At 36.5% G+C, this 288,358-nt stretch overlaps 3 protein-coding genes and 2 long non-coding RNA genes across 11 annotated transcripts; 2 read left to right on the top strand and 3 right to left on the bottom strand.

Moving 5' to 3' along the window:
- Window positions 1-49,571: 49,571 nt before the first annotated feature.
- On the bottom strand, window positions 49,572-69,680 carry EXTL2 (exostosin like glycosyltransferase 2). 3 transcript variants are annotated; one of them, XM_087446597.1, is made up of 8 exons: window positions 69,572-69,680; window positions 69,194-69,347; window positions 66,677-66,755; window positions 65,116-65,204; window positions 64,536-64,619; window positions 54,929-55,356; window positions 54,227-54,297; window positions 49,572-51,637 (listed from the first exon to the last, which is right to left on the bottom strand). In XM_087446597.1, the coding sequence occupies exons 6-8, from the start codon at window positions 55,320-55,322 to the stop codon at window positions 51,149-51,151; spliced, it is 954 nt and encodes a 317-aa protein (XP_087302723.1). In that variant the 5' UTR covers window positions 55,323-55,356; window positions 64,536-64,619; window positions 65,116-65,204; window positions 66,677-66,755; window positions 69,194-69,347; window positions 69,572-69,680; the 3' UTR covers window positions 49,572-51,148. The 3 variants fall into 3 exon arrangements, with proteins under 3 accessions (XP_087302723.1, XP_087302717.1, XP_004420828.2); XM_087446591.1 differs by having other exon boundaries at window positions 64,536-65,204; XM_004420771.3 differs by lacking the exons at window positions 64,536-64,619; window positions 65,116-65,204 and having other exon boundaries at window positions 69,572-69,679.
- Window positions 69,681-70,432: 752 nt separating this feature from the next.
- Window positions 70,433-149,244, top strand: SLC30A7 (solute carrier family 30 member 7). 2 transcript variants are annotated; one of them, XM_004420770.3, is made up of 11 exons: window positions 70,435-70,682; window positions 70,901-71,002; window positions 84,709-84,822; window positions 88,966-89,053; window positions 90,036-90,162; window positions 97,971-98,114; window positions 101,712-101,762; window positions 105,313-105,448; window positions 130,682-130,772; window positions 131,988-132,137; window positions 142,529-149,244. In XM_004420770.3, exons 1-11 carry the CDS (start codon window positions 70,603-70,605, stop codon window positions 142,574-142,576), a joined length of 1,131 nt encoding a protein of 376 aa, XP_004420827.1. In that variant the 5' UTR covers window positions 70,435-70,602; the 3' UTR covers window positions 142,577-149,244. The 2 variants fall into 2 exon arrangements, with proteins under 2 accessions (XP_087302678.1, XP_004420827.1); XM_087446552.1 differs by lacking the exons at window positions 130,682-130,772; window positions 131,988-132,137; window positions 142,529-149,244 and adding an exon at window positions 122,743-122,857 and having other exon boundaries at window positions 70,433-70,682.
- LOC147918039 (uncharacterized) lies at window positions 107,736-150,194 on the bottom strand. The gene is made up of 3 exons (XR_015555829.1): window positions 149,528-150,194; window positions 111,708-111,751; window positions 107,736-107,949 (listed from the first exon to the last, which is right to left on the bottom strand). It is a non-coding gene; the product is annotated as an uncharacterized LOC147918039 (long non-coding RNA).
- A 10,049-nt stretch (window positions 150,195-160,243) lies between these two features.
- Window positions 160,244-194,168, bottom strand: DPH5 (diphthamide biosynthesis 5). Of its 2 annotated transcripts, none has more exons than XM_004420769.2 (8): window positions 194,059-194,168; window positions 193,682-193,839; window positions 187,324-187,448; window positions 180,310-180,418; window positions 169,701-169,821; window positions 164,523-164,562; window positions 162,671-162,774; window positions 160,244-161,141 (listed from the first exon to the last, which is right to left on the bottom strand). In XM_004420769.2, the coding sequence occupies exons 2-8, from the start codon at window positions 193,814-193,816 to the stop codon at window positions 160,918-160,920; spliced, it is 858 nt and encodes a 285-aa protein (XP_004420826.1). In that variant the 5' UTR covers window positions 193,817-193,839; window positions 194,059-194,168; the 3' UTR covers window positions 160,244-160,917. The 2 variants fall into 2 exon arrangements, with proteins under 2 accessions (XP_004420826.1, XP_087302690.1); XM_087446564.1 differs by having other exon boundaries at window positions 194,063-194,165.
- An 87-nt stretch (window positions 194,169-194,255) lies between these two features.
- Window positions 194,256-266,620, top strand: LOC106800354 (uncharacterized). 3 transcript variants are annotated; one of them, XR_015555826.1, is made up of 3 exons: window positions 194,256-194,435; window positions 209,185-209,227; window positions 266,152-266,620. It is a non-coding gene; the product is annotated as an uncharacterized LOC106800354 (long non-coding RNA). The 3 variants fall into 3 exon arrangements; XR_015555824.1 differs by lacking the exon at window positions 266,152-266,620 and adding an exon at window positions 225,065-226,254; XR_015555823.1 differs by lacking the exon at window positions 266,152-266,620 and adding an exon at window positions 210,241-210,389.
- Window positions 266,621-288,358: the final 21,738 nt, after the last annotated feature.

Here is a 288,358-nt window from a genome sequence, read left to right as displayed (position 1 = left end):
GTAATTATTCAGCCACACTCTCCCAATGCTCCATTAATGGTAACATATTGCAGAGAACGGACAATGTCTTCCTGAGGACCAATTCTGCAGGTAACAAGCCTGGAAATAAAATAGTCTCTTGTGCATTCACTGAATATGATACATAAAGAAAAATCTTTCTGATTACTCAACATTTCCATTATCACCAGCACCTACTTACCAATAATTTCCACAGCTTTTCATATTCCTAAATGTTAAACCTATGACTACTAAGTCTCTTCTAAGTAGATCCTCTTAGAGCTACCAAACAGCCATAGTAAAACAAACAGAGCATGTGCTCATACCAGAAATATGAGAGAATGAGCAGTACTGTAGAGGCAACCTAGTATTCATTAGGAAGAGGAAGCCTGTGTTTATAACAACTACTGGAAAATGAAGGAATGTTAAGTTGAGACTTTGATGTTTGCAGCTCAGTTACGTAAAGACAGCTAAGCTGGTTTATATTTCCCCATTCCTCTCTCATTTCCCGTTAGAAATGGAATATTTGCCATTGGAATGACTATTAGCTACAGTCACTTGAGAGTTTTGTCAAATTCTGCTGAAACAGCAATTTGTAAAGAGAATTGATGGCCCTAGAAGCATTCTCAACGTAGTACCAAGTTGGAGGATGGGCCCGCCTCAGCGGCCCAATATCTATGTTCTCTTCAGTAGTTCAGTCCAAATGGGAGTGTGTCCAGTGAAGACACATCTGATCAAAGTCATTGTCATTAGAGTGTACTTAATTACTGGGTATCTGGTAACTTTCTTGTAAGATAACTTGATAGCACTGACGTGTTATACTTGTACAAGAACATCTTTCCCAGAGTGCCTCAGACCTTTATTGCCTTAAAATAATTATGATAATTTGTTCATTGCTTTCATTATTTTAATGATTTAGTAAAGTGACTAAATTTGGTAGATACTTTTGGGGTTATGTGTGTAAAGTTTGTGTCAAACAGTAATATTTGTAAAGGGAATGCCTTGCAATTCCATTGTCCTTTGAGAAGAAATAAGTTCAGTGTTACCTTCATGGTGTCTGTGTTACTTAGACACTACTGTTTATTTTTTTATAAATAAAAAAGGTAAACCAGGTATAAGGGTAAAGCAAGTATAACACGCTATCACGTATACAGAGAGAGTAGATTAAAATGCTGAAATGAATTTGTTAAACTGATGCAAAATTGGTTAACAGCCAGAGGCAGTCATCAACAGACAATCATCCCATCAGAAAATCACATTCATTATCATGGTTTTTCTACAACCATGATAATGTTTTCTACAACAAAAAACAGAGTGTTTTTTTTTTGTAGTAAATATTTCCTTATTTTATTGAATAAGCAATTTAAAAATTCTGAATTAGTACACATCTTCAAATTTATAAATGGCAATTTCAATGGAAAACAAATTTTATAAATACAACAAACCAGGCAACGTAAACGTCCCTTTAAAGAATGAACAAGTTCAAATGCATAAGGAAATGCCAGTTCCTTTTCTCTTCATTTCCTAGGGGAATGTAGATGCTTTCATGAAAAGTTAGCACCTAGGGACACTTCAGGCACTAACTACCATGATAGTTAGTATAGTGGTCACTGTGTCGCTTCACTCAGATGCCCTCAGATCCCTTTTATGGATTCTGGGTATCCATCTCCCAGTTTCTGCATGCTTTACTCCTACAGGCTGGCTCATGCAACCTTCTTCAGTGAACTACCCTTGGGCTGCTGGAGTCCCTTGCCCAGCTTCCCTGAGAACAGAAAGTGCCTGGCAGCCTGTATCCAATGACTGCTTGGTGCAGGAATATGAAAACTCAGCTCTTTTGCCTCAAAGTGACCGATTAGCTCTGGCCACTGAAAGATGAAAGGAGTGACGAGACACAAAGCCAGTCATGGTAGGGCAGGTAGGGGTGGATATGGACAAGGACTGATTCATAAGGGAGGGAAATGTCTAGCAAAGTGCACAGTTTTACCATTTTACCTCCCCCTCCCTAATGACTTATACTATCTATATGATTCATAAAAAATAAAGTATCAAGCTGGAGCCAAGTTTTTTCAGATACAGGAGTTGGACATACTTTTAAGTTCCTGGAGAATCAGGCAAGTTGAGGATGTGCAGGTTTCAGAATATTCAGAAGATCAACCGCCCAAAGACAGGACTGAATAAAAGGATTGTTAAAAAGATCAGAATTAGCAGGATAATCCACATTAACACTTACATACACACACACACACACACACACACACACACTCACATTGAGAATGGTCAAGTATTTAGGGGTGAGGCGAGGCAAAACTTCTGAAATTTAGAAAGACGTGCTAGTCAAGTCAACAGCACTATGAAACGAACCTGACTTTGAAGCTAGGTCATTGTTATGTACTTGACTACCATAGCAGGACAGGTGAGCAGACCTCTCCCATCAATTTTGAGCTCAATTCCTGAGGTGATGCCTCAACAAGATGTGCACAATCTCTCACCTTTCAACAAACGAATATTTGAACGACAGCTGAGTTGCTGGAGATGAGAGGGAAGCTCTGCAGAGCCAGGACTGCTATGGAGTTTTAGTATTTGTTGAAACTTCAAACTACAACTGTGTGCCACAGAGCACCATGTAGGAACTGGTACAATATACTGCCTATGAATTGATTTGCATGACTATACTTTTATCTAAGTATATTATTTATATTTATGGATTTAATTTAATTTTTTTTCCCAAGCAAGCACTTTAGTCCCTGAGTCTCATAAAGACCAAATAGTTACTGGTGAGAATTATATTACCTGTGATAATCAACTAATTCTTGTTTAAAATAATCTCATGCTGGTAGTAGGTCCGAACACAAAGATACCAGCATATGCAGTCTTTGGAACTAGTATCCTTTTCTAGATTGAAAGTAGATGTATGAGGGGTAAATATAACCAGTTCAAGGTCTGTAAAGTTCTGATGAACAGGAGAAAACAAATAAAAATAGACCACACAGGAAGATAAAGTGAAAAAAAAAAGAACTAGATGGAAGGAAATATGCTCAAGAAAGTAATTACCATTGTTACAGTGATGGTAACTGAATAGAAAAATAAGACATTTTGACCCAATCTTATATGCAAGATTGAAGTCATATATAATTGTCATAAAGAAAACAAGTCCAAGGAGCTTACTAATAGGTATTAAAAATAGGAGCAGGCTATTTCTGCCCATATAAATAGGTTTAGAGTAAGTCAATAACTGGTATTTACTGAATCAATTTTTAAAATGAATGGATTGGAATAAATCTGGTAATAACCTAGCTTCTGTATAAAACAGAAGTAAAAACCATATTTGTAGAAGATTTGATTGGGGGATTTCTGCTTTGTATCATGTTGAAAACCAATTACATAAGCAAAAAATATTAATCTACTAACTAAATCAGGTCAATACAAAATAAACCGGCTAATAAAATGAACAAATTTCAAATATGAAGCCCATTATAAAAGAAATTTAGAATCCAAGGAGAAAGTATTAAGACAAATTTTGAAGCTGCCAGGTTGATTTCAAAGAAATGTAATGTCAGTTTATATCTCTTAGCCATTCCATTAAAAATGAACAGTATAATTTAAATGAAGAAATTAGTACTTTATGATCTGTGTTGTTTTATATTTTGATATTGCTTTCCTCTTATTTCATCTTATTAGTTCTTCATAACATACATTTCTATAGAAGAGATGCAAAAATTGTGCCTTCCTGGGTAGAATAAAAAAGATAATAATCCTTGAGAGTTTTATCATGACTCATATCCTTTAGTCTGAAAATGTTTTTATAGGATTATAATATTCACCTGTGAAGAACACCAACTGTATTGGACATGGCATCTATACTATCAGAGGAGATTTGGGACAAGCCACAACTCCCACTTTTTATAAGACACATGGACCAACTCTCCAGCTGTGAGTTTTGCTCTCTCCTCTCACTTCTGATTGGATGTTACAGTACATTCTCCCTCTTAGAATCAGAATCCCACCTCTCTCTGGTATTACTCTATTCAAATTGAGTTATCTAAAAGTCTAACCATTTCATAGTTTATGCTCAAAATTGTGAATAAGTGTTCATTTTTATAAGCCCATGCTGCCATAGTATGCAAAAATAGAGTCAATAGTGGGAAAAGTCTTGGTTTTTCTAGAAGTGGTGATGAGATCATCCTGATCCAGCCCTACCCCCTTACCCAATTCACAGAGTATCTAAGGCATAGATATTCAAGAGGCCTGAGGTCTGGAGTACAACATAAATATGGAGCAGAGAGAAGCTTGTGGGGGCTTTAACAGAAGTGAGGAGCTAATCCACAAGCACAACTTCATAAACATTGTACTTTAACCAATAGATTTAAAGGAGACAGACCGAGAGTGACAATGACGATCTTAAACACGCCATTACTATTTTTAGAAAGTGGTATGTTTTAGAAATAGCAGTACAAACAATAATAAAGACAAAACCCACTAATCCTATCACCCACACTCTAAATTGATGAAATGTATGAGAAAGTTCTTTTGAGCAATCGTTAAACCCTGTACCACAGATGCTGCCTCATCTCGTACTCTGTTCTTCATGCCTATGTCTTTCTTTATCTCTTCTCAGCGTTCGCTGTCTTTCCTCTGTCCTCTTTCATCCCTTGTCCTATTTTCCTCTCTCCGTCCTTCTTCCCTTTTACTGAAACACAAATGTTTTCCCCCATTTGGTTTTGAGAATCTTGCATAGTGTCTTTTTAAGAGGTGACGTGTAATGGGCTGTCTGTTAGCCCCCCTCATGTCACAGCCTCACACTCCACTCCTGGGCTCCTGGGGGTGAGGGACTTTTTCATAGAGAGTGTGGGCCCAGATGTCAGCAGCTCTCACAAAGCATGTCTTTGTCAAGTCTGAAGTGCTACCATTTCCCCAACTTTCTTAGCCATAGTATATGCCCCATCCTTACTTTTGGGGCACAGGAGGTACTTACCAAATGAACAGGACATAGGTGAAGACATGCAATTCCACAAGATACGCATTCAGCTTAAAAGAATATATCTGTTCAGCATTGCCTGCACCTGAATTCTTCCACTGTAGTTGCCTTTTCTTGTTTTACCTCCTTATTTTCTCTTTGCCTATGATGAGGCCATTTTCTGTCTCTTTTCTCAATTCTGCCATTGCACTTGGAATGGCCATTTCCATTAGAGACAGTATAGTGTAGTGGTTGAGAGAATGGACTCTGGAGTCAAAGCACCTGGGTTCAAGTCCCAGTTCCATCACTTATCACTGTGTGACCTCGGGCAAGTTACCTTAATGGTACCTATTTCATGTAGCTGTGGGGGGATTAAATAAGTTAATATATGTAAAGCTTTAAAACAATACTTGGCACATAGTAAGCAAGCCCTCTGTACATATTCATTATTACGTTGTAGAGGTAAAAACACTGAGTTGAGAGACATAAAGGACTTTAATACTGCAATAAGCAGTAGGAAAAGATTGTTCAAATGTAACCCCACGTAACAGGGATTCAACGAGCAAGACTAAGTCTTCAATACACAATTTAGAAAGAGCAGCAGAACCTGGGGTACTGTGCAAGGACCTGGTTCTGGTGTGAGGCATAAGGCAGACTATTTCAACAGTTACAGAATGTGTGACAAAAGACACTGAAAGGACACCTGTGGGGCATATCCAGATTCTGGAACTAAACAGAAAATCTAAGTGATGAGTCATTATGAAAAGGTCAGGTAGGCTTTCACTTCTGTCCCATTGTCCTGTGTGTCTGTTTTTCTGCCAATACCATGATGTTTTGATTATAATAGCTTTGTAGTAAATTTCAAAGTCAGGGAGTGTGATAACTCCAGTTTTTTTCTTTTGTTCCCAAGATTTCTTTGACTATTTCGGGTCTTTTGTTGTCCCATGTAACTTTTAGGATTCTTTGTTCTATTTGCATGAAGAATGTCATTGGGATTCTCATTGATATTGCATCGAATCTGCAGATTGCTTTAAGTGATATGGATCACACGTCTATGGACAGCTAATCTTCGACAAAGGAGCCAAGAGCATACAATGGAGAAAGAAAAATCTTCAATAAATGATGTTGGGAAAACTGGACAGCCATGTGCAAAAGAACAAAAGTAGACCATTATCTTATACCATACGCAAAAATTAACTCAAAATGGATTAAAGACTTGAACGTAAGACCTGAATCCATAAAATTCCTGGAAGAAAATATAGGCAGTACACTATTTGACATCGGTGTTAGCAGTATCTTTTTGAATACCATGTCTACTCAGGCAAGGGAAACAAAATAAAAAATAAACAAATGGGACTGCATCAGACTAAAAAGCTTATGCAAGGCAAAGGAAACCATGAACAAAATGAAAAGACAACCCATCAACTGGGAGAAAATATTTGCAAATCATATAACTCACAAGGGGTTAACTTCCAAAGTATATAAAGAACTCATACAACTCAACAACAAAAAAATGAACAACCCAATCAAAAAACAGGCAGAGGATATCAACTGACATTTTTCCAAAGAAGATATACAGATGGCCAACAGGCACATGAAAAGATATTCAACGTCACTAATTATCAGAGAAATACAAATTAAAACTATAATGCAAATCACCTCACACCCATCAGAATGGCTATATAATTAACAAGACAAGAAATAACAAGTGTTGGAGAGGATGTGGAGAAAAGGGAACCCTCATACACTGCTGGTGGGAATGCAAACTAGTGCAGCCACTATGGAAAACAGTATGTAGATTTCTCAAAAATTAAAAACAGAAATACCATATGATCCAGCTATCCCACTGCTGGGCATTTATCCAAAGGACATGAAATCAACAATATAAAAAGTTGTATGCACCCCTATGTTCATCGCAGCATTATTCACAGTAGCCAAGACATGGAAGCAACCCAATTGCCCATCAATGGATGAATGGATAAAGAAGATGTGGTACATATACAATGGAATACTACTCAGCCGTAAAAAAAGACAAATCTGTGCCATTTGCAACAAGAAGGATGGGCCTTGAGGGTATTATGCTGAATGAAATAAGTCAGACAGAGAAAGACAAATACCACGTGATTTCACTCATATGTGGAAGATAAATAAGCAAACACATAGATAAGGAGAATAGATTAGTGGTTACCAGAGAAGGGATTGGGGGAAGGGCAAAAGGAGTAAAGGACCATATATGTATGGTGATGGATAAAAACTGGACTTTGGTAGTGAACATGATGCAGTCTATACAGAAACTGAAATATAGTGATGTACACCTGAAATTTACACAATGTTGTAAGCCAATATGATCCCAATAAAATGAAAAAGAAAGGAAGAAAAGATTGGGAGACAGAATTAGCCTCAGATCAGTGCAAAACAATCAATAACATTAAGACCAGCAAGAAGCAAAAGCTAGGATGAAACTTAGAGGTATTACTTGAGACCCTGAAGGAATGACTTCAACCTCACCCATTGATGGGGAAGTAGCTGGAAAGGATCCTGGGTTTTTTCAGACAGAATCAGCCTTCTTTATAGCATTCCAGTTCTGATAATGCTGTTAATTATCTACAAGACCATGAGCAATACAATTTCATTACCATGACCCAACTTCCCACGAAATCAACAATTGATCCCATGACTCAATTTCATTATTGGTAAGGTCTCTTCCAATCGCAATGCAATTCATTCATTCAACAAGCATGGGTGTGATGAATCAGGCACTGAGCTACTGAGCTGGTAACTAGGAATACTGCAGTCAACAAGGCAAACATTGCCTGTGCCTCCCTAAAGCTTATGGTCTCCTGGGAGGGACCGGGCTCCATATTTGAAGAACAGAGCCTGTGACAGGGAACCGCCCTAGTCCAAGGACGTTTTCCCTGAGGAAAACTGAGAATTTAAGTTGAGTATTGGAGGATGAGTAGCATTTAGAAAAATAAAATGGCTCTAGGTAAAAAGAGCAACAAATAAACAGGCTCTGAGATGGAAGGAGCTTGGGACATTCTAAGAACTGAAAGAAAGCTGGCAAAGAGGGAGCACAGAGAGAACGAGGAGGAGTGGAAGGAAGTGAGGCTGGAAAGCAGTGGCATCCTAAGGGGTGCCATTAGCTCTCAAAGCTACCTCACATAAATAGGAAAAGCAGTGTTTGGGGTCTGGCCTGGTGGCATAGTGGTTAAGTTCATGTGCTCTGCTTCAGCAGCCTGGGGTTGGTGGGTTTGGATCCTGGGCGCAGACCGACACACCGCTCATCAAGCCATGCTGTGGTGGCATCCCGTACACAAAGTAGAGGAATATTGGCACAGATGTTAGCTCAGGGACCATCATCTCACCAAAAAAAAAAAAAAAAAAAAAAAAATTCAATGTTTGCTGCTTAATTGCAGCTTCTAGATAAGTCTCCTGGCCTCACTTTCCAGATTGCTGCCCCTAATAGAACTCTAGAAACACCACTGCCAGAGAAGCAGGCAGGGGACAGAGCTGGAGGATCCAAAGCCTCTGTAAGTATTTTGGTCTTTATCCTAAGAGAAATGAGCAGCCATTAAAGTGTTTTAAACAGGGGTATGAAGTGATTGTTTTCAGTTTAATATCACTTAAGTACCCTGTAGAGGATACATTGGAGGGGATATAAGACCAGTTAGCAGTACTGCAAGCAATAGGTGAGAGTGGTATGGACTAGTGTGGTGGCTATGAAACTAGAGAGAGGTAGACAGATTAAACATATTTAGGAGGTAAAAGAATAATTGATTGGTCATGGAAGATAGGGGATATAGATGATTTTTAAATATTTTCTAAAGCTTCTACAAAATAAATATTTATGTTTTATGTACTTATTCATTCATATTAATTCAGCCAACAAAACACCTTTTGAGTGCTTGATGTAGCTAAGGCATGGTTCTGTCATAGCATACGGGTATTACATTAGCTAAACTTAAGAGCAGTAGCCACTGGCCTAGTTTGAGTTCAACGTCAGAAATATGGATCACCAAGGAATAACTAAGGAGTTCCATACCCTAGGGCTAGAAGGAGGAGGAAATACAAAAGCAATTCCACCTACTGTACCAATTTGACTGACGAGTAGAGTGGGAAGCAGTAGATGGATGACCTGTACCAGGCAGCTTCTGCTACACAGATATTCTAAAAGTAAAATATGCCTTCTTAAAATAAAATTTTTAAAAAAGGTCAATGACTTCAACTGTGGCCTCATTAATACCCAGATCTAACCAAAATGAAATGGTCATGCTGAGGACTGATTGATGACTAATTTCAATTTGGGAAGTTTCCATTTTAGTGAACAAGACTCAGTAGCATTTTATTTGGTGAAGACTATCAGGCCAAAAATTAATTTTTAATAGGGAAGATTAAAATAAATATCTCTAATATCTGAATATCAAATGGAAAGCAAAACTTCCAAGTATAACCCCAGCATAATAGCTTGGTCTTGCGATGGGTTTCTAAAGGAGAATCTGCGATCTTCCAATTGATCCTGTTGCTTCCAAGTTGATTCCAAGTGGCTTATTGGTCTCTTCAAGGGATGAGGCTGTATATGGCACTCAGTTGTTGGCAGGTTGGACATTTGACAGCAGCAGTAGCTAGATCAGCTGTGGTGAATGGGAGCCACATAAGCCCCGAACGTAAGCCTTCATCACTCTCAACGTATCTACTCAATTTACGAGTCCATTGTGCTAACACGAGTGACTAAGGACAGGGGCTGGATGATGTCAACTGGGTGAGCCATTCTGTCTCCTTTAGTTGTTTAGTGTCGCTTCCATGATAGGTGATCTTTGTTGGGTGTTAATACAAAATCTTCACATTTCATGCCCACTCCCTTAGGTCATCCACATGCCTCTTCTTCAGACTTTCTTATTCCTGATCTTCAAGTATTTCTTTTTTCTAGCCCCTTAAATATGAGGCCATGAGTCTATGTATATTCTTATTTACCATTACCCATGAGTCTATGTATATTCTTATTTTGGGCCACTTCTAAGCAAAAAAAAAGTATGCATTCCATAAAGCTCTGCTTATTTTGAGGATTTCCCCTCACTGCTGAATTTTAGGGCCACCCCCCCAATAAGACTGTAGTGCTGCTGCAGCTCTTTTTTAGCTTGCATCCACACATTGAGCCAATCTATCCGTAGACGAAGCTTGGTCTTTTTTCTCCACTACCAGCTCGTCGTAAAGGGAACACCGTGCCCCCCTTAACCCGTAGCTATAGATGCAAGGTAAGGATGAGGGCTCATGCAGAAGTGTTTAGTGATATGTGGGTCTGGGACACTTACTCATGTAGCTTACTTTTGCCCCCTGGCGCGTGCTCATGCCTGCTTCTAGATATTCCATTTCCATCTTACAGTGAATTGTTGCTGGGCCCACTTGATCTTAGGACTTGGAGGGTCTGACAAAATTCAACTTATGATGAGCAGCTCTGGCCACATAGTTACTTGCTGCCTCATGGTTAGATCCTCTGTCTCTACCAATGTGCCTGGCAGCATGCCAGGAGCTGTTTTCTGAATGGTATGTAATTCTCCCCTCCCTGTTCATGGCATGATCTTGCTCTGGAACCCTAGGGCTCTACGTTAAGATTCTTTTAGCTTTAATGGAACAACCCATCAGAATAGCCGTAAGGGATATTTTGCAAACATCTCTTTCAAACCAAAAGATGCATGTTAAGTGATGAGATTTTATATTAGATGGGTAAAACAGAGGCCTCCTATTTTATACTCGCATAGGAGCTGGCCACTTTATAGTTAGTAGTATTTCAATGCCTGGATGTTCTCAGTTAACACTGAATTTTAACTTTTGCACAGGTAAACTCATTTTACACAGGTGTCTATTATTATGTTCTTCTCTTATCTTTTCCAATCTCCCCTTTCCAATCCCATCACCTACCATCCATACCACCACCATCACCATTATACATTTTTTTAAAAAGAGATCTGAAAGTATGTTTTTTTCTTGATTTTATGCTTCAGCAGTTTGAAATTGGTTTGTCATTTTGTATTTAACATGGCAATTGTCACGACAATTTGATGTTACCGGTTAGGTGGTGTTCTTTTCTTTGCATATGTCTATGGTATGATGGTTGCTATAACAACAGAATAAGGAGCAGAAACCATGGATTTTCAACAGATTGCTGATGCTTATGAAAAGGACTTATGGGGCAAACTTGCAGAAAAGAGCTCATAGGTTTAATTATTTAAATTGTTGGGTATTTGTAGGAATATAGGATGTGACTCTATTCCAGAAATGTGAAGGCAGTAATCAATCTGTCACTTAGGGTTGAGCACCCATAGCTCTATTCTAGGCTTATAATTTCAGAGTTATTTTGTACAATTTGATGGAATTCCAGTGATTCAGTACTGATTGATCCCTGTTTATGTGGGTTAGTCAGGATCTCCCTAACTGCTCTTGGGGTATTCTAACAGTTTGAAATGAGAGGTGGAATTTTGTTGAAAGTAGGCTTCAAAAAAATATGACTCTTCTAGTAAGGTAGGAAACACAGAAAAGTTTAAAAGTCACAGCATATAGAGGAATTTCTTGTTTTATGATGACTCTGAGATTCTATTCTGTGCCAAGTTCTCCATGCATAGGTTAGATCATGAAAAGATGCATAGAATTTGTATATTTGAAGAAAACATGATTTATTCAAGAAAATAGATGAGTGTTGGCCACTAATGCATCAGCAAATCGCTCATTTGTAAGGCAGGCTACTTGATTTCTCAAGAGACTGCTGTTATGTCCTTTTCATATCACTTAGACTTCATGGTCATTTCTCTTTTTTTTCATCAGTTACTGATAATAGAGGTATGGATTTACTAGATATTGTAAAGTGTGTTAGATAATTAGATGTCTTATTTTGGTCAGCAATATCGTGGTTCTCAAAATAAATTTTACCCTAGGTGATCAAATGTCTCTGGGAAATATTCCAAGAACATCAAAATTCTGTCATTGTCTTCTGGTAGAAAAACTGTGAAGTCTTTATCTTCTACCTTCTGTGGTGGCTGGCACAAGAAAAAAGGAAGCGGCAGCAAAATAAAGTTATTGAAAGTTAAAATTTGTGTGATTTATTACCACAATATTAAAATCACTGAAAAAGTTATTTTAGCTCCTAGTAGTGCCTTATTGTTGACTGCAGAAGATCAAGCTTGCAATCTGGTGGTAGATATGAGATATAGTTTATGGATAACAAAGTAAGGAAACATTCCTTAATTTTTATATCATATTCTAAGATAAAATGGACATAATGTTTAACATAGTTGGGCACATAGCTGGTACTCAAGAGCTACCCTTTAGTAATTGATTGATAAATAATTCATCAAATAATTAACAATGTTTCAAAATTTCTGAGTTCCAGTCTTTTTTCTTACAACTGTGATCATTGCAAAAGGCATCTTTAATTTCTTTAGAATCTCCAAAGACCTCTTTAGCAGGGGAATACTATACATTTAGAAAACACTAGAGTTTTAAGCAGGGGAATGGCATGATTAGATATATACATTTGTGAATGTAGAGAATGGATTGAAGAGGAGGCCAGAGGCAGAGCAACCAGATAAGAGCCTACTCAGGATGAAAGAAGACCCAAGCTAAAAGGTAGCAGTAATATTGCAGAGGAGCAAGTAGAGGTAGGGAAAATAAGAGGATAAAAAAAAATAAGGCAAGATGTCCATGGAAACTGCCAGAAATCAGCAACCAATGTGCAGAAGAGTACCATTGACCAAGGTGGAACAATAAAGGAAACAGGTGTTTCGGGGAATAGAAGTTTGAGGCATTTATGAGATATTAAAATAGAAATGCCAAAAAGGAACTGCAAAATGCAGGTCTAGAGCTCAGAAGGCATCATAATCAAAGATATGGAGGATGGAGGAGGAGTGGTAGATGAAATAAAACAATAGAAGTGTGTGGAGTAGCCAGAGATAAGACCCATGTATAAAGCACGGAGGGTATACTTTATACCTAAGTATAAAGCAACATTTTAGTGATGTTTAGATGAGGAGTCTATAAAAAAGCCTGAAAATGTGTAAACAGAGGCAAGAGGAGAATCAGAAGAGGATGGTGCCATGGAAGCTGAAGTTAAGAGAGAATATCAGGAGGACATGGCCCACGGTGTCAAGTCATGTGAATAACTTATATAAGAAAAAAAACTGACAAATCTTCTTTGGATTGGCAGCTAAGAGTTCAGCAGTGACTTTGACGGGAGCAGATTCAGTGGAGGGCTTAAGACAGAAGTCAAACTGCATTTGGTTTGAGGAATGAAAGAGAAGTGAGGAAAGTATGGGCTACTTTTAAAGAAGCCTTATGTGGAAATAAGGAAGATACAGAATAATGTCTAGAGCAGGGCTCAGCAAACATTTTTGTAAAAAGCAGGATAGTAATTTCCAACAGTTCATTGGTAGTATACAAATACAACTGATTTTTGTATATTGACCTCTTTTCTTGCAACTTTGCTAAACTCGTTTATTAATTCTAATAGCTTTTTTTTGTAGATGCCTTAATATTTTCTACATAAGTAATCATGTTATCCGAGAATAAAGAGTTTTACTTCTTTCTTACTAATCTACATGGCTTTTATTTCTCTTCTTGCCTTATTATATTGGCTAAGACCTGCAGTACAATGTTACATAAAAGTGATGAGGGCAAACATCTTTGCCTTGTCCCTGAACTTAGAGGATTCTACTTTCACCACTAAGTATCATGTTAGCTGCAGGTTTTTAGTAGACGATCTTTTTCAGGATAAGGAAGTTACCTTTGATTCCTAGTTTAATGCAAGGGTTTTTTCAATCATAGTGGACATTATATGCATTTTCTTCATCTATTGAGATGATTAGATCTCTTTTTTCTTGTATTAGTATGGTGAATTGAATTGATTTTTTTAATGTGAAAACAACTTTGCATTCCCAGGATGAATCCCACTCGGTCGTGGAATATTACCTTTAAATATATTGCTAGTTGTGACTTGCAAAAATATGGTTATGGATTTTTGTATCTATTTTCATAAGAATATTTTTCTATAGTTTTCTTTTCCTGTATTCTTTGTCTGGTTTTAGATTCAACACACTGCTAGCCTCATAAAATGAGTTGGGGAATGTTCTTCTTCTTCAGTTTTCTCAAAAAGTTTGTGTAGAGTTAGTATTATTTCTTCCTTAAAGGTTTGGTAGAATTCGCTTAGGATGCCAGTTAAGCCTGAAATTTCCTTTGTTGGGAGGTTTTTGACTACAAATTGAATTTCTTTAACAGAATATAAGTATGTCCAGGTTATTTATTCTTCTTGAAAGAGCTTTGGGAGTTTTGGCCATCTGTTTTATTTACATTTTGAATTTTACGGCATAAAGTTGTTCATAATATTCCCTTATGTCTTGTTAATGTCTGTAGGATCTGTTGTGCTGTCTTTGACAATTGATATATTGATAACTGTGTTGTGAGCAGTCTGGCTAGTGAAGAATTTCTCAACAGCAGTACTAGTGACATTTTGGGAGCACTAGTGACATTCTTGGTTGTGGAGGGCTGTCCTGAGCATTGTAGGTTGTTTAAAAGCATTTCTGGCCTCTACATGCCAGCAGCACCGCCCCAGTTTCAGCAACCAAAAATGTCTGCAGACATTGGTGAGTGTCCTCTGGGAAGCAAAATGGCCTCTAGTTGAAAGTCACTGATCCAGAGAATTATCTTTTATTGTTGTTTACAAAGATATAGCTTTGGGTTTTATTACTTTTTCTCTATTGTTACTCTGTCTTATATTTCAATGATTTCTGTTCTTATCTTTATGGTTTTTTTCTTTTTCTTCCTTTGGATTTCATGTATTCTTTTTTGTAAGAGTAAAAATGGTGGAAACTTTTATCATTGATTTTTAGATCTTTCTTCTTTTCTAATATAAGCATTTAATGATAAGTATTACACTAAGCACTGATTTAGCAGGATCCCATAGATTTTGTATTTTGGTCTTCATTCAGCCAAAAACATTTTCCAATTCCCCTTGTGACTTCTTCTTTGACCTGTGAGCTCTTTAAAGTACGTTGTTTAATTTCTAAATACTTGGGGGATTTTTCAGATATGTTATTAATTTCTAGCTTAAAATTATTGTGGTCAGAGTTTTGTGATTTCAGTCCTCTTGAACTTGAGACTTGTTTGATTGCCCTAAATATGGTCTATTTTATTAAATGTTCCCTGTAAACTTGAAAAAAATATATATTCTGCTGTTCTAAAAACACTGGAACAGCATTCTAAAAATGCAAATTAGGTTAAGTTGGTTGCCAGTTTTGTTCAAGCCTGTTACATCCTTATGGATTTTCTGTCTACTTATTTATCTACTATTAAGAGAGGAGTTTTGAAATATATAATGATAATTGTGGATTTATCTATTTCTTTCTTTAGCTCTAAAAACATGGTCTGTTTTTGGTGCATGCTATATAGAATCGTTATAGTTTCTTAAAGTTTTGACTCTATATCATTAGGAAATATTCCATCTTATCTTTGGTAATATTCCTTATCTTAAAGTATACTTTGATATTAATAAAGCCACTCTGGATTTCTTTTTATTAGTGTTTGCATGATATATGATTTTCCCATTATTTTAATTTTAACCTATGTATGGCTTTATATTTAAGCAGTTTCTTTTAGACAGCATATAGTTGGCTCTTGCTTTTTTTATCCAGTCCAATAATTTCTGCCTTTTAATATGCCTTTTATAAATATAAATTTATACATTTATATTTAATGTAATTATCTGTATGATTGACTTTAAATCTATCATCTTGATATTTGTTTTCTGTTAGTCCTTTCTATTAGTCCTGTCTATCATTGTCCTTTTTTTCCTCTTTTTCTGCCTTATTTTGGACTAGTGAATATCTTTATGATTTCATTTTATCTACTATTAGCATATTAGCTATACTCCCTCCTTTTCAGTGATTGCTCAGTGGTTTATAATATATTTTTTTAACTTATCACATTCTACCTAACAACGTATTTTTTTAACATCACATTCTACCTTCTTACACTACCTAAAGTGTAAGAATCTTAAAGCAGTATATGTCTATTCCCTTTCTTCCATATTTTTTGCTATGGTTATTATATATTTTACTTCTACACATACTGTAAGTCTCTCAAAAAGTTATTAGTGCTTTCTTTCTAAGCAGTTATTTTTCAAAGAGATTAAATATTAGAAAAATATGTTTATAATATTTTCCCAATATTTACCATTTCTGACACTCTTTATTCCTTTATGTAATTCAAATTTCCATCTGTTGTCATGTCCTTACTGCCTAATGAACTTCCTATAATATACATATGTCTTTATATTTAAAGTGAGTTCCTAATTATTCCCTTGCACTTACCCTAGAATGAGCCATACCATAACATGAAGCCACAAACATAAAGTCACACTTCATGTTTCTAAAATACACTATAAATGTTAATCATCAGTGTTAAAACAGAGTTATTTAAATTTAGACAAGTAATAGTTTCTTAACATTTTCTGTTATTAATAGTTAAACAGATGAAGAGTAATTAAATTTAATTCAAAAAAGCTGTTCCTTGAGGAAAAGTCACTGTAAGTTGCAATGAGCAGATAAAGAATTGTGAATATTCTGAGGGGAATATTTAGGTGTTTCCAAAGTCTATAGTGATTAAAGATATTGTTTGTTGTTGTTGCTTTTGATGATGTCTAACCTCACGTCAAAACTCAGTCCTTTTGATGTTGTTGATACAAGAAAGTACTTCTTAAATAGATGTGAGAAATATATAACTAATGCTATATTCCCAAGGCTTCAAGCTCACAAGGACTATCCTTTCTCTGATCATGATACTACCTACCTTGGAGACTCTGGATCCTTCCAGAAGACATGGAGTTAATATATTTAAGCATGGAGGCTGTGGAGTTAGACAGACCTCTGTTTAAATGCCAGCTCAACCAGTTACGAGCTATACGACCTTGTACAATTTACTCGGTTACACAAAATCTTTATTTCATTATCTGTAAATAGTAATCTTGGAATGATAATTGGAGCTAAGAGGATTATTGCAGACATTAAATGAAATAATACAAGTTACATGCCTGGTATGCAGTAAGTCTCAATAAATATAAGCAATTATTATTGACATGGCTGAGGGCATCAGGCTATGATGTGTGGAGCTGAAGGCTACAACCTGGTCCAGATGTCAGGGATGTCTGTGTAAGCAGCCTGGCCCTGAGCCTTGATTATCAGGAAAGACCATTACAGGCTCATTCCTACAGCCTGATTCCTCAGTACTCCACCCCCCTACCCCCTTACCCCATAAAATGCCTTCCAGTAGAACTGAAATAGGGAATAGAGAATTCTCTATTTGAGAGAATAGGGCTATGGATGAATAAATGGATAGACTCTGACCTAAAGTTAAGAAATAATGAGATGAGGATTCTGTCTTCTACCTTCCTACTCACTCAGGAGAGCTGAGGTCCTACCCTCTCGTAGAGGATGCTAACCTGCCCCTCCAAAGAGCAAGGGAGATGAGCACGGATCTGGTAGGTGCTAAACCTCAATGGTACCCAGCTAGCAACCAAGCAGACATGCAAAAGTCCAGAAAAAGAAGATGAAAACAGGATCACCAGAGTCAGTATTAGCAGAAAAGGAAGAGAAGTTGCAACAATTGTTGTTCAGGAAATTAAGATCCTGACCCTAGCGGCCTCTGTACACAAGAGAAAAGCCTTATTCCAATATATGTTAATTAGGAATTCTTGCTGGGACACACTGAAGAAATGCATCAAGTGCTTACGGCTTGTGCCAGTAAAGAAATCCTAAAAAAAGAATAGTCAAAAAAGAGTCAGTATTAGTTACTGCTAAGAAAGAGAAGATTTGAGGAGATAATGCTCCTCCAAGCCAATTTGTAGATGCTTCGCTCATAAGCCTTTGACAAAGGTCATGGGTATCAGTCTTCCGGAAATTGCACGTATCCGCACACATTATTTTGCTTGTCATTTGGAGGCTATATGGAATTCCAGAGACTCCCCTGCACCAGTGCATCTGGGTTTGGATGCTAAACCCCTGCTCTTCTGGGACACAAAATAATTTAGGCTTAGCGATTGCTCCCTGAAAATTCACTGTTTCTCATCTCAATATTCTTTGCTTTTTTCCATCTCTACTCTCATTTATGCTTGAGAGATAAATTTTGCACAATGTTTCCCTAATTGTAATAATAAACCAATGAGAGAACATAAGATAACCTTTTTTCTGTCTTACTGTGCCCGGTCTTTTAGCGGTACATTGGCTGGCAGTAATAACAGCTCAGTACTCTCACTGTTGGGATGGGATTACATCTTAAAACTAATTACCAACATTACAAAGGAACAGATGAATATAAGAACAAAGATAGTTGACATGCTGAGCACCATCGGACCACACACGAGGAAGGGCACAGAAGTGAACAGAGAGAATTATTAAAGATAAAGAGTTAACAATAAGATGTAGAAAGGCTTTTACCATGTTCATTAAGGTAAAAGGCTTAACACTAACTTGTTATGATTTCTCATATTAAAAATATGGTTCATTGCCACTCATGATATTCATTTGTTAAGAATACATTAATAACTAAACTAACTAAACTAAAAAATAATACTAATAACTAAAATTGGTCATAGCATGACACAGTGAATTTCCCAAGTGCTAGGGCTTTTGTTTTGTTGTGTTTGGGTGGGCTGGTTGATTATTCAAAGACATGCACACTCATACAGGACAGATTGTGGAAGGCTAGAAATCAGATGGCAGATACCTGGGAAGAATTTTTTAAATACTGTATGGTTGCTGGGGCACAACCCCCCCCCTCCCCCCCCAATTAAATCAGAATCACTATGGGTGGGGCCAATGCTGCAGTATTTATTGACAATTCTTCAGGTGATTCTAATGAGTAGCCAGAGTTGAGACCCTGCTAGACCCTCTGCATCAACTTTGGAATTAAACACAATCATTTTGATGCTCTCTCTGACTGGAAGCCAGTCGTTTGCCTTTTAGGGAAACCAGTGAAAGCTAAATCTAACATCCATTGTTTTCACAATTTGAAGACAGAGATGATTGTGGTCCATCTTACAAATACATCCTGTTATAAAGGCTATTTTTAACAAAGTATGTAGTTTAGAGCCCGTATGCAGAAATCAGTCTATTTGTAGATAAAGTTTAATCTACTTGAAACAGGTCTCAAATCCTATCTGCGAATAGGCCGGATTTTGCGTATGAGAAGTAACCTGTAAGTTAGTTGATGTTCGAACAACTCTGTTGGCTTTCTCTAGCTTTCGCTTCCCTGCTTCGATTCTATTTACACCCCAATAAACATTTCCCATAGGGTCTGTTTCCTACCATTTTTCATGACATAAATTTTCCCTTATATTTAGAAAAAATAATTGTCCTCCATCTCTATTCATTATTTAGTATCTATTTCCGTTGAACTCTTTTTTTCCTGATAGCCTTTCACCTGCCTTCCTTCTAAACTTATGTCAACTGACGTTGAGTTTTTTTATAGATTCTGCCTCAAAAACATCCTATGGGCTAGAGTTAAGCAACTGTCTTACATACTTGATGTCTAATATAATTAATGGAAAAGTTATTTTTGTTCAATTTATGAAGGCCAAAGGAGTCTATGCCTTAGAGATGTTCAATAACTTGTTCAAATGAAAAATAAAGTTTTAATTTAGAAAGAAGCTGTTATTCTCCAGAGTAGCAGTCGTTGAATGAACCAATAGTTTACAGCCTCTGATTTGATGACACTGACAACAGGTATAATTGAAGTGCCTCTGTTACTAATTAAGGAGAGGCATTGTGATGTGAAGAGATCAGACTGGGAGCTGTGTGATTTGCTTCAAACTCCAGTCTTCAGCTTGCTAGTTGTATGATGTTGGGCAAATGCTTAACCTCTCTGTGCAAATGCTAAACCTTTTCAATTGTTTGAAAGAATGAATGGAAATAACTCTAGAGTTGAAGACAGAAGATCTGGGCTCAAGCCATATCTCTTCTTGCAGGTTTTGTGACTTAGATGAAGTTACTTAACCTCTCTGAGCCTATTGAAAATAATACCAGTCTTACTTCAATGGGTTGTTGTGAAAAAACTAAACAAGATAATAAAGAATGAATTAGGAACTCTAAATGTTTGGGGTTATTTTAAGGTATATAACTTTGTGGTAAACATGGAATAATAAAAAGAGAACAGTTCTGGAGTCAAGGAGAACTGAACAGCTGTGTGACTTTTGGCAAATTACTTAGCTTCTCCAAATATATTTCCTCTGTCATCAGGATTAAATAAAAGTATTATGGATAAAGACCATTTTTCCTGGTTTCATTAATATACAGGAATGAACAAGGTCAAATGAAGAGTATATTTCACTAGCTTTTGCCTCTGCCTGCTTGCTCCTTATAGCGTCCACCCTTTATGGTAGCAGAGACACCATCTGCTCCGCCATATTCTGTAGCCCACTTGCAGTTAGGCAAGGCCATAGGACTTCTTCTGATCATTGAGTTGTAAGCAGAAGGGATGTTTGTTATGACGACTTAGCCTCTCCTCACTAATATACCCATCTTTTTGCCTACAAACTTTCTACAAGTAATAATGAATTTTTAGAAGTGCTAATGAATATATCCAGTCAGTTACCATGGGACATCCAGCAGATCCCAGTGCTACTTCTGAAGTATCTGCTACCTCCCACTAGGGGACTATGGTCATCTGCTGGGCACTTCTCCTTCAAGATGCTAAAACTATTCGTTGGATTGTGATAAATCGGGGACATGCCTCCCTCCCTCCTTTTGTGCTACACTGCAGTAGAGGACTACCAATATGTTACTGAGTTTTAGTGGAAATGCTCATTTAGCACATGCTTTCTCTCACTCTCACTTGGCTCTCTCGCCCTGACCCAGACAGGATCCATGGGCAAGGGATAAATCCAAGAGACACAGAAGTCACCTGAGGATTGAGTAAACTCAGAATCTCTCCTCTCTCTTCTTTTCTGATGACTATGGCTTTGATATTGGGTTAGGCACATGATAACTGGCTCTTTCTTCCCTTAGGATGAGTTGCTTTCCAGGAGGATCCTTAGCACTTGCATGAAAATAGATCTCCCTGAATCTATTCAGACACACCTGAACTGCTTAAGTGGATGCACTTAGCCTCAAGTTGCGCTATCCACTCATGCACGTAAAGTATCATGCATGTAAACCAACCATTGGAGCATTGGGAAACAGAAATTCAATAATTAGTGATGCTGTTGGTGGTGAAGGCAGCTGCAAGCAGCTTGCTTGGTGAATTCTTTTTCTTGTTTCTAAAAATTAGAAGTTTCTTTTCCTCTTCTTCACCTTCTCTGTTTTTCATTCCTTTGTTTCATTACTGTTAGAGAGTTTAATTAGCTTTCATTTTTTTGCAGAGAAGTGCAACCCTTCTGGCCACTGGGTTGGATTTATTTTTATATCTGATAGGAATCAGGTCCAAGAAGATGGTCTCTGAATGTCTCACATCCGGTCCATGTCACCTACTAAGATTTTAAGCTTTATTCTTTAAAAATATCCATAAACACAATTATTAAAGAATTTTCTTTCAGTTTTCATCAGATCTGAATCTTTCAACTTTCTGAATTTCATGAATCATGGGAAATTCCCAAGAAAAGTGGGAGCATGTGATTCCACAAAGATTTTAAAAGCATTTTGATCTTGTTTCAAGGTACTCTTCAAGAGGTGTGGGGTGTTGATTTATTGCTATGTTTCATTTCCTGTAGACAATGCAAGGGAATTTTTTCTGCTGCTTTTAAGTGATAAAAATCTAAAAACAATGTCTCCGTATAATAAGCATTTGAATGCTATATTTTTCCTCTGTTAAGAGAATAACCAACTCCATTCACAAACTGCCATTAAATTAATCTATTTAATACCAATGGAATTTGAAACTCAGTTACAATAATAATTGATATAATGTTATTTTCCTGATATTTTCTGGGCTTCTTTGCTGATTGGAAATTTTATTGCAAAACGAAAGCCTAAATAAATAATAAAATTTTGAACTAGAAGAAAATTTATTTAATCAAACACCTTATTATATATAAAAGAAGCTGAAGTCCAGAGGGTTTACATTATTTACCCAGAGACACAAAGCTAGTTAATGAAAGACTTGATTTTGGAGTTTCTATTTAATTATATAAAAATAGCTGTTTACAATAGGCATTGGTTTATGTTGTAAATATTTATATTCAGGCAAAACATAAGCAAGAATTTTGCAAACGTTGCACACATACTATGAATATGTACTAAGCTCAGTCTACTTTTGTGTCACCATTTTGGTACAGCTGCCAAAATCCCTCCTCTTGCTAAAGATAAGTTAAGAAAGGAAAAGAGAGGTGAGAGTTATAAAACAAATACAGTTTTAAAACCTGCATTTATGAGAGAAGTGCTAGGAACCTGTTCAAAAAACAAACAAAAAAAATCCTATGTTTAGAGACTCCGAAAGATTCCAAGCTGTTGATTTTATGGGCTTGGTGTTTCACACTACCAAACTAAGACTGTTTAAATTCATTCCAACTTCACATCAACAAGTTGCACTTTTTACACCACCAGAGCATCGGCCTCCTTACCAAATACGGATATTCAATTAAAATCTGAAATAATCCAAGACTAAGGTAAGGAACAAGGAACAAGCCTTAATGATCAAAAGAGAATGCTACAATTACTGTAACAAATATGATGACATTTATTTGAGGACACTGCTCTGCAAGGATAAAGAACTGTGAATCCTTCCCTTGATATCACCTCCCCCAATTGAACTGGGCATTTCCCTACTGTCCAATAAACATTTTTATTATAGGATGCTGTATCAGACACCGCTTGGGTACCACTTCAAATCCTTTCAGCCTCACTTCGTATTCCAGCCACTGCTGCAGCTATCTGTCCAGTATCTGCTCCAGCCAGTTACACACAGGAGCAAACTGACTGTTTCACCCTGTATGCCTCTCACTTCCTCCCTTGCCTGAGCTTCTCTGATGCCTTCAGGTATGGGACATCTAAGGAAACCTGTTCAATACTTGTATCAGTCAGGATTTCAATCAGAGAAGCAGAACCATTACGAGGTTTTATAGATATTTGTATTCGCTACAAAGATTTGACCTTACACAATCGTGGATGCTGGTTAGGCTGTCACTGTAAGGCTGCTGTCCTCATGTCAGTGGGAGTGTTTTACTGTCTTTCTTCCTCACTAGGCTGTAAGCTCAACAAAGGTAAGGTCTTCATCATGTTTTTGATGTATTCATTAATATATCTCCACAGCCAAGAAAGGTGTCTGGTAAATAAATATTGGTTAACTAAATACATTAAAATGTTTGAATTGATAAACTAGTCTAAAGATCACAACTTAAAGTAGAAATAAACACTAACTTAAAAAGGTTGTATACAGCGGTTCTCCAAGGACAAAAACTGAAACTGTTCTCCCTTAACATTTTAAGAAGTAATCTGAAAAAAAAAAAGAACATAGTGAAATTCTCTGGATTTTCAGAAGTCATTTAGCTCTTCCTAATAAAGAAATTTAAAACCAACAGAAATAAATGGTATGAAACTTTTAAGCCTGTGTATGAAGAAAATCAGCCCTATTTTTTCCATGTGGACAGATACCGGATAGTGCAATAGAGAAAAACAGTCCAAACATAAAGGATCACTGGCTTCAAAGAGGGACCCAGAGTTGGTGTAGACTGCCCAAACAAGATATCATCTAGTGTACTCTACGACAGAAAGAGAAACTGAATGCTGAACTTGGTTAGGAAGGAAGCTGGAAACCATAACATTGCTGATAGGCTACTTGAATTGTTCTACTTTCTCTCCAGAATTAAATCTTAGTCACAGAGTGGCAGACTGTGTGGCACCATTCTCCAGACCTTGTGATGCGTTCAGCAGAGAGATATGCTTGGCCAGAGGGTATATTCTCAGATATTGACAAATCTGATTATTCCAGTCTCTCCCATCTACATGTTGGCTCACCTTCTCTGGATGACAATACATGTATACGTCATTTACAATGTATTTGAAGCAACTTTTCCTTGAATTAGGGTGATCTGGAAGTAGCTCTACAGTTTTCTGTATCAGATACAAATTTGTTCTTTGGGCATGTGTGTGACCACTGGCTGAAAATTTCCTAGGTGTTGAAGGAGAAGGAAGAGAAGGAGGAAGAGAAGAAGAAGGAGAGAAAAAGAAGAAGCAGAAATTTTACACTTATTGAGTTCTTTCTAGGTGCCAGGAACCACACTAAAAATGTAACATTTACTATTTCATAATATACTCTGTGAGGGGGGTATACTATTATACCCAGTTTATAGATGAAGGAGGTGAAGCTTAGAGAGCTAAAGAAACTTGTCTAAGGTGACACACTAATAATTATGGAACAGAAATTCAAACACAAGCAGTCTGATTCTAAAACCTCTTCTCTTAAACATCAATCTTCTTTAATATTGAAAGTTTAAAAATTAAATAAAAATGTAGATTGATATAACACCTATATGCCAACCACCCATAATGAACAGGTATTAGTTCATCATTTTTGGAAAATTTTAGGCCACTCTTTCCTAAATATTTTTTGTGTCCTCTTATCTCTCTCCTCCCTTCCCAGGACTCCAATTACATGTATGTTAGACCATCTGATATTATCTCGCAATTCCTTATACTTTGTTCATTTTCTAAAATCATTTTTATCTTTCTTCCTCAGTTTATATAATTTCTATTAACTTGTTTTTTCACAGCCAGCTACCTCCTAACCTGAAGTGTCTCCTCAGAAAGTTTCCTAATACTGAACTCTGAGGAACTACTACAGATTTCTCTTAGTTGGAGTGTGAGATTAAATCCATTTGCCGTCTCAGACATCTGCCTGAGAACTGTGACTACAATTCAGAACGTTTCCAAAGCACTGACATTAATAGGTACTGAAAACTTCTCAAATAAATTTTTTATGATATCAACTAATTACATGATATTTGAGGTACCTGGTTGTTTATTTGTATATAGCCAATTTTGTTGTAGAAAGAATATAAGATATTAATATAGTAATAATAATAGCTACCATTTATTGAATTGATGAGTCAGGCACTACACAAGTTTCCTTATATATTTTAAGTTTATCTAATCTTTATAATAACCTTGTCTTAGTATTATTATGACCATTTTTTACAGATGAGAAATTTTTTAGTAGATTTCAACTTACTTCCTTAAGCCCACACAGAGCTCAGATTTTAACTTTAGTCTGTTTTAACCACCATGATATTCTAACTTTTAAAACTGTAGAGGATAAAGTGATGATTTTCCAGATCACTTCTTCAGGGCTTACATACCCATCCTCCAGCTGTTGGAAAAATCAGCTACTGAAGGCTTATGACTGTCTCTCTCTCTGGGTACTGTTTTGCCCAAGGCCATGTCCCTTAGGGAATGACCAACAGCCAATGACTACTCCCTTGTCTTAATTCACTACATTTCTGAAGGGCTATCCCAGCTCCTCAGCTCCTCATAAGTTTGGTTGAGGCCTCAGTTGCAACCGCATTCCTGGTCAGTTTCTCCTTCTGCTCAGTCTTGACTCAGTATATCTCCTGAGAACACTCCTCAATAAACCCTCCGCACAGCCTCAATTATGGACTGAACGTTTGTGTCCCCTCAAATTCTTATGTTGAAGCCCTAACCCCTAATGTGATGGTATTTGGCGATGGGGCCCTTGGGAGGTAGATAGATTTATATGAGGTCCTAAAGGGTAGGACTGTCATGATGGGATTAGTGCCCTTATAAGAAGAGATACCAGAAAGCTAGCTCACTGGCTTGGTTGCTCTTTCTCTCTCTCTCTCTGCCATGTGAGGACACAGTGAGAAGGTGGCCATCTGCAAGCCAGAAAGAGAGCTCTCACCAGAACCCAACCGTGCTGTCACTGTGATCTTGGACTTCCAACCTCCAGAACTGTGAGAAAATAAATTTCATACCCTGTCCTCTTGTTCTTTTTAAAAAATTGACCCTTCCATTAAAAAAACAAAAATTTTATGATGTAATATTTTACATGTACAAAAGAAATTATGTAACTTTTATTAGATTGTAAAGCAAAATAATAAAATAAGCTTATGTTAATCTATTACCCAACCTCAAAACTTTAATATCACCAACATCATTGAAGCTGTCCCCATTGTTCCTTCCTGATCATATTGGTTTGTCTCTTGTTATCTAGAGTTAACCACTATCTTGAGGCTTGTGTTTACTTATAGTCTTTCTATGGTTTCACCACAAAGTAAACAATATATTTTTGCTTTTGAAATTCATAGAAGTGACATATCATACTCTATTAACTGCTATCAGCATATCCTCACTAGAATGTAGGATCCATGAGAGCAAAGACTTTCGTCTGCTTTGTCCACTGATGTCCCAAGTGACTACACCAGGACCTGGCACGTAGTAGGAGCTCAGCAAATATTTTTTAACAGAATGAATCAAAACCTGAGTCTTCTAAATAGTTTTTGTCCTTCTCTTCATATCTGAGGTTTGACAGTGAAGTTTCGTTGTTTAACTGATTGAGTGCTGATTGTCAGGTGTGATTTTTTGCAGCTTACTATCCTGCCAAATACAGATACTTCACAGGCCTATGCATGAACTAAGCTCTGGTAAATAAACCCATTTCAGTAAGTGTGGATTTTCTTCCTGCTTATCTCCACTGTCTCATTGTAATTAGCCCAAGCCAGAAAAAATTCTTCAATATAATGAACTTTACCCCATCATAGAAGTTCTAGGATAGGACAAAAATGTGAATTTCCTTCCTTCTGCTGCTAAGAATACTTATTTAACTCAATAGCTCAGTGGTTCATAGGTCTGATTAGATATTGGAATTATTATGATCTTGTATGTATATGTTGTTTTTCTGTGTATCATCATTGGCATACTTTATACATCTTTTTTATGTAATTTATACTGCATCATATCCTTGAGTCAAATGTTTTACTTACACAGAGAGCTCCTTCAGAGATTAATTTTTTTGTTAATGTGCATTTCCTATGTTTATTATTTCCTTTTTTATTTATTATACATATATCTTTTCTTCTCTATTCCTGACATGGAATCTTTGCTGTAAGTCCTGTGTAATGAAACCTCCAGGATATGAAATATTACTAACATTTGCTGAGGGATTTATTTAATCCTAAAGACATTTGGATGCAATGCAAAGTTTTGTCACAGGGAATTGCGCCGTGGAGAAGAGGAGGCTGTTTTGTAATTACAGCAGTTCTTTGAAATAGGAGAGAGAATCACCGTGTTTCTGTTGTGTTGCCATGGACTTCTATTTGCAGACAAGGCGTTCCTCTACATTGCGCTTTGCAAAACTGGAAATTCCCTGAGAAATCTCCAAGGAAGTTGAATGCCATATGAAGGAAAAGAAAACTGAAACTACAGTATATAATATGTGGGAAAAGAACCTAACAAAGTGGAACTGTGCCATTTTCTAAAGGTTAACCTTTAGAAAGTTTGAAAGATATAACAATGTTAGCTCTTGGACATAAACATCCACGTTGTTTGTCCTCATTGTTGCTTTGTCTTGGTTTATAATCAATGACCAAGTACTGAATACCCATATTTGCTTAGCACTCCTTGAGAACTGTGGGTATTCTAAAGAATAACCTATATAGTCCCTGCCCTGCAAGAGCCTACAGTTAAGTAGGATGAATAAAATCAATACACTTAAGCCACAAGGCAAAGCAAGATGGTACTTAATTACTCTAAGTGTTAAATGACGAGCTACAGACTATTCATACTGTAAAATTGATTGGGAAGGGATACATGGGAGCAGCGGCAGGCTCCCAGGGTTCCAGTAATATTCTGTTTCCCATCTGAGTGGTAGTTACCTGGGTGTTCTCTTTACAACCATTTGTTAAGCTGTACATATAAGTTTTATTTGCTTTTGTTTATAATTCACAATAAAACAACAGAGGAGAGAAAGAGAAGGAAATGAATAAAGCCTGGAATAACTGGGACAAAAATTTGTGGTGGAAATAGGACTTAAGGTGGGCTTTAGAATTGGCCCAGAGGAGGGAGCGGATAAGACAACTGCAAATGTGGCATGGTCGTGGGTGGGTGGGGTATAGGAAGGTTGCAGTTAGGGAGGGTGGCGACTAGAGTGGACTTGGAGTTTGAGGGGATTATATGGGGCGTAGCTAAAATAAAGCTGAACAGCTTGAGAGTCAAGTGTTGGGGGGGTTGAAGGAGGACCTTGAGATGGAGGCAGAGGAGTTTACCCTCTGATGCAGTGGGACATCGATACATTGTGGGTTTTAAATTAGATGACAGACTGATGTCGGAGGAGTTTAAGGAAAATTAGTATGGCTATATTATGCCTTTTGGATTAAAATGGGATAGAAGCTGGGGTGAGGAAAGGAAGCACAAACTGAATCATGCTGGCAATGAGGGCCACCTGTCAGTATTACTGGAGAGGAAGAATTAGATGTGAGAAACACTACAGAGAAGTGTACATGACTGGGTAGCTGACAGGATGGGAGGATGAGCAGGATAAGTTAACCTCATATTTTACAAAGCCTGGGGGAATAATGGTGCCAATGACAGAGTAGTTGGTAGAAGTAGTTGGTTAAGAAGAAAAGGTAATTTTGGCCTTTCAAATGTAGAATTTGAGGTGACAATGACAACTAGGCAGTAGCAATATGGGGACAGATCAAAAACACATAAAGAAATTTTGATGAGCATTCTCTAGTATAAGATATCACAACCAGAAATGAATCCTGATCTCGTGTTATATGACATATCATAAAGCACATAAGCAATGCTTCTCTCATATCGCAGATAAGGCTAAAACTCAAGGCAGTTTCTGCTCCTTGAGTGAGTAGCCAAACCCACCAGTATTCCTGTCCTTTTCCGTTTCTGACATTTCTGTAAATACCCCAGTTCAAAAACAAGATCTGTATATTTTATTGGAGAAAAAAGCAGACATTCCAGCTGATGATGATTTCTATGCAAGATGAACCGTCCACTTTTTAAATCTTTATGACTTCATGTCTTTTGAACAAATTTGGAGATTTATACTATAGAAATGCAAATCTACACAACTCCAAAGGGCAGATAGAATTAAGGAGGCAGATTTTGATTCAGTAAAAAAAGCACTTTCTAAAAATGTGAAATACGCATAAATGGAAAAAGCTAATTATATTCCTTCTTCTGGACATATTCTAGCAAAAGTTTGACTCTCTGTAGAGATTCTGTATACAGGATTCTTACTTTGAGTCAGTGATGAGGCTAAAAGACCTCTATAATACTTTTTATACTTATTCTCTTCCTCTCATGTATCGAAGGTAGGTGAGGAAAGGTTTGAATAATACCAATGAGTTTGCTGATTTATTCATCCAAGTGGTTTTTCTTACTTTTCCTGTAAGCCAGGCATTCGACTAGGCACTGGGCATGCAGCAGTGAAACAGACGCTGACCCTGACCTCAGTGAGCTTGTAGTCTCATAAGGGATACAGTGAACAGAATGCTAAATGCTACCATAGAAATAAATACCTGGAACTCTGAGAGTGCAGAGATCACTCTTGAGGGGTCAAAGAAGACGTTTGGGAGTAAATAACACACAATCTGAAGCATCAAATATTATACCAAGCCAGATTGTTGAAGATGGAAGAGGCTTAAGTTACTTCCATGGGTTTACTTGCCCAGCATTCACTATCTGAACACAGTAATTCTAGAGTAAAGGCTATTGTCAGAGAATAAAGCCTAATAGGACTTTTAATAGGACAGTGTGAACTGCAGTCTCAGAAACGTGCTTTGGGTTTCCAGAAATCCTAAATCCAATTGAGACTGAAACATTTTAAAATCTAAATACAATCCCTACATCATGGAAGATATTATGAGGTATTAACTGTTTCCCCCCATATCTCTTTTGCCCTGAACCTCCCCTATCCAGGCAACTAGATGGATTGTTCCATTGACCCAAGAAGAGGGGTGAGGAAGAAGGGAAGGGAGTTGTAGCACAACCAGAAAATAAAGATATCAAATTCTCGGCTCTTCAATTAAAAATGCCCAGTTATATGATACAAGTGTTAAGTCGAGTATTTGCTGGGCATTTTCCCCTCCCGGTAGGAGAAAGTTTGAACTTTTTCTGGGCTAAGGAAAGAAAACAGTTGGAATGGGGGTGGGAAACAAGATTGTTAAGACATTGGTGAAGATCTCTTGGAAAGGTCCACAGATACTACTTCCCCTTACCTCCTCCACGTAATTAGCTCCTTAGAGAGAGGAGAGCAATAGAACTCTTGGATAGGGTCAGGGTTCTGAGGGTAAATTTTCCTGTATCTCATAGATGAGTGCTTCCCAAATTTTAATTTGTATGTGAATCACCTGGGGATTTTTGATTGAGTAGTTCAGGAATGGGGCCCAAGATTTTGCGTTTCTAACAAGCTCCCAGATGATCCCAAAGCTGCTGGTCTACAGTCCACACTTTGAACAGCAAGATCATAGAAGATTCTTGAAGGCAACAACGTCCCTAAGAATCCCCTCTACCACCATGGAGCAGGCTCACTAGCAGAGGTGGTTGTGTAAATGGATGAGGGCAGTTAGAGCTGAGATGGTCCCACTGAGTTTCCTAAAGCCCAACAGCAATGCATGAGAAGAGTTAATTTTCTTATGCCCTAGAAAAGAGTGCGAAACTAGCCAGGAAATTGGTGAGGAACTCACAGTCATAATGAGAGGACTCCATGATGAGAGGGAAGCAGCAGGGGCCACACCATTAAGTTGCAGGTGGGAACAGGGACACCTCTGTGGATGCCAGCATGGAGGTATGTGCATGATTCAATGGGCTGGTACATCTCCAAGGGAGCCAATCCAAAGGGCAACTGGCAATCACAGGCCAGATACCTTTCAACCATCCCCACCTGAAGCCCCAATACCACAAGCCACTGGAAATTAAATTCCACGTTAGAGAAAAGGAAAAGGAGAGAAGACCCTAACTTACTGAGTTTACCCAGAATTGACAAGATTATTTTACTGGCTACTGAGAAGGAAGGGGATTTTGGAGATAAAAACTGAGTTGTTACAGAAAAATAAAGTTATTTTCTTAAATTCTCAGATTGTGATCTGAGAACTTCATACTCAGTATTCAATATGTATAAGAAATTTGATTGTTAATGTTCCCAAATAATAATTTAAATTACAATTATGACTACCAGTAAATTTTAGGTTTAGGTTTATTTTGAGGGGAGAACTGATATTTTATAGAGTTTTGAATTCTATGTAGGCTCCAGCATAGTCCTTCAGAGAGGCTGGAGGATTCAAAACTACTCCAAGTTCTTTTGGAAAACGAAAATTTGAAATGCTGTGAAAAATGTGGGTCAAAGTCAATTACGAATTTTATCTTAATCCTTTAAAGAAATAAATTATGCAGAAAAATGTGAAATGGGGGAAATCAGTTCATGGAGAGAAGGAATTAATATATTTTGATCACCCACTATGTGCCAAGCATTATAATGGGTACACAACATACAATTGCCTTAAGCATCTCAACAAACCTGTAAAGTTATCCTCTTTTACCAGATGAGCCTAAAAAGACTGAGAAGATTAAGTGGCAGAGCCAAGGTTTGAATTCAGGTTTATCTGATTACAGAGCCAAGGTTTTCTTGTAAATGAAGATGAAAGATCCAAAGAATAATACATGTCTTGAGATCAAAGTTGTGGGATTAGCAATCCAAAAAGTTATTCATAATACAAATAATAAGAATGGCAGTTGTCGGAAAGAGACATGAGGCGAAGGACATGGTAGGTCAGGGGAGAAAAGGGAGAAGGAAGGTTAATATTTCTGGATGAGTACTATGTGTCAGGAACTGAACTAGAGCATTAACATTCATTTAACCCTCACAGCAGTACGAACTTCGCTGAGCAATCATTCTATGCAGATCACTTTGGAGTAATAGTTTTAGAAAATATGTATATACAAATAAAAGAAAAGTGCTCCATTTTGGCATATCTATTCCGTATGATAATAGCTAATACTGACTGAATGCTCGTTATGTGTTGGGTACTATTTTGAAGACTTATATGTATTAATTCATTTAATGCTCACAAAAATCCTATGAAGGGAATGAATCTTAATGGCTGAGAAACTGAGGCTCAGCGAGTTCATATCATTTGCTCAAAGTCACACAGCTAGGGAGTAATGGAGCCAGGTTGTGACCACAAGCAACTGGTTTCAGAATCTAGGTGCATTACTGATGTCCACAGCCCCTTTTACTCATTCATCCAACTATAGAATACCTACTATATTCATCGTTCTGCATTAGGCCCTCTGAGCATACAGAAAAGCGCAAGATATATTCTCTGCCCCAGCTTATAAATTAAACTATACTGGTTTAGTTTACCTCTAAATTATATGTGTGTGTATATGTATGTGTGTGTATGTGTGTGTGTGTGTAATCATTCTGATGTCTGAAAATTCCATTGCTGTGATTACCCAAGGCTATTTTAATGGCGTTCATGAGATAAGACCAGTGTAGGTCCCAACACAAGACTGAATAGATCCGTTATAGTAAATGAGATCCACTGACTTATTTATTTTGGACCTATTCAATATGATCTTATAAAAAGAATCATGTTAATAATAATAAATGGTTAAATTTATTTATCTACACTCACAAAATATAGTAGCAAAAAAATAGACACCTGAAAAATAATAAATATTTCCCAAATATTATAAAATAATAGTAAATAAAACAATTGGAATGTAGCCAGATTCACCAGTCTAGCTGCTCTTAATTATAATATATTAAGGGACTTTTGGTGCATATTTACTAACCCATTTGAACTGAGTTTTGAAGAATTCCAAGAACTGGGAGTAATCCAGATGACTAGAAACAACAGTGCGGTTTCCTGAAAAAGAAAGGTAACATCCTTTATAGTTATTATTCTTCTGGATGGATGATATTGTATTTACGATATGTCATTGAAAACAAAAACAAATATAAGCAGCTAACTAGGGGATGGAAACAAGAACAACATAAGCAAAGAAGATCCTTTAAAGCCCAGGTCTAATGATGATCTAATGGCCTCAATATTTTCCACAAAGGAGAAAGGGAAATTCTTTTCTGTTAGTGAGTGGAGAAGAAATAATCTGAAGGCTTGAGTAGAAAAATGAACAGTTTCTGAAGAAAAAAGAAAAAGATAGCTAACTCTAGCTCCAACAAGGAATAGTTTGGTCAGCAGTATTGAGTACCCAGCAAATTTAGAAAACATAAACTTACAGCAGGGAAAGTTGTATGATTGGGAAATGTTTCTCCTTTAGAATTTAGCTGCCTGAATAGACTGGCAGCAGAAGTATTTTTTACGGTTTCCAGGATTGGGGGGCTTTCTTAGGTAGGGTGGATCCATGGCAAAGAGGCAGAGGAGTTGCATAAGCTATAAAGATAATATTTTAAATAATTAATGATGAAATGCAGGCTGAATAGGAAAGGTCAAGAGGGAATGGATAGAATGGAATACAATGGGGGGAGCCTTAAAGATCTGGAATATTCTATGAAGTCAAACAAAAATTCTCTCACCTTTCATCCTTTTCACAGTTCCAACATATATGTCATATAAGTTCCTTCTTGTACAAAAATCCCACCAATGCCTTTTGATATCAAACCAAATTCCTACCACAAATTACCATCATTTGTAATGGATGCTAAATGAGCTTATCAAAATGAGAATTTATTTGTATAAAATTCAATGAAACATTTGCTACCTCAACAGAGTGCCCAGCAAAACTGAAGAAATCGTCTGGCTAAGGTCCGCATCTAAAATCACCAAAGTGAAAAAAGCAAAACTATGTGTAAGAAAGGAAGTAGAGAATTTCTCTGATTATCAAGAAAAGTGTCTCAGTGTGCCATTTCTTTTTTCCAAGTCTGGCAGAAGAAGGCTGATCTTTAAAGTCAGATATTTTGGAAATGGTGAGTATGGGACAGCTGCTTCACTTTTCTAAGCATAAGCAACCTTATAGGAGTATACAAGTCAATGTTTGTAGAGCACATTGCCTAGTGCCTGTTATATGTTAGGCTCAATAAATATTTTACTAAATTCTTACTTTAATCTGGCAAAGGAAACTTGGTCATAGACTATTCTAGTGATTAAAAAACAACAACAGGTCATGCAACACAGATAACAATTTCTTTTTTGATTTTAAAATTATAAATGACAAGGTAAAAGAATGGAGTAAATTGTTGATCATCAAACTCAGTAATAAAATAGTGCATCTCAAAAGTTTTCTTGCAAAGTTTGCATGAATTCAGATGGACAAACTCACAATAAAAGAAAATAAAGCTATATCCAGTGGCAGGCTTAGTAAATAGGCTATTTTAAGGAAAAAACTCAGATATGAAAGACTAATTTTCTTTCATTTTTAACTCCTTCATTCTGCCAGGTGATAAAAACGTTTTAGCCAGAGCCAGGCAAACTTAGGAACTTGGAGTTTAAATTCAAATAACTCATTGTTTTTTTGCCTTCCCAAATATTCCTTTGGATAATATCAAGTTTCCAAGGAAGAATTTATAGGATGTCTCCTTTAATCAATTCTTCTGATGAATGACATTCTAGAATTTTCTAAAGTTATACCAGCCCTGCATTCTTGAGATAATCTAACTTGATCATGATGTATCATGACTATTTTGTACATTGTACATTGCCAGTTTCAGTTTGCCAATATTTGTTTAAGATTCTTAAGTCTACATTCATAAGTAAAATTGGCCCATAATTTTCCTTTGTTATGCAATCCTTGTCTGGTTGTTATCAAGGTTATACTGGATTCACAGAATACAGTAGGGAATGTTCTTTCTTTTTCTATTTTCTGAAAGAGTTTGCAAAAGATTAGAATAATCTTTTCCTTGCAGATTTGCTAGGACATACCAATAGAACCCTCTGAGACTGATGTTTTCTTTATGGGAAGATGTTCGATTACTTTGTCTGTGTTTTTAATGGTTATTGAAGTATTTCTAAAGGTTTGTATATTTTTTCTAAATTTTTTAATTTATCGGCATAAAATTAACTAAAGTATTATTTTATCTTTTATAAATTTTGCTGGATATGAAGTTATTTTTCTTTTCCATTGCTAACATTATTTATTCGTGCCACCTCTAATTTTTTTATCAGTCTCACTAGAGATTTGTCTATTTTAACAGTCTTTTCAAAGAACTAATTTTTGACTTTATAGATCCTATTTATTATATTTTCTGTTTGCTAAACCATTAATTTTGCTCTTAACTTTATTATATTTTTTCTTAAAATGCTTGTTTTTCTTCTGTTCTTTTTCTAACTTTTTAGGTGGCATATACAACTCATTTAGTCTTTCCTAATACAAGCATTTAAGGCTAAATATTTTTCTCTAAAAACTACTTTTGCTGAGCCCCTTATGTTTTGATATGTCATATTTTTGTTATTTTTGGTTATGAATATTTGTAATATACATCTTAATTTCTCCTCTCCAAGTATATGAGAATTTTTTTCCTTGCCTTTTATTGTTGACTTTTCATTTAGTTAGTTTGTGTCCAGAGAACACAACAATTTCACACAATTTTGTGGGAAAACAACTTGAAATTTCTCAACATTTGCTTCAAGGCCCAGATTATAGCCATTTTTTGTAAATGATCACTGATAAGTATTTAAAGGGATATGCCTAGCAAATTAAAAGTTATAAAAGTTACCTTCTAGTGAAGGAACACAAAGCTAGATAGACAGGTAAAATACATGGTATATCAGATAACAATGTCCTAAGCAGAAATATAAAGCACAATAAGGGAACACAGGACTGGAGGTGGCCTCACTGGTAAGGTAACATGTGAGCAGAGACCTGAGCAACTGGAAGATGCCAGCTGTGCCAATATTTGAGGGAAGAAGAACTTTCCTTCTGGAAAGAGGGAAGAGCTGAGGTAGGAGACAGGAGTCTGTTTGATGTGTTCAAAGAACAACCCAGATCCCGTGTGGCTGAGGCAGGGTAAGTGAGGCATGGAGTGGTAGGCGTGGAGGTCAGGGAGGGAGGGCAGGACCAGGTCATTTGGGAACTTGTAGGTCACCCTAAGGACTTTGGCTTTTATTTTGAGGGAGCCAGAAAGCCTCTGGGGAGCTTTTAGAAGAACTGTGATATGTCTGATTTAATGTTTTAAAAGCTCCCCCTGTTGAGGTCATGGTCAGAGGTTTGATGCGAGAAAGGTGAGAGTGCAGCATTTACTTCATTGAGTTTCATTTGCTGCATTTAGTAAGTGATTACTACATGTTAGGAACTGTGCTAGGTACTTTGCATACATTATTTCATGTAATTTTCAATGCTCTCTGAGGGAGATATAGTAATAACAGTAATAAAGCAACCACCGTAATAGTAACAGCTAACATTGGTTGGCCAATTACAATGTGTTAGGCACTATTCTATGCACTTCAATCATTTAATCCACCTCCAAACAAATGAGATAAAATTTTTGTCCCGTTTTACAAACTTAGGAAATGAGGACTGGAGAGATTAAATAACCTGCCCAAAGTCACCTGGCTGAATCCAGGCAGCCTAGCTGGGGAGATTTACCTCTTTGCCACTACACAATATGGCCTCCCTTGCAGTAAGCTCTGTTTCAAAGATGAAGAAATTTGGGCTCAAGGAGGTTAACAGACTTGCCAAGTTCACATCCTATTGTGTGATGGATAATTTGAACCCAGGTCTGTCTGACTCCTGAGTCAGTCCTGATAGATGGTACCAGCCAATAGCCTCTGCAAAGCCCTGCTGGTCGTGAGAGGTCATCATGAGAGATGGTCAGGGGCATTGTGTTAGAATAGAAAGGCCAGAACATTTTGTAGGCTGTGTGTTTCTTCCTTTTTTTCCATTCTACCCTTCAGATAGAGCTATTTTACTCTCTATAACACTTGATATACTTGTCTCTTTCCGTTCCTTGAGAACCGTGACCATTCCTTATCCTTCTTTGTATCTTGAGCACCTAACACAGTGCTAGGCAGAAGGTGCTTAATAAATGTTTGTGGAAGGCTAAATGATTGCTTAAACTCTTTCCTAGAGAGGAAGAACCAAATACATGGGGCTTAACCTATTGCATGTAAAAGAGAGACGTTTACTGGCCTAGTGTCAGGTGGAGTGCCCCATCCTGGTCAACATATTTCATAATGACTAATAAGGTGAGAAAATATGTGGTCAAATACACAATTGCTCAGAACAAGGCTCAGAGAAAAAAATAAATGGAGCGAATGGCTCTAAAATGCTGAGCTTTAACTGATCTTTCACAAGTATTTAAACAAAGGTGTCAAGAAAATGAAAAGTTATTTTTTAAAAACAGCTTTTTAATAGTAGGGCTAATGGCAAGTGGTAGGTAAATATTACTGAAACAGAGAGATACAGAATAAACCCAACTTTCCATGTGATACGCAATTATGTCAATAATGCTATATGCAAATTCATGAGATCTAGCAGTTGTCCAGTTCTGTCCTCATCTCCCTCTCCACCCACTATCCCTGCAAAAAAAAAACAGGCCCTAAAATATTTTAATTGTTAGAGGGAGGGGAGTAAAAAGAATGGCTGACAGCTATTTAGAATGAGGGAAACTCAATGGGGCATTTTTGCTTAGGTGGTTCTGACTAAAATGACCTGTCATATTCTGCATTTAATCTGTAACTGCAGTCATGTCGCGAACGACATTGCTGCCAAGAATGTGTAGTGAGCTGAATGTGCAGTAGGAATCAAATTACAAAGGAAAATCTCCATTCTCTTCAGATAATCTCTTGAGGTCTTAGATAAACTCTTTCTCAACCCTCACGTCTCCATTTCAACCGAAGTTGGGGGGGCAGGGAGGAGTAGACTATTTCCTTGGTAGAAGTAATTTTAGTCCCTTTTCAGAACTCAAGACTGTCCCACTGGGGGTTGCAGGCTGAGGACAAATCACATCCTGTACCTGTTCCCTCTCCAGTATCTTGTTCCCTGTCCACATGCTAGGGGACCTAACCTATTTGGATAAACAGGTAGTGGATTTAAGTAAGTCTCAGGGAGAATCTCGAAATAGAAAAATCACAAATGAGTAAATTACAGCAATCGATCATGTGCATTTTTAATGACCCTCAGGTGATTTTTTTTTTCAGCATTAACTCCATTTACTTCCACCACTCCTCTTGGAGTTAGTAGCATCTTTGGTCTTCTGAAAAGAGTAGGGAAATTACAAAGCCCTGGTCAGGGCAGTGGTTTTCATTAGCCATATCCTGAGTAGGATATAAAATACTAGTGAAGAATATAAGCTTTGGAGTCAATTGAATCCTGTCCTTTTACTGTGTGGCCTTGAACAAATTACTTCATCTCTCAGAGCCCTAGTTTTTTATATCAGTTAATTAAGGATAATAAATGCCTAGCTCATAAGGTTGTTTGAGAGTATTAAATAAGAGTATTCTGTAAAGGTTAATGCATGCCACATTGTAAATGATCAAGAAATGGTAGATGTTAATATTATTGTTACTATGAAATTTTTTCATTCAATAAAAATTATTAATTAAATATTAATCCCGAAATTGTACTGACTAGACTCACTTTAAATTTGTGACTACAAATCTCAAATGGCTTAAAGCACTATCAGATAATTCTATCTCATTTCCATGGTAACTTTATTTTCCCTCTCCCCAAGTTAGCTAGTTAGTTAGTTTCATAGCATCCTCTCTTCTCAAATCTCCAATATCTGCCCGCCCCCCCGCCACACACACACACACACACACACACTCTTACACTCACATTCCACTGATGCTTGTACTCAGACCTTAGTCATAGAGACAGTAAAGGCAATCAGATGGGATCTGCCCTCCTTTCCGGTAGCAAAGCCACTCACCTGCCTACACTTCTGTTCATGAACTTTACCTTCCCTCTTTTTCCAGTGGAAGAAGTGTCCCTGCTCCTCAGGCCACCCAACCCTGAGCTTGAAGCACATCCTCTCTGGCTTTCCAAGGACCTCACTCTTCTTCCATGTGTTGGCTACTTTTCCTCTAACAAGACTTCCAACGCTAGCATGTCCCAGGGGTCTGCCAGAGCCTTTTTCCTTCTCTATTTACATTATCCCCCTGAATGATTTTACCCAGTTTCATGGCTTTAAATATTATCTGTGCTCTAATGACTAATATCCAATATTCCTCATCTCAGTAAATATTACCAACATCCACCTCCCACCTCATTGCTCAGGCCCCAAACCTAGCAGCTCACATCCAATCTGTCAAGTCCTGTACAGCTTACTGGAAGCCTCCAAAGATATCTTAAGTGTAATTTCTTCTCACATCCTCCATTACTACCACCCCGGTCAAACCACCATCATTTCTCTCTAGATCAGGGTTTCTCAACCTTGGCACTACCAACAATTTGGCCAAATAATTCTTGTGTCCCGAGGGGCTGTCCTGTGCATGTAGGCTGTTTAACAGCATGCCTGACCTCTACCCACTGCATGTCAGTAGCACTCCCACTCCACAGCTGTGAAAACCAAAAATCTCTCCAGACATTGCCAAATGTCCCTTTGGGGGTTGAGAGTGCAAAATCACCCCCTACTGAGAACCATTGGTCTAGATTTATCACCAGCAATCTCTTCACTAGTCTCCCAGCTCCACACTGCCCTTCTAAAATCTACACCCACACAGCGGCCAGAGTGATCTCGTTAAGGATATAAATCATACCATATCCAGCCCTGGCTTAAAACATTTCAGTGGCTTCCTTTGCACTTAGAATACAGTTCAAGCTTCTGACACTATTTCCTTCCACTCTCCCTGTCAGTCACTGCCCTACAGTCACTCTGGCATTCTTGCTGTCCCTCAGACTTGCCAAGTTCATTCCCATCTCAGGGCCTTTGCCTCTGATGTTCCCTCTGCTTGAAATTCTTGTCTTCCCACCAACCATACATGGTTACATCTCATCATTTAAGTCACATCTCAAATGTCTCCTCCAGCTTTCCCTGAACCCCCTAGCCAAAGAAGTCCCCAAAGCTGCTTTCCAATGCTCTATTTTACTCTCTTTATCAGTACCAAAATTATATTATTTTATTTACTTTCACCTATTTATTGTCTGCCTGCTAAAATGTCAACTCCATGAGAAGAGGGGCTTTATTTGGTCTTCTTCACCACTGTATCCATAAATTTCTTGAAAAACACCTGACCAAAATAAGCTTTCAGAAAATATTAACTAACAAATTGTTATCTGACTAATAGGCTGATTAAACATCTATGTGATCTAGGTACTGGGCTTTGGGCTGTGGCTAGAAAAATGAATAATGAGACATAGTTCCTGCCCTCAAGGAGTTTGGTCCAATGGAGATTTCAGAGAAGTAAAAAGTAATTACAATACAGAGTGGTAGGTGGCTGTAACAGGGGGAAGTCCAGGGGCTGTAACAGTATTAATGGCAGAGGCCCTTAACACAGACCTAGGGCAGCCAGAGAAGACTTCCCAGAGGGAGTGGCATGAACGAATGAGTCAAGAAGAGTGAATTGGAGTTAGCTAGGTGAGTGGGTGTTATAGACTGAATTGTTTCCTCTCCCAAATTCAAAGTCATATAACCCCCCAGTACCTCAGAAGGTGACTACATTTGGAGATAGGGCCTTTAAAGAGGTGATTAAGTTTAAATGAGGCTTTTAAGGTAGGCTCTAACCCAATCTAACTGTGTCTTTATAAGAAAGAAGAGGAAATCAGTACACACACAGACAGCAGGGATGCACACACACAGACAGAAGACCATGTGAGGACACTGTGAGAAGGTAGCCGTCTGCAAGCCAAGGAGAGAGGCTTCAGAAGAAACAACCCGCTGACACCTTGATCTCTAACTTCTAGCCTCTGAAACTGTGATAAAATAAATTTCTGTTGTTTAAGGCACCCAGTCTGTGTTACTTTGTTGTGGCAGCCTGAGAAAATTAATATGGTGGGATAGGAGAGTAAAGTGTGTTGATGGGATGAAAAGCACCTAGTGTGCAGTGCAAGCTGGGTGGCGGCAAGAGGCTAGAGAGATAAGCAGAGGTGAGCTCATGAAGCCCAGTTGAGTTTGAATACTATGGTGAAGGGTCTTGGGAACACTGAAAAATCACAGGCGGCAGAGTAAGGCAACCAGATTTGCCTCTGAGAGAAAGAATTTTAATGATAACATAGTGAATAGATTTTAGGAGGGCAATCTCAGAGACCCTGAGAGCAACAAGGAGGCATATGGCTTTGGAGTCCAACAGACCAACACTCTGATCCTAGCTCTGCCATTTAAAAGTTTTATGACCTTGGGCAAGTTCTTCCCCTCCCTTTGCTTCCATTTCCTCATTTGTAATTTTAGGCATAATAATTCTTATCCCATGGGTAATATAAGGATTAAATAAAAGAGCTTATGTAAAACACTTGGCATAGAACCTGACACGTCATAAGCAATGAATGACTGGTAGCTATTAAAATGTCTAAGGCAGTAATAGTAGACCTGGAAAAAAGGGACAAGCTTGAGAGATCTTAAAGATAGGTAATATGGAAATTTTGGTGGTTAATTTTATGTTTGAGAGTAAGGGAGAAGATGAAATCAAAAAGAGCTTCCAGACTTTTGATTTGGGAAGTTTTGGATTGCAGTGTCATTCACCCAAATAGGGAACACAGAGAAGAAGCAGATAGGGGAAGAGCATGAATTTAATTTTGGATATATTGAGTTTGAGGGATTCCTGGTACATTTAGAAAGAGTTGTGTCATAGTTGAATATAGGGACTTAGGTTCAGGAAAGAAGTTTGGGCTAGAGATGTAGACTACATTGATGAGACTATCTAGAGAAAAGCAGAAGGTAGGTAGAATTCCAGGAACACACCCACAGGCAGAAGGGGAGATAGATAGGATGTTGAAAAGGAAGCAAAGAGGTATGAGAAAAAGAGTTAAGCCAAAAGAGGAAATAGTTTTAAAAAGAGAATAGTCAACAGTGCAAAAGCGGAAGAGAAATCAAATAAGGTAAGGACCAAGACCTACTCATTGGATTATGTCGTGCCTAGACATAGATGTGACTTGGGAAAGGATGGTTTCATGGATCTATAGGGGTACAAACTCTAGTGTAATTGGGCAAAAAATAAATGAGAGGTGAGGAAGCAAATACTGTGAGCTTTCTGAAGGAAAAGAGAAGACTGCTTGTAGAAGGAAAAATCCTTTTGCTCCCTCATCCTTCATAACTCCTCATTTTCCACCATCCGAACTTACTTTGGCCTAAGGGTTCTTAATTTTGGGTCCCTAGACCCCCTCAAGTGGTTTATGAATAGAATTTAAAGGGTCTATGTATTTAGAAAGGAGAAAAAATCACAACTTTAATTTCAGTAGCCTGAAATTTATCATTTTCATCAATTATGAATGTAGGCAAAAACTGCAAAAGATTAGCAGTATCTTTGACTGTCAAAAATATATTTTCATATCATATTATAGTTGTCACAGATGTCTCAAAATACCATTTACACTCATCACTTTTATGAAATTATGATGGTTATCAAACCTACTGCTAGCTCTTATTAATAAATTGTTTAAACAGATTTTTTAAAAACTGTATTTAAATGTAATTAGTTTTCTTTGTCATCTTATGTATTCTATTTTGTTTTTTAAAAACATTGTTTTGAGAAGGGGTCCATTGGCTTTCCCAGACGTCAAAAGAGTCTTTGGCACAAAAAGGTTAAGATTTTCTGCTCACCCATTACATAAGCCATGTACCTACTCCACTATCCCAAATTTTTGGTTTCTGTATACTGCTGCCCTTATTTTGATAAGCCACAATTGTCCCAAATGTTCCTCTGGGGAAAATAGCCGTGTGTCTCTATGCATTTTTCTGTTGATCCGACCACCTATTGGTCCTTTCACTTTTCACCTGATCATTGAAACACCACCTGTTTTGAGATGGTAAAATTGTTTCAAGTATTCATTCACTTATTTGCTCACCATCGATTAACATTATTGAGCACAAGGTACTATGCGACATACTCGGGGATGCAGCGCCAATACCTCCTAGGAATTTATAATTGGGGGAGTGGTCAAAAGAGAAGAGAGAGAGACTTATACATAACAGTTACAAGACCGTGTGGAAGTTGCTGTATTAGGATATACAAAGTTTTATGGTATATGAGATGCCAGAGGAAGGCTTCACGCAGGAGGTGACATTGAGAATAAAGAATGCTGTAAAGGACTGAGTTTGCCAAGACTGGATAAGCAATGTTCGTGAAGCCGTTACTCCGTTCTCTAAAAATCTTTGAACATTAAACATAATGGAGTAAAACAAATTTCTTTTCCATTTTGGTATTTGGATTTAATTACCATACTTGATTAGAGCTGATAAAAAAAATTAAGGAAATGATTGAATATTTAGGACATCTTCTTTCCTTAATCATCCATATGGAGACAGTGTTCATAATCACTACAGATGAAAATATTAGGCAAACATTAACTTAAAAAACATTTTGATATGAAGAATTGTCAGTTTTTCATAGATGAGTGCATGACACCTGCTGGCCAAATTATATAATTTCCCTCTCCAAAGGTCTGGTGAGTAATAAAGTTAAATTTATTATTAACCTGTTTCCTTACCAAAGGAATTACTTCTTAGGCCTGGGCTTTCTTTTAATGACCAGCAAGGAGAACATTTTTCGGAGTGGTAAATCTCGTCTTTTTTGTTTTGTTTTGTTTTTCTGGCTTGAGAAGTTCAAGAAGGTTAAAGAATTCAAATATTTAATGCAATTTCTTTAACAGTAAGTTAACTGAGACTTGCAGAGAAGTAATGCCTTGTTCAAGGTCACACCAAGCGGGTTGGCCAGCTAATTCTAGAGCCCGGGGTTCTGCTCTCCTACATTCCCAGTCTAGGCAAAGTATTCCAAGGCAAGGGTTCAGGCTGTTAGCTTCTCTTCTATCTCTTGTTATTTGACTCAACTATTCATAAATTTTACTAATGACGACATTATTAATACTTTGTATGTGTCTAATTCTTTCACTTTCTTTAAAAGTCTGGTTTATTGAGGTAAAATTTACATAAAATAAAAGTCACCAATTTTAAGTGGATAGTTCTCTGAGTTTTGATAAATGTATATAGTCACATCACCAACACCACAAAAGAGGTCTAGAATATTCCTATCAGCCTCCAGATTTCCCTCACGCCCTTTTGTGGTCAATTCCGTACTCCCGTGCCCAGGCCCTGGCAACCACTGATCTGTTTTCTATCTCTCTAGTTTTGCCTTTTCCAGAATGTTATTTACATGGAATCATAGCATGTAGCCTTTTGTGTCTGTCTTCTTTCACTTGGCTTACTGATTGGAGATTCAGCCATATTATCGCATGTTATCAATAGTTTGTTACTTTTTATTGCTGAATAGGATTCTGTTGTATGGATGAACCACAATATGTTTATCCTTTAACTAGTTGATGGAAATTTGAGTTGTTTTCAGCTTTTGATGATTATGAATAAAGTTTCGATAAACATTTGTATACAGGTCTTTGTGTGGATATATATTTTATTCCTCTTGGATAAATACCCAGGCATGGAAAAGCTAGGTTATATGATAAGTGCGTATTTAACTTTATAAGAAACTGGATTTTGCTTTTTAAAAGTAATTTTACACATATTTATTTATTTTATCCTTATTTTAGCCTAATTCTAGTTGTGTCCCATATCTTGTAGAAATCTTTTGTACAAAATACAGCTTTAACTCCAAGTACGACGAAAAAGCAATGAGAAAAAGCAACCCTCTTCAACGCGGGGTCATGAAATAGCATTTTTAGGGGAACAGAGTATTGCATAAAGGAAATAGGACAGCCTTGGAATCATCTGCAGTCTGTCACTTTGACTTGTTGTAGTGACCTTTATTTATTAGGCAAGCTACCTAGCCTCTCCGAAGGGCAGTTTTTGAATTCTCAAATGTGGGTGATACAGGTGTCCACATTGCAGGGTTGTTATAAATATTACATGGTATAAAATAAGTGAGCTTTCCCCACATAATTCACACTGCTGTTACTGCCATTAGATTAACAACTTTTGGTAAAAACAAAAGGCTACATTCTGGAAAACAAATGCTATCACACTATAGATATTTCGGGATACATTAGGAATTAATGTGTTTCTTCAGGGGTTGTAAATGTGTCACCAGAGACAAATGAGTTTAGTTTGGCTCTAGTGTCTATGATGCGTGAGTTTTTAAAATACTGCTATTCTTACACTTTACCACAGATAAGCATTTTGTACTTAATTAGGGTCATGTCTTTTATATGTCACTGAGAAATGCTATTGTCACATAAATTATGACGATAATAACGTGTTATAACTTATGTAACATGATTTACCTAGGCAAGGGCCCATTTTACCTTAATCACTTTTGAAGGATTGATATTTTTTTATACCTCCACTTAAGAAGATATTCATAATAAAAAAAAAAACACTGACAGTAGGCTTTTAACTTTGCTATTTTAAGACTATTTTCACCCGGTTTACTGGCAGGTATTTAATCTGCTAAAAATGTTAGTCAGTTAATTAGGTTGCACTGACATCTGCTGGTAAAACAGTAAATTCTTTATGTGTTTTATAAATTTCAATAAAATCAAATAGTTGATTTTAGTCTTTAAAACTTGTATTTGCATTCTGGTTAAACAAATTAGCGGCTATACCTGATAATTTCTGATTCATAGTTCAATCTGACTCAAGTGGTTTGTTAGCCTGTTGCAACTCAACCTTCTTTGGAATCTTCATAAATGCCAGTGGCAACAGAAGCTTGGTTAAGAAGCAAAATATCTTTTAAATCATAACCTCTTCCAGTGTTTACCACTGAACAATGACATCATGATCTTCTTCCTCATGTCATCCTCATCATTATGTCTTTTGGTCTGACAACAGGACAACAGCAGTGATGTTTATTAAGTTAGTATTCACTTTGAGAAAGCACTTCGAGTGTAGGGAAGTTACTAATCTCCAACAGAGTTAACCTCTAGGGATTATTTCTTCTTATCAGGAAGTATGACACCGCTCCTTTAAAATCTATCAATTCGACACTCTGACTTAGGGTCACAGAATTTTACAACTGGAAAGAAATTTACTAACCATTTAGTTCATCCCACTCGTTTATATATGTGGAAACTAAGACCCAGATAAAGTTACATAACTCATTACCTCGCTGATATGAGAAAAATATTTCCTAATTCTCCCATTCCAAGATTCTTTCCTATATAAATTGTCTTCACTAGCCATTCATTAAGTTTATTGTTTAAACCAAAAATACTTGAACACACATAAATATACACATGTAAATATGATTAACTGAGAATTTATATTTAGCTCACTTTAACTCAGCCATCCTGACTTTCTCTAACCAGATACGTGTTATTAAAATACACACTGTGGGCCGGCTGTGCACCCACTCCGCTACTGGTGGCCGGAGTTTGGATCCCGGGCGCGCAATGACGCACCACTTCTCCGGCCATGCTGAGGCCGCATCCCACATACAGCAACTAGAAGGATGTGCAACTATGACATACAACTATCTACTGGGGCTTCGGGGAAGGAAAAAAAAAAAAAAAGGAGGAGGATTGGCAATAGATGTTAGCTCAGAGCCGGTCTTCCTCAGCAAAAAGAGGAGGATTAGCAGGGATGTTAGCTCAGGGCTGATCTCTCTCACCAAAATAAAATAAAATAAAATAAAATACACACTGTATTATGTAATATTGCTCTGTAGTGCTTCAGAAATATATATGTATTCATCGGTCCTTCTCAGAAACTGAAGCTCTGATGTCTATTTCTTCAGATGTGAAGATAGTAAGAAGCATGTGCATCAGAAAAAAAAAAAAAGTCAGTTAAACTTTAATCAGGGAAATTTCTGGCTCTTTGATCAGGTTTGGGGTCACAGAATTATGCACCAGATGTCTTATCAGTAATATGAGCACATTTTCCTCCTTTCACTTTCTGTTCCAATAGGCACTGTTATATTAGATAAAGTTTTAGCAATGCAACTTGCTCTGTGATAAAGTGTGTGCTGTATACATAAATTATCAATCAAATATTCTATAATTTAACGCCAAGCATGTTTTTTCTCAGCTTCAGCACTATTGACATTTTGGGATGCTTAACTCTTTGTGGTGGGGGGCTTCAGCATCCTCACTAGATGCCAGTAGCATGCCCCCAAGTGTAACAATCAAATATGTCTCCAGACATCGCCCAATGGCCCCTGGGGGGTGCAAAATCAACCCAAGTTAAGAACTGCTGCTGTAAATCAAAGCTGCTTCCTTCAGATTTATTATTTTAACCTACTTTAAATATTCCAATCAAGAATTTGACTCTTTTTCTTTTCAAATAAAAGAAATATTGACATATGAAAAGAGGAAGATTCTCAAGAGTCATCTCTAGTTTAGATAAATATTTCATTTAAATATTCCATTCTGAGTTAGAGCTAATAAAGTGGGTTCCTTAAATTGTTTTCAGTACTGGCATATTTATTCTTGCTACTTTTTGTGCTCTAAGGTGTAATTTTGACACAGCTACTAATTCACAACCAAATTTCTTTAACTCTTGGGCAAGCTGCTCTTCCTTTATTTGTAATGGTTTTTTAAAAATTCTTTTATTTTCCTGTACTACAAAGTTCTTTCTACACATTATGCCTTTTGAAATCAAAAGCAACTGGTGAAATTTCAGGGCAGCTTATTTCATCCCCATCCTGCAGATAAGGAAATTACGTGGAGCCAAGACTCAGTGTATGTTTGCAGTGAACCAAATGTTTTTTGCATTTCATCCACAGTAAGTATATTTTTGAAAATATTTGGGTTTTATATTGAGAAAGCTTTCATGAAAGGGAAAAAGGAGGAAGGGAGGGGAGGAGGAAGAGGGGAGAGAGAGAGAGAGAGCAAAGTTGGGAGAACCCTAGCAGAACAATAAAAACTGGTTTATGAAGTAGCATGGGGTAGAGGAGGATCAGAGTTCACCATCTAATCCCTTGTATCATCCAGTGAGATTTGGCACTTCCATCACAGCATTATCTTCCACTCCACCCTCCTCCTTCCCACTCCCTCTACCTCCTACCTTCCCCACTGCTACCACCAGTGCATGTAGGTGCACAACATGAACACACACACACACACTTATTCACTCCTGACCTTCGGGTCAAAGTTCTAGGCCTTTCCAAGAGGAACAAGTGTGAGCATTTTTTGTTGCTTCCAAATTTCTTATTCTAGGACCAGCAAAGTGTGAGCAATACATTGCCTATACTTAATCCTTGGAGCAAAGAGTTTCTAGAAGCATTTCAAAAGCTTCCTGAAGCTTACACTGCCCTCAAATCTTTTATTTGACAGTTGATTGATTGCCTGTCTTTCAACTTTTTTAACACAGAGTTCTTAACACAGCCTCAGTCTTTCCAAATCCTGCAGCATTCGAGTATTTTGTACATGGAAAAAGAAATAAAAGAAAATTATAACAGCAATATGCAATGTTGGGAAGTCTGATGGGAAACAGGTGCTCTTGGTTGTGATAATAATAGTGTAGCTATGACAATGCTTTTGGAAGCATATAGCAATATATATCAAAAACCCTAAAAACACGTGTACTACTAGATAGATCCAGGTATTGAACTTCCTGGACTTGATTTTAAAGAAATCATTATAGATATGTTCAAAGATGTCTGTTCTAGGCAAAAACACTTACTCAAGTGTTGTTATAATAATAAAAAATTATCAAACAAAATGGTAATATGATTGATTATATAAATTATGGTTGATCCATCCAATGAAATGTCAAATAAACCCTGTTATTAAAATATATGCCTAGAAAAGTTAGGAGGAATAGACACAAAAATGTTTAGCCATTGTTAATGGGGTGGTGGGCTTTTAATTTCATCTTTATGCTGTTCCAATACACCAAAATTGCTAGAATTAATATGTAGTGTTTTAATAAGAAAAAGGATATTTGAAATAAAGAAAATGTGATGAAAATTTCCACGGTTCTCTGCCCATTGTCATGGAGAAACAATTTCCCAAATATCTCATCTGGTGGGTCCAGGGGCCTTTCTAATCGTCAGGTAGTGAGTTGTAGAATTAACTGCACTTATTATCAATGACACACCCCAATAACTTTCATTTATTGATCATTTAAAATGGGCAAGGCATTGTGCTATATTTATACAAGCCATCTCCTTTATTCCTTAAAACAAACTCCTAGGTAGATATTATTCCCAATTTTGCAGATGAGGAAACTGAGGCTCCAAGAGGATAAGTAAATATGAGATCCAAGGATTTGAGCCCAAGTCCTCTACTGGCACACTTAACCTCTAAGCTAAACTGCTTCTCTTATGTAGTTTTAAGACTGAGCATCATCTCTTTTCTGGATCATTTTGAACAAGAATAAGAGGTGTGCAGGGAAGAACAATTTTAGTCGAATTCTAGCCACAATGTGAGTCTTTGTAACATAGATTGAACTTCACTTTGCTTTCATATTTGATCTATAGTCTGAAAAACATGATACAATTAACTTATGTGATACTTAAAACACGTCTAAGAACACAAGACAAGAAAAAAATCTGAGAATATTTTCCCACTGCAAAATTTTCCTATGGAGAATGTAGCTAACGCCTCTGCCTTACTCTGAGCAATATATTAGAATGTTTAGAAATTTGTAAAAATAACCACCACAAAAACACGAATCTGCTTAATTAACATTGAACACCTGGATGGTAAAAGTTTATTTTATTTATCTGCCCAAGAGGCAAAAAAAAAAACACTACCAAGGTCAGACAAAATAGATAACTAATTTTACAGATTTTTAGTGAGGTTCCAAGTTCTATTGATTTTATCTGACTGCATTAAGACACATACACATGCCAATGTAAAGAAACAACATATACTCAACTAACTGCACAGAGACTGCATTGTTGTAACATTAACCATGATTATTTTAATCTTTTCATAGCTTTGTAATTGGGAAAATATAATGGCATTATGAGAGAGGAGAGGGAGGAGCAGAGGGAGGAGCAGAGGAGAAGGTGGTAGACAGAGGCCTAATTAAGTATTCCTTGCCACCAGTAGTGAACAAGGATCAAACACAGACACTGTGCGGAGCACAGATATTAATTCACAGAACAGGGAGTGGGCAACTTGACAATGAACTCATGCAGACTCCCTATAGAATTTCCTGCTACGACTCAGTTCTCTTATTTTTTCCTGTATCTCTGTAATTGAAATTTCATCATGATGAATAGTGCCTTATCTTTTTTGGAAAAAAAAAAAAGAAGTTCTGGATGCAAGAGATTGACTTTGTGTAAAATACATACCACTCTTCAACACCCATGAGATAACCTATGCCCTGACAATAAAGATCTTTTGATACTAACATTTTTAACTTCTGCCAGTTCCTACTTTATTCTTTCAGAAGAGTATTTTATATATGTGTCTTAAACTACATGTACTTTATGTAAAAAATAAGAATTAATGTACAATCTTAAGATCAGATTCAGTGACAAAATGCACTGTCTGAATCTTGCAACATATTTACTCCTTGCTGCATGTAAGTTGCATATAAGAAACATAGGCTGCACTTTTTTGTGACCCATGCAGTAAATGTTCACAAAAATCAAGCAAACAACTAGACATACTTCAGCTACTAAAATTAACCCCAAGTTACAACAGACTTATTAACAAAAATAAAAGCATTGATGGCTGCATCAAAACCATGCTGGGCTTAGTTAGTCCTGGAAAGGGCTGGGTGGAAGGACCACACGGGAAGCACTGGTAGCCACAAATTTTTCACTTGTTCTCATATGGGATTGAGACTATTCTCTCTTCACATGGCTTTTCTCTACCACGGGCTTTTGCTCAAGAGGCATTTTGGACTTCAAATGAAAACAATCATCCTTTAATGAAAAAGCTGAGAAATGCTTCTCTGATCCTGGAAACAGCTTGCTATACAGGTCCTTAAGGCAAATGCCAGGAGTCAAAGAAATTGTAGAACAGTCTCAGGATGTAAACAATAAAATCGCTGACCAAGGCGTTATATCCGTGGATGAAAACTTCTCACAAGAAGGCCTATCTCGATAATACTAGCTTTTTGGTTTTTGAAGTTCATGTGAATTTTATATCCTAGAAGCACTGTACATTTTTTCCTTTCTAGAGACTTCTGGAGTGGATAAAAGTTCATGAAGTTGCTTAAAAAAAGAAAACAAACCAACCACAGCACAGATGAGCTACTCAAAAACTAAACAGTTTCGAGGTTTGTTTTTGTTTGTTTTACTTTTCAAATTTTACTTTTGTGGTTCGCATATGGAAAACCAAACTGAGAAATCATAATGTTGGAGTATTTTAAGGGCATACTACCATAGATATTAACAAGCTTATTTATACAGTAAGACCTCTGCAGAAAGTGCTCGGCTCGATGCCACATTCCAGAATAGCCACCGTTGGTTTCTTTTTCTAAATTGACCATGTTTACAGGTTTCACAAATATCCCTGAAGCCTTCCCGATGTGCTTGGCAATGATAAAATTTATGGCGATATCATCACAGTTTTGCGTTTCATCTATCAAAGCATGGACTGCTGCGGGTTGCCTCTGAAAGAGTTCAAGGTATTTCCTACTGAAGAATGAGGCTCCAATCAGCACCATAGAGTACTGGTCACCATTTCCAAAACCTGGTGTTTGCAGTTCAAAACCTCCATAACTGTAGATACCTGATGAAGTGGTGACGTGTTTTCTAGGAACAAATCCTACAACTTGATCAGGAAATTGCTGAAAAGACGGAAAAAGAACAATTAAGTGGGCATTTCTTTAGAGCAGACAAGGTGAAAAAGGCAATGATTTATGACAGAGAGAATTAAGGTGATTTGCCAATTTTATTTTATTCCTGGTTTCTACAGGTCAATTTCATCTAACTTCAGGCAACCTCATAAATCAATGTCCTGGTAAGTTTACAGGTCAAATTCCATCATAACCCAAATCTCTAACAAAATTTCTATGGGGCCAGCCCAGTGGCGCAGCAGTTAAGTGCGCACGCTCTGCTGCGGCGGCCTGGGGTCCAGGGGTTCGGATCCCGCGTGTGCACAGACGCACCGCTTGTCAAGCCATGCTGTGGCGGCGTCCCATATAAAGTAGAGGAAGATGGGCATGGATGTTAGCCCAGGGCCAGTCTTCCTCAGGAAAAAGAGAAGGATTGGCAGATGTTAGCTCAGGGCCGATCTTCCTCACAAAAAAAAAATTTCTAACCTCACGAATGTTCTCCTAATTCAAACAATATCTGATACGAATAAATTCTAGTCACCAAAGTCTGGTTCTTCAAAGTTTGCTGCAAGAGAAGTTGGCTGTATGAATGCTATCTATTATAGGAGATAATAAGATATAATGTGATTATTTTGAAAAACTGTTTTAATCTCTTAGGAGTATATAAAATTATGGATCTGAATGTATGATTTTACTGTTTTTCCATGTTGATTTCAACGTTATTGAAAGTCACTGTTGATTTTAAACAATGCTGTATTTTATCCCTTTTCAGCTTGGGTGTTTCCTTTTTAAAAATGTGAGAATATAAATATATATATTCCATATATATAATGATGACATGTGTTAGGATCTCTGAAGAAAAGAGAGTAACAAAGCACTTTATAATATTAAAGCGAGAGTAACCAAAAATAAAACAAAAACTTAGCAAATGAAAGAAAACCAGTGAAACATGAGAAAGAGGTAAGAACTTACAGGATTAAAAGGTTTAGTTCAATCTCATAAATAATTTGAGTTTCACTCATTTACTGAACAGACACTAAATTAGGGACACACACACACACACACACACACACACACATACAAATCAGGCTGGGTTAAATCCCATTTCAAAGAGCCCATAGTCCAGAGAGGGTATGATCCAGATATAGGAACAAGGAATTACCATACTTTGAGAAAGTTCTAAATGCAGTTGGGTAAATCTCCTGGGAGCACTGAGGACAGAATGACAACTGTGTAGCTGGGAGGCAAAGGGGAAGGTCAGAGGATGAAGGATCAAGGCTGGGAGGCTTCAGAGAAGATATACCATTTACCCAGTCTAGGAGGATGAAGGAAATTTCACAGATGGCTAGAGGAGGAAAAAGGAAAGCACTAAAAGTGGAGGTAATGGGTGGGTACAACAGCACAGATAAATGTCTACTCTAACCTTGCTCACATCTATACCCCAAATCACTGCACCCCAAATCACTGTATCAGAGCAGGGCACTGATGGGACTGAACTTTAGGAGCCAGATTATCTTGGGAAATAGATTGAAATTATTCTTGATACTTTTATGGATAAAACCTAAAATCATATTTATCTATCTTTAATTATGGTTTACTTAGATTCTTCTAATTAACCACAGTCATACTCCCCCCCACCCCTGACATTTTAGGTAAATTGATTTTTTACCGGAAATAGAAATCTCACAGCTGGAGATGAGAACTTTCTGCCTAAGAAGATTTTATTTACAGAGCTGGAAAAACTGCTGATATGGAAAAAGTTTGTGGATCAGTACACGAGGCATGAAGTTAAAAACTGCAGTTTTGAAAATACTGATATCTGCAGAGTACTGTGACCACTTACGCTTAATATCTAATGTTGTTATATCCCAAGTAGCTGATTAAGGAGAGTTACTACATGCAAATTAGACCATTTATTGGATAGCACAGTGTTTAATTATTTGACAGGGCTTCAGAGTTTTGTATGCAGTTCTGGTTTCAGGTAATTGTAGTGCGACTTGTGAAAGCCAGCTATGATTACCACATATTCACTAGGAAAGAGCTGTTTTTATAGACTAGTGAGCAATTTATGCCTGTTTATCCCAGCTAGGGTTTAGGGAAAGAAAAAAACAAAACTGCCACCACAACGGTGCACGTAGAATTATTATTATTATTAATTTCTAAACAATGGTCTCAGAATCAGAATTAAATTTTGTGGATGTCATGAATGCTTCCTTTTAAAGAGAGTTATACATAATATTAATACAGAAGTACATTTCTCATTTGAGACACAAGTCTGTGACTTTGCGGAAAATCTCTCTGGATTCTAGTCTTTGCTGTACCATATACAAGACTATTCCTCGTTTTTCTTTGGAAGGCAGTTCTAGCTCCTCTCCACAATATACCAAATATAAATCAAATACAGATAAAAGATACCATAACTTTCAGGTTGGCTTGACTGAGCACAGGAAATCTTGATTATCCTATAACAAATTCATCTATCTTTTAGATAAATATTATCTACACTGTTTTGGGTGAGTCCCACATTCAACTGTGCTGCCCTGGTTAAACGCTAGATAAGACTGTACAGCAATGATTTCATAAAGGATATAGCAACGTTACCTGCCAAACTGAGAAAGCAAAAACCAGGTCTTGGGCGCTAATTAGCACGTCATCATCTACCATTAACACCGCTGAAATGAAAGGAAAAAAAATTTAAATCCAACAGTTTGGATTTAAAACTAGTAAGATACAATGGTGTCTACATAGGTCCTTCAAATGAAGTATTTTCTAACAAAATTAGTAAATAAGAAACGTATTCTTGGAGAGATTTGTCTAGCAGAAAAAGTTTTTATTTGAATTGTAATTGCTTTTATACCTGCCTGAGGGGAAAATTATCATCCATTATCCTAGAAACTAATGAACCTATAAATAAATAAAACCAAAGTTCTTTTAAGCAAATTACAACCTCATGAAATTGCTATGAATAGGAGGAAAAAGGAGGTGGCAAAAAATACATTAAGCATAAGCTAAATGGCATTTTACTCCCTTCTGTAGATGCAATAATATGTAATTATAGCATATCGTCTTTCACAATATTAAGCTCTTTGTCATTGTTGTAAGATGTATGTGATTTCTTCCCTAGCAAACTGCTTCTTGACATCTGGGTAATTGCCCCTTAAGTTTTTCAAAGTGCTTTCTTATGATTAAATTTCCCTATTTTTTCCAGACAATTACGACAAGTAGAGGCCGGAAATCCACATACACACCCCTCGCTCTGGTTAGCTGCAGCTCTGCCAGGCTAAGAACCCAGCTGCAACTCACCATTGGTTTCCAGTTCAGGAAAGACCTGGAGTCGATTTCTCATCCTGTTTGTTGTCTGTAGTTTGAAGATCACAGGCACAGGGTGAGGCCCTAGAGAATTCCATAACTCATCCGGTCCTTTCTCCCCAATGTTGTTCCACACCACAATCACTTTGTGCAGATGTGGTACTGCCTGATAATGATTTAAAAGTCTCAATAGTAGATCCGTTCTGTTATACGTCTGCATTATGAGAGTAAAGGAATCCAGGGTGGACTTGCCCTGGGATTTTATTTCCCGACGCAGAGCGAGCATCTTGTCTTCTTTTATATTGGGAAGTAAAGTGGTCAAAGCCCCCGCTACCAGCAGTAACACAAGGATGACCACCAAAGAGAAATGAAGCACTCGAATCCCCATCACTCTTCCGGGGAGTTTGCAGATGTGGCAACACCTGGAGTAGAAATGGAAATAAAATATAGAATGTTAGCATTCTTACTAGTCATCATATTTTGTTTTGCATTTTTTAATGAGGAGAGAGGTTAATCTTACTTTAATTGATTCAAATTCAGTTCTCCCTACCTCTTTGAGAAGGTGATTTGGCCTAAGATAATAAGTACAGGGAACAAGCTTCCCTTCTGGGCCTGTTTGCTTTGCAGTTGCAGACAAAAGATCTACACATCAAAGAGGAAGAATCAAGCAGTGCGTTTTAAAATTTGCCTTCAATGGGGCTGGCTCGGTGGCGCAAGCCATTAAGTGCGCGCGCTCCGCTGTGGCAGCCCGGGGTCGCAGGTTCGGATCCCGCCGCCCATCAACGCACCGCTTGGCAAGCCATACTGTGGCAGCCTCCCATATAAAGTGGAGGAAGATGGGCACGGAGGTTAGCCCAGGGTCAGTCTTGCTCAGCAAAAAGAGGAGGATTGGCAGATGTTAGCTCAGGGCTGATCTTCCTCACACACGCAAAAGAAAATTGCCTTCATTTTACTACTAAAAATTTGGAACTGAGATTACGTTTTCAAATGGGATTTTATTTCTCTTAGTAGTATACTAACGTTTTTAACAGCTTTATTGAGATACCATTGACATATAAAAATCATATATTTAAGGTGTACAACTTAATGTTTTGATATACATATACTGTGCTATACTAACTTTAATCTTACTTTTTGGTAGCAAACTTTTTTGTAAAGGAAATCATATGCAGAACCCTAAAATACGAAGCAGATAATAGCGGCAGCAGCAGCAGCAGCAGCAAACAATTACAGTGGGTTTATTACTTATTAGGTCCTGTGCTATCTGCTTTGCATGTCATAGTTGTACTTATTCATTCAGTAAACTAAACAAATAGTTACTGAGCATATACTGTGCCAAGTACTGTCTAGGTTCTGTGAATGCAGCAATGAAGAAGATAGACAAGGTATCTGCTGATAGCAGCAGAGGAGATAGTGGGGAAAGACAGACAACAAAGTAAGCAAACTCAAACATCATTTGGGATAGTGGTAATGAAGAGAATAAATCAGAATGACATGTTAAGCAAGGGCCAGATTATGGGGGATCTTGTCAGCCTGAATAAGGAGTATGGATTTTACTCTGAGATGGGAAGCCGTTGGAGGGTTTTGAACAGGGGAGTGACAGGATCTAGTTTATCATTTACTATTGTTATTTCCATTTAATAGTCTGGATGCTTAGAGGTTCAATAACTTTCTCAAGATTACTAAGCAACTTAAGTCATGGCGTTAGGATTTACATCCAGGAAAATCTGCTGCCAGAGCCTGGCTGTTCATCATTATGGGCTCGGGAGTGTACTGCCTGGATTCAAATCCAGGTGGAACTAAGGTAGGGCTCTTGAGCTTCCAAAGCACCCTCTCTCACAGTACACAAAGATCACAAGGTATTGTGATCAGCTATGTCCTCTCCTATTCCTCACCATACCTGAAGGATCTGCCAGAGATGGCTACAGAACAGTAAGTGAACAAATAATTGATGAATGTGGCCTGGATATGCATTGGTCAAAATATTTTTGTCTAATCAAAACTCTCAGTCGTATTTGTAAGAAAAGGTTAAATCTCACAGACAGTTTTATAGAGACCTAGAACTCCAACGGCTTCCAATACAGCTTCCTTAACACCTCTGCTGTCTCCTTCTGAGCATTGCTGGCTTTCAATTGTTGCTGTTTTTTCATTCTTCTGCTGTTTCTGCTTCTGATTCCAGACTTGACTTACCCTTCCACAAGCCTCCATTAGCTTTTTAGGTACGCCTTTATTTTGTATTTTGGCAGCTGAGACTTCATATACATCTTAGCTTGTATCCTAGATCTACTCTGCTACTTTTCAAGTAATAAAGCCAGAAATAAGGAAAAAGAACATTGAAAGAAATTGACTCATGAAAAAAACTGAAAATAAGAATCAGCCAGGAGTTTCTAAACAACACTTTAACAATGGCTTTAAGAAAAAAATAGGTCTTTTAGAACCAGAAAGAATAAGATATTATTATTCTTAATGACTTTAATTGATCCATAGTCTATCCTTTCTTACTATTTTTGACACAATTTCTCTTCTCAGGCTATACAACAAGCAGAAGCTCTCATCTATTTCTTAATACAGACCAATACAATAAAGCTAGAAAAGACTTCTTACTGCTAACTCCCAGCTGTGGTATGCTGACTGTACAGAGCTACGGTCAGTGTTCTTCTTTGTATAACACTGCCTCTGTACAGCTTATTTTTGGTTGTCTCCACCTTCCTGGAAAGTGCATTCTGTGTGTATATCTAAGCTCTTAATTTCATGCCTTGTGGTTTAAGTTGGGCTTTTGCAGCTGGGCCATTCCACAGGCAATCCTAAACCTGCAGTCTACATCTTCCTAACAGATTAGATTCCACACGAAAACTTACTTTGCTTTCTAAATGATGTCCATTCAACCTTTTGTTTTCCATTGAGGAGACTAAGTGGTGGGGTTAAAGTAACAATCACATTCTCATGATCTTGTTTCATGTTGTGAGGTGTGTTTTGAAACTGTAGAAATAGTTTCTCTCTCTATAGTTCAGCCAGGGCATAGAGAGACCACATAGACCATGCTTAACATCTTCCATTGAGGTTCACAAGAACGGGGAATGGAGAATTCTGAGGGGGCTCGGGGCATACGCTCCATGATGTGACAGTGTGCTGAGGCAGGTGCAAGCAAAGGAAGATCTTATTCATAAGGACAAGGCAATGGTCATTGTCATGCAGCAGCTTTCACTTTGCAATAGTCCAGATGTGAAAACTTTGTAGTAACCTTTTCAGAGAGCTTTCAAGGATATTCTCTCCCGGTCTTTCTCTGTAGCCTGTTCTATTACAAAAAGCAATTTTGTGTTTCCCCTTTTATCATGGCCTCACTCTAAGATATGAATAAAATGAATTATTTTTGAAGTAACCTCAGCTTTACCACGATTATTTTTCAAGGACAGTAATCTGTTTTAGAGTACAATGTTCTCATCATATGCACCCTCCTACTAAAACAACACATGCTCTTAAGGTAGTCAACTGAAGACAAATCAGTACGAATTAAAAATCTTGGTTCAAAGGCCTTGAGAGTCCTTCTAACATTGAATCAAAAGTAAGTCTCACAAAACATATTTTCAGTTCCATGGCTTGTTATAAGCACTCAGAGTAAAAAATCATCTGACAACTGTATTAAAGTATATCCTGATTAAGATCTTTATGTTCATTTTCTACAGCTGAGTAGGAATAGCATATAGTAAAACTTACATAAAAGTGTTTCTAATAAGTCAGACAAAGAGAAATACCATATGATTAGACTTATATGTGGAATATAAAAACAGAAACAAAAACAAAAAAAGCACAAAAACCCAAGCTTATAGATACAGAGAACAAACTGGTGGTTGTCAGAGGTGGGGGGTGTGGGTGGTGGGAGAAATGGGTGAAGGGGGTCAAAAGGTACAAACTTTCAGTTATAAAATAAATAAGTCATGGGGATGAAATGTACAGCATAGTGACTATAGTTAATACTGTATTGCATATTTGAAGTTGCTAAGAAAGTAGGTCTTAAAAGTTCTCATCACAAGAAAAAGCTTTTTTGTAACTCTGTAAGGTGATGGATGTTAACTAGATTCATTGTGCTGATCACTTCGCAATGTATACAAATATTGAATCATTATGTGGTACACCTGAAAATAATGTTATACGTCAATTATACCTCAATTAAAAAAAATTAAGAGTTTCTAATCTCTAAAGCAGACACTGATAACTTACATCCTAACAGTTTTAGTCTAGAATAAGTAATGAAGATTAATTACTATAGCCTACTATAAATATATACTGTCAAAGATACTCATAGGTGACTGTTTCACTTTTATCTACACTTGTTAGTAGGAGTTTATCCCTGTACCCATCACAAAAATTTCCTCTTTCAGGTAGCTTCTAATCCCCTATTTTACCAGTATCAAAAACGTTTCAGGAGATATGAATAATTTATATCTTTAGAAATAAAATGTAAATATTTCATATAATATTTATTAAATAATGCAGCCCAATACAATCATGTAAAATTTTTAGTCTACACAGAACAGCAAGAAGAACAAGAACTTTACAGACTGCAGTGCAATGTGGCACCTCTGTACTCTGAGGACAGGTGAAGTCTGGAACTCTATTGTAGGCCCATTAGAAGCAGCTTCAGAACAGTGTGGAGAGTAATGACGAAAGTTGGGAGAATAATGATGAACAGTTTAGAGAGTAATGATGACTTCATGGCTATTTGGATTTCATAGTTTATAGCTTTCTTCTGTTCTTTTTCTAGAGAAAGAACCTATCATCTAATTCACAGCTTTGAGCTTTGAACAGGAGATATGAGCAAGAACACATTTGGCTAACCTACACCTTACTTGGAAAGAACCAAAAAGTAAATGTAGGCACCTGCCAGATTTCTTGACCTCAATTCTTGAACCTTCCTCTTAGGTTTTTGTTTTTTCCTTATTTCTTTTTAAAATTATGTCTGTATATATTTACTGGCAGCCTGCTTCATTCCAAAAAGAATCTGACAGCTCGTGGCCTATTCCCTTTCTGCCTTCTCCTATCTTAGACTACAGAAGATTAAATATGACTTTGATAAACACAGTAAATGTCAGCTAAACAAAACAAAAATCTTACCTCTTCTTCTGATCATCTGAAAAAAATCAAAGATCCCCCAATGATATTTTTTTGCAGATATGTTAACTTATTAGCTTTTCATAGGCAGAGGGTATATCCTTTTAGTTATTTTCATATTGTAATTCTAGCATCTTCTACACCAGGGGTTTTCAACTGGGGATGACTTTGCTCCCTAGGGGACATTTGGCAAAGTCTGGAAACATTTTTGATTGTTGGGACTGGAGAGGAGACGCTATTGCTATCTAGTGGGCAGATGTCAGGGTTGCTGCTAAACATCCTACAACGGACAGGACAACCCCCACAGCACACATTTATCCAGCCTAACATGCTAATAATGCCGCGATTGAGAAACCCTGCACTACATATACTTTATCTAACAAGACATACTTGATCATGATGGAGGAAGGACTGCTAGCCAGGTGGCCTCTGAAAACCTCCCTGCTATTTATTACACTCAAACAGTGAGGGATAAAGCCATGTCTCCAAAACTGCCCCAATATTTACATGCCTTATGGTACAAATACATAAACTCAGAGAGCTAAAAGGGACCTCAGAGCCCTCCTAAGCCAAGTTCCTTGCTTCGTAAAGAACTCAACGTCCAGGCATAAGGAACTTGCTTAAGCTCATGCAGCTAACCAGCAACAGAGCCAGAGCAAGAATCTAGGTCTCCTAATGACACAGTCCATGACTCTTTCCATGGTGTTAAGATAAATTCTGCAAGGATGTCAAAATATTAGTTCACAAGACTGTCACTAAGGTACTTGTAAGATAATATAAATAGTCATACTTGGTATGTTGAGGTGTTTTTTTTTTCTTTACAACTTTATTAAGATTTAGTTCACATTCTATAAATTTCACCCTTTTAAAGTATACAGTTCAGGGGCTGGCCCGGTGGCGCAAGCGGTTAAGTGCGCGTGCTCCGCTGCGGTGGCCCGGGGTTCGCTAGTTCGGATACTGGGCGTGCACTGACGCACTGCTTGGCAAGCCATGCTGTGGCGGCGTCCCGTATAAAGTGAAGGAAGATGGGCACGGATGTTAGCCCAGGGCCAGTCTTCCTCAGCAAAAAAAGAGGAGGATTGGCAGATGTTAGCACAGGGCTGATCTCCTCACACACACAAAAAATAAATAAATAAATAAAGTATACAGTTCAGTGGCTTTTAGTATATTCATATAATTGTGCAACATCACCACAATCTAATTTTAAAACATTTCAACACCCCAAAAAAGAAACCCCAGGGCCATTTTCATTAGCAGTCACTCCCCATTCCCATCTTCCCCAACCTCTACCCCAGCACCAGGCAACTAATCTACTTTCTGTCTCCATAGATTTATCTATTTTGGACATTTGATGTAAATGGAATCATATAATATGTGGCCTTTGTGTCTGGCCTTTTTCAGTTAGCATAATGAGTTCACCCTTGTCATAGTATATATCAGCACTTCATTCTTTTTTCTATTGCCAAATGACATTCCATTGTATAGATATACAACATTTTTTTAATCTGTTCATCAGTTCCTAGACATTCAGGTTGTTTCCACATTTTGCTATTATGAATAATGTGGCTGTGAACATTCATGTACAAGCTTTACATGTTTTCATTTCTCTTGGTAGATACCTAGGAGTGGAATTGCTGGGTCATTATATCATAATTTTTAAATATCTGAGAATTGAAGTAGCTTTTGGAAGAGGATTATTTGAAATTTTAAGAAATTTTCTTAAATGTGGAACATACGATAGAGTAAGAAAGTAAATAATATACAGTCTATGAAGCAACAGTTACAAATTCTCTAATGCATGTCTTTAAACGGACCAGGCAATTTGAATTTTCAAAGACCTGCTATTCAGTTATTTACTACGTCATCTATCAAAGTTCCCTTGAAGGAACACTGTTGAATGAAGAATTCCTTTCTCAGGGCTAGTTCCTTCAGACTGAAAAAGCAATAATTATCCAGACAGAGGCTGAAAACAAATACGCCAGAGCATAGCATGAACAAAGATTAGTTATGTCCTCTGATTCATAAGGTAGAAAAGCAACGGCGTCATACATTCAGAAGCTGTCATTTTCATTTTGATGTCACAGATGGTAGAAGAATGATAACTATTCTGTCATTTCACTATGAGATTTGCCTCATGGTGTAGCTTGTTTTCTCCTTTGGCTCAACCTCCAAAATACGTACTTGTCTAAAAACTGATGATTATAGAATTCAGATGCTCAGAAAAGGGCCCTCAGCTGCCAAGAGATAAAAATCATTCCAAGGTGGAACGCAGAGGCTAATTCAGAACCTGGGCTTTTTTTCTACAAACATGCAAGAAAAGTGGAAAGAGATAGCTGTGCAACGGATGAGCAGTTTCTGGCCAGGTTCATGGCATGAAGGTGACAGATATTGTTCACACTGACGCAAAGGGACACATGGTGCCAAATTCCAAAAGGACTTTGCTCCTATCTACCTACAGCTAGCTTGCTGATCCATGACTCCATGTGTTGGCACCCACTACGTGGCTATTTCCTCTACCTGCAGAGCCCTTCCCTCTCTCCACCTGACAAACTCCTACTCCGGCCCCGCCAAGTTTCTTTCAAACACCCCCTCCCCTGTGAACGTTTCTCTCACCCCTCTCTATCCTCACTGCTCTTGGGAACTCGGAACATAGTGCTACCAGACCTTCTTTCCAGATATTACGACTACTGACTGTGCCTCCAGCTCCTTTTTGAGTCTGACTGTATCTTGAGGGCAGTTTCCATTAGTCTTTGTAATCCAGAACACTGCCTGGCCCACTTTTTGAGTAAGTGCTCACAACTCTTTGTGGCTGAATGGAGTGAGGGAATCTGTTTAAATTGTCTTAAACTTCACAACGGAAAAGAAATGCCCGAAACTTTAACAGAATAAACTCAAATTAAATGTAAATTAGGGCCCAGTTAAGACTAGACAGTACCCAAGAAACCCTTCCTCCATAAACGACCTGGGTTATCACCCATCTGGTGACTAGGAGAGCAAGTCATGAAATGTTGCCTCAAGCACAGGTCACACAAGCCACCTTTCCACTTTTAGTTCTGTGGCCAAGCTACTTGATAAAAAAAAGATGTCCTAGAAGTCTGATATTTTTTCACATCTTTTTGAAGATATTCAGTATTAAAATATCTTTGGACATCTCTGTTTCTATGGAAGCTCTTGGAGAATGAGCTTATCTGCCATGGGGGAAAATCATCATTTGTTAGATAATATCATCCTTGTGAATTTACCCAAACTTCTAGAAGGTAATATTAACCGGAAGCTATATTACTTAATCCAGTGGGCAGCATATATGATTTAAACAGACAATAAAGCCTTACCTAGTTGAGAAATGAAAATAGTTTGGGTTCAGAAACTGACGAAAACCTATAGACTTCAGGATGATTGGCAGAAAAAGAACTGGCCCAAGTCAGTTCATTACAGTCCATAGTAAGCCTCTTCCATTAAAATTTTAAGCAGCATAAACCAGAATTCACCCCAATGCAAAATACAGAATGCCAGAAATAGTACCTGAAAGATCACTTTTCTCCATGAGTCTTTTCCAGGTGCTATACAGTATTCTTGGAAGAGATTTTGCCTTTAGTATTTTCCCCACATTCAGGAAATTGATTCTTTTCACTGTTATTTTAGAAGTGAGATACAGCTTTTCTCATTTTCTGCCAATGCCATCCTCTCCTTCCTAAATGATTTCCCCTCACTTTTCCTCCCATCTGTTCTTATAAGCCTCTTCTTAACTCCCATTACTTTTTTCACAAGTCTAAATACATCAAAATAAGTTAAATTATTATTATTATTATTTTTGTGTGTGTGTGTGAGGAAGATCGGCCCTGAGCTAACATCTGCCAATCCTCCTATTTTTGCTGAGGAAGATTGGCCCTGGGCTAACATCCATGCCCATCTTCCTCTACTTTATATGGGACACCGCCACAACATGGCTTGTCAAGCAGTGTGTTGGTGCATGCCCGGGATCCGAACCGGTGAACCCCAGACCGCCGCAGTGGAGTGCGTGCACTTAACCACTTGCGCCACCAGGCCAGCCCCTAAATTATTTTGTGTTAATAATTTATTTATTTAGGAATAGGAAAGGGAGGATTAGGAATAGATTTATAATAATAATAATAAATAAAAGGGTCCATGTAGTATCACAGATTCAACTTGTGACCTTGCCATGTTTATGCCCAATTGTACAGTGATATGAGTGGATCATTTAGATGACTACAATCTGGATCTACTGTGACATGGACTGTTAGGGTTAAAGTGATTCATCTTTTCCATTGACAGTATAACTGGCTACTTATATATGATCATTGATAGTCAATTTAAATCCTGTCATTTAGAAGGCTTAGTCCTGCCCTTGCTGCATTTTTAGACCATAGTTCTAAAACAGAATTGCTAAAATATATTGATAAATAGCTACATTTAGTACAATATCACACTTGAATAGATAGATAGATGCTGCTGCAAACAGGTCTTTTCTCACCGCAAGCTGTAAGGAAAGAATTTCTGTCCTGGTTACATTAACAATCAAGTCCTCCTGCTGGCAGCCAGGTTGAGTGAGCCATTCCTTCATAGGTAAATCAGGTTAGAGTGAGCTACAAGGGCACCATTTAAAACAGTGATAGCAGACACTAAGCACCTGTGTCTCCACTTCCCTCCCCAATTCCCGTCCGTTATCCATAGCAAAGGCTGCTCATCGGTCCTGGCATTTATTTTCCCCCCTCCTAAGCCCGTACAAAGCATCATATTCCTTCTTAATACTTCTCCAGGCAGCTACTATCAAGTAACTAGATTCGCTTTATCATCACTGATTTAAGAGGAAATAGCATAAAAATATTATGTCTAAAGTCTTTTTTAAGCACTGCCTCCTTCAATCTAGCCATTTGTTACTGAGGCAAGCAGTGAGGTCCTCTCTACCCTCAAAGGGCACAGGTCTGAATTATGCTAGAAAAAAGTTCCTTCTAGTCTGGCACTTTTCTCAAGGAATTGCCAATTAATTGTAGCTATTATGATGATAATGATGATGATGATGTTTGGAGATGATCAATCCCATGGACATGTACTAGGGCGGGAGTAGGAACAGCCTTAGTCCTAAGAGGAACATCCATGACTTGTAAGGATCCAAGGAGTCAATGCATCCTGAGAAGAAACCCTAGAAATAGAAAAGCATTTTTAGCTCAGTACAGCGCCATGCAAAATTAGTTCCAGAAATGGGTCAAAAAGAAACCAAGTACATCTCCAAATATATTACTTTTACCATTCCAGGATACTGGAGCTTTTCATTTGAACTTCTCTCTGTTTTAGTCAGAGGAAAATGGATGGGAGGCAAGACTGTTAGGCAACAGATCCCTGGAATATTCTCTGGAACTCTCTCTCTTTTACACAATATTGGTTTTCAGCAATAAACTCACATTCCAAAACTGCTTCTCTAAGAGAAACAGATTTTATACATGTGAATTACGATTTATAAACATTTTTAGATATCAAACCTAACATGGAGGCAATCTCAATTCATATAAGCTTTCTAACTCTACTAGAGGAAGGTAAAAATATCCATGGTAGATATGTCAGTCAACAAACATTATAGGTGCTTACCATGTGCCCAGCACTGTCAGGCACTAGGGATGGTAATGAGCAAGCCACATAGAGCTGAGCAATAGTAATGAAGTTGTCAGACCCCTTTCCCCTTTATGTTACATAATATCTCAAATCAGTAATGTTTCAAATCTTTAGAGTGAAGGGAATTAAAATATATCCACCCCATTTTGTAGATGGGATAGGGGAGATTGGGAATAACAAATGATTTTTCCTGAGCCATAGAAAGATGGGGGGTCAGCACAAACTCCTGACTCTCACACTTGAGCCACTTTGTATTTTCAGCGTCTTTTGCATAGTCTCTATTTTCACCTTTGTTCTAGCCTACAAGAATGTTTCAACCTTATAGGTATTGACTTTTTTCTATAATCTGGACTACTATTTCAATGGATCAGATCTAAAAGAGGCCTTACAGTATTTTCTAACAGATCCTGGCTCAAGTAAGAACTTTTATGTCCAAGGAAAGAAAAACACCTCTATGGAAAAAATAATTTTTCTCAGATAGAAATACTGGTACTTCACCCATGTTCATAGCAGCACTATTCACAACAGCCAAAAGGTAGAAGCAATAGAAATGTCCATCGACAGATGAATGGATAAACAAAATGTGGTACAGACATACAATGGAATATTATTCAGCCTTTAAAAGGAAGGAAATTCTGATACATGCTACAACATGGATGAACCTTGAGGATATTATGCTAAGTGAAATAAGCCAGTCACAAAATGACAAATACTATACGATTCCACTTACATGAAGTACCTAGAGTAGTCAAATTCATAGAAACAGAGAGTAGAATGGTGGTTGACAGGGGCTTGGAGGAGGGGGAAATGGGGAGTTATTATTTAATAGTTATAGAGTTTCAGTTTTGCAAGATGAAAAATTTCTGGAGATCAGTTCCTCGACAATGTTAATATACTTAACATTACTGAACTGTGCACTTAAAAATGGTTAAGATGGCAAATATTATGTTATGTATATATTACTACAATTTTTAAAAAGCCAAAAAAAAAAATACTGGTACTTACCTCATTATGGTAAAGTTTTAATTTTTAAAAAAATTTTCCTTATGGCTTCAGTAATTCATAGGAATAGGCTCTCTTGGCACTATTAAGAGAAATCAAAGAATTTTCTGTGATGTTTTTGTCAATCAGCAGGAAATTTTTAAAAAATGCTTTTAATGCCATTGTCCAAAAGCTTTGAATTATTTTTAAAAATTAAAATTTGCTATTCTATGTTCCAAAAATTACATTTAGGCATGAGGTGAGATAATGTCTTCCTGTGAGGCTAACACTGCTATATTTTTGTTTTCATCTTTCTCTTAAGTATCCAAAAGCAGAATAAACTCAAATCATCCCGATGATGTAATGTGTTTACACATTTGAAACCGGAACCTATATGCCATGGAGCAAAACCTCTGAACACATTAGCAATTTGCACTTGTATTCAACTTCTAAATTTTTAACTATTTGTAGTTTTATCTACCATCACAACTCATTTTTTCACTAAACGTTCATAGGGCATTCAATTTGAAGCATCTAAAAACTCACAGATCTAAAATAGGGCTGTAGGGCCGGCCCCGTGGCTTAGCGGTTAAGTGCGTGCGCTCTGCTGCCGGCGGCCCGGGTTCGGATCCCGGGTGCGCACCGAGGCACCACTCCTCCAGCCATGCTGAGGCCGCGTCCCACATACAGCAACTAGAAGGATGTGCAGCTATGACAGACAACTATGTACTGGGGCTTTGGGGGAAAAATAAATAAATAAAATCTTTAAAATAGGGCTGCAGATAAATGCCAGGGTTGATTACTGAGGAGTGATGGATGGCACCCTTCCTATTCCTTACTGACAGCTGCTGGAACCTGGGCTGGAGATGCGCTGCTGCCGCTTAATTCTCTCTGCTCTCATTTCTCACAATCCTCAATCACATGTCTGAGAAGCTGGGGTTTTTTTCCCCCATAAAGTCTGCACAGTTAACTTAATGCAATTAATTAGTAGGAGATGAACTAAACAAATATTAAAAAGTTCAGGGTAGAAATCCATTTATTAGTTTAAAAATGTTCATTACTACATCTCCCTATTTTATAATCTTATAAACCCATTTATCTTGTAATATATGAAGGAATTAAAAAATTGATTGAAGACTTTCAAGATACTGCATTTGTAATGACCACCTGAATAGAGCTGAAGAATCATTTTTGATTTTCCAAAATCATGTTCTTTCATGATACAAGTTATTGAGGGGGCAAAAGAATGGCTTTACATAGATGGAAAGACTCACTGAGTGACAGTTGTCCCTCTTCACTACACAACAACATCCCTGTGCACACCTTAAACATTACACAGTTCTAAAATCCTGATTTGCTCTCTAATTTGCCCTCTCCTCATGCTTTCTTCTTCCCATAAAATTCCTCCAGGGAAAGAACTTTGACTTATCAGGCTTTGTAACCTACGTCCCTTCCCCTGCTCCAGCCCAGCACAAGAGCCTAGCTCATAGTAGACACTCATTAAATGACAACTGAATGAATGAAAGAAACTAACTTTAACTTCAATATGACAACATATAGTGGTTAGCACATACGGGACAAATATTATTTCAAGATGACAAAAGAAGTGAGTCAAACATTTTCCACTCATAGAATTTTTCCTGATTTAAATAGTGTCCAATTTATATTTCCAATAAAATGTCTTTAGTATTGAAGTTGGTAATTATGCCATCCAAGACTAAAAGATGTGGAGTGGCATTGCCACTTTTGAAAGAAGGCCCTCAGGGAAAGAAACATCTCTCTTAATCTTTGGAGGTGGGGAGTGGGGGAATTTGGGAGTCGCAGAAAACCAATATAACTGAAATTAACTTCATTTCTCCAACTTATTTCAAAACTATTTGAAAAAGGGTATTGCAGACTTCTCCATAAACCAGCTGAGCAATTTCTCATTTGTAGCAATATAGGATAAAATGCAGAATTTATTTTTCAAAGGCAGAATACCAAAATACAGGCTCAAATCGCAGCTGACCTTGATGAGTTAAGAGAACGCTGGAAATCATTTGCTGAAATTTGGTTATTTCTATATATCCTCTCTCCCCCTAAGTTACATCATACTGAAATAAAGCAGTTTTGGAGAAAAATCCAATTGCCATGGATATATTTATCTTTAACCTAGTTTGCACCCACTTAACGTTTCCCCAGCAGTGCAGTAAAAATCAAAGTCTATGGCTAATATAAAAGCTTCCTAAAAAATATAAGTAGATGCTACTAATTGAAAACATATCTAAGTTTAAGTTAAAATAATGAAATCTACGCCAAGAAAGGCAAAGACAAAACACTCTTTCCAAAACTTAATTTCTGGAATCTAGCTGTTTTAACACAGCAGTTTTAATTAACATGAACATTAAAAAAAATTGTAGAATAAGTAAATTGTATTTTCAAAAATAAAACCACCGAATCACTACCCCACACATGCACAAAGTTCGAAGAACGAGAGCAAAACATGGATATATCCTCACGGTAAAAATTCTTTAACACGCGAGCATTTTGCTATTTCCTTACCTCGAGTGCAGGAGATTGCAGTAGGGCCAGCCGATTTATTTGCTTGCAGCTTGATTATCATAAAACGGAAGGGGCGTCTCGCTTACTCATTTTTTGCTTTTTTTCTAAACCCAGCAGCGTGCATTCGCCCGGCCTCATTCGCTGGATTGATAACCTGGAAAAAAAACCTCCCGCAAAGTGAGCGCCTGAAGCAGGGGACAGCCCCCGGGTGGCCGCCCCTCCCTTTCGGTGACGCTCCACTTCCTGTTAGACTAAATAGCAGTTCCCAAGAAGCTCGGTTTTGTACTTTCTAGCCCACCTCCAAAATCCAGTCCTCCTTTTCCCCATTTCTTCCCCAATGTAACAACTTTTAATCATTCATGTGATGGACCCCCTGACCTTACGCAAGCAGATTGCCGGAGACCCCCGCCAGGCTCGCCTCCCTGCGCTCCGCACGCCCTCGCGTCCCACCGACCAGTCAGTGTCTCCTGCGCTTCCCTGAAACCGGCAGTGAGGTTCTGACAAGAGTTATAGCTGCGGCTGCGGACCCCGGGATGACCTGGAAGTGACGGGGAAGTGTACGAACTCGAGTTTTGGGGTATCAGTGGATTGAGATTGTCGGGGAAGCAATGCCTTTAAGCAAATGTCAATTCCAACATGGTGTCATAGGAGCTCCCTTTAAAGGATTTATTTTTAAATACATTTACCATTCTTTCGGAAGACATTTATTGACTGCCTCCTGCAGGGCAGTACAGAAGAGCCAGGAGCTGTTTTCGAGGGCGGGGGTGGCGTGGATCACTAGGATTTGAATGCCCATAGAGTTCACCCAGCAAAACCATCACTGGCGCCTCCTGCAGACTGGCGGCAAGACAACACGCTGCCGCTTAGATTCTTAAACACTGCTACCTAATACACTGGGATTTAATGCTAATAAGGGGAAATGGCGAAAGTGCAGGCGCTGGGCACTAGCGCATCCGGGAATATCAGTGGTAGGCGGTCGGGGTGGGCGTCAGCGGGCTCTCAACCTCCCAGCCAGCCCAATCTGCGCGGTCGCCACCTCAGGACTGTCTTCCTGAATCCAGTTGGCAGGACTCCACCCCAAGTAGGCCCCCTAGACCACCCAGTAGTTGCCATCTCCTTCCACCCCCACAACTCCCACCCCACCCCCGCCGTAAGCCCCGCCCTCCGCCGAGCAGGCCCCGCCCTCAGCCCCGCCTCCTTCCTTTCCCGTCCCAGGACGCGTTGCGCGGCCCGGGCCGGAAGTCGGCGAGTTCCCCGGTGTGTGTCTGTGTCTGTCTGTGTCTGGAAGCGGCGCGCGGCCCGGGGCAAGCGCTGGGGATTCCCATCTGAGGCGTCGCCACTGTCACTACCATCACCCACGGAGCCACTTATAGAGCGGAGTAGACCCGGCCCTTCGCCGGGCAGAGAAGATGTTGCCCCTGTCCATCAAGGACGATGAATACAAACCACCCAAATTCAATCTGTTGCGCAAGATCTCGGGCTGGTTTAGGTGCGTGCTGGTGTGTTTGCGGGAAGCGGGTGTCCGGCAGAAGGGGAGAAGGCCCAGACCTAAGGATGGCCCGAGGTCCAGGGAGGGAGCCTCGGGGGCACTCTCCTTCGCTGTGAGGAAAGGAGCGTGTGGACTGGGAGGTTCTTGAAAGGGGGACCCAGCCTCCGGGTCCCGGCACCCTTCTGACTCTCCTGGCTCTTCCCCACTTGTGTGTCCAGGTCTATCCTGTCGGACAAGACGTCCCGGAACCTGTTTTTCTTCCTGTGCCTGAACCTCTCTTTCGCTTTTGTTGAACTACTCTACGGCATCTGGAGCAACTGGTAACCAAAGGGGAAAAAGGTTGGGGCGGAAGCAGGGGGTGGGGGAGACGAAGAACTGTTTGCTTAGTGCCACGTAGCGCCTCACCAGGAGGTTCAGGTCTTGCCTTTGCCACCACCTCTGCTGCTGAGTTGCTTTCTCATATCCACACCAGTCTGGCATGGCTACATGTCTTAAGATCCGGGGCCCATCACGTGCAGCAGTTCTTCAGATTTGGATCCCCGCCTCGTCCCTGTCGCCCCCTACTCCGTCAAAAGAGAGTGACAAGTCCCCTCCTCATTTTGGCAGATGGAGAGAGTCTTCCATCTGTAACTTTAGCTTTACCCACTGTCTTGGAATTGGGAGAAACCTGTTCCCTGCCTCTCTGTGGGAGAATGTTCCTTGCCTTGTGGGGGAGTGGCATTTGGACTTCACCCTTAAAATTCTGAGAGGGAATATCTGAGATGTCCTGCTTAATTTGTTCTTAGGTCTTGGAATGGGGAAGAGGTTTATAAAGGGGATATCCGGAGAAATATTTGTCATTCTCTTCTCTCTTTAATCTTATGCTGAAACTGTCTCATGGTTTCCTGTGGTCTTGACTGCAGTAGAAAATCCCATATGGTTTTCTAAAAGCTTATATTTCTTGAGTTGATGGTTTTTGTTGTCACCTTTGGGTTTTTTTTTTCTAAACTGCTTTGGGAAGAGATTAAATCCAGTGTAACACGGTGGAAATCAAATACTATTATTCAGGTATTTGCTGTTGAATAACTTAAGGTCTTGTAAAATTGTTCAATTAACAATAAGATCATCACACTTTTAGGTGTACTGATTCATCTTTAAATCTCATATTCATTTGAGAATCTGATAAAAGCCAACACTCAAAATTTTATATAAAACTTCAGTGTTTTGTTGGGTTCCTTGAAATAGATCTTGGACCCCAGATTAAGAACCTATGCCATCTATGCTTTATTTTCTATTAAATAGACTTAGTCTCTGTCCTTTAAAGTCCATTTTCAGAGACAATTGCTGTCCCTGATCTTTATCTCTATTGAGATTGAACAGTAACATTAGATAATATCCCCACTTTTTGTGACATGTATACTTTTAAATGAAAAAGTGGACTTCTTTTCAATTCAAATATCAATTCAATTTTATCAAAAATACACAGCAGATTATGAAGGTTATTGCTTTAGTCACCACTTGGGTGTAAAAGGCATATTGAATAAAAATCTCATTATGTGTAATAACCATTTTGAATCCCTTGGGAATCAGATATATGTATCCTGTAATATTAACACCCTTCAATGTATTGTACATGTTAAAAGCACTATATTGTCTTAACTTGTATTGAAATAATCATACTTGATTATAAATATGCAACATTTATAATATATTTTATATTTTTCTCTTCCAAAATTATGCCATATTGTGGCATATGTGCTGACCGTATCAAGGCTGTATCTTGGTTTGCATATGTACAGTTTTGCTACAGTTACTTTATATTACATTTCACTATGGCCTTCCATTGCATAAATTACTATGTGAAATACCATGTTCAAGAATTCATATTTGAAGTGCCTAAACCTCCTCTTTGATGAAAAGTTAGATATCTAATAATTCTTTTGATCTGTAGAGAGCTGTTGAGGAAATTACTAAAACCTTTGTTTTCCAAGTCAGTTGTAAATATTCATCAGTACACAAGGAAAATGTCAGTGGTACATGACTTCTTCTGACCTTAGGTGGCTTGTTCTTCTGACCTTAGGCTCTCTTCTCCTCCAGTTTACTCTCTTTGATTGTGTTGTTATATCTCCCAAATTTGAAATCTAGCTTTGAACTAGTGTCTGTCATACCTAGATCATGTTAACCTCCATGTCCACAACCACTTATTTCCCAATATTAATTTTTATCAGTGGATTACTTGGGCCTTTTCATAATCTGGTTTTTTATGTCTCATTTAGACGTCATAATTTTTAGTCCCCTTTGTTGCCTGATCAACATTTTCTTTATATGACTAGATTATCTCTGTTTCTGAAAGTTCAATTAGATTTTAAGTTCCTTGAGTAAATTTCTCACCGAAACTTATTTTGTTTGTCTTAATCGTTTCTGTGTTCATTTTCATTCTGTAAAAATTAAGTTTCAAGACGTTATGAACATAAAATGTCAAGAATTTTTTTTTCCATTATGGGAATAAATGATGGATAAAACATACTCTCTCGACAAAGGTTCATAGAAACAGTTGATGTAGTTGTGACAAATGTTAAGTAGTTTTATTTCTTGTTCAGAGCCTTCATTTTAAAGGAAGAACTTAATTATAGTTGATTTATATTTTTGATGGAGAGAATGTGTCATCAGTGGTAGAGTAGCTAAGCTCTTTGTGTATTTTTCCCGTATTAAATATCTAGTGCCTTTTACCTTTCCACCAGAACATAAACTTTATTAAAGTCGGGATCTTTTCTGTCTTATTCAGGCGTCTTAGTACATGGCATTTAGTATACTTAATACATATTTGCTGAATGAAAGAATGAATGAATGAATTAATGAATGTATGGAATTAATCTGCCTACCCTAAACATGCTAACTACCCCTGTTGGAGGGAAAAAACCATCAAACTCCTCCTTTCTCTTATTCTTAGAGTTAGTAGGAAAATGGTAGGAATACCATATGTGATCTTTCCTTCTAGGGTTCTTTTCCTTCTGGCATTTTATTTTCATTTACTCATTTATTGTTGAGTAACTATTAACTCCTCCTTTCTCTTATTCTTAGAGTTAGTAGGAAAATGGTGGGAATACCATATGTGATCTTTCCTTCTAGGGTTCTTTTCCTTCTGGCATTTTATTTTCATTTACTTATTTATTGTTGAGTAACTATTTACTCCTGAGGTAATATAGTATAAGAATGTAATTTTGTACCATCTAGGATTAAGTTCTTTTTCAAGTTACAGAAAAAAACCCCAAATAATGATTGCTTAAACAAGATAACACTTTATTTCCAAGATGGCTGTTAGAGTTCCAGCCATCCCTGGCAGCAGAAGGTCCAGAATGGAGAGAAAAAGAGGAAAAAAGTGTGTACACTGTCTTTTAAGGAGATTTATCTGAACACTAGCACACAACGCTGTCACATATTCGTGGCTAAACCTTCATCACATGGTCATGCCTAATTTCAAATGTCTTTGTTCCAGTCAACCAGGTATTCTGCTGAAAGTCCAGGATTCTTTACTAAGGAAGAAAGGAAAGGGAATATGTGGATACTGTGGCCTCAGGGAGTAGGACTGGCGAGAGAGAGAAGCTAGTCTGACTTCTATAGATGGAAAACTGAGGCCCAGGGAGTTTTTTACTTCTGAGAGTAGCAGCAGAGATAGCTGTAGCCTAGAAGCACCTGGCATCCAAGTTTTTTTCCCACCTCACCATGAGTTTTTTCTAGTATCTTAATATAGTTTGCTTTGTTTTTATGCTCTTTTAGTTTATGTTTACTTCACTGTCTATTAAAAAATTTAATTTCGGTAATATTTTTTACCAAAGCTGTTGCAACCATTTTTCCTTTAGACATAGAGGAAGCTCATCTAACTCTAAAGGTAAATGTCTTTGTATTTAGCAAAATAAATATTTGTTCAAGAAATGTTTTAGGCCATCCCGGACATTGGTTTGGTTGTACTTTTATATATAATATGTTCTACCAATTCCTTGGTAAAGAAAAATGCTTCCATTAATCACATTTTTTTTTTATAGAATTAAAACTTTTATGTATCTTAGTCTTCTATCAACTTTTCCCTTCTCAAAAGACATTACCTACCAGCTATGATGATGACTTTTGCTTTCCTATGATTTTATTTTTCACCTTAAAAATGTAGATAAATATTGTATTTTGCTGAGAATTTTTTTTTAAGTAAGGGATTATATAATGGAATGTAGTAGAGTGGTGGGTTTTTCACTGTAACTCTCATTAGTTTAACTATTTATACAAGTGTCAGGATTCTAAGGATTTTCTAATTTCTTGCTAATAAACTGATAGAAGTTTCTTTTCCCCTTTCTATCTCCTGGAAACCTATCTTGATGATTCTCTATTTTCAACTTTGAATTAATGTTTAACAACCACTATAAATATACTGTTAGCTTGGTTACCAATAGGCCTTTTAAAAAAGTTTTATTATGGAAAATTTTAAACATATGTAAAAGTAGAGAGTTTAATGGACCTCATGTCCCCGTCACCCAGCTTTAGCATTTACCAACATGTGGCCTATTTCATTTCACCTGCTATACCTCTCCCCCCGTTGGACTGTTTTAACACAGATAACAGGTATAATTTCTTTCATAACTTCTTCAGTATGAGTCTCTATAAGATAGGAGCCCCCCTTTTTTAACATAACCCAATGCCATTCTCACCACCTATAAAAATTAATAATTTATTAATATCAAATATCCAGTTAGTGTTCAGATGTCTCTTAAATTCTTTTTATAAAGTTGGCTTTACAAATCAGAATCCAAACAAGATCTGATGCAAACGAGATTTATAGTATTTGGTTGATATGTCTCTTAAGTCTCAATTTATAGGTTCACTTGCTCCTTTTCTTTGTTTTTGTCTCCAATAGACCTAAAATAAAATCCTTTTCATAAGGTTTTTTTGCCAAATGTTCTGTTCGCATTTATTATATTTTGCTTCAGTGATCAAGTTTCTCTTTTATAGCCTAAGAAGTTTTCCTTATTAAAATGTCTTTAGAAAGTAGTCACTTCAAAAAAAGTTTAAAAATACATTTTAGAGAAACAGGCAGTGCTTAAAGACAGGAGACTAAAACAAGTATGCCACTTTTAGCAACTAATTTTTCTTTATCAAGTTACATTTGGTGTGTAAATCATATAACCTTAAATATTCTCTACACTACTTTTATTTTATAAGGAAATTTATGCCATGTAGTTTAAATGATAATTCATAATTAGAAACATTTGCTAATATTGAAGATGAGCAATACAATCGACATTTCTCATGAGCGGTATTTTTATATATGATAGGTGAGCAGCGAACTAGAAGTAGACTGTTTTTCACATGAGTTTACCTAGTAGTTGCAGCTGAGTAATTTTCAAATCATGATACCAGGTTTAAGTGAAAAGATCTCATATTGCAGTGCTTTAAGAGAACATGATGTTCTTCCACCTCAGAAGAGGGAGTAGTTTTTCAGGTAGAATCGTATTTTATGATATACTAAAAATAAATACCATTTTAATGAAAATTAAATTTACTTAAAATTTAAATAAAATTAAAATCTCATTTTGATGAGTATTAAAATCGCCATGCTATTCTAAACCTCTTTAAAAGAGAACTTGATTGCTGTAGTATACAGAAGAGTTTTATCATTTTTTTCTCCCATTAAGGCAACATTTGGTGTCCATTGAAGGTATATAAAATAAATTTATTGTGAGAAAGATAGTGTGTATTAATTTGCTGGGGCTGCTGTAACAAAGTACCACAAACTGGGTGACTTTTAACAGAAGTTTACTGTCTTGTAGTTCTGGAGGCTAGACGTCTGAGATCAAGGTGTTGGCCGGGTTGGTTCCTTCCGAGGTCTGTGAGGAAGAATCTGTTCCATGCTTCTCCCTTAGCTTCAGTTGCTTTGCTGGCAATCTTTCACGTTCCTTGGCTTGTAGAAGCATCACCTTATCTCTGTGTTATCTTCACTTGATGGTCTCCCAGTGTGCATGTCTGTCTCTGGATTTCCCCTTTTTATAACCACAGCAGTCATATTGGATTAGGGCCCACCTTAATGACCTAATTTTAACCAAGTATGTCTATAATGACCCTGTCTCCAAATAAGGTCACACTCTGAGGTATTGGAGATGTGAAGCTTCAACTTACGAAGTTTGAGAAGAACACAATTCAACCCATAACAGGTTTTACTAAATATATTGTAGATGAGTAAATCAGTAAATTTTTTAATTTATATTTATTTAGAATGAATACCCTGCCTTCTTCTAGGCTAATTTATGGCCATTTAAAATACAAGTCTTATATACAATAAAACCCTTAAATTAAGAAATAAAAACATTAAAAACCATGTATAGAGATGAAAAAATAAACCTACTAAATATGTAGACTAATGTAGTTACTGACGTTGACTTTTAAATTTAGTTTTAAAATTCCATAATTTTAAAGACAGCATGGGTAAAAATTCTCATTGTCAGGTTTTACTACAACACAAGTAATATCATTTTACCAGAATAGAGAGAGAGTTTTCTGAAACCAAATTTTAAAAGTAACTTACCATATTAGTCCTTTTTCAGAGCATAGAAGACAAAATCATAAACAGTGTCGTTATTAGTGATTTTAAAGCACAGTACAGAGATATTCTTCAAATGGGTCTTTCATACCTCAAAATATAATAAAGTTAAATTATTATTTTCAGTGGTACATAGCTGTTAAGGTCCAAATGTGTAGCTTTGGAGTGATCTATTATCCAAGGAAAAATCTTAAAGTAACAAATCTGAGAATTGCATGAGGAACAAGACCCTTACCTTGTCCTCCTCAGGCATCAATTTTCCTTTATTCATTCATTCTCATTCTGCTTTGAGTTGGGTATCAGATGAGTACAGACAGTACTTAAACTATCTCATGCATCTATATTTGAATAAAATAAACAAGGTTCATGATAAAATTGAAGACATTTTCCAAAATACTTTATAATGATTTGAGAGAGATTTATAAATTATTGTACTTTTTTGTGTGGGTGAATAATGTGCTTTACTTCAGTTTCTAGTTTTATAATTATTCCAAATTATGAGGAAATTTAAAAACTGTGCATTTTCTACTTAGGTGAAGAAGGTTTTTGACTTTTAGTTTTTAGCATTTACAATTGATGAAAGCTCTAGCAGCTAGCCAAACATTAAGAGCTATGGGCCATGCTGAGAACAATAGATATTACAAGGTACTAATAGTTAATATAGTAATTTAATAATAACAATAGCAATGATAGAAATATAAACATGGCTTTAATGTGGCAAGCACTGTGATAAGTGTTTCACATATAATAACTCAGATCAATTATTGTAACATTTATGACACTTTTTACTATTACCCCATTTAAGGGATGGCTAAATTGAGGTACAAAGTAGTTAAGCAACCTAACAAACACAGAACTAGTAAACGGGGGATCTGGGATTTGAATACAGGTACTCTGACTTCAGAGGTAGTGCTCTTAACCACTCTGATACTTACTGTTTTTGAAGATTGAGCTACTGATATGCTTAGTTTCAGAGTATTTCTATTGACCTAGCATTGATTTCTTTCCTCAGCTGTGTCCAATCTGCTGATAAGCCAATTGGAAGAATTCTTCATCACTGATACCTTGTTTTTTGTTTCTAGCATTTCCATTTAATCTTTTTTTTTTAATATTTTCCATTTCTCTGCTGAAATTCCCCATTGATGCATGCATTTTTGTCCACTTTTTCCATAGATCCTTTGACACATTAATTAGAGTTGTGCTGGTTCCAATATCTGGGCCAATATCTTGGTTTGGTTCTGTTGACTGCTTTATTTCTTCACAATGAATTATTTTTCTTGCTCTTTTTTGTGTCTTGAAATTTTTGATCAAAGGCTGGACATTGTGAGTAAAGAGCAGTAGATATTGAGGTAATAGTATTTATGATTAGAAATAGGCATGCCTCTTTTGTCAGCCTATTAGTTGGTTAAGTCTTTTGCTTTTGCTTTTTGTATTCTCCATATGCATGTGTCACAGAAGCTCTCTCTTCGTGCTCATGGCATCCCCCTGTTCCGCCCCCTCAAGCTGTAGACTGCTATTGCTTGTTACTCAGTGCTAGGTTTGTGGTGAGGGCAGAGGGGCATTCATTAACTTGACCCAGACTTGGTTTGGGGCAAACCCGATGAGCCTGGGCCTCAGGGGTATGATTTTTTCCAACATTTTTACTCCTCCTCCCATGACAGCCAAACTCTGCCATATATATGTGGATGGTCTTGGGTGCAAGTGATTTCCTCCTTCTTCTCCAGTGGTAGCAGATCATCTGCTTTGTGTTGGTGCAGGATCCTATGCCCAGGAGGATTTCCTGACCCTCCTTAGTGGCTTTTTTTAGTGGTTGATCTAGCATGTATAATATGAATCTTTCACTTGTCACAAATAATATGTCACTTCATGTATCTTGTAAGACTCTTGCAGTAATACACTTCCATTTCCTTCTTCTATCCTGTGTGCTATTATTGTCATACATTTCACTTTTACATGTTATAAACCTCATGATACAATGTTTCTACTTTTGCTTTATACCAGAGGTTAGGAAGCTTTTTCCGTAAACAGCAGATAGTAAATATTTTAGGTTTTGAGGGCCATAAGGTCAGTGTCACACTTCTCCACTCTACTGTTGTAGTACAGAAGCAGCTATAGATAATACATAAACAGAAGAGCATAACTGTGTTCCAATAAAACTTTATTTACAAAAATGGGTGGTGGCCCGGATTTGGCCTATGGGTCTAACTTGCTAACCTCAGTTAATTATCTTTTTCAAAAAATATCTTTTAATTGAGATATAATTCATATACTATACAGTTCATCCATTTAAGATGTTCAGTTGAATGGCTTTTAGTATATTCACAGAATTGTAAAACCGTCACAACAATCAATTTTAGAGCATGTTTATTACCCCAAAAGGAAACCTTGCACCCTTGTCTCTCACCCTCCAATTTCCTCATCCCCTGATGTGCCCCAATTCTAGGCAATTACTAATGTGCTTTCTTCTCTATGTGTTTGTCTATTTTGGACATTTTGTATAAATGGGATTATATAGTATATGATCCTTTGTGACTGGTTTATTTCACTTAGCATAATGTTTTCAGCAGTGATCCATGTTCTACATATGTCAGTATTTCATTTATTTTTATTGCCAAATAGTATTCCAGCAGTGTATGAGAGTTCCAATTTCTCCACATCCTCACCAACACTCGTTGTTATTGGTCTTTTTGATTATAGCCATCATAGTGGGTGTGAAGTTGTTTCTCATTGTGGTTTTGATTTGCGTTTACCTGCAATGTAGTTAATGATGTTGAGTATCTTTTCATCTGCTCATTGGCCATTTATATGTCTTCTATGGAGAAATATCTATTCAGATCTTTTTGTTTATTTAAAAAATTGAGTTATTTATCTTTTTGAAGAGTTTTGAGTTCTTCATGTATTCTGGATACAAGTCCCATATCAGATATATGATTGGCAAATATTTTCTCCCACTTGTGCATTGTCTTTTTACTTTCTTGATAATGTCCTTTGAAGCACAGAAGTTTCAAAATTTCAATAATGTCCAGTCTATGTTATCTGTTTTTTCTTTTGCTGCTTGTGCTTTTGGTGTCGTATATGAGAAACTGTTGCCTAATCCAAGAATGTGAATATTTTAGCTTTTATGTTTAGGTCTTTGATCCATTTGGGGTTAATTTTTGTGTATGGTGTCAAGTAAGTGTCAAAAATCAATTTTTTGCATGTGGATGGATATCCAGTTGTATCAACACCATTTGTGAAAACACTGTTCTTTCAACTATTGAACTGTCTTGACATCCTTGTCAAAAGTCAATTGATCATAAATGTGAGGGTTTATTTCTGGACTCTAAATTCTATTCCATTTATCTATATGTTTATCCTTATGCTAGTACCACACTGTTTTGATTACTTCAGCTCTGTAATAAGTTTTGAAATTGGGGAGTGTGAGTCCTCCAACTTGTTTTCTTTTTCAATACTCTTTTGGCTATTCTAAGTACCTTGCTTTTCCATATGAATTTTTTTTTTTTTTTAACAACAACAACATAACAAACATTTAGTGGACTTACTCTATGCCAGGTGCTTTACATATAACTCTTTTTTTTTTAATAATTTTATTTATTTATTTTTTTTCCCCAAAGTCCCAGTAGATAGTTGTATGTCATAGCTGCACATCCTTCTAGTTGCTGTATGTGGGACACGGCCTCAGCATGGCCGGAGAAGCGGTGTGTTGGTGCGCGCCCAGGATCAAACCCGGGCCGCCAGCAGCGGAGTGCGAGCAATTAACCGCTAAGCCACGGGGCCGGCCCTTTTTTTATAATTTTATTTATTTATTTTTCCATATGAATTTTAAGAGCAGCTTGTCAATTTTTCCAAAGAAGTCAGCTGGGATTTTAATAGGAAGTGAGTTGAATCTGTGGATCAATAGGGAAAGTATTGCCATCTTAATAGTATTGTGTTCTGATCCATAAACATAGATATCTTTCCATTTATTTAGGTCATCTTTAATTTTTTTCAACAATATTTTGTAGATTTCACAGTATAAGTTTTGCACTTTTTATATAAATTTATTCCTAAGTATTTTATTCTTTTTGATGCTATTGTCAGTGGAATTTTTTTTAATTTCATTTTTGTTCATCGTTATTATACAGGAATACAATTCATTTTTTATGTTGATCTTGTATCCTGCAACCTTGCCAAACTCATTTATTAGTTCTGATAGTTTTTTAGTAGAGTCCTTAAGATTTTGTGTGTACAGGATCATATCATCTGCAAATAAGTTTTACTCCTTCCCTTGCAATCTAGATGCCTTTTATTCCGTTTCCTGCCTAATTGCCTTTGTTAGACCCTCCAGTACAATGTTAATTAGAAGTGGTGAGAGGGAACATCCTTATCTTGTATCTGATCTTAGGGGAAAGCATTTAGTCTTTGGCTGTTAATGATGCTGATGTTACCTGTGGGGTTTTTGTAGATGCCATTTATTAGTTGAGGAAGTTCCCTCTATTTCAAGTTTGTTGAGTGTTTTTATCATAAAGGGGGTGTTGGATTTTGTCAGATGCTTTTCTGAATATATTGAGATGGTCATGTGGTTTTTGTCCTTTATTCCGTTGATATGATGTGTTATATTGATTGATTTTCATATATTAAACCAACCTTGCACTGTTGGAATAAATCCCACCTGGTCATGGTGTATACTCTTTTTTTATATATTACTGGATTTGATTTGCTAGTATTTTCTTGAAGATTTTTGCAAGTATGTTTGCAAAAGATATTGGTTTGTAGTTTTTTTTCTTGCAATGTCTTTTGTCTGATTTTCGTATCAGGATAATACTGGTCTTATGCAACAATTTGGGAATATTCCTTCATCTTCTGTTTTTTGGAAGAGTTTGTAAGGGATTCATATTTATGGTTCTTTAAATGTTTGGTAGGATTTACCAGTGAAGCCATATGGGCCTCAGCTTTTCTTTGTTGCAAGTTTTAAAATTATTAAGTCAGTCTCTTTGCTTGTTATAAATTATTCAGATTTCTTTTGAGTCAGTTTGGCTAGATTGTTTGTTTCTAGGAATTTGTCTATTTCATCTATCTAATTTGTTGGCCTGTAATTATTCATAGTATTTCCTTATAATCCTTATTTCTGTGAAGTCAGTGGTAATGTCTCCCTTTCATTCTTGATTAAAGTAATTTGAGTCTTTTCTCTTTTTCCTTGATCAGTCTAGTTAAAGGTTGTGAATTTTGTTTGATAATTTCAAAGAACCAACTTTTGGTTTGTTGATTTTTCCTCTTGTTTTTCTATTCTCAGTGATCTTTTAAAGATATTCTCAGTGATCTTTTAAAGATATTAAAAGTAAGAAATTATTTTTTATATTTACCCCATATTTATCATTTTCAGTGATCTTCATTTCTTTATACAATTCTAAGTTTCCATCTGGTACCATGGTCCTACTTGAAGAACTTAGTCTTTTAAGAGATCTGCAAGCAGTAAATTCTTTCAGCTTTGGTTGTCTGAAAAAGTCTATTTTGTCTTCATTTTTGAAAGATATTTTGCTAGATAAAGAATTTTAGGTTGACAGTATTTTTTTTTCTTTCAATACTTTAGAGACATTGCTCCATTGCATTCTGCCTTGAGTAGTTTCTGATGAAAAGTATGCTCTTAATCTTATCTTTGTTCTTCCTTATCCAATTTTTTTTTTCCTGGCTGTGTTCAAGACTTTCTCTTTCTCTTTAATGTTCAGCAATTTGTGAGGTGTTTAAGGTTTTTTCCCCTGCATGAGATTCATTAAGCTTTTTGGATATGTGATTGTTTTCTTTCATTAATTTTGGAAAACTTTCAAATGTTTTCTCTTTAAATACTTTTTCTACCCTATTCTTTCTGTCTTCTGCATTACTGAGAATCCAAATACTTGCATTTTAGTCTGTTTGGTACTCTGACAGGTTTTGGATGCTCTGTTCTGGTTTTTTCTACTCCTTTTCTTCATGTTTTACTTTGGATAATTTCTTTTGACTTAACTGATTCTTTCTGTCTGTGCCCTGTCTGTTCAGAAGCCCATGTATGTTATTCTTTGTCTTCAATATTGTGACTTTTTAAAAAGTTTGTATCATTTCCATTTGATTCTTTTATAGTTCCTATCTCTGTGGAAAGTCCCCATTTGATCATGAGTTTTCTCCAGTTTTATACCACATCTTTTAACATATTAATTATATTTGTTTTAAAGTTCCTATAATAGTCCAATCTCTGGGCCTTTTCTGGTTCTGATTTTGTTGACTGCTTTAACTCGACAATGGGTCGTCTTGTTTTTTTTTTTTGATCCTGTTATGTGTCTTATAAATATTTATTGAGTGTTGGATATTATATATAAAAGAATAATAGTATTTATGTTTAAATTAATAGTGTTTATGCCCAGAAATGTGCATATCTATTTTTCTGTCAGGCCATTAGTGTGTGGGTGTTTTTTTTGTGTGTGTGTGTGTGTGTGAGGAAGATCAGCCCCGTGCTAACATCTGCCAATCCTCGTCTTTTTTTGCTGAGGAAGACTGGCCCTGTGCTAACATCCGTGCCCATCTTTCTCCACTTTATATGGGATGCCGCCACAGCATGGCTTGCCAAGCGAGGCATCAGTGCGCCACCGGGCCGGCCCCAGTGTGTGGGTTTTGAACCTATCTGGTCAGTAATTGAGCTGAGTTTTGTGTTTTATTATTGCTAGTTAATTTCAACAAGCCATAGACTTTAAATTTTTCCAGTGGCTTCAGCCACCTTGTGCTTAGTGTGTTATTTGGAGTACTGGAGGCTTTTTTCAGTGTTCTTGCTCCACTCTCAGGTTCCAGCAAGCCCTGCACACCTGTACCACAAGGGAATATCTCTCTCTGCTTTTGCTCTGCTCTCAGCTGTAGATTGCTATTGTCTTATGCTTTAGTCAAGGCTCTGGTTGGGGGAGTGGGGTATTTGGTTCTCCTGTTGCAGTCTCAGTAGCAGACAGGCTCTTTACACCTGAGTGTCAGAGTGGGCGTTATTAATGTTCTTGCCCCTTCTCCCACCCCTCCCTGCAGCCTTCTGTCAGGAGAACGAGCAAGTATCCTGCTCCTCTTCCAACAACAGCTGACCCTTGCTTTGTATCAGTGTAAGATCCTGGGCCCAAGCTGGTTTCACCCTTGCCCTAGTAGCACATGGCTGTTTTTTCTCTCTTACTTTTGGCGGCAGCTGACCTTTGCCAGTGACCAGAGGGTGGGCAGATTGCTGCCCCTCGCCCAGCAGCAGATGGCTTTGTTTCTACCCCTCTTTTAGTAGCAGCTGGGCTTTTCCTTGGACAAGGGGTATGAGAGTTTCTTTCTTAGATGTTTAAAAATTATCCTTAATATCTTTCTATATATCATATTTCAATGTTGTCTTTTTAGAAGATTGGTTCCTAATGAGCTGAGGCTGAATCTTAGATTTTTAGAGAAGGATGACTACTATTTGGTTATTATAATATGCCAATGTCTTTTGTTCTTTTCCAGCTTAGGCTTGATTTCCGACTCTTTTCACATGTTTTTCGATAGCACTGCTATTTTGGCTGGATTGGCAGCGTCTGTTATTTCGAAATGGAGAGATAATGATGCTTTCTCCTATGGGTAAGACTTTTTAAAACCTTTTTATTGATGTATAAGAAATACAGAAAAATACACAAATCTCAAGCTCAATGAATTTTCCCAAATTGAACACATTTGTGTAACTTGAACCTTTGAAACCCCCTCATGTCTCCTTCTAGTTCCTTCTCACGCACTTCCCCAACTCTATGGATTAGTTTTACCTGTTTTTGAACAGTATATAATTGGAATCTACAATATGTGCTTTTTTACTGCATCTAAGTTCTTTTGGTTAGAGGTAGGGCATCTTGATTTTACCAAAAATTTTTAGGTGAGGTTGTTACAATAGGGGAATTTCTCAACTCTTAACCTATTTTTTTTTGAAGAAGAAGGAAAAAAAGTTTCAGTACATGAAAATGATCATGTTTCTTTCTTCTTTTTTCCTTTGGAGGAATGTTTTGCTGTTAATTTAAATCCTTATTTCCTAATATGGTTTTATATTACTTATCCTCTTTAGCTCTGCTTTTATGTAAAATACTTCTCACACTCTTGCTGAGTTTGGACAATTAGTCAAATATTTGGAGAGTGTTTTTATGCTGAAGGGACTGTATTGGAACATCTGGTCTCACTTCTGAGCCTGGTACTCTTAGAGGCAGAGTTTGCTTTTGCCATCTCTGATTGAGGGAAGTGATGGAGTTTCCATTATTTGTTTTACTGTGCCTGAGTGTTTTCCTTTTTGGGCTCATAGAATATTTTGCAGTGTAATTACATTTATGTGTAAGCAGCACTCAGGACTAACAAGAGTCCTTCTCTCTCTCGCTCACCCACTTCTTCCTTCCTCCTCCCCTCGCTCTCCTGTCTTTTTGCCCCTCCCCGCCTCTCCTTTGTGAGTGCTCTCTCCAAGTCTATCCTTTCTTCACGTCTTTCCTATTTTCTTTTCCTTTTCTTGTTCCCACCCTCCTACTCATTTTCTCTCTCTCATCTCTCCTAAACTCCTTTTCTCCCTCTCTTGTTCTTTCTCTCTAGTTACCTAGGCCTGTGCTCATGATCTTCCTCTTTCCTCTTCCTCTCTTTCTCCCCACCCTTATGTCTTTTCTCTTATTCTTTCTTGTCTTATGCTGTCTCCCCCTGGCCTTTACTACTGTATCTCTCAGGGTCTTTCTTATTCTTTCTCTCCCTCTCCCTTAACCTCCTCAGCTCTAGTTCTTTTTTCTCTTCCTTTCCCAGGCTGTCTATCCTTTTTTCACTGATTCTTCTTCCCTGAGAGCCCCCTTTCCTGTGCACTTTCTCATTCTCTCCCTCTCCTGTTCACATCCACTCTCTTAGGTGCACCGTCTCTTATGCCGCTTGTTCTCTCTTACTGGTGCTCCCTCATTAATTCCTATTTCTCTCCAGCTCTGCTTCTGTTCTTGAGCAAGCACACTCTCTCTCTTTCTTGCACATGTTCTTGTTCTCTTCAGATATTTATTGAAGGCCCACTATGAGTCGAATACTTGCTACTTCTAATGATATAAAGATGAATAAGATATGGCTTCTGCCTTGGAGGAACATGTGGTCTAATGGGGAAACTGTTCTGTAAAAATACCATAACTATACATTGTGAGAAGTGCTGAAAGAGAGATATATGAATTTCTGTGACAGAACTTGCTGATTTGGGGTATATCCAAAGAGATATGGTTACTTGTAAAATTATAAAAAGTAAGACAAACACTAATTATACTATTTTTATAGTATAGAGCAAGAGATCCTGTATATCTGTAGATTCAAACAGCTTGAAAGCTCAGAAAAGAACATTTTTCATGGCACTATATAATCAAAAGTTTCTTAAGTATATTTTGAATCATTAAGGAAATATTGTATGTAAAGTTATAATTTTGTGTTGGAAAATTAGTAATTTGTATATATTGTATGTCAAAAATCTAGTTAGAATATCTCATTCAACAATCTTTCTGGATAAACAGTAGGTGACTGTAATAATTCCCTTCAGTTCCTTCATTCTTAGGGTATCTGTTCTTTTCTATTTAGAATGCATAGTCTCCTGCTATTAGATGGTTTTTAGGAATGGCTTTGAATACCTTCAGTGCCATAGCGGGTTTTACTATTCAACTTTAACTAGTTGATATAAGAGAGTGATATTCTTGCTACTTTTTCATTTCTTATCCTATCTTTTCCTTATTTGTTTTTTGTTTTTTCTTTTGAGAAGAGAAAAATTAGGGAATAAAAGCAGATGTAACATTTGAAACTGTTAATAATTGCTATAGTAGTATGTAGCAGCAGTAGTAAAATAGGGGTGCCAGTACCTCAAAATGACACTGAATAGGCTAAGCCTAGGGATGAATCCTAAAACCCCTAATTCAATATGATCACAATAGCAGACTAGCTCTGCAACAGAAGAAACAACAAGAGGAATGTGAGAGGCAGCAAAGACTTTTCAGTATTTCTTTGTATAAAAGTCATCTTTGTGCCTTGTCACACTCCTGTTTGTGAATTAGCAAAGCCAGCATAAAAGTAATATGCCTCCAATAAGTAGATAGATGCATATGTACATGCCTGTATACGCATGTGCATATAGTTGTATCTTTTTTTGCCCTAGCTAAAGATTCCAGATACCATCATACTTAATTACGCAATATAGCACATTCGTGAATTATATGTTTTAATTCCAAGACTCACTCTGTTCAAGTAAACATAGTCATTTTTAAAGCAAAGTATGTCTAGTTTTCACAAGTTTTTTTAGTTCTGCAACCAAGTTTAGCAAATATATTAAGCCTAATTAAATCACTTTAGTCCAACAATTTATCAGAATTTATGGAGCACCTATTAAGCTAGGCATTAGGGACAAAAAATGCCTGAAAAACCTTCCTGCCTTTGATCTTGAAATCTAGTGGAACTCAAAGATAAAGGCTTTCAATCAAGCATTAGCTGTGGGACTAGAAGGGTGAGTTAAAAGAAAGCACTTTTTATTTTTTGGGCAGTAACCCTGCTGATATATTAGATGAATCCCTAAGTGTGGGTTATGGAAAGCAGGCTGGGAATTATTTGAATTTAATAAACTTTTTCTCCAGAAAAAAAAGGATATGCTTTGACAAATAATACATTAATTTAATTCATTTGTATGTGTTAATAAGGTAGAAATATGCATTATTTCTGAGTGTAGAAATATATACTATGTTGGAATGTACTTGACAGGGCAAGCCCCAACGTAACTGGATAGAGTACATTTTAAAGAGTTTGTTTTCTTTACTTTAAAAATATCTTTATAGTAAAAAATTGTATTATCTAGAAGTTAACATAGAAATGTAGAAAAAGCAGTATTTTTGATGCTCCTATTATATTATTTAAGGACCAGAGTGATTAACTGCTGTGGGCACCCTTGGAATAATGTTTAAACATGTAAAACTGCCAAGTTAAAGTTGTTTCTAATGACTTTAACTAAGCCAAATATACCTTATGGAAAAATAAAATCTTTCCCCAATGCTTCACACAGGTAGGAAGCAGAAAGCTTCAGAAGTCCGTGGAGAAAAAGAGGTATTTTAAAAATAGTTTAATTAGAATTACGTGAAGCTGTAATTGATTCTAAAAATAGGTAATTGAAAAGTTTTTGCTAAATTTATTAATCTTAGCAAAAGAATGATAGAAATGTAAATCTCAAGTTGTCTCTGGGATAATTCAGAAATAATTTTATTTTCCTTCAGATCAAAGCTTCACTTTCCAAAGATTTGAAAGCTGAAAGGTACAAAGCAGAAAGCATAAGGAGTTCTTAAAAAGAAGGAATGAATAAGTTATAAAAACCTGTTTTTCAAGCCCTTTTTCTTCTACTTTTTATCTTTGGATCCTTCCTTCTTTGCCCATTTGTCTGGTCCTGTTCTTTCTCCAGTGGCAACTTGAGATTTACATTTCTCTGAAAGGTCTTTCTAAACCTACTTACTCTCAGGTCTTCTGATTGGCTTGTAGAAATCTATGTATTTCATGGCATTCTGCTGTTAAACATAATTTGTAATAATTAAATTCATTTCCTCATTTTTACATTATATGTGCAATAAAACATACCATACTTTAAATACTGGGACTTTGCTGGCCACTTATAACCATATAATGTGGTTTAGAATCTCTGAACATATGTAAATTTATTATCTGATTTTTAAGAAATAACTTAATAATTCAGTTGTTTACTTTGCTCTTCTTTAGGTATGTTAGAGCGGAAGTTCTGGCTGGCTTTGTCAATGGCCTATTTTTGATCTTCACTGCTTTTTTTATTTTCTCAGAAGGAGTTGAGGTATAGTAGATAATGATTAGAGTCTGTAAATTACATTTGTGTAATGAAAATGTTTATTAAATAAAGATACATATAATAGAACAGTTTTTCACACTATCATTAAGTATTTATTGAAGACAGTCTTGGATTAGATATATTATGTGTGTACAGGAGGAGCTCACAAAATAATTGAAAAAATATATGTGAAGCTACTTGAAATTAAAGACAATTCAGTACTATTGTTTTACAAGCTATGAATGAAGTGTTGACACTATGAAAAGTAAAGGCATAATATGGGTAGTGAGGTCCTTTGGGAAGAGTGCTTAATATAGAAACAGAATTTTGCCAGTGAATCTTTTTTTTTTTTTTTTTTTTTGGTGAGGAAGATCAGCCCTGAGCTAACATCCATGCTAATCCTCCTCTTTTTTGCTGAGGAAGACTGGCTCTGAGCTAACATCTATTGCCAATCCTCCTCCTTTTTTTCCCCCAAAGCCCCAGTAGATAGTTGTATGTCGTAGTTGCACATCCTTCTAGTTGACGTACGTGGGACGCGGCCTCAGCGTGGCCAGAGAAGCAGTGCGTCGGTGCGCACCCAGGATCTGAACCTGGGCCGCCAGTAGCGGAGTGTGTGAACTTAACTGCTAAGCCATGGGGCCGGCCCCGCCAGTGAACCTTTAATATTTGGTGTATTAAATAAAGAGAAAATTTAAAGATTAATGAACTTAAAATGAATGGCCATATTTTAAGGTACCAAAGAAGGATGGGTTTTAGACCAAATCTTCATGCTTTTAAATATTTGTATTTAATTAAAAATAGTAGTTGTTAACCTTTTCTGCAGTATGTGAGCACTGATTTTGTTTCTGTAAACTGCTTTGGCAGATATTTTTGGAGTGATTTTAATTCTGAAAATAACTAAAAATTTTTAAAAATTGCTTTTTGTTTTTACCAGTTGAGCAATCAGAAATTATATCAATGCAATTTGTTTGTATTATGTGTTTTCTAGAGAGCATTAGCCCCTCCAGATGTACACCATGAGAGACTGCTTCTTGTTTCAATTCTTGGGTTTGTGGTAAACCTAATAGGAATATTTGTTTTCAAGCATGGAGGTCATGGACATTCTCATGGCTCTGGTATGACGGTTAGCATGCTTTGTTTCTTTATTTTCTGGTTTCTGTTATAATTATTCATTTTTGAAAATTGATAATTTTTAAAGTTAAACTCTGTATTGGTTTTTAATAACAAAAGTAATATATTAATAGACGCTTATTAATGTCTTTCTGAACCATCTCTCCCACTTCTCCATGCCTCTCCCTCTCAGCACCTTCTTAAAGTTACACGTTATTCGTTTGGTGTGGATCCTTCTAGACCTCTGTAGCTCATGTGTTTAGTATGATACCATTTATATAAAACAAGCAAACATCAAAAACCACAAAACAGATCTAGTTACTAAAAAGTTATTGTGTATGTGGGTATGAAATTTACTATATGTCTTTGAGATCCTTCCATTTGGTATACATCTGTCTAACTTCTCTTGTTAACAGACACGTAAAACTCCATGGTGCGGATACCGTGGTTTATTTAACCAATCTTCTATGGATAGACTTCAAGTCATTTCTAGTTTTTCACTATTCCATATGACCCTTGTCCTTGTGAACTCATGCAAGTGTTTCCAGAGCTGTGCTCTCCTGTATGGTAGCCATCAGTCACATGTGGCTATTTAAATTTAAATTATGGTTAATTAAATTTAATATAATTAAAATTTCAATTACTCAGTTACACTAATGACATTTCAAGTACTCAGTAGCCACATAGGGCTACTGTATTTGACAGCAAATATAGAACATTTCCCTCATCACAGAAAGTTTTTTGACTTTCACTGTGCTGGAATATAATTAGAATTGCTGAAACACAGGATATATGGTTTTTAGTTTCCATATACTTTAGCAGATTGCCCTCTAAAACGACTGTCATTCACATTTAGAATAAATGCAAGTGCTAATGTCCTCCCACCCATATCAAAACTTAGTATTATGGGTTTAAAACCATTTTGCTAATATTTTGATAAAAATGATGTTTTATTTGGTATTACTCTGACTAGTAGTGAGGTTGAAAATTTTTCTATATATTTTTAGGCCATTCAAGTTTTTCCTCTTCTGGACTTGTCTGTTCTTTTTTCTTTTTTTTTTTTTTGGCCTGTTTTTCTATCGTCTTATTGTTAATCCATTTCTAAACATTTTTTATATATTTTATATACTAATCCTTTGTTTTATGTGTTGCAAATATCTTTTCCCAATCTATGGCTTGTTTTTAACCTTTTATTTGGGGAGTTTTTAATTTGGTCTAGTTTTTCTGTCTTAACATTTTTTCTGGTATGTTTTCTGCTTTGTTTAGGGAGTTTCCTATCCCTGGGTCATAAACATATTCTCTTATAATTTAATACTCTGAAAATTTTGGTTTGATGGTTTTTTTCTCATCCATTTTGGTCCTTCATCTGTATGAAATTTATTTCTGTGAGGAAGTGAGTTAGGACTCTTTTATTCTTAGTTTGAATAAGCAGTTTTCCAAGCACCATTTATTAATCTGTCCTTTACCCCATTGATGTAAAAGGACACCTTTACCCTATGTTAAATTGCCTTATAAATCAGGTCTGGTCTGTTTGTCTTTGGCTATCCCACTATCACACTGGAATAATTTTTATGTTTTAATATCTGGTAGGGTAAGTCTCATCTCTTTTTTTTCAAAGTTGTTTGGGTCTGTCTTACTCATTTGGTTTTTTTCATGAGCTTGTCGAATTTTGTGAAAAATCTTTTTGGAATTTTGATTGGGAATGCATTGTCTTTATGTTTAATTGCGGAGAATTGACATTCATATTAAATTTTATGGCCTTTATTAAATTGTCTTAGGTATTTTAATAAAGATCTGTATATTTTTCATTTGGTTCATTTTTAGGTAGTTGAAAGTTTTTATTACTGTTAAGAACAAAAACTATTATTCCTGCTTGTCTTATTGCATAGCCAGGACCTCTAGCACAGTGTTGATTAGAAATACTTATAGCTTATATTCTTGTGTCAACCTGGATAATCACCTGGGTAACTTTTAAAAAAACACTGATGCCCAGGTTTAATCCTAGAATATTTACATTAGAATCTCTGGAGAAGAGACCCAAACATCAACATGTTTTAAAGTTCTGCAGTCAACTTTAATGTGCAGTCAAGGTTGAGAACCACTGCTTTAATGAAGAATGCTAGTAAAGTTTTACCATTGGGTCAGATGTTTATGGTCTGTTTCTTATAGAACTGCTTTATCAAGTTAAGAATGTTTCTTTCTATTCCTTGAAATAGAAAGAAAAAATAGAATTTTTTGAAGTAATCATGTTTTTTCCTCCTTTAGTTAACTTGAAATTAGTTGTTACATAGAGTTTCTCATGAGGAACCATCCTTAAATTTGAGGGCGAAAATGTAATCATTTAGGTCTACAGTTAGGTCTGTGAACCATTTTGAGTCAATTTTTGTGTATGGTGTGAGGTATGGATCCAGTAGCATTTTGTTGTATGTAGATATCCAGTTGTTTCGGCACCATTTGTTAAAAAGATTATTTTTCCCCACTGTAGTGTCTTGGCACCCTTGTCAAGAATCAGTTGACCATAAATGTCAGAGTTTATTTCTGGACTCTGAATTCTATTTCATTGATTTGTATGTCTATCCTTATGCCAGTACCATGCTGTCTTCATTAAGGTAGCTTTGAGGTAGGTTTTGAAATCGGAACGTGTGAATTGTCCAATTTCACTTGTGATTTCTTCTTTTTTACGGTTGTTTTGGCTATTCTGGGTCCATTCTTGCATTTCCATGTAAATTTTATGATCAGCCTGTCAATTTCTGCGAAAAAAGGCAGCTGGGATTTTGCTAGGAATTGTATTGAATCTGTAGATCAATTTAGGAAGTATTGTCATCTTAACAATGTTGTCTTCTGATCTGTAAACATGAATGCCTTTCAATTTGTTTATAGCTTCCTTAATATCTTTCAACAATGTTTTGTGGTTATTAGTGGACATTTCTCACACTTCCTTTGTTAACTTTAGTCCTATGTGAGTTTTTTTGCTACCATTGTTAGTGGGATTGTTTTGTTAATTTCATTTTTGGATTGCTCATTGCTAGTGCATAGCGATACAGTTCATTTTTGTCTGTTGATCTTATGTCTTGCCACATTGCTGAAATTGTTCATTATGCTAATAGGTTTTTAGTGTATTCTTTAGACTAATCTATATATAATATCATGTCATCTACAAATAAAGATAGTTTTACTTTTTTATTTCCAATCTGAATCCCTTTGTTTCTCTTGCTTAGTTGCCTTGGTCAGATCCTCCAGAACAATGTTAAATAGAAGTGGTGAGAATGGATAGTCTTGTCTTTTTCCTGATTTTAGCATGAAAGCATTCAGTATTTCTTCATTAAATATGATGTTAACTATGTTAGCTGTGGGTTTTTCAGAAATGCCCTTTATCAGATTGAGGAAATGCCTTTCTATTCCTGGTTTACTGGGTGTTTTTATTATGAAAGGGTATTAGATTTTAATTAACCTCTTTTTTCTTCATTTTTTGAGATGATCAGTTGATTTTTATCTTTTATTATATTAATATGGTGTATTACATTGCTTGATTTTCAGATATTAAACCACTTTTGCATTCTTAGGATAAATCCTGTTTGGCTATGGTTTATAATTCTTTTAATATATTGCTGGATTCGGTTTGCTATATTTTGTTGAAGACTTTTGTATTCTTAAGGGGTATTGGTCTAGCTTTCTTTTGATTGTGTTGGTATCAGGGTAATACTTCCTTATATAATGAGTTGGGAAGTGTTGCCTCCTCTTCTTTTTTTTTTTTTGGTAGGGGGTAGTTTGTGAAGTACTGGTACTTTTTGAATGTTTGGCAGAATTGCTAGTGAAACCATCTGGTCCTAGACTTTTCTTTGTTGGATGTTTTTTAATTACTTAGTTTTTTTGCTTGTTATAGTTCTATTCAGATTTCTATTTCCTTTTGTGTCAGTTTCAGCAGTTTGTGTGCTTCTAGGAATTTGTCCATTTCATCTAAATTATCTAATTTGTTGACTTATTGTTGGCTATGTCTATTTATAAAAAAGTATGCGTTTCTTTTCTTTCGTTTTATTTCCATAAAGTCAGCAGTGATGTCCTCTCTTTTCTGATTTTAGTAATTTGTGCCTTCTCTCATTTTTTCTTGGTCAGTCTGGTTAAAGATTTGTTAATTTTGTTGACTTTTTTCAAAGAACCCCCTTTTGGTTTTATTGATTTTTCTCTGCTGTTTTTCTTCTTCTCTGTTTCATTTTATTTCTGCAATAATATTTATGTCCTTTCTTTTCCTTGCTTTGGGTTTAGTTTGTTCTTTTTCTAATTTCTTGAGGTGGAAGATTAGATTATTGATTTGAGATCTGTCTTTTCTTTTAGCATAGGCGTATACAGCTATAAATTTTTTTCCTAAGCATTGCTATAGTGTAACCTGTAAGTTTTGGTAAGTCATGTTTTCATTTTTGTTCATCTCGAAGTATTTTAAAATTTTCCTTGTGATTGCTTCTTTGACCCATTAGTTATTTAGGAGTACGTTTTTCAATTTTCTCATATTTGTGAATTTCTCCAATTTTCTTCTGTTGTTGATTTCTAATTTAATTCCACTGTGATCAGATGACATACTTTTTATGATTTCAATTTTTTTTCACTTTATTCAGTCTTGTTTTATGACCTAGCATTTGGTCTATCCTGGAGAATGTTCCATGAGTACTTGAGAAGAATATGTATTCTGCTGTTGTTGGATGGAGTGTGCTATAGATGTCTGTTAGGTCTCATTTTTTCATAGTTGTTCAATCTTCTGTTTCCTTGTTGATCTTCTGCCTAGTTGTCTATCCATTATTAAAAGTAGAGTATTGAAGTCTCCAACCATTATCGTTGAATTATTTTTCCAGTTTTAGTTTTTGCTTTGTGTATTTTGTAGCTATGTTGTTCAGCACATATATTTTTATTATCATTCTATCTTCCTGACAGATTTAACCTGTTATTATAAGATGTTTTTCTTTTTCTCTCAAAATAATTTTTGACTTACAGTCTGTCATGTCTGATATTATGATAACCATTCCAGCTCTTTTTTTTTCTTTTTTTACTGCTTGCATGGTATATATATTATTTTCTATTTTGTGACTTTCATCTTATTTGTGTCTTTGAATCTAAAGTGTATCTCGTGTAGACAGAATATAGCTGGGTCATTTTTTTCTATCCATTTCAACAATCTCTGCCTTTTGATTGGAGCGTTTAAACAGTTTATGTTTCATGTAATTACCACTAAGATAAGGATTTACATCTGCCATTTTAATATTTGTTTTCTATATCTTCTGTCCTTTTTGTTACTCTGTTCCTTGATTCCTGTCTTTTAAATTAAACAGATATTTTTAGTGTACCTTTTTAATTCTCCTGTTGTTTCTTTTACTATATATTTTTGAATTATTTTCTTAATTATTGGCCTGGGGATTACAAGTAGCATCCTAACTTAATACAATCTAGTTCAGATTAATAGTAACTTAATAATACACAAAAACTTTGCTTCAGTATACCTCCATTCCTCCAAAGGTGTACTTTTTCCTTTGTACTATTATTGTCAGATTATTATGTTTTTAATGTTATAAACCCATCAATACTGTTTTGTAATTATTGCTTTATGCAGTCATCTTTTAAAACATATAGAAGAAACAAGTTACAAATAAAAAAAAGTATGTTTATCCTCTCTTTCTTAATTACTTTTCCTGCTGCTCTTTATTTGTTTGTGTGGATTTGGATTGGATTTTAGTTGAATTTAAAATTTTGGTTGAATCTTTTTCTAACATTTGGTTTTTTCATCTCACTGTCTTTTGGCCTCCATGGTTTTTGTGGAGAAGTCAGCAGTTAATCTTATTCAAGTTCCCTGGTTAATGATAAGTCCTTTGTATTTTGCTGTACAACTTTCAAGATTTCTCTTTGACGTTCATCAGTTTGACTATAAAGTCGCTAGTTTTGGCTTTGTTGAGTTTATTCTACTTGGAGTTTCCTGAGCTTCTTGAATGTGTAGGTTAATATTTTTCATCAAATTTGGGGAGTTTCCAGCCATTATTTTTTCAAATATTTTTTTCTGTCTCTTTTTCTTCTCTTTTTGGGACTCCTGTTACACTTAAGTTGGTACACTTGATGTTTCTATAGGTCTCTAAGCTCTGTTCGTTTTTCTTTATTTCCTTTTTTTCCAACTCCTCAGAGTGGATAATCTCTATTCATCCATTTTCACGTTTGCTATTATTGCAGCTCAAATCTGTGTTGAGCCCTTCCAAAGTAGATATTTTATTTCAGTTATTATATTTTTTTTTAACTTCAGAATTTCTGTTTCGTTCTTTTTTATAATTTCTAGCTCTTTATTGATATTCTCTATTGGTAAGTCATCATTGTTATACTTTCATTCTTTATGATTTCATTCTTCATTCTCATGATTTCCTTAAGTTCTTTGAAGATATTTATGATAGCTGATTTAAAGTCTTTGTCTATTAAGTCCAAAATCTGGGTTCTCTTCAGGAACATTTTCTGTTGGCTGATGTTTTTTCCTGTGTATGTGGCATACTTTCCTCTTTCTTTGCATGTCTTTTAATTTTTTTGTTGAATACTGGACATTTTATATTAAAACAACTCCAGTATCAGATTACTTCATCCTCTCCTCTCAAAGTTAGTTGTTGTTATTTTTCTTGTGAAGTGAGTTACTTGGACTAATTCATTTCCTGTGGTATGTGGCCATTGAATTCGCAGAGCTGAGCTCTGAGTCCATTGAGAATAGAGATTTTTTTCAGGGAATTGCAAGTTTGAACAAAATATTAACTCTGTTCTGGAGGTGTTGCTTTTAACAGCTTCAAAAGAAATCAGATCTCTCCATTGTATGTAGTGCTGCTGGCTTTTGGCTACTTTCAACTGCACTGTGGCAGGAGGTAGAATGGGAATAACCCCAAGTAAAAATATCAGAGACCCTACTGCCTTACTGAGGTCTGGTAGTTTCTCTTGGATAGATGATTGTTAGTTCATTTTGTGATTTTGGTTAATTTACAGAGTTCTGAAATGGTTGATTTTTAGTTGTGTTCCTCATATTTTTGTTTGAGAGGGAAAGCTAGTTTGCCAACATCCCCTCTTCACCATTCTGGAAGTTGATCTTCCCGTTTTCATGATTTTTCATATAATGTGATGCTGGATTTGATTTACTGGTGTTTAAGACTTTTGTGAGTATAAGTGATATTTTTGAATTAGGTAACATCCAGTATTTTTCTGTGCTTTGGAATAGCTTGTATAAGATGTTTTTTTGATGGTGTAGTAGTTTTTAGGTCTGCTATGGAGAAAGGATTCTGCATTATTTTATTTGTTCCTAAGGATTCTACCTGCTTTAATATAATTTTATCGATCCTTTTACCAAACACGGCAGCCTTCCTACCTCTGCCTCAATGTGACCATATGCATACATCTTGTTTTATCTTTGTTAGTGTGTGTAATAGTACTTGGAATGTTTTGGCCAAGATTTTTGTCTGTGTTTTTCACTGCTTTATCCCCAGTGCCTAGAATGGTATCTATAACAGTGTGTTCCAAATAGGTATTTCTTGAATGAATAAATAACATCTAATCTCTTTAAATATTTCTCACTGCTCACTTATTTTCATCTCCAGTAATGTCTACCACTTCCCTCCATCCTTTCATTTCCTTCCTGTACTCAATAGTAGGAACTCAGTATTGTTTTAATGAATCTATGACACTTTTTGCAAGTAAAAGTTTATTGAGTTAATCTGGTTTTAGAGCTAAGTCTTTTCACTAACATCACTATTATTGTAACTATTAAATAATATATTTTTACATACCTGTTGTTGTAACATTCTTTGTTTTTTAGGCCATGGACACAGTCATTCCCTCTTTAACGGTGCTCTGGATCAGGCACATGGCCATGGAGATCACTGCCATAGTCATGAACTGAAACATGGTGCTGCACATAGCCATGATCATGGTCATGGACATGGACACTTTCATTCTCATGGTGAGTACAGCCTAAAGACTTTGAAATGGACAGCCTTCCAAATGAACAGAATTGTGTAGATTACTTTTCCTAGTTGAAATAGTCTGTTAAAAAGATATTGCAGTCAACTTCCTTTCTAAAAGACTAAATGGTTCCCAGGGCTAGTTCCTTTTTAGTGTATAATGAAATTAACTTGTATAAGGCAGTGGATATAGCTTTGTTTCAGTAATTATATCATAATAAAATACCACTATTTTAAATGAGTGTCAGTGAATGAGGAAAAGTTGCATTCTAGCAAATGAAAATCATGATTTTTTTAAAGTATGAAGCCTTTTGTGCTATATCTAGGCTTATAAAAATACAACAGAGGTTTTCAATTTTTCACGTTTTCATTGTAATTTTGTTATCACCTGATGTATTTGTGTCCATGTTCCCTTAGAAATCTTTATATGCTAACTTACATAGCATTGGGCACTAAATTATAAGACTTACATAGCATTGGGCACTAAATTATAAGATAATTTTCAATTTACTATTTTATTTTAAAATTATATTTTAAATAGTTTATTCATGAAGTTTTAGAGTATCGAGTAGTAGACAGAAGTTGCTTAGGTGATACAGTTTTATTAATCATTAAATAAATTATATGCTTAAATATTGTCTGTACTTGCGACATAGAATCTTAAAGTTTTAGATTTGAAAATATGAAAGGGGCCTTGGAGACTGAGTATTAACCCCCTAACTTTTCAGTCTCTAAAATTTGCTATGTTTTTGTAACTGTTACACTGGTATGCTTTAAAACCTTGATTTTCTAAGTTTTGCTCACATGCATCTCAAAATAATTTTGAAAACTGTGTATCACAGATTTTTAAGATGATTTCTAAAAAATGTTTGTTTCAATAATTGCAAAGAATATAACTTCTTACACATTGTAGATATTTTAGATTGAAACTTCTATATTACTCTATATTGAATATGTTCGGTGGTCTCTAAATACCTTAGTGGTTTGAGACCCACTATCACCCCTTCAAAAACATATAAACAGTTATAAATTTTACAGTATCCTGTTTCTCCTTGAATTCTTATTTCCATTCCATTTCCTTTCCAGAATGTTTACTAATGGATTATATTTGTGTTAAGTCTTTAATTGATCATCTGTTATAATTCTTGGCAATAAAATATGTATATAAATGTAAACTTTTTATTTCCTAGGAACAGAAGACTTAGCGTTTAAACATTTCTTTTCGATGGAGTTATTGTAATTTTTACTAGTACAAAGTCAGTCAGAATAATTCTGTTTTCAAATTTTGATACATATATAACCTTAAGAAAGCAACATTTTATTTGAAATATGTACCTTAATGATTGGAGCTCTTTTTCTTTTCTCAATTGGTTTATGGATAAATAACACTTACTAGCATAAAACAGGTTTTGGCATCAGTTGTGTTCCTATTTTTCATCTTTACAGTGTAAGTACTGAGAAACCTTAAATAGAAGCAATTCTGTTAGAGCACTTTCACTTAGTTCTTTGAACACCTTCAGAATTGCATTCCAAAAATTATATAATGATCTATTATTAAAAATTATTTATAATACTCTATTGTTAAAAATTATTTTTTATGATCTGTTAATTGGAAGTGTCATTAGCTAATCCCTACATTTTATTAAAAGAAAAGAATTGGAAACCATGTTGCTTACAAAAGGATTTGCTAGCCTAGAGGCATTACTTTTCTAATATTACCAGCAACATTTGTAATTGACCCCTTGTTTGTTGCCCTAGAATTTTTCTAATACCCTGGCAATGCACTGTAGTAAGATTCTGGATAGGTGCAAGGTAGCCCTTTTTTGGTCAAGAGAGAGAAGGGTAAGTGGGAAAGAAGAATTGGTATGACATCAGGGCACAAAGAAATCATAGTAACTACTAAATGGAAATGCTAGGCTTTGAACACAGGGGATCCAACTCCAAAATCTGCTCTTAACTGTTACTCTGCCTTCACTATTATCTCAGCCAATCTGAGAATACAAAATTAACAGGGCTATGATTCCATTTTGCATATAAGAGACAGTATGGTCTCACTGGGAAATACTGTGAGCTTCATATTTATTGGAATGTTGCACTGTGAGTAAAGCTAGCTGTTTTTTTGTTTGTTTGTTTGTTTGTTTTAACTGGTCATATCTGAGTGACTTAAGCAGTAAAGGTTTATATCTTGCTGTTGGGTTGATACGGTCGAGGGTGGGGGCTCTGTTCCTCATGGCAATTCAGGGATCCAGGCTCTTTCCATCAATGGGATTCTTAACCCTTCAAGTCCACCACTGGATTCTCTGCATCTAGCTGGAGATAGAGTATATAGAAAATCATGTGGGACATTCTTATGAGCCTGGAAGTGGTTTACATATCATATTTTTTTGTTTACAACTCAGTCACATATACCACCTAACTCAAGGGAGCCTGGGAAATATAGTTTAGTTGTTTATCAAAGAGGAAGAAAAAAATGGATCTGTAAGCAACTAGCCAGTCTCTGCTACAGATAAATTTATATCCAGAAGAACTTTTAGGTTTTACATAGATGGGAGTTATGTTGTTTTATATATTATATTATATTGGTATAGCAGAATATATCTTTTAAAATAATTATGTCAAAAATGACTGTCTTTATCTGGACCTACTACCTACAGACAGAAATCTGGTGTCTTGATTAGGAGCTGGATTTTTAGAACAGTTACACTTTTGGCTATCAGCAGGATTTTCAAGGTAGCTACATCTTTCTCCCCACACAGCAGTGTCACATCCACATAGAAATCGTTGTGCAGCCTTATGCTTTCATACCTCTTCTGGCATTGTTGCAGTGCTCTATCAAAGCCGTAGTAATGAGGGTATGTCAGCTCTGTGGTGCTGTGGGCCCAGAACCACGACCCCAGGCAGGCTCTCTGTTAGTCGTGACCAGAAAGCCTTTGGTCCGCCTGATGATCCCTTTTAATGAATATTGCTAATCTTTCACATTGTTTACCTGTATTTTCTGCTTTGATGTTAAAGCTGATTAGTAATCTTCAAGTATTTCAATCTTCAAAGTATTTAAGAATAGAAATTGTAATTTTTTTTCATTTTTTCAACATAAAGGCAAAATGAAAAAATGTTTTTATCTCTTCTGCGTGAAAAGCTTGCCATATCCATCTGGAAGCTGTTGGAAAACTACTGTTTGCCATAGTTCAGTTTTCCTGGATGCTGTCCTAGCTTCATTTCTGGACTTCTTAATAACTTCAAGCAGTAGTTTTGTTTTTTGTGAATTTTTCAATTGTAAAATTAACGTAGCAAGCTATATAAGGTATGTTATGAATGTTAGAAGATTTTCAGTGTTTTTAACTTACTGTATTTTTTTAAGAGATTGCTTAATATAATAATTTCCTAAATAGTCTGTACCGTTGATGCATTTTGAACTTGCCCATGACTATCTGCATTAAATTACTACATTAAATTTTAAAAATAATTTTGTAGGTCTGATATGGCTGTATATTCATGCATCTTTCACGATACATTTGAATGAAAACTACTCTGAATTGCAAAAATTGAATCAGGAATTGAAGACATGTTTTAAAATAATTTACCTTAACTCTCTACAGATGGTCCCTCCTTAAAAGAAACAACAGGACCCAGCAGACAGATTTTACAAGGTATGAAAAGAAATTTGTATAATTCTCAGTTTTATGAAACTGGTTTCATAGTTTTGAACTATCTGAAGTTTTCCTTTTAGTAAAATACGTAATATAGAATTGGTGTTTAAAATGTTAGCCTTCCTAGTGATTTTTTTCTATATACAATTAGGTATATTAGCAGACATTCTTTTAATTGTCACTTGGCTATTTTCTCTGATTTAATAAGAAGATTAAAATATTCAGAAACTATACTGCTTAAATATAAATGATACCCCTGTGAATGACTATTGTAACACCATAGTAGTATGTTTGCCTTTGTAAGATTATTAAATAAGTTTTCCGAGAATAATATTCAATATGTGTTTATGTTGAGGAAAAATTTAGTGCTAAAAATGTAATACATCCCAACGCAAAGAATGTACAACACCAAGTGTGAACCCTAATGTAAACTATGGATTTCAGGTGACAATGATGTCAGTGTAGTTTCATCAGTTGTAACAAAAACTACTTTGGTGAGAGATGTTGACACTGGGAGAGGCTATGCATGAGTTGGGATGGGGGTATTTTGGAAATCTCTATTTTCACTCAGTTTTGCTATGAACCTAAAACTGCTCTCAAAAATAAAATCTATTATATTTTTTAAGAATGTAGGCATAATGAGACCTCGGTCATATCCATAGGCATCAAATGATGGTACCTGAGGAGGAGCTTACATATCACGTAAAATGATATATTACAAAATTTTACAAGCCAGAGAAACTCAGTCTTGTCTGTGAACTATGGTAGTTTCTTTTTTGGGATGTAAACCAATCTTTGGCCCTGAATTTCCTTTTAGACTTCATTGTCAAAGTTTCCTAATTCCCAAGCTCCCCATCTTCCTGCCTTACTAACTTTTGACTTCAATTTAACTTTCTCAATAACTTGTGATCCCATCTCTACTGCACCTATTTTTCTCTACTGTTTCTTGGTATAGCTTTTGCACTTTATTTTTCCCTGTGAATATGTTCCTCCATACAGAGGACTTTATTTCAAGAGGCTTAAATGTGTCTTCCAGTCACTAGTTTTTCATTTGCAAAATATATAGAATTGTTTTAGAATGGCATTTGCTGAAATAGCCTGTAAACATGCATATGTAATGCATCTGTGTTCAATGCTATTAATTAGTCTTGATGTTAAGAGTTATTTTTAGTTTTGGAAATCATCACAAGCCAAGGGAAGAGAGGTTAGATTTGCCTTCCTAATTATCTTTTATACAAACTGTTGTGAAAATTAGTTAATGTTTTCTGAGTACCCATCAATTTATGGTGGCTGAAACAGCTCAGTAGATAGCTGAAGGATAGGGATAACTGCCTGGCATTAAAACTTTTTCACATAGATGCTCAAACACATGAAAACTGAGTGAACTGAATTTTTCATTTGTTTGCTACATCTTCAGTATAACCCCAGGCTTTCTAGGTTCTTGGGCAGTTAAAATATCAGTATCCTACCAGGTCTCCTAAGGCTTTCTACTTCTGTATAAGTTAAACATGTCAATTTAGATTTATTTCTTTAATGATTTTTCTTCTTGACAGTTACTAGAAAGTAAGAAGGGCATAGATAATTGATGACACTTGCTAATAAAGCCAACGGTCAGGTCAGCACATAAGATGCAGCCAGGGACTCTTCAGTCAAAGAAAAATGAAGAACAGAGGATTCTTTTTCCTTGCAGTGTTTAGAGCTATTTTCATTTCTGATCCTATCAAAACACTCATTAAAGAAGATAAAGGTTTAAAATCATGTCAGTTAAAACTTTTGAAGCTTAAGGATCCTCAATCCACTTCAATGTGCATTTTCTCCAGTCTTATTTTTAAAACTTAACATAGTCCCAACGCTCATTAATCTATTTATTTCTTTGCTATTTGTAATGCCCTAGAGAAACAGAATTTTTTTTCTATAAGTAAGCTTCTGGCATAATATTATTTTTCTTACAGAAAAAAGCCATTAGCATTTTGAAGAATTGTTATAAAGGTCAATACTCTATTCAAATGAAAAGTATATCAGGTACTGAGGGATGAATTATGTTAGATATAATACTTGACATAAAATTCCTCAGTAGCAGATGAATTGAAGCATATTTTCCTAGCGCACCTTAAGATTCGATTGGACCTGTTAATAGTCTGTTTTTAAGTTATTAGAAAGTGTTTTCAAGTTTCAGTAAGTCTGTGTTTTACACCTAACAAATAATAAATGCTTTGCCTTTAATTGTCCAGTGAATAGTAAAAAAGAAAAATAAGTATTTCTAAAGTAGACACATGCTTTTTTACATATTAAGTATTCCTTTTCAGGTAGAATAGTTGATGCTATTGAAGAATGTTTTATTTTTAGCAACATATGGTTGAAGTTTGTTCAAGAGACAATGTTTTGTTGTACAGTAAATTTTACCTAAAGATCTAAGTGTTAAATGATTTATTGTCTTAGTTAAGTATTTTTAAGAAATAATGTATTTTAAACTTACTTCTTGACATTTTTTAATGGTTTTCCAGTCAAGTATCAATTATTAAATGTTAATATTTAATGCGTCCTGGCTCTGATCCCATTTCTGATCACCAACTAAGACTCGGCACTCATTTCTGATGGAGGGGGTTTCCCCACATACCCCAAGAAATTCTCCAACACCCAGAGGTCAGAAGTCTGGGGTGGGACTGAAAGTTCCCACCCTCTAATATCACGTGGTTGGTTCTCCTGGCTACCAACCGCCATCCTTAGGTGCCGTCCAGAGTTACCTCATTAACGTTAACAAGAGATACCTTTGTCATTCTCATCACTTAGGAAATTCCAAGGGTTTTTAGGAGCTCTGTGCCAGAAACAGGGACAAAGACCAAACACATATTTCTAATTATAAATCACAGTATCACAATATTCCATCTAGGTTGTTGGACAGTTAGAATATCAGTATCCTACCAATTTAATATTTAATTATTAAAAGTTAAAAATATATTTTAATATTCACATCCCTACTTTCTTTCATATCAAGTTTGAGCTTAGTATGGGATTTTAGGTAACAAAACCTTCAGGATAATTAACAAGTATATCAGAGTTAGAGGAAATTCTAGTCTCAAGTGGTAATAATTTTAATTACCAGCAGAGGGCTGTGTGTGTACATATATTTGTGGTTATAAACAATGTTTTCTTGAAAAGTTCTTTCGGTCTAATGCAGTTTTCTTCTAACAAATTATTAATTAACATCTGGACTCTTTTAACCAGAGTTGAATGTGCTCAAACAATTTTTAAAATCAACTTATTTCTCTACTTCTTCATTCATATTATACCAAAATATTAAGGATCATTAAGAGCAAGTATAATTTATGAATCAGATATTTTAACACTGCTGATTTGAAAAAGGAAAGATTATTTCAATTCCCAAATATACTATTACTTTATTACTAAACAGAGAATCTACATTCGTTCTGATTTTTAAATTGGTATTTAGTTTTTTATATATAAAATCAAGAATATAGTTTTAAGAAATATTTCTGTTTTCAGTTGATCAGAAGATATTATTTTAATTCTGATTATGCTTTGTTTCTAGGTGTATTTTTACATATTCTAGCAGATACACTTGGGAGTATTGGTGTAATTGCCTCTGCCATCATGATGCAAAATTTTGGTCTGATGATAGCAGATCCTATTTGTTCAATTCTGATATCCATGCTTATAGTTGTAAGGTAAGTGTTAGTACTTTCAAGTATTAAAATGAGAGGTGGTAAATGTGCTACTTAAAATACAGATCTAAAATACAAATTATTATTATGTTGGTTTTCCTTTGGTCTTTAACAAATTCCTACATAGATTATTTCTCTTTTCATCTTCCTATTTTTTCCTCTTTGCCATTTATTTCTTGCCTAGGTTTTGATATTTCTTTTTGGTAATCTTTTTGGTCTGTAATTCAAATTAGTAGTAATTTTCTTGAATCCAATCTTCTATCTGTAGAGTAGAGCAGTGGAAACATAAAATGTATTAACTATAGTTAGAATCTTATTCGTTTGATGTCTGTATCTTGCACTATCATATGCAAAAGAATATTAAAGTCTCTTCTAGAACTATTTAATTTATAAAGTCATTGCAGAAGTCTTTTAAAAATGCTTACTAAGGTCTATTTATGTCTGTCTCCCTAATTCTTAAGGAAGAATCTGTCTCCTAGCTCTTTATCTCTCTATTGCCTACCATAGTGTCAATGTGTTTACAAAAGTGTGTGTATAAATTCTCAATAAATACTTGCTGAATTAGATTGTATAGTTATTATCTCCTAAATTTATCTCACCCAGAGATACATTTTATTATTGGTTTAATTTTTATCAGAATAATGGAATAATATGTGCCTTTATTTCACAGTCTTACATTATTTAATATATTAATTAATTATATATATATGTGTGTGTGTGTCTTGATTGGACTGTTTTTGTTTTGTTTATCCATATGATTTTATTGTCAGTAAAACTTTCTTTCTAATGAGAATAAAAACCTACTAGAAGGCAGGCCAATGATGATTTTGGCTTGTAGTTGAATAGAATAGACTTAATAAATTACAATGAAATTATAATCTTATAAATTAGTCATAAATACAGAGTTTTAAGTTTTTACCTAAAAAACAGGATATACATTTTAAACATGCAGATAATTTTTAAAATTTCTTTAAGTTATTTGTACTAGGAAGCAACTCTGCTACGTAAAAGTCTTTTATAAAGCTTGGAATGCCTCTTTTTCATCTTTGGATATCTTAGAACGCTTCCTTGAAAGTTTAGCGTATGTGTTGCATATTCTATGAAACTTAACTCCTGATAGATTTGGTAACTTCCATCTGTACCTCTTTATTTGTGTGTTCAGTGTTCATTTTATTTTTATTTTTTTGTATTATAATTTTTAGCTGCTTCTAATACTTCTTAGAGTAGGATCTTAATATTCACTATTTTTTTGTATCCACTAATATTATCCTAATTCTCATATCATTTCTTGCTTGGGAGAGGTTGGCCTCTCTCTCTCCCTCTAAACTCTTCTCCACACTGTGGCTAAAGTGATCTTTCTTTAATGAAGATTATGATACATGGAAACATTATCTTGCTTTAAATTCTTCAGTGGCTCCTTCTTACCTTCAGGATAAAGTCTTAACTTTTTAGTAGGGCTTCATGATGTTACCCCTTTATCGCTTCAGTCTTTCTCTCACCCCCTCTCAATTTCTGTTCAGCTCTCCAGCCACAGTAAACTACTTTCAGTTTCCTGAAAAGGTGTTGTGAGCTCTCTGGATGCTGGGCTTTGATCATCTTTCCTCTATCCAAAATACTCTTACTCTTAGTGTTCTTCTCCCTTTCCCCTGTCCCCCCACTACCGCCCAAGTAGATACATCACAACTACTCATCCTTCAGATCACATTTCAGTTTAAATGGCACTTCATTTAGGAAGCATTTCCTGATTCTCCACTTCTCAGGCTGGGTTATACCTGTAGCACCTTTTACTATTCCTCTCATGGCACTTACTTACTACAGTCATGCGTTGCTTAATGACAGGGATATGTTCTGAGAAACACATCATTAGGTGATTTCTTCATTGTGCAAACATCATGGAGTGTACTTACACAAATCTAGATGGTATAGCCTACTACACACCTAGGCTGTATGGTACTAATCTTATGGGACCACTGTTGTATATGTGGTCTGTTGTTGACTGAAATGTCATTATGTGGTGCATGACTGTATATTGAAATAGCCTATTTTATTTTCTCTTTTTAGCTCCGTGAGGGCAAAGTTTTTTATTGTTGTGAGGTCAGCACCAGATCTGCCAGGCAAAAAGTTGGTATATTTTGGATTTGACTCAAAATAAATTCATGTTTTTTCAGCCTCAGAGAGTTATTTTCTCTAATCCCAAATAGGGAATTCTTACTTAGTTCTATTCCCATTTAGTTATTCCATAAATATGAGTGAATAAATAAATACACACATACACCCATCCACACACACACAACTTTTTTACTGAAATATAACACATTAAAAAACTGCACAGGGGCTGGCGTGGTGGCGTAGTGGTTAAGTTGATGCACTCCACTTCAGTGGCCTGGGGTTCGGGGGTTCGGATCCTTGATGCAGACCTACACACCATTCATAAAGCCATGCTGTGGCAGCATCCCACATACAAAATAGAGGAAGACTGGCACAGATGTTGGCTCAGGACCAATCTTCCTCACAAAAAAACAAAAAAAAACAAACAAAAAGAAACTGCATAAATCATTTGCAACAAATTTTTCTTGAATCAACTCTCTCACCAGAGTGGTGAAAAGACAAGATACTTGCTGTTTTATTTTACATTATAGTAGCAAAGAGAAGCAACAACCAAATTAATAAATAAAGCACTCAAATATCAAGTAGTTATTTGTATTGTGCAGAGTTAAGATAGGATGATAGTAACTGAATTGCCACTTGAGATTGAGTGATAAAGGGAAGTCTTCTGAAAAGGGGCCATTTAAATTGAGATCTGAATGTCACAAGAGAGCCTGCCAGAGGAAGAACATTCTAGTCTCAGGAATAGCTAGTGTTTTTAAAAGACCTCTAGTGAAAACAGTGTTCACCAATATGACTGAAGCATAGGGAGTAAGGGGAGAGTGGTTTGAGATCATGTTGGAGAGAGAGGCCTGGGTTAGGAGTTTGGATTTTATTTCAAGTGCAGTGGGAAACCATAGAGAAGTGATATTATTTGATTTGTATTTTTAAAAATCATTTTGGCTGCTGTGTAGGTAATGGATTATAAGGGGAAAGAATGGGAAAAGGCAGACCAGCTAGAAAGGTACTGTGGTGGACTAAATGAGAGGCCATGGCGGCTTGATCTAAGGCACTGATCTAAGAGGTGGAGAGACACAGATAAGATTAGAAAATGCTTTGAGCCTAGAGCTAATAAGATTTGCTCGTGGACATGAATGTTTAGGTCAGGGTTGAGTGAAAGAGGGGAATCAAGGATAATTCCTAGAGTTTTTACATGAGCAACCAAATGGATGAAGGTGTCATTACTGAAAAAGGAAAGACTAGGGGAAGAGTAGTATGTGTGTGTTTGTTTTTGAAGGGCATTGCGGATCAAAAGTTCTGTTTTGGTTGTTACTAAGTTTGAGATCTCTCATTAGACATTTATATGGAGATCTCAGGTAGGTGGTAAGTGTGCAAATATGGAATTTGTGGGAGCACTCAGCTGAATATAAAGGATTGAAAATAGTACACATATAGATTTAAAGTCATGGAGTGGCATTGATCTGACCTGAATGCCACAATTCCCACCCCTTCCATTTTCCTAGAAAACATCCTTCTTTTCTGCTGAGCCCAATTTAGCTTCAGGGTCCCTTTCAATATAGCACTCAAGCAGCCATTACCAATCAACTACATTGGCTTTCAAGATAAAACCTATGTGTTATCCTTGTCTAAGTCCTATTGACTTATTTAAAAAACTTTTTCTTAGTAGTTTACATAAATATATAGTCTCAAATTTATATAATTTGATTATTTTTCATTATTGTTGTTTAACATTTTAATTATTTGTTCTTTTTCTCAGTTCTGGTAACAAAAGTAGTACATGTTGATTGTAAAAAACTCAAACATTACTGAAATGTACAGCTTATCTATTGAAATGTTCTCATAATCCAACCTCTTGGAGATAAAGCAGAAAACTTAAACATAGCTTAAAATCATGTAATAAATGTTTTGGTGCCCACTCTGTGCTAGACAGTAAACAACATGGGCAAATACCCTACCCTCATGGAGCTTACATACAATTTTTTTTTTTTTTTTGGAGCTTACGTTCTAGTAGGAGATAGAGTCAATAAAGCAGATCAATAAAGCAGATGAACATGCAAATAGATAATGTAATGTCATATGGTGATAAATGCTATGAATCAGGGTAAGGGGGTGCTATTTTAGAAAGTCCTCTGCATAAATTGACATTTGAACAGAGACCTTAATAGTGAAGGAGAGGGGCACGGGACTGTTCAGAGGAAGAGCGTTCCTGGTAGAGGGAACTTCAAGTCAACACAGTGAGACGGGAGCATGCCTGATGGGTGTAAGGAGCAGCGAGAAGGGCAGTGTAGCTGGAGTGCAATGTGCAGGACAGAGGGTGGTAAATATATGTATCTAGAGTTCAGGGAAGAGTGGGGTAGAAGATATAAATTTGGGTGTCATGAGCTCATGTATGGTATTAAAAGCCATGAAATAGGATGAGTTTGCCTGGAGAATGAAGATTGATAAAGAGGAGAAGAGGTCTGAGGATGAGCCCCGGGCAGGTGGGGCACAGGAGGCAGTTCCAGCAAAGGAGAGTAAAGTGAGTGGCCAGTGAGGCGGGAGGAAAGACGCAAGCATGCATTGTTTTAGGAGCTGCGTAAAGAAGGTGTTTCAAAGAGGGAAGAGCAATCAATGCTGATAAGTGCTGCTGGGACTGATAATTAGTAACTTAGACAAGATACCCAAAAGAGTGATGGAAATGAAAGCTTGATCACAGTAGCTTCAGGAAAGAAAGGGAGGGGAAGAAATGGAGATAGCAACTATAGTCAACTCCTTTTTAAGGCATTTTGCTGTAAAGGGGAGTAGTATGATTGCCTGGCAACAGTGAGGGCACTCTTTGAGGTTTGTGGTCATGAATTTAAAGTGAAAACAACCACCACAGTTGTATTTTTTTCTCTAGTCTTGTTCAGCTACTTGGTAGAAATTATGGAACAGACAAAAAGTTGGATTTAACAGGTTTGGGGTTTTGTCATGTGAATACTGACAGAGTAAGAAAGGAGCAAGGCAGCGATTATAATAGTGGAAATTAAGATTTAAAGGTAATAATAGATACTAAAAAAGAAAAGAGAAGTGATAGAGTTAGTGGATTGGAGTTCTGGGAGAACTGTTAGAGTGGTAGGATTAGGGGAAGAGATCCGAAGTAGGAAGGGTTGTTCAGATTATGAGATGCTTGAAATTGAGATCTTCAGGCCTAGGGTCTGATCATAGGGGTGTATCCAGGATAAGATCATCATATAGAGGCCAAGTGTTGGATGGATTGTCCACATGGGTATTTAAATTAAGAGTAATGAAAAGGGTAGAGGTGGAAAGATAATAAGCACAGTGCTAAGCTCTTCAGTGACTGAAGGGGAGCTATCAAGAATTGTAACACTGGTAATCTAGATACTTAAATGTTCATATGGTAATGAAATATTTGCAAGGAGATTACTGAGATGTTTTTCAAATTGTCTGATTAGCCAAAACTGATTTTAGGAAATAGAGAAAACTCTTACAGACTCAACAAAATAGAGTATAAAGTAATTTTCCTTACCCTTAATTTTTATACATATTTGCAATGCATCAAGAGCAAGAGAAATAATAGGAATCTTTGTATATTCTCTGGATCTAAATATTCCTCATTTGGAAACATGCCATAGAAATAGACATCTTTCCCTGCCAGGCTGCCCGGTGTTCCATTTTCACTTTCACAGTGAAAGTAATTTCTTATAAAAAGACGGTTTTTCTCTCAACATTTTCTAACACAGGCAAAGGGTGATAGAAATTTCTGGCAAAACTGGGTTGTACTGTGATGAATTTTGTTTCTCAATGAAAAGCAGGAGATTGAGTATAACAGTGAGAGTGTCATCTTCTGAAAATATACTTCATAAGAGATTTCGGAGTGGTTTTGCTCCTTTTTTTTTTTCCCATTAGTAGTTGAATTAGAATGAAAAATGGATTCATAACTTAGAGTGCAGAAATCCAAACAATTAGTTGTAGCTTTGACTCACATTGTGATTTATAAAGTAATGCCCTTTACATAGATCTGTAGCTTGGTTTTTGATTCACTTAAATAAAAGAGGTACCTGTGCATGATGGGAAAAAATATATAAACAGGATGCAGAAATAAGCTTTGTTACTGGTGTGGTGTTTCTGAAGCCTTGCTGGAATTTTTTTTTTAAATCAGTTTTTTGCAACTCACCAGTTACTGTCTTGTGGTGCTTTGTATCTTCTTACCATAGTCATCTGTAAATACAAAGGAAAGCTTTTTAAACAAAAGAAATTGTCCTTTTGCTAGGTGCAAAAGTTTTTTAAATAGTGTAGTTTTTTCTTGTCATTTGGAAGAAAAAAATAGCTCAACTTTTAGAGGCAAACTAAGGTATAGGCTTTAGAAATGACAGGTAATGGTCATAAATAAAGGATGAAATGGAAAAAATATGCACTAATGAAAACAGAGTTAGAAACTTGATATTCCAAATCACAGATGAACATCATTGTCCATGAATACAGGATTTGGACCAGATACTGATTTTGATGAATCTTGTTGATTCCTTCATTAAATAGATAAGTATTTGTGGCCTGTATTAAGTAAAAAGTAAGCTTTTTTAAAAAACATATGGTAGAAGAAGCTACCATATCTTCAAATAGTCATGTGTACAAGAAATTATGGAGATCTTTTTTTCAAAAATGGTTTTGGGTGTTGCCTAACAATTTCCTTTGTGGTTTGTCTTTCAAGTGGTTATAATTTATGAACTAAACTTTTGGAGACTTCCTAAGATTTTAACTTGGTGTTTGTATATGTATCTATAGTGTAAAATTGAACATAAAATTGAACATTATTGCATATAGTTATATTTTTAATCATATGGAAAACCATCATATTGAGAGCATTTATAAATATTGACTAGTCTAACAGCCTTTCTCAACCAGCATTCTAGGATAGAATGCCCTAAGGCATCCATTTGTATGTATTTATTAACTTCTCACCTATGCCTCTAGAAAAGTACTGGCTATGTTTCTATCCTCGGAGGAATTGAGAAATAGTCACTCAAATCATTTTGTATGTTCGGTGGTTCAGATTGGGAACCCTGATTAAGAAAGTCTGGCAGTCGGGCTTAGAAATATTAGAAGGAACGGAGCAAGAGTGATAATGTATTAGTGATCATTAGCCAATAACTTTAGACAAGAGAAAGTGTTTGTGGCTTAAAAATTGGAAAGAAGAGATTGTTCTTTCGTGTAAAATATATGATTGTATTTCTGTAAAACCCATGAGAATCAATGGAAAAACTATGCCAAATACATAATTTAGTAAAGTTACAGATATAAAATGGATGTACGAAATTAATACCCTTTATGTATAAGCAAAATCCATTTGAATGATATAATTAAAGAGAAGACGCCTTTTCATTAGCAACAACAAAGACGATCTAGAGATAAAACGTGTTAGGAAAAATGTTAATACTTCTAAAAAACACAAAAGTAGACTTGAACAGAGCCTTTTTTGTCAACTATGATGTTTTTGAAGATCACCATCATAAACATGTCAGCTCTTATGTTTATTTGTAAATTTAAAACTATTCTAATAAGAATACAAGCAGGTTTTTTTCTGGAGGGGGTCAGTAAAAGTTGATTTTAAAGTTTATAAAGAAAAACAAACAAGCAGGAGGAATAGCCAAGAAGACCCTGGAGAAGAAGACAAAAAATGTAAAGCCTTTATAATTAAAATAGTGAGATGCCTGAAAAAGCAAACAAACTAATGGAGCAGATTAGAGAGTCCAGAAATAGATTTATGTGCAAGTAGAAATTTAGTAAAGATAAAGGCAGCATTTCAAATTAGTGGGGAAAAGATGAACTTTCTAATAACTGGATAACCATTTGGAGAAAGACAAATTTGGAACTGTAGCTCATTCCATATACCCTGATAAATTCCAAATGGATTAGAGCTCTAAAAGTAAAACATGAAACCATGCTAATACTAGGAGATAGCGTGTCTCAATTATGGTACTTGAGAATATTAGAATAATATGGCTCAAATCCTGGAATCAGTAAGAGAAAAGATTGGTTAATTAAGTTACATAAAAAAGAACTTTGGTATGGGGGAAAAAAGCACCATAAGGGAAGTCAGAGGCATAATAAACTGGGATAAATATTTGCCACTTAGGTCATGAAGGGCTAACCTCCCTAATATAGAGAGAACTCCTAACAATAAAAATTAAATTAAAAGACCAACAGCCTGATAGAAAAATGGGCAAAAGTATAAGTTCGTTTAGTTCACAGGAAAAGAAATACAAATGACTTTTAAACATATAAAAGTAGTTCAGCCTTACTCATAAGAAAGAAATGCAAACTAAAACTACATTGAGGCACCACTTCTCACCTGTCAAGTTGATAAATATCCAAAAGTTTGCATAATCTTTTGGCAAGGCTTTAGGTGAAATAGGCACTCTTTATACGTTGCTGATAGAAATGAGAATGGTACTATCTCTATGGAGAGAACTTTGATAACATATAGCATAAATGTGCATTTAACTTTGATTAAATAATCCCACTTCTAGGAAAGTATCCTGAAGAAAACTTGGCAAAAATATAAAAGAATACATTCATAAGGTCATTCTTTGTGGCTTTGTTATAGCCGAAGATTAGAAAGAACACAAATGTTCATCAATAAAGGAGTTCTATGCAAAGGCGGGGGTCGGGGGTGGTGTGTGACGTCAGCAAGATGGCAGAATAGGAAGCCCTAGCCTCACTTTCCTCCATGGAGACAGAGAGTTAACACAACAAACTGACAAAATACCTGTGAGAAATCCAGAAACTAGTTAAAAGGTTCCTGCACACCAGGCTAGTGGGAAGCCAACCACATGGAGGCTTGGTAGGAAATTTGTGACACTCGCCACTCTCTCTCATTAGAGCCACTCCCACCCACTACCCCCACACAGGGTGGAGTATTTGTGAGGAAACCCCTCCTCCCATCTTCTCCCTAGACAGGGAAAGGAACATACCTCATACTGACTTTTAGGGAGGCTGCTCAAGAGACTGGTGTCTTTCTTGCGTGTATCCAAGTGTTGACTGATAGGGGTGCCAGGTTGGGCATCCCTGAGAACAACTGTGCATTAGAATCTGCAGTACCACACACAGACACTAGGTGGAACTCCAGGACCGTGATTTAACAGCTTCTGCAATATCGCAGACAGACAGCAGGGGGAACTCCTGAGTAGAAGCCAGCAAATCTCTTCAAGTAGGAGAGTGCATGCACAAACCGAGAGAGGACACACATACCTAGAAAAGACTTGAAAAAGGTCTCCAGAATCTCTAGCCAGGCTATGTAGAGAAAGCCTCCCTATATGAAACCAGACCACAAAGTCAGAATAGTTGGCTAAGTCTCCAGATGCCAAAAATCCCAACAACCAAAAATAAGATATACAAAGAAACTAGCCATCTATGATATAGTTAAAGGAACAAATTAGACCTCCAGAAACCAAACGCAACAAAAGGAGACATGAATTTCCAGATAAAAATTGAAAATTACCATCATAAAGATGCCCAGTTGATCAAAAGAAAGCACAGACAACTAAATGAAATCAGGAAAATGATGCATGAACAAAGTGAGAAATCAACCAAGAGACAGAAACTATGAAGAAGAGCCAGAAATCCTGGAACTGAAGAAGAACAGTAACTGAATTGGAAATCTTACTGGAGAGACTCAACAGCAGATTTGACCAGGAAGAAGAAAGAATCAGTGAACTCAGACTCGAACACAGCACTTTCAAAATTACCGAGGCAGAGGAGCCCCCCGCCCAAAAAAAAAGAATGAAAAAAAAATGAAGAGAGCCTGAGGCATTTATGGGCAAGCAGAATAATATATGCATTGCTATGAGAGTCCCAGAAAGAGAGAAGGGGGCAGAGAACCTGTTTGAAGAAACAATGGCCAAAACTTTTCCAAATCTGAGAAGAGAAATGGATATGCAAATTCAAGAAACTTAACTCCAACTAGGATAAATCTAAAGAGACCCAGACATCATAAACTGTCAAAAGTCACATATAAAGTGAGAATCTTAAAAACAGCAAGAGAAAAGCAACTTGTCATATACAATGAAAAGCCACGAAGAAAATATCTACAGAATATACACAAAGGTAAATGAGAAGGGAATCAAAACATTTCACTACAAAAGAATCAATGAAACAGAAAGGAAGACAGCAAGAGAGGGAAAAGGTACAAAAAGCTATAAAGCAGACAGAAAACAATGAACAAAATGGCAATAGTAAGTCCTTCCATACCAGTAATTACTTTAAATGTAAATAGATTAAACACACCAATTAAAAGACATAGACTGGCTGAATGGATTAATAAAAACAAGATCTAGCTTTATTCTGCCTACTAGAGATTCACTTTAGTTCTAAGAATTCAGACTAAAAGGGAAAGGGTGAAAAAAGGTATTCCAAGCAAATAGGAACCTAAAGAGATCGGGGTGGCCATACTTATATCAGACAAAATAGACTTAAGACAAAAACTATCACAAGAGACAAAGAAGAACGTTATATAAGGATAAAAGGGTCAATTCACTAGGAAGATATAATATTTATAAATACATACGCTCCTAACATTAGAGCACCCAAATATATGAAGCAAACATTGACAGAAAGGAAGGGAGAAATAGACAGCAACTCAGTAATATTAGGAGACTTCCATTCCCCACTTTCAGTTATGGATAGAGCAACCAACTAGAAGATCAATAAGGAAAGGGAAGACTTGAACAACACTATAGATCAGTTGGGCCTAACAGAGATATACAGACCAATCCACCCAACAACAGCAGAATACACATTCTTCTTAAGTGCACATGAAACATTCTCCCAGGTAGACTACATGTTAGGTCACAAAAGAAGTCCTAACAAATTTTAGAAGATTGAAACTATACAAAATTTCTTCTCTGAACACAATGGAATGAAACTAGAAATCAGTAGGAGAAGGAAAACATGAAAATCCAAATATATATGAAAAATAAATAACACACTCTTGAACAACCAATAGGTCAAAGAAGAAATCACAAGTGAATTTAGAAAATACCTGGAGACACATGAAAACAAAAACACAACATACCAAAACTTATGGGATGCACTGAAAGCAGTACTAAGAAGGAACTTCATAGTGATAAATGCCTACATTTGAAAAAAAATCTCAAATCAAAAACCTAATCCACACACCTCAAGGAACTAAAAAAAAGAAGAAACTAAATTGAAAGCAGAAGAAAAGATATGATAAAGGTTGGAGAAGAGATAAATGAAATAGAGAATAGAAAAACAATAGAAAAAATCAACAAAACCCAGAGTTAGTTTTTTGAAAAGATCAACAAAATTGACAAACCCTTAGCTAGACTAACTAAAATAAAAAGAGAGAAAACTCCAATATCTAAAATTAGAAATGAAAAGGGAGACATTACAACGGACATCACAGAAATAAAAAGAATTGTGAGGGACGACTATGAACAATTATATGCCAGCAAATTGGATAACCTGGAAGAAATGGATATATTTCTAGAAACATCCAATATACTAAGGCTGAATCATGAAGAAATAACAAAAATCTGAACAATCTATAACTAGTGAGGAGATTGAAGCAGTAATCAAAAACCTTTCAACAAAGAAAAAACCCAAGACCTGATGGATTCACTGCTGACTTCTACCAAACATGTAAAGAAGAATTAATACCAATCCTTTTCAAACTCTTCCAAAGAATTGGAGAGGAGAGGAGATATCCAGACTCATTCTGTGAGGCAAGTATTACCCTGATACCAAAACCAGACAAAGACACAACAGGAAAAGAAAGCTGTTGACCAATATCCCTGATGAATATTGACACAAAAATCCTAAACAAAATACTAGGTGAACCGAATTCAACAGTACATTAAAAGGATCATACCTCATGACCAGGTGGAGTTTATACTTGGAATGCAAGGATGGTTCAACATACAAAAATCAATCACTGTTGTAAACCATGAACAAAGTGAAGGAGAAAAAGACTCGATCATCTCAATCAATGCAGGAAGAGCATCTGGCAAAATTCAATACACTTTCATGATAAAAACACTCAACAAACTAAAGAAGGAAACTACCTCAACATAATAAAAGCCATATATGAAAAACCCACAGCTAACACCATATTCAATGGGGAAAGAGTGAAAATTTTTCCTCTAAGATCAAGAACAAGGGAAGGATGCCCAGTTTCACCATTGCTATTCAGCATAGTACTGAAAGTTCTAGCCAGAGCAATCAGACAAGAAAAATAAATGAAAGGCATACAAATTGGAAAAGATGAATTAAAATGATCTCTGTTTGCATATAACATGATCTTATATATAGAAAACCCTAAAGATTCTACACACACACACACACACACACACACACAAAACTGTTAGAACTAATAAAAGAATTCAGCAATGTTGCAGTATACAAAATCAACACTCAAAACTCGGTTGTGTTCCTATGCACTAACAGTGACCAATCCAAAAAGGAAATTTAGAATAAACAATCCCATTTACTAGAGCATCAAAAAGGATAAAATACTTCAGAATAAACTTCACCAAGGAGGTGAAAGACTTGTACACTGAAAACTACAAAACATTGCTAAGGAAATCAAAGAAGATACAAATAAGTGGAAAGGCATGTCATGCTCATGGATTGGAAGGCTTAATATTGTTAAAATGTGTATATAACCCAAAGTGATGTACAGATTCAATGCAGTCCCTATCAAAATCTCAATGGCATTTTTTGCAGAAATGGAAAAAAAATCCTAAAACTTGTATGGAATCTCAAGGGACCACAAATAGCCAAAACAATCTGAAAAAGAAGAACAAAGTTGAAGGCCTCACACTCCCTGATTTCGAAACATACTACAAAGCAACAGTAATTAAGATGGTGTGGTCCTGGCATAAAGATAGATATGTAGACCAATGGAACACAATAGAGGGCCTAGAAACAAACCCTTGCGTATATAGCCAAATGACTTTTGACAAGGCTGCCAAGTCTATAAAATGGGGAAAAGGCAGTCTCTTCAACAAATGCTTTTGGGAAAACTGGATAGCCACATGCAAAAAATAAAGTTGGACCTTTACATTATACCACATACAAAAATTAACTCGAAGTGGATTAAAGGCCTAAAGGTATGATATAACACTATTAAACTCCTAGACGAAAACATAGGGGAAAAGCTTCAGGACGTTGGATTTGGCAATGATTTCTTGGATATGACCCCAAAAGGACAGACAACAAAATCAAAAATCGACAAATAGACAAATAGGATTTACCAAACTTAAAAACTTCAGTGTGTCAAAAGAAACAATCAACAGAGTGAAAAGGCAACCTATAGACTGAGAGCAAATAATTGCAAATCATATATCTGATAAGGGCTTAATATTCAGAATATGTAAGGAAGTTCTACAACTCAGCAACAAAAACCAAATAACCTGATGAAAAAATAGGGGGGCTGGCCCGGTGGCGCAAGCGGTTGAGTGTGCACGGTCCACTGCGGTGGCCCGGGGTTCGCTGGTTCGGATCCCGGGCGTGCACCGATGCACTGCTTGTCAGGCCATGCTGTGGCGGCATCCCATATAAAGTGGAGGAAGATGGGCACGGATGTTAGCCCAGGGCCAGTCTTCCTCAGCAAAAAAAAAAAGAAGGATTGGCAGTTGTTAGCACAGGGCTGATCTCCTCACAAAAAAAAATAGGCAAAGGCACTCCATTGCGGCAGCCCGGGGATCGCCGGTTTGGATCCCGGGTGCGCACCAACACACTGCTTGTCAAGCTGTGCTGTGGTGGCATCCCATATAAAGTGGAGGAAGATGGGCATGGATGTTAGCCCAGGGCCAGTCTTCCTCAGCAAAAAAAAGAGGAGGATTGGCATTGGCAGGTGTTAGCTCAGGGCCGATCTTCCTCACCAAAAAAAAAAAAAATTTTGCAAAGGATTTGAATAGACATTTCTCCAAAGAAGGTATACAACTGGCCAATATGCACATAAAAAGATGCTCAACATCACTAATTATTAGGGAAATTCAAATCAATATGGCAAGATATCACCTCATACCCATCAGGATAGCCACTATCAAAAGAATAGATAATAAATATTGACAAGGATGTGAAGAATTTGGAACCCTTGTGTACTGTTGATGGGAATATAAAATGGTACAGCCACTATGGAAATAATATAGTATGGATGTTCCTCAGAAACATAAAAATAGAGTTACCATATGATCTAGCAATCCCACTTCTGGGAAAGTGGGATTCCAGAAGAACTCAGAGCAGGATCTCAAAGAGATATTTGCATACCCTTGTTCATGGCAGGGTTATTCACAATAACCAAGAGGTGACAGTAACTGAGATGTCCATCAACAGGTGAATGGATAAAGGAAATGTGGTATGTACATAGAAGGGGATATTATGCAGACTTTAAAAAGAAGGAAATCCCGTCCCATGCTACAGCATGGATGAACCTTGAGGACATTATGCCAACCAAAATAAGCCAGTCACAAAAGGACAAATACTATTATGAGTTCACTCATGTGAAATATATAAAATAATCAAAATTATAGAAACAGAAAGTAGAAAGGTGGTTGCCAAGAGCTGGGGGCAAGGGGGAGGAGAAATTAGTGTTTAATGGGTATAGAGTTTCATTGTTGCAATATGAAAAAGTTCTAGAGATATTTTGCTCAACAAGGTTACTTAACACTACTGAACTTAACACTTAAAAATGTTTAAGATAGTAAATTTTATGTTACATGTTTTTTACCATAATAATTAAAAAAAGGGAAGATCTCTGGTAATGTGGTGTGATTTTCAAGAATATTATTCAAACAAAATAATACTTGATATGTAGCCAATGATATATGTGTGTTTAGTGTAAGATAGGTAAAAGGTAGCACTGCTACCTTTTATATAAGAAGGAGAAGAGATATGTATATAATCTGCGTGTTTTCTTGTAATTTCCAAAAGAAACACTGGAACAATAAACCAAAAGCAAATATAATAAGTATAGTTACCTCTAGGGAGAGGGAAGGGCTTAGAAGTGAGACTTTGAATAAATTTTTTTAATATACTTTTGACTTTGGAATCATCGACATTTTTAGCCTTTGGAAAAATAAAAGTAAATTTTAAAAGGTGGAAAGCATATGAAGTTTTTTCAACTCTTATTCACTTGCTGCCAAAAGAAAAAATATTACTCCCTATTGGTTGTTCAATTTTAATGTTCATTTTTAATTTGTGTGTAATTAATTTGAAACTCTCCACCACTAGGTATAGCCTGTACTTAAGTTACTCTATTCTCTTGCTTTTTTTTTTTTTTTAAAGATTTTATTTATTCATTTTTTTTCCCCCCAAAGCCCCAGTAGATAGTTGTATGTCATAGGTTCACATCCTTCTAGTTGCTGTACGTGGGACTCGGCCTCGCATTGGACGGAGAAGTGGTGCCTTGGGGCGTGCCCGGGATCCGAACCCGGGCCGCCAGCATCAGAGCGCACACACTTAACCGCTAAGCCACGGAGCCGGCCCTCTCTTGCTTAATTAATCCTTTGAAAACATTTCTGCTCCTGCCTCAGCCACTAAATATTTTAATGTAGTCAGCATCCAATGTAATGTAGCAGTTAGAAACCTACTTTGAGATATTCAATAAAAAATATATTCTCAGAGTGATATTTTAAAAGTTTAATTTGGGTAAACAAAAAAGGGTCCTTTTTCCTTTGCTTTTTATTTCCTGTGTTAGGTTTGCTTCTCACAAACATGTGACTTCAGAAGTTATCATTGAGGATGGCCTAGAATAAACGGGAACTATGTCTTAAGCTTTGACAGTACCAGTCGGCTCTCAGATGGCAGAAAACTTTCATGTTGTTCTTATTGTTCATCTTTTCCTGAGCTTTTAAATTTCTTTTTGTGGTCCAGCCCTCCTATACACTTTGAAGATCAGCTTCTCCTAAAGTCAGAACTCTCCTGTAGGCAAAGGTGCTTTGGGAGCACTAGCAAAGCCACTTTGATGATTTCGTTGGAAGAAGTATTGCAGAGTGGTTAAGAGCCAAATGTCTGGATTCAAATCCTGGTTTCACCATTTATCTGTTGTGACCTTGGGCAAGACACTTAGCCTGTCTATGCCTCAATTTTTTAATCTTTAAAGTGGGGATCATAGTAGTACCTACCTCATAATTTGTTATGTGTGAATTTAATGTGTTAAGATGTATCAAGTCTAGAACAGACCTGCCACCTGAGAAGCATTGCGTTAAGTGTTAATTGCTTGCTTACCTTCCTTCCCAAGAATGCTGTTGGGAAGCAGACACCATCCACTTAAATGGTGTCTCTCTTAACAATTGTAACATGCTATTTTCTCGTGTTAACTGACCCTCATGCACTCATTATCAAATGGGGAAAGAGAGAGAGAGAAAGGAGGGAAAGAATAAAAGAAATACAGTTCATTGGTGTCTGCCTCCATCCATCTTCTTCCTGGATACCGGCTTTCTTCAGAGGAACGCACTCAGCCATCTGGAGGCGAAGCTCTATTACTGTATTGTGAGGAAATGATGAGGTTTGAACGCTACATAGATTGGATCAGTTACAAGTATACCATTATTTAGCTTAAACTAGATAGACACTGTTTAGTTCAGATTCCTCATAGTCTTGTTGAACGTAGAGATTAATCAGTACTTTGGTCCCATTCCTCTTGGATTTTTCTTGCTGACCTTACAGCCTTTTTGTTCTGAGCTAAACTTGTAATCACTAAGATTATCTGAATGATAATTAATTTGATTTTGATAGTCTTAATAAATATTTCTTGCTGCCTCACTGGTTTTTCTAAATAAGATCCTGTTCCTTCACTTCTATACTTTTTTAAAACGCAAATTTCCTTAAAGAACTTGATCTCCTGCCTTTGTCCATCCTGTCTAGCTGCCGCTTTCAATCTGTTACAGAGGTAGTGGGAAGGTTCCTCCAGGTCTCGTTATCTTTTCAATACAAATGTTACCGTATTTGATATGAATAATATGAGTTTATTCTTGCCCAATCTTCTCTCAAAACTGTGTGTATTTTGTGGAGCTTTTTGCCCTCTTATTTCATTGATTCCATTGTCTATTCCCATTTCCCTACCTTTTGAGGGGATATTAGTGTGAATTCGCATTCATTTTTCTTTATCTGCGCCTTTATTCTTCATGGATACATAATAGATCTTTTAATAATTTTTTTTACTTGTATTACTGTTGTGATTTTAGTTTCTTATTCATGAGGATGAAGAAAAGAGCTTTTATTAAGATAATAAATTACACATCAAGAATTTGGATGGGCCGGCCCCGTGGCTTAGCGGTTAAGTGAGCGCGCTCCGCTGCTGGCGGCCCGGGTTCGGATCCCGGATATGCACCGACACACCGCTTCTCTGGCCATGCTGAGGCCGTGTCCCACATACAGCAACTAGAAGGATGTGCAACTATGACCTACAACTATCTACTGGGGCTTTGGGGGGAAAAATAAATAAATAAATAAAATTATTAAAAAAAAAAAAAAAGAATTTGGAATGCTGATTGCTCCTGCCTGAGGATAATTCTTGCTCACCTATACTTGAATAGAGGATAAAATACTTTTGCTTCTATTTATTAGAAATTCTTTTTTGAGAGTAACTAAATTGAGAGACTCTTTACTGTTTTACTATTTAGCTATTACTTTGAAGGGTTGAAGGTCACATTAAACAAGGACTATTCTATATTCTAATAATCTTCCACTAGTATTTGGAATTTTAAAATAGATTATACATTCAGCAGATGTGTATCAGTCGCTTATATTCCAGGCACTATGCTGGGCACTGGGAATAAAAATAATATGACATGATCTCTGACTCTGGAGGACTTAATCATGATGAAATACTGCAGTGTAGTGCAGAGAGCTTTAGCCTTGGAATTGTCACACCCAACTCTCCCTCTCACCAGTGTATAACAACGAACGAAATTGTCTTAATCTCTCTGAGATGGTTTTCTCTTCTGTAAAATGAGGGAGTTGGCCTAAATGATCTCTTAAGATCTTGCCTACATCTGACATTCTGTGATTCCAGAGTGGAATGTTTTTCTTAAGGTTACTTAAGGTTGTTGTAAGGATCAAATTAGAAAAATTTTATGAAAGCACTTTAAAAACTATTAAGTCTAACAAAGACATTACTAATTATTTACTAATTTGACATTATTTACTAATGCTTTTGGTCCAAAGACCAGATGCATTAGGTGTTAGAACTAAGTTCCAGAAGTTTAAAGAAAGGGGTGACCTTTTCATGACTTTGGCTACAAGTTCTAGGGGTATTTTAGGCTATCTTATTATCACCATTATTGAGTAAAGTAGGGACTATTCTGTAAATATGCACTGATTTAAACCTTAGGTTTCAGAAACTTGGTATAATTATAAGGTAGACCGCAATCCATGTGGTTTTATATTAGGCTTATGAAATTCTGGGTTAATAGGTAATTGTTCATCACTATGGAATAGTTGTATTTCTGCAAATTTGAATGCATGTTTACAGATTGCCATAGGACTACCATGTCTAAACATAGAGTACATTACAATTTTGGGACAATTTTCTTTGGCTTTTTTGTCCACTAAACATTTTCAAGTGTATGACATATACCAGACCTTCAAATTCATGGGTTCTTTTAAAAAGTATAGCTATCTTTCTCTGTTTGTAGATTATGAGAACCCCTGATAATATGCAGGAGGACTTAGCCCATAAGCTAATTCAAAAAATTGAATCAGTAATTATGTTTTAATTATTATTATTAGATGCTTATTCTCAGATCTAAGTAATAGTTTCAGCTCTCTGAAATTTTTTATTGTTAATCATTATAATTATCACTAGTCTGCTCTTCAAAAGTTTTCATAATGTATACCCTTTTCTTTGGTTTGTTTATAATTACTGCTAGATAATTTTATTTACTGTTGACATGGTGAGACTCTTTCACCCAAAGCTGCTTCTGAAGTAAGGTTTGAATATCTTTTCATTTGTAAAGTTACTGGCAATGAAAAGTAATAACTAACTGTTGCTTCTTTAATCTGTTAGCATTTAATCTTTCACATTAATTTTATGTTTATGATTGTATGAGTACAAATTTTATTGACCTTCAGCTTTTGAAGGATAAAACCATTACCCTGTGTTACTGGTAAACTCATATACCTAATGACTCATTCCTTTTCATATATGCTAGGAAAATGGTGTTTCATTGTTAAAGCTAGAATTGAATTAGTCAACCAGAAGTGAACCTCTAATTGTTTCCAAATGCTTACTTTTGGGGTTTGGATGTAGCTCTAAGTCTTAGCTCAGTCAGGAATTTGCTAAGCTTGTCTTTTTCCCCATATCCTTTCATTATGGCAGGATAGATCCATGCTAAAATCTGTTTTATGATTCCCCATTACGATGGTTAATCAGAAAAATATGGACACAAACTCCTGAGCTAAACACAATTTTAAAAGGCAAAAATAGAGTTTCTACAGGTTTCTTTTACATTTTTGTGACCTTTGAAATTATTATAGAAATCAACCTTGGTTCTAAATTGTGTATCACCATGTGATTTAGCAAACACCTTTTCCCCTATCACCATTTCATTACCTAGTTATAGCTCCTACAGCTAAAATTGTTATATTGTTTTAAAATTACTGTTGGAGAAAATTAGTGTAGCACATCCATGTGCTCCAGTGAAATGCTTGCTGCTATTGAATGTAAACGTTTTATTAAAATTCTGCCTAAGTAGACAGTCATTCCAAATTATATAGTATGGCAAAATCAGTAAAAACCTCTATTGACTCTTGCTAAAAAATGCACTCTCTTTATATTATTTCCTTATATCAGTTATGATGTCTTTTATTTAGGTATTTTAAAATAAATGTTTGCTTCTAACATTAATTTTATTAAAATGTTTATCTGCATATGGTTCTTAAATTGAGTGTTAAAATGAGTGAACCCTAAATTCCCTGTTAATTAATAGTGTGTTATCTGTGATCATGGAACTTATTCACCAATTCTAGAATCCTCAAATGAAGGGCCACATGTAAAAGTGAATTTTAGGAGAAAAAGAGAAGTGCTGGTTTTTTGGGTTTTGTTTTTTGTTTTTTACAAAGGCAGTGGCAGGGAGTGGCAGACTTTGGGAGGCAACACACATGGAATATGGAATATACACATAAAAATTTAAACAAAGGTTTGGGTAAGTTTGTAGATAGTTGTTCTGGGTGACTTATTAAGAGACTGTATTAAGGGAACATCCTTAATATTTTAAGGCTGATCGCCTCAAGGATTAGTATAGATTGGACTCAACCATCTCTTACTTACTGTGTTTTAACTCTTTGGGGGAAAAATTAGACTAGACCTAAGTATTCTAAAACAATAAATATTTTAAAAGTTGTTTGCAGAAAGATGTTTCACATCTGTTAAGTAATATCATTGCTCACAGTGTGTGCCTTCTGTTGCAGTAGAGTCCATGTTCTCTTCTATTTGTTTTTTCCCTACTTTTCTTTATTTTTAAAGGTGTACTTAAAAGTAAGTTATCAACATACTAATAAAGAAAACTGTTCACCAAAAGTTCATGGAAAATGAAAATGGTTACCAGAATCTACCATTGTTTTGAATTCATATATGCCTTCTTCCAGATGAAGTGTTTGTTGCCTGATTTCTATTGACCTCTCTATAGGCTTTCTCAAAAATTATGAATTCCTTTGAAGTAAGATATTATGTATTATTTATCTTTTTATCTGCAGTACCTAGCACATGGTTGGCACATGGTAGGCATATAATAGATGTTCGTTGACTTGAACTTTTCAAAATTGAATTTGGAGTCAAAAGACCTGGTCTTATTATTCTAGCTCTCCCATTCACTAGCTGTTGTCCTCAGGCAAGTTACTTTGGTGTTCTAGGCCTCCATTTCCACAACTCTAGAGTAAGGTTCTATCTGGTTCTAGAAAAATCTGATGCCAAGTAAAGCATGTAGTAGTGTTTAATAATTGTTTATTTGTATTAATTGCTTTGTAAAATTTATATGCAAAATTACCTAATTAGTGATGGAGTAAATCAGTTTGCCAAGTATATCTCATCTCATTAGGTAATGCTGTTTCTTTTCTTTTTTTTTTTTTTTTTTTTGGTATATAGAAGGAAGTTATATTTTCTTTCATTTCCAAATATATTCTCTCTCTAGTATTTCCTGTAGTTTGACCATTTCTTTCTTATTGAATGACAAATTAACGATGGAAGAAATTGGGCCGGCCCTATGGTGTAGAGTTAAGTTTGCCCACTCTGCTTCTGTGGCCCAGGGTTCACAGGTTCGGATCCTGGGCGCGGACCTATGTATCGCTCGTCAAGCCATGCTGTGGCGACATCCTATATATAAAATAGAGGAAGACTGGCACAGATGTTAGCTCAGGAACCATCTTCCTCAAGCAAAAAGAAGATTGGCAACAGATGTTAGCTCAAGGCCAATTTTCCTCACAAAAAAAAAAAGATGGAAGAAATTGCCTGGATATTTAATCCAGTCCCTCATATTATAGATGAGAAAACCAGTGCTCTGGAAGGTTATACAATTTGTCCAAAGCTATTTAATGGCAGAATTAGAACGCAAGTATCATGGTTTCCACTTGAGTGCATTTTTCACTTCAGATATCTCCAGGCGTTATTAGCAGTTCCCTGGAATAAAGATTGGAGAAGAAATTATCCAAATAGCTAAATGTAGGAGGCACATGGAAAAAAATTGCTTTTTTCTTTTTATCAAAAAGTTATTCTTGGGGAACCATTTTTATGCTTCATTTTCTGAGAAGGACAATAAGGAAAGTAGGAAAACATAAAAATTGTAAGTTAGGCATATATAAACATCCTGTGACTGATCCTTACTTTTCCCTGAGAAATGAGGATGGAGACAGGAAAGAAAAATGCTGTAATGGCCGAATTGTATCTTGTTAATCTACCATCATGTTTTTCTTTGCTTTTTTTGTAAACCCAGAGTCCTCACTTATTTAATAACATCACAATAGGTAGAAACACGCTACTCTTCAGGTTAGATGAAGGAATAACCAACATTTTTTCACTGTCAAAATCCTTAGCCCCACTTCCAGTTGCTTTCTACCTATTTTTTTCCTCTAATGTTACCATAGGTATCACAGATTTTTTATAGGAGTACAGAGAGGACATTTCAAACACTTTGGAAGACAGTTTGGGAACAGGAAATATACCAGAAAACAGGTGACAACGTGAGATTTTTAAAGAAAGGATAGAAGCAGTTTAGGGACATTCTAGGCAGAGCTTATAGCATGAGTCAAAGCATGAAAGGAAGAAACAGCAGAAAGTTAAGTACAAGTATGTTTATGTTTAGAGAGTTTAAAATGTGGAGCAAGGATGATAGATGAAGCTAGAGGGGACCAGGTCCAAAAATATACCCTGTTAGAGAGCTTGCACTTAATCCTCTAGGCAGTAGGGAGCTTTCAGTGGAGTTTTTTAATGGAGAAAGGATAGGGTCAGGTACTGCTATTAGATAAATTAGTCTAATAACTTTATAAAGAATGGTTGTATTAGTTATCTATGCATGCATAACAAATTACACAAAAACCTAGTAGCTAAAGTATCACACATTATTATCTTATAATTTACCTTGGTTCAGGAACCTGGGCATGGCTGACTGGACTCTCTGGCTCAGGATCTCTGACAAGGTGGCAGTCAAGGTGTCAGCCATGACTACAGTCATTCCAGGGCTCATTGAGGGGAGAATCCCCTTCCAAGCTCACTAAAGTGGGTGTTGACAGTATTGAGTTTCTTTTGGGCTGTTGGACTGAGGGTCTCAGTTCTTCTCCAGAGGCATCCCTCAGTTCCTTGTCCTGGGCCTCTCCATAGGACAGCTCACAGCTGTGGCAGCTATGAGCGAGCAAGTGAGAGAGCAAGGTAGCAGAGTGAACAAGAAGGAAGCCAGTCTTGACATCTCCTCGCTTTTGCCATACTCTGTTTATTAGCAGCGAGTCACTAGGTCCAGCTTACACTCAAGGGAAAGGGATTACACAAGAGCGTGAATACTAGGGAGACACAGGTCATCGGGATCCATATTTGAAGCTGCCTATCACAGTGGACTTGAGGAAATAAGACTGGAGGCAAAGGGGCCACTTAGGAGGCTGTTAAATAATCTAAGTAGATATGGAGATTATTGTAGACATGTGTCATAGAATGAAGGAGAGGGGAGGCAGTCAAGGTATATTTAGGATGTTAAATCATGAGAACTTGGCGATTTACAGCATGGAGGTTTTAATGGAGAAGAAGGAGTTAGGGATAACATCTAATTATCGTTGGCTCTTAAACCACTATCTGACTAAAGAATATTTTCACTTGAATGTGACTTAAACTCCTGTCCACATTGAGCTTTTCATCTTTATTACTGCCATCCCCTCCACTGTTAGGCTTCTTGGCTTGTCCTTGTTGCTTCGCTATTTCTGCACTATATCCATTTAGACACCAGTTATTTCTGTCAATATCTTTAATTTTCCTTTTTGTCTCTGTTCCTATTGTTACCCTCCTTATCCAGGTACTTATCACGGTACACTTAAAGTATGGGAACAGTCTTCCTAATTTCTTCCCTGTGGCATTTTCCTTTCTTTAATCTAGATTCCCAAACATCTAATATCTATATATCTATCATGCATTTAACCCACAAGTATTTATTGTGGGCCTGCTTTGTGACGAGCATTTTAGTAGGCTTCCTTGGGAATATAATATTGAACAAGACAAGTATTGTCTTGTTCCTTTGGGTCTTTATTAATATCTTCTCTTTCCTTTCCATCTGTCAGAAATACCACTAATCCTTTAAGGTAACTACCTTCAACTTCTACTCTTATGAGACCTTCCTTGAAACATATGTACTTTTATCTCTATCTCCTACAGCTATAATCAGGAGGCGTTTTACTTAGGAAATTTTGAGATTCTACAAGTTTAAAAGAGAGCACTGGCTTAAGCTATTAAGTGTAATGAAGCTACATCTGACCTCCCTCAGTCTACTTCAAGCAGTAGAGTAATGCCTTCCCACCCTGACTCACTGGAATCACCTAGAAAGCTTTTTAAAAATGTAAATACCTCGACCTTCCCTCAAAGATTCTGATGTAGTATGTCAGAAATGACAACAAACAAGACTCTAAGGTGAATTTGATGTGTAGTGAGTTTAAAAAACTATTGCATTTGGGGCCGGCTCCGTGGCTTAGCGGTTACGTGCGCACTCTCCACTACTGGCCGCCCGGGTTCGGATCCTGGGTGCACACCGACGCACCGCTTCTCCGGCCATGCTGAGGCCGTGTCCCACATACAGCAACTAGAGGGATGTGCAACTATGACATACAACTATCTACTGGGGCTTTGGGGACAAAAAGGAGGAGGATTGGCAATAGATGTTAGCTCAGAGCCGGTCTTGCTCAGCAAAAAGAGGAGGATTAGTATGGATGTTAGCTCAGGGCTGATCTTCCTAACAATAACAACAAAAAAAACTATTGCATTAAAGTCACCCTCACCATTACAGTATTAATTATTTTGTGTACATTTGATCATCTAAATAGCCTAAAGAAGTAATTTCCAAATACAGATTGAGGTCTAGCTACATCAATACATACAGACTTTTGGGCCCTATCATTAGAGATGCTGATTCACTAGAGCTATGGCTATATCCAGGCTGCTATATTTTTTAAATAACGAAATAAAACTGATATATAATCAAGTTTGAAAAATATTGGACAAATGGACTAATATACTACATTAATTTTTTTTGTATTTTCGTTAAAGTACTAGTCAGAAAAATGCATGTAAATATTTGGTAAATGTTAAGGACAAGTTGGCCATGACAGGCTTTATAGATTACCTTGGAAGATTCTGGCCATTTGAAGTCATATCTTAAATAACAGTTGAATGACTGCTGTGTTTAGATTTTTAGATGCTCCAATACATTTCAGTAGGATAAGTTTAGTGTTTCATACATTGATACATTTTATCTAGCTCTTTTACTTTAGGTAATAACTTATTGATCACATGAAGAATTTGGAACAAAGACTGTATTCTTTTTCCTCATATTCTGATAAATCTTATATTCTACTATAGGGAGGTATATTATTACTTTCTTACAGGATGAGATTGTCAGAATGTGGCTTTAATAAATTTGTTGTCTGCCTTTTCTTTAGTGTTATTCCTCTTTTAAGAGAGTCTGTCGGAGTATTAATGCAGAGAACTCCTCCCCTCTTGGAAAATACTCTGCCTCAGTGCTATCAGAGGGTAAGTTTCAAAGCTTCCAAACCATTGGATTTTATGTTGTCTCCAAGGCGTTAGGATTTTTAACTTTGACAAATATGGATAGCATATGTGTATAATTTAGTATTTCTTCCAAGACTGAATGCTGACCATGAATGCCATTTATACAAACCAGAATAAAATCATTGGAAAATATTGAACTTCACTAAAGCAAGTGTGGTAAGAATTGTCCTCGTCTAGAAATTGAGCAATTCTTCTAAGATATAGATATGAATAGCAAATGATGTAAACATTTATTCAACACATATTTTTTGAGCTCCTGCTTTGTGCCAGATATTCTTCAAAGGTGCTAGGTATGTAATGGTAAACAAGATAGACAGTGTCTTTGTTCTCAAAGCGCTTACAGTCTAGTGGGGAAACACAAGCACTAAACGATAAATCAATAAATAAGAAAACATCAGTGAAATTACTATAATAGAAATTAAACAAAGTGATGTAGTAGACATGGATGGCTACATTAGATTCACTGAGGAAGTCATATTCAAGGAAATTGAAACTTTGGTGACAAAAAGGAGCCCGCCATATGAAAATCCTGGAGAAGAGTGTTCCAGGCAAAGGAACGCTATTTATGCTAATGTAAAAGTTCTGTGGCTGGAACTAGTTCTTTGAAAATATTAATGAGCTAGAGTGAGTGTTTCTTAATGGGGCATATTTTGAACAGGAGAATTCTTCACTGTGCAATTGTCAGAAACTACAGGACCTTTGCATCCCCATGCCCGAAAGAACTAAATGACAACATAGACCCTTTCCTGAATCATGTGACAACAAAAAAGGGAGGAATTCTGTCAGTTTCTAAATCTCTGGGTTATTGATTTCTGTCCTTCATTTCCTTCCTTCTTATTTCTTTGACATTACTTTGTTGTTCTTTTTCTAGTTTCTTAGCTCATTTGTATTTATACTTGTTCTCTGATCATGAATTTGAAAATGTAAATTTCCCTCCAGGCACTCTCAGCTGTGTCCTACAAATTTTAATATGTGTTCATTCATATTTCCCAAACACCTGTGATGGTACCTGGCACATAATGAGTATTCAATAGGTTTTGTTAATTAATTCAAATATCCCTCATCCCGCTTTCTATAGGGTAGAATCTATGTTTACTGATATGTTACAGAATAATTTAAGTGGGAGGGAGCCCTTATACTTGATTAGGATGTTAATATTTGCCCTTTATATTTTAGGTGCAGCAGTTGCAAGGAGTTTACAGTTTACAAGAACAGCACTTCTGGACCTTATGTTCTGACGTTTATGTTGGGACCTTGAAATTAGTAGTAGCACCTGATGCTGATGCCAGGTGGATTTTAAGCCAAACACATAATATTTTTACTCAGGTATGACTTTTTTACTGACTTCTTAAGGATCTTAGAATTTATTGTATCAATTAGTTTAAAAAATATTTACTATTTAACATATTAAATATGTATATTTATGTGTGTCTATATGTGTGTGTGTGTGTGTATATGTATATATATATACATACACTATGAGGTAAGCATAAAAGTACTTTTTTTCAACCACAAAGTCAAATTTGAGAATCCTTATTTTAGTTAATAGTCTTAAGAAAGATAGTCCTATTTACTCATCATCGTACTGATTTGAATTCCTTTAAGAAAAAATAGCTTCTCCTTTACTATACACTCTTTATAAGACACATTAGATGCTGTTTGAAGCCAAGAATTCTAAAACAGCATTTGGAATGAGAATAATGCCTTTTCAGTGGTTTTAGCTAAAAACAGTCTATGTTAATGTGCAACTACGTCAACTCATGATGGCATAAGCATTAACTGAAAAAATTTGGTTGTAGGCATGCACTGACTAATTCCTATGTTAATGTTTTTTGTGTGATAGCAAAGCCATAGTTATTTCTGTGTGATTTTATAGCTTAATATGCTGTTGAGTTTCTCTTAATACTGTATTTGGAATCAGGAATTAGTCAGTGCATGCCTACAACCAAATTTTTTCAGTTAATGCTTATGCCATCATGAGTTGACGTAGTTGTGTGACTGATAATCAAAGTAAGAGCAATTACTATGTCATTCTGTATAAATTGTGAGAGTAAGAACATCATGTCAAGAACATCTGAGGAGAGCGAGAGAACACATTCTTTTTTTGGTGTAGTTTGCTGAAAATATTTGATGAAAAATCTAGATGTCGACACTGCTGCCAAAATTATCTAACACATAGATCTAATAAGGAAACCGGTTCCATGCCTTAAAAATCTGTGCTTAAAAAGTGACATGTGCCTCCTGGTGTGATGCAGTGGGAAGTACACAACATGACCTTTGTGGTACTCTTGCCAGAAATGGTTAACATGAATCTAATCATTAGCAAACAGCCAGACAAGCTTAGCTTGTGGAAACTTCTGTAAGACTGTTAGCCTGGATTCTTAAAAAGTGTCAATATCATGAAAGGAAAAAAAAACCCAAAGCGGTGCAGGATTATTCCAGATTAGAAGAGACTTCATAATTAAATGCAATATGTGATTCTTGATTAAATCTTGAATTGGGAAAAAACATCCACAAAGGAAATTATTCGGTATTCAGGAAATTTGTATGTGGACGGCATAACAGTTATATAATTGTGTAAATGTTAAATTTCTTGGGTGTGATAATAGTACTGTGGTCATAGAAGAATGTTCTTATCCTTGGGAGATAACGTGCTGAAGGATTTAGTGGCCAAGTATCAGGATATCTAATTATTTTTCAAATGTTTCAGCAAAAGTAAAAAGATTACAAATAAATATACATGTAGAGAAATAAAGCAAATGGGGCAAAATGTTAGCAATTGGTGAATATAGGCGATGGGTAAATAGGTATTTATTGTACTATTCTTTTGACTGTAAAATTTTTCAAAGTAAAAAGTTAAAAAATAAAAACTTTGGTGGCTTCTTATTGCCACCAGGATAAAACCAAACTTTCTAGCATGGCGCAATTAATGTTTCAAGCCTCTCTCCTGCTGTTCATTGCCATGTACTTTATACTCCAACCCCACTAGACTATTTACTTTTCTGCATAGGACAAAAATCCTACTCTAAGGTAAGGTCCAATTCAATTGTTACTTTCACTCTGAAGCCTTAAAGATCCCTCAAAGCAGCATTACTTTATCCTGTAATAAACGTATCACACTATAAGTATTTTTCTGCAAATTTCCACCAAGTGTCGTGATTTTGCATTCCCAATGCTTAGGAGAATATACATGTGTAATAAAGTTTTTGACTAAACAAATTCTTAAAACTGTATTTGACCAAAACCATCTTTACATATGCTAAGTATGGAAAAATATTGTTGAGTTCCCATTGGTCTTTTTAGCCATAAGCACAAAAGGATGGTAATGCTATATATATAGAGAGAGAGAGACTGACAGATAGACAGACATCACATCTTCAGACATGGACAATAGAACATAATATGCAGTTTTGTTAAATTCAAGACCTTAGCATAAATTAAACAATGTCTCCTCTCTAACAAAGAGAAATGTATAGTTATGTTCCTTTGGGAAGAATTAATGAAATAATCTTTTATGTAGGTGACAGCAAGACTTACCCTACTACAAAACAGTGTGCTGGAACCACTTATTTACTCCAGAATTTTAAGAACTAGGTCTTTTTTTGTTTTTATTTATTTATTTATTTATTTATTTTTATTTTTTGTGAGATCAGCCCTGTGCTAACATCTGACAATCCTCCTCTTTTTTTGCCGAGGAAGACCGGCCCTGGGCTAACATCCGTGCCCATCTTCCTCCACTTTATATGGGACGCTGCCACAGCATGGCCTGACAAGCAGTGCGTCGGTGTGCGCCCAGGATCCAAACCGGCGAACCCTGGGCCGCCGCAGCGGAGCGCGCGAGCTTAACCGCTTGTGCCACTGGGCCGGCCCCGAACTAGGTCTTTTTTTAAACAGAAACTATAATAAGTTGGCATCATTATGACTTTCATAACGAAGCATGCAAGACCTTGACAGTATGTCTGAATCCTTCTCACATCTCCTCCCCATTTCAGAGGCAAAAGGAGAATGTGGCTAGCAATAACCTTGCTTTTCACTACCATTTCTAGATCATTATTCTCTCCTTGAACCTCTGTTTTCTCCTAGTTATACTATGTCCTTCCACCCTCATAGTGTGAGCTTCTATTGACCTCTCCTAAGACTTTGGTACTTAACCACAGTTTTCCCTCTGAGAAGGAATGCAATTTCTAGGTTTAAAAATGTGCAAGCAGCTGTGTCTGTGCCAGGAGCTGTTGAAGTTGTAATTGAAGAACGTGGAGGGAGGTTCTTCTGGTAACCTTAGAAATCTTGGCTTTTAAAATGGCTGAAGTTGAAAGTTTTTTCAGCTGTTTCTTTGGTTTTGGAAACTATATTTGGGTTTTAAAAATTTTAAGCTCCCTGGGGCCGGCCCGGTGGCACAAGTGGTTAAGTGTGCGCACTGCACTGCGGCAGCCCGGGGTTCGCCGGTTCGGATCCCGGGCACGCACCAACGTACCGCTTGTCAGGCCATGCTGTGGCAGCGTCCCATATAAAGTGGAGGAAGATGGGCACGGATGTTAGCCCAGGTCCAGTCTTCCTCAGCAAAAAAGAGGAGGATTGGCAGATGTTAGCACAGGGCTGATCTCCTCACAAAAAAAAAAAAATTTTTTTTAAGCTCTGAAAAATATTTTAAGCCTTTTTATCTGCTAAGGTCAAGCCAACTTGATTTCAGTCCTTGCAGAGACCAGGAACTCTTCAAGGCTTGCAGTGAAGAGGGTTCAACACATTTTTTCCCGGGAGGGAGAGTGGAGTCACCCTACTAATGACTTTCATTCCATACATTTAGTGATTTTAAAGTTGTTTTGTGATCATTGTTTTAGTTCTGACGTATGCAAAATTGAAAGGTTTTATTAATATGTTTTCCTTTTCTACTTATACCCTAGTAATGCATATTCATATGCTATGAGTATATCCCAGGGTTTGCAGTAACATTTTCATTTTGTTGGGATGGAAAATTTTTTTCTCTGCCTTTCTATATCTTTTGGCTGGTTTATTAATTCAGTTGACATAAAACAGATTAACAGGAGAATACAAATTTAATGTTGTACGTATGGGAACCCCATAAAAATATGAGACCCAAGGCAGTTGAGGCTTATATGCCATCCTGAGCTAAGGAATGGGATAGGGCCTGGGGCTTCCAAGGGGAGAAGGGTAATTCACAAGACTATGAGAAGAGCAGATGTTTGGTAATTAGATGTTTGCCTCGCCATGCAGATAGGCATTCAGATAACAGTTATTTTTGGTAATAGCTCTCTCTGAGCCAGGATGCCTATCTAAACTCTTTTGGGTAGTTGAGGGAGAGATAAAAGTTTTTCTTGAGACTGCTGAGTCTTGATTGCTTTCAGCTCAAAATAATGCACATGCCAAAGTGGCATATTTTGGGGCCACATATTCTGCTGGTCCTCAATTTCATGAAATGGAATTTAAAATTTTTTTACATTATTTTTTATTTTAAATTACATCTTATTCATAGATTTTACTTATCAAAATTAAAAAAAACTCAAATTATTCCATTTTTGAGAAAAAAAATCACACTAATGCTTTAGGTATATTTCTTGTAGAAAGACTTGAAATACTGGTAGCCTTAGATCCGAAAAATCAAAAGAAGGGTTTTCTCAGTAATAAGTTTTCCTTTTTGGTTTTATGACATTTTTAGGTATCTTTCTTATTGCTGATCTTAAATCAGAATTTAAGTAATAGTTTTCTTTGTTGTTTTTTTTTAAATTTTTTGTTTATTGTAGTAACATTGGTTTATAACATTGTATAAATTTCAGGTGTACATCAGTATACTTCTATTTCTGCATAGATTACATCATGTTCACCACCCAAATACTAATTACAACCCATCCCCACACACATGTGCTGAATTATCCCTTTCGCCCCCCTCCCTCCCTCCTTCCCCTCTGGTAACCACCAATCCAATCTCTGTCTCTATGTGTTTGTTTGTTGTTATTATCTACTTCTCAATAAGTGAGATCATACAGTATTTGACCTTCTCCCTCTGACTTATTTCACTTTGCGTAATACCCTCAATGTCCATCCATGTTGTCACAAATGGCTGGATTTCATCGTTTCTTATGGCTGAGTAGTGTTCCATTGTGTATATATACCACGTCTTCCTTATCCATTTGTCACCTCATGCCCGTCAAAATGGCTGTAATTCACAAGACAGGAAACAACATGTGTTGGAGAGGATGTAGAGAGAAGGGAACTCTCATACACTGCTGGTGGGAGTGCAAACTGGTGCAGCCACTATGGAAAACAGTATGGAGATTCCTCAAAAAATTAAGGATAGAACTACCATATGATTCAGCTATTCCACTGCTGGGTATTTATCCAAAGAACTTGAAAACACCAATGTGTAAAGATACATGCACCCCTGTGTTCATCGCAGCATTATTCACAATAGCCAAGACTTGGAAGCAACTTAAGTAATAGTTTTGGTTAAAAAGTTGTTCTTGTTAAAATTTATGTGAGGATAACTTTAAACTGAAAAGACTAACATCAGAAGTTTGAGAATTATAACTTTCTATTTTATTTATAAAACTATAAGTTTTATTTAGAACTGTATATTAGGCATGTCCTTTTTATTCTCATTTTCCATAGTTATTAATTAATCTTTAATGGCTAAAGCAGTTGGCTTGCTATGCACAAATATAGGGTAACACAACTGAATTGGTGGAAGTCTCTTCAGTACTTAGATTCCTTTGGAATTGTTAGTTAAATGATAATCCAGTTTTTAAACTTCACTGTTCTCTGTTGGCGTACAAAAAGTCCCCTCTCCTTTTCTTCCCTTGCACTAACTTTTTAAAAATGGGTTATCATTTGGGAATCGATGAAATAGAAAACTTATTTTTTATGTCTAGTATATGAACAGGAAGAGAAAGTGGGATACTGGATTAGGAAGGCAATTTAACATTTTGTTTCTTTTTTTTAACTGGCTGATTATAATGTGTTAATTTTTTTAATACATTTTTGTTTTGTTAGAAATAATGTTTGAAAAAAAATCTAGAATATGTTTGGGGTTCATTACCCTCGTCAGTTCCACAAAGCACAAAAAACAGTGAAGCCTAATGCATACTGTTTACTCCAGGATAGAACTTCTACCTTGACTTCTTCCATCTTTTCTACTCTTCTGCCTGTTTCTGTTATGTCTATTCAGTCCTAAACCCCCAGTTTCCTGCTTTAGCTTTTTGTGTTCTATTCTGTAGCCCCAAAATACAAGTTAACACTGATTCCCAGAAGGAACCAAACACTCTCCTCACAAGCCCAAACCAGAGTTCCCCAAGTGTCAGAAACTTGCACCTCCTCCGCTCTCCTGCCGTCCGAATCCCCTCCTGTCTCTGACCACACACCTCAGCCAACCTTGTTATGTCTGCTGGAGGCTGAGAGTAGGGAGGAGGAGAAGCTATCTGCCCCTGTCCAGGTGGCCAGCTGTTTTCCCACCCTTTCCATTTGTTTTGCTGTTTGTAGAGGGTTTTAATCTTTTATAAGTGTTGATTTTGCTTGCCAGCTCTGCAACTTTTCCTTATCCGACTTCCCGTCTTCTTCCTTCATCACGTGTACTTGATGTCCACGCGAACGCAGCCTCCTGAGCTGGTTGAAGTGAACAGCTGGTTGATATGAGGCCAACAAATCCCTAGATTTGTTGTTTTTAATTAACTCACAAGGTTTAAGTGTTCATTGGTTGGTTGATAGTGGTGGAAATAATAACAGCAGCAGCAGCTAGCATTTATGGAGAGCCCACCGTGTGCCAAGCACTGTGATATCCTCACAAGACAGGTGGTATTACTCTCAATTTACAGAAAAAGGAATCCAGACCCAGGTTATTGTTCTTGACTTGTAATTTTGTCATATTCACTCACTATTTCACTAATTCTGAGATGATTTAGTTTTCACATGTAAGCGTAAAGCAGTTTTTCAAGACTTCATTTTAAAGGGATAAATATTAATATTATTCAGTCAAAAACTGAAGTAGAAAATTTCTGTAGTTTTTGAGAATTGGTGGAGAATACAAACAAACCAATAATTTTCTATAGCCATATTCCTGTTTATTTTTCACTTCTGATTTGTTTTCCTTTCCACGACAATGAATATTATTGAGGATATTCTAAGTGTATGGCACTAGGTTAACATTTATTTTCTTAGGAGCACATGTGTAAAAATAGCTGTCTTTTCAGTTTAAAAAAGGGTTGACTGAATTATGGTGTATACATTATTCTCAGGATACGACACAATGAGTATTATATGTTTTTTACTTTTTAAGGACAACCCCCAGCCCGCCTCTGATTCGTAGTGTCATCCCAGTGGTAGAATATTTGGTGGAACTGAGGCCTGTTTTGATCTGCTGGATCATTGGTCATGACTTTGTGGTGTGAATAAACTTTATAGAAAACCTAGTTTGTATTCAGGGACTAGGCGACTTACTATATAGGATTCTTTGGAAATTCCGCTTGTCTCCCTACTTTGAAGGAAATTCAGAAAGGAAAATGGGAAGCTGGAAAACTGAAAGCTGTCCTCCTCAGGACAGATGGATGAAGCAAAATGACTTTTTCTGTTAGACTGAGCTTTTGTGTAAAGCTGTAGCCCCTCAGGGGAAAGATATCAGCTTGAGTAATTAACTCATGATTATGCAAAGATCAATTTACCTAGCCTCTTTGTTTCTCCTCTTTCTTTTTATTGCCTTGGGCTACCTCATTTCTTATTACCATCTTCACTGTATTAGGGCTGGGGGTTAGGAAAGTGGCAGAGATAATAATAGGAGGCAAACTTATTTTTGCCCATTTTACTTTCATGAACAATTTTGTTGAAAGAGAAAAGAAATTAAGCCAGTTTATTTAGGCAATAGTTGTTTTCTCTTCAGGTTAGATATACAAGAATTTTGCAGAAGACTTCCTAAGTATAGTTATTTCAGGAGCCATCTGGGTTGAGTAAATCAAATATAGTTGTAATAAATCATAATAATTTGCGTTTATAGCATATGAAACCCTTTCTCATATATTCACACATGATTCTTACAATAGTGCCTGGTATGTAGCAAGGGTTTATTAAATATTTGTCAAATATTGGATGGATATATAAGAATTCTGTGAGATAAGTAGGGTTGATATTTATCAACACTTTTAAAATGAGAAAAAGTGAGATCTGGTTTTAATTTTTAGCTCAAATCATACCAATATTAAGTTCTTTTTTCTGCCACAAACCTCTTTAAGGAGAAAGTGCTATTAAATGTATTTTCAGAGAGCTTTAACTTTACCACAGCAAGGATTTTTTTTTTTAATGAAGCAAAAATTCTAAAAAGTTTTCTGTGCTGGTAAGCTTCTAGGGTCTCTTCCAGCTTTGTATTCCGTTAGAGTATCTCCTGACTTCTCTTACGCATTCATTAGTTTTGTGCAGAGCCTCCAAATTGAATGCCTCCAAATTGAATGCTACAAAAAAGGCCATGCTAGAAAGTAATGCTTTGAGGAGCCCAGAAATTACTGTAAGAAGGTAGTGTTAATATTTTATCCCCCACTCTGGTTTTTTCCTTTCTCTTAAATATTCTAATTTACCTTTCATTCTATGGTACTGACAAGAAAGTGCTTATTGTAACTGTATGCTTTAATTTTAAAAATCATTTTTATTTGAAAGATAGAAATTAGTAGAATTTCAGTTCATCCAACAAATATTAATTGATCACTTCTACTGTGTGCTGGGCACTACTTGAGGTTCTGGGAGTCAGCAGTGAAAAAACAGACAAAATCCTTTATCTTAGAAACATTGCATTATAATGGGAGAGCCACAATCAACACAGCAACACAGCAAATAGGGAAGTTTTATATCAAAGGTGATAAGGGTTATGGGTAAGGGAGATCAGCAGTGCTGAGGCATTTACCATCTCTTGCGCCAAGCTTTGTTGTTTTCCATAGCTCGTATATAATCATCTGACATACTATATTTACTTCCTTTTGTTTATCATCTCCCCTCCTCCCTAGCTCCCCATTGCATATAAACTCCGTGAGGGCAAGGATATTTTTTATCTGTTTTGTTCACTGTTGTATTCCCAGGGGACAGAACAGTGCCTGGAATACAATAGATGCACAGAAGATATTTGTTAGATGAATGAATTGAATGCATTTCATATAGTGTGGTCAGGGTAGGCTTCACTGACATCTGAGTAGAGATGAGACAAGAGAGGGAGTATGTCATGTGGTTGTCTCCAGGAACATTGTTCCAGGCAGAAGGGCCAGTGTGGCTGGAGCAGAGTGAACAAAGGGGGAGGAGTAATCAGGCTCCAGGTCATGGGAGGGCTTTGTAGGCCATTGTAAGGATAAGGAAGATAAGCAGTTGTGGGGTTTGAGTGATGGAGTGACATCACTGTAGTTGCTCTGCTGGAAATAGACCAAAGGAGGGTAAAGGTAGAAGCATGAAAACAAGATCAGCAGCCACTGCAAAATCTAGACAAGAGATGATAGTGGCTCGGGCCAGGGTGGTAGTGATGGAGGTGATGTAAAGGGGTCAAATTTTGGGTTTGTGTTATTTTGAAGGTAAGGCAAAGAGGTTTTGCTAATGGGTTGGATGTGAGGGAAAGAAAGGTCTTTAAGTTGCAACACTAGGGATGGAATTGAGCTGTAGAAGACATAGAATCAACAGGTTCAAGGGGAGGAACAGTGTTCAATTTGGCTGTGTTGTAATGCCTGTCAGATATCCAAGTAGAACTGTCAAGTAGGTGGTGGATGGGTTCCAGTCTGGAAATACAAATGTGGGAGGTGTGAGCATAGAGATGGTACTGCAAGTCTGGATACTAGGTGAGATCATCTAGGGAACAAGTGTGGAAAAAGAAGGGATCTGAGGACTGAGCCCTTGGGGATTTCAGTGTTTCGTGTTCAAAGATAGGAGGAAGAACCAGCAAAGGAAATTGAGAAAGATTGATAAGTGAGGTAAAAGGGCAACCAGTGAGTATTCTCTGGAAACCAAGAGGGAGAAAAAGTGTTTCAGTAGGAGGAAGTGATCACCTTTGTCCTTGCTGATAGATTACATGCTAAGATGAGGACTGAGAATGGAGCCTGCTCTGAGCAACTTAGAGGTGACCTTGACAAACAGCTTTGCAAAGTAGTAGGCGGCAGAAGCCATTTGCTTGAAATGGGTTCAAGAGAGAAAAGGAATTCTAGACAGCAAATATAGAAAAATTGATAATACAGGAGAGATGGGGGCAGTTTTGAGAGCAGTGTCCTTGAGAAGCAAGATCATATCCAAAATTGAAGAGAGGAGTTAGAGTGTAAAGTAATTAAATAACCAATAGTAAATAAATAACCAATAGATGGTTATACTTATTTACTAATCGTTTATCACAGGAAGATTTAGATTGGATTGATTTATGATTTTAACTAGTCAGGCACTGTGGTGTTCTCTAGCAGGATAATGGTAGATGGGTAACCTCATTTTTCCAAAATTCACTTGGACAGAGCATGTAATTAGTAGTCTGGCTTTCTTTTGGAGAGGTAAAGGAGAATCTTTTTTGCAACTTACAAATATACTTGTTTCTAAAATAAAATTACTGGCACTTGATGATGAAAAATGAATTATTTCCCAGAGGTAGAAGAGAAAAATAATTAATTCTGTTAAAAAAAAAATGAGATTTTTTTCTACAGCTTTTCTGAAATATATAGTCTATTGTTGGCTTGTTTGATTGTCTAATTTTTTTGTTTGTTTTAAATTTTCAGGCTGGAGTGAGACAACTTTATGTACAGATTGACTTTGCGGCCATGTAATGAATGAAAAGAAGCTATACTTTTTTGGGGACCTAAGTTTTCTGGTACTGTACAATCCCAAACATTGTACCTAGCTTATTAAAAGAGAGAAATCGTCACTACAGCTCCCAAGCACCAACTAGACCTAGTAGAGTCAGCCGTTTGTGCTCTGCAGGGAGTTCACAGCTAAGGGATCAGAATTCAGAGGATCTCTCCTGGACTTTTGGTCTTGTCTTTTGTGCTCTTCCTTCCAAACTATTTTGATTTCTGAGGCTTCTAGTTTTGTTCCGGGGTGGTGTTTTTCGTTTATTTGTTTCTTTTTTTTTCATTTCCAATGCCCTCACTCCTACCCCTCATCCTAGCCAGTAAGAAATTCAGATTGTGGGCCTCCCGTCATCTGGAATGTTTTCACTGAAGCTGCTGGAAACCACTCTTTCATTCCCACAAAACCAGTGTTATTTAAAAAAAAAAAGAAATGGAAATCTGTTTTGTATGTAATGTCACAATTGTTGACGTTCTTCAGTATAATCATATGTTTGTAAAATTGTTTGTACCTTGCAAACTTATGAACCAAACCATATTGGGTTTTCAAAGTGCCTTTGTATCAGAAAATGTATTTGCCAGCATAGAAACATACTCTCAAAGGTCATGTATGTTTTTTTTTAATGGGTATTCTTTAATCTGTACAAAATAAGACTCTTTGTTAGTCATGTATACAGATTTTGTCTTTTTGTGTACTTCCCAGCATAGGTTTAGATATATGAAAATTTTCCTTTTATTGCTTTATCTCATCAAAAAATAAAAGGTGTTATTTTGCTTTTTAAATCAAATTCAATTATCACATTAAATTATTTTGTGGGCTATGTTTTCAAAACTTCGCAAATGTATCTGTTATATAGACGAATGTTTTGATTTACTTGAAACATCTGCTAAGTTCCAAATTTCTATAAAAGCTACTGTGTTGTCTATGATAAACTTTCCTGTATCTTCCTTGCCATTTTTATGAATTTTATTAATGAAAGAAACAGGCAATGTAGAATGAAGGCAGAAATGCTTGTAACAATATTATTTTGCATTTTTATTCTTTAAATGCCACCTCATACAATTTGCTTTCCTGTGCAAGCATTACATAAATACAATTGCCTTCAGAAATCCTAGAGCAGCATTTTCTTGAGTTTGAACTATTGAAGGTACGGAGCAAATGTAGTAAGATAGAAGTCTTCCTAACACAGGTATCTTGGAAGTTAATAAATGAGTTGATTTCTAGGTTCTTGTGTATTTGAAAAATAAAATTGCAATTTGAGATAAGTGCTTAAACACTCAAATATTCTTTGTGTTTTATGAAGAAATATCGATCTGGATAGGCATTTTCCCATTGTACTTTATTTCATCACAATGTATATTCCCTTTTAAGTTTAAAAAATTGAAATTGTTGGGGAGAAAACCCTGCAGGATGAAAACGGTTGTTTCAGATGTAGATCAAAAATAAGCATCTTTTCACTGATGTGGCAGAAATTGCTGTTGATTTTGTCTAAGTTTTAGAGTGTCTTTTTCTCTATTTCTGACCTACAATTAGTGAACTATACTGTATTAGGAAAAGTAGACTGCTTGCTTCATGCTTTTCTGAACTGCTGCAGATTGCCATGAACTGTCGACAGTCTCCTTTTTTAAGTAGTATTTTCAAAACGTTTTTTCTCACTACTAGGCAATTCTAAAGCTAAGAATTCCTGCAGTAGAATGTGTTCAACTGAAACAATTGTTGAGATGTTTTAGGAGGGAAAGTATAAAAGAAAATGATAATGGTACTGCTCTTTCGTGATAAGTGTAAGTAGTCATTTGGAAGTTTGCATCCACTACCAAGCCTGATGGAAGCCTGAGACAGTCTGTGAGTTTTGCCTATTATGGAAAATAACAGATCTAGATGAAGGCAGGAACTTTAGATGTGTGCCTTTAAAAGTTAATTATGTGTAATTGTACTGATATGTCACATACGGAGATAATATTTGCACTGGCTTATAAAATTTCCCAGTGCATTTTGAAGATCGAATTTTGGCTTTCACTGAAGTTTTTGTCAAAATATGCATCACGTTATTTAACTGTATTCTCAATACACTAATGTATATGTTTTTTCTTTGATAAGGCAGAGCATAGAGTATTAGACCAATATGAAACTCTACTTTTGCACCTGTTATGAGAGATTGCCTGGTCATATCATTTAGCAGATTGGCATTGACATTTATGGTTTAATTAAATGTCCTTAAACCTGTGTGTGCAGCAGTAAAAAGTTAGTATGAGAAAGCAACTTTTTTCTCTTAGGAAATACTTTGTCTTATCAGTGTTGTTGGCACTGATGTTTGGCCAAATTAGATAATTTCACTGAGAAATACTACCTGGTTATTGTTATAAAATAAATTTAGGATGTCCCTATTGTTGGGCTGACTCTCGGGGGAAAACAATCGCTAAGTATCTGAGTATAAATTTGCTAATATTTTAAAAACCAAAATATTCTCTAGAGAACAAATTTGTATTTCTCAAAGTTTACCTTGCCAAGTAAACTTCTCCAAACAGAAATATACCTATACTAGTTTTGTGTTTTTAAATCTAGATTTTATTAATCAAGATGAAGGGCTTAACTTATGTACGACTTCTTTATTTTGCTGACTCCCTGCACCTTTGTGAAGGACAGTATCTCGTTTATCTGTAGCTCAGTGTTCCTCACCCTGGCATTCCCACACCGGCTTCTGCAGAGGCATAGGAAAGTAGGAACAGATGTTATTGGCGTTGTGATTTCCCTTGTATCCGGAATGCTTCAGCATTCTTCAAAGCCTCCGCATATACACCAGTAACCAAAATACTGTGACTTTTGTGCACCTTTGCAAAGCAGCCAAATCATTGACTCCAAATGCAGTTGGTTGATCAGAGTTCTATAATGTTTTTTCCTACTATGGAATAATCAGTTTTATAGAGATTATTAATATGGTAGCATCCTCTTATACGATGCTGGGATTTAAGAACAAAAATATTGCATTGCTTAACATGGAATTTTACATCTAAGGGGATTGTCCTTAGAAGCTGTCTTGTTCTTTCTTTTTTTTTTTTTTTTTGTGAGGAAGATCAGCCCTGAGCTAACATGCATGCCAATCCTCCTCTTTTTGCTGAGGAAGACTAGCCCTGGGCTAACATCTGTGCCCATCTTCCTCCACTTTATGTGGGATGCCACCACAGCATAGCCTGACAAGCGGTGCGTCAGTGCGCGCCCGGGATCCAAACCCCGGCGGCCAGCAGCGGAGCGCGTGCACTTAACCGCTATGCCATGGGGCTGGCCCCCCAGAAGCAGTCTTGTTCTACCTCTCATTTTACAGATGAGAAAATTGAAACCCAGAAAAGCTGCCATTTATTCAGGGTCACAGAGATAATTAGTGGCAAAGCCAAGACTAGCATCCGGGTCTTCTGACTCCAAGTCAAGAGTGTTTTCTACTCTACTGTGCTGCCTCTCAAGTGTAATATTTGCCTTTCTGTAAATGCAACAAAAAGCATTTGTAAATAAAGAACATCTGACCTCCATTTTTGGTACATTAAGGCACTTTATAAATGGAGTTTTATTGTCTTATTTTTCATATCTAATTTTAGAATATGATTTCCATAGTCTTTATGGAAGATATAATTAATTTTTTTACCCTTTTTTACTTTTTTACTCTTGTGAAAACAGTTCCTGATTTTTAAAAAAATGATGACATCTGTGCATTGGATACTTTTAACTCGTGAGTGAATTTTTCTGTTAATTGCCAAGGCTAAATCCAGTTTAAGGATTGCTTAGTTTCTTTCTTTTGTTTATATTCTATGAACTGGTACATTTTAGAAACCAGGCTAATTCACAGGTCACACCATTTCAGTCTTGCTACTTTAATTTTCAGTCACTGGAGAGCTTTTGCATTTTTAACATTATTCTCAGAGCCGCACAAAATTGGGCATTAAATGTTGTATAGAACAAAACAAATCTTTTAATTCAATAGGGGAAGTCTTATCAGAATCCCACATGCTAAACTGCTACTTTCTACTCTTTATAAAAGCACTACCTTGAGAAAGTTAACCTTTTTTTTCTTTCTGTCACCATCTTTGAAACAAAATTATTTTCCAATTCATAAGAACTTTGGCAAAAAGGAAATTATTTAATTCTTTGAAGAACATGCATTAAAAGTTTTATTAACGGAAGAAGATTGTTTCAAGACATGATCCCCCAGAAGCATTAGTGAACCAGATCTCTGCCACAGAATCAAGACAGACTTAAAATACAAAGAAAATTTATGTAGCAAAAAACTATTTGCAGAGAAGTATGGTTCTAAAGGCCAAATGGATGTTAGTCTTTTTGATGAGGGCATCTTTGGTTTATGTTTCACCATTTCCTAACTACAAATTATAGAGGAAAAAAGGATGGGATTTGACCTTTATTTAGTATTTACGTGTCAGGCTCTTTGTGTGGCCTTTTTCATGCTATCACATTTAAAATCCTCACATTTATATAAAGAAAGACTTTTGTATGATTTTATGATTGACAGAGCATTTTCAAGTGTATTTTCTCTTCTGATTCTCCTAACATCCTTGAGAGGAAGGAATTCTTAACCCCATTTTACAAATGAGGAAGCTGTTGCAGAGAATTGAAATGACTCGCCTGGAGGATAGCCAATGGGAGAGCACTGACTCAATCCAGTGCTTTTTCTGACGACAGCTCTGTTTTATGTATGTCATTCTACAATGATTTAAAGATCCAAGAAGTTTTGGCAGATCTAAACAGACTCTTCTGTAAGATCAGTGAACAATCACCATGACAAAATTGATAGACGGGAATAGTTGTTACATATACATTGTTTAGACTCATTCCTTCTTTCGTAGCTCTCTTATGCTTACTTCCTACCTCTGCCATTGAACTTAATCTGTGCAGGCTAAAAAGAGCATCAGAACTCTTAAGCACTTTTAAGACCTTTTTTTTTAAAAAAAAAAAAAAGTTAAAAGTTTTGACACTCACAAAGTAAGCTGCTTAAAAGGGACTGGCTCAAAAGATAGTCAGTACCAGTGTGAGTAAAGAGAAACTGAACTCCTGGCCAAGAGACGTTAACTTAGTTATTAGGGAATTGTGTTCCAAGAAGTACAAATAATTTTGTGCTGAATGAGAGGGATACATAGGATTTGACTTACAGCATTACACTTTACAGACATCTTTTCAAAGGGAAGAATTCTATTTCATAATTAGTTGTAATCTATGCTTAAATTTAATAATAATATATAACTTTGAACACTTCCCACAGCTTTGAAAATTTAGTATTTGTAATTTTGATCATGATGTTGGAAAGTCTGTGAAAAAGAAGAATGTCTTTGTCTCATCCATCCTATTATTCCCAAACTTAGCATGAATTTACACTTAAATGCTCAGTAAATGTTTGGTTAACTAATGAGTAAATATTGTTGATAGTAGTGGATACAAAAGTAAGGGTCTGGGACAGGTAAAACCAATAATTTACTGTCTATTACAGAAGACATCTCAGCTTCTCTTTGGCATTTTTGCACAAATAAGTGACTTTGTATTCACTTTGGCCATTTTTTTTCAAGTAGCCCTGTGAGCTACTCATTCATTTTAATACCTGAACAATGGAAGTATAGGGATGTTATCTATTTTGCATGGTTGTTCAACAAGAATTTGGCAGAACTAGGATTGTGGAACCTGGGTCACTTGAATTTTTCTATTTGGTATAGCCAAATGAGAAACCACATTGTCCCCTTGGTTTTATGAAAAATTGCCGTATTCATATTACTTTAAGGACCTGTGTATAACATGTCTTCTGTTTCATTTATCCTCAGATGTATTATCATCCAAAATTCTTTCAGAGGTATATCTTGAAGGTGCTTCTATAAAAACAACACAACACATATTCATTAAGTGATTTAAATATTCCTAGGATAGTTATCTTTTTTCTCTTTTTCCCCTCTAAATACTAAATTTTAGTAGAGCTCCTCTATATTTCTTCACTTACTTTTCATTGTTGCTGCCACTGTAAAACCTCTCCTTTTTACTAGAGGAAAAAAACCTTTATTTTGAATTTTAGCATTAGAATTTTATGTATCACATATCATGAATCAATTAGGTTCAGTGAAGAGTCTACTTCGAACTAGACGTATTCTGTCAAGAGTCTGCCAGATAATCCCATTGCTTCCTCTAATAGCAGCAGATTCAGTGATATTTCTGCCCAAGTGATATTTTGCCCCAACTTTGTGAGTTTGGTCAATAAAGAAAATGAGTCTTTATGTCAGAAATACTGTGAATGAAAAATTGCCAAATCCCTTTTTATTTTATTCTAAACATCCCTACATGTCTCGAATGGTTTCTAAACATATGGCCAAGTTTGAATTTGGATTTGATTCCTTTGGTGAAGATTATGTCATCAAAACATTTCTAAACACATGTTTGAGTACAAGGCTAGGTTGGAATATCAAATTTCAAAGACTATGTTGTAATTTTGTTTGAATATGCTAAAGTGAGCAATTATGATTTTCCTAAGTACAAGTCCATAATGTATATTTCATTTTTTCTACTTGAAGACTTTCATGTATATATTTTGTTTAACCACAGATGTATTTAAAAAGAATAATAATTGTATCAAAATTCTACCAATAAAATTTCTCTTTAAAAACCTTGACCTGAATTGTGTCTATCAGTTTGATGAACTGAAAAGAACACTGTGAACCTAACAGTTACTGGAATAGATTTTAGATGACTTAAGGAATGAAAGGGAAAGAAGAATGATTCTCAGGACCGGGAAATAGCAAAACTCATCAGGAGAGAGGAGGTGCTAGGAGACTGGAAATGTCTTAACATTGTGAAAATCTTCATTGTGGCGCTTATTCATTATTTTACCTGATAAACATCTCTCAAAGCATTTATTTCCAGATATTTCCATTAACCCCAAATTGTTCTCTCACCTCATTCTCTGTGGATGATCAGGGTTTAGAGGAATGAAGACTGAAAACATCTCACATGAGCCTTCATTATTCTTCCAATTTTTTCCCCTGTAATCAGTAGCAAATCTTTTTAAATATAACTTCTCCACAAAACCCCACACCCCACTCGTCTCACTTTCTCAAACATATTCTTATCATAGCAACCTCTTTACTGTCTCTCTCTGCCACACAATAAAGGCTTTATTCTCAGTGTGTCTGTTGTCAGATATCTTATATGTGTCTATATGTGCCCCTTCCACTTCCTTTCTAGCCATTTCCATAGCTCCTAGTCACATGGCTTCACTCCTCCCTATTTGTGGAGTTTTTCAAAAGGCCATCAGTGGCTTGCTTCTTGTCACATCTGTGGCAGAACTACCAGCATCTTAAATTCAACAAAGAGAAAAAAATACATTTATCTTTCCCACTCAAATCTCTTCTCAACTACCAATTTCTGTCAGAATTCCTTACAGAATCCTTAGAAATCTAAACATTGCCTTTGCCACCTCCATTTCCTGAAACCCTATCACAAAGTCATTCTCTTCATTTCTTTGAAATCTTTTAAATTCACCTTTTCCATCCCCACTGTCCTATTCCAGTACTTCATTGATGACTGCACGCAGTCACTTTGAGGAACTGTCTGGCTTCCCATCTAGTCCATGCCCAGCTCTAGCCACTTCCATTTCAGGCCCACCCACCCCCACTGCCCACCACAGAACAATTGTGGACTTAGGCAGGAAGTACAAGGAATTTCTGCTGAATCAGACTCTTGCCCAGGCCTTTTTAAAACATTTCCCCTACCTGGTTTCCTAATTACCCTCTGCTGGCCCTTCTGCATACTGGACTTTGACCTGCTGGATCTGGAGCACCTGCCAGGGACTCCCTGCCTTTCCTGTGTTCTCTGGAATTAGCCTCTGCCCTAATCCAAGTCTACAGTGGCCTATCAACACCCCCGTGGAATAGCCTCTTCTGTTTACACAGGTTTAGGCAAGATATTTACCACAATATTTCAGTACCCAATCTTTCTTTATCTAGAGTTTTTGCTTCCTTCCCCCAGAAGCCACCCTGTATTATACTGACAGAGTAAGCTTCCCAGTTTCCACTTTCAGTCCTCCAGCTCAGGAATCTTGAGCGGCTCCCTAAATGCTCATCAAATACAAATTGCTCTGAACAACTTTAGAAACTCATAATGCTTTTCCTTCCCTCTTATTCAATCTCATCACCCATGATATGGCAATAAGCACACTTTTCATTATTCTAGACCAGAGAAACAGCAAAGACAGGGAAGAGTAAGCAGGTCCAACAGATGTACATAGAATGACAGCAATTTAGTACTTTTCACTTTGTAGAAAACCAAAAACAAAACAGCACTTCAATAGGATTCTAGCTCATTCAAACAATCTTGTCAGCTCATCCAGTTCTACTTCCAGGCTTAAAAAAAATCTGCCATGAAGTTCAGGCTTAGTACATGCTACCAACATGTAAATGGCCAATTCAACTTTATCTGATAAATTCCTATAACCAAGAGGAGTAACAATGGTAACAGTAAGATAATACTCAGTGGCATTGAGTCTAGCACAGTTTGGACAATTAAAGTTTATTGAAAAAATGGATAAATTTTGCTTTTTTTTTTTAATTTAAATCTTGTGGGGGTTTTTTTTGATTTTTGTTTTTTTGGAAAGATTCACCCTGAGCTAACATCTGTTGCCAACCTTCCTCTTTTCTTTTTTTTCCCCTCCCAAAAGTTGTATATTCTAGTTGTAAATCCTAGTTCTTCTACGTGAGCTGCTGCAACAACATGGCTACTGACAGACAGGTGGTGTGGTTCCACGCCCGGGGAACCAAACCCAGGCCGCCAAAGCAGAGTATGCCAAATTTTAACCACTAGGCCATCAGGGCTGGCTCTGAATTTTGCTTTTAATATGAAGTTAAGCTCCTCTTTGAAAAATGGTTATGTATGGATTGTTAAAGTGAACTGTACTTGTTTTGTAAGATAGCCATTGCTAAAGCCAAAGGATTAAAAACAATAATACAAAAAACAAAAGCATTCCTCAAAGTATTTCCTGAATGTACACACATAATAGTATTTTAAAAGGGTGACACTGTATAAATAAGCAGGAAATTCAGATTCACATCTAAGCATAGGTAGTTTCACAGCAATTAGAACTCTGCCATTTGCCTTGGACTTTTGAAAATATTGTAACCACTTCTAAAATTATAAATAAAATCTGTCTGATTAGCTATCACTGTTTTCCCACCCTGGACATTGTTAGGTCAGACTGTTGTTCAACTTCACGAGTTTATCTGTCCTGTATGTGCATCATACTACTTCCCCTTGAGCTAGAATTTGTATACAGGTCATACGGATTTCTACAGAACTTAAAAACAAGACAAAGTTACTACACTTTTGACGTTATATTAGTTGGAGCAAAGATGTCCCGTTGGCTTCCAAAGACTTCCCTCAGGTAATCCTACAGTGGTGGCAAGCAGCTATGGAAGCCCATAAGAACTACAACTGAGAGAGAAGAATTTTTCTTTTTGGTAGAGCTATGATTTCAAAAGGGTAGAGCAAACCTCCATTGCTTTTTTTCCTCTCTGTCCCCTCTCCAGATGGATCAGGATGTAGGCCCAGTCATGAAGGTATGAGATACAGAACAACAAAGTAAAATAATTAGAACTCCAAGTTTCTGGCAAAAGCATTGAAAAGGGGAGACTAGGGAACCAGGACATAGTGAGGAGATCATGGAGAAAGAGGACCTCAGGAAAGCAACCTCATCAAGTTGTTTATGAACCCCAAGGATCACTCTCAAATCACTAATGCTTGGATCTGTTCCTATTTAGCATACCAATAGACCTTCAGAACTAAACTATCCAATGGACTAGGTCCTATACTGGGTGGTAGAAATCTCAGATAAATCCAAAGAGAACTGCAGTCCTTGAAAACTGAACTGACATTGGAACCATAGCCCACAGAAGGTGGACTGGTAATTGCATCCTGAACCTAACCACGTTGATAGCCTGTTAAAATGAGAAGACTGCCATTCTCCATAGAATCTAAACAAGACCCAGAATCTCATGACATTCAAAATATCCAGGCTACAATCCAAAATTTCTTGGCAAAGTGCCACAAAGATTTCAAAGAAAAACAATCAACAGATACCAAGGCTGAGATGCCATCCGTGTTGGAATTATTGGACAAAGACCTTAAAGCAGCTATTATAAAAAGGCTTGAACAAGCAATCACAAATAATCTTGCAACAAATGTTACAACAGAAAATAGAAGATATAAAAAAAGAACCATATGGAAATTTTAGAACAGCAACTAAAAAAAAAAAAAACCCCATACAGAATGAACTCAACAGCACAATGGAGAAGACAGAGGAAAGAGTCAATGAACTTGAAGGTAGATCAATAAAAATTATCTTCTCTGAATAACAGAGAAAATAGAAAATGAACAGAGCTCAGGGACCTGTGGGACAATAAGAAATGTCTTAACATTTATGTTATCAGAGTCCCAGAAAGAGAGGACACTCTGCAAACAGTGCTGAAGCATAATGTGCTGAAAAAATTTTGAAGAAATAACGGCTGAAAACTTCCCAAATTTAGTGACATAAACCTACAGATTCAAGAAGTTGAGCAAACCCCAGAAAGGATAACCCCCCAAATATCCACACCTAGACACATCATCATTGAAAAATTACAATCAAAATCTCACAGGCTTTATTATAGATGTCAACAAGCTCATTCTAACATTTATATGGAAAGGCAAAGAACTGGAATAGATAAAACAATTTTGAAAAAAGAAGAACAAAATTAGAGGAATCACACTGTTTTAAAGATTTACCATAGCTAAAGTATTCAGGACAATGTGGTATCATAGAAGGGAAAGAGACAGATCAACAGAACAGCAAAGAGTCTAGCACATAGATCCACACAAATATGGCCAATGGATTTTTGACAATGGTGCAGAAACACTTCAATGGAGATAGTCTTTTTAACAAATGGTGTGGAGCAACTGAACATCTATATCCAAAAAAAATGAACCTTCACCTGAAACACATTTCTTAAAAAAATTAACTCAAAATGTATCATAGATCTAAATGTAAACTGCAAAACTATAAAAAGTTTAAAAGAAAACAGGATAAAATCCATGTGTCCTTGAGTTTGGTGATGGGTTCTTAAACATGGTAACAGAAATATGATCCATACAAGAAAAAAATGATAAACTGGATTTCATCAAAATGAAAAACTTTTGCTCTGCCAAAGACATACTTCAGGGAACAGAAGGACAAGCTACAGATCGGGAGAAAATATTTGCAAATAACATATCTGACAAAGAACTTGTGTCCAGAATATATAAAGAATGCTCAAAACTTAACCATAAGAAAACAAACAATCCAAATAAAAAGTAGGCAACATAGGGACAGAGATTGGATTGGTGGTTGCCAGAGGGGAGGGGGGGAGGGAGGAGGGTGAAAGGGATAATTCGGTGCATGTGTGTGGTGATGGGTTGTAATTAGTATTTTGGTGGTGAACATGATGTGGTCCATGCAGAAATAGAAGTACAATGATGTACACCTGAAATTTTTACAATGTTATAAACCAATGTTACTGCAATAAACAAAAAATTAAAAAAAAAAAAAAAGTAGGCAAAAGACACGAACACGTTTCATTAAATAGGATACTAAAAATGGTAAATAAGCACATGAAAAAATGTTCAACATCATTAGCCATTAGGAAAATGCAAATTAAAATTATTATGAGATACCACAACACACCTATCAGAATAGCTAAATTATAAAATACTGCCAAGGTGCCGGCTCTGTGGTGTAGCAGTTAAGTGCACACGCTCCACTGTGGCAGCCGGGGTTCACAGGTTCGGATCCCGGAGCCGGACGGATGCACCACTTGTCAAGCCATGCTGTGGTGGCGTCCCATTTAAAAAGTAGAGGAAGATGGGCACAGATGTTAGCCCAGGGCCAATCTTCCTCAGCAAAAAGAGGAGGATTGCTATTGGATGTTAACTCAGGGCTAATTTTTCTCACCAAAAAAAAAAACAAAAACAAAACTTCCAGTATGAAGTGCTGGCAAAGATACAGAGCAACAGGAACACTTTTACAATGCTTGTGGGAATGCAAAATAACACAGCCACTCTGGAAATCATTTTGGCAGTTTCTTATAAAATTAAATATACATTTACCATATGACTCAGCAATTCCGGTCCTGGGTACCTACTCTAGAGAAATAAAAATTTATGTTCACACAAAAACTTGTATGTGAATGTTTTAACAACTCTATACATAATTGCCAAAAAGTGGAAACAACCCAAATATCTCTCAAATAGTGCATGGATAAACAAACTGTAGTAAATCTACACAAAAGAACACTACATAGCAATAAAAAGAAATGAAATTTTGATACATGCAATAACTTGGATGAATCTTAAAAGCCTTATGCCGAAAGAAGCCAGTCTTATATGACAGTCTCAAAAAGACAAAACTATAAAGATCAGATCAACAGTTGCCAGGGGTTATGGCTAGGTAGAGGGGTGAATATTAAAGGAATAGTGGGAAGGACTTTTTTTGGGTGATGGAACCATTCAATGTCTACATTATGAGAGTGGTTATACTGTATAATAGTTAAAAGAGCATTAAAAAATTATAGTATAAAAGAGCTAAAAACTACTAATCAAACAAACGTACATAGTGTTTACATGTTTCTACTTTAACTGCTAAACACTGGGATGTCATGATAGTAGACCCAAAACAATTGTTCATCCTTTTTCTGCTGATGAATACATATTTTTCATTTAAAATGAAATTTTACAATTTCATTTATTTTTTTATTTTTATTTATTTATTTTTTTATAATTTTATTTATTTATTTTTTCCCCAAAGCCCCAGTAGATAGTTGTGTGTCATAGCTGCACATCCTTCTAGTTGCTGTATGTGGGACGCGGCCTCAGCATGGCCGGACAAGCAGTGCGTCGGTGCGCGCCCGGGATCCGAACCCGGGCCGCCAGTAGCAGAGCGCGCGCACTTAACCGCTAAGCCACGGGGCCGGCCCACAATTTCATTTAAATTAAGGTTAAATTACATACAGAATAGGTTGCCAGATTTACCAAACAAAAATAAAGGAACCCAACTAAATTTCAGTCTCAAATAATTTTGGTTGTTTTAGTATAAATGTGTCCCAAATATTGAGTGGGAAATATTTGTACTAAAAAAAACTTATTCATTGTTTATCTGAAATTCAATTTAACTGAGTATTCTACTTTACCCTGCAATCCTAATACAGAAAAATGCACAGATCTTAAATTTATAAAATCAAATGAATTTTGGTAATGTTTATACCCATACAGCCAACACCCCAATCAAGACACAGAACATTTCCATTACGCTAGGTTCTCTTTTGTCCCCTTTCAGTTAATCTTCACTCTCTCTGTAGGCAACCATTGTTTTCTTTTGATTAGTTTTGTCTGTTGCTAAACTTCATCTAAATGGAATTGTACAGTACTCTTTTGTGTCTGGCTTCTTTCAAAACATAATGTTTTTGAAATTAACTCATGTTGTATGAGTCAATAGTTCATTCTCTTTTACTGCTAAGTAATATTCCATTGTAGAACATACCACAACTTTTCAATCTATTCTCCTGTTAATAGACACATGGCTTGGCTCCAACTTGGGGAATGAATAAATGAATGAATAAATATATAAAGTTATGAACATTCATGTACAATTTTTTTGGTTGATGTTTTTATTTCTCTTGGGTAAATACCTAGGACTGGTTTTGCTAGTTCATGGGGTAGTTGTATGTTTAATTTACAAGCAACTGCAAACTATTCTCCAAAGTAGTTGTGCCAATTTTTATTCCTACAAATAACATGAGTTTTAGTTACTCCATATTCTTGCAACTTTTATTGTTGTTAGCCTTTAAAATTTTTGACATTCTACTGGATTTTTCTTTACTGTTTGTCCATTTTCTATTTCACTGTTTTCTCCTCTTACATTCTGTACTTCCTTTCTTCTACTCACTTAGTATTTAATATGCTCTTCTTTTTCTAGCTTTCTAAGAATGAAACAGATCATTGATTTTAAAACTTTCTTCTTTTCTAACAGACTTCTAAAGCCATAAATTTCTCTCTAAGCACTGCTTTATCTGTATCCCCAAAATTTGTACATTTTATGTTTTCATTCAATTAAAAATAAATGTATTGTTTTATTTCCAAATATTTAGGACTTTTCTAGATAGCTTTTTGTTAGTGATTTTTAATAATTTAATTCCATTGTGGTCAATGGCCAAGCATATGGTCTACTTTGGTGAATGTTTCATAAGTGCTTGACAGTAGTGTCTATCCTACCATTGTTGGGTGTAGTGATTTATCAATATCACTTTGATCCAAATGGTTGGTGGTGTTTTCAGTATTTTTACTGGTTTGTCTACTTCCATCAGTTGTTAAAATCCACAACTTTGTGGATTTTTCCATATCTCTAGTTCTGTCAATTTTTGCCTCACGTATTTCGAAGCTGGTTTTCAATGCATACGCATTTAGGATTGATGTCTTCTTGATGAACGTCCCCTTTTTTCTTTATGAAAAGTCCTTCTTCACCTCCAGTATATTACTTCTTTTGAAGTCTATTTTGTCTTATGTTAATATAGCCACTTGTTTTCTTATGATTACTGTTTGTATGGTCTATTTTTTCCACATTCTTTTACTTTCATCCTGTGTCTTTATTTAAAGTTTAATTCTTGTAGACAACATACAGTTGGGCTTTTTCAAAAATCTAGTCCTTTTGATTGGAGTATTTAGTTGGTTTACATTTAAGTAATTATTGGTTTGGTTGAATCTAGGCCTACCTTTTTGCTATTTGTTTTCTACTTCTCCTGTGTTTTTTGACCTATATTTCCTTCTTTCCTTCCTTCTTTTGGTTAATCATATACCTTCCAGTATTCAGTTTTTTTTTTTTTTGAGGCAGATTGGCCCTGTGCTAACATCTGTTGCCAAGCTTCCTCTTTTTCTCCCCAAAGCCCCAGTACATAGTTGTGTGACATAGCTATAGAGTTGTGGCTCTTCTATGTGGGACGCCGCCTCAGCATGGCTTGATGAGCAGTGAGTAGGTCTGCTCCCAGGATCTGAACTGGTGAAACCCAGGCCGCTGAAGCAGAATGCGCGAACTTAACCACTACGCCACTGGGCCGGCTCCTCAGAATTCAATTTTTTTTTTTTAAAGATTTTTATTTATTTTTTTCCCCCCAAAGCCCCAGCAGATAGTTGTATGTCATAGCTGCACATCCTTCTAGTTGCTGTATGTGGGACGCGGCCTCAGCATGGCCAGAGAAGCGGTGCGTCAGTGCGTGCCCGGGATCCGAACCCGGGTCGCCAGCAGCGGAGCGCGGACACTTAACCGCTAAGCCACAGGGCTGGCCCTCAATTTTAATTCCTCTAAATTTTACTTCTGCCTTGCAATTGTATAATTCCCTTTAACCCCTGCAACTTGTGCTATTGCTGGCATATATTTTACATCTAAATATAAGCCAGAATACCATGTTAAATTGTCAGTCGTCTTTTAAAACCATGAAATGAAGAAAAAATCGATAGTCTTTTATACTCACATACTTAGTATTTCATTCCTTCTATCTGATATCATTTACCTGCAGCCTAAAAAACCTCCCTCGGCTTTCCTCGTAGTGCAGGTCTGCTAGTGACAAATTCTGTTTTTATGAAGATTGCTTTATTTGGCCTTCATTTTTGAAGGATATTTTTACTGGATATAGAATTCTGGATTGATCTGATTTTGTTTTGCTTTTTCATTCCAGTACTTTAAAGATGTCTTTCCATTGTCTTATGACTGCCATTGTTTCTGATGAGAAGTAGTCAACATTTATAGTTCCCCACTATGTAGTGGGTTCTCTTGGTGGCTTTTAAGGTTTTGTCTGGTTTTCGTCAGTTTTAACTACGATGCGTGAGGTGTGGTTTTCTATGTATTTATTATGCTTGGCATTCACCAAACTTATTGGATCTGTGTGATGATAGTTTCACCAAATTTGGAAATTTTGGCCTTTAGTTACTCATATTTTTTTTCTGCCCTATTTTCTTTTTCTTCTGGGAATCCAATTGCATATACGCTAAACTGCTTGGTATTGCCCCAAATGGCATTGGGGCTCTGTGCTTTTTTTCTTCCCTTTGATCTTTCTTTATTCCTCAGATAATTTCTATTCATCTGTCATCTGCACTCTGCTGTTAAGTCCAACTATTTGGGCTTTTTGGTTTGTTTCCATTTCTCTGCTGAGAGTATGCATCTATATTCATTCATTCCAACCACCTTTCCTCTTCATCCTTGAACACAGTTCTCATAGCTGCTTCAAACTCCTTGTCTGTAAATTCCAATTTCTGGGTTATGTTAGGATCTTTCTATTGTGTGTGTGTTTTTACCATAAGTCATAGTTTCCTGTCTCTTTGCATGCCTCATAATATTTTATTATATTCTAGTCATTGTTGATATGTTAGAAACCTATTTTGTTATCATGCTCTGAAAGTGTTAATAAGCTTTGTTCTAGCAGGCAGTTAAATTATTGGCTAATCATCTTGATTTTATGGAGGCTTGATTTTACATTATATTAAAGGTTTTGTCCTTTGTTTTAGCACAAATCCTTAGTCCCAGGCAGAGTCTTTATTACTAATTCATGGCCATTCTAGGGATTTGATAGAAAGCGCAAGATGCTTATCAAGCCTTCTAACTTGTCAGAACTCAAACTCAAAACTCAGTCTTCCCTTGTGATACAGAGCAACAATCTCTGCTCAGCTTTTCCAGCCCTCCAGCTATAGCTTTCTACCAGGTCCTTGGAGTCTTCCCTGCACATGCACAGTTAAGGAGTTAGCCAAAGATTTAAGAGGAGATTATATGTAGATTGGAAGGCTCCTCCCTCAGTGCCACCTTCATTTCTAGGATTTCCTTGTTCAGTTTACAGCTCCTCTAGCAGACCCCAATTCCTCTAACATCTCAAGCCAGTAAGACTGCAACTTTCTCTTATGTTCTAGCTACCCTCACCAGACAGACTGGAAATGCCCTGAAGGGAAAAATCATATAAGAATAGTTCTCAGCCTGCTTTTGGTCACTCCCCAGTGCCTTTAGACAGTTATTTACTATGTTTTGTCCAGAGTTTATAATTGGGAGGGTTTGTATTTTACAGGTTATTCCACCATCACCAAAACCAGAAGTCCTTCATTTTATAATTCCTAACTGTTCCGTTTAACACCTCACCAGAAAATAATACAGCACAGGTACTTAAATGTCCTTGGCTCTCTCCCCTTTTGTGTCCAATAGCTTGAAAATGGAATGTTTCATATATATTAAAATATATTTCATCTCAAATGAAATAAGTTAAAATAATCTCTTGCTAACTGATGCTCCCAGGAAGTAGGGAAGTATTTGTTCAACTTCCAATGAATTTACCGAGCAAAGAGGTCAGATAAATTGATTAGGCCTGGAAATACTCAGAGTCAGACCAACTAAACTAGCACATAGCAGAGCTATTTCTGTTATGAACAAAAAGTATAAAACTTTATGGTCATGAAATATAATAAATGGAGTGTTATTTACAACTAATAATAAGAATGTGACTACTTGCATATACATAGTGGCATATTAACTGAGTTAAGTGATATGACGATTCTTGACTAATCCATTGTTGTCCTCAAACTTAAATTTTAAAAAATTTTATTTTGTAGTCAGCAAGTTTTCCATTTGTCAGCTTGGATGTGAAAGCTGCTATTTAAAACCAAACAGAAACTGTACATGGCTGGCTGAGCATTTATAATTCGACAATTACATAACCTCCAAAATACAGCAGAATATGAACTACATAATTAGGATGTCAGCTAAACAAGACAAGGCAATTCAGAAGGATGTCATTTTGTGGCATGTACTCAGCTGAGCTTTAAGTAGGACTTATTCTTTCCACCTCTCTTTATATGCACTAATACCAACTGCTGTCAGGACAACTCATCTTGCAGTCAGGACAGCTGACTTGTTAAGAAAGAAGAAAGTTCCACCTTGTATATAGACTGGTTTCATAAGTAAAAACGGGTCTTAAATGACTCTCTTTATGGATGTCTATTTACAAGTTTCCAGCTTGGTCTGCTCCATGTGTGTACATCCTGAAAAACTGCCAAAATAGCAGCAACAACTGATGATATCATGGGGAAAGAACTCATTGTGACAGGAAACCAAGCATTGTTGAGTCAACATCTTTCTTCTTAGTGACTTGTTTTATAATTATTAGGTAAACCAAAAGATCTGTTCAATTTGTTATACAAATATGTGTACATGCATATATGACTGAAATTAACATCCAACAATAGAAAATGTCTATGTTCAGAGTCCATCAATGCTTTGGGAATCTGAGCTATTTTCTGGTATGGAAAACAGACTTAGCATCTCCATCTCCAGCGGATGCATGCTGCCTCCTGTGATAATCAAAGAATGTAATGGTCCTCCCAAGTCCACAGTACACATTTGCTGCAAACTGCCTGCCGCGATTTTTTGGTCCTCAGCTCCAACCCTGGCTAGGCCAACACAGAGTGTCTCCTCGGTGACTGCTATTTAAAAAAAGAAAAAAAAGATACTGCCATTCAATTCAGCAAATGCATTATCTTGTCCAACATTCAAACTAACATTAGTAGCAAAAGTACATTTTAAGAAGCCCCAAATATCTTAAATCTCCTTAGTCACTCACTATGGACCAATTATCTATTGATTTATCTAAGGCTTTTCTAAACTATTTGTACTACCTGACTTATAAAGTAGTACTTCCCAACTGGACCCTTTCAGAATTCCAAAGGCTTACCTTAGTTTAAGTTTTTAGGATTTGATAAACAATCACCTATATCCATACTCTTTACAATTGCATAGCATTTGTCTTTAAATAGATTCTGAATAAACAGTGTTTATTATATGCTTATACTCTTAATAAACTGCTTGAAATATGTTCACATCGACCATTGACCATACTGGAAAAACCATAGGATTGTGAGATAAATACATAGATTTGAGTTTCTGCTTGGCTACCTTATCAGCTATGTGACAAACTTCAGTTTTTTCATTTTTTAAATGCAAAAAGTACTCTTTTCTCATTTCCTCACGGAATGGTGGTTGTAAGGGCTAAGATAATAGATACAGAAGTATTTAGTTAGTAAACCAAAGAGCCCTTAACAAATAATGAGCATTTGACATTACTTATGCTTTTAAGTTCAAAATAACCAGCATCAGTGAACTTTAGTATTACTCTGGTACAACAGCTGAAGGGCTGACCCTGTCATGGTTTTATTGTTTAGTTGGGCAAGCTGTCCTGATTGAACAATGATCAAAATGGGGTAAATGATTTATATGAGGACAAGCAGGCATGCAAGGAACTCTGCACAAAGTTATGGATATTGAACACTCTTGCAGATTATTTGTTTCATGACTTTAACAAGGCCTACTGAGAATAAAATAAGCAATGGTCACTCAAGGATCTCCTTATGCAAATTTTCTATCAAGAAATAGGTGCTCAAAGGCAGTCAGCAAAACTTATGACAATATAATGACTAGTTCATTTAAGACAGTCTCAATTAAGATTTACTGACAATAAACATTTTCTTACATAGTATGCACTATGTCTAGACATTAGGAACATAAGGTTAAATTCTCTTATCTTTATCCTGAAGAAAATTATCCCTGATCTCAGTGTGGAGAATGAGAAAAAGCAAAATCAATATATTTTTGCAGGACAAATCTCACCATAGATTTCGGCTAAAATGGAAGTTCTATATTTTACTAAAATATTTATATATTAACATATTTACATTAAATCTGATTTATAGTTAATTTGTGAAAAATCTTCACTTTCTGGAACTTTATTAATTTTACTAGAAAGAACTCCATGATTATTCTTTCAGTACAACTTTCAGCCTATGAGATTCAAGTTAAGGTTGGAAAAAAATGACAAGAAAAGGTACAATTCAAAAACACTGACTCTGGCTTTCTTGGTGGTGGTATACGTATGTGTGTGTGTGTCAGACGTTGTATCATATACACATCTCAGTGCAGCAGTAGGGGGATATCAGAGCCCTTTTTGGGTCCTGAATACCTGGTTCTTCTCCTCGTATCCTTTGATTTTGAACAATCTCCAGAAGTTGCTGGGCTGCTTGGTTTACACTCATATACCGAGGAGGTTCATAGATCTTCCTTCCCCTGTAAGTGTAAAACTAGATGTCATTGTTCTTAGCCATGAAATGACATAATACATTTTTAATGCAATTATCCCCCAGGTAAACTCAAGTACCACAGTCTACATTCTGCTTGAAGCTTTCACATGCTACCCACTTTAAGTATACACTAAAGCACGGATACAATGATTGCTATCTTAAGCTTCTTAAACTTTTTTCATTGTTCTACTTCAGCTGCCCTCTGATCTCACTGAAATAGTGGCAGAAATAGAAGTCCAATAACTTAAAGATAAATGTCTAAATCAAAGCTACTTTTATTCAGAGATACGTTAGGCAAAAATAATTCCAAATAAGTAGTGCTTTGTTCTATATCCTAGCTTAATCAGGTTCTATCGTGTTCATTTTTATTACTATGTTTAAACCACATATTCCTCTTTTCACTTCTTCCTCTAAGAAAAATACACTAAAGCAGTAAATATCTGAAAATCTTGGAGGGTAAGTTACGTTTACTTCTTTACGCCTCAAAAGCCTACCCATGTTTGCCCAACGATCATAACAAAAATATTGCTTTTGCAGTTTACAAAACAGTTCATATAGATGATTTTACTAACACTAAAAATAAAGTCAGCACTGTCCAAAAGAAATATAATGCAAGCCACAAATGTAATTTTAAATTTTCTAGTAGCCATATTAACAAAAGTGGAAAAAAAAAAAAAAAAAGAGGCAATGGGGCCAGCCTGGTGGCATACTCGTTAAGTCTGTGCGCCCTGCTTTGGCAGCCTAGGGTTCGCCAGTTCAGATCCTGGGCGTGGACCTACACACCACTCATCAAGCCATGCTGTGGCAGCATCCCACATACAAAATAGAGGAAGATTGGCAAAGATGTTAGCTCAGCGACAATCTTCCTCAAATAAAAAGAGGAAGATTGGCAACAGATGTTAGCTCAGGCCCAATTTTCCTCACCAAAAAAAAAGAGGCAAAATTAATTTTAATAGTATATTTTACTCAACCAAATATATCCAAAATACTACAATTTCAACATTTACTCCTATAAAAATTATTAGACATTGTTTTTGTACTAAGTTTTTAAAATTTGGTATGTATTTTATACTTACAGCATGTCTTAATTCAAATGTTAAATTTTCACTGGAAATACTTGATCTGCATTTAGATTTCATAAAATTCATGGTTGTAAAAGTAGATTTACATATTGAAGTTGTTCTAACTATACTTAAAAGTTTTCCAATAACTAAATTGAGTATTAGTTTTAAGTTAATTAAAATTAAATTATAAATTCAGTTCCTCAGTTACATTAGCCATATTTCAAGTGCTCGTTTGTCAGATGTGGGTAGCAGCTACTGTACTGGACATTGCCTCTATAAGCAAAAAAGGATTATTACTCTTATTATACCTATGAGGAAAATAAGGCTCAGAAATGGAAGTAACTTGCCCTAGAGCACATAACCTGAGGCAGTGCTAGTCCTGAGGCAGACTCAGGACTCGAACCCATGTCTTCTGACTCCCAATTCGTTCATTCATTCCACAAGTATATACTGAGTGCCTATGGGGTGCCAAACACTGTTCTTAGTATTGAATCTATGAAATATTGCTCTTTCTACTCTACCACACAGCTTAGCATTTCATAAAAGTGTTTAATTTTTAACCATTAATGAAAACTGATTTTCAACAATTTTTAGAACTCATGTCATTTAAGTAGAATTTATTGTTCACGGAATTAAAATAGATGTAAGCATTCTCAGAATAAGAACTTACTTGATTAGATTTTCCAAAGACTGCTCCTTTACTTTGATGTCTGTAGGAAGCAAAAAATAGTTTTCTTTTAATTTAATTAACTACTTTATCCAAAACCCTTTGTGTAAACTTCAGTGGAGTTACCTAAATTTTGGGGAAACAGTCTTCTCAAGTCTCCAAAATGCTCATTTGAGAGTCTGTGACAGTCTTCCCTCACACTTGTTTCTAGCCACTTTTTTATGGAAATACAGAGAAGGATGGAAGTTTGTGGTTGTGTAAAGGTCATTAGTTAGAAAACATACATGAAGTTGGCCTTGAGACCATCCTGAAAAGATCTAATTTCTTCTTGGAAAAGAAGATACAGGAAAGAGTTAGATAAATATTGGCATATATACTACCTAACAGCTAATCAAAATCTTTGTGTTCATTTCTACTAGCTGCTAACTGCATAGACCCAACTGAAAAATCTTGTTATGTTCCTATTCTTACCAATAATGCAGGCACTAAAATGTAAGCTTCAATGCATGTAATATAAATAGAAGAAAATTCTATCCACATTTTGAAAAGAGACTTTTGCTTTCTTAGGAATGGTATTAGAGTAAGTCATTCTAATAACTTATGAATAGACACTTTAAATATTCATGCTTTTAACAGGGCTTTCCCGAGCACTGGCTGCCAGGTATACAGCTACCACAGGGGCCAGAATGCACATAATCTGCTCTCATGAAGCTTGACAATCCAAGAGTCACAAATATTTGATTCTTTACGCTTTTTAATCACTGACACTCAGCTGAACAATTTGGTAAAAGGTAAAAAGTGGAATTGCTCTACATCCTCACAGGAACTCAGTCCATAACAGCAAGAGCAACAGCTGCTTCCTGTCCTACATACTGAAAACAAACAGTTCAGCCAAAGTTTGTTTTTACAAAAATAAATATAGTGCAACTGAGGGGTCTTTTTGATAGACTCCTACAGCTTTCCTAAGTGATTATGAAAGTTTTTCTTATACAGGATACTAAAGAGTTTGCTTGGAAAATATAACAAAGATTAATCCCTTATATGTGTTTCTAAATGTTCTTGGAACCAGTGGTAAGTGTATTTTTCAGGTTCAAAATATCATTAATTATTTAATATTTCCACTTGTCTGGCACATATAGGAAAAAATGCATACCTGTTACTGAAAATCAGTGGCCTGCAATATAATTAATGGTATAAGTCAACTTAGATTTCCTTTACATGATATTTGTGAGATTTTTTAAAATTCAACAAATTTATTAATTCATTCACCTTGAGCTTCTGAAATGTTGTTTATGATGGTAAGGTTTTAAATTTAATATTTCCAATTCTTTTACTTTTTTAATGATATGCTCTACAGAATCTGATTTTAAAAATGAAGAGGGTTGGGGAGAATTTTTTACAGGCAAATGCTTTTTAATCGAATATAAGATTGCATTAGTGAATTAATCTCAAGCCAGACCAGTCTTAATACTTTTCCCTTGTCTTCACACAGGCCATAATTATTCCTCTCTACTTCTACTTGCTAGAATGTAAACATAGCCTATTCATCTTAGTACCAGCACCATAATGCAAAGTACCCAGTAGACAGTCCATAAATGTCTACTGAATAAACTTGGTCACATGGCTCTACTACTACCCACCCAACCAGCCCATCTTAAACTATCTACTTTAGTATTAATTAGATAATTTAAGTAGAGTAAGTCCCAACTCCTTCATAAAGCCTTTGTTGATTTCCCCTCAAATGCTCTTTGTTCTCTGAAATATACAATTAATGCTATATTTTATTAATCTCTACTTACATCATATATATCAGTCTTGTCTTTCCAAATAAATTTAAAATTCTCTGTGGTTTCCTACCATGGTCTATTCTCACTAATCCCTACAGGGGTTGGACCATAGCCGGCATTCAATAAATACATACTAATTTAAATGATGAGAATTCCAGATGATTAAATGGCGAGATCTATGGTTTGAGGATTTGGAAGCATGGTATCTTATACTTCACACCTTGTTCCTGCTTTTGTTAATGGAGCAAGGAAGACATATTGTTTGACCTTGTTTGTCTTTTCCCAGGGAAGCCAAGAAAAGAGGCAGCTCTTAGAAAGAGAGTTCAAGAGCCAAAGTTCTGGTTTGTCCTTCCTGCTTCTCCATACAATAGAACTTAATTGTTCTTTAAACTTTCATGTCCACAGCATGTTAGTTCCAACTAGATTTCAAAATCCTCAGGGCAAGACCCATATCTAATACTTCTTAGTATTTTAAAAGAAGCGAACTCCACATTGGGCTTACAGTAAACATTTAATAAATACCTGTAAATTGATTTTCTAACTGCCTTTCCAAAGCTTCCTGAAAGATTTTCCCTCTTCCCCCCATTTTTTATGGACATAGGGGAAGTTATCAGGTAGCTTGCCTCTTAAGACTCTTCTCTCTCTGTTCTGTTTTAAAACTTCTCAGTGCTATTGTAAAACACACACTCACCCCCAACACACACACATACTCACTCTAGTATCTGAGTTCCAAGGAAAGCCTATTTTCTTTCTTTTTTTTTTTTTTTTTTGCTGAGGAAGATTCACCTTGAGCTAATATCTGTGCCAATCTTCCTCTATATTTAGTATGTGGGCCACCAGAACAACATGGCTGCTAACAGAGCGGTGTAGGTCCATGCCTGGGATCCGAACCCGGGCCGCTGAAGCAGAGCGTGCTGAACTTAACCACTAGGCCACCAGGGCTGGCCCATGAATCCCTATTTTTTTATCCCTCAGTTGCATATATTTGTACTTCTTTCTTTAACAAAAGTCCTTTTAACAGCTGTCCTTCCCTCATCATTCTACTTCGATCTTTACATACTGCTGGCCTTAACTGGATCTAAGTTTGGGATAACATGATGGATATATCTAATGGCATAATCCACATGAATTAACAAGTGCCTTACAGTGTGCTTATCAGTAATAACTACAAAAAAGTAAGGCCAGTCTCTTTCCACATGGAAAATCCAAGGACAAAACTAAAAAGCTCATTAATTAATTAATAATGAAGTGCTAAATTCACTAACAATAAACTAAAATAAGAAAACATATCATACTAGTTAACTGTGGGATATAGGCATAAGCCAAAAAAATGTTAGAGAAGCAATCATGGCTTGATCTAGATCTAGAATTAATTTCGTGTCAATGCGGATGGAATAAAAGGAATGTGTTCGGGCTGGAACTGAATGAACTAGCAAGAGTTAAAGACCTTCTCTGCCAATGGGTAATAAGACTGAGTCTGAGAGTATAAACTAAAAAAAAACTTCAACCAATTAACTTCCATAAATATTTATTGAACAGCTACATTGTGACAGACTTCTAGACATTAGGAAGAGAGCAAGGAGCACGACAAAGTCCCTGTTCTTATGAAGCAGGGAAGAAAACCAACAAGTTAATAAAATAATGCAGATTGGTGGTAAGACTGGAAAGAAATAATACAAGGTCATGGGAAAGAGAATCACTGGGGGATACAAGGTGAACCACATTAGATTAGGCACAGCTCCACTTTAGATCAGGAGTCGGCAAACTTCTGTAAAGAGCCAGATAGTAAATGTTTTAGGTTCCGAGGGACATGAAGTCTCTGTCACAACTACTTATCACTGCCATTGTAGCAGGAAAGCATCCACAGATGATACACAGATGAAGTAGCATGGCTGTGTTCCAACTAAACTTTATTTACAAAACAGACAGTAAGCTGGATTTGATCCATGAGCACTAGTTTGCTAATCCCTGGTCTAAATATTAATTTCCATTTCTACCCCATAAGAAATGCCAACTATTAGTAAAACTTTTCTATAATTTTTCCTACTAAAAGAGACATATTAATTGGGGTTCTGATAATGCACAAATTATGTAATACATTATTAAACAATAGAGAATTGGCTATATTACACAAATAACCTAAATGTTTTTGGCACATAGGAATCTTTTCTAATGTTCTGAATATCTGTACTTACTATAGAGGCCAAAATCATGGATTCATTCTCTGCCGTGATCCTGTGCTATGTGGCAGACATTCTGCCGGATGGCTTCACACACAGTAATCACTAAAACAGTGCAATTCAGTGTGTGATCTGAGGACTGATGCCAGTACGTGAGCATCTTGTTACCAGTAAATAACGAAGTAACTATAGGAGAATAAGCGTTTACAAACATTTATAGTAATTTGACATTGACACAAAAGATTGGAAATTAAAAAACAAATATATATAAAAAAAGAACAAAACCTGGTCCTTTACCACATATAGTTTGAGAAGTACTGCTCTAAACAAATTCATGAGGCAAGGAGGGATTATTCCTCTTTGATAAAAATGAAAGGAAAGGTAAAGAATGTTCACAATAATTCTCTACCTATTCTCTATTTCTGTTCATCAATCACAGAACAAAGCTTTGAGACCGGTATATTTACAACATACGTTGTTAGAACAGGAACTGATAGCGAGTGTGAATCTGTACAATTCCAGTGTCTCTGCTGGAAAATGCAGCCCGGGTCCTTCTGAAGCTCTATCAATACCATCTCTTAGTATACCCAAGACAGGGATCCCAGCTCTTCCCACACTAGGTAGGAAAGAGGATTTGGGCAGCATGATACAGTGAAAAGAGCTGGGAGTTAACAGGCTATCTGCATTCTACCGATTCTGCCACCAATAAGCTGGATGACAGTGGGAAAATGATTCAATAGCTCTATAAATTTCAACTGTAAAACAGGCCTCAATAAGACAGTCTCCAGAGTCTCCTTCATATTGATAATTCTGTGATTCTGATAGCATCAATACTGCAGTATTCAAAGAACATCTCTGGGAAGACAAAGCATGGTGCTTAGTAAGAATAAATGCTCAATACAAGTCTGTTGAATTGCAGTAAACTGACAACAACAGGGTCTTGATGGACAATGTGTAAGACATGGGATGCTGAAGAGGATCTATTAAGGCATAAGAGAGGAGCAGCATGAACTATGGAGTGTATGCAGGAAGAGCCATGTGGTATTTGGAGCAGAAAATGCATGTCTCCCTGAGAGTATGAGAAAGTGGCTAGACTGTCCTTTCTTACCTCTAGCTAGTTACCCACAGAATGGTTTCAACTTAACACAAAATCAAAAATGAGAACAATATGAGAACTCCATGCGGTGACTTTAAGGAAACTCCAAAGCCCTTACCAAGTAAGCATAACGTGTGCATGCCGTTTTGTCTGTTCTTCTTCACTTTATCAAAGAAGCTTTCTGGTCTCCACGTGTCTGTCCAAAAAACAATAGAAACTGTCTCTCCAAACTTATACAACTAGAAAAAATAAAAACATTAATTAATTATGGAATAATTCACTACTATTTCAGAGATAATCAAAATAAAAAGTGAGAACCAGACTTGAGATGGGTTGGGGATCAAATCTGTCAAAAAATGGTAAAAAAAGTTCTCTTTGGTCCACAGCAGCTGGTGTCTCTCTGATGCCCTTTCAGTAGCAGGCTTCTAGTATTTCTGCATTCAGTATAGGAATATAGGTAACCAGTTCATGATTTAGCTATGTAGCTGCTAAAAATACTGAAATACAAAGAACCCAGAAGGAAGTCCAAAAAAGACTTTTGAGCAGTCAGAGCAGGGTTCACAAGGTGAATTATTATTCTCACTTTACAGATGAGACCACCAAGGCTCAGAAGATCAACTGACTTGCCTAAGGTCACACAGGTAGTTAGTAACGAAAAAGAAACTCAAACGTAGGTCCAAGGAAGTGCTCCTTCCTACCATGCCACCTCAGTAAAATTCATACACTGTATACTCACTCCAGCCGTTTCTCAAAACCTACTCCCTTACTTTACCCACTATCTGTTCCCTCACTATAGAGCTCAATGATGAGGGCCTTTTCCCAAACCTCCTCCTTTTCCCCTAATTGGCCCACCCATCCCACTCAACCATCACATAACCAAGAAGCCTCCTTGGTTCCAGCTTGCTTCCAGGCTGGCTGCAAAGTTCACTTAAGTGAGTCCAACTCCAAATCTTATGCTGAGAAAATCTGATTTTGAATTCTTGTTCTTCAACTTCTTAGTTGTGGGACATTACTCTTTCTAAGTCTTTATCTCTAAAATAGGAATAGTGATAACATACTGTCCTTCCTACCCATAAGGTTGCAAGGATCAAATAACATGTAAAAAGTTATTCAAACTGTGAAGTGATATGCTACTGTTAGTTCTTATCTAGGCACTATACAAAGGACATTTACTTCAAAGACTTAATATACAGTAAAACATAACACTAAAGTTTTTATGTAAAGACTTTTTTTTTTTAATTTTTTCCTTTTTTTTTTTTTTATAATTGTATTTATTTTCCCCCCAAAGCCCCAGTAGGTAGTTGTATGTCATAGTTGCACATCCTTCTAGTTGCTGTATGTGGGACACGGCCCCAGCATGGCTGGAGAAGGGGTGCGTCAGCGTGCGCCCGGGATCCGAACCCAGGCCGCCAGCAGCTGAGTGCGCACACTTTACCGCTAAGCCACGGGGCCGGCCCTATGTAAAGACATAATGATTCGATTTAAACATTGCTTGAAAGAATTTTTAACAGAGCTGGAAAGCACTAGATGCTGGAAATCACATCTAGACCTCCGCCACAAATTAACTGTGTGATTGAAATAGCTGTGTGACTTCAGGACATCACCTAACTTTTCTAAGACTACAGTTCTTCGTTTGAAAAATGAGGAAACTGGTCTGGAGAAGGGATTATCATCCTAAGGCTTCCCAGATCAGTTTTCAGAAGCTGCTGCGAGAGGTAAAGGGGGAGGCAGATAGGAAGGGAACAGAGAGCTAGGGCATTCAGGGTCCTCCAACCCTACATCTGTAGAGAAGCTCAACTTTTCTTGATTTTTATGTACTGAGGTCCTAAAAACTATAACCAATACTCCTAATGGTGACTTTGAATTCCCAAGGGAAGGTTCATCATGTTCCTCATATGGCCATGACCTCTAACTTACCTACCAATGGGCTTAATTCCCCAAGTCATTTGAAAACTGTCTAGAAAGGTATTTCCCCACAGAAGCCATGCAATCCAGTGGCAGTAGAATTAACAGACCAGTATACAAAGACTCATGTTAACTCCAAGAATCCAGAGTCATAAATCTCCCAACCACATGTAACAAGGTTTCTCTAAAAATGCATTTAGAGTTCCAGTATGGGATTCCTGGAATACATTCACCCAAGCTACAAGAAATGGGCCTGGCCCCGCTGGGGGGTTCTGTTACTGTTATTGTTCTATGAGAGGCTTTTTTTTGTGTGTGTGTGTGAGGAAGATTGGCCCTGAGCTAACATCTGTGCCAATCTTCCTCTATTTTGTATGTGGGATGCCACCACAGCATGGCTTGATGAGTGGTGTGTAGGTCTGCGCCTGGGATCCGAACCCGTGAACCTCAGGCCACCAAAGCAGAGTGCGCAAACTTAACAACTATGCCATCAGGCTGGCCCCTGAAAGGCAAATTTATCTAACAAATATTTATTATAGATCATCCACTACGTGCCAGGCATTATGCTATGCATAGGTATAAGGTGAGAAGCAAAACAGAGCTTGGGCCTTCCTGGAGCCTGCAGTCTTGTTTATACCTCACAGAGCAGCAAAAGCCCTGGAGTCTTGGCCCTGGTTCTTACCAGTTGAGTGATAATACACAAGTCAAGCAACCTCCTGACTTTCAGGAGGAACTCCCCTGCAAAATGGGTATAATAACTATAAACCAAATAATATGGTTTTTAAGGATTAAATGATGAAAAGTATGTAGAGTGCCGAGTGCCTTGCACATAGTCAAGACATATATATTTATAAACATATAAAGATGTTTATAATGATGATATGAAGATGTTCTAAAATGCTGTGTCTCGCTATAATCCAACTGCTTTCTTTACAGGAGTGAGCTCAAAAATATTATCAAATATCTGAAACTATGCTTATGATTTAATTCTCACAAGTTCAACTGTTTACATTCTAAAAAGCATTTTTGGTATCTCTAATCAGATTTTGAAATATCAGTATTACTCTATAAAAAATCTTTAAGGGAAAACTATTAAAGAAAATCATATATCCAACCATATATAAATATTTCAAAATGAGTCTTTGATATCTTAAGAATCATGGAAATATAGTCACGGAAGTAAATCCTTCATTCAAAAAGAAAGGGATAAATCATTTAAAAGAGAATTGAGATGCTAGTCACATATACACACTGGCTGAAGCATTCTGTGTAAAAGCATCTTTGAATTGTTAATTTGGGAGATTAAAGAAAATCTCACATAAGCACTGCTTTCTAGGACCCTGATTTATAGACTGTAACCGTTCACATTGCTGTGTTGCAAACTTCTTCAGTGACTTCTGGAACATGATGCAAACAGTTTCACCATTTAGACGTCAGTACCTCAAAGAACAGAAGGGCCAGTCCTTTGTGTTTCACAATTCAAGGACTTACAGTAAACTATAAAAAGAAACTGGAGCAAAATCACACAGAGACGAGAAATGAGGTTGCAGAAGCCTAAGCACTTAATGTCAGCCTTTGTGTTGTGATCATTTTTCCCCAAAACATTATTGATGCAAATCTAAATGTAAAGACTACAAAAAGGGCTGTTTTCTCAGAACAGTAGGTAAATACAGGCCTTTTTTTGTTTTAGCTAAAGTAAGTTACAGAGAAAACAGTTTAACTCGATATTGGATCATGTTTTTACCTATTGAAGACAACCAAAACCTCAATTCAAAATGATCCATCTAACGATATATACAGCAATATCTAGTTAGAGTGAGAACATGCAAAAGACAAATGTGAAGTAGTAAATAATTAAGAAAAATGAGATATGGACTGTATTATAAGAGTTCAGCATTTCCCCCACTTAAAGAGCACCTGAAGGTGACTTCTGAAGAGACAAGACATATGCTGGACCTTAAAGGATGGATAAGATTTAGACTGGAGAAGTTGAACATGGTGGAAGAATGAGATGGTATGAACAAATTAATAGAAGTGGGAAATCTTGGGCAATCTTTAGAATGGCATTTAGCAATTATCTAGAAATAGCTACTGCCTGACTTGCTTCTAACAAGTATCTCTAATTCTTGACGTCTTACTATGTGCCAATTCCTAGCAATTTCAGCTCTATAATTTATCTAGAAACTATTCATTGCTTTTCCCACTACCTTAGTTTGAGCCCTCAATACCACTTAGCTGAATGACCTTAATAGCCTCCTGCTCATTTCACCGCCACCAATATTTACTTCCTCTCAGAAGCAAAGATGCTTTGTAAATTCCACTTTACAATTAGGTTTTAATGCTGCTGTTATTTTATATTCAAACAACAATATTGTGTCATTTTTTAAGTTAAAAATATCTTCTCTACTTATGGAAAAATTAGAAAATCCTTTCTAAGAACTCTATTAAGCCCCACATATATCTTTTATATATGCATATCCTAAATCAGATCAGTTAAATCTGTAGGTAAAAGATAGCTGAGCCAAAAACCACACCACAAAACCAAATAATCACCAGTTAACAGTTTTCTCTTCTATACTTAATACCAGTCTTGGAGTTGTTGACTTTTTAAATCCTCCCGTTGCATTTTGCTTAATATTGATGTAACACTGATTTTTGCTGACCCTAAGAAAGATTTATGCACATGGCCACACACTAGGTATATAGATAAAGTTGAATAACTATGTAAACAGAAGAGCTACAAGATTTATATTCTTACACATGAATGAGAGAATCCACAGATGAATTAGATGAAAGAATTACAATTTCAAGCATATAATTTCAAAGAAGATCCAACTTGGGGGGGAGAATAAATAAACAAGCAATTTAACTCAGCCAATATTTGTTGTACATTGATAATATGCATAGCACTGCAATAAAGTGCAATAGAAGATGTGAAGATGAGTAAATCAGGGAGTTTATAATATGGTAAACACATAAATATATATAAGTCACTGAACATTCTGTATAGGATGGGGATTTACCACGATTGAGTAGCAGAACGGCACAATCAGATCTATAATTTAAAAAGAAACTATAACGTGGAAGAGAATGATGGTAATGTGGCTATTAAAATAGTGATTAAAAACAGTTATAGTGGAAATGGGAAGGAAGGAAAAAGATTTTTAATATGCCCATGAATTAGCAGGTGGTCAAAAATAATTCAGGGGCAGCCTGATGGCGTAGTGATTAAGTTCACGCATTCCACTTTGGCAGCCTGGGGCTCGTGGGTTCAGATCCCAGGCACAGTCCTACACACCATTCACCAAGCCATGCTGTGGCGGTGTCCCACATACAAAGTAGAGGAAGACTGGCACAGATGTTAGCTCAGGAACAATCTTCCGCACCAAAAAATAAATGAATAAATAATAATTCCAAAGTGACTAAAAGAATAGAGAACTTATTAGATGAGTTCTTCTAAGGTTACACAGCAATGCAGAGCTCTGATATCCTCGTTACCTAGTTTAGTGTTCTCTGTACTAGATAAGGCTTTAGCATTTCTACATTAGTCCCTGGACAACAATGAAACCAATTTAATGCTTCTGAAATTAACAGTAAGAACTACTATGAGGTCAACAGTGCTGATTATTACAATGGGTGTTGTTTTATGAAAAAAGGAAGGAAATGAGTTGTTACTTTTGAAAGAAATATACATTTTTTTCAAAGTAGAAATGTATTATGTAAACAGAGGAACATATGGCAATAATCAAGGTCATTCATGCAACAGCCAGAGAAAGTAGAAGCATTTCATAATGATGAGAAAATTATACAATCTTTTCCCTGAAGTCAGCCACAACTGATAATGCAGTTTTTACCCAGAAATCATTGCTACCTGGTTGTCTTATTTATCTGTCCCTTAAAATGTCTCAAAACCATTTTAGTCACTAAATTTTTACCAAAGAATTAATATATTCTACCACACAAATGCTTAGCAATAAATGATAAATACCACACAAAGAAAGTATTTTAGGATTTGTAATTTATTCTTTTATTTGGCCTGTCAGAATCAGGAGAATGTATACATAGTAAGTATTGAATAAAAAGACTGAAAGAAAATAGACCAAAACTATGGTTACCTCTAGGTGGTAGGACTATGGATGCTTTTATTTTCTTGCTTATACTTACTATATTTTCTGAATTTTCTATAAGTATATATGTTATTTATTATCAAGGAAAAAAGTTATTTTTTAAAATGGCTCTTCTAAAGCAGAAACAATGGTAAATTAAAGCAATTCTGATTCCACATGTTTAAGCTGCTAATTGCTTAATCTGAAGAATTCAAGAAAAGAAGGACTTTGTTCCTCTTGTCTTTTGTGTTTTGAGAAAAATCTGACTTTTCATTATCAGGAATGTCTAAATACAACCAACTTGCCTGGCCCTAGACAAATAAATGGATTTTTCTTTGATTAGAAAAATCCTCGAAGTATAAACAATATTTAAGTGTTAGAAATATCTGTTACTTAGGAATTTCAAATAACACGATTCTTAAGTATACGTTTATGACTAATATTTTAATTCTGAAAAATCCTAACATTTCCAATGAAAATTTGAGTATCTAATATATGTTGGTCAAGGTAACCTTTCCCTAAAGTTGGAAAGAGACCAGCTTTTTAGCTTTGAAATCTACAGGATGTTAGAGCTTATCTAGTTTAGTATTCTTCATATTTTTAAGTGTCAAATCTTTTTTTCCAAATGAATTCTCAAAGAGAACATCAGTAGAGTTAAAGATAATGATTGGCCATCTTGGGGATTTATTCTTTGTGTTTGGTGTCAATTGCTTCATTATCTGCAGAATCCCTGAAGCATCTTCATAAACCATGGTGGCTCTGAAAACCACTGCTCTTGCCCAACATTCCTCCCTCTCCCCAGTTCATCCCCTTGTAGTTAGGAAACCTAAGATCCAGAGAAGTTAGATGACTCCTTAGTTACTGCCTAAGCAAAAAGTCAAACCAAGACCTTTTCATTTGCAGTTAAACTTTAAACCATTTCCATTATATTTTTCCTTTACCAATTCCACCCAATATATACTCAATTTTTATCCAACATATATATTGCTAAGTCTTATGTTAACTAATCCCTAGAGACCCAAAGTTTCTGTGGTATGCATGTATGTATTCATTTGTGTTTGTGTATTTCTGTAATACCTTGCAGATTCCCCAAACTGCTTCCATGACTCTCTTCTTTAGCTGTACATTTCTCTCTGTCTTTTGTCTCCTTGTTCATCTAGCAAATTTCTTGTAATTCACTTTTTAAACCACTTAATTGAGGTATAATTTACATATCAGAATATTCACCCATTTCAAGTGTACATTCAATGATTTTTAGTAAATTTACCAAGTTGTACAACCATCATCATATCCAGTTTTAGAAAATTTTTATCACTCCAATCAGATCCCTTATGTCCATTTATAGCTAATCTTTGTTCTTAACCCTAGCCCCAGCCAACCACTAATTACTGTCTCTATAGATTTGCTCTTACTGGACATCTCATATAAATGGAATCATACAATATGTGCCTTCTGTGTCTCACTTATTTTACTTAATATACATATATTTAATATTTATGCCAGGACTACTAATTCTTCACAAGATAAAAGGTGAAAATTCAGGGCAGTATCCATGCCCTCAACGGTCTGAGAGTAAGATAAACCTAATCATACTCTTCTACATAATCAATTCTAGATTGATAATGGTCCTGAAAGCAGAGGAAGACTGGCACACGGTTCTTAGGAGGCAACTGCTCTAGAAATGACAAGTTAATACAACCAACCAAAATAAGAAACCAACTAAGCAAAGAAGTTAGAAAGGTCCAGCCTCCATGGACAAGTCTATGTGGGTAAGGACCATAATAACTGGGCGAGACGGTGGGAAAGGATCCATTGACATACACAGTCCATTTCCTTTCCTAGGACTATCAGTAATGAAGAAATGGCTCTTTACATCTCCCTAAATCTCAATTCTCTCAATGGACACTGCTCCTACAAGTCCACTTCTTTTGATCTTGTCTTACACCCCACCCCTCCATGCAGGCCAAGCCCCTATCATATCTCCTCTAAGCACTGCAACAGCCTCCTAATTGACTTCCTCACTTCCAATCTTGTCTGACAGTAATTCAATCTCCACACACTACCCAGAGATATCTTTTAAAGATATTTATCAGATCAAGTATTTGCACTGCTTAAACCCCTCTAAATTCAGTCTATATCACTTAGAATAAAACCCAAACTCCTGATGGTGAATTAGAGAGTCTAGAGAGCCACTCGTACCCACCTCAGATCACTCTTCCCCTTGCCTGCTACTCTCCAAAAAGTCTATCTTTGGTTCCTTTAACAAGCCACACTCATTTCCACTTTAGGGTCTTTGCATGAACTGTTCCCTCTGACTGGAATATGCTAATTCCTTCTTGATTCATATCTAATCTTAAATGTTACCACCTTAGAGACCTTTCCTGACCACCCAACTACAGTACCAACCTAGTCACTCTCTAACATATCCGCCTACTTGAATTTCTTATACTTGGCACTACCTGACATTTATTTTTTCACTTGTTACTGCCTCTCCCTCCTACTAGAACATATGCTCTTCGAGAGCAGGGAGCTTCTTGGTCAGGTTATCACCGTATCCAAAGGCACTTAGTGGTCAAACAATAAGTCGGCAAACAGTATTTGTTGAATAAATGGATCACTATTCCTCTTAACAATGTCTAACTCAGCAGCTTCCAATATATTTTTCATTTAACAAGGAAAATTTTCATTAAGAATATGGGATTTGTGGTAAGGAATTGTATTTTATGGCCTATGAGAGAATGCCTCTCACTGGCTGTGTGTGTATGTGTGTGCAGAAGTGTTAGTCGGTACAACTACTTACTTTCATTTTTACTGATAATCAAGAGTCTTCTATTGGTTAATAAACCACAAAGTTCACGAAAACAACTTGATTGATTCTGAACTCTCTATGCTGCTTTAGCAAAAAGCAAAAACAATAAAATAGCTCAAAAGGGGCTGATAAATAGTTTAAAAAATTTGTGCCCATTTCTAGGTTAGGAATTTCATACTACTACTCTTTAACCTAAGTTAAAGATGTTGGAAAGCATAAACTGTTCAGGCATGTCACAGCACCCAAATAGCACTTTATTCAATAACTAGATGGCTCTTTTTGAACTCATGGGAAAGCTCTTTCACAGAGATGACAGAATACCTTTCAAAAGTGGTGCCCACTTCCCTTTTTAAAAACTGAGCAAGAGAGCATGACAAGGTAACCTGTTAACATTCTACATTTAGCAAGCATATTTTTGGGAATTAAAATCTACTTTTCCTTGGGCCTGCCCAGTGGCATAGTGGTTAAGTTCGCGCACTCCGCTTTGGTGGCCCGGGGTTTGCAGGTTCAGATCCCAGGCGTGGACCTACGCACCGCTTATCAAGCCATGCTGTGGCAGGCATCCCACATATAAAGTAGAGGAAGATGGGCACAGATGTCAGCCCAGGGCCAATCTTCCTCAGCAAAAATAGGAGGACTGGCAATAGGCGCTAGCTTAGGGCTAATCTTCCCTCACCAAAAAAAAAAAATCTATTTTTCCAATTCTGCTAAGCTAAAAAAGAGATAGTACTGTTCTTTAACTTTCTAAGAAATTTTTTATCTGCCTAGGTTGGTGGTTCTCCAAGCGTGGTACCTATACCAGCACCTTCAGCATCACCTGAGAATTTGTTAGAAATGCAAATTCTCAGACCCCAACCCCAGATCTACTGTATCAGAAAATCTGAGGGGAAGGCCCAGCAACCTCTTTCACAAGCCCTCCAGGTGATTCTGATGAATACTAAAGTCTGAGAACCACTGGTATAGGCTATTGTTTTTTCCATAAATGTGAGTCCAAATAGGAAAGAGAAAAAGACCAGCTATAATAAGGAAGAGGACTTTGCCAAAGTTTTTGCATTATGCAGGATATCCATACATTTATTTTAAAATTTAAGTGTGCCATGCATATAGTGATAATGTAAATAGCTATTTTAAATTATGCATTCTAGGAAGATATATTGGGGAATATCTTATTTCATAGATTCTAAGATACACATTTTTTTCCTGTTATATCTGAAATACAAATGTGTCTTAACAATCAATGAAACCTTAAAATCACTGTTGGCCATAAGCAGTTGTAGTTGTTATGGATTATATATGTGTGAACATCAGAACAGATATCAAACTTGGAAAACGAATGCCAGCAGCTTGGAAGAAAATCTTGGAAACAGGGAGCACTCTTTTAATCCCTCAGGACCGAAATTGTGCATTAAAAACAACTAACTTTACACATCAATAATTGCAAAACTGGCTTTAAAGCCCAGTGTCACTGGCTTTTGGCTCTGTTATACATTATTTTAAGAAATACTGCATCACAATGCTCTTGATGCCACAGAAAACAATACTGTGTGGAAAAACGTGGGCCTCAGCAATGCAGAGTAAGTCATTTGGAAGAATGTAAAAAGGTTTTAGAAATACTTAACCAATTTAATTAGGTTATCTTTCCTTTTTTGTATGCACAAGTTGGATATAAGCTTAAAATCTTTCTCTAGCTAAATATCAACGGCCTATTCCAACGAAGGGGAAAAAAATCTAAGTTACAGGAAAACTTAGTCTAAAAAAATTTAGTATTATAAAACAGTACACAGTGATGTAATATAAAATAATAATGTCTTATAATTCATGAAATATAATAAAATCCACTTGCAATTTGTAGAAAAATAAAACATTTTTGCTTAAGGTCATTTGAAAAAATACATTCTCTGCAGTATTACCTGTAAACCGCAGCAGCCTACAGCATTCATTATGGAAGCATTGTGAATAACTCGATAAGGGATTCCCAGTTTTGTTGCTCTCAGAATAAGATCGCTGTGTGTTGTAGCACTGTAGTGAGAAAAGATCAGGTTGGATTAATGTAACCAACACTGACTTTTTAAGACAGTAAAGCTTTCAGATTTCATGAGTTCAAGTCAATCAAAGGGTTGAGGGCCTGGCTTCTCCTCAAATACTGCTGGGCACCTGCATTAAGGCTTCCATCCGGGCTTTTTGGCAAGAAAAGTGTTAAGTCTACACATGCCCTTTACAATGTTGAACTGCACCAGTAATACTCTTAAAGCAGCCTTGGCAGCTACAGAAAAAAGGGAAGTTTTACTTGCTCTTTTCATCCTGTTAATACCTGCAAAAGCCATCTGTGGAATACTGTATAAGCTCAGCAACTGAACTCTTGAGCAGCAATTCTCAAACCTTTTGGTCTTAGGATCCCTTTAAAAAACGCTTAAAATTACTGCTCTAGAGTTCTAAAATATGGCACAACTAGACCTACACTTTGATTTCTGCTCTATTTTGAAGGCTTTGTTTATGTATTTTGAAATACAACAAGGTAGAACACAGAGAACATTTTCATAGCCTGTCAATCTTTGTCTTTATGTTAGAGTTCCATCATACATAACCCTAGCTGGATTTTACATCAGTCTAGCAGTCATTTTATTTCTAACTGTTTTCAGTCTGGTGACCGTATAATTAGTATGTGTATGTGTGTGCATATTCTGCCTGTTACCTCTCCTTTTTTGAGATAAATCTAATGACTATAATTAAAAAGACGGGTGGAGAGAGAATATATGTAAATATAAATATGGATATGGTGAAGTGTAAGCCCATATAAATTTAGAACTGCATTATTAAAGGCCTTTTTCCCCTTGATGAAAACTCCAGGCCCTACTGGGGAAAGCAACATTAGCATATTTGAGAAGCCACATACAAACAAGCAGAACCTGTCAACTGGTCAATGCATACCAAGTAGGAAGATCAAGGGCTGGCACCCCATGCGGCAGTCAGAAACAGATTAACAAATGCCCACCAGGGAAGCCTGTTTTTAATCACACACATAAAATAAAAACAAATATGAAAAACAATCATTAATTTGATTTAGAGAAAGTTTTTAAAAAATGAATGCCAGTTGTAAAGAATGTTTTTAATATCATCTTCAACAGACTCTCACTACTTAACACTAAGGAAAACTCAACTGGTTATTTGGTGAGTTAATGTAATGAGCAGAAAGAAAAACTGATTTAAAATTATATCTTTCTTTAATATAAGTTCATTTAAAATGACCAGATGTGGTTGGTGTACTATGAAGACTTAATGACCCAGCAAAGGGATTTGATTTTGTGAAACTGCCATAAATGTGACTGAATAAGCTCCTCAGGTTTCTGCTATGAAAAATTGTGATAAAATTGGTATTTTACTATCACCATTACCTAGATTATATTGCTTCATGGAAAAGAAAAAACTAATTTGAAACACAGGCTTACACCCTATTATTGAGCATTCCTTCCAGTTTGTGGTTCATGAAAATGCTTTATTATGGTGACTGGGAACGCATGTGTGTGCGTGTGTGTGTGTGTAAAGACAAATTTATTACTATTTCTGGGCATGTGGCTCTACCCAAAATCATATGTACAGATAGACACACATACATGATTCTGGATAGAGCCACATGCCCAGAAAAAGTAATAAATTTTTCTTAATAATATACTTGTTACTTGGAATTGCTCTGAAGGCAATTTCAAAAGAGAAGATTCAAAAATGTTTTGATCAATGGAATCAATGAAATAAAATACATAATGGTGACCAATTTGAATGTGTAAGACTTGGTATGTTTATTCAAAATTTTATTTTATAATAACATTAGTTTGTGAATATAGTACCACTATATCTGACAGAGGTATGGCTGGTGACCTGAAAATCCACTATTTGCAATGAAATGGTGAAACTGATATTTTCAGGAAGCATTATAAATTGGCACAATCGTTTTGAAAAGCAAATTGACAATACACACTTGTAAGCGTCATGTCCAAAACTTTTGAATCTTTTGGTATTATAAACCTATTTTGGAGAATCTACCACAGGAAAACAATCCAAAATGTGGGGATGGGAAAGTGAGAGGAGGGGAAAAGGATCATATACATTAATCCATACATGGCAGCTTTATTTATATTGGAGAAAAAAATGGACTAATGATAATAATGCTGACATTTACTGGATGTTACTAGAAGCCAAGCACTCTTCAAATGCATTAACTACATGGAATAGAAGCAGTCGAATGACCCACACTAGGGCACACAGGAGACAGATGAATAAAGGCACATTTTTGTATGTGTGTCACGAAGGAAAGGGCACACAACATAAGGATAAAAAATTTATGTGTTCATTTATTATAAAATATATATAGTTACAGAGCATAGTAAAACACAGAAGGGAATAAAAATGGAACCATCTTTAGAAAGAATTTGGTTTATGATGACCCTGTTCAACTGCTCCTTATGGGGACAGAAAGCTTAAGGCTCATCTCTCACATGACTGAGTCAGATCTATTGATGTAGTATTTTTTTCAGTCATTTACATTCTTTATGTGATTAACTTCTACATTCCTTTCAATAACCTGGATAAAAGGGCAAAGATGAGAACTACATCAACTGACTGAACTGATTTCAACTGCCTTCTTCAAGAATTTAAGATTATTGGACGTGGTTGGTGGTGATGGTGCATAACAATGTGCAAGTACTCAACGCCACTGCACTGTACACTTAAAAAATGCTAAAATGGTAAATTTTATGTTATATACACTTCACCACAACTTTAAAAATACTAGAAAAAAGAATTTAAGATTGACTGAACAATTTTCCCTTCTTTTTGAATTTTTTATTCAAGTAAGTAGAAAAGGGCTTAAAATTGAACAAAAGACTTTTTTTTTTGGTCTTATATAAGGAAAAATTTCAGTGCCTTGTTGCATTCTGCACTACCTTTCTGTTTTATCTCATTTAATTCACTCAAATTCTAATTCTTCAATTAAAATTTACACATTCCCTACCATCCTGTCTTCAACTACTATATCCCAACAGTAATCCAGTGGGTAAATGAAAAATAACTACAGTATAGTAAATATTACATAATTCTGAATACAAGGTTATACATGATTAGTCACTGACATTGAGAAACTTAACTGTCTAGGAGTAAAAAAAAAAAAAAAGCACTTACTCCTGAATAAAATAAGGGAGGATTCATGGAAGAGGTGGCATCTCAGCTGGGTCTTCAAGCTAAATGTATTTTACTAAATGTAGAACATTACTAAAAGAACAGTCTGTTTTAAGGAAAGAGCATAAGTAAAGACATGAAGGACGAATATTGCAAAACACTTACGAAATGGCCAAGTTGTACAATTTGGCTCTAGCATAGTCAAAAAGAAGAGTAGCCAAAGGAAAAAGTAGATAGACTATTAAAAGATTTAAGGCCATGAAAAGTCACTGAAGGATTTTGAGCAGCATAAAGGCACTTTCTCTGGGTCTCAGTCTTTTCATTTACATTGAATTCTCCCTTCCACTCCCCAATCAGCACCCCCAGGCCTACCCCACAATCTCCACTTATGAACCCTACCCAGTCCCAGCCCAAGCACCAACTCCTCCATAAAGCCACAACTGATTAACTCTAAACACCGTGCCTTTAAATTTATACACACTTTTCTATCCCCATTTCCTACTTAATCTTTCAGCAGTATATCAAAGTTGACCACTCTTTTCTTTTTGAAACATCTTCTTTTCTTGGCTTCTGTGACAACACACTTTCTTGGTTTTCCTCCTCCTCTGGCTCTTGATAGACCATGAAATGCCAAAGTTTCTAGGGACTGATCCTAGGTCCTCTCCTCCTGCCCTTGTTCTTTACTGAAGTAACTCCATCCATTCCTCTGGCTTTAAATACCATCTAAATATCAATGACTTCAAAAGCCATAAATTTAGGATAATCCCTCCCTTGACCCCAGTCGCAGACATCAAATTGCCTACATGACATCTCAAATTTAAAACGTTTTCAGAACCAATTCTTGTTTCCCCCAATCCTTTTCCCTACTGGTTTTCATCATTTCAAGAAGTGGCACCATCTACTATTCAGGTACTAAAGCCAGAATCCTGGAAGACTTCCTTCCTTTTTCTCATCTACTGTATACACCATGGCATTCTTCCTTCTAAATTTTTCCTAGTTTGTCTTTTTCTCTCTTCCACCAGAGCCACCTTGGTCTCCCTAAAATCCCTTCACCCAAGCATTTAGAGTGATCTTTTAAGAATGTCAATCAGATTGTGATTCTTTCCTGCTTAAAATCCTTCAAAGGTTTACCACTGTACTTCAAACAAAATCCCTCCTCCCTCCAAGGCCTTACATGGTCTGGGCCCTGCCTGCCTCTTTGATTCCTTCTCATGTCCCTCTCTCTCATTCACTTCGCTCTCGCCACTCTGGCCTTTTAGTTCCTTGAATATTCTTAATAGTTCCCTCTGCTTAGAATGTTCTTCCCTCCTGCTATTCCTTTTATTTTTCAGATACCTGCTTGAATATCACCTCCACAGAAAGGATATTCCATATGACTCTGCATAAATAAGTCTATTCCTGTTAGTTCCTATTTTTTTTCCTTTACAGGTCTATAAAAATTTTAAATTTATTATTTTTTCTTCAATTGCTGTAGGCCTTTCCTAGTAAACAGCAAAGCTGTTTTATCATCTAATACACATCCAGCATGTAGGAGTGCCCGCCATGAGATAGGTGTTCAAAAGGTATTGAATGGATAAATGTCAGTCTGAGATATGCCTGGTCTTCCTTTGTCATGACCTCAGGCAAAACAGTCAACAACTCTTTCAATTAATATTTAATTGATGTCTACTGTATACTAACTATTGTGAAGGAAAGGCAGGAGATAAAAACGTGAAGGACAGCCTACAAATCTAAAGAGTAGATATACATATAACAAATACATTGTGAGGTAATATATGAAAACTAACATGAATAATACATTAGCAGTTAGGAAGAGATATAACTTCTGGTCGGGGTAATTAGGGACCACATCACAGAGAATGTGATGTTTGAGTTGGGCTTTGAAAGATGAGTAGGCTTCTGACAGTCAGAAATAGGGTAAAGGGCATTACAGATGAAGAAAACAGTTTGAACAAATGTGTGATGGTGAGAAAGCATGATGACTGAGGAAGGGCAAACTGGCATGAATGTGGGTTTCAGCACAGAGTGGCAGAACATCAGTAGAAGGGCAGGCTGGACAGTATTTTTCATGTCTAGCCAATGATGGATTAATAATGTTCTCATTTTGAGCCCAGGTAAGACTTTCAAATGTGGTTTTACAAATAGGAATTTGACCACAGCACAGGTAATAAATTAAGAGTCTATACCTGGACCAGGCAAAAGGCTACTATATTAAACCAGAGTGTACGATAATAAGAGGTTGGATTAGAATAGTGGCAGCCAGAGTGGAAAGGAATGAAAGGATATAAAAAACTGGGTAGCACGAAAGTCAACAACGGTGCTTATCAAACTAACTGTGGAGAAAGATGAATATTTTTTTAAGTTCCAAATTGTCATGGAACAATAGTTTTGCAAAATGCAATAAAAACTATTAGAAAAATAAAAAATAAAATAAAATAATACAAAATACAAGCTCGAAATTTTTATTATTAGACTCAGCAGAGATAAAATTACTTTTTAAAATTGCTGTAAAAGTTTCTAAATACTTACTCTAAATTTCTGTAGTTATCTCACCCTGGACTAGTAAATTTGTGGGCTGGCATTAGTTTGCAAACCTCACTTTGAGTAGCACTGTTTATTGAACTTTGTCAGTGACCGGATGCCATGAAAGTCAAAAGTGACTCTGCAATTACTCGTCTAGGTGACTGTAAGAATTGTGGTACCATTAAGTCGGGAAGTTTGATGAGTTCAGAAGGTGTCACTATATAAAACATGGGATTTGGGCAGAAGTCAGTGTGATAATGAGAAAACACTACAAGAGTTCCAAGACATTTTATATATAGGATTTTTCGTTAGCCTTATTTTATTTTACTATTTTGTGGCTAAAAAAAGGAAGACAGGTACCGATAATTTGGAGGAAGTCTTACTTTTACAGAAAACAATGTCAGAAGCTAAAACAAATTATTTAAATATTTTAAAAGGTATGATTATCCAACGTCATTTGCAACCAAGTATAATAATGATACATAATCTCTGGCACCTCATACTGATACAAATTACTCTCTTTTTGACAGACACATGCACGTGTAACTCCATTCTTTTGAAAAATATCCTTGGTGGTGGGCTCAGAGTGATTTAATTGTCCTTATGTTCCTTAAATCTGTGACATAAATCTTGGGTCACCAGCTGGAGACAAAGAATTCTTCTGTTTGGCTTGACACTGGAGATTGATGATGCTTGACTAGACAAGTGGAAGCCCATCTTTTTAGTAATGGGGAAGAACAAGGCTCCCAATGGACATAAGAAATGGAAATCTGAGGCTTGATAAATGATAAATTCAAGGCAAGTAAAGTGACAGTAGTATTGCTAAATATTAGATGATTAAAAAAAAAAGCCTAGGACAAAACAAGCAGAAGATGCTTGCAATTACCCACAAGGCAAATGGCAGGTATGGCTCTTGATAATGTAATATACTTATTTAACAATGATATACTAGTTAAGTTATCTGATGCCCTAAGTGACCTTCTAAAAGAACAACAGAAGCAATGATACAAACTCTCAAGTTGACACTTGATAACCAATGACATCCTTACCAAGCAGATTTTCTTCATTAATCCAAAGATAATGAAAGTTTAAAGTATGAAATTTTAGACAGAACCTAGGTAAACAGAGTCCCTTATCAGTACCTGGCAGGTAAAAGGTTTTAAATGTAATAGAATAATTCTTATTAAAAAAAAGTAAATAAACCAAAACTCAAAATATCTGCTTTGACTTACCCAAATGGATCACCAACCACAAGGAATGCGACATCACTGACATCAGCATCCTTTAAAATATTATCTGCTTCTTGTTCCACTTCTTCTCTATCAGCAAGAATCACTTTTCTTCCATAAAACTCTTCCTATAGATTTAAGTCCAATATCAAAATGAAACAGCAGGTGACCATTTCAAAACACACATAAAACAATCTTTGTCCCCGGCTGGTGCAAATCTTGGCAACCATCCAAACACAGATCATTGACTATAACTCATCAATGAGCTACCACTCTATATCATGTTGCAATTAAATTCTGTCTTTGGGGTTATCTTAATATCCCAAGAGGAGGTAGACCTCCTAACATCTGAGGCTTTTTGCATTTTAAATTTACCTCAAATTTGGGTCTAATAAACCAGGAAGAACATTGTAGAATGAACAGAGAACATGTATGCATGAGCCTTACTTCAGAAACACGGTAATACAGAATAAATATATTAAACAATAATTATAAACATAGATGGTAGTTTGAATTTTATTAAATTTTCTATAGGAAAATCTGAGGGATCCTGGCTAAACTATAAGGTAACTTCAATGAGAAATAATAGAAAATTAAGATTTAGTTGTTTACAGAACCAGCAAACCTCCCTATATAATTGCAGGAAAGACTAATTTAAAACTGTTTTTCCTAGTTCCTGCTAAAAAAGGCAAAGCTGCAGGGAAAAGAAAAGGAATATAGGAATTATATTCTAAATATATAGGAAGTCTCTATACAACTGCTTTGTGAACTAAGCCCCTGAAGTTCACTCAAGAGAACAAACCCAGGAGGCTGACCTTAACTGGAGCACCGCATGTAAGTAAGAACGAGCTAGTAGTGTGCCAGGGGCCATGTGGTAGTAGTTACAAGCTACTTCACCAGATCATGAATCTTATAACTGATTTCCTACAGAGTAATATGTAATTCAAATATAGTAAAAGTGGATGCATAGGTAGACAATACTATTTCTTACATACTAAGAAGTTTGTTTGAATCATAAGGACTATATCGTAAGTCAAAGGTTATAAGAACTGCTGTAATAGAAGAATGTCTGGTACTCACTATTTGTCAAGCAAATGAGTAAATGAACAAATGATTAAGCATTTGAAGACAAAGGCTATAGTTCCAACTGTGATAGTTATTTCCTAATACTTAACTAGAATCTGTTTCTCAAATATGAAAAAAGATCCCCTCCTTTCCTCTGCATATCTTCTTAGCAATAATGTTCCAAAAGTTCCCAATGACAATGTTTTTATAGATGAAAAATGTTCTCTTTATTTTCACTTTTACCACGTATTTTTTCTTAATCATTAATTTTTATATACATTACTTTAATTTTGTGAATCCAGAAAACTTAATAGTTGCAGAACATTTATATTCACATATAAAAGAGAACACACGCCATTACCGAAAACTGAAGGAAATGATGTTTTTTTCTGACCTTCTCACATTTCTTAAAGATTAGGAAGACACATGCTACCAGCTTAATGCTAGCAGTAATTCTATCCAATATTTTAAAAATGATTTAACAACAAGAGAAAACCCCACTCTTTAATCAAGACTTCTATCATGGGTCACTCCATATTTAATTTATCACTTACCCTAACCTAAGAAACATTTCATTACAGAACTGAGACAACAGAATGTTTATTTAAAAAATCTCCTTTAAAGAGAAACACACACACACAAACACCCTAATATAATGTTTGAAAAAGGGAAGAGACAGCAAAAGCAGTAAGAGACTGGTATTACATTATTTTTAATTTACCCACTTATTTATTTATTTGTTCACTCACTCACTTGAAAAATATTTCTTGTGCACAACCTCCATGCCAAACTCTATGCTTGATGTTGGGAAACACTGGTGAATGAGACATACATGGCCCCTGCCCTGTGGAGCATAATGTCTAGTGCGGAGTTAACTACCGCATTGCATGTGCTATAGGAGCATCAATCCTAGTCAGGGTCAGGAAAGGAAAATAAAAAAAAACAAGCAGTACCACTTAACAAATATTTTAAATTTATACTACATAGTATTCAGTGACTGATTAGCCAGTTTTTATATAATCTCAGCCCTAATCTTCTCCATTCATGAAAATTAAGGTAAAACTCAAAATTCATTCTTCACTTTAAGTTGGCAGGTTTTGTATAGAGGGGACAGGGTAAAAACTAAAAGTTAAAATTACCTTTGGGTATTTCTGGAAGGATATACAAGAAATTAGTAATGATTGCCTCCAGGAAGGGGAACTGGGGTAGAAATCTTGATGTATATACCTCTTAGTATCTTTTGAATTTCAAACCATTTAATGTATTACCTAGTGAAAAAGTAGAAGAGTAGAGGCTCAAAGTAGTATATGGAAACAAATGAGAGAACATAATCTTAAAAAAACAAAAATAAAACCACTAACATTTAAAGATGGAATGAAAAATAAAGAGCTTACAAAGTGGACTGAGAAAAATGGAAAAGTAGGAATAAAACCAAGAGAGAGTCATGTCTTGAAAGCCAGGTTCAAGTAACCAAACTACGTTAAAAGAAATAAAACACATAAGAATTCAAAACTATTCTCTGGAATTCTCCAATGCTAAATAATTGTTCAACAAACAGAGAAATATTTCAAAGAAAAGGAAGTCAGTCTGCAGGAGTCTGAGACAGGAATGGAAGTGGGAGACAATAAAACGACACTGCTTTTTCAAAAAGCTTTGGAAAAAGAAGAGATAGAAACAGAACAATAACTATGAGGAAAAGAGGTTTAAAAGAGCAGAGTGTTCAGAATGGACAATATTTGAGTATGGTTTCAGGCTAAGGGGAGAAGGATGTTAAAACAGAACATCAAGAATAAAGAATAATTGATGGGAGTACGGTTCGAGAGGCAGGGAGAGAAAGAGGTTTGAAAAAAACCCATGAAGATGGAGTTAGTCTTGAACAGGAAGAGAAACTTATCTTACAAGTCATCTTCTAAGACTGGAGGGAGGACAGATTCAGATTTAGGGTAAGTACAAAAGGGAAGTTTATAATAAAGGTCATAGAGAATGGCCTCATTTTTTTCAATGCCAAGTCCTTTACTGTCCTCTTCTGTCCCTCCAATCTCAATCCACATCAGTTCGATAAGAGGACAAGGAAACAGAGTGAACTGGTATCAAGGTAAAGTAGGTTAGGAAGGAAAAAGAGGGAACAGACACACTGGGAGAAAACTAAAGTTATTTCAGTGATGCCCAAGAACAAATACAGCAAATACTTGTGCTTTTTCTCCTCCATGCTCTTGCACACAATTATTTTTCTTCAATAAAGAATGCTCTTTCTCTTCCCCTTACCCAATCTTATCTTTAATAATAACTCTTTTTCTTTCCCTTATCAAATCTTATCTATAATAACAATATTTATAATAATACACTTTAAATAGGCTCACTCTGTGGTCAGTCACCATTCTAAGAACTTATGCATATGATTTCACTTAATCTTTACCACAATCTATGAGATAGGCACTATTTTTATCCCTGTTTTACATATAAGAAAAACAGCATAGAAAAGTAAAGTGACTGTTCACGGTCACAGAACCTCGGTTGATTGCAAAACTTTATATGTACTACAAATGGGGTGTACACAGGCAGAGATCAGTGATCTCCTCTGCTTTCTGCGGGGGAGCAGGGGCCCCAAAGTTAGCCCCTTTTGGCCATGAGCAGCTTCCTCCATTTACCCTGCAAAGCGGTACAAATATTATCATTTTCTATTTGGACCATGATTTAAACAAAAGAAAAAAAACAACTGAGATGTGTTATTTTAAAACATAACTCAAATTCCATCTATTCCATAGTATTCCCTGACCACCACAGCCTGAAATGATCTCTCTTACATGTATTCCAATTGTAATTAAGAACTAGTGATTATTTAACATTTGAGATAGCTTCTACCACTTAGTTGGTGAAAGCAAGAGTGTTGGCTCAAATAAGATCATCTAAGCTCTTTCCAGCAACATAATTTTAGTTTCTCCTTTCCACTGCTGTCATGAATTTTGTTATTTAAATCTTCCATTATTATTTAAGTTTTCCTGGGTATATGCGGATGACTCATGAACCACTTGAGAACAAAGATTATAGCTTATATCTCTTTGTATAACGCACACAGGTGCATTATATCAAATAGGCAAATAAAATAATAATTTATCCAGAAAGTGCCTAAAGAAATTCAACTTGTATATACCAAAACTAAAACTCTTTCCTGGATTCACTGTCTCTAGTTTAATTAACCTTTGAATAATAGAGAACATACAAATAATACTACCTGTTTGGCAATTTGAAAATGATAGCTTTCAACATAAGAAGAGAGAAATTTTAGATTTCTTTAGCAACATCCACGTGTGCCTTTCATAAAATATAAAGAAAGCATATGTTCATTATAGAAAACAGAATTTTCCAATCTTTTTTTAACAGTAATAATTATCTAGTTATCGAGACCAGATTGTACACCTAAGTGTGAGCACGTCAACAATTTTTTTTTTTTTTTTGGTGAGGGAGATTGTCCATGAGCTAACATCTGTGCCCATCTTCCTGCATTTTGTATATGGGACACTGCCACAGCATCCATGAGCGGTTTGTAGGTCCGTGCTGGGATCTGAACCTGTGAATCCCAGGCCACCGAAGTGGAGTGCACGAACTTAACCACTATGCTACTGGGCTGGCCCCAGGTCAACAATTTTAAAAAATTAATTTGTTTTAAAAGGAAAGAAAAGGTAGAAATGAAAAGAAGAAAGGAAGTGGTTGAACAGAAAGTGGCTCTGAGATTTTACTGGGCAATGTAAGGCATAAATTTATTTATTTATACCTTACTCTATTCCAGAAATGATTCATTCATGGTGGCCTATGTTGTATGGCAAGCTGCTCAGGGAAGAATATGAACTGAAGACCGGGAGGAGGTCATGGAGAGCAGACCAGTGGAATTTTGTGACAGGGAAGGATCTAGGATTGACGGTTTTGGTTGAATCCTAACTTCTCTGTAGGTGTTCTCTGAAGTTATACTTTGTGAAACTATTATCTATCCCTAAGAATACAGAGACATAGGATGGTACAAAGGTCAAGAGTTGTGGATCACAACTCATGACTGCCTTGGCTCATATTCTGGCTCTAACGCTCACTATCTGTATGAACTTGGGCAAGTTTCTCTGTGCCCGTAAAATGTGAACAGTAATTATACAGTAATAATCCTGTTCTACATGTAAAGCATTTAAAACACGGCATAGTAAGTTCTATCAGCACTTATTATTATGGAGGAACAGACATTCTAGCACCTTAACAAAACACACATAATTTACCTCTAGGTGAGGTTGGGCCCAGCCCCAGATCTTCTCTATAAGTAATAACTCTACAAGTATGTTTCGGGAAAAAAATTAACACAAAAAATGATAGCAACCAAAATTAACACTTAGCTAGTGGTGCATAGGTCCAGACCCAGGATCTGAACCTGCAAATCCCGGGCTACAGAAGTGGAATGCACCAACTTAACCACTACACCACCAGGCTGGCCCGGATCTTTAAGATTTTAAAGTAACTTTGAGACCTTCAGAATTCTCTGGGCTATGACTCTGATAAGGTAGAAGACTTGCAATTCTCTAGGTCACCTTTTTGTTTGGAAGACTTGATAGACCAGACAATTCTAAAATCCTTTCCCTCCTCCTATAACATGCCCACCAATTTTTTCATCTTAATTTACATTCTACTTGGAGTTTGACAATGAACCTGAATTTGACCCCTCCTCCAAAATATACTGAGTCCTTAATGAGAGCCAGCTAAATGTATGATACACTAACAAATCCTATGGTTACTAAGTCCCAGGCTCACTCAATATAAACAAGCGTATGGGTATAAGCCTTACTGGGAGATGTCTATTTAAAGGTAAGATCTCTCTGGATATGATACAGACCAAAAGGCGATTAGCATTCCCTATGGAAATACTTGAAAGGGGGAAGCTTTCAGCTCGGTTTCTGAATACAAATCCAACTCATTAAGGCTGTCTCAGCACCTCATTAGCACTCAACTCAGAAAGGATTTCTTAGCTATCTCATGAAATAAGAGATTTTGATAACTATCCCCAGGAGTGTAAAATTACTTTCCTTTCCTATTTACTGGAGAAACTCACAAAATTAGACTTGTAAAGTAAGACAAAGCACCCTTTCATTTCCCAAGTCACTTGGTTGATGTATGATTTCCATTCTTGTACTCCTCAGATCCTGAATGAGCAGGGGATGTGTTTTAAAGGATTTAAACAAGTAGACCTGAAAATTCGGTTCAGCTTAGTGTAATAAAAATCAGCTCCTTCTTCCTAGGAGGCTGGAGCACCTTGAACACCTACCAGGACTTCCTTCCCTACAGTCAGGATCGAGGTATAGGCTTCCAGATACACTCGCCTGCAGCGTCTTACAACTTCCAGGCCCTTGACTGTGATGTCCTTGGCATCTCCCAGGCCCAAGCCGATCAGGTAAAGCATTTCCAAGTCCAGGGGGAGGGAAACTGCAGGACGAAGTGAACAAGAAGAACAAATGTCAGCTACACCGAAGACACCTAAAATCTAGTGAAGATGAAAACCAAAATAGCACGAGGAGGGATGGCCCCTCACAAGGAGTGCGATTTGAGACTCTTACTTCACGCCTCTTAAATAAGGATTGGAATAAGTATTTTTAAACAACCCCACTCCGCGTTCTCTCCTGTTACCTAGGAGCAGACAATTACCCACTGAGAAAATCGTAGCTGTAACCCCCTCCTTCCCAGATTCCCAACTGCCGCCTTTCCGCACAGCCAGCAGCCGAAGCGTCAGATTTGCGCCGAACGAGGAGCCACGCCGCCGGCCTCACCTACGGTGCCGCAAAACGCCGGCGCCTTTACAGCACTTTACGACTAAGCTGGAGGAGATGGGCAAGCCGGCTCCTGCGGGGGAGACCCGGTTACGGCTCAACTTGCAGTGAGCCGCCGGCTGCTGGGGCGGGGAGGTGAAGGGTTAGTAGGCCAGGGGGGTCCGTCCAGTGCCCCCAGCATGGCCTTTGGGGAAGGACGAGGCCGCCTCCCGATTCCCCTAGCCAGTGGCTTAACCATCTCCATCCTGGGACTGGGTAAGTGCAGGAGCTCTTCGCCCGGGAGCAGCGAGACCCGAGGTTGGGCCGCGGAGCCCTACGCCCTGTGCTTCTCGTCCTCCAGACACGCGAGGGGGTGGGGGCTGGGAGGGACTTCCCTAATTTGCCCCGGGGTTACCCAAGTGCAGAGATTTCCATCCTCGCCTTTTCATTCAGCTGTAGTTCAGCCAGCTGCCTCCCCGGTGAGGTGTCAGCTTGGCAAAGCCGGCAATGAGTGTGGTTCTGATTTCCCAGCGGGGCAGTGATTCCTCGGGTTTGTTCCCAAAACCTCATTCTGGAGTGTCCCAAGGGTCATGACTGGAATCTGCCTCCGTCATTCTCACTGTCGGGAAGCCCAGACCCTCCTGTGCCTAGAGAAGTGACCTTTAAGAATGCTCAGGGATTTCAGACCTCGCCCCAATTGGTACCACAGGGGGAATTATAAAGTGGTTGGTAGATGTAGTTAATGTCGGAATGAATTGTTTTGACTGGAAATGCTCTTCGTAAGGTCACTAATGACCTCAAACAAGTTAAAAAGACATTTTTCATTGCTTATCTTAGTAGACAGTGTTGATTATTCAGAATTTTCCTGGTGCATTTCTGACGATGCCTTGTATCTTTTTTGCCCAACTCAGCTTCCTTAAGCCTTGGCCTTAATGTTTTCTCGCCAGGTTCCATCCACCCTTTGCATTTCTTATTCTCAACACTTCTCATGATTGATTCTACCCACTCTCATTATATCATCCATTCCTCACACCATAAACAAGAATTAACTCGAAATGGATCATAGATGGAAATGGAAATCCTCAAACTATAAAACTTCCAGAAGAAAACATAGGAGAAAGTATTTGTGACCTTCTTTAGGCAAAGATGTTTTAGATGCAACACCAAAAGCATGATGCAGAAAAGAAAAAAATTAATAAATTGGACTTAAACAAAATAAAAAAATTATGCCCTTCAGAAAACACTGTGAAGCCATGTGCTGGGAGAAAATATTTGCAAAGCGTATATCTGATAAAAGTCTTGTATCAAGAACATATGAAGAACTCTCAAAACACAATAATAAAAAAACAACTTAAAAAAATGGGCAACAAATTTGAACAGCCACATCCCCAAAGAAGATACATGAGTGGCAAATAAGCATTTGAAAAGATGCCAAATGTCATTAGACGTTAGGGAAATAAAAATTAAAATGGCAATGAGATACTGCCACACACCCAAAATGGCTAAAATTGAAAATAAATACTAACCCCGGAATATTCACTCTTATAATTTCAGGTATCTCTAATATTTTGCTGACTCAGAGTTCAGCCTCCCATTCAGACCTCCTCCTCAGCAGCCTATATTTAACTTTCTGCTGAAAATCACCTAGATAATCCAGAGGTGTATCAAATTCAATACATCCAAAGCTAAATCCATCATTTTCCTTTTCTACTTGGCTTTTCCTTCTGTATTATCTTCTTTGGTTGGAAGGCGTTGTTATCTGTAGACTCTCATGCAAGCCAGACACATGGAAGTCACCCCACATTTAACCTGACAGTCTGCCTGTCTTTCTCAATAGAAACCATATGTACCGTCACAGTCTTGGTTCAGGTCCTCATTATGTCACTCCTGCAGCTGGTCACTGTGTCTTCCTCATGTTCATCCTTCTCTCAGGGGCCAGGGAGATCTAGCTAAGATAACATCTGAAAATGTCACTCCCCTTCTTAAAATCCTTTTGAGGCCAAGAGAAAGTCCAGCTGGTTAACATATCCGACAAGATCAACCATGGCATGACCACTGCCTGCCTCTCTAGCCTCTTCTGTCTTCACTTCGTACCGTGAGCTTTTTCTCTAGCCTCACTGTTCTGTGCCCACAACATCTTGCTTTGTGCCTCTCTCGGCCTTTAGTCAGGCTTCCACCTCAGCATGGAATACCCTCTCCCATTCTCTCCTGCCTAAGTCACTGCTACTCATTCTTTAAGACTAAACTCAGGAAGCCTTCCCAGAGATCCTTGAGCTAGGTTGGGTACCTCCTTTTTCTTACAATAATACTCTATGCATGTACTTATTGGTCAATTTAAATATTTTGTAATTGTCCATTTGTATGTCTTCTTTACCAAACCATCAATTTTATGAAGTCAGGACTATATTTTATTCATATACTCATCCCTAAGGCTTAGTATGGTGTCTGACACATAATAGATATTCAATAAATGTTTGTTAAGTAGATCATTATGTATCCACTATTAGCTGAGCAATTTCTTTGAGTTATGATGTATTTTTCTGTCTTTATGAAATGCAAGGAGTGGTATGTTTTCGATGACTACCAAAAAGTTATTGATGGAATATCAAACATAAACATGCCTTGCTCATGACACTTTACAAAGTTGTTTCTGTTGAAAGGCTTATGACACATATCATGTATATTTTATATACACACTATTGAATAGATAAATTTTCCAGTGTAGTGGTCATTTTTTGTGTGTTTTGTTTGCACATTTTCTCTGAGTAATTTCAGGGAGATTCGCAGTGAGTGAAAGGACATTGCCAAAAAGAATAATCCAAAGGAAGGTGTACTTTATCTCCTTTCAGGAAATCTATGTTGAAAATGAGGTTATTCTGGGTAAAGAAATATTATATTTTTAAATATAGAAGTAATTTCAGTTTTTACTCTTCAAAATTCAGTCAAAGGAACTTATTTTCACTATAGAATTCTTAATAGGGCTGGCCCGGTGGCGCAAGCGGTTGAGTGCGCGTGCTCCGCTTCAGCGCCCCAGGGTTTGCAGGTTCAGATCCCTGGCGCGCACTGTTGCACTGCTTGTCAAGCCATGCTGTGGCGGCATCCCATATAAAGTGGGCACGGGTGTTAGCTAAGGGCAGATCTTCCTCACAGAAAAAAAAAAAAGAATTCTTAACAAGCAAACCTTTCTAGCTGCCTTCATTTCTCAATAGGAGTGGAAATTTGGGGGACTTTTCTCAAGGTTGATAAAGTAAAGGTGTTATGGCAATCTTTTTTCCTCCCCAGCTCAACAAATATAAGCAGCAAAGTCTTGCCTAGTCTTTTTGTGCAGAATTATTCTGTGTGATTTGGACATTTCTCCCTTGCCATTTAAAACAGTTTTCAAATATTTAAAACAGTTTTCAAATATGATTGCATTTTCCCCAACAATATATTATTAAAAATTTCAAATGTATAGAGAAGTTGAAACAATTTTACAGTAAATGTTTACCTATAGCCATCTCCTAGGTTCTACAAGTTTAACAATTTGCTGTATTTACTGTATCGCATATTTATCCATCCACCAGCCATCAACTCATGTTATTTTTTTGGTGCATTTCCAAGGGAGTTGCAGACATAAGTACACATATGATTGTATTTTGTGTGAAAGATAAACCCCTCATATGGGTAACAGATTAGCAAAACATACCTAAGCATATAGCTGATTAAATGATATCATTTTTTCACCTAATTTAGGCGGGGCTTTGAGAATTTTGCTTTAAAACACTTTCAAATTAGTATTTGATCAACACTGTAGCATTATTTTGATGATAATGAAAGCAAATAGAATACATATTTATTTATACTGTCATAGCAAATTTGAAATCTCGTAGCTAGCAGAAGAGAGGGGAGTGGTTATAGAGAACCATGATTGTAGGGCAAAAAAAAGGGAGAAGAAGTAAAAGCCTTTTTTGTTGAAAGAATAATAAGGATAAATGAGGCTTGAAGAGTTTTCTGCTTTCTATTTCTGCTTTAATGTGTAGGACAATACCAGATCATCCCTGAGGGTGAGTGTTCATGCTTTTCCTGGAAAATCTTTAAGGTGTTTTTATAACCTTTGTTAGTAACTCATTTTTAGTACCCTCACTGTCAGAAATTCTTCTTTAAATCTAATCTGAGGCCCTCAAACAGTAGTCAGAAGAAGTTAATACTGGTGGCTTTTCTATTCCATTGTCGTAAACGCATCATATAATAGTTTTATTTTAAAGTGATAACAGTTGAGGCACTGCATTACATTATGAACAAGTTGTAATTACCTTACATCTAAAAGAAGTCTTCCTTCAATTTTCCAATTTGAGCTCATTGTTTATTGAAAAGAAGATATCAGGGTTACTGGGTAAACTCCATCTGACCTTATTGTGAATAGAGAATATTATTTTACTCTGAAGCTGGCCTTTTAACCTACATATTCCAGAGATTGTCTTTGTTAGAGGAAATCTTGATTAATATTCGTAGAGCTTAGAGACCCTGAATTGATTCATGGTTATTATTTTCTAACAATTCACAAATAAGTTCTAACTAAAGATAGCATTGCTTTAGGAGAAGGGGTTGTATTTACTAAGAGTAAGAAAATGTTTGAAGTTATTTTATTGTGCATTGGCTTACGAAAAAAAGTCACTTTTTCTTTATTCAGGGTTCTTGTTTACTTATCTACACATTTTATATGTTATGTGATTGTGCAAATTGCATAATAATATTTTTTAAAACCCTGCATATCTAGGGCTATTTTTTCTGAAAAATATGGGACTTTTATTGTTGTCAGTACCCCTCGCTTAATAGATTGAGAGAGTAACCATGTGGACTGAATGTAAGAAAGTCACCTAAAGCCCTTTGTTTTTGTGTAAAGTAAGTAGCTCCCCAGGATGTTTCCGTGTGTGTGTAAACTTTTTTTCTTTGTTTCTAACCCATTTTTATACTTGGCAATTAATTTCTTCAAAGTCTCTTGCTAAAAAAGTAGAATCAAGGATACATAGTTTCATTCTTTCTGTGCTTAAAAAACTGCATGGTTTTTTAAAAAACTCCCTTTTACGTTTTATTTAGGGAAACATCTCAATTAGCCAAGATTTGGTGGGAAAAGGGAGGTGATTTCCCCTTCACTCAAAAGCCAAAGTTCTTTGAAGTGGCCTGCCAGGCTCTAGATTAGCCACCAGCACCCCACCCCACCCCCACTCACTGCACCTCTCTTCTACTTCTCTGATCTCACTTCCTGATATTCTCCCCACCCCCACTCCCTACAGAAATCTGTGAGGCTCTAGCCCCACTTTCTTGAAGTCTTTGCCCAGAATTCACCTCCTCAGTGAGGCCTAACCTGTATGAAACTCGGACACTTCTAATCACTTCATCTGCTCTTTCCCCCATAGCCCTGTTCACCTTCTAACATAACTGTATAATTGACTTACTTGTGTTTATTGTCCGTGTCCTCCTAGAATATAAGCAGCACAAGGCAGGAATTTGTTTTTGGTCCATTTGATTACTGATGTGAAACCAACACCTAAAACAGTATTTGGCACATATGCTCACTAGATATATATTGAATGAATGAATGCACATCTACATATGATAAATTATAAATCTTTTATTTATAAGGGAAGAACTGTGCAGAGAGAATTTTCGTAATGGTTAGAGCTCAGATGTTGGTGTCCTTACAGACCTTGGATTAAGTTCAGGTGTTTCCCCTCAGTAGTGCATTCCCTTTCTAAACCTCGGTTGTCTCCTCTGTGAAATAATAGAGATGATAGTACCATGCCTCATAAGATTATTGTGAGGATAAATGAAAGAATACATATAAGGGCTTGGCATAGTGCCGGGCAATTAGTAAAGACTCAATAAACATTAGCAATTATAGATATAGAGTCTGAAATTAATTTTATAGTTATCTACATCCATCAGATTATAATACGAAAATTAATCTCATTCATCCCACATAGATTGGTTCTCATTCTTTTCCCCATTCACAAAAGTTCTATGAAATCATTACATAGTTCAGTAATTGTAGACCAATCCTCTAGGTATAATATTTTATTGATTCACAAAGGGTTATCTCAAGCAAACATTATTATTATAATACTCTGAGGTGCTCCTTCTGAGAAAAACTGTCTTTGTTTCTATCATTCTGTCATTGCGTTTAGCACTATAGACTCAGTGGGCACCAAATAAATGTTGCCTGGCAATTTGTTAATACTTAAAGTAGAAGATGGTTAATATGCAAATGGACTTTGTTTCTGAGTATTTTAGTGAACAAAATCTACTAGTGAGAAGAGGAAATGTTCACTTGGGATCTAAAAATCAAATTAAATTTTTAAAAACTTTTTTAGATGCCCAACAACAGTAAAAAGAATAATTGTGGTACATTCATACAATACTATACAGCAATGAAGAAGAATGAAGTGCTGCTAAACAAAACAATATGGATGAATCTCGCAGAAGGAAAGTTGAGCAAAAGAATACCTTGAAGATGATGGAGTATAGCTTACATATGGCAAAGTTCACAAAATCTTAAGTGTATAATTTGATGAATTTTTACATAAATGTACAACCATATACCCATCACCCCGATCAAGATATGACACATTTCCATCATCCCGAAGTCTCCCTTTTGTCCCCTCAATAAATACCTTCCTCTCCCCAAGGTAACCGTTATTTGACCTCTGCTACCATCAGTTAGTTTTCCTGTTCTTATAAGTGGAATCATGTACTATATACTCTTTCATGTTGGCTTCTTTGGCTCAAGTCTGTTTCTGTGCGGGTCATCCATATTGTTTTGTGTAGCAGTAGTTCATTCTTTTTCCTTGCTGAATAGTATTCTGTTGTATGATTGTATTACTTTATCTTTTTTATTATTGATGGAAATTTAAGTTGTTTGAGTTTGGGACGAATAAGAATAAATCTGCTGTGAACATTGTTGTATCTGCCTTTTGTTGGACGTAAGCACTCATTTCTGTTGTTATATGTACCCAGGAATTGGAATTGCTAGGTTATAGGATATATGTGTTGTTACTGTAGTAGGTAGTACCAAACAGTTTTCCAAAGTGTTTGTACAGTTTACATTCCTCCCAACAATGGATGAGAATTCCAGTTCTTCCATATCCTTGCCAATACTTGGTCTTGTGAGTCGTTTGAATTTTAGTGGGTATGTGGTGGTATCTCATTGTGGTTTTAATTTGCAGTTCTCTGATGATTAATGATGTTAATCACCTCATATGTAATTTTTTTTTCTTGAATTATTCTTTAATTTTTTTATTCTTTTTTGTGTGTGTGTGAGGAAGATCAGCCCTGAGCTAACATCTGCCAATCCTCCTCTTTTTGCTGAGGAAGACTGGCCCTGGGCTAACATCTGTGCCCGTCTTCCTCCACTTTATATGGGACGCTGCCACAGCATGGCTTGACAAGCAGTGCGTTGGTGCACACCAGGGACCCAAAGCCTGGGCCGCCGCAGCAGAGCGTGCGCGCTTAACCGCTATACCACCAGGCCTGCCCCTAATTTTTTTATTATTTAATATTAATAAAACAATATCACTTTTTGTATTGGACGAAAGTGTTTTTAAGGTCAGTAGTAATTAAAAACACTTCTAAGTAAATTTATTTTCTTAAAAAATAGCAAACAGTGACATCTTAAACTTTATTTTTCTAATCTTTTTGCTATACTTATCCAGACAATGTTTTTTTCCCGCTTTACTGAGATATAATTAGCACTAACATTGTGTAAGTTTAGGGTGTACAATAAATTTATTTTTTAAGGCAAAAGTATTTATTTCCACCATCACAGTGTTTATTTAAGTACTGAGTCTGTACTTGTGAGTAAACCTATTTGCAAATTAAGATATTTTCTTTAAATGAGCCTTAAAATGGTGCACCAATGACCATGTGTGCCTAAAGAAAATAGTTCTGCGCGAGAGAATACCTGCGGTTAGTATGTTATTCTGGCTCTGTTGCCAGTCACTATGTGAGTTTGGACCGTTTTTGCTATCAGCAAAATAGACGCTTTTAGCTAGGTGATTTCTAAGACACACTGTAGGATTCCGAAACTTTCTTCTGGGGAAGAAGTAGGATAGAATGGAAAGAATACTAGACCAGGATTCAACCTGGGCTCTTTGCACTTGTGGGCTTTACTTTGTTTCTGGGGTTCCAAACCCCAATAATAAGTATCTTTGTCCTCCTCCTCTTTCCCTACCTTCCTTCCTTTAACAGATTTTGATATGAAGCAGTGAGCAATACAATAATTCCTTAAGCATGGAAATTAACATAACCAGAATATAAATTTTTTTAAACACCATGTAAGTTGTTATTATTAAATGTGTACACTAATAAACTGTGTAGACCTTGAGTTATTCAGATTTAGTAATATGGTCACTTATGATACTTACAGACAGTGATTTTTTTCTCATGATAAATCTAGAAGCTTTTCAACCAAAATTAAACCCCTGTCCATATCAAGTTGCAAAAATTTCCACAAACTTAATTTTCTTGGAGTGGATTTGGTTTGCATTTTCTAAATCCTAGGCAGACATAGGATATGATTCACCCTAACCTTATTTCCTTGCATTTTACTTTATTTTATTTGTTTTTTTGTGTGTTTTACTGTAATATTTTCTGTTGTAACTTTGAGTAGCATTGTTTCTTTTCAGCACTTTTTTAACACCTCACTATCACAGCTCATTAAATTTTCTGAAAATAATGGGTTATTGGGAGCTAGACCCAAATAGAATTTGTTTTAATCGTGTCTTTGCTCCTGGCTATCGCTCTTCTTTGGGCACGCGTTAAATAATACTTGATGAAATTCCAACAGTGGTATGGAAGATAACTGTTTACTCCATGTATGCCAATTGCAGAAGCAATAAAAAGCTGTGATTAAGAGCCTGGGCTTTGGAGTCAGACTACAGGACTTGAATTCTGGCTCTTCTTACTAGCAGTGTGACCTTAGGAAAGTTCCTGAATCTTCAGTTGTATTACGTTTAAAATACAGATAATAAAGGTTATCTTATCTCACGGAATGTCATGTGGCTTAAATGAGGTAATACTACATATAAATTGCTTTGAACAGTGTCTTGTACTTAGTGATGGTTCAATAAATGTTAGCTGCCATTATAAATATCACTACCTTTAGAGTTTTTGTGAAGATTAAATGTGGTAATATAAGTAAAGTATATATCAAAAGGTCTGCAGTGTAGTACAGTCATGTGCCACATAACATTTCAGTCAACAACAGACCACATTTACAATGGTGGTCCCATAAGACTATAATGGAGCTGAAAAATTCCTACTGCCTAATGACGTTGTAGCCATCGTAATGTTGTAGCACAACGCATTACTCTGTGTTGATGCTAATGTAAACAAACCTACCACCCTGCCAGTCGTATTAAAGTATAGCATATACAATTATATACATTACATAATATTTGATAATGATAATAAACAACTATGTTACTGGTTTAGGTATTTCCTCTACTGTACTTTTTATTGTTATTTTAGGGTGTATTCTTTCTATTTATAAAAAAAAAGTTTACTGTAAGACAGTGTGCTGTGTTATGCTGGCAGCAGCTTTACACATCTCGTGTTTACTGCATCTCTTGATTGCATCATTGTCTCTTGTGCTTGATTTAATCTCGTGTTGTTTTGTTCATCCTGGCCCTTAAGCATACCAAATCCACTGCTACTGTTGCCAGTAAGAGGCCATGTTGAGTGATTGAACTGGAAACTCATTTAAAAGTGATTGAGGACTGCAAAAGGTAGAAAATCAGTGATGATTATTGCTCCCGGGTCAGTCATGTCCCGTTCCGCCATAGCTGTGATCTTGAAGAACAGGGACAAAGTGCCAGAACCTGTTCAAGTATCTGTTTCATTGAAGGTAAGAGACTAACAAAAATTCGAGAAGGGCCTATATCAGACATGGAGAGACTTCTAATGACCTGGTTTGAAGAATAGACAGAGAAGCACACCCCTCTCAGCACCATGATGATCATGGCCAAAGCAAAAAGTTTATTTGCCATGTTGAAAGAAAAGGCTGGACCTGGCTATGATGTTGGATTTACTGCTGGGTCTGGGTGGTTTAAACGATTCAGTAATTGTTATTCATTACATAACGTGAAAGTAAGTGGTGAATCTGTGAGTGCTGATGTGAAGGCAGCTGAAGAATTTTTGGGAACTCTAGTTAAGCTGATTGTGGAGGAAAATTACTTTCCAGAACAAATACTCATTATGGATGAAACCTCCCTTTTCTGGAAACGGACACCTGAAAGGACTTTCGTCCGTAAGAAGGCCAAGTCAGTGCCAGGTTTCAAGGCTTTTAAGGGCAGGATAACAGTCTTGCTTGGGGGCAAGTGTTGCAGGCTACAAATTGAAACCTTTTGTAATCTGGCACAGTGATAACCCCAGGGCCTTCAAGCATATCAGTAAGCACATACTGCCATCGTACTACAGGAGCAATAAGAAGTCACAGATGACCCAGCTCCTCTTCCAAGATACCCTCCTGAATTGCTGTGCCAGTGAAATGGAGAAGTACTGTTTGCAGAATAACATACCTTTCAAGATTTTGCTTATTGTTGATAATGCTCTGCAACATCCTCCTTTTATTGGTGATGTTCATCGCAATATCAAAGCTGTGTTTTTCCCTCCCAACACTACCTCATTGATCTAACCAGTGGATCAAGGAGTTATAACAGCTTTTAAGGCCTACTTCCTGAGGAGGGCCTTTGCCCAGGCTATTACTGCAACTAAGAAAGACACTGAGAAGACACTGGTGCAATTCTGGAAGGATTACAACATCTGTGACTTCATCAAGAACCTTGCTTGGGCTTGGGGTGATGTCATCAGGAGTGTATGGATGGTGTCTGGAAGACACTCAAGAGGTTTGCCCTTGACTTCAAAGGATTTGCAAAGATGAGGAGGTTGCAAAATCAACAAGACTGTGGTTGAGATGGCAAACAACTTTAACCTGGGTGTGGATGAGGATGACATTGAGGAGCTTCTAGAGATGGTTCCTGATGAATTGTCTAATGAGGAGTTGTTGGTATTGGAACAGGAATGCATAGCTGAAGAAGAGGCAAGAGAAAAGGAAACTTCAAGAAAAGAAAAAGAAGAAGAACCCCCAAGAAAATTCACAGTGAAGGGTTTAGCAGGAGCTTTTGCAGACATCAACAAGCTCCTTAATGAGTTTGAAAACATCGACCCCAACACCCAAAGATTTTCATTAATAGAGAGGAACGTTCGTGGTGAATTATCTGCTTACAAGCAAATCTACGATGGAAAAAAGAAAGAAACCAAGCAAACCATGATGGACATAGTTCTGAAAAGAGTGACACCTCCTCAAGATGAGCCTCAGGCAGGTCCTTCAGGAGGTATTCCAGAAGAAGACATTGTTATCATAGGAGATGACAGCTCCATGCGTGTTATTGCCCCTGAAGACCTTCCAGTGGGACAAGATTTGAGGGGGGAAGACAGTGGTATTGATGATCCTGACCCAGTGTAGCCCTAGGTAATGTGTGTATTTGTGTCTTAATTTTTTAACAGAAAAGTTTAAAAAGTAAAAAAAAATAAAAATTTTTAAAAATAGTAAAAAGCTTATAGAATAGGGATATAAAGAAAGAAAATATTTTTGTACAGCTGTCCAATGTGTTTGTGTTTTAAGCTAAGTGTTATTACAAAAGAGTCAAAAAGTTAAAAAAATTAAAAAGTGATAAAGTTACAGTAAGCCGAGGTTAATTTATTGAAGAAAATATTTTTTTATAAATTTAGTGTAGCCTAAGTGTACAGTGTTTATAAAGTCTACAGTAGTGTACAGTAATGTTCTAGGCCTTCACATGTACTCACCACTCACTCACTGATTCACCCAGAGCAACTTCCAGTTCTGCAAGCTTCATTCATCATAAGTGTGCTATACAGGTGTACCTTCTTTTTAATCTTTTATACCATATTTTTACTGTATCTTTTCTACGTTTAGATACACAAATACCATTGTGTTACAGTTGCCTACAGTATTCAGTACAATAACATGTTATACAGGTTTGTAGCCTAGGAGCAATAGGCTATACCTTGTAGTCCAGGTGTGTAGTAGGCGATACCACCTAGGTTTGTGTAAATACACTCTTTGATGTTCACACAATGACAAAATTGCCTAACAACGCATTTCTCAGAATGTATTCCCTTCGTTAAGCAATGCATGACTGTACACAATTAACATTAGCTGATATTATTAACCAAGATTTTCTCTTTGTTTTTGCAGTTGGTTTAACACAGTCTCTATGTGTCCAAGTAAAATTGCACTTTAGGACCATTCTTTCCCTTCCCTCCAAAAAAGTGAATTTGCAATTAGAGTATTTGTACTCAGAAAACATGGATTTCCAGGTGAAAGCTCAAAGTTTTTAAAAATTACAGTGTAGCTGAAATGTTATTTGTAATGAAAGGAAGCAAAAGTGGTATTAATACTTATACAAAATAAAGATTTAAACATTCTTTTTGTTGATGATGTGATGACATGTTTTAGTCCCTAATAATTTTGTCCTATGGCCAGTTAAAGTCCATCAGTAAGTTGGGGTGTTTAGGGCATGGCAGTGTGAGACTCTGGGGCAAATCCTTTTCTTAAAGAAGCTGTAAGAATTCTTACCAAAAAAATCACAGTCCGAATCGTACTAATCTTGATCCTTGCATCACTCAACATAATTTATTCACTCTCTGTTATCTGGGCTCCTGTCTGACCTCCCTGCGTTTAGAGTAATTGAGTCTGGTAATAGAGTTCAGTAACTCAGTAATAGAGTTCCTTGCTTGTACCTAGTTCATCAGGACCTGTGTCTCTGCCTTGTTATTTCAAGAGATTGAACCATACAACTGATTTGAGTCCTCTGAGAGACTTAATTTCTTGCCCTTGGCCCCATCTCCCCATAAATGAGCTCCCTTTTGCAAAGCTAGACCCCCACAAAGCTAAGTACTCACATCTCTGAAACTGTCAGGGTCACTGAGTACTTTTGAACAGGTTGTGCACTGCACAGCTTCACATAGTGCCATTTACATGAACTACATACAACCTGCCCAACTGTACATGGTGGCCCAGTGACCAGTTGTCTATTTCTTAAACTGTTGTTGATCACCTGCTATGTGTCTGCTTGGATAAATACCCTGAATCTTGTGTTACTTGATTTTTTGTTTGTTTATTTTTGGTTTAAACTAATGATACATGACCTATCATTACGTACTGGAATAGCACACTTAAAGAGTGGTCTTCATTGGATAGCATGTGCTGAGATTCTTGCCAGTGTTTGTAGTCTTCTTTAATTATTTGATCTCGTCTGCTTTGTATCTTGCTTCTGGTTAATTTGTCTCAAATTTTACAGCCACCCATTGCTCAGTGTGCTTGCTTCCATCTGGAATACTCCTTCCCTACTTTATCTTATAGGAATCTTATCATTTAAGTTCTAGTTTAGAAGCCCCTCATCTGTGGTGTCGTCGCACCTCACCTAAGCTGCAGTTTCTTTCCTTTCTTCCTCTTTTGATTTCCTTTAATATTTTATTACTATTGCATGTTATTTCTCTAGTTAGACTGTAGATTTTAAGAGTGAGGGCAATGTTTTATTTCTCTTCCTGTTCTCTGTAACACCTATATCAGTGCTTTGCTCATAACAGATGCTCAGTGACTATTTGTAGAATGTCTTGGTGAAAGTGCTGCTTAACAAGAGCAGTCAAGTAAAGATATGCTTAATGGAACTGAGAAGGGAGAGGCGAGAAATAGGAAAGTGATTTGGTGTCAACTATTGTAGTGATTTATGCATGAGGTGATAATCAGTCTTGAGTCTACTCAATGATGGTGTAAGTTGAGATGCGTTGATTATATAACTCAGTGTGGATGACCATGATCATAATGAGATAGGGGAGGGGAGGGCAGGGATTGATTAAAACCTGTGGTTGATCTAAACTGGAACCTGTGTCTTACTTTTAGAAGTTTATGTCAGATGTCAGGAAAATAAAACTAAATTCAGATCTAAGTTAACAGTACTCTGTATTCAGCTAAATAATGTTTAAAACCACAAAGAAATGGATCCTAGAAAAGCTCTCATTTAGTCTTTCTAGGGCTGTCATAACATTTCATTATTGTAAACATAAACTCCATTTTGTGGTGAAATTCAACAACACTAGAATGAGCTGTGGGATTTTTCTTCCCTCTTGTAACCAGCTGGACACAGGCATCAATAGGCAGAGAGAGAGTTGAGATTATTACTCATTTCTGCAAGTCATTTGAAATACTTTTACACCCCTCTCCCAAAAAGCCCCCTGAGCTAAACTTACTCATTTCTGGAGGATTATATTTTTGACAGGTTCTTGCACATTTATGAGTGTTCATCACATGCAGAGATTTAGCTTAATTTCTTTCACAAGTAATTTGAAGCCTGATAATACCTAATTGGCCTTAATTGTGCCTGGTTAAGTACAGCAAATATTTATTGAGTGTCTGTCATGTGTAGGCTATGTGTTTTGTACTCTTAGGGATAAAGAGAGACATAAGTTATTCTCTGTACCCTCTAGAGATTATATTCAAGTGGGAGAAACACCATAAATAGCTGTGTTCCATAGAGATAACATGATAATACAATGATACATGCTATAAAAGAGATACAAGCTGGATACTGCTCTAATAACTTGGTCTAATTCTGTTCTTTTTATAATATCTAGGTAACACATGGAAGCTCTTTCTGGATGCTTGACTGGTCACCAGATAACCAGAGTTTGTTTATGTCATGGTTTGGGGGGACTGTATTGGTGGGGTGTTGTCCAGGGAGCCCAACTTGTTGCAGATGGGACAGCATTGCAGATAGACTTCAGCCTTGCAAACATGTTAACTGGATTTTCCAGCTTACCCAGAATACCAGTTTCTTAGCAGTGGATAATACTAACCACATTTATCTGTTTCTTATCTACAAAAATCTGGCTGTCGTTTTATCAGCTTTATTGGTGTTTGGGAGAGGTGGGGAATGTGTATTCCTAATTAGGACATCCTTTCTTTCAGATACCAATTTGAAGTTGACTTGATGAACATAAAATCCATACAGGTAAGTGGGTATAATTACCTAGATTCTGGGAAGATGTAAGGAAATACCAGTCTTCCACACAGCTTACAAGTTAATGGAATTCTTGTGAGCCCCATATCCATAAGTTCCCTTTCTGAACCCTGTTCTGGGCTGACCTTTTCGTAGAGACATATTCTTTCTTTGCATTAAAAGCACTTGTTAAGCTACAGTCCAGTTGCTTTTTCTTAGCACCTGGAAAGGTTAAGCCTCATTCCATTATGTGTGGATATATTTGACCAGCTCTCAGTCCTCGAAGGCTCATCTCTTCATTGCAGTCTGTATTTTAAGTTTTGATATTTATTGTTAAGGTCTCATTTATTGTTTTCTGATACTGCTGAAAAACCACAGTTTTACTGCTAATAATAATAGGAAAAGATTCCAGCTATTACATGGACCTCATTCAAAGAAATTTGTTCAAGTTAGTTTGTGGGCTGGAACTACAGGGGCATTAAAATAACACTTACTTCTCCACCTATGATTTCCACTTCAGATAGTCACACAAGGATGTATCTAATTACCCAAACCTGAGATTCTGGAGTCACCCTGCATGCTCTCTCTCACCCCCTAATTACTCTCCATGTCTTGTCAGTTCTGTCTCCTAAATAGCTCTTGAATCTTTCCAGTACTCCCCACTGCTCAAACTTTAATTCTAGCTTTTGTTGTTTCTCACCTACACTGTGGAGTAGCCTCCTAACTGGTCTCCCTATCTCAATTATTGCCCTAACCCATCTTTTACACTGCAATAGTGTTTTCTCTAGAAAGAAGTCAAGTTTTTTTTACCATCACCATTTTGCACATGCTGTTCCCCCTCTCTGGAGAACCCCCAGATCCATCCTCTAGGTAGACCCCTGTTCATTTGCACAAGTCAGTTTATATAGCCTTTTCTCCAAGAAACCTTTCTTACACTCTCAGACATAAAGCAGCAGTGCCTTTTCTATGTTCCTTTTCCTACACTTAGTGGTACAGACCCTCTTACAGTAATTCATTGTTTTCAGGTCCACCAATGGAGTTTGTCCTGCTGGAAGGTAGAGGCAATGTTCTAATTTTTGCAACTGGAACAATGCTTGGGACATAAAATTTCTTTGTTATAAGAAATAATGTTTCTTTATTAAATGAATGAAATAAATAGACACTTGTTATTCTGGATTTGATTTCCTAATTTGCAAGCAACTTTGAAGGTCCATCACATGAAGTAATTTGTAATTTGTAGAAGCCTAAATCTAAATCAGGTAGCCCTGTGGGGTTGGTATGCAGAAATGAGTCACTCACCTTGTGAGGATTCTAGCCAGCTCCCCGTAACACCGTTATTTCAGAGTGGCTTTGTTTGTTTGTTTTTTATTCATGAAAACTGCCAAAGTTCTATTGTAAAATTTTAGTTATAGGATGAATTCAATCAGTTTTTGTGGGCTATTTTTATAAAACTGTTCTGAGAGAAAAATGAATAGTGATTACTAGTTTAAAATGTTGTAAATACACGTCGGTAGTATGGCCGTGCCTTCTGCATACTCAGCAGAAACAGAATCTTTACTTATGTATCCATTTCAATAGTTAATTCCTGGCTTACTCACGAAAGGAAACATGGTGTGGAAATACTTCTTATTCTTTGGGCCTCATATTTTGCGTGGTATTTTTCTGTAGAGAATGTACATAAATTGTTGCATGTTTTGTATCATTTTCAAAGATTAGCAGGCTCAGTAGGATTTCCATTGTCAGTGAATTCCCTGTCCCTGTAAGTAGTTTATCTTTGAATTGTAACTTACGTTTTTCTTTTTTTTTTTTTTTTTTTTTTTTTTTTTAAAGATTTATTTATTTATTTTCCCCCCAAAGCCCCAATAGATAGTTGTATGTCATAGTTGCACAGCCTTCTAGTTGCCGTATGTGGGATGCAGCCTCAGCGTGGCCGGAGAAGCGGTGCGCCGGTGTGCGCCCGGGATCCGAACCCGGGCCGCCAGCATCAGAGAGCACACACTTAACCGCTAAGCCACAGGGCTGGCCCTTACGTTTTTCTTTGTAGTGCCTCCCCTACCATTCTTATTGTTGTTTTCCACTCAGAATACAGTATTCAGAATACAGTATTCCTCATCTTGTTTGTTGAACATGTATCCCTCTACCCCTTCTCTGAATCTCTTCTCCCACATTAACAGAGACCTTGCTTCATCTGTTGTCCTGTTCCATAGTTTCAACTACTCCCTGCCTGTTGACTTTTTCCCTTCAGCATACATTAAGATGTACCCATCTTAAAAATAATCAGAGCAACCTTCCTCTAATTGTTGCCCCAATCTAGCTATTTCCCAATACTTTTCCTTCCTTTGACACACAAGCGTTTTGAAAAAAATAGAGGTCATCTCAAATTCCTCATCTTCTCTATTGTCTTAATCCATTTTATCTGACTTCCATCCCTACTACAATGAAACTATTCTTGCCATGGTCTCTAATGACCTGCATGTTATTAAACCAGGGGACATTCTGCTACTAGATCTCTGCAGCTTTTGACTCTGTTGATCAATCCTTCCTTGGTTTTTCTGACACCATTTTCTCTTGAATTTCTTTATGTTCTAATTCTGTCTACTCCTCAAATATTGGTGTTCTCAGGATTCTTTTTTTGGTCTTATTGTTTCCTTGTTCTACTAACTCCTACTTGATGATCTTATTCACTCTCATATCTCCAAAATCACTTCAAAGTTATGACTTTCTGTCTTTTCTATACAAACATATATATCTGTATTTTTACTTGAAGTTTCTTTCCTGAGCTGCCATCCCATATATTCAACTATGCATCTGCTACACTTAGTTCTTCCACAGCATCTCAGTATGAGTAAAACTTGAACTCTACTCTTCTACCATGCTGCTTTTCTTCCTGAATTCCCTGTAGTGAAGAGACGCACCATCCAGACCAAAGCCTAATGCCTCCCTAAAGTGTTTACCCCCTCAAACTCAATTGAATCGAATCCAGTTTTACTTGGTTAGTATCTCTTGATTCTAATTCCTTCTTTTTATCCTAATTCCAAGGCCTTACTCCAGAATTACTTCATATTTCCTAAGACTGATTCCAATTTCATCTATTTAATCTATTCATAATACTGCTCCAAAATTTTTTTCTGAAACATGTTTCTTATTGTTTTATTCCCCTACTTGAAATCCTTCAGTGCTTCCCTACTACATTAAAGATAAAATCCAAACTTCTTAGCACAGTGTAGATAAGGCATTTTATGTTCTAGCCTCAGTATTTTCTTTCTCACACCAATTCTTACCCCTCCTCTGTGCAATTCAACTGTGTATCAGGTCCCAGGGAACTTTCTACTCTCCACTTTCCATGCTACCCTCTTTTCTCCTTCTTACACCTTCCGTTCAGCTATTCTCTGCTCAGCTCTCCTATTTCAATCCTGATGTGACTTCATTAAAGCCTCTGCTTTTCTTCCTCATCCACTCATTTTGCATTGCCATACTTCCTGTTTCACATTTTTTTGGGGTGAGGAAGATTGGCCCTGAGCCAACATCTGTTACGAAGCTTCCTCTTTTTGCTTGAGGAAGATTGTCGCTGAGCTAACATTTGTGCCAGTCTTCCTCTCTTTTGTATGTGGGATGCCACTGCAGCATGGCTTCATGACCGGTGTGTAGGTCTGTGCCCAGGATCCAAACCCACAAACCCCGGGCTGCCAAAGCAGAATGCATGAACTTAATCAGCATGCCACAGGGCTGGCCCCACATTTCTTTTAATAGCACTGATTAATTCTATTATAATGGTTGGTCTGAGTCTCTCCCAGACTGTAAACTCCCTAGCAGCAGCAATTACGTATTTTATCTTTGTATCTTGCCAACTAGAATGTACCTACGGAATATACTTAATAAAAGTTTGTGGGATAAAAATATGTCTGATATCTGATTTACTTAAGAAATAATCACTACTATCTACAGTTACATTGCTTTTTTAAAAGTTTATATAATGCAAAGTAGGTTTACTCTTTAAAAATGGTCACAACTCATTTCAGCGACTGTGAAGCTGGGGAGATCCTGTCTGGGCGGAGGACATCAGATCTCATGGGCCTCGCAGCCCTGTGACCCTCCCCTGAAGCCCCTCAATAAAATGGTTTGATCCAAAAAAAAAAAAAAAAAATGGTCACAACTCATATATGAACCAAAGAACTTAGAGATAAGAGTAAGTAGCTCAAGAATACATGTGGCAGTAAATATGGTAAAGCCTTTGCAATGCAATTCTAACACCAACTACCCAGAGTTAGACCAGACATCGTAGGTTAAGGGCACAGCCTTCCACAAGACTGCCCTCATTTCAGACACCAGCTGCAAGCTTGGGAATTCCCAGGGCTACCCTCACTTTAGACCAGCTGATTGCAAATTTGGAAGGTTCTCGTCACCCCCTCAGTTTGATTATTTACTAGAAGAACTCACAGAACTCAGGAAAGCACTGTTTTTAGACTGTAGTTTTATTATAGCAAAAAAGATACATATCAGAACCAGTCAAAAGAAGAGACACATAGGGTGAAGTCTGGGAGGGCCCTAAATGTGAAATTTTATCCTCTCCCCATGGAGTCAGCACACACTCCCCCACACATTGATGTGTGGCAATGCATAGAGTATCACTAACCAGGGGGGCTTGTCTGAGCTTCAGTGTCCAGAGTTTTTATTGCAGTTTCATTATGTAGGCATGACTGACTGAATCATTGGCCATGAGGTTGCACTTAATCTCCATTCCCCTCTCCCCTCCCCAAAGGTTGGGCTGATACCATATGGCTCAAAGTCCCAACCTTCTAATCACATGATTGGTCTTTCTGGCATGTCTAGCCCCCATCATGAGTCATCTCTTTAGTGTAAACTCCCTAGGAGCCCACCATGAATAACAAAAACCCTCCTATCACTGGGAAAATTCCAAGGATTTAGAGGCTACGTCACAGGAATCATGGACAAAGGCCAGCCACATTCTTTACAACAGCTTTAGACTATCTAAAATAAAAACAAGCATGGCCACCAAAGCTGAAGCATGTGCAAAACCTAAATTATGTTGTTAGTTCAGAATTTGTGTTCTTTTGTCTATTTTAATCATATCAAGAAAGGGCCATGGTGCAAAGGAAATGAAAACAGAATATCAAGGAGATATTTGTATGCTATGTTCATTGCAGCATCATGCATAGTAGCCAAAATATGGAAATAATGTAAGTGTCCATCAATGGATGAATGGATAAAGAAGATGAGATGTGTACGTACAATGGAATATTATTCAGCCATGAGAAAGAAGGAAAGCCTGCCATTTGCAACGACATGGATGAAACTTGAGGGCATTATGCTAAGTGAAATAAGCAAGACAGAAAAAAACAAGTACTTCATGGTATCATTTACATGTGCAATCTTAAAAAAAAACAAACCTCAAACTCATAGAAACAGAGTAGAAAAGTAGTTGCCAGGGGCTGGAGGGTGGGAGAAATAGGGAGAGGTTGGTAAAAGGTTACAAACTTGCAGTTATAAAATGAGTAAAGTCTGAAGATCTAATATATAACATGGTGACTATAGTTAACACTGTATTGTATAATTAAAATTTGCTAAGAGAATAAACTTAAATGTTCTCACCAAAAAAAAAGGAGGGGCTGCCAGAAATTTGGAATTCATTTACACATTGAAAGTCTGAGTGACACTTAAAAACCAAATTGACAGCATTTCCATTTGGTATTGACAGCATAAATTTGCATTTGTTAAAGTATGTTAAAGGCTGTCTGTACAAGAAAAATTATCAGAATTAGGAAATAACTTCTTAATTAGATTATACCAACTTTGTTTAGAGAATATGTTTCAGAAATTGTGCTAGTGTGGACAGTTAAGAGCATATAAACAGAATAAAACTTGAATGATCCTTATAAAGCTGATGGCCTGTGAAATCCTGTTGGGTCCTACATCAAACAAATCAGCAGACAAAGTGATCTATTCCTTAGAAATGTTGTTTCCTCTATTTGGTGTTGGTTACTGATTTAATTTAAAATTCTGTTTACCTTTTATAATAGATTTAGGTTTTGCTTATAAACAGTAATTAAGTCTTAAGTTTTCTGCCTACATTTACAGGTACCTTAAGTAGCCAAGCAGTATTAAATCCATTTTACCAATATTGACACTCTTATTAAGAGATGTTAGCCTGGAGTGAAGTATAACTCCTAGGAAGAAATCTAAAAATCTTCCTAGGACTTTAACCTCCAAAACTTTGAAAAATTATAAGGTGAGGAAAGAGGGTAAAACAGCACATTTCTTTTAGGTAGTGTGAGTAAAAATTCCTTGTAATTAAGATCTCTGTTTTTATGGAATGGCAGAATACTCTGAATATCTCCTACTGATAACAGCAATAGATGATGGATAAAATGTATAACTGAGCTGACAAGAAATTTAAAAAATTCAGAGGCTGAAAGCAAAATGAATACAGAAACTCAGAGAGAAAGTAGCACTCAGGCTGCCTTTTGCCCTAGGGAGTTGTACAAAAGCATTTGGACCCCGAGCTCCATTTGCACAACTCAGGCTACTGAGCACAGGAGACAAACTCTCCAGCCTACCAAAGTTCAGCAGTTTACAAGAGACCTCCGTTGTAAAGACATCTATACTCAAAGGGCTATACCTTCAGTGTAAGGGTGAATTAGACGTAAACCTGTCCCACAAAAGGGGACAGCAAGAGGGCTGGCCTGGTGGCATAGTGTTTGGGTTAGCATGCTCTGCTTTGGCAGCCCAGGGTTCTCAGGTTCGGATCCTGAGTTTGGACCTGCACACTGCTTGTCAAGCCACGCTGTGGCAGCATCCCATATAAAGTAGAGGAAGATGGGCACAGATGTTAGCCCAGGGCCAATCTTCCTCAGCAAAAAGGAGGGTTAGCAACAGATGTTAGCTCAGGGCTAATCTTCTTCAAAAAAGGGACGGCAAGGAATATTAATAAAATTGAACTTTCCCTTGGCCAGGGATCAGCAGACTACAGACCTCAGGCCAAATCTGCCTGCTCCCTGTTTTTGTATAGCCTGTGAGTGAAGAATGGTTTTTACATCTGTAAATAGTTGAAAAAAATCAAAAGAACAGTATTTCGTGACATGAAAATTATATATGAAATTCAAATTTCAGTGTACATAAATAAAGTTTTATTGGAACACAGCCATGCTCATTCGTTTACATATTGTCTGGCAGCTTTTGTACTAGGACAGCTAAGTTAAGTTGCAATAGAGACCATGCACAGCTTGCAAAGCCTAAAGTATTTACTGTTTACTTTTTTACAGAAAATGTTTGCCAACCATTGGTCTAGGATTTATAATGGTTAGAAATCATTCGAGTTTTCTTCAGGTGCAGCTCATATCTCTAACCCATGTGATACTACATAGGCCTTTGTTTAAATAATAGATTCGAAATAACCGATAGTACAGTGATTTAAAGGCAAAGAAATAAAACTTAAATTACTTCAATTCTGTCATTTTATGTGACTACTTTGAGTTTATAGTTGTGTTGGAAACTTAATGAAACAGTGTAAACTATGAGGTATATAATATTTTGACGAACTTTCTTATCTTTATAATTGAAGTATATTCTTATTCCTTAACTTAATTTTTTAAAACTAAAGAACAAATCAAGAAAATAATTTCTAGAAATAGAAGTATAATGATGTACGCCTGAAATTTATACAATATTATAAACCAATGTTACTGCAATAAAAATATAAATAAAAATTTAAAAAAATAATAATAATTTCTTACAGAAGTCACAAAAAAGCACTAAGCCTAAAGAAAAAAGATTGATAAATTGCAACTATCAAAATTACAATCTGCTCATCAAAAGTCATTAAGAAAGTGAAAAGTCAAGCCACAGATTTAGAGAAAATATTCAAAAAACATATATCTGACAAAAGACTTGTATCTGAGTAAATAATTAAATCCTACTTGGATGGAAAACTCCCTTTCTCCATTACTCTCACACTACCACCACACTACTTCTAACACCAGATGTGTGGGGTTTTTCCTACAGCAACCAATTCTCTGACTCCAGCTAAGTGTCCTGTAACTCAGTTCAATTCTGACGCTAACCAGAGTTAGCACAGGCTCCACAAGTTAAGGGCTCAGTCTCACAAGCCTACTCCCAACTTCACATGTCAGTCACAAGTCGTAGGTGCCCAGGTATGACGTGTGTTTTTTTCCAACACCAAGCACTTCTCCAATTCTTGGTAGACGCTGACTGGGTGTCTCACAAATTTAATTCAGTTCTGACACTGTCTACTTACAGGTTAAGGGCTCAGTCCCACAGGACTACCCCCACTTCAGAGGCCAATCACAAGTCTAGGTTGTTACCTGTGCTTTTGACCAACTGGCTATAGATCAGAGGTTCCCACCACCCCCTTTTCGGGTTCAATTAATTTGCTAGAGCAGCTCTTAAAACTTACTAGATTACTGCTTTATTATAAAAGGATATAACTCAGGAACAGCCAGATTGGAAGAGATGCATAGGGCAATGTATGTGGAAAGGGCCACCATGGTTTCATGCTCTCTGGGCTCACCAATCTCCCACCATCTCCAGAAGCTCTCTGAATCCTCTCTTTTTGGGTTTTTATAGAGGGTCCATTATAGGCATGATTGACTAAATCTCTGGTCACACGGTGATTGATCCAATCTCCAGCCCCTCTCCCCTCTCCAGAAGTCTAGGGTGGGATTGAAAGCTTCAACCCTCTAATTGTGATTGGTTCCCCTAGCAACCAGGCCCCATCCTTAGGGGATTTCCAAAAGTCATCTTTTTTTTTTTTTTTTTTTTTTTAAAGATTTTATTTATTCATTTTTTTCCCCCCAAAGCCCCAGTAGACAGTTGTATGTCGTAGGTTCACATCCTTCTAGTTGCTGTACGTGGGACTCGGCCTCGCGTTGGACGGAGAAGTGGTGCCTTGGGGCGCGCCCGGGATCCGAACCCGGGCCGCCAGCATCAGAGCGCACGCCCTTAACCGCTAAGCCACGGAGCCGGCCCCAAAAGTCATCTTACTAACAAACTCAGGTGTAGTTGAAAGAGGCTTGTGAATAACAAGACACTCTTTTCACCGTTATGGCTCTGGAGCTATTTCAGCAACCAATGACAAAAGGCCAAATATTATAACAAAAGATGCCTCTGTGGGTCTTATATAGGAAATTATAAGGTTTTAGGAGCTATGTGCCAGGAACAGTGGACAAAGACCAACTATATATTTCTTATAAAGCACAATATCACACCAGGTTACCCACAACTTCTGTCTGACTTGGCTACAAATTGAAGGTTCCCACGACCTCCTTGACTTCTGTCATTTGCTAGAACAGCTCACAGAACTCGGAAATGCTTATGTTTACCAGTTTATTGTACAATAAAGGATACAGATGAATAGCCAGATGAAGAGATACATGGGGCGAGGTCTGGAAGAGTCCCAAGCACAGGACCTTCTGTCCCTCTGGAGTTGGAGTGGGTCACCCTCCCAGCACGTAGATATGTTCACCAACTGGGAAGCTCCCTGAAGCTCATACTGTTGGGATTTTTATAGAGGCGTTATAGGCATGATTGACTATTAACTCCATTTCCAGCCCCTCTCCCCTCTCCTTATCCCTTCCTTTTGAGTTTTTATGGAGGCTCCATTACATAGGCATGATTGGTGATTACATTCATAGAGAATGGGAGGTGGGGCTGAAAGTTCTAAGGTTCTAATCGTGGCTTGATCTTTGGTGACCAGCCCCTATCCAGGAGCCCACCAAGAGTCACCTCCTTAGAACAAAAGATGTTCCTGTCACTCAGGAAATTCCGAGGGATTTAGGAGCTCTGTGTCAGATGCTCGTATCACTCAGGAAATTACCAAGTTCTTAGGAGCTCTGTGTCAGGAACTCAAGTCAAAGACTAAATATTAGAACAAAGGATTCTTCTAGCACCCCTGTTCACAAGGGTTTTAGGAGTTCTGTGTCAGGAACCAGGACAAATATATATATATTTTTTTCACATTACCATTCAAATATATGAAGACAGCCCAATTTTAAAAAATGAATTGAATGACGCTTCACTGGAGAAGATTAATTAATGGCTAGTAAGCACAGGAAAAGGTACTCAGCATAATTAATCATTAGAGTAATGCAAATTAATATTAACAATGAGATACCACTTTACACCCATTAGAATGGCGAAGATTTTTAAAATTAACACCACCAAATGTTGGCGAGGATGTGGAGCCCCTGAATTCTCGTGCATTGCTAATAGAGTGTAAAATGGTGAAAGGACTTTGGAGACCTGTTTGGCAGTTAAACATGCACCTACCCTATGACCTAACCCATTTGATTTCCAGTATTTATCCAAGAGAAATGAGTACATATGCCCACAAAAAGACTTATACATGTTTTTCTAGCTGTTTTATGCATAATGGCCACAAATTGGAAACAACCCAAATGCCTGTCAAAAGGAGAATGGATTTAAAAAAATTATCATAAAGTCATGCAATGGAATACTATCCTATAAGCAATTAAAAATGAACTACTTGTTCACATAGCAAGATGGATGAATGTCAGAAACGTATTGATCGAAAGAAGCCAGACACAAAGGAAAAAATACTGCTTGATTCCATTCACGTGAAATTAAAAAACAGGCAAAACTAATCTCTGAGGACTATCATAGGTGGTTGCCTATGGGGGTGGCACTTGACTGGAAAAGTGCACTAGGGAACTTTCTGGGGTGATATCTTAATTGGTTGTTGGTTACATGGGTATATACATTTGTCAAAACCTATCTAATTTTACACTTAAGATCTGTGTATTTCACTGTATGTAAATTTACTAAACAAAACAAAAAATGAGCACACACATAACTTACAATGAAAACATTCCTAAAACTAACCCAAAGCAAATCTCTTGCTTAACGCTTTGGTTACTGGTACCTCTGTATACCATTATACATACTGCATTATTTTTCAAAATGACATTTGCTTTTATGTTACATGATAGGATCTAAAATCATTTCTTTTCCAAATGCAAGGCCACTTGTCTAAAAATAACTTGTCAATAACTCCATCATGTTCTCTCCAATATGCCTTCATCATAAATTAAGTGTATATCTTTAAATGAGTAATAAAGAATACAGGAGATCAGCATCAGACTTTCAAGTCAAAATCGGGATCACAGGAGGAGTCTTGCTAAGAGCTTGCTACAAGTTAGGTGTTTCATATTCATTATTTCAGTTAACCTTTACCATAATCCTGGTAAATAGGTATAAGGTCCATTTTACAGATGAGTATGTTAAGGTTTAGGAATGTTGAGTAACTTAATCGAAAACACAAAGCTAGTAAGTGGTGGAACCCAGATTTGAACTTAGTTCAACTGACTCCAAAACTTAAGCTCTTTTCACAACACCCACTGTTTCAGTGAGGAAGGGAGGGAAAAGCAGTGTAGTTAAGATTTACAGGCTGGAACATGATAGAGTCTGGTGGGTTGATCACTCCAGTGAGGCCTAAGCGTGTTGACTTCTTGGCTGCCCCTTCAGATGTCTCTTCCACTGTCTGACCCAGGCCTCCACATGAGCTCTGTAGCTCATCTGTTTTCTTTGGGTGCTGTGATAGTCAAGGGCTAGCCCACTGTTCAGTAGTTCGGTTACAGTTCTACCAATGTGAATCATCAATACTGAAAATAGAGAAGAGCCGAGGGGAAGAGTGAAGGTAAGTTAGTGGAATGTATTCTTCAAAAGAACTGTGTCCCTATGTTGTGGTAAAGAACAGCAAAGGAGAAAAACAAAGAAAGGGCAAAAGAGAAAGTAAATTCAAAGGCAATTTTAGGCATACCGAAACAGGTGTATTTTCCCAAAAACTTCAGCTTTTTTTAAAAAACCTACATTCTAGTGAAAAGCAAAGGAAAGAGTTATGATTGTTACTGGCACTGATGTTTGTGCAAGTCTTCAAAAGGCATTAAAGAAAATTGTGGCTTATTGTTATTTTAGTAAAAGTAGTATCATCTGATTAAAATTTTTGAGTACTTAGGCTATTGTAAAATATATGAAAACCACCTTAGCACACTTTTTGGAAATGCTTAGTTCTCAGAGTGAAGCCTGATTCTCCCAGTTAAATCATTCTGGATTTTAGTCCTAATTTATCTGATTGCTAATCTTAGACATCCTTTTGGAGTCTCAATGTTTTTGTCTATTAGAGAGTTAGACTAGACGTTTTAATAATAATAATCACTATCTTTTAAAAATCTTCTGCCATATGCTAGGAACCATACTTGATGTTTTGAAATAAGTTTTTTCATTTAATTGGCACAAAAACCTTATGAAATTTGTGTAATATTGCCTATTATATCTTATTAATGAGGAAACTAAAATTCACAATGTTTAGGTCTGGGTTTGGACTCTGACTGCATTTGATTCCAAAGCTTTAAACCACTATGTTATCCTGCCTATCTCTGGGTCTTTCAACTTTAATGTGCTGAGATCTATTCCTTTGTGACAGATCAACAAACACACGTTGAGTTAGGTGTGAGTCCTTGAAAGCCAGAAGAATTAGAATTTTTTGATTAGTGTCTTATTTTTTATCTCCTATGCCAAGCACATTTTAGGCCTGGTTGAATTCAACCAAAGGAACAAAATAAATTAATAATCTTCTTAAGGGGAAGGATTATATTTTATTTTTCCACTCTCCTGACCACTCTTCCGTCTTTCCACCGTATTCAGCATGGTATTTTGCACGTGATACACATTCAGTAATTTTTTACTCACTACAGGTAGAAAAGATTAAAAAATGATCAATTCTGCTTGGTAAAAATAATTATACTCAAAGGTTTCATCTAAACACATCTGTTTAACGTGGAGGAACTGATAGTAACCAAGAGTTTGAGGTTAAGAGTGACCCTTCAGAGCCAGGGGAGCCTGCTGCTGCTGCTCTGCTGCTGCTGAAGATGATGATGAGAGGAAGAACAATTGATGCTGCCTGCCGGTGTGCGGGCCTGTGGTAAAAAATTGCATACACCTTTTTTGGAGGCCCTATCTTAATCTCCCTGATGGTGAAACCTTCAGACACTTTCAGTTATGATTAAGAAGCCCTTCCCGCTGTATCCCTTCAACATTCCACATGATAAGATGTCCTGTTCTTTATTACAGAGGGTTCTTGTGTTGCCTTTGGTTGTGCTTCTGGATAGTATATGTTTTCACTGCTGCCTTTAAAAAATTTTTCTCTTCCTTTTTCAGTAATTTTATTTTATTTATTCTTTTATCTTTTGCTTTTAAATAGGCAATAGAAATAAGAAGGGGCAGCTCATTTACCAAAGTATTTGCGCATATTGGGTCTGCAGAAGTATTTATTGAATTAAGTAAAATCTTAATTGACAATAAAACTATATGTATCATAATTAGCCTATAGATTAAGTATATGTCCTCTACCCCAGTACAAGTGTTAAAAAAGAAATATTTTAGAAAATTTTAATTTTAATTCATAGATCCAATGGCTTTTCTCCTGAAGCCCTTCAGAAAGTAGTTTTAGCCTTGGAGAGCCCCAAATAATTTGTATATATGTTTTTATTTAAGAAACACGTAAGATTATTATTGTATCAAATAAATATTAAGATTATATGTCAAACAAATTTCTACCAATTGTGAAATTCAAGTATTTTAGATGGCATTTCATGCCAAGTAATACTTCTCCTTGACTTCATTAGAGACAAACTAAGACTTACCTTGATAAAAACCAACTTAAGTTCGATTTAATTATCATGATGACATAATTCTATGTGTCCATTTCTCATAAATGCCCTTTTTATTAAGTGTGCTCATCTTTAGCTAGCCAAACTTAAAGTATGACTGCTTAACAAAACTGGATGTGTAATAAATGTTTGAATCTTTTCTGATACCAGAAAAGTATAGATTACCAATGATTTTTTAAAGTAATATTTATTAATGAATGAATTTGCATTTCTTTCTACAAAAAAAAATTAAAAACTTTTTCTAGGGATTCTCTTGTATCTCCTAAAAGTATTACTGGCATTTCCATTGTAGTCTCTAATTGGTCATCTGTGACATGAAGCTAATTTCCATAATGCTTGGCATCTCATCAGCCGTGACTGCACCTGTTGCTGGGGTGGCCCCTCAGGGAGTGGTAGAACCCAAATAATTTTGAAGACCCAAATAATTTGGTAGCGACGAGGCCCCATCCGAAGAAAGGGAAAATGTTTTTTGGAAGATTTCAGTCATTGTTCCTACTAATAAATTGCAATCAGGCCTTTACTTCTCAACTCTCTTTCACTTTTCAATTCGCTGTAATCTTGCCCCTCTCCCTAAACTCCACCAAAACAGATCTTACTAGGGTCACAATTAACTACTTAGTGTCAAATGCTGCGAATAGATTTTTGCTCTTCTCTCATGTGACCACTGAGTAGTGCTTCAACCTTTTGGTCATCTTGATGATCTTTTCTTTTTTGGCTTCTGTGATCCCTTTTTTCAAGTTCTCTACCTCTCTCACTGCTTGGTGGTTATTTGCAGACTTTTGTCCCTTTTTTCAAGTTCTCTACCTCTCTCACTGCTTGGTGGTATTTGCAGACTTTTGTTTTCCCATTGACTGTTGAGTGCTGTCTTTACACCTGTGATGGTTAGCTGTTCATTTGAACTTGCTGTAGTATCCAGTTATCTAATCAAACACTAATATAGTATTGCTATGAAAGTGTTTTGTAGATGTGGTTAACATCTACAATCAGTTGACTTCAAGGAGATAATGTGGGTGGGCCTCATTCAATGTTAGAAGGCCTTAAGAGCAAAAAGGTTTCCTGGGGAAAAAGAAATTCTGCCTCAAGACTACAGCATCAACCTCTGCCTGAGTTCCTGAGCTTCTAGCCTGCTGGCTGGCCCACCCTAAAAGTTTTAGACTTGCCTGCCCGTCGGATTTCAGAATGCCAAGCCTCCACAATCATGTGAGCCAGTCCTTGAAATAAATCTCTTTAAAATACCCGCACACACACGGACATACACATCTCCTATTGGTTCTGTTTCTCTGGAGGACTCTGACTGATTACAGATCCCTTTGTCATTTTATTCATCATACTTTATATGACCCATCCATGTCATTTCTTCAACTGTGTCCATAATATATCTTTGACTCCAGAATATTTACCCAGTCTCTTATCTGAACTCTTAATCATATTTCCTACAAGTAGACATCTCTACATTGATGCCTCAATCCAATCTTAAACCCAACATGTCCAAATGGATTTTTTTCCTCCACACTTCAACACGCTTCTCTCCTTATTTTCAGTCTCAATTAATGGCATCTCTACACCTAATCATCCTGTTTAAAAATCTCAGAGTTCTTCTTGACTCCTCTCTCTCTCTTATCTTGTACATCTACTCAGCCTCTGAACTTGGACAGTTTTTTCCTCCTTAGTAATTCTTGAATCTGTTCCCTTCTCACCACTGAGAAAGATTATTTCCACTGCCTTAGGTTAGAACCTCTCTAATCATCTCTTGCATGGATTTTTTAGCCTAATTAAATGATTTTTTTTGATCTGATCTTCTTGTTCACCACTGTCCTTTTCTCTTGTATTATTCTCCACAGATCCACAAAGATTACTGTTCTTGCCATAGCTATTGCACTGTATTGTAATTATTTGTTTACATGCTTTGTCTTCCCTTCTAGACTAGGAACCATCCATTACATTAGGGTTGAATGAATGAGCATGATTTCACCATCTTTTGATTGATAAAGATCTATGAATTTGCTACCTGTAGCAGAAAATATGTTTTCTAGAGAATCAAATTAATGAATCTAATTAGACTGTTGAATCCAATTATTTTTTCCTTACTACTAATGTATTTGTAGTGATTCAGTTCTTTCCAATACAGGTGTTCTTAACTTGGGATCCACAAATGGACTTCTAAGATGTATGAACTCTCTAAAATTTTATGGAAAACTTTTTGCATATTTTTCTGCGGAGAATGACCACAGTTTTCACCAAATTTTCAAAGAGGTCTGAATTGCCCAGATGCTTAAGACTCACTGTACTGAGTGAAATTGTGTAAGTTTATATCCCAGCTCTACAACTTAATGACTGTGGGATATTGGACAAGTTATTTAGCCAACCAGTGCCTCACAAAACTTGCTCTGTTTTTCTGCATAATAATAGTAATGGCTTCATAAGGTTGTTGTGAATGTGTGCAAGTTAATGTATGTCAAATGCTTAGCACATATAAGTGGCTATGTAACTCTTACTAGAAAAATGCCTGTAAAAATAAAAATAAAACAAAGCACAGAACTAAAAAATTACTGTTGTTGAAAACTTAGGATTTAAAGCTCAAAAGATAGGTCAGACAAGGGGTTGATCTCCATAATATATAAAGAACTCACACAACTGAACAACAAAAGAACAAACAACCTGATCAAAAAATGGGCAGAGGAAATGAACAGACAATTCTCCAAAGAAGATATACAGATGGCCAATAGGCACATGAAAAGATGTTCAACATCACTAATCATCAGGGAAATGCAAATCAAAACACTAAGGTATCACCTCACGCCCGTTAGAATGGCTATAATCACCAAGACAAAAAACAACAAATGGAGAGGATGTGGAGAAACAGGAACCCTCATACACAGCTGGTGGGAATGCAAACTGGTGCAGCCTCTATGGAAAACAGTATGGAGATTCCTCAAAGAATTAAAAATAGAGATGCACTATGATCCAGCTATCCCACTACTGGGAATCTATCCAACGAACCTGAAATCAACAATCCAGAGAGGCTTATGCACCCCTATGCTCATTGCAGCATTATTCACTATAGCCAAGAAGTGGAAGCAGCCTAAGTGTCCCTCAACTGACGATTGGATCAAGAAGATGAGGTATGTATATACAATGGAATACTACTCAGCCATAAAAAAAGACAAAATCATCCCATTTGCAACAACGTGAATGGGCCTGGAGGGTATTATGTTAAGTGAAGTAAGCCAGAAAGAGAAAGACAAACACTGTATGATCTCACTCATATGTGGAATATAAACCAACACATGGACACAGAAAACTGTATTGTGGTTACCAGGGGCAATGGGGGTGGGGGGTGGGCACAAGGGGTGAAAGGAGACGTATATATGGTGATGGACAAACAAAAATGTACAATCCAAAATTTCACAATGTTATAAACTATTAAAATATCAATTAAAAAAGATAAAAAAAGATAAGTCAGAGTTGAAGATTTAGGTTTGGAAGTTATCTACATAGAAGCAATAGTTGAAATCACAAGAATAAGAGTGGTCCTATGGGAGAAAGGATGAAAAGAAGGGCAAAGAGTTTTGGAGTAAGCCCACAATGAGGTCAAAAAGGAGGAAAAAGAGCTCATGAAGATGCAGTGGAGTCTCCAACTCCAGTGAAGGAATTTTACTGTAAAAGGTACAGTTAAGCCTTCCTTAAACCAAGGAAAATGAGGAATAAGAAGGGACTGTTGGATTTTGTGATTAGGGGATGTATTAGTTTCCTAGTAACAAATTACCACAAACTGGGTGGCTTAACACAACAGAAATTTATTCTCTCACAGTTTTGGAGGACAGAAGCCTGAAATCAAAGTGTCAGCAGAGCCATGCTCCTTCCAAAGGCTCTAGGGAAGAATCCTTCCTTGCCTCTTCTAGTTTCTGGTGGCTACTGGCAGTGCTTGGCATTCCTTGGTTTATAGCTGCATCGCTCTAATTGCTAGCTCCTTCTTCACATGGCCATTTTCCCTCTGAGTGTCTGTGTCTCTATGTCCAAATTTCCCTCTTCTTATTAGGACATCAGTCATTGGATTTAGAGCCCACTCCAATCTAATATGATCTCATCTGAACTTGATTACATCTGCAAAGACCCCATTTCCAAATAAAGTCACATTCACAGGTTCTGAGTGGGCATGAATTTGGGAGGGGACACTATTCAACCCAGTACAAAGGACTTCACTTACTTTAGAGACATGGTGACTAAGGAATGAGTTAGTGAGTGCTTAAAGTGGAAACTACTTTTTTTCCCCCTGGAAATATGTTAGTAAAAGAAAAATAAGATTGTAGTTTGAGGCAAAAGCTGCATCGAGAAGGATAGATATGGTGATACATTACGTAGAGATAGGGATAGATTAAAAAATAGAGATATAGAGACAGATAGAGATATAGCTATAAAACTTAAGCATAGTTTTTAGGCAAAAGTGGGAGTGACAGAAGGGAAGGTTATCAAGTCCAGTGGTGGGAGGTGAGTTGGAAAGGAGACAGGACAACTGTTCCTCTGAGATAAGAAAACAGACTGTATTTTGCAGTTCCAGTAAGTGCTTGAGAAACAAATGCCTGTTATTAATCATACATTCTTCAAAATACTACCCGCTCTTTTACATTGTTTTTTGTTTTGTCTGAGTTCACATTGTAGATGTCAGTTACATATTTCTCAAAGAGATTCTTTATTTTCAAAGAAAATTCTAAAAGAATCACCTATAATTAAAATTGAATGTAACCAACATGTTTGAATTCAAATTGTGTTTTATAGTTTTCATCAGAAGATTATCTTTTTAGGGGTTGGAATATAATTTCCTACTATATTAAGAGTTGGCATACTAAAAAATGGTTTTTTTAATAAAAGTACTTACATGGTTGGATCCTAGCCAATAGCAAGATGTATGTCTATGATGGCATGTGTAGTTCAAAGCTGTGACAATGTTAAAGTGCTATTTCAGATTTTTCCTTTTCATGGTTAAATTCCGTGTGACATCACCTTTTGTGGGAATCTGCCTGAGAGGGAGGAGGGGAAGAAGAGCTTAAGTAAGTGAAGTTTCCTGATAATGAAATGGCTTTGTTTCTGTGGATCCTGATTTAGTTTTATTCCTATATGAAAATCAATGAATAAATAAACATCTATGGAGACTAAATGTGTACAGATTGTACATTTATTTGTAAAAACTTCCCTTCTAGCTTTTATTTTTCAGATTTGCTTAACTTATTTTTACTTACGAGAATTTAATACAACACTATTTCTCATCTAGAGAGAATATTTTTGCACTATTATATCCTGTTGTTGGGCTTTATTAAATAATGATAGATTTAAACAAAAATTTAACAGAATAGAATAGGTTTCTTGGGATAATATGTAGTCTATATTTTATGATATTAAGACTCATAAACATTGCCATTTAGAGTAGTAAGGGATCATAGAGGCCATCTATTTGTGCCCTTTTTCAGATTAAGAAATGATGGCTCAGAACAGTTCAGTGGGTTACCCAGAGCCAACAACAACGATACCATATAGTGGATCCTATATGCTAGGCTCTGTTCCATAAAGTTTACATGCATTTTTGTATATTAATTTATTTAGTAATTCTTTTTTAAATTTCAGCTTTATTGAGGTATAATAGAAATATAAAATTGTAAGATATTTAAAATGTACATTGTGGTGATTTGATATATGTAAATATTGTGAAAGTATTCCCCATGTCTAGTTAATTAATATATCCATTACCTAACATATTTATCTCTTTTTTTTTTTGGTGAAAACATTTAACTTCTACTGTCTTAGCAAATTTCATTTACACAATGCAGTGTTATCAATTATAGTCACCATGTTTTACATTAGATCCTTAGACCTCATTCATCTTATAGCTAAAAGTTTGTACCCTTTTACCAACCTCTCCCTATTTACCTCATCCGCCAACCCCTGGCAACCACTTTTCTACTCTCCATTTATATGAGTTTGACTTTTTTTTTTTAGATTCCACATATAAGTGATACCATGCGGTATTTTGTCTTTCTCTGTCTGCTTTATTTCACTTAGCATAACGCCCTCAAGTTCCATCCATGTTGTCACAAGCAGCATGATTTCCTTCTTTCTTATAGGCTGACTAATATTCCACTGTGTGTGTGTATATATATGTGTGTGTGTGTATACATATGTATATACACACATGTATATGTGTATATGATATATATATATATGTATCACATCTTTATCCGTTCATACATTGATGGACACCTAGGTTATTTCCATGTCTTGGCTATTATGAATAATGCTATAGTGAACATGGGAGTGCAGATACCTCTTTGAGATCCTGTTTTCATTTCTTTTGGCTATATGATCAGAGGTAGAGTTGCTGGACCATGTGGTATTTCTATTTTTGATATTTTTTTGAACAACCTTCATATTATTTTCCATAGAGGCTGTACCAAATTACATTCCCACCAACATTACACAAGGGTTTCCTTTTCTCCACAGCCTTGCCAACTTGTTATTTCTTGTCTTTCTGATGACAGCCATTCTAACAGGTGTGAGGTGCTGTCTCATTGTGGTTTTAACTTGCATTTCCCTGATGATTAGTGATGTTGAGCACCTTTTTCATGTACCTGTTGGCCATCTGTATGTCTTCTTTGGAAAAATGTCTATTCAGATCCTCTGCCCACTTTAAAATCAGATTGTTTGTTTCTTTTTTCTATTGAGTTGTATGAGTTCTTTGAATATTTGGATATTAACCCCTTATCAGGTATATGATTTGCAAATATTTTCTCCCATTCAGAAAAATACCTTTTCATTTTGTCAATAGTTTACTTTGCTTTGTGTAAGCTTTTTAGCTTGATGTAGTCCCACTTGTTTATTTTTGCTTTTGTTGCCTTGACTTTCATTGTCAAATCCAAAAAATCATCACCAAGACCAATGTCAAGGAGCTTATTACCCACTATGTTTTCTTCTTGGAGTTTTATGGTTTCAGGTCTTGCATTCAAGTTTTAAATTCATTTTGAGTTGATTTTTATGTGTGGTGTAAGATATATGGCCCAGTTTCATTTTTTTTGCTGTGGCTGTCCAGTTTTCCCAACAATTTATTGAAGAGAATATTCCTTTCCATTGCCATTGGAATTTTGGTAGGGATTGCATTGAATCTGTAGATTGCTTTGGGCAGTATAGACATTTTAACGATATTAATTCTTCCGTTCCATAGGCATGGACTGTGTTTCCCTTTATTTATATCTTCTTCAATATCTTTCATCAATGTCTTTTAGTTTTCAGTGTACAGATTTTCACCTTCTTGGTTAAATTTATTCCTAGGTATTTTATTCTTTTTGATGCAATTGTAAATGGGATTGTCTTCTTAATTTCTTTCTGATAGTTTGTTATTAGTATATAGAAATGCGACTTATCTTTGTATTTGATTTTGTATCCTGCAACTTTACTCAATTCATTTATAGTTCTAACAGTTTTTGATGGTGTCATTAGGGTTTTCTATATATAATATTGTGTCATCTGCAAATAATGACAGTTTTACTTCTTCCATTTGGATTAGGATGCCTTTTATTTCTTTTTCTTGCCTAATTGCTCTGTCTAGGACTTCCAGTACTATGTTGACTAAAAGTGGCGAGAGTGGGCATTCTGTCTTGTTTCTGATCTTAGAGGAAAATATTTCAGTTTTTCACCATTGAGTATGATGTTAGCTGTGGGCTTGTCATATATGGATGTTATTATGTTGAGGTACATTCAATCTATACCCACTTTGTTGAGAGTTTTTATCATGAATGGATGTTGAATTTTGTCAAATGCTATTGCTGCATCTATTAAGATGATCATATGATTTTTATTCTTCATTTTGTTAGTGTAGTGTATCATATTGATTGATTTGAGGATGTTGAATTATCCTTGCATTCCTGGACTAAATCCCACTTGATTATGGTATATGATTCTTTTATTGTATTGTTGAATTTGGTTTGTTAATATTTTATTGAGGATTTTGCATCATGTTTATCAGGGATATTGCTGTGTAATTTTCTTTTCTTGTGGTGTCCTTGTCTGGTTTTGGTATCAGGGTAATCCTGGCCTCATAAAATGAGTTTGGAAGTGTTCTCTCCTCTTTTATTTTTTAGAAGAGGCATTTTTAACAGAAATAGAAAAAAAAAGTCCTAAAATTTGTATGGAACTGTAAAAGACCCTGAATAGCCAAAGCAATCTTGAGAAAGAAGAACAAAGCTGGAGGCATCACATGTCCTGATTTCAAACTATATTGCAAAACTATAGTAATCAAAACAGTATGGTATTGGCATAAAAACAGACACATAAACCAATGGAAGAGAATAGGGAGCTCAGCTCCTTGACACTGGTCTTGGCAATGATTTTTTGGATTTGACATCCATGGAAAGGCACCAAAAGCAAAAATAAACAAGTGGGGCTAAAACTAAAAAGCCAAACTAAAAAGCTTCTAGTACAGCAAAGGAAACCATCATCAAAATGAAAAGACAACACTGAATGGGAGAAAATATTTGCAAACCATGTGTTTGACAAAGGGTTAATATCCAAAATATATAAAGAACTCATACAGCTCTGTAGCAAAAAACCAAATACTCTGTTTTAAAATCTGATTTAAAATGAGCATTTTTTAAAACTCTGAATTTAAAATGGACAGATGATCTGAATAGACATTTTTCCAAAGAAGACAAACAGATGGCCAAAATGTACATGAAAAGGTGCTCAATATCACTAATCATCAGGGCAATGCGAATAAAAACCACAACGAGATATCATCTCATACCTGTTAGAATGGCTGTTATCAAAAAGACAAGAATTAATAAGTGTTGGTGAGGATGTGGAGAAAAGGGGACTCTTGTGCACTGTTGGTGGGAATGTAAATTGGTGCAGCCACTATGGAAAACAGTATGGAGGTTTCTCAAAAAATTAAAAACAGAACTACCATATAATGCAGCGATTCCACTTCTGGGTATATCTGAAGGAAATAAAAACACTAAATCGAAAAGGTATATGCACCCCCATGTTCACTGCAGTATTATTTACAATAGTCAAGAAAGGGAAGCAATGTAAGTGTCCATTGATGGATGAATGGATAAAGATGTAGTTTATATATGCAATGGAGTATTATTCAGCCATAAGTAAGGAAATCTTGCCATTTGTGACAACATGGATGGACCTTGAGGGCATTATGCTAAGTGAAATAAATCAGACAGAGAAAGGCAAATACTGTATGATCTCATTTATATGTGGGAGCTAAAAAAAAAAATCAGAACTCATAGATGCAGAAAACAGATTGGCAGTTGCCAGAGGTGGGGGATTGGTGGCGGCAAAGTGGGTGAAGGTGGTCAAACCATACAAACTTCCAGTTATAAAATAAATAAGTGCTAGGGGTGTAATGTATAGCATGGTGACTATAGTTAACAATGCTGCTTCAAATACTTGTATATTTGAAAGTTGCTAAGAGAGTGAATCTTAAAAGTTCTCATGACAAGAAAAAAATTTGTAACTATGTGAGGTGAAGGATGTTAACTAGTGGTGATCATTTTGTAATATATATAAATATCAAATCGTTATGTTGTACACCTGAAACTAATATAATGTTATGTCTATTATATCTCAATTTAAAAAATAAATTAAATAGATAAAAATAATTACTATCTCAATCCATGAACATAATATATTCTTTTATTTTGTAAATCTTCTTTAACATTCCTCAATACAATTTTGTAATTTTCTGTAAAAAATAAAGTAAAAGAATAGAGAGCCCAGAAATAAGCCCAAACATATGGTCAATTAATTTGCGACAAAGGAGCCAGGGATATACAATGGGAAAAGGACAGTCTCTTCGATAAACGGTGTTGAGAAAACTGGATAGCCACATGCAAAAGAATGAAACTAGACCACTATCTTACACCATACAAAAAATCAACTCAGAATGGACTAAAGACTTGAACGTAAGACCTGAAACCATAAAACTTCTAGAAGAAAACGTAGAGTATAAGCTCCTTGACATCAGTGTTGGCAATGATTTTTTGAATTTGACAAGGAAAGCAAAGGCAACAAAAACAAAAATAAATGAGTGGGTCTACATCAAGCTAAAAAGCTTACACGCAGCAAAGGAAACCATCAACAAAATGAAAAGGCAACCTACTGAGTGGGAGAAAATATTTACAAATCAAAAATCTGATAAGGGGTTAATATCCAAGTATTTAAAGAACTCATACAACTCAATAGCAAAAAATCAAACAATCTGATTTTAAAATGGGCAGAGGATCTTAATAGACATTTTTCCAAAGACGACATACAGACAGCCAACAGGTACTTGAAAAAGGTGCTCAACATCACTAATCAACAGGGAAATGCAAATCAAAACAATAATGTGATATCACCTCACACCTCTTAGAATGGCTGTCATCAAAAAGGCAAGAAATAACAAGGTGTCAAGGATGTGAAGAAAAGGGAACCCTGTGTAATGTTGGTGGAAAGTAATTTGGTGCATCCTCTATGGAAAACAGTATGGAGGTTCCTTAAAAAAATTAATTAAAAATAGAAATACAATATCATCTAGCAATTCCGCTTCTGGGTATTTATCTGAAGGAAATGAAATCACTAACTCAAAAAGATATATGCACCTCCATATTTACTGCAGCATTTTTTTTTTTTTAAGATTTTATTTATTTTTATTTTTTCCCCCCAAAGCCCCAGTGGATAGTTGTATGTCGTAGCTGCACATCCTTCTAGTTGCTGCACGTGGGACTCGGCCTCAGGATGAACGGAGAAGCGGTGCCTCGATGCGCACCCGGGATCCGAACCCGGGCCACCAGCATCGCAGCGCGCGCACTTAACCACCAAGCCACAGGGCCGGCCCTGCAGCATTATTTACAATAGCCAAGACATGGAAACAACCTAAGTGTCTATCGACAGATGAATGGATAAAGAAAATGTGGTCAATATATATACAATGGATTATTATTCAGCCATAAAAATCAAGGAAATCCCACCATTTGTGACAACATGGATAGACCTTGAGGGCATTACACTATGTGAAATGTCAGACAAAGGAAAACAAATCTTGTATGATATCACTTATATGTGGAGTCTAAAAAACAAACAAACAAACTGAACTCATAGATGCAGAAAACACATTGGTGGTTACCAGAGTCACAGGGGTTGGTTACAATGGTTGAAGCTGGTCAAAAGGTACAAACTTTAAGTAAGGCCTGGGGATGTAATGTACAGCATGATGACTATAGTTAACAATACTCTATTGTATATTTGAAAGCTGTTGAGAGAGTAGATCTTAAAAGTTCTCATCACAAGAAAAAAATATTTTGTAACTGCGTGATGAGAGATCTTAACTAAACATATTGTGGTAATCATTTCGCAATATATACATATATCAAATCATTGTGTTGTACACCTAAAACTAATACAATGTTTTATATCAATTGTGTCTCAATTAAAATAAAATAAAATAAGGTAAAATAAAAAGAACTGTTTTTTCCTTTGCTATAGTCGTGTGGGTCTTGTGGATGCGAGCCCCACTGGCTTTCAGAGCTAGGTGTTTTGGGGGCCCTTCCCTTGGAAAGTCAGAGCGCTAGATGTTGAATCCAAACCCTTCACTCCTCAGGGAACAGCTGGGAGTTGTGAAATCCCTCCTGATTGTATGTTGCTATGCCAGGGGTGGGGTGTATGGTTAGGGTGGGTCTCAGCCTTTCCTGCCCATTTTGATGTGGGTATTTTCTCTGATGGATTTTTTTTCTTCCTGATGTGTAAGAGTCACTCAGCTAGTTTCTGGATTTCTCTAAGAGGGAATTGCTCTGTGGGTAGCTGTAGACTGGGTGTGTCCATGGGACGAGGTGAGTTCAGGAGTCTCCTATGTCACCATCTTGGACCAGAATTCCACTTATTTAATTCTTAAAATCACCATTTTAAAGATGAGGAAATAGATGCTCAGAAGTTAAGTCGCCCAAGAGCACCCACCTCATAAGTGATGGCACTGGGATTTGAACCCAGGTGGTCTGCCTTTGAGTCGGTGCACTTAACTATGCTCCAAGTTTCTGGAAAGGGCAGTTTTGAGGCTTACAAACCATTTTATTCTTTTGAAAACAACCCAGTGAGAACAAAAGTTCTGTCATTTTCAAATTCCAGTGAAACTAAGTAGAGAGGAAAGAAAAGAAGTTCTTTGATCTTTGCCATAGGCTGGAACCATTTCAGGCATTTGCTCTAAATATAAGCTGGAGGGAAGTCACTCTTATATTCTCTACCCAAAATGAGCTGCTTAGGCTGTCAGTTGCTTTCACAGGAATATAGGCTTCCATGTACTGTTATTTCTTTGCCTAGGTACACACTCATCTAAATGAAGTTCTGTTTTATACTTGTGACTTGTTTGTATGTGACATCATGTAGATTTCCCTAGCGTAGTTTTTCAGAAAACTGCTCTTGACCTAAGTAATAATAAACAAATGTAATTCTTTTAGGAATACTAAATGATTATATAAATGTGCAAATGGGTAACTTTTAGCAAAACAAGTGATGTGGCTCATCAATTATTAATAATCTATTGTCTGTGGACACTTGCTTTGTACAAAGCCCTCTGCTGAAGCAAATCTTTCAATGAGGATGGCATGAGTCAGAAACAAGAAAGGAGCATCGTGGGTGAATGGCAAGTAGTCCATTTTTGCTGAGGTTTAGAGTTACTGTAGGTCAGTGGTTCTTAAGCTTTAGCATGCATCAGAATCACCAGGACAGCTTGTTAAAACACAGATTGCTGGATCCCATCCCCAGAGTTTCTGATTCCTTATTTCATAGGTCTGGGGTGGTGCCTGTGAAATTTCATTTCTAACAAGTTCTTCGGGGATGCTACTGCTGCTCCTGGTCAAAGTATCACATTTTGAGAATGACTATGATAGACAATAGGGGAGTAGCGGAAGTAAAGACTTACAAGGTACATTAGATCTAGATTGTGAAGAAGTTGCAGTACCAAAATAAACATTTGGACTTTTTTCTGCAGATAGTGGGAAGCCATGGGAAAGTTCTAAGCCAGGGAGTGATAATTAAAGCATATTTTAGGAAAGATGGGGGTACTTAAAGGTCTATATTTGACTCCTATTAGACAATGCCGTATGATGTCCAAAGATACCTCCATTTCAACATGTTTAAAACTGGACTCCTTTTCCATAATTTATGTCTTCTTTTATACCCATTTCTGTACTCATTATTATACTCATTATTGGCTCCACTGTATTTCCATTTGGCCAAACCAGAAATGTGGGAGTCATCTTTGGCTTCTTTTACCCCTGACATTGATAGCACTGGGTTACCAAGTCCTGCCACTTTGAAAATATCTCTTAAATCTGACTTTCTTTATTCTTGCTCCCTGTGTTGTCTTCTTGCTTGAACCATTATAGAAAGTGCCCAACTTGTCTCTCTTTCTCTGGTCTTTTTACATCTCTAGTTTCTTTCCTTATTCATCGACTATTCTCTTTTAAAATGTACATTTGAGCATGTCACTCTCCTCCTTAATGTTTTTTAATGGTTGCCCATTACTTATAGAACCAAGTTTGGACCCTTAATCATAACATATCAGTTCTTTATACTCTGGCTCTTGCCACCTATCTACCCTCACCTTCAACAAACTCTGTACTCCAGCCACACCATACCCACTGTTTACCATTCTTTGAACATCATACCAAGCTTCTCGTATGTTTGTGTCTTTATCTGTGTTATTCCCTTTGCCTGAGAATTACCTGTTCTTTAAGATGCAGCTTATACATTATGATTTCTCTGAAGCCTTGCATGCCCTCTTCTCCTAGACAGAGTTCATTACTTCTTCTTCTGTGTTTGTCTTATTAAACTTTATACATATCTGTAGTGTAGTTATTATACTGCATTGTACTTATTTATGTAAATGTCAATCTCCTTCCCTAGACTGAGATCTTTGATAGCAGGAATGATGTATCCTCAATGAAGTGTTCATTATTTGGTACATGGAAGTGGCTGCATAATACATTTTGAGTAAATAAATGAGTTAATTAATGCATGGAGAGATTTTAGGAAGGAGAGTTTAGAAGCAGGGAGACGAGTTAGAGGAGAGCAGTCCCTCTTTGGGAGGTAATGAAGTACAAAGTTCAAGTGATGAAGTTATTTTGATAAGGGAAAAAACTGAACAGATGAAAAAAACATTGCAAAGATTGGACTTGGTGATTAACTGATTGCTGTGAGTGAGAGAAAAATCAAAACAATTACATGATCTTGTACCATAGTGACTGGGACAATGAAATAGAAAAATCCAGAAATGTCTGTAAGGTCTGTAATTACATCTCCTTTTTTCTTTCTGATATTGGTCATTTGTGTCTTTTTTTCCCCCTGGTTTATTCATTCTTGAAATTTATTAATTTGATTGATCTTCTCAAAGCATTTGCTTTTATTGATTTTATCTTGCTTTGTTCGTTTTCTCTTTTATTGATTTAAATCATTATTTTTATTATATCCTTCCTTATGCTTATTTTGGATTTCATTTGTTCTTCTTTTCTTGATTTCTTCAGGTGTATATGTAGGTCATTAATTTTAGAGCTTTCTTCTTCTTCTTCTTCTTCTTCTTCTTCTTCTTCTTCTTCTTCTTCTTTTTTGGTGAGGAAGATTAGCCCTGAGCTAACATCTGTTGCCAATCCTCCTCTTTTTGCTGAGGAAAATTGGCCCTGGGCTAACATCCGTGCCCATCTTCCTCTACTTTATATGGGATGCCACCACAGCATGGTTTGATAAGAGGTGCGTTGGTCCACTCCTGGGATCCAAACCGGCGAACCTCGGGCTGCCAAAGCAGAGTGTGCTAACTTAACCACTAAGCCACTGGGCTGGCCCCTCTTCTTTTTTAACGTAACATTTAATACTATAAATTTCCCTCTAAGTACTACTTTAGCAATATCCAAAAAGGTTTTGATGTTTTTGTTTTCATTCAGTTCAAAATATCTTAAATTTTTTTCATGATTTTTTCCATGACCCATGATTATTTAGAAGTGTTCTGTTTGCTTTCCAAATATTTAGAGATTTTTTCCCAGATATCTTCTGTTATTAATTTTTAGTTTAATTAATAGATTGAATTGTGGCCAGAGAAATACTTTATTTCATTTTTAAAAAATTCATTGAGATTTGTTTTCTCGCCCAAAATATGATTTTTCTTGGTGAATGTTCCATTGATACTTGAAAAGAATGGATATGTTACTATTGTTGGGTAGAGTGTTTGTCACTTGGGTCAAGTTGGTTGATAGTATTGTTTAAGTCTTTCTATATGCTTAATGTTTCATTTATGTTTTTGTTTTCATTTATTAGGGAGAATTGTTAGACTATCCAACCATAGCTGTGGATTTGTATATTTTTTCTTTCAGGTCTGTCAGTTTTAGCTTCATGCAATTTTTAAGCTCTGAAATGCATATACATTAAAATTGTTGTATTTTCTTGAATAATGGACTCCTTTATCATTGTGAAATGTACCTCTTTATTTCTGGTGTTTTCTTTGTCCTGAAGTCTACTCTAACTGATGTTAATATAGCTGTTTCTTTTGAGTAGTATTTGCAGGGTATATATTTTTCCATCCTTTTACTTTTAACCTATCTCTATCTCTATATTTAAGGCAGATTTCTTATAGATGGCATATAGTTGGATCTTCTCTTTTTTTTTCAATCTGACTCTTATTTTTTAAGTTATAGTGTTTACACCATTACATTTAATATAGTTATTGACACTATTTAGTTTATGTCTGCCATCTTACTATTTGTTTTGTATTTATTCCATCTTATTTTTTCCCCGTTTTTTCTTTTCCTGCCCTTTAAAAAATAGTTATTTGATCTCTGCTAATTTGCTGGTTTTAGCTGTTGCCTTAGGTTTTTCAGTACATATCTTTAACTCACCACAGTCTACATTCAAATAATATAGCAGTAATCCTCCCTATCCTTTGTACTCTTATTGTCATACATTTTAATTCTACATATTTTATGAACCTTATTATATTATTATAAAAATGTAAATAGACAAATAATTATATTTTAAAGAGACTAAAAATGAGAAAAATGTGCTTTTATATTTGTCCACATATTTACCATTTCTGGTGTCATCATTCCTTGGTGTAGGTCCATATTTCTACCTGGTATCATGTTCCTCTGGCTGAAGAACTTCTTCTACGTTTATTTTTGTACATATCTACCAGTGATGAATTCTCTCCATTTTTGTTCATTTAAAAAAGTTAAGTTTTTTGCCTACATTTTTGAAATATATTTTTGCTGATATTTTAGAGTCACAGCAAAATTAGGTGGAAGGTAGAGAGATTTCTCTGTGAGAAATCTTATATACCTCCTGTCTCCACACTTATATAGCCTCCGCATTTCACCATTTCCCACCAGAGTGGTGCATTTGTTACAATCAATGAACCTACATTGACACATCATTTTTACTCAGAGTCCATAGTTTACATTAGGGTTCTCTCTTCGTGTACATTCTATAGGTTTGGACAAATGTATAATGACATGTATCACCATTTAGAGTAGTTCCACTGCCCTAAAAATCCTGTGTGCTCTGCCTGTTCATCCCTCCCTAACCCTTAACCCCTGGCAACTATTGATATTTTTACTGTCTCCATAGTTTGCCTTTTCCAAAATGTCGTATAGTTGGAATCATGCATTATGCAGCCTTTTCAGATTGATTCCTTTCATTTAGTAATATGCATTTAAGTGTCCTCCATGTCTTTTCATGACTTGGTAGCTCATTTCTTTTTAGTGCTGAATAATATATTCCATTGTCTAGATGTACCACAGTCTATCCATTCACCTACTGAGGAACATCTTGATTGCTTACAAGTTTTGGCAATTATGAATAAAGCTTCAGTAGGCATCCACGTGCAGGTTTTTGTGTGGATGTAAGTTTTCATCTTATTTCGTAAATAGCAAGGGGCATGATTGCTGGATCATATGATAAGAGTCTGTTTAGTTTTGTAAGAAACTTCCAAACTATCTTCCAAAGTGGCCATATCATTTTGCATTCCCACAGTAATGAAGAAGACTTCCTGTTGCTTCGCTTCCTTGCCAACATTTGATGTTGTCAGTGTTCTGGATCAGCCATTCTAGTAGATGTGTAGTGGTATCTCAATGCTGTTTTAATTTGCATTTCCCTGATGACATATCATGTGGAGCATCTTTTCACATGCTTATTTGCCATCTATATATCTTGTTTGGCAAGGTATCCATTAAGGTCTTTGGCCAATTTTTAAATTGGGTTGTTTGTGTTCTTATTGTTGAGTTTTATGAGCTGTTTGTGTATTTCGGATAACAGTCCTCCATCTGATGTGTCTTTTGTAAATATTTCCTTCCAGTCTGTGGCTATATTTCTGGATATGTTTCTAATTAATTAATTTTTCTACTAGTTGTGGGTTATAATTTATCACTTCTTCGCATGCCTGGTAATTTTTGGCTGGATGCTAGACCTTGTGAATTTTACTTTTGGGTACTGGATTTTGTTGTTGGTTACTGGACTTTGTTGCATTTCTTTAAAGAGTGTTGGATTTGTTCTGTTGTACAGTCAAGTACATTAGTTTTATTCTTTCAAAGCTTGCCTTAAGCCTTGTTTCTGGGGCCTTTATATTAGAACTAATTTATCCCCACTACTAGTTCATGACCCTTTTTTCAGAGATCACAGTTCAGCACTGCCTTTTGTGCAATATCTGAAAACCACGCTTCGTGTATTTTCTCTGGTTTTCTAGTTGTTTACAAAGGAAGGGCAATACCTTGGCAGGTAATCTTTCATAGGTGGAATTAGAAGTCCTACTTTTTTTATTATTGATAGAAGAAAAGCTTTTTTTTTAGTTTACAACTCATTATTAAACTTGTTATTAATAATGTCTTCTAAATTTTTTAAATTGTTGTCAAATTTGAGAAAAACCTTTCTCACATTTCTTCTTGACTTAGCTACATACTTCCAGTACTAGGCATCTTAGGATACATTCATACCATACCATGACCTCTGGACCTCAATCTTTGTGTCATGATTATGGACGAGTCAGTACACAGGGTGACAGGAGAATTGCTAGAAGCCAGTCTTGAAATTACTTGGCTAGTTCTCACTAAATTCTAAGCTAAATATATCCCTAACTCAACCTCCTCTTAGCTGGATCCTAAGATGCCTGTGGCCACTCTGATGTAGCTAACGTGAGGAAAGGTGATGGAGAAGTCATAATGAAAAGAGACACTGGGGGCCGGCCCCGTGGCTTGGCGGTTAAGTGCGTGCGCTCCGCTGCTGGCGGCCCGGGTTCGGATCCCGGGATCGCACCGACGCACCGCTTCTCCGGCCATGCTGAGGCCGCGTCCCACGTACAGCAACTGGAAGGATGTGCAGCTATGACAGACAACTATCTACTGGGGCGTTGGGAGAAAAATAAATAAATAAAATCTTTAAACTAGCTCTTTCAGGTCATTTAAAAAAAAAAAAGAAAAGAGACACTGGTCTTAACTAACTGTAGTTAATATATCTTACTTTTACAAATTGTACAAAAGTATATGACCATGAAATTCATTGCTAGGGTCTCTCCCAGTGCCTTGGAAGGGGATGTGCACAGGAGCCTTGTAGCTTGTGCTTCATTAGCTTTACGTTAATTCTGTCTCTGATTTTACCCTCAGTTTTTTAAATGCATAATCATTCTATATCACATACAGACTATGCGGTTTTAGAATTATGCATTAAAAACTATAATCTTGAACTGGAAAATAAGCATTCTTTTTTTTAGGCATTAAAAATGGGAATCAGGAAACATGTTTTTGGTGTGACTATTACTTCATAGCTATCTGATGCTGACAAAAATCAGTTATATACTGTTTCCCCAGCCCTGTGGAAAAAAATGGATTTACTAAATATTTTGGCTAAGAAAAAAAAATCCAGCCTTTTTGCAATGCAGAATCTTTAATGATTACAAAAGAAAAACAAGTAAGTAAAACTCTTGATTCAAAAGAAAGTATTCATTTGTTTTGCTTTTATGCCTAATAAGTGGTGTAGTTATTATGTGTTTGTTGTCTCATCTGTTTTCCCCAGCTCCTCACTTAGAAATAACAGGCTGTAAACTCGATTTTCACAACTAGATTTGCTGCAGTGTCGCTCTCCAAAAGTCATCAGGCTCTTACTAGTTTTTATTGCATGTATTCTATTTTTAACAGCATTAATATCAACTGTTTCTTAATATTTTTCTCTTTTAGATAATGCTGAGAGTGTCTTTTCGTAAGGAAATACTTTCTTCTTTTTAAAAAAAACCTTATCAATATGCTAACCATCTCCATATTTCAGATCTGGTGGAGCTAAGTTCCTCATACAGGACAGAAGGAATTCTTTTGTACACTAAATAGCAACACACAGACTATAGTAATGTCTGGCTGCTGTTAGGAAGTTTGGAATTCTTTTCCTGTTTTGAATGTTCACTCCTGCTTTCAATTGTTGATTAAGAGAAGAGATTTATTGACAGACTTTTGCTTCTGGATTTCAAGTAACCGGTGTTGATTCACTGTCTGCTGTACACATAATAGTGAAGTGTACAAAGGAGCTAATGATACCTTTAAGAAATAAGAATTAAGTACATAAGAAGATAAAATGCTGAGGTGGATTTCAGAGATGGGAGAGATCTCTATGAACTCAAGTAAAGATTCTAGAACTTAAGCTGGGCTTTGAATGTTGAATTGATTTTGAAGAAGGACCTTCCATGGGGCAAGTAAAAACGCCAATAAGAGTAAAGGTAACAAGGTAGGAGTGTGCAAGTCTTCTTTAACTTGATTTAATTCAACAATGTTTAACAAAAGTTCATTCTCTTCTGAGTATTTTGCTAATTAAAGGGTACAAAGATAAATAAGGAATAATCTTTACCCTCATAGAATTTAACAATCTGGGAAACAGGAAATGACGTGGACACAACTACAATAAGAGAATGGATTTGTTTTATTTATTTAGTTAGTTATTTAGTTATTTAGTTAGTTATTTATTATAGTAAAAAACACATAAGAATTTACCCTCTTACTTTTTAAGTGTACATTGTAGTATTAACTCTGTGCATATTGCTCTACAACAGATCTCAGGAACTTTTGCATCTTGTATGACTGAAACTTTGTACCCATTGAACAACTCCTTGTTTTCACCTCCCCCAGCCCCTGGTAACCATCATTCTACTTTCTGTTTCTATGAATTTGATTACTTTAGATACTTCATATAAGTGGAATCATGTAGTATTTGTCTTTTTGTGGTTGGCTTATTTCACTTAGCATAATGTCCTTCAGGTTCATCTATGTTGTAGCATATGAGAGGATTTCCTTCTGTTTTAAGGCTGAATATTATTCTATTGTATGTATAGACCACATTCTCTTTATCCATTTATCTATTGATGGACATTTAGTTTGCGTCCACCTTTGGCTATTGTGAATAATGCTGCAATGAACATGGAATGCAGATATCTCTTTGAGATCCTGTTTTCGATTCTTTTGGATATATACCCAGAATGAGATGGCTGGATCATATAGTAATTCTATTTTTAGTTTTTGGAGGAACATCCGTAGTGTTTTCCATAGGTAGTTGTACCATTTTACAATCTCATCCACAGTGCACAAGACTTCCAGTTTCCCCATATCCTTGCCAACACTTGTTATTTTCTGTTTTTTTTTTTTTTTTTGATAGCAGCTATCCTAATGGGTATGAAGTGATATCTCATTGTGGTTTTGAGTTGCATTTCCCTCATCATTAGTGATGTTGAGCATCTTTTCATATGCTTGTTGGTCATTTGCATATCTTCTTTGGAGAAATGTCTAGTCAAGTTCCTTACCCATTTTTTTTTTTTTTGGTGAGAAAGGTTAGCCGTGAGCTAACATCCAATGGCAATCATCCTCTTTCTGCTGAGGAAGATTGGCATTGGGCTAACATCCGTGCCCATCCTCCTCTACTTTATATGTGGGATGCCTGCCGCAGCATGGCTTGATAAGCAGTGCATAGGTCCACACTCGGGATCTGAACCTGCGAACCCTGGACCGCCAAAGCAGAGCGTGTGAACTTAACCACTACAGCACTGGGCCGGCCCCCCTTGCCCATTTGTTAATCAAGTTATTTTTTTGTTGTTGTTATTGAGTTGTAGGAGTTCTTTGTATAGTCATGCATCTCATGGATTTCTGTGAATAGAATTTATATTAAAACCTTTATTTAAATACCTGGGCAACAGACCTAGGGTCAGAAAGATCTAGGTTTAAAATTTAGCTTTGCCTCTTCCTAGTTATGGAACCCTGAGCCCATCTGAGTCTTAATTTCATCCGTCTCTGTCTTCCATTGTATTTCACAGATATAACTGGAAGCTCTCCACCAGCAAACTCATTCCAAGCATGTCAGAGAGCGTTTCACTACCATCGTATTACCAAGTTAATGGAGCCTATGCTAGCGTCCCTACCACAGGCTTTGTATCCTGTGCTCCATAAATATCTATAAGGCCACGTTAACCCAAGTCCAGATTACTGGACTCCAGTTCTTGCTGTCTGTCTCCAGGCATTACCAACTCCTGCCTCACCAACTGAATTAGATTCCATTGGCCCTGACTCTTCTCTGAGCTGCATCTGCACTTACCATGCCTTTGGAAGTAGCTCACTGGACTGTCCTAAGTGATCAGGCTCCTGTCAGTTCAGTTTCCTTCAGCCTGTCACCCATGAGGTGACCAACTGTCTTGGCTTGCCTAGGACTGAGGAGATTACTGGGACATGAGAATTTCAGTGCTAAAGTGGAAAAATCCCAGCCAAAGCAGAAGGAATTGGTCAGACTACCACTAGCCAGGTCCAGACCTCACTCCTATACCTCTAGCCCTTGTTGCTGAAGTCTCAACATGTCTGCAACTTAACCTAATCCAAGTTTAATAGTCTCAATATTTTGAGGGTTAAAAAATATAACATATCCGAGAGCTGACTCCTTGAGATGTATTACTGAGTACTGAGTGAGAATGCCAAGCCAGTTTCAAATTAAAAGTAATACTAGATTGCAAATTAAAATACTCTGCCTCTTAAAAAAATTCAGGGACCGGAAAAGAAAGCCAAATGGCTTGAGTGAAAAGTTATGTGATGTTGTAGATAAAGCTGAAAAAGTAGGTTTTGACCAAGATTTCTTTTCTGTGTGTGTGTGCGCGCACACGTGCACACGCACCTGTGTACACCTGCATGTGTATACATGCATGTATGTGTATGTTTCTTTATGGAGAGGTTAAAGCTATGAAAAATTTTTGGAAAACTCAGTAGAACTAAGGTAGGAACTGGATATAACAGGTAAGAAGTAGCTTAATAACTGGATGAATTAATTAAGAGAATATTCTCAATTTTATTTTTTATCATAAATTTAAGGAAGCCCTTGGTACTTTTTATTACATCTCTATGAGAACTAGTATAAGGTAATATCTGATGTAGACCCAAATCAGATAATTGGTTATTTCTAACTTAATACATCAGTATTCCACAGGGAATTTTGAGATGCATTGGATAATTATCAGAAATAGAGAAAGAAAGAAGGTGACTGATGTTTTTATGTAGAACATGTGGGCAATTGATTTTTTAAACAATCTTAAATGTCTTAGAAGTTTTTATTATTCTTTTTTCTTGACAACTTTATTATAATTGATCTTTTCTTGCATTTGATGACTTTGACTACACACACTACAACCACTGATTTATTTCCATAAATGGTTTTATAAAATGAAAAGATCCCTCAATAGTCAATGAAATGAGTTTCCTAATTTAAAGCTTTTCTTTTCGACTTAGAAATAATTAGCTATGCTTGAAACTTTCTCACAAGAATTTTTCTATAGAAGAAATGGTACTTTCATACTGAGGTCCCCAACTAGATAAAACCACTTTATGGGAGGAATCAGGTCGCTACTTCCATCCCCATATTCATATAGAAAGTTAAGAAGTGCTTCAAAATCTGTTGGTGTTCACAAAACTGCCTTTTGTAGTATAGTGATTTTGAGGCAAGAAGATTTGAGGGGACAAAAAATGTGGCAGTACAGTTATACTAGGTAGATTTGGGCTTCTGAATTAGTTTCAAGATGCACATCAGATAATCAAAATGATAAATTCTGAATCCACAAATTAAGGGAGTTTTCATTACCATAGTTGTAGTCCACAGTCATTAGCATAGTATAATATAGACAGTTAATGCTGAAGACACAGTTATTGATAGGTTAATCAAATCCATTCACTCAACAAATATTTATAAGGTGTCTTCTATGTGTAAGGCACACTTCTAATCCCTAAGGATGTGGTCAAAATACCTAGCCTTTTAGAGTTTATTTTCTAGTAGGGGAGACAAACCAAAAGAAAAAGAAAGGAAATACATAGTATGTCAGATGGTGATAAGAACTATGAAGAATCTAAAGCAGAGACAGGAGGTTAGGGAGTGATTGGGAGTGGAGGGGGCAGGGCTGTTGTTTGAGGTTTCGTGTCAAGGAAGACCTCACTGAAAAGGTGACATTGGAGCAGAGACCTGAAGGAAGAAAAGAGTGAGACTCAAAGGTGTCTAAAGAGCTGTACAGGCAGAGAGAACAGCAAGTGCCAAGGTCCTGAGGCAGAATTGCTGGAATAGCAAGGAGGTTAGTCTGGTAGGAGCAGGTGGAGAAGTGGGAGAGTGGCAGGAGATGAGGTCAGAGAAGAGGGCAGGGTGGCAGATCTTGTAGCGCCTTACAGGTTAAAGAAGGGGTTTGGGGCATTTACTCCCAGTTAGGTGCCTTTGGAAGCAGAGGCTTGCATTTTTAATTCAAATACCTCTAAACCAAATTGCCACAAGACTTGTGTTACCTAATTAAGGAGACCAATTTCTACTTTGAATTATTTTTGAACTTAAGTGGATCATCCTATGAGCTTAATTAATTTAATCTTGGTAATATGGCAGGGACTCTAGTTGCCAAATTTCTTAGAATACCTTGACCAATTCTCAGATTTCCATCTTTCACATCTCAAAAATGTTTGGCTGAAGTTGTTAGCAAAGTAGGGCCAATACTCTTGTAAACCTGTGATGTGTTATTAATACTTTTCAAATAGCAGAAAGCCTGTTTTTTTGGCTAGAATATTTTAGTTTACGTCAATCGTCTATTCAACGATCATTTACTTTGTACCTACTGTATTCTAGGAATTTTGCTTGGTACTGGGAATACAAAGATATACAAAAGCTCTTTCCTCAAAGAGCTCACAGTCAAATAGGTGAAGTAGTTTCACAAATAAATAATTGCAATATGATATGGGAAATGCCTGGTAATTAGTGGGTGTTTGTTAGATACTTGTTAAATGGATAAATGATGGTAGCACTAAGAAGGAAGCGTTTATCTCTATCTGAGGAAGTCAGGGAAGGAGGAATGATTCACATTCAACCATCAACTCCGCGAGGAAAGGACATTGTCTTGTTCACCTCAGCATCTGCCACAGAATCTATCAAATAATAGGTGTTCAGTAAAAATTTATTGAATGAATGAGTGAATGAACAAATGAATGAATGAATGAATGAGGAGATGTTGAGCAGAGTCTGAGGGAGGAATAAGATTTGGTTAGGAGGCGTATGCACGTTGCTGGCAAAGAGAACAAAAGTGTGCAAAAGGTATGGAGATGTGGAAAAGTGTAATTCCATCCCAGTAATAATTTTAGTTCCATTTAAAGTACTCTGCCAAGTCTACACTTGAGACATAATTATTGATACGTATGCTTCTTTTCAGTGTATTTCCTATGAATTTGTATGCATCTAGAAACTTCCTAAAACATTATTGATATATATTTGTATATATTTGCCAGTTGAAATATCTATATTTTTAGTACAAAAATTTCTTTGTTGGCCAACTTCTTTTTAAAAAAGTATATTTATCAGCAAGAACAGCACTGAAATCAGAACAGATAGTATTATCCTAACAATACAGAGATTAATTCACCAGGGCAGACTTAGTGGGAAAAAAGTTACAGATTTTGCCATACAGTAAATATACTATTTTGTCCATTAGCTGTGCAGTTAAACCTTCATCAAGGTATAATAAGCTTTGGAAGTGATTTCAACTGAGTGACAAAAGAAATGGAATAAAATTCATTTAAAACTGGTTCACACCAGCTCTCCTGCGTGTACTATTAACTGCTAAGATCAAGTCACAAAACATTATTTTGAGGAGAAAGGGTTTAGTGAACCCTAGAAATTGGGTTTGATTTATGCCAGAAAATCTGCCTTTTCACTGCTTGAGATTTCTATGGAAGAAAGCCACAGTCTTTTACCAAATGGTTTCTAGGGAAACTCCTTACAGCACAGCTTCTGGAAACAATTTGGTTGTTAATGAGAAATGGTTCTCACGATGGTGGGAAAGTGTTGACTGAAAGAAAAGGCTTCTAGATTTGGCAGTCAGTCTGTGAAACGTGTTTACTGTTCTACAGTTACGTTCTTGAAATTTCTACATAGATCAAACATTTGTAGGTACTATTTCACAGTCATTCGTGCTTGTAAATATATTTTTTAAAGAAGCTAGGGCACAAAAGATTTTGTGCTAAAAATGTAGTTACTTGAACTTGCAAATATATTCAATAAAGTTGCCTCTCAGAATCTGTGCACTCCATTGACTTTTCCAATCTGTTTTGGAATTCCATCATTCTAGAATTCATATACTATTAGCATTGAATTATAAGTGTTTTAAATAATTAGCATAAAAGATTTCTAAAAATCCTAAAATACAGTAGGGTGTTTATATGTTCTTTAAATCTATTTTTAAAATGTATTCTGAAATGTGCCATAACTTGTATTTATTTTACTTCTTTTAAGTAAGTAATTAATTGCAATATTTTAACTATAATCCTTTTATATTTTCAAGATTAAATTTTAGTATCTAATGAAGCACTAAACCTTGTAGTTAAAAAATAGATGCTAAATATACATTAATTTCTCTAAATGTACCTATTGAAGTCAGATTCCAAAATAACCATACCTATATTTTCTCAATAACCTTTAAGTAATGAAACCAAAAGAAGAAATTCATACAATAATTCCAAATAGATTTTCATCTGTAGCATGATTCAGAAACATGAATGAGCATATGACAGGAACCGAAAAAGTGACCACCAGAAGTTCAGAGGAAAATATTTAGAAATATTTCTTGCCCTGGGAGTGTTAAGTTTGTGAGTCTGTGTAAAAATATGATACTCAGTTGTTGTCACTTGAAAGCCAATGGGTGTATCACTTTGCCATGGCCGCCACCAGTTTAAGACTTTTGTACAAGGCAGAGTTGCCAAGAGTCTTCTTGTTGTCCTCAGTTGTTTTCCTCATTTGACCCCACCGCCTTTCTCTTTCTTCTCTGGTCTTTGAACCTCCTCCACTTTGGACAGCTGCTTTCATTTGCAGCTCTGCTTTGGGCAGGGAAAAAATTCTGCCAATGAAAACAGGAAAAATAAGAAAACAAGAAGGGTTGCAAGTGCTCTGCATGTGTCTCGGCTCGCTAGCAGCCCACTTTGGGGTCTTTCCACTCATTGGGTAGTAGACTGAGCAGGGATCTGCTGTTGGAGAGTGACTCTGGCTGATCAGATGATCCAAGAGAGCTTTTTTAGTCATCTTAGAATCAACGGACACAGAAATTGTTTGTGTTGAAAGAAGTTGGAAGGGGTTGTAGTTTATGTTTACTCACCCACTCTGTACTCTGAGAGCATATATTCTCCATTCAGTTTGGTCAGATCTGTACTGTTGTCAATATTGCCTGGTTACGATAATAATTTATATATTATTTTTGATTATGACATTTTAGAGAGAGGGAAAATGACCTTCTTTTCTACTCTCCCTTATTTCCTACAATACACAGAAACTTCTCTATTTGACTTTCTCAGAGTGGTATATGATAGATAAGCATGTATATGAGAGTATTTCATAAATACTAGTTCATGAAGAGAAAGAAGAAAACATCTTTTCTAAATCAAAAGAACTGTAAGCAAATACTTTACAATTGCTGTTGTTATGGCAATATGCTTGATTTTTGAGGTTTAGTGAGAACTTTTTTGAGTGGCTAAGAAGCAGAAGAGATGTAATTCTTGTCTTTGCTAATAAAACATCAATCAGGAGGGTTGATTGAAGGTGGTGTCTGAATGATATGCCCAAAATAGACATGTAGTTTCTGCCTCAGCACATTTAACTTGTTTCTACTTCTTTTCTTCCTTTTTCCACAGTATCCACTGCAGGACCACAGGATGGCTCCCTAAATAAGGCGACAATCTAATTGGGTGGCTGTAGATCTCTGCGTTAGAAAAGAATATTTGGTTTTACTTATATAAACACTCTGCGTCTCACACTGACAAATATATAGCTGAATGAAGAAATTGCCCAAGTGAAATATTTCCTCCCTTTGACCTTGTCTGAGTGCCGTTAATTGTTATTATCAGAGCTGAACATATAGAGAAGGGGCAGGAACCACACAAGAGCTGTAAACAAGAACAAGAAAAAAAAAGGAGTAACTGTATTTGCTGCATCAAGATTCATGTAGAAGAGTAGATCACATTTCCCTGTCTTGGAAAACCTTTTGAAAATAGTTACAGTCTCAAGATAAATTCAATTCAAGATATTCTAAGTACCTATTATATGCTAGACTCTTCACTAGTAACTGTGAATTCAGAGATAAATGAGAGATCCTGAGGAGCTCACAGACTCGACTTGTGACAACCTTGCTTCTCCTCAGAATTTGGAGGGTTTTAGATAGTGTCCCTAGATTTATGTTTCATTGAGCAGGGGTACCCTTATTCATGTAACAAAATGCTAATGACTGCCCTATTTCGTGATGAAGTGCCAGGCCCTTGAGGACACAATGATGAAGACAAGAGACCTTGTCCTTCAGAAGATCTTAGTCTAGAGGAGAAGAGGGACCTGTAAAAGAGAAATTACAATACTTGTTAATATAAATGAGCAAATAGTTTTCTTTCTGAAACACTTAATTTCTCAAATTGATATATCTTGCCAGTTAAATGAAAACACATGTAAAGTGCTTAGTTTAGCACCTGACAGATTGAAAGCACTCAACAGATGTTCAACTCTCTCCATTTATCATTATTGCCTTTACCTTTCCTATTTCAATATTCATATGCCAGTATCAAGTACAATATTTGACCTCTTTAAATGTCTCACTAACAAAAGTCAGTGTATTTTCGGGGCCAACCCTGTGGCGCAAGCGGTTAAGTGCGCGCGCTTCCCTGCGGCGGCCCGGGGTTTGCCCGTTCGGATCCCGGGCACGCACCGACTCACCGCCTGGCAAGCCATGCTGTGGCGGTGTCCCATATAAAGTGGAGGAAGATGGGCACGGATGGTAGCCCAGGGCCAGTCTTCCTCAGCAAAAAAAGAGGAGGATTGGCAGATGTTAGCACAGTGCTGATCTTCCTCACAAACAAAAAAAAAAAGTCAGTGTATTTTCTAGGAGAAATAAAATGCCTTATGTGTTAGCAAACCATTGTAACTTATGTTCATCCACAGTTTCTAAATATCACATGTGGTGATAAACACAAAGGTATATGAAAATTGTCTATTAGCTGAGAAAAATGGAAGGCTTTTCATTCTACTTCCACATTTCCATTTCAGGAGCTTTTCTCTTTTGGAAAATGAGTACTGAATTGTATAGTGAAACTTTTTTTCTTTAAACAAGGTAGAGTTCAGTGGGTTCTGCTCTGGCTGACTGTCTGCTGCTATCTTGAATATTCAGTTAACTTTTAGATCCGAGTTTCTTAACCTTAGCACTATTGACATCTTGGGCCAGATAATTCTTTGTTGTGGGGAGCTGTCCTGTGCATTATAGGATGTTTGGCAGCATCCCTGGCCTCTACCCTTTAGATACCAGCACTCCCACAGTTATGACAGCCAAAAATAATTCCAGACATTGCCAAATGTCTCCTGGTGGGTAATGTAGCCTCTAATTGAGAACCACTGCTTTTGATCATCTGGCCATTGATTTTAAGCCTATAGGACAGTGCAAATTGGCTTTGGTGTGACTTTTCTTCCAGTCGGTGTAGGTCTTCAGTCAGCATGCTCCATATATTCAGTGCCTAATTTGTGCGATGTACTGGCAAAACCATGATGAGTAAGACAGTCCTTGTCCTGTAGTAACTCATAGTCTAAGAATTTGTAAATTAAGTTGATTCTTCAGGTTTTGTAAATGTGCCAGGTGATTCTTAGTAACACTTTGAAGCAGTTCCTTGGGCTTCTCAGCTAGCTGTAATAAATATCCCAAATCAGGTATTACTATGTGGTATCATAATACCTCCAAAGCAGTGGACAACCCCCTATAATTTTCTTTAAACTCTTTCATTGAATATTCTTAGGTTCATGTGCATGGAATAAATGGAAATTCGTTGCTTTGTTTTACTACTGGAATATTTAGTTATTTATTTTTTATTTTTATTAAGTCTTTTTCCTCCATATCTTTTATAAGCCAACACTTGTGTTATGGATTTGGGGGATAATAACAGCACCTGTCCTGATACATAGAGTTCTTATTGTTTGGACAGCTGTCTACACTCTGGACATTTGTACATGCACATTCAATTTTAAAAGAATAATTGTGTGATGAGAAAGATCTTATAATTGTGTAACTGAAGCTAAACTGAGTGTTCAGCTCACTGTCAAATACATAAAAAACTTAAAAAGTAACAAATAATCCCAAGTCTTATAACTAAGCATTATGATTCATTTAAAATCAAGTATAGAGCAACATAAAGCATAGCATTTAATATTGCATTTGAACTGATAAGATATTGGAACAATGTAGTTGAAATAGTTAAACAATAATAAAAGCATTACTCTTTAGTCGTATAGCATCTCCTTGGCATTTATCTAGTCCTTTGTATATGCCTAAGTGATTCAAATCTTAATTCATAAACATATATTAAAATCTGACTTTTATGGTTTTCTGTGTGTTACTAGTAAGAAACTTCAACAATATATAGTTGTACTTTTAGTATTTCCTTTACACTGAAGGCTTTTCTATGAAGATTTTTATTTTGCAAATCTAACATTGTTATACATATACAATATATATGTATATAATATGTATGTATATAATATAATATATACGCATATAATACATATACACACACACACTTATAAGCTACTATTTATTGAGTACTTACCAAGTGCCAGAAACCATGATGCTAAGCACTTTCCGTATAATAATGTGTTTAGTCTAAGAACCTCATCCAGAGTTACACAGTGAGTTTCAGAACCCAAATCTGAACCCACTTTTGCATGGCACCGGTGTTCTTGTTCTTAACCATTACATGACATGGCTCCATTCAGCATTGTACGGGCACTAAAAAAATGTATATTTCATACAAAATAATGAAATTGGACCATTATGTTACACCTTACACAAAAGTCAACTCCACATGAATTAAAGACTTAAATGTAAGGCCCGAAACCATTAAACTCCTACAAGAAAACATAGGGAAAAAGCTTCTTGGCATTAGTTTGGGCAATGATTTTTTGGATATGACACAAAAAGCCCAGGCAACAACGGCAAAAATAAACAAGTGAGACTACATCAAACTACAGAGCCTACGCACAGCAAAGGAAACCATCAACAAAACGAAAAGGCAACCTACAAAATGGGAAAAAATATTTGCAAACCAAAAATCTGATAAGGGATTAATATCCAAAATATTCAAGGAACTCATACAACTCAATAGCAAAAAAACAAATAACCCATTGCCCATTTAAAAATGGGCAAATGACCTGAATAGACATTTTTCCAGAGAAGACATACAAATGTCTACAGATACATGAAAAGGTGCTCAACATCACTAATCATCAGGGAAATGCAAATCAAAACCACAATGAGATATCACCTTGCAGGTTTAGGATAGTTATTATCAAAAGGACAAGAGATAAGTGTTGGCAAGAATGTGGAGAAAAGGGAACCTTTATGCACTGTTGGTGGGAATGTAAATTGGTACAGCCATTATGAAAAACAGCGTTTGAGGTTCCTCAAAAAAGTAAAAATAGAACTACCATATATAATCCAGCAATTCCACTTCTGGGTATGTATCCAAAGGAAATGAATTCATTCTCTCAAAGAGATATCTGCACTCCCATGTTCATCGCAGCATTATTCATAATAGCCAAGATATAGAAACAACCTAAGTGTCCACTGATGAATGAATGGATAAAGAAAATTATATATAATACATATATTACCTGTATATAATATATATTACGTATATATATATATATATATATATGAATATTTTTCAGCCATAAAAAGGAAGGAAATCCTGCCATTTGTGACAACATGGATCAATCTAGAAGACATTATGCTAAGTGAAATAAGCCAGACACAAAAGACAAATACTATATGATCTCACTTATATATGGAATTTTAAAAAGCTGAACTCATAGATCCAGAGAGTAGAATGGTGGTTGCCTGGGGCAGGGGGAAATAGGGAGATGTTGGTCAAAGAGTACAAACTTTCAGTTATAAGATGAGTAAGTTCTGGAGATCAGTTGTACAGCATGGTGATTATAGTCAATGATTCCATATTGTGTCCTTGAAATTTGCTAGGAGAGTAGATCGTAAGTGTTCTCACCACACAGACAAAAAAGATAACTATGTGAAGTGATAGATGTGTTAATTAACTTGATTGTGATAATCATTTCACAATGTATGGTATATAAAATCATCATATTGTACACCTTTAAAAATTCATGTTGTACAACCTAAATATATACAATTTTTATTTCTCAATCATACCTCAATAAAGCTGAGAGAAAAAACAGGTGTGTTTGTTATCTAAGCTATCTGCTTCTCTCAGATGACAATTTAGATATTTTGGTCTTTGCAATTTAGAAATACTAGGAGACTGTAGATTTGTTTGAAATAGATTCCAGTGATCTATCCTAATCTATTACAGTGAAAGGAGTAAGGAGAAATTTCTCTGATTTCCAAACTTATTTGAAAGATTCCCCCATTGCCTCGGCCTATTCTCTCTCCTTTAAATAGATAAGAAAACAAAATGTGCTCACACACAATATGACATTATTTAAATGATAATCATATCACTATTCTGAAGTAACTATACTTTAAATGGTTCAAGATAATTGGCTTTCGTTTTGTTATAACTTCTATAAGCCACAAAGCTATAGTAACTTGAGTAGAAAATTTGAGAAGGGAGGTACTTTGAAAAACACGTTTATAATGAAAACTATCTTGATATATTTTCTTATTAATTTTATACAGTAATGATTTTTGGTTGTTCTCTGATAAAATAGCATTTAACTTATATTACAATCCTGGGCACATATTACAAATTGCTCATTTTTGGAGACATTTTATGTAACATTTTTGCGTGTGTGTGTGTGCGCGAGAAAGAACATGAGGAGGAAAGAGAAAAGTGAGTCATGTTCTATGAAAAACCTAATCTATAAATATTCACACTTAAAAACTAGATGAGTCAGTCAGGGCTGGCCCCGTGGCATAGCGGTTAAGTGCACGCGCTCCGCTGCTCATGGCCTGGGTTCGGATCCTGGGCACGCACCGATGCACCGCTTGTCAGACCATGCTGTGGTGGCATCCTCCCAGTGGAGGAAGATGGGCACAGATGTTAGCACAGGGCCAGTCTTCCTCAGCAAAAAAGAGAAGGATTGGCATGGGTGTTAGCTCAGGGCTGATCTTCCTCACCAAAAATAAAAAAAAAACTAGCTGAGTCAGTAGTTCATTTCGTTGAGAAACTTAGGGGAGGTTGGAGTACTGCTAATAATAGTACTATTGTTATCATCCTCAATTTACAGATGCAGAAACTGAAGCGCAGAGAGGTTTATTCAGTTCTGGCTCTCAGGCTCTTATCCTTTGTTTGAAAAAAGTGGTTCGCTATGAAGTTTCACGTGTAGAGGAAAGCGTTACATGGCCAGACTCTTAGGATATAACCATTCCAGGCAGAAACTGAGAACGTAAGATGGCCTATTAATTTAAGATGGCCGTCCTATACCAAATTTTTGTTCTAGGCAGCCCAGTACCGTTACTCAATTGCTAGGCCTAGTGCCTAGTATGCTCTAAATGTCTAAACATTTCTAAATGTCTGTCACAGAATGAATGAGTATAAAATTTTTCTCTTGGACATACACCTGACGTTAGTAGGCTATAAGCGAAAAACGCAATTTTTTTTAAAGAAATACATTTTATAAATGACTTGTCTGTAACAATAATTTCACTAATATTCTAAAAGGCACCTGTGGCCTGGTCAAGGAATCACTGCATTTTCAAAAGTAAATTATTTATTTTCACATCACAGGCCAGAGCAAATGTGTTATCATCACATCAAGCCTCTAATGTAGATATGGCCCCTAAATTATAAGCAGATGTAACCTGTTGAAACCTCAAGGCTCGGTCCCTTAGGAGCCCTGTTCCCTGAGAGCAGGGAGTACAGTGAGGAACACCTGCTTGGGAGTCAGACTTGCCTGAGGTTGAATCGTAGCTTTGAGGCATATTAGGTGCATGGGCATAGTATGTAATTCCTCAGTTCACTTATCTGAGAATTAGAATAATTATATCCACCCATAGGATTGTTTTGCGGGTTAAAGAAAATGTATATTGGCTAACATAAAATAGGTTGTATTAGTACTCTCAGTTGCAGGCATAAAGGAAAAGGAAGAAAGGAAGGAAGGAAGGAAGAGGAGGAGGGAGGGAGGCAGGAAAGAAGGAAAAGAAAAGAATTTTCGATGTTTTTATTGTCCAGACCTAGATCACATACTCTCTGGAATCAGGGATGATTTCAGCTCCATCCAAAGCATAAGGACCCAAGGTACAGGAAGCATAGTTCCCCAAAATAAAATGTAGGTAGTGTTATCAGAAGAAAGGAGAATGGATGTTGGATGGGAAAATCAGAACAATGTTCACTACATTGGCATTTAACTAAATGGCAGTTATTACTATTATATGCAATTTAAAATCTTATTAAACCCACTATATTAAAAAATCACCCTATTTAATAACTTGACTCAGAAAATATATTTGGATTTCCAATTTGGGATATTGTAATACATCCCCTTCCCTTGCTTCAAGGTGGGCATAATGAGCAGGAATTCCATAACATACGTTTGTGGAACTCTCATTTAACTTTTTTACCTTTTTTTAGGCATTCTAAGTTATTTTTGGTTGTTGTTGGTGGTGTTTTTAACTGCTAACACCTATATAGAAACTACCACTTCTGGTTTCTCTCTTTTCACTTTGACTCTAGAGGGAAAGACAGGGTACACATAAGTGTTCATTGTGGGCTCTGGAGTATGCCAGGAACCGAAGTAAGGTGTATGGACATTTTGAATGTTGTAACTGTGGGGTGAGTCATCCTAAACCTTTGCAAATAAAGTGGGGATTGGGAAAGATTGAGGTAAGCTTTCTCTCAAACAGATGGATCATGGTATTAAGGAATTGCGAATGCATGGGTAATGATGCTCAAGAGCATGGCATCTGCAAACTACACTCGGGCCAAATCACTGCCTCTTTTTGTAAAAGTTTTGTTAGAACACAGCCCCACCCGTTGGTTTAAGTGTCTATGGCTACTCTAGTGCTACAGTAGCAGATTAAGTACTTGTAACAGAGTGACTCTGGCCCTCAAAGCCTAGAATATTTATTATCCGCCCTTTACAGAAAAAGTTTGTCAACCCCTGCTCCAGAGTAAAGAATTGCTCATTGAACTAGGGTTTAGAATACGTGATCCAGACTCCAGAATCATAACCAGAGAGAAGACTGTTAAGAATTAGGAAAATCAGTTCTCCAGTAAAAAGGGCTACGTCCAGGGCAGAATCTCAGTCCTGCAGGGCCAGCTTAGAAGGTGAGGAGGCAGCAGTTACACCGGTATCCAGGGCTCATCCTTGATGCAATGGATACTCAGTCTATATGGTACTAATCTTATGGGACCATCATATATGCAGTCCACTGTTGACCAAAACATTGTTATGTGATGTATGACTGTATAGTGAATGCTGAATTGTAATGCCTAGTGACTTAAATTGAATTTAATTAAATGATGTTTGTTATATCCTGCTAGGACTATAGTAGATATAGACACAAGTCAGACTCTTTCCTTATAACCCATTTTTCCCTTTAATAGATATATCAAATTGTATCGAATTACCTATGCATGGCATGTCCTCCAGCTTAATTTGGCTTGCCCAAGCCCCTACTTGGCCATAGCTTATTAAATTCCCCAGAGGAAACTCAGCAACTAAGAGTCTTTTGGTTGTAAGAAACAGAAAAGTATTTAAGAAACCTACTATCTTTTGGGGCTGGCCCGGTGGTGTAGTGGTTAAATTCGCACACTCTGCTTTGGCAGCCCAGGGTTCACAGGTTTGAATCATGGGTGCAGATCAACACACTGCTCATCAAGCCATGCTGTGGCGTGTCCCACATACAAAATAGAGGAATATGGGCACAGATAATAGCTCAGAGCCAATCTTCCTCAGCAAAAGAGGAAGATTGGCAACTGATGTTAGCTCAGAGCTAATCTTCCTCACCATAAAAAAAAAAAAAGAAACATACAGTCTTTAAATAGGAGAACTACTGAAGTAGTTCACAGAATTGAAGGCATCACTGAACAAGCAAGCTTCAGCGAGGTTAGAAACCAAGACAATTCTGAGGACTCCAGCCTTGAGAGCTCATGAATCCTCTGGCCTAGGCACCTCCACTTGAGGTACAAATTCCTAAGAATCTGTTTAAACTAACTTGATTCAAGAGTCCAATCCTGTGATTAGGAAACAGTTTCTTCTTCCTCCTCCTCTTCTTCCTCTTCTTCTTTCATCTGAAATTAGAGTTAAGAGGATGCACAGAGAGAGGTGGTGGACAAGCAAAACAAATCCAAGTATTACCACAGGAATCTATCCATAGGGCTAACTAAGCTGCCAAGATTCCCTCTCAAGGTTATGAATTTAGAGACTAGAAACCCCACATAAATGGATGCATGACTTTTGGTTGAAAAGTCATGTAGACTAAGACTGGGGCCACTATAAGGAAGCAGAGGAAACTGCGAGTGCAATGACAGAGAGAAGAAAAGATGAGACACAAGACTGGCCATGCAGTCCCTAAGCAATGAACAAGGTGGCGTCATTTCCTACTGGTTTCTCCTCCTCCTCTTCTTTAGCCTACCAAGGTGTGATTATTTTCGTTGCAACTACTATGTTCTAAGATATCCTTCAATTCATAAACAGGAAGATTAGTAATTGCTTCATGTTTTGAAATGTTCAGCTACAGAGTAATTGAAATTAAAATTATCTTAGACACCAAACAATACAGAAAATCAAAGATAATCTCAGGCAATGAGATATAAATCCCATTTGCCTATTCTGCCTTTTGGTGATAATGATGATGGTAGTCATTTAAGATTTGCTTAGCACCTACTAAGTACCAAGCACTGTTTTAAGCATTTACACATATTGTCTTATTTAATCCTCACAACAACCCTGAGGTCTATGTAGAATTATTAGTTCCATTTTACACACGAGAGAACTAAGGTATAGAGAGATTAAGTCATGGAGCCAGGATTCAAATTTCCTAATTTAATGTCAAAGCCTAAGTTGTTGAAAGTGCAGGTCTCTTCACGAACTTCAAGAATTAAGGAGCCTGCAAGAAATCTAAGCCTTGAGGTGGTTTAAAAACCTTATAAACACCTCTAGATCAAAAATTTAAATTTATCTTTTTTTCTCAGGTTCTACTCAAATCTCACAGTTAGTATTTAGCCTCTGGTATCTCCATTAAAAGATGTTTCTAGCTGGACCAAGAAATAAAGCTTTACATGAACAGTTTCCATGACAGCAAGAATAATAGCGACCATTTACTAAGCAATGACTGCACCAGGAATATGGCTTATGAGCACTTTATACTTATTATCTAATTTTATCCTCTCCACAGCCCAGTGAGGTAGATACTACCATTATTTCCACTGTAATTATATGATAGTCTTATATGATAAAGTCCTTGGAATACATGCCCAGTCATTATACGATATTTATATAATAAATATACAGCTCTGGATATGTGTAAAGTTTATAAATATTTACTTAATGAAAACATGAAGGGATTAATTGGCAATTATCTGTTTGCAGTCTTTAGCTTTTGAAGAGCTCGTGGGAAAAGAGGAGCTGCCCTCTCTTTTAGTGGAACTTCTGTCAGAGATGGTTTCACTTGACTTAGATAGTTTTCTTTCTTTTTTTTTTCCTAGAATGATTCAGTTTCAGAATGGTTCTTTAATCTTTAATATCTCCATTAAGAAGAGTTTCTGTCAAATGCTTCAAAAGTACACAATGTGAAGGGGTCTTACTGATCCCCACTGGTGAGTGAAGCACGGAGGACGCAGGTGCCTTAGCCAGTCACTGGATGCTGCACTCAGTTTGGCCTGAATCCAATGTGGGCAGAAATGCAGGCTGAAGTGCAAGCAGATGCCAAGAACCTGTCTCCTTTTTACCTCATTACTCTCTTTTCACTGCGTTTCTGTGTGTCCTTTGTAGTCCAACCTGCAAATTACTTTGAGAGGGAGAGATCCGCCCCTGGGCCAATCTAGGAATAAATTTGATTCCTTGCTAAGGTAGGAAAAAATACAAGTGTACCTTTAAATATTGAACTAGTGGGTGAAATAATTTGAAATTCCTTTCCTTTCACATTAAAATCTTTTGACTGTGCTGTTCTGAAGCTGTAGCATTAGATTACAGTTTACTTCTCTGTTAGTTTGCCAGCTGTGAACTTGGCACCTTCAGGAGGTTGGTCTGTGGTTTAAATAGGAAAAAAAAAAAAAGAATGAGTTGGCAAAATGGATACATTTAACAAAAATGTGGGACCTTCAGTTTGATACTATATTGTTGATGACAGTTATTTGACTCTTCATATCCAGTCATAATGAGACAAGATACTGCATAAGCCAAAGACCACACAAAGGATGGATGGTAAGTATCAAGAGGGCGTGGAGGAAGTGGGTTGCAACTCTTTTTCTCCCACCTGTTTTAGTGTCATGTTTTGCCTTTAAAAAAATCAGTTAAAAAAAGTACATGAAGCCCTGATGTATTTAGGAACAATAGTAACAACAAAAAAATTAGGTTTATTCAAAGATGCATGACTTTTTCATTTTTTTTCCTTTAACAGGGACTTGCTCTCTCCACCTAGCTCTCTTCCTCTTTATTTTTTTCTCAGATGTCATTATTTCATGTCATTGTGTCAAGCTTAGTCTATTGGAAATTTCTATGTCCTCTGTAATTTAGGTTTTAAGCAACATATGATTCACCCTGTTATTAAAAAAAAAAATTCAGCTGCCTTCTCTGAGTGGGAGACTGTCTGGCATCCTTAATATTCTTCTATAGAAATTGTGATAAAAGAACAGATAAACCTAGGCAAATCTAGTGTGTGGGTCTCCTTTAAAAAGTGAGGACCATGTCACTGGGTTAAAAAGTAAGTTGTTTTGTTCTAAATATCCTTGTTGGGGCCCATTATGCATAAAAAGGGGCCACAGCCCATTTGCAAAGCCTCTGAATGAACTCCATTCATTCTGTACTTGGAAATGTCTCTTCAGCCACAAAGAAAAACAATAGTTATAACCTAATTTCTTTGGCGCCAATATCAGCAGAGGAAAAGCCAAGAGACCATTATGAAAATTCTAGTAATTTCTCTTGGTGATTATATAATTCTGTATTCATTGATCATATTTGTGTATTTAAGTAAGCACTTTTTAAAAAGATTATAAAGTGGTTTGGCAATGCTGTAATATCACATTTCACGCATTAAGCAACATTTTAAAAATGGAGTGCTCCAAAGTAATTTGCTTATTATGGTTACTAAAGTTTATAAAAATACACTAACATGCAACCTGAGGCTTTAAGAGGAAAGCCTTTGTGTTTTTAATTACTGTTTTTTAAAAATCTGATGAGAAATCAAAACTACTATTTTGTTAGGTAAATCCATTCATCAGTTTCCACATTTACTTGCAGAAGTCAGTGGAAGGTGTACATCTGGAAGCAGTAGTGGTGGGACGATGTGTGTTAATACTGTTTCCAAGTGGTATCCAGGGTGAACTTTCTTAAGTGCAGTCTGATCTGAGCATGTCACTTCTTGCTCAAAACCTTTGGTTGATTTCCCATTGTCATTAGAGGGGAGGCCCACATCCCACGTGACTTACAGAGTCCTCTTTGTAGCTTCTGGCCTCTGCCTACCTGCCTTTTCAGCCTCATCTCCCACCATCTTCCCTCACTGAACTTTCTTCAGCTGGACTGGCTCTTTCTTCCCACATAACTAATGTTGTTTCTGCATGTTCCTGCCTGGAACTCTCTTCCTTCCCATCCTGTTTCTCCCTTTAATCTGATCAACCCTAACTGACTTTTGAAATCTTAACCTTAAGGTTGCTTTTTTAGGAAGACTCTTAGTTCTATTAACTAACTAATTAGTTGAAAGTCTAGTGTATTTGGGGCTCATTGTATGCGGATTAGTTGCTGAAGGATATTTTGGAACCAGGTTGTAAAGGACTTTCTAAACTGTGCTTTCAAGGTTTTGAACAGGAAAATGATGTCAGCTCTGTGCTTTAAAATTTTGGAGGATGAATTGAGTCTTAAACGAATGTTTAACATATTCATCAAATTAATGGGCAGTGGACTAGGAAACACCACACTAACCCTTTTCATGATCCATCCCATCTTCACTCTCTCTAAAGCACTGTGAAAAATTACTTGCTCTGATCTCATTCTTGGAGCCCCTGCTAATTCATTATTGAAAAATACCAGCTGCCAGTGTTTGTCCTTACATTGTCATTTACTTGGTGAGTGATACTAAATATAATATTAACTAAAACTCAAAGACCATTAAATTAATAAATAGTATGTAATATAGTAGTTAAGAGTGCAGACTCTAGAGAAATCTGGCTTAAAATTCTTGCTATACCACTTATTAGCTGTATGGATGTGGACTAGCTATTAAGACAACTCACTTAGCAAAATAAACTTGAACTGAGGGGTGGGGAGATTGGGGCAAGGAAGGTAGACCATAAAGTAGTTTGCAAAGCATGACATTTCTTTGAATGTGAGAGTGTCATCTAAAAGTCCGTGTGAATCTTACATTCTCTTCCATAATACATTTCTGTTTGTTTTACATAAAAATATTTTTAAGTTGGGGGAGGGGATTAAGTTGTTTGGTGGTTATTGTCTCAAATTTTCTGTACAATTATTTCTCCAAAAAGACACGCTATGTTTACCCTATGGTTTGAAGCACTCCCTGGTACAAAAGCATGTGAACAAACTAAGGGAATTACCAGAAATGTAAATATAAAATTTCATTAGAGGAAAAGTTCTTCATTAATTTTCAGCCACTGATCTACAGTGTTCACCCCAAGAATACTATATTCTAGATGAATTTTTTAAAAATCTAGCTCAACATGGGGCTGGCCCAGTGGCGCAAGCTGTTAAGTGCGTGCGCTTTGCTGCTGCAGCCCGGTGTTCGCCGGTTCGGATCCCGGGCGCACACCGACGCACTTCTTGGCAAGCCATGCTGTGGCGGCGTCCCATATAAAGTGGAGGAACATGGGCTTGGATGTTAGCCCAGGGCCAGTCTTCCTCAGCAAAAAAGAGGAGGATTGGCAGATGTTAGCTAAGGGCTGATCTTCCTCACACACAAAAAAAAACATCCTGCTCAACAGTGTTAGAAAATAAACGTATCGTTTCCCTCCCCTCACCATCCCTAAAGCAAGATTATCCTATCTTTCCTGGCTTCACCATTTTTCCAATTATTCTCACAGAAACCTCAAAAGGCACATGGCTTACCTCTTTTCCTTGTCTCTCCCTAAATATTTTGGTCTCTCTCCACAGAATCCACCTTAAATATACAATTCTTTCTGTCACTGCCTATTCTTTTCCATTTATTTCCCGTAGTCAGCAGTCCAGCTTTTGATTGTTTCTTGCCTAGATTGTTACTGAGTTCATGAACAGGTCTCCTGCATGCATTCTCTTTCCCCTTTCATTTAGGCCACGTGCCATATTCCTTCATTGCCCCTCCACCAGCTATGAGATTAAGTATTGATTTCCAAAACAGGCCTTCCTCCACCATATTATGCTGATCTTCCTTTCCAGCGTAATCTTTCCCTACTCTTCTATATGATCCATGCTCTACAGCCAAGGTAAAGTGTCTACTCTTCCCTGAGCACCTGATAGCTCTCTTGTCTCCAAGCCTCAGCACCAACTATTTCCACTGCCTCTCGCTATTGTGTGCATTTTTCAAAGCCCATCTCACAAGCCTCCTTCTCCATAAATCCTTCCTTGGTCATCCCAACTGGATGTGTGTGGTCTCTCTCTCCTTTCATTTATTCATTCAGGGAACAAATATTTATCAAATGCCTAACATGTATCAAATGATAAACTAGTGCTGGGGATTCAGCAAAGACTAGACAGAATTGGTACCTATCCTAATGGAGATTATAATCTAACAAAAAAGACTTAATAACTAATTCACGGGATATGGGCTATACAAGAGTCTATGCAGCCTTTTTAGAAGGATATAACTTAGCCTAGGAGACAGGTACAGCTTCCCTGATGTGAGGTGTAGACAGAGATCTGGAGAGTGAAGAGGAACTAGCTAGGTGAAGTAGGAGGGGATTAAAGGAATTTGGGGACAAGAAAGAGTGTTCTAGGCAGAGGGAACAACATATGCAAAAAGCCTGAGGTGGGAATGAGCATGGCACATTTAACAAACTGAGAGTAGGCCAGTATTTGCAGCCAGATGGGTAACATGAATAATGGGACAGGGGAAATTGAGATATTAACAAAAGAGGGATTGATGACCCATGGGCTCTAAAATGGATTGGAACTGAAGTAAGGAGAGAGGATAGAGAAAAACAGGGAGAGAGTGGAGGAGGCAATGCTTGAAGACTCTAATGAGTTTGAAGAAAAAGGATGGTGATAGATAGTTCATGAGTAAACCTTTTGGTCAGTGAGTACCATATCTCGTTTCTCCTTAAACTTTGTAATACATGCTCACTTCCTGTATTCTGTCATATTTTATAGTTATTTATGTATATAATTGTCTTATTCTTGATACTAAATTATTATAGATTAATGGTTATATTATTATCAATAATATGGTTCAATATTTACAAGTAAAAATGTCTTTGCTGCTATACTCATTTCTTTCTTTCATCATTAAATAGAGGTCTTTTTCCCCATCTTATTTCTGAACTCATCTCATATGTCATTTGGCAAATACTGAATGCCATAGGATGCATGACACTTTAGGAAGCATAAAGAAAGGCACCAAAACCAAACTACATGTGACAAAACAATTTTTGAATTAATAAATGAGGCTGTTTTCTGGAGTCCCCTCTCTCTTTCAAAACGTAGGAAGTGGGCCGGCCTGGTGGCGTAGTGATTAAGTGTGCGTGCTCCACTCTGGCGGCCTGGGGTTCGGATCCCCGTCACGCACTGAAGCACCTGCACTGCTTGTCAAGCCATGCTGTGGTGGTGTCCCATATAAAGTGGAGGAAGATGGGCATGGATGTTTGCCCACGGCCAGTCTTCCTCAGCAAAAAGAGGATTGGCATAGATGTTAGCTCAGGGCTCATCTTCCTCACACACACACAAACACACACAAAAGTAAAAAGTGTTAGTATGTCTTGGTCCATTCACAGGATTGGAAAGAGAATGGGGACTAAAGGGGGGACAGAAAATTAGTGGTAGAATTCAGTAGATCAGATTTCCAGCTTCCTACTACCCCTGATGTTTAGCCTACTTGTTGAACTTTTCTTCATTTCTCCACCCAGAACAACTTTTTATCCCAGTGAGATTGCTTCAGTTTATGAGAACGAATGCACATGCACTAAGCTAATTTTAGAAATGAGCCTCTAGGACTATTATAACCTAAACAAATGAAATGAGGTACTCTTCACTTAAAGTGTCTCTTTTTATTACACCTTTGTATTTCTCCTACATTCACTTCATTGAGTCTGATGCGTATTTTCTTTGTACGTTTAGCTTACACAGATACAGGCAGAATGTCCCCGTTTTTTTCAGTTAGATGTTAGATAAACTCACCATACATTCATTTTCAACCTCGTATTAAAAATAGGAGTTTAATTACATGAAGAAGTCATCCACATGACATTAGGGGCCCAAAGTTAATGGGAAATAATATTAAAAATGTAACCCTTACAAAATGTTAGTGATCATCATCTTCCTTTGTTGCCCTCCTAGGTACTTCCTGAAGGTGGTTACTCCAATGAGCTGTGGTACGTGCACTAAAAGAATGTGGTGCTCATCATACTGGCACAGCCAAAAGATATGGGTGTAACTGTCTCTTGGGAGAAGGCACCAAGGACAGTGCCATGAAATGTGAGGATCTCTGGATGACCACAGAATTGTAGCTCAGTGACTATGGCTTTGCAAACACTATACAGTCGTGTCTGAAGTCCTGTGGACAGTTTGGAGTAGAGTACATAGGTATGCTTTGTAGACATCTTCAGGCATTATCATCTGTTTAGAGATTCAACCATTCTTTTTTATATTACTTTAGAGAATTAAATAATTTTGTAACGTGGTGTGAGTCTGAGCATGCATTGTCATGTTTTTAAAGAAATAAAAATTTCTGTTTTGAAATCCCTTTAGATGTTTTCTTGTAAAACTCCCAACAACTTAGTTGCAAAGTCAACTGTCTCAGATGTGATGTCACAGTCCTTGCTAATCTTTTTATGAATTCTTTTGCTATTTTATAATCCTGTGACTCATGTCTGTCCCTGAGTGTCCATTTGTCTTTATGTCTCTGTATGTCATGTTTACTTCAGCTACTTTACAAAAAGTAGAACTAGAACTCCCTGCATCCTATAGCATAAAAGGCAATCACTTCTTCACATTCCCACCCCTGATTAAGAGAAACCCTCATTCACGGGGCAATGGCTAAGCTCTGCCTGTCTGCTGTTCCTGGTCATAGGGACTGTCCGAGTCTCACGTGACCTGCATCTTGGAGAGGGAACCTACCACGGCTTAGGGTCTAGTCCTTAGCTGTACAGGTTAAGAAACTCAGTTGACCCACTAACTAAATCTTGCTTATTAACCAAAATGCTATGGTCTATGCATTATAATAATGTGAATTTATCCTGTTATTATTTTGAATAAATAATATGGCATCATATCAAAGAGACTTGATCTGTTAACATATTAAATATAGTACATAGAATTATATCAGTGATTTCCAAGACCTCAATGAGTGTAGCATATAGAAAGAGCAATAGAATAAGGAGGCCTAACATTCTTATCTCAGTTCTGCTGATATTATCTATGTGTATTCGAGGCTAATCTTTCAAGCAAGAAAGGGGAAAGAAGTAGAAGGCACGCCCATCCCTTTTAAGAGTATCATCCAGAATTTGCATGTATCACTTCTGCTCATGTACCTTTGAGCAGAACTTAGTCAACTGGTCACATGTAGCTGGAAAGGAGGCTGAAATATGTGGTCTGTAGCTGAAACTTATAGGATTTTATTACTAAGGAATTGGACTATTGAAGGATAACTAACGGTCTTTGCCATTGTCCCCTTTTATCTCTCAGCAACTTCCTTCCGCTCTCACCACCGCCCCCCCCCAGATTTCTGCATAGGCCAGAATTGGGTCATAAGATAACCTCTATATGCAAGGAAGCTGGGAAAGCAGGAAACAGGATTGACATGATTGGCTTTGACCGAGGTTCCCAAATTTTCTTGGTTCACAGCTCTCTTGGGGTCTTAGTAATTTTTTCATGGTGCCAAAAGAAATGCATAAAAGTTCCATCTACAACTTAGTAGCCATTTGAAAAAATTACACACATAAATTGAAAGAAACACATAAATTGAAAGAAAAGTAATACCTTTTTCATTTTTAAATAACCGTATGTTACTAACAGGATGTGTACACCTGTTGGACACTCTACTTGGAATCAGTTTGGACAGTGCCATTTCTTATTCTCCGTGCTTTTCCTGCCCTCCATCTTTGTTTGTTTGTTTGTTTGTTAATCACAGCAACCACTGAAAATCCAGCTTTGCAATGATGTGGCATGGTCTAAAGGAATGTAGTGATCAAATGTATCCTAAACTAGTAGTTTGATGCTGTCCAATAGATATTGAGCCCCACTGTGTTTCCCTTGAAAACTAAAATATGCCATGGCCCCCCAGCGAGTTTACTTTCGCACCCTTGGAGACTGGGCACATAGTTTGGGAATCGTGGGTTTAGACTAATTATGATCTGTTATCTGGAGCTGGACATATTTCTCCCCAGACAAGAATCAGCTTCTTTTACAGAGGAAGAAGGGATAATGGAAATTGTTCAGGAAACTAACAATTTCTGCCTCAGTCTGTCCCAACCAGACTATGTGCTCTTTTAGAACAGAGGCCATATCTGTTTTTACACACTGTTTTATGTGTAGCACAGTTCTTGGTACTTAGAAGGAGCTCAGTACATGTTTCATAAATGAATGAAGAAACGAAGACTATATGGTTAACGGTATATGATTAATTCCATTAACCAGAGAATGCTGGATTATAGGAAATTTGTTGCCTGTACAATAAGCTTCTGTGTGAATTCAAGGGCCTGGGCTATGCCTTCCTCGTTTCTCACTGTTCAGTGCCTGGCAATTATTTAGCATATTGTAGGTGACAGAAAAGTGTTGGTTGGATGAATGAGTGAATGTCTCAGTGAGAGCTAGTTCTATCTCTAAACACCATTACAGAGGAGTTTCATTACACTGGTAATGAAAATGCTTATTAGTGAGCTCTCTATATAAATGCCCCTGCTGACTGCCAAGAAAGAAAAATAACCACTCTATCTTATCACTGCGGATCTAAGGCTTTCTTTTGTTCCCACAGTCACCACTAGAAAAACTGACAAAAAGAAAAAAACAGAACTTTTTTGAGATATGAGGACTTTTTCTATAATGGTTTGCCTTGTCAGCAGCTAAACTATTTCACAATTAGGGATCATTACATAAAGTCTAGAAAGTGACTTTTTTGAGAAGAGCCACCGAACTTTATAAGAATGGTAGATACTTGAGAAAAATTTGTCTTTTTCCTTTTTCTTGTCCCCTCAGCTCAAATTTATTTTTCTGGATTTCATATTTTTGCAACAGGGGAAGCCATTCAAGTTCTTGGCCCTTGGTTTCCCTGACTGTAAAGTGTATAATTCTGTGACACTCCGCAGAAGAATGTGTATGTGACAGCATGTTAGAGTTATGTCTGGATCTAAAAATTACCTGTGGTTATTTGATTTATCTGGATATTTAGAAAGTTATGTATGTATCTGTCTCTATCACTAAATCAACAGCATTTTGAAGGCTGGGTCTATGTCCTTTTCATTGTGGAATCCCCAGAGCACTGCACAGGGCCCAGCACAGATTAGGCACCCGGGATATACTTGTTGAGTTAGTAAGCTCTTCCTTAATGAGATTTTCCCAAAGGCATTAAGCACAGTGTTTTGTTCATAATAAATACTCAATGTGTACGTTTTTATTTTGTGAGAGCCCAAGTCATCCTTACTTTAATTCCTTTAGTACTCCTGAAAACTCAGGGAAATCAGGATTTATTCCCCCTGTTTTGTAAATGGAAAAGTGTAATTGTCTTTAGTGATGGATACCAAATCTTCGATTTGTGTACTATAAAAGAAATAAACTAGTTAATATATTTTTAAAACATTCTTTGTTTTATTGAAAAACATTTATTACATATGTCTTTTTTTTTTTGGTTAATGTGTTTTTCTACCAGTGTAATAAAAGCTTTCACTCAGCATTTACGAGATGCAGGTCAACGTCCAGGTGTCAGACTGATGTTGCAGACAGTGTTACATTCCTAAATTTTATTTTTTAAGTGCATTTTTATTTATTTTTTTCTGAACACAAAGTAATACATGCTCATCACAAACAAATAAATTATTATAAAGGTATTTAACAAAAATACCAGAGATAACTCTGTTGATAGTTCAGAGTATATTTCTACAATTTTTTCTATAAATTTATTTACACATAATAATATTATGATTTTTGGGTGCAGCCTTTTAAATGAAATCGAATCATACTGCGCATACTGTTTTGCAATTTCTTTTTTTTTCACCTAATAGTGTATCTAAACTTGTAAGTGTAGAACATCTTTCAACTAGCAAATATAAATTCTCCTTATTCTGCTAAATTGCAATATCTTACTTTTAGATATTCATAGTACCCTATACTTCTACTTTGGAATTACTTATCACATTTATAATTTAAATTATTATTTGTAAAATTGTAGTTCTTATTCCTGTTTCCCTAAATAGATTGTAAATTCCCTGCCTAACACACACTACCTGAAACACACACACCTAACAGCAATAGATGCTATGAATGAATGAATGACCGAATGAGTGAATGGTGGGCTTCCATCCCAAGCCTGTGCGCTTGCTGCATTTTGATACTGCCTTGCCTTTGTGGTTTTTTATATGCCATGGGAATTTTCAAATTCTTGTTATTTGTGATTACATTATTCATAGTTTTATTTAGTATGTTTTAGGTCAATGTGATGACAGAGAAATAAGCATTTTAGACATTCAGGAGTTTAGGAATAATAACTACATAATGATATAAATAATCATATTTTAAGTTATGGAGCTTACTAATTTTCAAAATTAAAAAAATAATGATAAACATTCACAAAACAGCTTTATTTCACTTTTCTGACATATTCCTTAGCCTATTCTCTTTCTAGCCATTCAAGAAGAAAATGTTTCTAAACTAAAACAATTACATTAAATTAAATGATAAATGGCAGAGACTGCTAGTTATCCCACAGTAGATGTTCCCATGCTGGTAGGATCTCAGATTTGTGACCATTGACAATGGATACTCGATTTCTAGCATGCAACCAGGCATGGCCAATAGCATGCAAGTGGAAGTGTCCTGTGGCAGTTTTCATGAACATTCCTCAGGAGAGAGCGAGCTGTGTGCCCCTTCACTCTTGTGCTCCGACCCTTTCTCTATTCTACTCCTCTGAAATGTGATGCTGCCATCTTGGACTGTGAGGTTGAAGCCTTGAAGGACGGAACGTTAAGATGAATGGACCCTGTGTTCCCAGCAACATGGGGCACCATGGCAGCCATGAACCACTTCCTGGAGATTTTTTTGAGACAAAAATAAACTTCCATCTTTATTAAGCTATTGTTTCTGTCATTTGCTGCCAAACCTAATCTTAGCTATACAGATATTGAATCTGGAATTTCTAAGAAAGTCCTGTAAGCTTGTTACGTGCCACAAATGACTAGCCCTTACCAATAGCATATGAGAAGAGACCATATGAGGCATTACTCCCTTTTTATGGATAAAGAAAATAAGCACCACAGAAGTTTCAATTCAGATTCTACGTCCAATGCCCTTCATGAGAGATTGCATTTACACGCTGACAAGTAAAAAGATAGAACACTAAGTCAATAATAGCCTGCTTTTGTCTAGTTCTGTATTTGTTTCAAGATATTAATCTCATCTCGTTCCTCACAACCACTCTTAAAGTAGGTTAGTAAAGGACAAAACCAAGGCCCAGAAAGTGTCATCTGCACAAGGTGACAAAACTAGACAGTGGACCACTTTCGTGGGTTCCAGTTCTTTATGCTTTTATCGTATTGTTCACCAACTTTCTTAAGCCTCATCATAAAGTATGTTATGTTACATTTTATTAACCAGGTCTGACAATTTTTTCCATCTCCATAGTAGACTACAGGATGTCTTTTTCACACCCAAATTTGCACAATTGAGAAAAGAACATGAGCGTCAAAGAAGATTTTATTGTTTATTAAATACGGTAATGTTTCTCTCTGCCTCTGGGAAGGAGGAGAATTGGAAGATAGAATAGACAAAGAATGTATCTGACTTAAAATGCTCTCTGGGTTCGAGGAAACAGTGGTATTAATTGTCACCTACACTCTTGACCTACCTAACGGATAATGATGTATCATTTCCAATCCTCAAAAAATCTAGCAGTCCGTTCATTGGCTGAAACAATATAAGCCTAATTGAAAAGTCCACATGCAGAAAAAACCCAATTGCTGATTTGAGTGTCCTAGCTAGTTCAAGCTGAAATTGTTAGTGTTCATGGCCCAGTGCACTCAAATTTCAGTATTATTCAGTTTCCCGAGGATCCCAAATATGGACAACTTTAGTAAACAATATTTTCCTCCACTTACTCTATAATTGTTTAGGTTACTGCTCCATATTACTTTTGCTATAGCCTTAGATAATCAAAAGGGTAATCTATATATAAGGATATAATGACCTTGACCTCTTCTCCAACCCACTTTAAAAAGAAACCATTTTTGGGGGTCTCTGATAGTTTCCCTTTTAATTTGTCTGCTTTTCTTATTGTGTATTTTATTCCTTTTTGCTTGCATGGAATAGGGACTGAATGTTGATGACTGAAAGTGTGGGTTTCTTCCAGGCATTTATTTTAGGACAAGTTCTCAGATGTTGGTGGCACTAACATCTACCTACTGCTGTGTCCTACTCTCTCCCCACAATATGACAAACACTCACTCTTTTCCCCTCACGTAGTGGGAAGTGCGGGAGTTCTTTTAAGAATCTCTGTAAATTTAAGTATTTATAGAGGATTTCTGGGTAGACATAGATAAGACCCAGGCAGCTTATTAAGGATAATAAAATTAGTTGCTGTGCTATTTTTTTAAAGGAAATATTCTTAAACCACTTCCTTGCAGTTCCATCATTAAAGTTGTCTCTAACTTGAACTTTCCTTAATAGTCAATTCTTATGCAACTTCCTTTTCCCCTACTACAGCATGAAATATTTTACTTAAATGACTTTCCTTGGTGTAAACATTTTAATTTCAAGGAAATGGGAGATGAAACTCATGGCAGTCCCCTGCTTTTTTCCTACATCCCACTATTCATTTGAAGGTCCAGAGTCTTAGTGTTTTCGCTTTCATATTTCCGTGCCATGAAATCCTCAGTATGGTGAAGCCTTGAAATGAAAAGTTAGAAGTCCTGTATGTTACTAGATAACCGTTGCCCAATCAATGACCTCTACATTTCTTATTAGTAAAATGTATGTATGATGACTAGTAATTGACTAATCTATACACTTGTTTGGGCTTGTCTAACTAAAGTCAGAGAAGCAGTAATTAATTACTAGTAATTAATGAATAAAAGAATTGCAAAGGGAGGGATTCTCATCATTTAATTAGCTTGGATTAAAGAAAAGGAAGAACAGTTTTTTCAAACATTATCACATGATTAGTTTAAAAAGACCTGCGACCTTCCTACTGACTTTTGTAAGGTATTTTTTCAAAATATACTGCCATAATTATAGTGATTTTTCAGAAGTCCTAAGAAAGGCAAAATAATATCATAATTATGTTTATTTTTATTTGTTAAAAACAAAAAGTAAAGTACCTTCTTTTATGATTCTTTCATTCCCTTGCAGACTCAATTTCAGTTCCACATTAAGCATAAAAATTCCTACAATTGGGCCGGCCCTGTGGCTTGGTGGTTAAGTGCGCGCGCTGCGATGCTGGCGGCCCGGGTTCGGATCCCGGGTTCGCATCGAGGCACCACGTCTCTGTCCATCCTGAGGCCGAGTCTCACATACAGCAACTAGAAGGGTGTGCAGCTGTGACATACAACTATCTACTGGGGCTTTGGGGGCAAAAAATAAATAAAAAATCTTTAAAAAAAAAAAAAATTCCTACAATTATTTCATATCCTAATAGTATCTGCCTTCTCTGAACATGATATATCTCTTATGTATCTCATGACACTCATTCCAATCTTTCCTTATATTTTATTATTGTTCTCTAGAATTTATTAAAATGCCTTCCATCTTCTCAACTGAATTTTAATTTGCTGGAAAAAAAAGGACTGCATAATTGCCTTTACTCTTAACACAGAATAAATCTTAATAAATAAATCATGACTTAACTTGCTCTATAGTTCCTAAGCATTGGAATGTATGAACATAATTGCTGGGGCAATTCATGTTAGTCTGCATAAGTAAATAAGAAACAGTTAATTTTGACCAATTTCTCAAAATTATATACTATTTCCTTCAAAAAAGAACTTTGTCTTGATACGTGTAATTCACTATAGTATCAAAGTATAAGAATCCTTGAGTTATGGGGAGGAAGGCAATAATTAAAGTTTTGTAATCATAATATTTTACATTTTACAATGTTCTATATTTTTCAAAAATGTTTTCATGTGCCTTGTGGAGGTAGACACAAAACATACTTTAATGTTACAACATATCATTTTATAATGAATATTAGGTTTTACTTGAAATTCTTTGAGAGATAGTATAGAATGGTGGAAATATCAGAATCAAAAGTGCCTGGGTTTGAATCCTGGTCTTACTACTTACAAGCTGTGTGACCTTTGTCAAGTTACTTAACCTCTCTGTATCTGATTTTCCATATCTGTAAAATAGCCATCATTATAATAATTGATTGTAATAATTAAATGAATTAATACATAGAAAACACTTAGAATTGTGCCTAGAACTTAATTAGCACTGAATAAGTGTTTGTTTTTATTACTATTTGGGAAAAAAATTTCAATGTATTATGATTTCTAGTTGAATTCAGATTTATTACCACAAATTTTATATAAAAAATGGATCGGCTGTAGTTGATAAAATAATTTTATTTCTCTAACTACGATGTGAGAAACATAGGTGTAACCACAGTGTCTTAAACTTTTCTATAAACTATCCCTTATCACGCACACAGGACAATTCTTTATTATGTGTTCAACAAATACTTGATTATTGTCAATTAACTGTATAATTCACTTTCTATTACTGGATAAATATTTATTGGAACATGTTCAAACTCATTCTCTTTAAATTTGTTTTGCTAGTTCAACTTTTTGGGCAAGCTTTTTTTTCTGTCAGTTGAAACACACACAAAGGTAAATATATATATACCATCAAAAACATGTTTTAGAAAAGGTATGAAATCTCTCCAATGCCACTCCATTCCTCCCATAAGCATCCTTATAATCCCATTCTCCAGATGTTTGCTACATATCTTCCTTGGTTTTTTGTATACTCTATAAGCATAGCAAAGTATACATATATATGCTTACACAGTACTTTTTTCCCATAAAATTGGGATTATACCATTCGTAATGGTCCTTATGGTCTATTATGTTTTTTCTTAATATATCACATACATCTTACTAGATTAATTCATATAGATTTATCTTCATTCTTTTGTTTTCATTTTTGTGTGTGTGAAAATTCAGAAGCATGTAAAACCACGTACAATTATATATGTAATTAAATGTAAACCATGTACAATTATATATGTAAATAAATAAATGCATAGTGTACATCCATACACTGCTACTCAGGTTAAGAAAAAGAACATTGCCAGTACGTTGGAAACACTGTCCATCAATGCTCCTTTTTTAATGGCTGCAATGGTTTTATGTCTATACCTTCATTCATTTAACCATTCACTTATCAGTAGATATTTCAGTTGTTCCTAAATTTTTGCTGTAACTAACCATGCTGTAATGACCGTCCTCTATTTTATTTTTACATTCTCTTGTAGCTATGTCCATAGGATGGATTCCTAGAAGTGGGATTACTAGGTAATAGGATATGTACTTTTCAGATTTTGATAGAGAAAACTACATTATCCTTCAAAAGTTTGTGCAAATTTATACTTCTACCAACAGTATAATAGAGAGCTCATTTCCCCACATGCCACACCTATCCAACAATTTTTAATATCAATCTTTTAAATTTTTCTAATCTGATTTGAAAAAATATCATGTTTATTTTAAATACTTATTTTTAGCTGGTGAAGTTCAGCATCCTTTCATATGTTTATTGTGTATTTGTACTTCTTTGGTGAATTGCCTGTTCATACCCAAAACCCATTTTTCTATTGATTTGTTCATGTTTTCTTTCTAATTGGAGGGAATTTTTTATCAAACAGATATATAAATCCTGTGTCAGTTATGAGTTACAAGGGTTTTCTTTTGGGTATGATTTTAAAGTTTTTTATGTATCATTGAATGCATGAAGGCATAGATGCCTTGAGGTTCAAGAATGAATATTTAATAAACCATTTTTTCACACTTCCATTTTCTCACAGTATTTTAACCTCTCACAGCAAAGGTTATTTAAAGAACATGGGTTACTCAGTCTAAATTCGTATTTGTCCTTTTGGTTTTCATTCCTTGATATGCACTTGTGTATTAAGTCATTTGTACTTAATTCTTTTCATTCTCATAAACAGAGGGTGTTAAATTGCCGAGAACTCTATAGTCCTTGGAGACCATTTTAGAGTTGTGTATCTAGTTTTCCAAAGAGGCAATTTATTACTACACCAAATAAGTCACTATATAGAAGCTACGTATTCCTCAGTAAAGGGGCAATTACATTAGTTTAGCATTAAGAGTCAAGACTTCAAATCACCTTTCTTAAAGGTTATTATATACACCTTTAATCATCTTTTGCTATTTTATGTTTCTAGAATTTTTTTGTTAATAAAGAAACTTTGGATGTGATAGAAAGGTGATGAAGATTCTAAAAAAACTGACAATTTATTAAAAAATACCTTGAACGCTTTATATATTGCTAATGTAAATGAATAATTACTCCTGTTAGAGAGGAAACTATGCTTGACTCTATTCTTACAAAAAAACAAAAAAGGGCATACACACACTTTTGTAAAAAGGTATTAAATTAGAACCATAGACAATTTTTTTTCCTTTTCCTTTTAAATTTAGGAGTTATATACCTTTGAGAAGCAGGGAATGTATTTTGTTGTTAGCCTGTAGATAGAACAGATATTCTGTCATTTGAATTTTTAAAATTTAAATTTTCTAATTTGGTTAAAATTTTTTTGGTCCACTATCTATAGAAAGACTAACATATTTTGAGAAATAGGAAACTCTGATCTATAACTTCTTAAGACTACAATATGCTTCATTGTAATTTCTTTTTAAATATTTTAATATTTTAATATGTTTTTAATATGTTTAATGTGTTAGAAATGTTTTCTTTATTTTTTATCCTCTGCTAATTTTCATCCTCTGTTTGTTGTTTAGTTCATATGCATGAAATAACTAAACGTTGGCAAGAGTTTTTAGCTTTTACTTTTTTAGTTTTAGCTTTTACTAAGTTCAGCTTTTAGTAAGCCAGAAGATTTTGAAAGAAGATGGGCATTCTTTAGCTTCCAAAATGTTGACTCTGGATTCAGCAGCTACCAAGTAATAAAAGACTACCCACTGACTTAAAGGTCAGAATCATAGAGTGATTAGAACATTGTGATTATGTGAAGAAAAAAACATTGCATCATCTAGTGCCAAGTTTGAGTTGGATTGTGTTCTGTGACCTACTTTCCTCCTATTGGTCTCGTCTCCATGGATAGAACATGCACCAGTATTCTCTGGAGACTATTGATGAAAGTTTTAAAGAAGTCATATATTAATGATTCTTACTTTCTTAGCAATACTATTAATGTGGCTAGTTTTAATATGAAAGTTTTAAATAAGTCATATATTAATGATTCTTACTTTCTTAGCAATACTATTAATGTGGCTAATTTGTTGACAACTGTGTGATGTAAAGAACATTACAGTGTACGAAAACTAAGACAAACAATATTACTGGAAGCCTTGATGTAGGTAAATATTATAAACTTCACTGATACTTATACAGGTTATACAGGTCATGTTTTTTTGTTTATACGTATTATTTTGTTTGTATATATATATTTTAGATAAAAACTTTGTTATATATAATTCACATGCATAACATTCATTCTTTTAACATGTACTATTCAGTGGTTTTTAGTATATTCACAGAGTTGCACAACCATCACCAATATTTAATTTCAGAATATTTTCATTACCCCACAAAGAAACCTTGTACCGTTAGCAGTCACTTCCAAAAGGTGGTTCTTTGGAAGAAACCTCTGACTAGACTGAACAAGAGAAAAAGAGACAAGACATTGGGACCGGCCTGGTGGCGTAGTGGTTAAGGTCACACGCTCCGCTTCAGCGGCCCATGGTTCACAGATTCGGACCACTCATCAAGCCATGCTGTGGTAGGCATCTCACATACAAAGTAGAAGAAGATGGGCACGGATGTTAGCCCAGGGCCAATCTTCCTCAGCAGAAAGAGGAGGATTGGCAACAGATGTTAGGTCAGGGCTAATCTTCCTCACAAAAAAAGAGAGAGAGAAGACACAAATAACAAATGCAAATTTTAGGGAGATATTAAGAAAATAGCATTATTGTTATTATTATGAACAAGTTTGTCACTAAACTTAAAAATTCAGATGGAATGGACAAGTTCCTAGGAAAACATAATTTACTAAAAGTAAAGAAAGTGAAAAAAATGGAAAAATATGAATAGCCTTATAGCTATTACAGAAAATGAATCCATTCCACAATGAAAAGCCCAGGTCCAGATAACTTCACAGTGAATTCTATCAAAAATTTAAGGGAGAGATGAATCTATTCTAACACAAACTATTCCAAAGAAGTTGAGCAACTTGGTTCATGAGGCCAGCAAAACCTTGTCACCAAAATCCAAGGGTATTATGAGAGATGAAAATTACGAGAAAGAAAGGAAAATTATGTGAGAAAACATGATTATCTCAATAGATGCAGAAAAAGCATTTGATAAAATTTAACATCATTTTATTGTGGAAAAAGAAAATCTTAGCTAACTAGGAATAGAAAGGAACTTCATCGATCTGATCAGGGTCTCTACAAAGAAACAATTAGCCATTATACTTAATGGAGACACTAAAAGCTTGACCTTTGAGATCTGGAATAAGGCAAAGGTGATCACTATCACCCCTTATATTCAACCTTGTTCTGGAGGCCTGTGCAAGTGCAGTAAGGCAAAAAAATAAAAAGTATACAAATTGGAGAGGAATTAATACAAGTTCCATTATTTGTGAATGATTGTGTTGAGTGAAATTTCAAAAGCATCTACAGATAAATTATTGGAAATAACAAGGCTGATGAATAGAGATCAGTATTAGGCAACCCACTACCAATCTGAAATCTTGACTTAAGTATCTCGGAGTCATCTCAAACTTAACAGGGCCCAAACTCTTGATGTTTTTCCTTCTAAACCCTATCTCACCTCCATTCTAGTGCCCCCATTTCTGTCAGTGGCAACACTATTTACCTAGTTACCCAAGCAAGAATTAAAGGGCGGGACTGCTTCTAGCCTACGTACTGCCTTTGTAGAAATCAGAAAAAGGCACTCCCTGCAAGTTCATGTAGCCCCATGCCAGGGGACAGGACTTTGTTGGCTAGGTGTGTGCTGGATTTCAGCTCCCATATGCACTTGTCAGCCAGGCACTCTTATGCAGTGAACATCCTTCACAACTGTATGTGGCAGCCCTGACTTGATCTTCCCCGTTTTCTCTTTTCCCCAAACTCAATTAATTCACAAATACTGCCAAGTCTATCTCCAAAATATAAGTTGAAACCACTCTCTTCCCCACCTCTCCTCTCCTTCCACCTCAGTCCCAGCCACCATCATCTCCCACCCTGACCACTGTACCACACACTCCTAGCTGGTCGCTCTGTTTCTACTCTTGCTCTCCTCCAATTCATTCTCTACATAGCAGGTGAAGTGATAATCGTAAAACATAAATCCAATAACATCTATCTCCTGCTTAAATTCTTCATGATCTGACCCTGTCTATGTTTCCAGCCTCATCGTGTGCCACTCATCTCTTTGCCCACTGTGCTCTAGCCATGCTAATCTTATTTCAGTTTAATTGATTTGCCCAAGATCTTTCCTGCCTTGGGCTTTTGCACATGCTGGTCCCTCTTTTTGGAATAGTAAGAATAACTAGTGTTTATTTTGCTCTTGCTATGTGGCACTGTTCTAAGTACCCACTCCCCCAACATATGCACACATTTTATCCTCACAACAGTAGTATGGACTAGGTACTATTGTGCTCTACATTTTACATATGAGGAAACAAAGATACAGAGAGGTTAAGTAAATTGCCCAAAGTCCCACAGCTTGTAATAGTGAAACCAGGTTGAGCTTCTCCACACTCTGAATAGCAGCCTCCTCTCATCCACTAGATCTCAGCATATTAGTCCCATCCTTGGGAGGCCTTCCCTGGCCACTGTATCTAAGGCAGGTCTCACTATTGGTCACCATCTCAGCTCCTAATCTGTGTGCTTCATAGCGCATACTACGACTTACTGTTATTATTTTTATCTTTTTTTCCCCTGTCTCTCTCACTAGAATGTATGCTCCACAAGGACAGGAACTTATTACATGAGCATCAACATGCAAAATGCTTTAAAATACAAAATGATGAAAGAAAAAAACACTTTCAACATCTAGCACCTGGCTTTGCACACAGTAACCACTCATTGTTACTGAATGAATAAGAATAATGTCCCTTTCCTATTCAGATACTTACCTGTAGAAAAGTAAGTCTTTTACAATTTAAAGCAAAATGAAAAAGAACTACTGAAATTACACCTCAATCAATTTAGGTTTTACCAAAAAATCCTACCTATGCTCAACTTACTATAAAGATCATATAACCAGACAGACAGAAAGGCATATGTTTAGCTGTGAATTAAAGATAAGCTAATAAAGCCCTCTTTTCAAAACAACTCACTGTTGAGATCTTTCCTGATTCTGGGCTTCATTCAATGACTTTAGCAGTAATTACTGTTTCAATTGGAGATTTAGTTAGGAAATAAATTTCTAGTATTTTCTTTTTGGTCGAATGACTTTATTCTAATGCTTAGCCAGGTTTCTTATCAAAAGTGGCAGAAACTAATTGGCTAATTGAAGCAAAGAGAATTTATTGAGAGGACATCAGGCTCACAGAACCAACGGGAGCCTGGAGCATGGAAGGCTTGAAAATAGACAGGAACCAAAGGTCACTATAGTCAAAAAGCCAGAAGCAGCCCCACAGTTACTGCTTCATCACTGGATTGCCTGATCAGGCTGCCACCACAGTAGTGCCACTGTCCCCTGTCCTTGCATGGCTCATGAATCACAAAATCCCATGAGAAAGCATCTGATTAACCTAGCTCATGTGCTACACTGCCCAAGTCTTGACTCTCACATTTCACTATGCACAGTTAATTCCCCAGAAGGAAACTGGCAATATGAATGCTGGGAAGCCAAAAAAAAAAAGAATGTCTTTTACAGTTACATAGGGAAAAGCAGAAATTTATGTTTTCACATTTTCTTATTTTGGGATTTTATAATTTTGTTAAAGGCATAGATTTTACCCAAACATAGAGATCAGAACATTAGAAGGGACTTTACTCTTCTTCTAGCCAAACACTCTTATTTTGACATAGGCATTAAACAAGAAAAGAAAGGACATATTCTCACGGAAGAGTGAAACATATGATGAACATTTGTGAATAAGTCACGTGTGACACGGGTTTGTCAGAATCAAAAGCCAAGAATGCATCCACAATCTTGGCAGAAGTAGAGAGGGACGTTTCATTCAGGTCATGATCCAACCATCTTTTCAACTACCTATTGTCCTCTTCATATGGTTTTCCATCTCCATGAGTTTAATTTTGGACATACTATATTTGAACTCAAGCTCAACATATCCAAAACCAAACTCATCTCTTCCACGCTTGCTACTTTCCCTTTTTTCCCCAATTATGATAAATGCACCACTATTCAATCTAGCCACCCAAGCCAGAAACCCAGGACTCATATATGACTATCCTATACTTCACTTCACACTTGAAGTCGTATCACCAAACTGTCAATTCTTCCTTCAAATTGCTTTTCAAATGTATGCCTTTCTTTCCATTTCCCCTTGCCAGTGTCTTGGTTCAAATTCTTGACATCTGTATTTCTCACCATCAAATTTATGTTCCAGTTATGCTTAATTTTTGTAGGTGCCATAGGCTATCAAGTTTAGGCCACCGACTACAATTCCAGCCATATATCCTACCACTTCTTCCCATCTTACCTCAACTACCTGAATTCTGACTGTATCCTGCTTTTCATGTACCTCAGATTTTAATATGCTGATTTTTAATTGGTTAATCTTTCCACTTGCTTTGATCACTCTTGCCCTCCTAGTTTGCTTGCTAAACTTCTACTCCAGCCTTGCAGAATCTGTTTCATTGAATTTTTCCTGAAGACCTACCTATCCCAACCATCCCCATCCCCAAGTAGACTCAGGCATTTCCTCTGAGCTCCCATAGCACTTGTCCATACTTCCCTAGGCTGTTTACCTACTCTCGTTATTCGTTCATGTCTGTTTTTCCTTTTGGACTAGGAGCTCCTTGAGTGCAGGGACTGGGGTTCATTCACAGTTGTGTTTTCTCACCTACTGCATTCATTTAGTGCCTGGTACGCTATAGGCCACAAAACATGTTTGTTTAATAAACAAATGAAGCATATTTCACTGAATGAAACCCACAGATGAAGATGAGACTGTACGAAACTCCAGAGAGCAAGCTGAGAGAGTGTCTATGCATCCTAACGCTGTCATGTCTGTTACCCCAGCCACGTGGCTGCACCCAAAGGGGAGGAACTGCAGGAAAGCAGCCCTCATCACATCCGAAGTTCTGGGCCTTCTTCTCTCTTGCTTTCCCCAATTTTTCTTATCTTATTGCATTTACCTAGAATACAAACTGCCTTCAGCTCCCATTTCTAGCCTAGGATTGCCTCAAAGACCTAACACTGGTTTTGGTCCATTCAGTTGTGAATCTCAGCGTTCCTCCTTACACAATGTTATTCTTTCTTCTCCCTGCTATTCCAAGTGACTACATCCCTGCATCAGCCTTTGACCCCTGGACCATGCCTCAATGTTGGCTTTCATGGTTCACATTTCTTTTGGGGTCAGGCCTAAAGACAGAAGGGGATATTTTAGGCAATGCCAAAATGAATATCAGCCTAATTTCAAGAAAAAAAATGAAAAGTAGAGTCATAGGAGAGAGTCCATAGTACAACCCTGACAATTTTATCTGCAAACGTCTCTTTGTTTTAAAGCTGCTTTTCGTAGCCTTGTGTATATGTAACACGTGTGCACACATGCATGCATTCTTCCATTTATGTATTCCTTTGGGCACTTATTGAGCTCAATCACTATGCTAGGCTCTGGGATAAAAAGATTTTAGAACAAAGACAATTTCCTTGCTCTTCAGATTGCTCATAATCTGGGAAGGAGAGATAGTTCCATGAGTGATAATTATAAAATAATATAATAACTGTGTCAGTAGAAATATTCACATGTTCGATAGTAACAGAGGAGAGAGTAGTGCAGTCTTAAAGGTGACATCTAGTGCCTGACAAAAGCCAAAAATGGTAAATATTTTATGCAAGGCTTTTCATAACCTGCCCCACTCTTATCTTTTCCAACCTTATTTCTTTATACACTCTAAACTCCAACCATGTGTGAGACTACCACAGAAGATGTGCACTGGGAATTTTCGGCAGTTTTTGTTTTAGGGGGACATTTTCTTATAGTTAAATGCACACCAAAAGAGCTATGGCAACAGCTCGTGCTTTCTATAAAATCTTGTAATTCACAGTTGTGAAGTAGGATTGATTTATTTAGGGGAGGAAATTTGATAGAATAACTTTGTGTTAAAAATAGTTAGTGTTCTACCAGCACTGTGTATAATTCCAAGTGGTAAATAGTCTAAATTTAGTTTTAAGATAATCTTAAAATCATATATGGTTAGATTTAGAACGAATCTTTTGCTTTCCTGATCTACCATCTCCCCTAGGAGGAACCCATTTAGGTTTCCCCCTTTTTAGGCTATCAACATTTAAAATGTAAAATTAACATGCATTTCCTAACCATATGACAATGTTGCTAGGTGTCTGGTGGATGATAAGGAAGGAAACTGTCTAGAGACTAAAATTTGTCTTGCATAATCCCCAAATGAATAACCAAATAGATGTTTAAACGGCTGTTTTCATTGTTCTCATGCATGTGTACTCAAGATGTGAACAACTTGCAGAAAAATAGCCAAACTCCTATACCAAAGAGGTTTGCAGTACATGCAGTAGCCTTGTTGACACATAGTATTTTAGAACCGACCTTTGGGTGGAGTTACATTACTGCCAACGGATTTACTTGTGGTTTATTCTAACACTTGCTGTCACTTTGAACAATTAAGGTGTTTGATCCAATGTTAGAAGACTGCATTTGATGAGAACCAAGACAACATCTACTCTAGCTGTCTGGGCAGCAGTGTGCGTCACACCACAGACAGCCCGCCCAGCCACTTGTTTCCGGTTCCTGTTTTTGTCTGAAAATGGCACTTGGGAATTAAAAGTTAGTTCTAGAAGACCCCAAATGTGCTTCTTTATAACCAGATGTAAAGGTAAACAAAAGCATACTTGGTTTTGAAATCAAATACAAAAGTGTATACAGTATTAATTCCTTTAAAAAAGAAATCTCAATATATCTGATGAAATAGCACTGTTGCTCTCTCTCCCTTTTGTGTTGTCAGCCTTTATCAGAACACTGCTCTCCAGCCTTAGATTACAAGTGTGCTCTAGTTTCCCTTTGCCTGAAACACTTGCCTTGGTAACTAACTGCACTGCTCCCTCTATGTCCTTATTTTAGTCTCATGCTTCACCAAATGCAATCTGACCCTGCTCTCGAGAAACTGCTTAACCAAGATTTGCCAGTCTCCCTACCCCGTTAGCCACTTTCAGGTCACCATTCTATCCACCTTTTTTTCAAGTCTTCAACACCTACTACCTAAGTACTCTTCTCTTGACTGTTACCCCTTAGATATCTTTCAGGCCTCTTTTTCCCCCTCTCTGACTCTTAAATTATATTTGTGCTTAGAGCATTTCTTAGGTTCCTTGCTTTGGCTCTTCCTTCCTCCCTCTATACTCTCACTCGACAATCTTATCTTTTTCCACAGCTTTTTTTGCCTTAACCCTAAAAAGAACTTAAAAAAACAAAATTAATGAATGTGCATTGTAACAATACAAAGAATACAGTGGACTATCCAGTAAAAGATTAGCTGTCTTCCCCGCCTCCCATACATTTTTTCTGTATATGTATATGTGTGTTTGTATTTACATATATATATAATATATTCATACATATATATATTTACATATATATTTTGTTACAAAAGTTGGATCACGTTAAATATTGTTCTATAACTTGTATTTTTTTATTTATAACAAATCATGAATATCTTTCCTAATGGATGCGTGTGGAGCTATCAAATCCTTTAAAAGGCTGCATAATGTTCCATACTTCTGAACTCCTTATGGACATCTGCACATGGTTATCCCACCAGCTAATCAAACTCAACAAACAAAAGCCCAAAATTATAATTGTCATTCTAAACTGTTGCCTATCTCTAAACTGTATTCCATATCTTGGCTAATAGTGTCACCATCCTTTCACATGTGTAATTTGAATACTAGTGCTAACATTTCCCCTAAGTCATAGACAAAAATTTCACTATTAGAAACGTTCCTGTGAGTGTGCCACAGATATTTCAGGCTCTGCGTTTCCCAAATTGAATCTTCGTTTGATGGCACCACTCTCAACCTAGTAATTCAAGCTAAAAAGCTGGATGTCAGCTATTTCACATCCTATATCACTGAGTTCGTTCAATTTTGTCACCTAAATGCCTCTTGATTTTATTCTCTCTCTTCTTTCTCTGTAATCACTGTCTTAAAGTAGGTTTTCGTTATCTTTCATCTGACCTGTTGTAACAGTCTCTTGACCTTTACCATCCTCTCCTCACTCCCCTCTTCTTCCGCTCTGACCCATCCATTTGCCAAGCTTTCATCAACATGCTTCTCATCTGCCCTTTTCTAAAGGTAGATCTACTGGCTGCTGGCAGCTTAAAGACTTTTGCTGATGACCATTCATGCTCAGAATAAAGTTCATGCTCCTTAGCTTGCAATGCAAGGACTTGATCCCCTACCCGGTTCTCCAATCTCATTTCCCGTTAGTTCCCAGTTTCCTCTTGCAATTTATGCTTTTGCAATGCCAAAATACTTATACACACACACAGATGCACACACACAGACACAAACATACAGACACACACACACACACACACTCACGAGAGAAGTTTTTTGAGACCTCCACATACATACAAATGTTAATTCCTCTGTGTGAGATGGCCTCCTGCACCTCCTTACCTTGAAAACTTCTAGTTATTCTTCTAAGTTCTACTCAACCATCATTTCCTCAATGGAGTCTTCCCTCGTTCTCCCCAGACAAAATAAATTCCTTCTTTCTTTCCTATTTGTGAACTTTGTATAGATATTATTGCACATATATGCGATATTATTGCATATTATTTTATTTATTTATATTATTATTTATCTATTTACTTAACTGTCACGCCTAGTTCTTTAACAGCAAGGCCCAGATAATAACTCATATTTGTATGTTTAACATCTACCACACTTCTGGCACATAGTAAGTGCTCAGTAAATTTTTATCAGGGTAAACTGAGCAATGATTTTATTCCTTTGTCTCCCTCAGCATCTGCATCCAAATGGTTCACATCTCTTTACAATACCACCCCCTTAATTATACCATCTCTCTTTCATTTCTTTTCATTCCCACCACCATAGTACAAGAACTCATTCCCTTTCATCCATGCATTCAGCGGACTTGTTAAATATGTGTGGCTTGGGGATTATAAAGTTGTGGAAAACATGATGTCTGGCCTGGAGGAGCCCATGACTCGCTGCGGGGACAGACAGACAGACAAACAGAACAATCACTGAAGGAACTTCACCACTGGTTTTGTGGCCCATAATTTTTTCCTAATCTTGTATCCCCTTCACAGTACTCTCAGAGTACTCCTCATAGCTTTGATCATATTACTTTTTTGCTCAAAAACCTGTAGCAAGAGTTACCGTTTAGACTGGCATTCAGGACTCTATGCATTTTACATCCTGCTCCACCTCTCTCATTTCCTCCACCACTTCCTGATCCCGTGCACTCGTCAAAGATTAATACAAATGATATCTATTCCATGAAGTCTTCCAGGATCCTTCTAGGAATAATCAGCATGCCACTTCTTTTTTTGTTGCAACGTTAATATGCATCCTTCTTTGTGTTAGAATTATTTATGTATACATCTATTCCATTATTAGAGTGGGGCAGCAACAAGATTTGGGAGGTTTTTTTCTTTTTTGGCCTCACAAAATCAATACTAACAGAAATATAGTGAGCTTTTGAATTTGAAGCTTATTTCTTATTCCATTTGAAGATTATTCACTCTTCCCATTTACATAGTTCTCAGTGATATTTCTGTCTATTAGTTTATAGAATCAAATACCACGATGGTAAAAATTATATCTTATAAAGAATATGATTATTTTATAAAATAACTTCACACCCAATTTAACTAATTCTCTAGAAAGGATATTATTGCCTAGAGCCATGGTGAAATTACATAGCAGCAAACCTTCGTTAATGGAGAATAATTATTGTAGTGTGGTAATCTCAAATGCAAAATAGTATTACAATAAAGTATATGTATCACACTTGCCAACATGAATTAATATTGCTTACTCTTTTGATTAAAAGATCAAAGATTTTTTAATCATGTCTTTGCACATTTTGCCTGTAATCTGCTGAATCCAGTAATAAGTGATAACAAACCTATCGTTTATGTAAATGTTCAGAAGCTTGACAGTAATGAAGCTTGGATTAGCTCTTACGGAGGAAGGAGGAGAGCAAATATAGAATCTTCTCACATGCATGCAGGGAAGGATAATTCTTTTTTTTCCAGTTGAGAGCCCTTTACTGATGCAAAAGTGATTTATGTTGCTTTTAGATCTTTATTTGATACATTGGCCTGGAGGACAGATTACTGGAAAGAGTTACTGTGCAGCTCAAGTAGAAACATGGAGAGCTATGGCAGAATTGTCTGATAGAGATGAGTTTTCTGTGCTTATTACGATTAAAATTAAATATTATTCATCCAGATACACTACATTTCCTACTATTAGAAATTAAATTTTCTTTCAAGACACGTATTTTATTGAAGGCTCCTTCTACTTCTATTTTATTGAGAGGGAATTTGGCTGTTGTAGGGAAAAGAACATGGACTTTAGAATCCGATTATCCTCAACTTTAATTCTGGTTCTGCCACTTAATAACATTGCAACTTTGGGCAAGGGATTCATATTCTCTTAACTTCAGCTTCCTCATTTATAAAGCCTTAAAGGATTGTTGTGAGGATTAAATTAGATAAAATATGTAAAGCATCTGGCACAACACTTTTGCACATAAGAGCCCATCATTAAGTGGCAATCACTGGTATCATCAATATCATCATAATCCTCATCATTGGACTGTGTTCCTTAGACTTTATCTTTTTGTTATTGTGAACCAGGGAATGGAAAAACCTAGATTATAATCTGAATTTTTATGTCTGGCTTCGCCTGTGTAATCAACCTTTTAGTGCTT

This window comes from Ceratotherium simum, chromosome 2 (assembly GCF_057802395.1).
Source record: "Ceratotherium simum simum isolate JZ-2026a chromosome 2, ASM5780239v1, whole genome shotgun sequence".
Taxonomy (NCBI): Eukaryota; Metazoa; Chordata; class Mammalia; order Perissodactyla; family Rhinocerotidae; genus Ceratotherium; species Ceratotherium simum.
Note: the sequence above shows the minus strand (reverse complement) of the source record. Positions and strands in the feature narration are given on the sequence as shown.

Excerpts from the sequence above, each read along its gene's own strand:
- EXTL2 (XM_004420771.3), bottom strand. Across the intron at positions 54,298-54,928 it reads TCCTGAACTGGAAACCAATG|CGGTGTTAATGGTAGATGAT; the intron begins GTGAGTTGCAGC and ends CTTTCATTTCAG. Across the intron at positions 51,638-54,226 it reads TTGCTTTCTCAGTTTGGCAG|CAATTTCCTGATCAAGTTGT; the intron begins GTAACGTTGCTA and ends CCGTCTTTTCAG.
- DPH5 (XM_004420769.2), bottom strand. The coding sequence starts at position 193,816 with ATGCTTTACCTGATCGGCTTGGGCCTGGGAGATGCCAAGGACATCACA. Across the intron at positions 180,419-187,323 it reads GTGGTTGGTGATCCATTTGG|TGCTACAACACACAGCGATC; the intron begins GTAAGTCAAAGC and ends TTCTCACTACAG. Across the intron at positions 162,775-164,522 it reads TCTTTGGAAAATCTAATCAA|GGGAAGGAAGATCTATGAAC; the intron begins GTAAGTTCTTAT and ends TTACACTTACAG.
- SLC30A7 (XM_004420770.3), top strand. The coding sequence starts at position 70,603 with ATGTTGCCCCTGTCCATCAAGGACGATGAATACAAACCACCCAAATTC. Across the intron at positions 70,683-70,900 it reads AAGATCTCGGGCTGGTTTAG|GTCTATCCTGTCGGACAAGA; the intron begins GTGCGTGCTGGT and ends TTGTGTGTCCAG. Across the intron at positions 71,003-84,708 it reads TACGGCATCTGGAGCAACTG|CTTAGGCTTGATTTCCGACT; the intron begins GTAACCAAAGGG and ends GTTCTTTTCCAG.